A 220,315-nucleotide genomic window follows, 5' to 3' on the forward strand; every position below is an offset into this window, starting at 1 on the left:
GAAACCCCGTCTCTACAAACAAATATAAAAATTAGGCCTGGCACAGTGGCTTACGCCTGTAATCCCAGCACTTTGGAAGGCCAAGAAGGGAGGATCACCTGAGGTCAGGAGTTTGAGACCACCCTGGCCAATAGGGTGAAACCCCGTCCCTACTAAAAATACAAAATTAGCCAAGTGTGGTGGCAAAAGCCTGTAGTCCCAGCTACTCAGGAGGCTGAGACAGGAGAATCGCTTGAACCTGGGAGGTGGAGGCTACAATGAGCTGAGATCATGCCACTGCACTCCAGCCTGCACTCCAAATCACACCACTGCACTCCAGCCTAAAAAAAATATTAGCTGGGCATGATGGCGTGTGTCTGTGGTCCCAGCTACTCAGGGGGCTGAAGTGGGAGGATCACTTGAGCTCCAGAGGTCAAGGCTGCAGTGAGCTATGATTGCGCCACTGCACACCAGCCTAGACAACAGAGTGAGATGCTGCCTCAAAAATAAATAAATAGATAAAATAATAAAATAAATGTAAAAGGCTCTTGGAAAAGAGCAGTGCTGGGGGAGAGGTACAGGAGGGTTTCTTGAAGGGCAGGGTGACGTGCGGGGATGGCAAATGGGGACTGATGAGGCCTATAATTTAATGCTACAAAGTCTGTCCACCTCCCACACACACATGCTCACCAGGAGGGCACAGCCTAGGGCCTGGCCTTGACCTTGCTCAGTACATACTGCTGTTACCATCCAGGTGGCTTCCAACACCCAGGGGGTTACGCAGCCCCGGGAAAATCGCCAGACATCTGAGGAGCAAATGGCCAGAAATCGGAGATGACAAACTGAGCAGCTTCTATTAGGGGAAGCAGAATGAATGGACTGGACACAACAGAACTTTTAAATAAGCATAAATATCTTCAAAGAGATAAGAGATGCTATGGTAACAAGTAATAGAATAAGTTTTTTTTTTTTTTTTTTTGAGGTGGAGTCTCACTGTCTCCCAGGCTGGAGTCCAGTGACCGGATCTCGGCTCACTGCAAGCTCCGCCTCCTGGGTTTAGGCCATTCTCCTGCCTCAGCCTCCTGAGTAGCTGGGACTACAGGCGCTGCCACCACGCCTGGCTAGTTTTTTGTATTTTTTAGTAGAGACGGGGTTTCACCGTGTTAGCCAGGATGGTCTCGATCTCCTGACACCTCGTGATCCGCCCGTCTCGGCCTCCCAAAGTGCTGGGATTACAGGCTTGAGCCACCGCGCCCGGCTTTTTTTTTTTTTTTTTTGGATATGGAGTTTTGCTCTTGTCACCCAGGCTGGAGTGCAATGGCGCGATCTCGGCTCACTGCAACCTCCGCCTCCCGGTTTCAAGCAATTCTCCTGCCTCGGCCTCCTGAGTAGCTGGGATTACAGGTGCCTGCCACTATACCTGGCTAATTTTTGTATTTTTAGTAGAGACGTGGTTTCTCCATGTTGGTCAGGCTGGTCTCAAACTCCCAACCTCAGGTGATCCACCCGCCTTGGCCTCCCAAAGTGCTGGGATTACAGGTGTGAGCCACCACGCCCGGCCATTACACACTGCTTTGTAGACATGTATTGAAATTTCACACTGCACCCCATAAATATGTACAATTATTATGTCAATTAAAACTAATAATAAAAAAGTAAGCCAGGCATGATGGTTCATCCTTGTAATTACAGCAGTTTAGGAGACTGAGGCAGGAGATGCCTGTCTCTACAAAAAATTAAAAATTTAGCTGGGTGTGGTGGTGCATGCCTGTAGTCCTAGCTACTCGGGAGGCTGAGGTGGGAGGATCAGTTGAGCCTAGAGTTTGAAGCTGCAGTGAGCTAGGATCGTACCACTGCACTCCAGCTTGGGTGCCAGAGACACTGCCTGTCTCTAAAAAGAAGAAAATAAAATGAATTTAAATATATTAATAAAATTTATAAAACAGGCAAAAATGGGCCAGGCATGGTGGCTCATGCCTGTAATCCCAGCATTTTGGGGGGCCGAGGCAGGCGGATCACGAGGTCAGGAGATCAAGACCACCCTGGCTAACACGGTGAAACCCCATCTCTACTAAGAATACAAAAAATTAGCCGGGCGTGGTGGCGGGCGCCTGTAGTCCCAGCTACTCGGGAGGCTGAGGCAGGAGAATGGTGTGAACCTGGGAGGCGGAGCTTGCAGTGAGCCGAGATCACGCCACTGCATTCCAGCCTGGGCGACAGAGGGAGACTCTGTCTCAAAAATAAATAAATAAATACATACATACATACATAAATAAATAATAGTGGTTGATAGTGGTTAGGGATGTATATCTATATGACAAAGACCTGAAGAAGAGTAAGGAAGTGGTGACCATAGAAAGCAGATGGCACACCCCTGGGTGTGGAGGTTGGGAGTGTCGCAATAGGAGCAAGCATTCTGGGACACTGGGAGGGTTCCATTTCTTTGCCGGAGTGGTTATTACCCAAGTATAAGCCATTTTTTGTTTTGTTTTGTTTTGTTTTTGAGACAGGGTCTTACTCTGTCACCCAGGCTGGAGTGCAATGGCGCAATCTCAGCTTACTGCAACCTCCACTTCCCGGGTTCAAGCAATTCTCTTGCCTCAGCCTCTGGAGTAGCTGGGATTACAGGGCCACCACCACACCGTGCAAATTTTTTTGTTTTTAGTAGAGATGGGGTTTCACCATGTTGGCCAGGCTGATCTCGAACTCCTGACCTCAAGTGGTGCGCCCGCCTCAGCCTCCCAAAGTGCTGGGATTACAGGCGTAAGCCGCTGTGCCTCGCGTATAATAATTTACTGAATTGTGTATTCAGTAAATTATGTTTCATTCATTTTGCTGAATAAGTGTTGAAATAGTTTGGATATTTGCCCCCACCGAAATCTCATATTGAAATGTGATCTCCAGTGTTGGAGGTAAGGCTTGGTGGGAGGTGTTGGGCCGTGGAGGGATCTCTGGGGGCTTTGGTGGCTCGGTGCTGTCTCTACTCATGACAGTGAGTGAGTTCTTACCAGATCTGGTTGTTTAAAAGTAAGTGGCACCTCTCCGCACCTTGCTCCTGCTGTTGCTCTGTGAGGTCTTGCTCCCCCTTCACCTCCCGCCGTGAGTAAAATTCCCTGAGGCCTCTGCGAACACCAAGTGTATTTTTTGTGGAGATGGAGTTTCACTATGTTGCCCGCAATACAGCAATTTCTGGTCAGAAATCAAAAACAGTGAACTTTCAGGAAGATAGCTAAAGATGAGATCAAAAATGTGACCGAGGCCGGGCGCGGCGGCTCACTCCTGTAATCTCAGGACTTTGGGAGCCTGAGGCAGGTGGATCACCTGAGGTCAGGAGTTCAAGACCAGTCTGGCCAACATGGCGAAACCCCGTCTCTACTAACAATACAACAATTAGCTGGGCATGATGGTGTGTGCCTGTAATTCCAGCTACTTGGGAGGCTGAGGCAAGAGAATCACTTGAAACTGGGAGGTGGAGGTTGATGTGAGCTGAGATCACGCCACTGCACTCCAGCCTAGGCAACAGAGTGAGACTCAGTCTTGAAAAAAAAAGTGACTTCGAATCCTTTGTTAAGACCTCAGAGGCCGGGCGCGGTGGCTCAAGCCTGTAATCCCAGCACTTTGGGAGGCCGAGACGGGCGGATCACGAGGTCAGGAGATCGAGACCATCCTGGCTAACATGGTGAAACCCCGTCTCTGCTAAAAAATACAAAAAACTAGCCGGGCGAGGTGGCGGGCGCCTGTAGTCCCAGCTACTCCGGAGGCTGAGGCAGGAGAATGGTGTGAACCCAAGAGGAGGAGCTTGCAGTGAGCTGAGATCTGGCCACTGCACTCCAGCCTGGGTGACAAAGCAAGACTCCGTCTCAAAAAAAAAAAAAAAAACCTCAGAAAGATTTAAGAGTTACATTAGTAATCCAAAATAGAGAAAAGTTTATCCGGAAGAGACTTGTGTGGCTGTGATTTCTGCCTAATAGAGCAAACTCCGGGAAGATTCATAGAAAACCAACAACATTTGAAGATAATTGGTCTGGTCAAAGTGCCTCCAGCTTAAATGAAAAGGGACAGGACAGAGAAAGTACAACATGAAAAGTAGCTGGGATTACAGGTGCCTGCCACCATGCCTGGCTAATTTTTAATATTTTTAGTAGAAACAGGCTTTTACCATCTTGGCCAGGCTGGTCTTGAACTCCCGACCTTGTGATCCACCCACCTCAGCCTCCCAAAGTGCTGGGATTACAGGTGTGAGCCACCACACCTGGCCTTACTCCAACATATAGATAGATAGTTAGATAGATAGACAGATTTTTTATTTTTGGTAAGCAGAAAATGTATTGAGGAGGCTTAGTTGCAAGCTCAGTTTTGTTTTTTGTTTTATGGAAAAGGAAGAAGAGATTCAAAGATTAAAAAAAAGAGCCAAGAGGGCGGAGTTGAGAGGCTTGGTGAACAATTCCTGGGCTGTAGGACTGAACCCTGAACAAGGAACTGGTGACATGTGCCTGGCTGGATTTCAGAATTTTTAAGAGTGTGGACCAGTGACTCCTGTGGGGTACTGGAGTACCCCACCTTTTTGAACAGGATCATCCAGAATGGTTTTCCCATGCCTGTCCCGTCATTGCATGCATGGTGTGTGTGTGTGTGTACACAGTGTGTGTGCACGTGTGTATGTGCATGTGGTGTGTATGCACGTGTGTGCACGTGGCATGTGTGTGTGCATGTCTGTGTAGGTAACTTGTATCTTTCATTAACAGATCTTTCCATTCAGATTAATACTGAAGGAACGATGTTCAAAGAATCCCATCTGAGAAGCCTCATCTGCAGCTGGACTTGATTTCAATGATGAGGTGCTGGACTTCAAGCAGATGCCCTAATGGGATGAAGTTTGGGAATCTCACGAGAAGGAAGGAATGCATCGTTTTGTAGATATGAAGAAGGTAAATTGTTGCCAGAGGAGGAATGTGGCAGATCTTATTCGCAAGATGGTCAGAACAACATCTCCCATCCCAGAAGCTCTTCTCACAGAGTGATGTTGACCTCCCTCCCAGCATGAGGTGGGTTCTGCATTTCTTCCCCTTCAATGCAGGCAGGCTTGTGACTGCTGCTGAAGTGACACTATGTGACTTCCAAGTCTAGCCTGTAAAAGGGCAATGCACAGCTTCTGTCAGGTCCTCTTGGAAGCTTGCTCTTGGATCTTCCAGAACCGTGGGGAATAAAATCGCTGCTATTGAACCAAGCCACTCCATGTTGGGGTGATTTTGTTATCCAGCAATAAATAACTGATACAACTAGAATAACCAATATATGAAGAGATGAATTCATTCAACAAATATATTTGCCAGGCACACTTAAAGGTGCTGAGGATACAGAAAAAAATCTCTGCCCTCCCTGGGCTTACATTCTAGTGGGGGGAAGTAGACTGTAAACAAGTAAATAATAGATATAGCATGTCAGAGAGTGATAAATGCCAAGGAGAAAATGCAAAGAAAGGGAATAGCAAGGGATGGCAAGGTTAGGTGAATACATTACATTTTAAAATAGGGTGGACAGGGAAGGACTCACCAAGGTTGTATTTGAGTAAAGATCTAAAGCAAATAAGGGAGTGACTGACCGCCATGTGTATCTGTGGGAAGAAGATTCTTCATAGAGGAAGTAGTCTCGTCCCCTAGCAGGGGCAGAGAGCAATGAGGCCAGGATGGCTGAGTTGTTGGAGTGAGGAAAGAGTTGTAGGAGATGAGATCAGAGAGAATGTCGGGTGAGCATTTTGCCTTCCAAGTTTTTTTTTTTTTTTGAGACGGAGTTTCGCTCTGTCTCCCAGGCTGGAGTGCAGTGGCACGATCTCAGCTCACTGCAACCTCTGCCTCCTGGGTTCAAGCAATTCTCCTGCCTCAGCCCCCCAAGTAGCTAGGATTACAGGTGCCCACCACCATGCCCAGCTAATTTTTTGTATTTTTAGTAGAGACAGGGTTTCACCCTATGAGCCAGGATGGTCTCAAACTCCTGACCTCAGGTTATCCGACTGCCTCAGCCTCCCAAAGTGCTGGGATTACAGGCATAAGCCACTGCGCCCAGTGCCTTCCAAGTTATTGTAAGGATTTCTTTCCTTTTCTTTTTTCTTTTTCTTTCTTTCTTTTTTTTTTTTTTTTTTTTGAGATGGAGTCTCACTCTGTCACCCTGTCACCCAGGCTGGAGTGCAGTGGCTAGATCATAGCTCCTTGCATTTGCTGGAGTTCCTGCTCCAGCAGCCTTGAATTTCTGGGCTCAGGTGATCCTCCCACCTCAACCTCTGGAAGCGCTGGGACTGCAGGCGCACACCGCCACACCTGGCTTTAGGGTTTTTTCCAATCCCTTTCTTTCCTTTTCTTTTTTCTTTTTTTTTTCCTTTTTGAGACAGAATTTTTGCTCTTTTTTGCTCAGGCTGGAGTGCAATGGCATGCGATCTCAGGTCACTGCAACCTCTGCCTCCTGGATTCAAGCTATTCTGCCTCAACCTCCCAAGTAGCTGGCACTACAGGCACGCGACACCATGCTCGGCTAATTTTGTATTTTTAGTAGAGACTGGGTTTCACCATGTTGACCAGGCTGGTCTTGAACTCCTGACGTCAGGTGATACACCCGCCCTGGTCTCCCAAAGTGCTGGGATTGCAGGCATGAGCCACTGAGCCCAGCTGAGCAGAGAGATTTCTGGACAGATTGGACATAGGAGGAGAGCACAACAGCGGAGTCAAGGATGACTCGAAGGTTTGTGGCCTGAGCAACTTGGAAGGATGGAGTTGTCATTTACTGTGATGAGGAGAGTAAGAGGAGAGGGCGTGGGGTGAAGTGTACGGAGTTCAGGTTGGGATATGTAAGTCTGAGGACCTTTTAATCATCTGAGATGCCCATTGCGTGCAGTACGGGAGAGAAGTGGGGGTCTGAGGTATATATTTGGGGTCGACATGAGGGGCTAGTAATGAATGAAAGCTGTGAGACTGACGTTATCTAATCCTTTAAGATGGGGGTTAGGTCTAGAGCTGACCTGAAGGCCGAAGTCCCTTCCAGAACGCTATGCTCCTTCTCCTTGGGCCTTCTAAGCTATTCTGAACTTGTAGCATTCTGGAACTCTGCCATACAGCAGGAGACGGGAAGAGATGAGGCTGGAAAGGCCAGATGGCCTAGATTCCTGTGCCAGTTCCACTACATTATGGTTGTGGAGGGTTAAATTAATTAATACATGTAAGAGTGGCTTGCACATAGAATATGCTCATGAAATGCAAATGATCATCAGCAACTCAGAATGACTTTCTTCACCAACACTATCTGACACCAGCATCAAGCTCACAGGCTACTCTGTCTCCTTCAATCAAAAACATACCTTGAGGCCCGGAGTGCTGGCTCACACCTGTAATCCCAGCACTTTGGGAGACTGAGGCAGATCACTTGAGGTCAGGAGTTCAATACCAGCCTGGTCAACATGGTGAAATCCCATCTTTACAAAAAAAAACAAAAACAAAAACAAACAAACAAACAAACTAATTAGCTGGACATGGTGGCATGCGCCTGTAGTCCCAGCTACTCAGGAGGCTAAGGCAGGAGAATCGCTTGAACCTGGAAGGTGGAGGTTGCAATGAGCCAAAATCGTGCCACTGCACTCCAGCCTGGGTGTCAGAGAGAGACTCCATCTGAAAAAAACCAAAAACCAAAAACAAATAAAAAAATGTACCAGTCAGATGAGGTCTATTCATGTCAGTTTAGCACCCCAACCAAATTGCTTTGAAATTCACTACTTGATGTACCAAACCCAGAGGTTACAAAAACTGAACGGTGCACTCGGCTTTTTTTTCAAAAGATATTCGATCAACATCTTTTTAAAACCTACACAACAGTGAGTCACAACACAAGGCAGAAGTTATTTTAATCATCTTTCTCTCAAGGATCATTTCTCTTCTGCCAATCTGATTCTCTTACTTGACAATCTTCCTTTTAGCCAAGACCTACTTTTAATATATTTTGGGATTTATTTCAATATCCACAATTAACAGACTGCAGACAAACACAAAACAGCAACTCTGGAGACTCTAAAAATGGAAACCCAAACCATCTTCGCCCTAGAGATAGCACAGGCAGGAGACTGACTGTATCTGTGTCCTATCCGGCAGGTCCTTGAAACCTCTGAATTATTGAAAATGACAAGTGCATATGGCAGTATAAAGGAGTATTTTATTACATTCATGGGGACAACTGGAGGATTAAAATAAGAGTTTGGAATCTGGGATGGAGAGGAGACAAGCAGTACACACTAGTGAGATAACACAAACAAAATTAGGCAAGATGCTAGTCAGTATCCTAATTCTAGAGGCACTAAGCTTAGATATGTAAGTTTAGTAAAAAGTAAACCCAATTAAACAGAATCATCTGCATGGTGAGAATACGGATTATTTTTTCTTTTTGCTTATATTGTCTAAAATTTTTACTATCATGAACTTTTTCCTTATTTGATACATACATACATATATATATATATATAATATATATATATATATATATATAATTTTTTTTTTTCTTTGAGACGAAGTCTTGCTCTTGTCCCGCAGGCTGGAGTGCGGTGGCATGATCTTGGCTTACTGCAAGCTTCACCTCTTGGGTTCAAGTGATTCTCCTGCCTCAGCTGCCCAAGTAGCTGGGATTACAGGCGCCTGCCACCACGCCCGGCTAATTTTTGTATTTTTAGTTGAGATGGGGTTTCACCATGTTGGCCAGGCTGGTCTAGAACTCCTGACCTCAGGTGATCCACCCGCCTCAACCTCCCAAAGTGCTGGGATTCCAGGCGTGAGCCACCGTGCCCGGCCTATATATGTGTGTGTATACATATAATATATATATTTTTTTATTTTTTGAGGTAGAGTCTTGCTCTGTTGCCCAGGCTTGAGTGCAGTGGTGCAATCTCGGTGCACTGCAAGCTCCGCCTCCCAGGTTCACACTATTCTCCTGCCTCAGCCTTCGAAGTAGCTGAGACTACAGTTGCCTGCCACCAGGCCTAATTTTTGTTTTTGTATTTTAGTAGAGACGGGGTTTCACCATGTTAGCCAGGATGGTCTCAATCTCCTGACCTCATGATCTGCCCGCCTCGGCCTCCCAAAGTGCTGGGATTACAGGCATGAGCCACCGCACCCGGCCTGATATATGTATTTTTAAAAACAGACACAGGGTCTCACTATGTTGCCCAGGCTGGTCTTGAATTCCTTGGTTCAAGTGATTCTTCATCTTGGCCTCTCAAAGTGCTGGGATTGCCGCCATGTGCCACCACACCTGGCCAAGTTGTTTAGTTCAAATGTGCGCAAGAGAAGCAGACATAGAGACTGAAGGCCTGGGCTCTAGAGCCCAGACACCCAGTTCTTAGCCAAGCAGCCAGGTGATATCAGGCAAGTTACCTACCCTCTCTACATTCCACACACTGATCTATTCTTAAAAATAGAGATAGGCCAGGAGTGGTGGCTCATGCCTGTAATCCCAGCACTTTGTGAGGCTGAGGCAGGAGGAGTGCCTGAGCCCTGGAGTTCAAGACCAGCCTGGGCAATATAGTGAGACCCTGTCTCTATTTTTTAAAAAAGAAGAGGCCGGGCGCGGTGGCTTACACCTGTAATCCTAGCACTTTGGGAGGCCGAAGAGGGCGGACCACGAGGTCAGGTCAGATCAAGACCATCCTGGCCAACATGGTGAAACTCTGTCTCTACTAAAAATAAAAAAAATTAGCTGGGCGTGGTGGTGGGCGCCTGTAGTCCCAGCTACTCAGGAGGCTGAGGCAGGAGAATGGCATGAACCTGGGAGGCGGAGCTTGCAGTGAGCCGAGATTGCACCACTGCACTCCAGCCTGGGCAACAAAGCGATATTCAGTCTCAAAATAAATAAAGAAATAAATAATACATAAGAAGGAAAAAAAGAACCCTAGACTAATAGTCTTGTCTTCCTAGAGGATGAAGCCCTAAATGTCGAGGCCTCGAAGTGCCTGACATGTAGGGCATGCTGGCTAAGTTCTTGCTATTATTATTGCTATTTGCTGTTATTACATGAGCTGATAGAAATGGTTGCCTAAACTGAAGAGCCTAAGAAAAATGCTAATAAAATGAGTTGGATTTGAGGAAGAACCTTTTTTTGTTGTTGTTGAGACGGAGTCTCGCTCTGTCGCCCAGGCTGGAGTGCAGTGGCCGGATCTCAGCTCACTGCAAGCTCCGCCTCCCGGGTTTACGCCATTCTCCTGCCTCAGCCTCCCGAGTAGCTGGGACTACAGGCGCCCGCCATCCCGCCCGGCTAATTTTTTTGTATTTTTTTAGTAGAGACGGGGTTTCACCGTGTTAGCCAGGATGGTCTCGATCTCCTGACCTCGTGATCCGCCCATCTCGGCCTCCCAAAGTGCTGGGATTACAGGCTTGAGCCACCGCGCCCGGCCCGCCTTTTTTTTTTTTTTTAAGATGGAATCTCCCTCTGTCACCCAGGCTGGAGTGCAGTGGCACAATCTTGGCTCACGGCAACCTCCACCTCCCAGGTTCAAGCAATTCTCCTGTCTCAGCCTCCCGAGTAGATGGGACTACAGGCGCTGCCACTATGCTTAATTTTAGCAGAGATGGGGTTTCACCATCCTGGCCAGGCTGGTCTCGAACTCCTGACCTCAGGTGATCCACCCACCTCAGCCTCCCAAAGTGCTGGGATTACAGACGTGAGCCACCACGCGCGGCCTGAGGAAGAATCTTGAAGGTCTGGGAAGATACTTGAGATAAGGCAGAAGAAACTCGAGAAGGGAGGAAAACTGAATATGACACAGCTTACCCCCTGAAATCAAACAGTGAAATGAGAACCAAATGTCGCATCGAGACCGACATGAATAAGAAAGTTTTCTTTTAAAAATAGCAGCTCCGCTGGGCGCGGTGGCTCAAGTCTGTAATCCCAGCACTTTGGGAGGCCGAGACGGGCGAATCACGAGGTCAGGAGATCGAGACCCTCCTGGCTAACACGGTGAAACCCCGTCTCTACTAAAAAATACAAAAACTAGCCGGGCGAGGTGGCGGGTGCCTGTAGTCCCAGCTACTCCGCAGGCTGAGGCAGGAGAATGGCGGAAACCTGGGGGGCGGAGCTTGCAGTGAGCTGAGATCCGGCCACCGCACTCCAGCCTGGGCGACAGAGGCAGACTCTGTCTCAAAAAAAACAAATAAATAAAAATAAATAAAAATAAAAATAGCAGCTCCTAATTGGATCCAGGAAAGATCATTCACCACACACAGTCATTTGGCTCTTGTTTACCCACCCGCCCTGCCCTTTTTTTTTCCACAAAAAAAGAAGAGACTCAAAGAAGATTTCTTCTGAATGTGTATCACCATTTATTGTAGTTTGCGTCAGGAATTGAACAGAGGACATTGTCTGTGGAGGGGAAAAAAGGAAAAGAAAAAAGAAAGTATGTTTTTTTATAGACTTAATTTCTTCAGAACACTTTATGGTTTCAAATCCTTTTTTACCCCAAAGGAAATTCAAGAATTCAAGTATGTTAAGTAGGGAGCGGTAATACAAAAAGTCTGATCCTTGTGTGCGCGTGTGGCTGTTTGTCTGTGTGTTGAAACCGGCAGACATCCTCCCACATTCTTGCACCCTCTTTTGCTTTGGTAAGGCCAGACACATCATACAAATGACCTGCCTCAAACTCGCACACCCAAGGGTTGAGGAATTGATTTACCCCAGAGGATAACTGTGAAGGTTTCGAACTGTCACACAGCATTAAAACAAAACAAAACAAAACAAACCCAACCCTCATCTTCCCAAAACACGGTAAGTCACATAAGTCCTGATACACTTACACCCCTAGATTTTGCTGCAGTTGCTCCTCAGGTGCCTAATAGAGGCTTATTACAAGGACCAGAGCAGCAAGATTTTCTTTACTTTGTTTAGAATAAAAAAATCTTAAAGGGACATTTCAAAAGAAAAAAAACTGAAATTCAAATTCTGAAAATATCTTGCCTTTTTTATTAATCATGTCATCTAACACCAATTAAAAAAACAAATATGTGAATATGATATAAAAATACGATCCCAGGATTAACACTTGGTAGCAGGCACAGTTATCTCACAGAATATATGCTTGGTGGGCCAGGGAGAGGAGTTTATTTTTGTTTTTGCTTCTCTTAAAAAAATCCACAGCAGTGCAAGTAGGGTCAGGAAGGGGGAGAGGGGAGATAAGATTCTTTAGCAGCAAAATGTCCAAGGTTCTCTAATCACAATCAAATCAACAGATATTGGATTAAAAAAAAATTCATGAAGGGATGCTGCCCAGGCCCATTAGCCATCACTAAAAGACTTCCGTTGCCCCAAACTGTGACATACGAAGGACGTGCTTTATTACACAAGCAACCATAAAACCTGTCCTTTAAGCTTTTGAGCGTGTTTGTCACTTAAATATATGTACAGGAACCGGGCTCCTCTTCTCATCCATGTCCTCTCAGGTCTCAGCATTCTCTCGCTCTGGCTGGCCTGGGATGGTTTGCCACATTTGGCCTCCAACACGTGAACGGCAGCTTTGCTGCGGCCGCTGCTTCTGCTTGCCTCGTTGGCCTTGGCTGTGTCTAGCAGAGGGTGGGCGGCGGAACGGTTTAGTGATCGCTGTTCTGTTTCTCTCTCATCCATGCCTGAATCTGCTCTTTCAGTTCTGGCACTGAGAAAAGAAAAAAAGGAGGATTAATGCCCCAGATGGGAGGGCTCTTCCTGAGAGAGGATGCTTGTCACTCTGTATAAATGGGAAGAAAAGGCCATTCATTCCCTCATTGAGCCGAAGACTGCAGAAGGACTGGGACATGAGAGGGAGGGACTGCACGTCGACAGGGAAAAAGGGCTAAGAGTGTTTTGGGTCTTTGCTACAGAGTGTCATAAACTAGGTAGTTTCTGCATTTGATAAATTTCCCTTCTGTTTCATCTCCGATATGTGACTTTGGCATTGTCTCTTGGCACTGATGCCAGCGCTGCGCCTCAAACTGCGTCTTCCTCTACCTGGTTCCAGCATGCTCTCTGTCAGCGTCTGCCGGTTGAAGGGGTCCGTGGGAGAGTTGAGCAGGTGCCGCAGGATAATGGAGCGGTCCATGATGGTGCCGGAGGGCAGCCGCACGGGGTCAGTCATGAGGGTGTCCATCAGAGGGTCTGCAGGGACAAAGCAAAGCAAACTCTAATAAGAGAGCCCAAGACTGAAAAAGAAAACAAAGCCCCTTCTGCTGGCGAAAAATCTATCCAAAGGAACAGCAATCAAAGGGCCCCTGAGAGGCCCCAGGTTTAGAAGGAAATCGGCCTTCAATAAGGGCATACACATTGCCTTTTGTAGAGGGGAAGGCACTCCTTTGTCAGCTACTGCTGGGGGAGGGAACAGAGAAGAAAGAGCCTGGGACAGACCCAGCAGCAGGCCCCACAGGCTCCGTGGCAAGGACGGCAGGCTGGAATCCTTTGCCTTAGGACTTCTGGGAATTCTTTGAAAATGTGAATCCCCACTCGCAAAGGCAGCCCTGCCCTTAGAATCTTCAGGGCTGTTCTCTGGCTTTAAGTCAGGCTAAGGATGTTTCTTCCTCTCAATTTACAATATGAGCTAAAAATAGGCAAATGTAATTTAAGACAGATTGCCTCAAAAAGCAGCTCTAGCGCACCATTAAAAAATTAATAGCACAGGATGTCCTCTTGTAATGTTATCGATTTCCAGTTAACTCAAAAGAAATCAGCACAAAAACGACGAGTCCACTTGCCTCTGAACTCATCAGGAGCGTCACTGTAGTCGATTTCTGCGCGTGCGTTCTTGGCCACTATCTCCTCCACTTTCTCGGCAAGCAGCTGAAATTTTTCTATCGCTATTGTGGATTTGATCCCTGCCTTCCGCATCTTTGAAATTACTTCTTCAAACAACTCCTTACTGTAGGATCTCTGCAAAGGAGGAATGGCAACGTGAGGCGCAAAGGTGTGTGAGGTGGAAAAAAGCGAGCTGCAGAAAATATCCAAACTATAATCCATTTGTGGATTTTCCCCCCCTAAAGAAGCCCTCAAATTATATGTATTATATATTTTATATATCCCAGTCTTTATGCATTTATAGCCACATAAAAGTATGCACTTTTTATGCTTACAAATGGATAAGGACTGGAATAATGTGTGCCAAACTGTACAAGGTCACTCCCTCTGGAGAGGGCTGCAGGCCTGAGGCAGATGGGTTTTTTTTTTTTTTTGAATTTTTACAGCTGGCATGCATTTCTTTTAAAGTTTCAACATTAAAAAGAGAAGGCAACCTAGTCTATTTCAGTCCTTGGGGGGGCACTGTGCCCTGGTAGCCTGTAAGAAGAGGTGAAAATTTCAGCTCTCTTCCACAAAGGTAAGCATGGTAAAAACAATCCACTATTGTTCATACTCTAGATGAGCTTTCTCTGTTCACTTTCAAGCCTCCTTCAAGCTCATTTTGTTCAGCACTAGCACATGTCAGAGGCTCCATGGACGTGAGACCACCCCGGTGAACTGATGAACAGGACCGGGAACAGACACAATTTATGTCCCCAGGAAAGGAAGATGTGGAGTGGAGGACGGGCGCCCACCATGGACCCAGACAAATCTGAACTTGAATTCTGGTCCTACCACCTACCAGCTGTGCGGTCACAGGCAAATCTGAACCCTCCTGAGCCCAGGTTCTTTGAGTGTAAAATGGGCAGAGTAACATCTGTCTCACAAATGCCTAATTCACAAAAATGACTGCCATGCCAAATAGCAAAGTATGTTGTGGTTTGTATTTATAGTAAAACAGACGTGGCAAAAGCACTGGCCACTAGCTTAGTGATGACATATATTTGTGTTTGTATCACCATCGCGAAACAAGTGGCCAGTGTTTCTGCCACATATGTTTTACTATAAATATATATATATATTTTGAGACAGAGTTTCATTCTGTCGCTCAGGCTGGAGTGCAGGGGTACAATCACGGCTCACTGCAGCCTCAAACTCCTGGGCTCAAGCAATCCTCTCACCTTAGCCACCCAAGTAGCTGCGACTACAGGTACAAGCCACTATGCCCAGTTCGTTTTAATTTTAATTTTTGAGACGGAGTCTCACTTTATCACCCAGGCTGGAGTGCAGTGGCACAATCTCAGCTCGCTGAAGCCTCCACCTCCTGGGTTCAAGCGATTTTCCTGCCTCAGCCTCCTGAGTAGCTGGGATTACAGGTGCCACCATGGCAGGCTAATTTTTTTTGTATTTTTAGTAGAGACAGGGTTTTGCCATGTTGGCCAGGCTGGTCTGGAACTCCTGGCCTCAGGTGATCTGCCCACCTTGGCCTCACAAAGTGCTGGGATTACAGGCGTGAGCCACTGTGCCCGGCCTAAACCTCTTTTCTTTATAAAGTACCCAGCCTTGGGTATTTCTGTATAGTGATGCAATGGACTAACACAAGAATATCTGCAAATCATATATCCAATGATATGATATCACCTAGCATCCAGAATACATAAAGAACTCTTCTGGTTGGGCGCGGTGGCTCACGCCTGTAATCCCAGCACTTTGAGAGGCCGAGGCAGGCGGATCATGAGGTCAAGAGATCGAGACCATCCTGGTTAACATGGTGAAACCCCATCTCTACTAAAAATACAAAAAAAATTAGCCAGGCGTTGTGTGTGTGCACCTGTAGTCCCAGCTACTTGGGAGGCTGGGGCAAGAGAATTGCTTGAATCTGGGAGGTAGAGGTTGCAGTATGCCGAGATCGTACCACTGCACTCCAGACTGGACAACAGAGGGAGACTCCGTCTCAAAAAAAAAAAAAAAAAAAAAAAAGACTCTTCCAACTCAACAACAAAAACACAAACAACCCAATTAAAAAATGGTCAAAGAACATGAATAGACATTACTCCCAAGAAAATATAAAAATGGCCAGCAAGCACATGAAAAGGTGTCCAATGGTATTTGTAATTAGGGAAATACAAATCAAAAATCAAAACCACAATGAAATACCATGTCACTTCTACTAGCATGAGTATTTAAGAAACAAAAACAAATTAACATGTTTAATTTAAACTTCATGATGGAAAGAATATAAAGCAAACAAAAGGAAACTTAAACCTTATACATTGCCAGTGGGAATGTCAAGTGGGCAGCAGCTGTAGAAAAGACTCTGGCATCCCTCAAAAAGTTAAACATGGAATTACCACATGACCCAACAATCCCACTCCCAAGTGTATTCCCAAAATAACTGAAAACAGGTGTTTAAATACTTGTACACGAATGTTCACAGCAGCACTGTTTACAACAGCCAAAGGCTGGAGACAACCCAAATGTCTATCAATGGATGAGGATAAACAGATGGTGGTACGCCCATACAACAAAATATTATTCAGCCGTGAAAAGGAATGAAATCCTGATACATTCTACAGCACAAATGAACCCTGAGACATGATGCCAAGTGAAATAAGCCAGACATCAAAGGTTATACACTGTATAAGTCCATTTATATGAAATATCCAGGACAGGTGAATAAGTAAATCCAAAAACAGGAAAAGAGAGACAGAAAGCAGATTTGTGATTGTCAGGGGCTGGGGCAAGAGGTCTAGACAGTGACTGCTTTAAGGTTTTCCTTTCGGGGTGATACATGTTGTGGAACTAGGTAGAGGTGGTGGCTGTGCAATGCTGTCACTGCACTACATGCCACCAAATGGTACACTTTTAAATGGTTACTTTTATGTTACATATGAATTTTACCTCAATAAAGAAGAAAAAATTAACAAGAAAATGAAGCATTAAATTTGTGAGATGCAGACTCATATTGTGGTAGGTTAGTGGAGGGAGCAATTAACTTAGGAAAGACTGACTGCATGGGGGGAAGCGTGACTTCGATGGGATTTTTATTTTTTTAATTTTCTAAGTAGATGCTGAATCTTTTTTCTTTTTTAATGGAAAATGGTGTTAACAGACAATGCTTCATGGACAACAGATATGCAGTCTGTCCACGGAACTGACATCTGCCCATAAAGGCACAGTCTAGGCCACTTTAACATCTCCCTATCCTGGTCCTCTTGGCTCCTGGGACCAATGTGATATCCCACTTCTCTGGCGTGGAGCTCTGACCTCAGATTCCTGAGCATCAGGCTCAGTGGCTCTTCATCCAGGCACCTTTTTTTTTTGTGAGATGGAATCTCGCTGTCGCCCAGGCTGGAGTGCAGTGGCGCGATCTCGGCTCACTGCAAGCTCCGCCTCCCAGGTTCACGCCATTCTCCTGCCTCAGCCTCCCGAGTAGCTGGGACCACAGGCATCCGCCACCATGCCCGGCTAATTTTTTTGTCTTTTTAGTAGAGATGGGGTTTCACCGTATTTGCCAGCATGGTCTTGCTCTCCTGACCTCATGATCTGCCTGCCTCGGCCTCCCAAAGTGCTTGGATTACAGGCGTGAGCCACGGCGCCTGGCCCATCCAGGCACCTTTTTGTCAGCCTTCTGGACATGAGTCTTCAGCCTACTCTTGGTATAGAGGGAGAGAAGCCTCTCAGTTCCTTTACCTGCACCTGCAAAGCTGTCATTTTCTTCTTCCTTTGTCTTCCCAGGAAAACAAGACATACCAAACCAAACCAAAGCCAAGATACTGCTGCTTCCAAAGGAGAAAATGCAATTCTACAACCTCTTCCCCAGTGCTTGCCAGCCGTCGTCCATCCTTCTGCACTTACTGCCCCCTGCTCCACCAAAGCTCTCTTCTACAACAATCAAGTAAGCAGGCCCCTAATTAGCTTATGGCCAATATAAACAGAAAATACCCAATAATCAGCATAAACACCACACTGTGAAAGGAAGCAAAAACACTTTTTTTTTTTTTCCCGAGACGGAGTTTTGCTCTGTCGTCCAGGCTGGAGTGCAGTGGCGCCATCTTGGTTCACTGCAACCTCACCTCCCGGGTTCAAGCGATTCTCCTACCTCAGCCTCCCGAGTAGCTGGGATTACAAGCGTGCACCACCATGCCTGGCTAATTTTTTTGTATTTTTAGTAGAAACAGGGTTTCACCACGTTAGCCAGGCTGGTCTCAAACTCCTGACCTCAAGTGATCTGCCCACCTCGGCTCCCCAAAGTGCTGGGATTACAGGTGTGAGCCACCGCACCCAGCCCAACACTTTTTTTTGTTTTATTTTTTGAGATGGAGTCTTGTTGTGTCGCCCAGGCTAGAGTGCAGCGGCGTGATCTCAGCTCACTGCAACCTCTGGCTCCCGGGTTCAAGCTATTCTCTTGCCTCAGCCTCCGAGTAGCTGGAATTACAGCCGCCTTCCACTGTGCCCGGCTTATTTTTGTATTTTTAGTAGAGATAGGGTTTCATCATCTTCGCCAGGCTAGTCTCGAACTCCTGACCTTGTGATCCACCCACCTTGGTCTCCCAAAGTGCTGGCATTACAGGTGTGAGCCACTGTGCCCAGCCCCAACACTTCTTAAAATATGCTTTTCTCTCCATGCGTCACTGGCAAGTGTGTGCTTGTTGCACCACTCTGGAAGAACAGGACTATTTAGACATTCAAGGATCCCCGTGTGCCACTGTGCCAGAAACTGCCGTCTACGACTCAAGCCAGGTGCCACCAGAGGCCAGCACCATAATCCAAGGCATGACCAGGCAATGAAATGTGTTGTTGGTCACCGAGGACAGGCCGCTCAAAGCACTCCTTTGTCACTCACTTGCTTTCCATCACCTCACTGGGCGTGCTGTGCCCATCCACACTGAAACCTTCTGTGTGTTACGTTAAGTGCCTGTGATGTGGCAGTCACAGCACAACCACCCTGGAGAGGGCGCACACTGAACAGCTCTTCCAAGCCTCTCCACAGTAATGATGGAAGAGCCCCAGGGGCTTTCCACACTGACCTCTGGCTTGGCTGGAGGCTCCAGCTACAGTCAGGTGTGGACCCCACCTCAATGGCTAAGTGCTTCGCTTTTCTTTCCCTCACTGCAGGCTATGACTTGCCTTCGGTTTCTAAATCAGTGCAGTATTATATAGGCGGGGGCTAGTAAAGCAGTATATATTTTAACATCTCCTACAAGTAACTACAATTTCCTAACCCTCTTACAGACCACTACTTTGTATGAAAAAACTGCTTTAGACATACAGTCCTGTGTCGCTCTGAGAAATGTCTTGTTAGGCGATTTCGTTGTTGTGTAAACATCATAGAATTTACTTACATAAACCTAGATGGCGTGGCCTACACCACGTCGAGGCTCTATGGTACAGCCTATTGCTCCTGGGCTACAAACCTGTACAGTGTGGGACTGTACTGAATCCTGTCGGCAGTTGTAACACAATGGTGAGTATTCTAAACATAGAAAAGGTACAGTGAAAATACGGTATTATAATACGATGGGGCCACATGGTCTTTGTGGTCCATCATTGACAGAAACAGCACATGACTATGTCTTTTTTTTCCACTGCAAATCCTTTGTTAAGACCACTTCCCCTGCTACATCAGAAAGCACCTACATATGTGAGTTATAGCTCCATAAAGCTGTCACTAAAAAAAAGTACCTACAATGCTTCTATTGTAACATTATTCCTTTGGATGAGATATGGGTAAAGAACCTTCTAGAATGCCTACTGATGATTAACCTGAGCCATGAATAGTATTTGGGTAAGCAGTGTGAACAAAGACAGAGACAAAGAAACAAGCATGGTTCTTTGTGGGCTTTTTAAGTGGACAGCGGAGAGACTGAGGATATGGGTTCAAGGCCAGGCTGCCTGGACATCAATCATGCCTCTGTCCCACACTAACTCTCTGACCTTGAGCAAGCTATTTAACCTCTCTGTGCCTCTTTCCTCACTTTAAAAACAAAGACTTTAACAGAACCTACATCAAAGAATTTTGTGAGGACTAAATGGGTAGAGATATGAAAAGGGGGTGAAATGTGGTGTACAGTTAATAAACATTAGTTGTGAGGACGTTGAAAATGAGGCAGAACGGACCATGGAGGGGGCCAGCCCTTTATGAGACGACTAGAAGATCACACAGGGGCAGCTTAGCCTAAATTGGTGGCTGTGGAAATGAAGCACACACAGACAGATGTGCTCACAGGAGAGCCATGGAATAAGGGAGAGGGAAGAATGTAAAGATAACCACACAAGGTTTTCAATCCGGACAACCCCAAAAATAACAGCACTCTAGCAAGAGACTAGGGAGGAAGATTCTGATCCCTTGAGAAATAGGGCTCTTTTCAGAAATGTAACAGATTTGTCAAGAAGGCCCTTAAAAAGATGGGGTAAGAACTCAACTGGAAAGGGATCAGAGCACCAAATCTGCTCTTTACTTTTGTTTTTTACTTACTTATTTATTTTGAGACAGTCTCGCCCTGTTGCCCAGGCTGGAGTGCAGTGGCACAATCTCAGCTCACTGAAACCTCTGCCTCCTGGGTTCAAGCGATTCTCCTGCCTCAGCCTCCCGAGTAGCTGAGATTACAGGCATGCACCACCACACCCGGGTAATTTTTTGTATCTTTAGTAGAGATGGGGTTTCACCATGTTGGCCAGGCTGGTCTTGAACTCCTGACCTCGTGATCTGCCCTCCTCGACCTCCCAAAGTGTTGGGACTACAGGTATAAGCCACTGCGTTTTTGAGACAGGATCTCACTCTCTCGCCCATTCTGGAGTGTGGTGGTGCAATCATGGCTCACTGCAGTCTGGCCTCAAGCAATCCTCCTGCCTTGGCCTCCCAGAGTGTTGGGATTATAGGCCTGAGCCACTGCGCCCAGCCCAAATCTACTCTTCACACTCAGAGGAAAACAACCCATTCATCTTCACTGATACCAGACAAGTTCCCTGGCCACTGTGGTTATTATCTCCAAATCTGCCAGTAAACTCACAGAGAGACCAGCTCAACTCACTGACCTGGTCGTCAGCAATGGCTTTCGCGAACCGGGCACAGTCCAGCTGTAAGTAAATATCCGTCAGTTGGTCCAACAGCTTCTTTGGTTCAAAGCCGTACTTCTCAGGGTTTTCAACTTTCAGGTCACGGCACTTGGGGCCACAGAGTTGCTGAAGATTAAAGTTCAGCATTGCAGCCAATCGGGGTCCAAGTTCCTAGGAAATCACAGGATAATAGGACAATTCATGCTGTTGAGACAAGTGAAAAGGACCAAAACCTCCCATTTCAGTGGAGGAACAGGAATTGGTTGGATTAGTCTTCAAAGAATCCGTACAGGTGCTGTGTATCATAAGCTGAAGAAAGACAACACTATATTCCAACTTTACTCCCCATTTCCGATCTGATAATTCTAATACTTAATGGAATGTTGCAGGCTGATGAAATATTTATTTATAAATACCAACAGAAGCCAAACTTTTCTTTAAATTTATGCTTTTAATTTAAAAAAGTATCACTCCAAATTCACTGAGAAACAAGTAAAAGAGAGAAAATTATACAAATCTTACCATTATCTGAGCCAAAAAAGTTTTGAGTCAGTTCTTCCAGCCAATATTTCATCAACTTTTTTCCCCTTAAATGTTAAAAGCCCCTGGCAGTTCAGTCTGTGCCATTCTTATGTACTTATCAGATACAGATAACAAAGTAAAGCAAGGAAAGAAGATAGAAGTTATGTCTTGAATAGTTTTAAATCTAGTCAATGAGACAGAGTAAAATGAAACACCTGGAAAATAATAATAATCTATGCAGTAATCTCACAAGGTGACTCAGTACTCACTACAGTCGGGCATAAATGGTTTTTTTTTTTTTTTTTTTTTGAGACGGAGTCTTGCTCTGTCGCCCAGGCTGGAGTGCAGAGTGCAGTGGCCGGATCTCAGCTCACCGCAAGCTCCGCCTCCCGGGTTCACACCATTCTCCTGCCTCAGCCTCCCGAGTAGCTGGCACTACAGGCGCCCACCACCTCGCCCGGCTAGTTTTTTTTTGTATTTTTAGTAGAGACGGGGTTTCACCGTGTTAGCCAGGATGGTCTCAATCTCCTGACCTCGTGATCCACCCGTCTCGGCCTCCCAAAGTGCTGGGATTACAGGCTTGAGCCACCGCGCCCGGCCCATAAATGGTTTTAAGCAAACCTGAAACAGGAAGATGTGGCTTAGAGAGCATTAAACACTGGCCATAAAAGGGAGTCATGAAAGCGTTCCTTTCAGTCACAAGGTTTTCATGAAATGTAGTAACTGGATTTATTCAAATTCGACATATACTTAGCTTTTCAAGAATTTGCTTTTGCACAGAGTACTCCTGTATTTCATTGTTGAGAAGTTGTAAAATAAAGGAGTCAGAACAGGACAGAGTTGGTCATTTTGTTTGAAGTAGGAGAGATCTGAGCTAGTCAGCGAAGAAGGTGAAAATGCAAACCTTCAAGGTTTGCAAAGTGAAATGCCTTTATACTTTGTCTGCGAAGGCCAGATAGTAAACAGTGCAGCAAAAGAAATGAAAATGTCACAGCAGGCACGGGCACAAGGCTGGAGCCAAAAGAACAGGGCTACGGTGCACAGATGGCTCAGGTCTATGAGCAGGCTTAAAATTAATTAATTAATTATTTATTTATTTATTTATTTTTGAGAAGGAGTCTCACTCTGTCACCCAGGCTGGAATGCAGTGGCCGGATCTCAGTTCACTGCAAGCTCTGCCTCCCGCGTTTACGCCATTCTCCTGCCTCAGCCTCCCGAGTAGCTGGGACTACAGGTGCCCGCCACCTCGCCCGGCTAGTTTTTTGTATTTTTTAGTAGAGACAGGGTTTCACCAAGTTAGCCAGGATGGTCTCGATCTCCTGACCTTGTGATCTGCCCATCTCGGCCTCCCAAAGTGTTGGGATTACAGGCTTGAGCCACCGTGCCCGGCCTATTTATTTATTTTTGAGAAGAGTCTTGCTCTGTTACCCAGGTTGGAGTAGCGTGATCTTGGCTCACTGCAACCTGGGTCTCCTGGGTTCAAGTGATTATCCTGCCTCAGCCTCCCAAGCAGCTGGGATTATAGGCACGCCCCACCATGCCTGGCTAATTTTTGTATTTTTAGTAAAGATAGGGTTTTGTCATGTTGGCCAGGCTGGTCTCGAACTCCTGACCTCAGGTGATCCACCCTTCTTGGCCTCCCAAAGTGCTGGGATTACAGGCGTGAGCCACCATGCCAGCCTTAGGTCAGGTACTTCTATGTGTGTTTTCGCTTAATCTTCCCAACAAGTCTACAAAACAGGCGAGTGTTGACTTTGTTAAAGAGGAATTAATCAACTATTTACTATCTGGCTTTCACAGAATTCTGCAAACCTTGAAGGAGGCCAGTGTCTGGGCAGTGAGCTGTTTTGTTTCGTGTTCCATGGGTCTTGAACTGAAATCTGTTTATGAAGAGACATGAGGTGGAAAGTGGAAAGAGTGGAAAAAGAGTTGTCCCCAGGCCAGGGAGTGGCAACAGTGCCTCTGCTGGAGATAACAGGAGTCACGTAATGGAGGTAAGAGCAAATACAGAAAATCAGGGGAAATACACAGTATATATCGTATTCCATTGCAAAGTAAACATGTCTCCACACAGGCAAATGGCTACCAAATCTTAGATCCCCGTCTTGCCTTCCTCATTACACTTGTCCTGGCCACACCATAAAACTTCTCAACTTTGTGGTGGGGGTGGTTGAAGCAGGGCAGAGATCTTCAGTGATGCTGCTCAGTTTCTTTTTTTTTTTTTTTTTTTTTTTTTGAGGCGGAGTCTCGCTCTGTCGCCCGGACTGGAGTGCAGTGGCCGGATCTCAGCTCACTGCAAGCTCCGCCTCCCGGGTTTACACCATTCTCCTACCTCAGCCTCCCGAGTAGCTGGGACTACAGGCGCCCGCCACCTCGCCCGGCTAGTTTTTGTATTTTTAGTAGAGACGGGGTTTCACTGTGTTTGCCAGGATGGTCTCGATCTCCTGACCTCGTGATCCGCCCGTCTCGGCCTCCCAAAGTGCTGGGATTACAGGCTTGAGCCACCGCGCCCGGCCGCTGCTCAGTTTCAATTTTAGTAACGGGAACCAGGTCTCGTTAGTTGAGGACAAACATTTTGACTATTTGCAATCCACCATAAACCTTAGTGATAGCCGGCTCTCATTAACCTTTGGCTTCTTGAGTGTAACAAAGGTACAACTGAGAGAGCCAAAGATCTTACACGGTCTCAATTATTCTACTTAATATCCTTCCATTGTCAATGGCTGTTACCTTATGCTTTTTCTATAAATAAAATATGGGAATCAATAATGGTAAAAATATGTCATGACATCAACATGAATAATCCAATGCACTATCTAAGCAGAAAGTGCACTAAGGCATTTGGAAGTGGCTGTAGACTATGTAGTGACGTCAGACATCTACTCTTCAGTCCATCAACAGAGTCTAGTATCAACTAGCATAACTGGGAACAAAATCAGTAACAGAATTTCACTTATTGGTGACTGTGATACTAAAATTTCCAGGACTTCAACAACTGCTTAAGTTATAAGTGAGAGAGTCTGAATGTGGAGTCCAAACCACCAAACAGAGCCCCTGGTTTCTACTCACCGGTCTGAGGAAGGGCTTCTGGACCTGCTTTGTGAGGATGTGGAACATGTCCACAGTTTCGGTGGCCAGGGCGAGGTAAGAGCGGGACACGCGCTCATCCTGAGCAAGCTGAGACTGACGGGCCTGCTGCTGATCCTAGGACACATCGAACAATCGCCAAGTAAGGCTCGGTCCTGGTCATCAGCTCAGCAAAGTGCCAAGCGCGTAACTGGAAAGTGCGCGATAAATCCAACATGCTTAGGGAAGGATGGAACCGCCCACCACAGCAAATTTCCCAGATAACTGAAGTTTCATCCCAGATAACTGAAGTTTCATCCTTTCAAGCCTCGGAGCTCTTTGAGACTTCCAGCCAGGTGACGTTGGTGCCTTATTTAACTCCCATGAGCCTCCGCTTCCTCAATGATAAAAGAAGTCACCATCTACCGGGTGCGGTGGCTCATGCATGTAATCCCAGCACTTTGCGAAGCCGAGGTGAGCGGATCACAAGGTCAAGAGATCAAGACCATCCTGGCCAACATGGTGAAACCCCATCTCTACTAAAAATACAAAAATTAGCTGGGGATGGTGGCTCACAGCTGTAGTCCCAGCTACTCAGGAGGCTGAGGCAGGAGAACTGCTTGAACCCGGGAGGCGGAGGCTGCAGTGAGCTGAGATCACGCCACTGCATTCCAGCCTGGTGACAGAGCCAGACTCCGTCTCAAAAAAAGAAAGTCACCATCAACTTCTATGCAGGATGAAATAAGAGAATCGAATATAGTATCTGACACACATCATGGTACTAAGAAAGGGCAGTTTATTTCCCTTAATAATAACTTTTACTTAGTCATCATCATTATTATTTTTTGAGATGGAGTTTCGCTCTTGTTGCCCAGGTTGGGGTGCAATGGCGCAATCTCGGCTCACCACAACCTTCACCTCCCAGGTTCAAGCAATTCTCCTGCCTCAGCTTCCCGAGTAGGTGGGACTACAGGCACATGTCACCGTGCCCGGCTAATTTTATATTTTTAGTAGAGATGGAGTTTCTCCATGTTGGTCAGGTTGGTCTCGAACTCCTGCATGTCAGGTGATCTCCCTCCTGAAGTGTTGGGATTACAGGCGTAAACCACGGTACACGGCCTTCTATTATTATTATTATCATTTTGGAGATAGAGTCTTGCTCTGTCACCCAGGCTGGAGTGCAGTGGCACAGTCTTGGCTCACTGTAACCTCTGCCTCCAGGGTTCAAGTGATTCTCATGCCTCAGCCTTCCAAGTAGCTGGGATTACAGGAGTGCACCACCATGCCTGGCTAATTCTTTGTTGTTGTTGTTGTTGTTGTTATTATTTATTTATTTATCTTGAGACAGGGTCTCACTCTGTTGCCCAGGCTGGAGTGCAGTGGTAGGATCTTGGCTCACTGCAATCTCCGCCTCCCAGGTTCAAGCCATTCTCCTGCCTCAGCCTCCTGAGTAGCTGGGATTACAGGTGCATGCCACTATGCTTGGCTAATTTTTGTATTTTTGGTAAAGATTGGGTTTTGCAGGCTGGTCTTGGACTCCTGACCTCAGGTGATCCATCCATCTCGGCCTCCCAAAGTGCTGGGATTACAGGCATGAGCCACTGCGACTGGTCTCATTTTTGTATTTTTAGTAGAGATGGGGTTTCACTATGTTGGTCAGGCTGGTCTCAAACTCCTGACCTCAAGTGATCTACCCACCTAGGCTTCCCAGAGTGCTGGGATTACAGGTGTTAGCCACCATGCTCGGCCAGTCTTCATTATTTTAAAACTATGAGATGCAGTGTGCCACAGTATTGAGGCCTATGGAGTCTGCCTCTCTGCCTCTATAAGTGTTTGTGTACTACTACGCTTTTTAAATTTTGTCTTTCCACACTGTGAGGCTGTCACACCACAGAACTGTCAGCATGCTTGCCTCTGGTGCAGTCTCCTCCTTCAACTCTGCCATGGACTGGGGAGGAGATGGTAAGAGCTGTTTGACTCATGGATACAATCAGGTACTGCACTGCAGGCTCTGAAATGGATCAAACACAGACCCACCAGGAAAAGCCTCAATTCTTACATCTGTTCAGAGGCCTTTTCTTGTTGGGAAAGGAACACAGCTGGAGTAGCTGAAGCTGGCTGGCGAGTGCCCTCTGGGTAAGTGCTCCAGTCTGTGCTTGATGGACATTCTGCAGGGATATTGGGGGACCTGCCGTTCCCTGGTCAAGAATGAGTCCACTGAAAGAAAGGCAGCGCCAGGAAAGACACAAGAACAGCCAGGCGTGAACTACCTAAATGTGTACCTGGGTATCTCAACAGGCCTTTCCACAGCCTTTGGGTACTGGAGATAGAATACTAAGGCTCCCAAACCCTCATGCAGCTTAGATTCCATTAGGGAGGATCGCTTCATAGAAACAAATACCCAAACAGATACAGTAAGTCTGACAGTGATGAGGAAAAATGAAGCAGGGTCAGGGGTCAGGGAATGCTACTCTGGAAAGGGTGGTCAGGGAAGGTCTCCCTGAGGGAGTGCATATCTGAAGGAGTCAGGAAAATCTGGGGGAAGAGCATTCCAGGTAGGGGGAAGACCCTCACGTGTCAGTGGAAGGGCCAGGAGGTGAGCCTGGCTGGGGTAGAGTGAGTGGAGGAGAGACTGTCCGAAGCTGAGAGCAGAAATACATCGTGGGGCCAGGTCCTGCTGCATGCTGTAGGCTGCTCTCATCATGGGATTTGGCTCTGAGTGAGAAGGGATGCCCAAAATGGCTGAGCTGAGTGGCGATATTGATCAGACTGAGATTTTTTTTTTTTTTTTTTCGAGACGGAGTCTTGCTCTATCGCCGAGGCTGGAGTGCAGTGGCGCGATTTCGGTTCACTGCAAGCTCTGCCTCCCGGGTTTACGCCATTCTCCTGCCTCAGCCTCCCAAATAGCTGGGACTACAGGCGCCCACCACCTCACCCGACTGGTTTTTTTGTATTTTTTAGTAGAGACGGGGTTTCACCATGTTCGCCAGGATGGTCTCGATCTCCTGACCTCGTGATCCGCCCGTCTTGGCCTCCCAAAGTGCTGGGATTAGAGGCTTGAGCCACTGCGCCCGGCCCAGACTGAGATTTTTAACACCATCCCTGATATGGACATGCTCAAGAGTGGAGTTTGAAGACCAAGCAGTGGGCTACTGCAATAATCCAGGTAAGAGATGCCAACGGTCTGGAGGTGGTGAGAAGAGGTTAGATAATGGACATGCTTTAAGACAGAGCCTAGAGGCATTTGCTGAGAGACGCAGAGAAATCAAGAACAACTCCAAAGTATTGAGCCTGAGCAGCTGGTAGAATGAAGGCGCCATGTACTGAGATTGGGCAGACTCAGGCAGGAGATGTGGACAACATCAAGGTTCCGTTTTGGACGTGATGAGTTTGAGACACCTATTAGACAAATACTTGGTCTACAAGTCTGTAGTCAGGTGAAATCTGAGCTGGGGAGATCCATTCTGGAGTCTTTAGAATACAGGTATTTAACGCCTTGGAATACCTGAGCTCACCAAGCAGTGATTTTCACCAGGGGACATCGGGTTATGCGTGGGAGTATTTCTCGTTGCCTGATGGCTAGGGGTAGGAGGGTACGTCCCTGGCATTAAATGGCAGGAAATAGAGACTCTGTATGTCCTGCAATATATGGGATGGTTTCTCATCATGAGTTCTTATTATACCAAATTCCACTAGGCTCAAAATTCCAACTAGTGCCCTCGCTGAGAATCACTAACCTAGAGAGCACTAGTGGGAAAGAAATTGAAGCCTGAGGGCCGAGTGCCGGAGCTCACCAAGCTCAGATGTCAGGGAGATGAGCAGGAACAGCCAGGGCAGTGGGAGGGAGAAAGCGACTTCAAAGCCAAATAAAAATTATTTCTGAAATAGCAATTGTTGGAACTATTTGTGCATTTTTCATCCATTAACATAGGAAAAATCAGTATTATTTGTTCAGTTGGCTCATAAACAAATGCTATTAAGTATTGACTACGACTGTGCTATAGACCTGCATTCCAACATCTAAAATATACGCTGGCCGGCCATGGTGGCTCACAACTATAATCCCAGCATTTTGGGAGGCTGAGATGGGAGGACTGCCTCAGGCCAGGAGGCTGTAGGCTGAAGTGAGCTAAGATATGCCATTGCACTCCAGCCTGGGCGACAGAGCAAGACTTTCCTTCTTCTCTTCTTTTTTTTTTTTTGAGACAGAGTCTCGCACTGTTGCCCAGGCTAAAATGTGAAATGTAGTGGCATGGTATCAGCTCACTGCAACCTCCACCTCCTGGGTTCAAGTGATTCTCTCACCTCAGCCTCCCAAGTAGCTGGGATTACAGGCGCCTGCCACCATGCTTGGCTAATTTTTGTATTTTTAGTAGACACTGCGTTTTGCCATGTTGGCCAGGTTGGTCTCAAACTCCTGACCTCAGGTGATCTGCCAGCCTCGGCTTCCCAAAGTGCTGAGATTACAGGTATGAGCCACTGTGCCCAGTCAAGACTCTGTTTCTATTAAAAAATAATAATAATAATAAGGCCGGGCACAGTGGCTCATGTCTGTAATCCCCACATTTTGGGAGGCTGAGGTGGGTGGATCGCTTGAGGCCAGGAGTTCAAGACCAGCCTGGTCAACATGGCAAAACCCCATCTCTACTAAAAATACAAAAATCAGCCAGGCGTGGTGGTGCATGCCTGTAATCCCAGCAGGCAGAAATTGAGCCAAGATTGCGGCACTGTACTCCAGCCTGGGTGACAGAGTAAGACTCTCTCAAAAAACAAAACAAAACAAAACAAAATAAAAAAATAACAATTTAATAATCAAAATAATAAGTAAATAAAATATATGACCAGCTTGGGAAAACTAGCAATTAAATATTAAAATATTATATTTTAATATTTATTTATTTGAGACGGAGTCTCGCTCTGTCACCCAGGCTGGAGTGCAGTGGCACGATCTTGGCTTACTGCAACCTCCACCTCCTGGGTTCAAGCAATTCTCCTGCCTCAGCCTCCTGAATAGCTGGAACTACAGGTGTGTGCCACCACGTCCAGCTAATTTTTGTATTTTTAGCAGAGATGGGATTTCACCATGTTGGCCAGAATGGTCTTGATCTCTTGACCTTGTAATCCACCTGCCTTGGCCTCCCAAAGTGCTGGGATTATAGGCATGAGCCACTGCGCCCGGCCTAATATTTATTTTTAAAGGATGGAACGCTTTATGAATTTGCATGTCATCCTCAAGTAGGGGCCAAGGTAATCTTCTCTGTATTTTTCCAATGTTAGTATACATGCTGCTGAAGCAAGCATGTAAGACCTTGTCTCTGTAAAAAAACATTTTTTAATTAGCCAAGCGTGGGGGTGCATGCTTTTAGATCCAGCTATTTGGGAGGCTGAGGCAGGAGGACCACTTGAGCCCAGGAGGTTGAGGCTGTGGTGTGCTATGATCCTGCCACTGCACTCCAGCCAAGGCAACAGATCAAGACTCTGTCTCCATTTATTAATAATAATAAAAAACAAATAAGTAAATAAAATATAAGCTGGGCATAGCAAGCACTGCGAATGGTATAAAGTGGGTGTTACAGAAGTAAGGAGAAACGTGAGAATTTTCAGCTATGCTGATTGGCGAAGACAAACCTGAGTGAGTATTTGGATAGGACCTTACTCAGAGAATGGGTAGAACTTTAATACATAAGAAGAAAAGCAGGTATAAATGGGAGCTAAACACATGGACAGAGATGGGAACAATAGACACTGGGGACAGGGGAGTGAGGGAGGAGCAAGGGCTGAAAAACTACCTATTAGGTATTATGCTCACTCCCTGGGCGACACGTTGAATCATAAAACCTCAGCATTGCCGGGCGCGGTGGCTCAAGCCTGTAATCCCAGCACTTTGGGAGGCCGAGACGGGCGGATCACGAGGTCAGGAGATCGAGACCATCCTGGCTAACCCGGTGAAACCCCGTCTCTACTAAAAAATACAAAAAACTAGCCGGGCGAGGTGGCGGGCGCCTATAGTCCCAGCTACTTGGGAGGCTGAGGTAGGAGAATGGCGTAAACCCGGGAGGCGGAGCTTGCAGTGAGCTGAGATCCGGCCACTGCACTCCAGCCTGGGCGACAGAGCGAGACTCAGTCTCAAAAAAAAAAAAAAAAAACCTCAGCATCACATGATACACCCACATAACAAACCTGCACATGTACCCCCATCCCCTGAATCTAAAATAAAAGTTGAAATTAAAAAAGAAAAAAAAATGGCTGGGCACGGTGACTCATGCCTGTAGTCCTAGCACTTTGGGAGGCTGAGGTGGATGGATCACCTGAGGTTAGGAGTTCAAGACCGGCCTGATCAACATGATGAAACCCCGTCTCTACTAAAAATACAAAAGTTGGCCGGGCGCAATGGCTCACGCCTGTAATCCCAGCACTTTGGGCGGCCGAGGAGGGAGGATCATGAGGTCAGGAGATCGAGATCATCCTGGCTAACATGGTGAAACTAAAAATACAAAAAATTAGCCAGGTGAGGTGGCGGGTGCCTGTAGTCCCAGCTACTCGGAAAGCTGAGGCAGGAGAATCGCTTGTACCCGGGAAGCAGAGGTTGCAGTGAGCCAAGATCGCGCCACTGCACTCCAGCATGGGTGAGAGAGCTAGATTCCATCTCAAAACCAAATAAACAAACAAACAAAATACAAAAATTAGCTGGGCGTGGTGGCAGGCGCCTGTAATCCCAGCTATTCGGGAGACTGAGGCAGGAGAATCGCTTGAACTGGAGAAGCGGGGACTGCAGTGAGCCGAGATTGCACCACTGCATTCCTGCCTGGGCAACAAGAGTGAAACTGTCTCAGAAAAAAAAAGAAAAGAAAAAATGAAGAAAAAGCAGTCCTCCCCACTTTGACATGAGAACCCCTTATGGAAATCAGTTCTGATTCTGAGCCTGACAATTCCAAGAACAGAATCAATAAACCTAAGCCAATCTAAGGAGTCACCAGCAACTGTCAAGGGCCTCATAAGCAACCAAGGATGTATCTCAGCTGCTGCTATGCACGTCAGGAAAGAGCACTGGCACTGGCACAGCACGTGTTTTCCATGGAACCTGGCAAGCCAGGCCTCTGTTCTATTAATAACTGAATTTAAAACCCAAGATCAACTGAAAGGAAAAAACACCCCACCAGGATCCTGAGTGATTCACACAGTTGCCTAGAGAAGCCCATAGGCACAAATCAAATTCTGGTCCAGCAGACATCATTCTAGAGATTTCTTTCCTGATTATGTTCATGAATCTTAATATATTCAGACAATAAAAGCTCTTCTCCAAAAAAGTCCTTTAAAATTAAAAAGGCAGAGAAAGTTTTCAGTGTACATTTTCAAAGACTTCTCAACCCATTTCTTAGCTTCAGATAAGGTGTTTCAGATTTTTCCTATTCCAACCCTGCAATACGATTTCATGGAAGGAAAATCCCAGTAAGTCAGCTCGCATATCATCAGACCCACAAATGCAGCCCCAAAGCAGCTCTGCCCGTGTGCGGAGGCAGACAGCCTGCAAAGCTGTCCAAGCCTCTGGACCACGTCCTCACCCGGGGCAACTGGTCCCACTGTTCTTTGTTCTTCATCTCTTCCTGCACTTCATGGATTCGCTTCAGAGACTCCAGACTTTCATCAAGCAAAAACGTCGTGTCGTTTATCAACATGTTTATATAGCGAACAAACTGCTTCCCGGAGCTGGAAAGGCAATTATATTGTGCATGGTCATACATCTCCCTGAAGCAAAACACCACTGCAAATCCCAGGGAACAGGCGCCTCCACCCACACTGCAACTATCTCACCCTAAAAGCCTGCCTACCCTGGCACAAGTCAGGCACTGTGGAATTCAAGGACTACCAAGCTTCTCTTTAGATTTTGTTAATCTTGTTTCTTTTTGAGACAGGGTTTTGCTCTGTCTCCCAGCCTGGAATGCAGTGGCACGATCACAGCTCACTGTATCCTCAACCTCCAGGGCTCAAGCAATCTTCCTGCCTCAGCCTCCTAAGTAGCTGGAACTACAGACACACGCCACCACGCCCAGCTAACTTTTGTATTTTTTGTAGAGACAGGGACTTATTATGGTGCCAGGACTGGTCTCAAACTCCTGGGCTCAAGTGTTCTTCCCATCTCAGCCTCCCAAAGTGTTGGGATTACAGAGATGAGCCACCGTACTTGGCCTGGATTTTTGTTATTCTTTTAAATTGTTTATGATAAGCTCATTCCAGTGGTGTTTGGAGCCATCTTGCATGGTTGATGACAGTCAAGTGCTAAATATTCCAGAATTTGATAACCAGATTCCCCTGGCACCTTAAATTGGGCAATGGAGGAAATAGCCACACCATGGAAAACCAGCAAATGCTGACTCCCCCACCCCGCTTCCCAGAGCAGGCTTACCTAGCTTACCTAGCTTACCCAGTTCACTCCCTCAGTGTTTTTAAGGAGAGAAAACACTGTCTTCAGACTAGAACAGGAAATACGCAGATACTCACCAATATACCAAGAAAAGGCAAATAATTAACCACATATAACAGATAAAACTACTGATATAGTTATTCCTTATCACAAAGACTGACACACTGAAGAAAAATTGGAACCTGTAATATTGATAAAGTGGGATATTAACTTACTTTAGAACCAGAAGCTTCCAATCTAAGGAACTGTTCTGCAAATCATGTTATAATGAGAATTTGTCGGTGAACTGAAATAGCTTGGCCTACCTCTGTTAGACTCTGGAGCTGCCAGATTCGTAGAGGAAAAAAGAAGCTACATTTCAGGGTCTACAACTGTGCAATTCGGGGGTGGTAAGCCATGCCTGGGGAAAAGAAGTTCCTGTGAACAGGGACAGGAGGCCTCAATCTCAGGAACATGGCAAGTTCAGGACAAGTGCTCCAATCAGCACCATTCAGACCAAGCCATGGGCCTGCCTCGTGTCCTAAGCTTGTGCCAGGCTTTAGCTGGAACACAATTCTGACCATAAGAGCAGTTTATGGAAACAAAAAGTTAAAGAATTTGCTCCACAGAAATCTATCTAGCAAATAGTTATTCCACTGGTAATATGTATATTATTGATTAGTAATTCGGTTAACAAGTATAGCTAGATTTGATCAAAGATCTAACATGGGTTGCAAAAGATCCAAGTAGATGGGATGAAATTATTATTTATTTATTTACTTATTTTTTTTTTGAGAGAGTCTCGCTCTGTCACCCAGGCTGGGGTGTAGTGGCGTGATCTTGGCTCACTGCAAGCTCTACCTCCCGGGTTCACACCATTCTCCTGCCTCAGCCTCCCGAGTAGCTGGGACTACAGGCGCCCGCCACCACGCCTGGCTAATTTTTTGTATTTTTAGTAGAGACGGGGTTTCACCATGTTAGCCAGGATGGTCTCAATCTCCTGACCTCGTGATCCGCCGGCCTCAGCCTCCCAAAGTGCTGGGATTACAGGCATGAGCCACTGCGCCCGGCCCTTAGATGGGATAAAATTTTTGAAGAATAACCCAAGAGTTCAGCATCTTCATCTCCCTTTTGTTTTTAGACACTGACAGATAATTTAGATGGGATTACTAATGTCCAGGTTTAAGCAGTCACTCAGCGTTCAGGTAGGTATATGAAAAGTCTTTAATTAAGGTTTACGGCCTTACCACAAAGAATGATACTTTAAATGACAGCTCTGACCTAATTGTTGCAAAATCTAAAGTCCTTCCAACGTTCAAGAACTAAGATTTCATTTCACTCATTTTGACAACTTCATTTAACACTGTCATCATAGAAACACCAAAAAAACACTTAACCCAACATCTCAGCATATTTATAGGATCTTTTCTTTTTTTTCTTTTTTTTTTTTTTTTTTTTTTTTTTTTTTGTTGAGACGGAGTCTCGCTCTGTCACCCAGGCTGGAGTGCAGTGGCCGGATCTCAGCTCACTGCAAGCTCCGCCTCCCGGGTTTACGCCATTCTCTCGCCTCAGCCTCCCAAGTAGCTGGGACTACAGGCGCCCGCCATCTCGCCCGGCTAATTTTTTGTATTTTTTTTTTTTAGTAGAGACGGGGTTTCACCGTGTTAGCCAGGATGGTCTCGATCTACTGACCTCGTGATCCTCCCGTCTCGGCCTCCCAAAGTGCTGGATTACAGGCTTGAGCCACCGCGCCCGGCCTCTTTTTTTTTTTTTTTTTCTGAGACGGAGTCTCGCTCTGTGGCCCAGGCTGGAGAGCACTGGCACAATCTCAGCTCACTGCAACCTCTGCCTCCCGGGTTCAAGCAATTCTCCTGCCTCAGCTTCCCAAGTAGCTGGGATAACAGGCGTGTGCCACCACACTCAGCTAATATTTTGTATTTTTAATAGAGATGAGGTTTCACCATGTTGGCCAGGCTGGTCTTGAACTCCTGACCTCAAGTGATCCGCCCTCCTCTGCCTTTCCCAAAGTGCTGGGATTACAGGCGTGAGCCACCACTCTCTGCCCTATAGGATCTTTGCTTGTGTACCACCTCCAAGGTATCTTGACAAATCTAAAATTCAGCAATATCTTGCAAGCAAAGCCATTTTAAAAATCCTGCCCACATTTAGTGGCACCTTGTGGTAAACTCAAAAGGAGTCTGAGACCACCAAGCAAGCAGTCCACCAGAACCCAGCTGTGTCAGCTTTGAAGCTGCAATCCTATCTGCGATTTGCAAGAAAGCAAGCTGTGACACAAGGGGCCCCATACTCACTTGAACTCCTCCATAAAGGTGCCATGGTGAGCTATGTTTTGCCAAAGGCTTTTAAAAATGGTGCTAATGTGATAGCGAATTGTGAACTTGTCATAAAACTCGCTGGTGGCTCCGGTATGCTCAACATCTAAAGAAGAAAGACAAAGGGACTGAGGGATATGTACTTTCTTACTTTCCAAATCCAGTTATTGCCCCAACAATGCCAGTGAGTGAAGGTAAATCTGCAAAATCAGAGAGCCGGTGAAATTTTGCACCTCTGCATGTAAGGCAGGACAGAAATTATAAGTTGCTTTTAAAGACAAAAGTTTCACAATGAAGATATGACAATGACACACCACCGAATGGAACGGGGCTAGGAAAACTCCCACCATTAGGACAGCGTCAACTTACCAACGACCAAAAGTTGAATTATCATACTCCCCCACCTAATTTTAAGTCATTAATTTACAGAAAATCTATGGCACCTCAAATGGACATCCTTCAGCAGATAAAAAGTTAGGTTTCATTTTATTGAGGGCCACGTACTTCTTAAATGTGTGTATGTATTGACCTTTTTTTTTAGACGGAGTCTCGCTCTGTGGCCCAGGCTGGAGTGCAGTGGCCGGATCTCAGCTCACTGCAAGCTCCGCCTCCCGGGTTTACGCCATTCTCCTGCCTCAGCCTCCCGAGTAGCTGGGACTACAGGCGCCCGCCACCTCGCCCAGCTAGTTTTTTGTATTTTTTTAGTAGAACGGGGTTTCACCGGGTTAGCCAGGATGGTCTCGATCTCCTGACCTCGTGATCCACCCGTCTCGGCCCCCCAAAGTGCTGGGATTACAGGCTTGAGGCACCACACCCGGCCTGACCATTTTTGGTGTTGAAAAAAAACCAATGTGTCTACCATCCCTATACCTACTAAAGAGGGATGAAAATCAAACTTGTTTGTCCAAATGGCAAAAGCTTAGGCATGAGAAATTTCAGAATTCATGGCAAATTTTAATTTATTATTATTATTATTTTTTGAGACGAGTCTCGTTGTCGCCAGGCTGGAGTGCAGTGGCACGATCTCAGCTTACTGCAACCTCTGCCTCCGGGTTCAAGCAATTCTCCTGTCTCAGCCTCCTGAGTAGCTGGGACTATAGGCGTGAGCCACCATGCCCAACTAATTTTTGTTATTTTTAATAGAGATGCGGCTTCACCATATTGGCCAAGATGGTCTCATCTCTTGGCCTCATGATCCTCCTACTTTGGCCTCCCAAAGTGCTGGGATTACAGGCGTGAGCTACCATGCCCGATTATTTTATTATTTTTTAGGAGACAGAGTCTTGCTCTATCGCCCAGGGTGAAGTGCAGTGGTGTGATCATGGCTCACTACAGCCTCAACCTCTCAGGCTCAAGTGATCCTCCCACCTCAGCTTCCCAAGTAGGTGGGACTGGAGGTACATCCACCACGCCTGGCTTATTTTTTATGGCCAGGTGTGGTGGCTCACGCCTATAATCCCAGCACTTTGGGAGGCTGAGGCAGGCAAATACTTGAGGCCAGGAGTTCAAAACCAGCCTGGCCAACATAGCAAAACCCTGCCTCTACTATTGATAAAAATACAAAAACTAGGTGGGCATGGTGGTGTGTGCCCATAATTCCAGCTACTCGGGAGGGTGAAGCAGGAGAATTGCTTGAATCCAGATATAGAGATCCAGATACAGAGGATGCAGTGAGCCAAGGTCATGCCACTGCACTCCAGCCTGGGCGACAGAGCAAGACTCCATCTCAAAAACATTTTTTTCATTTTTATTTTTTTTACAGATAGGGTCTATGTTGCCCAGGTTGGTTCCAAATTCCTGGCCTCAAGTGATCCTCCCACCTCGTCCTTCCAAAGTACTGAGATTACAGGTGTGAGCCACTATACCTTGTCTTTGATATTTTCTATATTTTCCAAAGAACATATTTTTGTGTGTGTGACCAAAAAAGAAAACAGCTATTTAAAAATAAAAGAATAAGATAATTAACACCTATCATATTAAGATCTGAAAGTACTTATGTATATTCATTGAGTCAACCTTTCCTTAAAATAAACGAAATGTCATTTATTAATTGTATAAAAGTGTGAGCTACAGTGTGGCATGCTGACGTAAGGACAGCCTACAAGAGGAAGATCCCAGAGGACCAACCCAATGCCTCAAATCATCTAACATGCCCCTAATATCTGCACCAAATTCTGAATATAGTAGAGACTAAGTAAATGTTGTTAATTTATTATGTAACAATATGTATCTCAGCAGGGCCCCACATCTGTATTTCCAGCACTTTGGGAGGCCCAGGTGGGCAGATCACTTGAGCTCAGGAGTTTGGGACCAGCCTGATGAACATGGTGAAACCCCGTCTCTACAAAAACTACAAAAATTAGCCAGGTGTGGTGGCACATGCCTGTAGTCCCAGCTGCTTGGGAGGCTGAGATAGGAGGATCACTTGAGCCCGGGAGGTCAAGAGTGCGTGGAGCTGTAATTGTGCCACTGCACTCTAGCGTAGATGACAGAGCAAGACCCTACCTCAAAAAAAAAAAAAAAAGGAAAGGAAATGAAACAATATACATTTCTCCTAACATTTTCTTTTCTGCTTATTTACTTGTACTGTTCCATCAAAATCATACCAGCCCAAGTTCTAATTCCCAGGTCCTTGTTCCAGAAGGCCATAAGTGGACTAGACTTGTGTTAAACCTCTCTCTCCTCCCCTCTGGTATTCTTGCTGCCTTCTTTTTTTTTTTTTTTTGAGATGGAGTCTCTGTAGCCCAGGCTGGAGTAAAGTGGCAAGATCTTGGCTCACTGCAACCTCCACCTCCCAGGTCCTGGTTCCAGCAATTCCCCTGCCTCAGCCTCCCAAGTAGCTGGCATTACAGGTCTCCGCCACCACACCCAGATAATCTTTTGTATTTTTAGTAGAGACGGGGTTTCACCATGTTGGCCAGGCTGGTCTCTAACTCCTGGCCTCAAGTGATTCACCCATCTCGGACTCCCAAAGTGCTAGGACTACAGGTGTGAGCCACCACGCCCAGCCTAACTTGAGCATTTTCTAAGCTAAAATACTATCTGTGTGGTGTAAGAGGAGCTTGTTCCACATACTGATCTTATGTGTGGCAACTCTAATTTATATCTGAGAGTCCCATCTGCTTCGGGACCAGGACCTAATCAGCCAGGTCTTCACATGGAGGCGATGAGCACTGGGGACTATGCCTGTGATTCCTCCCTTGGGGGTACCCTCACACCAGTCCCTTAGTAGCTGTAGTAGTCAGGGGCACCTGTGCTAAAGGGCATCTGCGAGGTTGCTGCCACTTGCTAGCCACTGACCTTCAGCAAGCTTCTTGACCCTTTTAAGCTTCAGTTTCCTCATTTGTAAAGTGGAGGTATTTATAGTACTATCTTTAGGGCTGCTGTGGGGATTAAGTGAAAGGATTAGTAAGCATTCAATGAGTGGTGGCTATTGTTAGTACAGATGTCATCCATCCATGACTACAGAGGTGGTCCAGGCCAGAGGGCACACATGGCAAAGACGAAAGAGAGAACAACCCCCACCCATCACCTTCTGGAACATTCCCAGCAGGCCTCCACTAGGCCCAGCACGGGTCTCATAGGCAACAGGCCCAGTTCTGTTGTGTGTACATACACACACACACACACACACACACACACACACACACACTCTCTCTCTCTCTCTCTCTCTCTCTCATTCTCTCTTTATCCTGAAGCCACACTGACAGGCCCAGAACACTGACTACAAACTAAATTTAACTAAAATTGTTTTATCTTTACTACTAACAACACACGTTTACTGTAGAAAAATTAAGAAGTTCAGATAATAAAATAAAAATAAAAACTATTTATAATGCTACCATTCAAAAATAACCAATGTACTGTTAATATTTTGGTATATGTCCTTCCCTACATTCTTTTTTTTTTTTTTTTTTTTTTTTTGAGACAGAGATTTGCTCTTGTCACCCAGGCTGGAGTGCAATGGCATGATCGTGGCTCACTGCAACCTCTTCCTCCCTGATTCAAGCGATTCTTCTGCCTTAGACTCCACAGAAGTTGGGACTACAGGTGTGCACCACTATGACTGGCTAAATTTTTTTGTATTTTTAGTAGAGACAGAGTTTCACCATTTTGGCCAGGCTCAGCCTCCATCTCCTGACCTCAGGTGATCCTCCTGCCTCAGCCTCCCAAAGTGCTGGCATTACAGATGAGAGCCACCAAGCCCGGCCTTTTTTTTTTTCTTTTCTTTTTTATTTTTTTCTAATATAAATGTGAACACAGTGTTTCATTTTCTTGACTTTTTGTTGCTAAACCACTTAACATAAATAACACATTATTTTTTATGACTCACATAGGTCCACTTTATGGATAACGTACAACTTTTTATGTACAACTGGCAGAAATTTCAGTCATGATTTTTTTTTTTTTCAAGACGGAGTCTCACTCTGTTGCCCAGGCTGGAGTGCAGTGGTGCCATCTCGGCTCATTGCAATCTCTGCTGGGATTACAGGTGCTTGCCACCATACCCAACTAATTTTTGTAGTTTTAGTAGAAACGGGGTTTTACCATGTTGGCCAGGCTAGTCTTGAACTCCTGACCTCAAGTGATCTGCCCACCTTGGCCTCCCAAAGTGCTGGGATTACAGGATTGAGCCACCAAGCCCGGCCAGTTGTTTTTCTTGTTTTCACTACACTGCATTATAAATAATGTTGTGGAGAACATCACTTACAAATATTCATAATTATTTCCACAGAATAAATTTCCAGAAATTAAATTCTTATGTCACAGTATAGCTAGTCAGCTATTGTCCCATAGCTCCAAACCCACTCTTTTAGTTTTTTAGATCCCGGCTAACTGCAACCTCCGCCTCCCGAGTTCAAGCGATTCTCCTGCCTCAGCTTCCCAAGTTGCTGGGATTACACGTATGCACCACCACACCTGGCTAGGGATTACACGTATGCACCACCACACCTGGCTAATTGTTTTTTTTTTTTGAGATGAAGTCTTGCTCTGTCGCCAGGCTGAAGCGCAGTGGCGCGATCTCGGCTCACTGCAACCTCCGCCTCCCGGGTTCAAGAGATTCTCTTGCCTCAGCCTCCCGAGTAGCTGGGACTACAGGTGTGCGCCACCACGTCCAGCTAATTTTTGCTTTTAGGATGGAGTTTCGCTCTTGTTGCCCAGGCTGGATTACAATGGCTCAGTCTTGGCTCACCACAACCTCTGCCTCATGGGTTCAAGTGATTCTCCTGCCTCAGCCTCCTGAGTAGCTGGGATTATAGGCATGTGCCACCATGCCAGGCTAATTTTGTATTTTTAGTAGAGACAGGGTTTCACCATGTTGGTCAGGCTGGTTTCGAAATCCCGACCTCGGGTGATTCACCTGCCTCAGCCTCCGAAAGTGCTGGGATTACAGCATGAGCCACCATGCCAGGCCTAATTTTTGTATTTTTAGTAGAGACAGGGTTTCACCATGTTGGCGAGGATTGTCTCAATCTCTTGACCTTGCGATCCGCCCACCTCAGTCTCCCAAAATGCTGGGATTACAGGCGTGAACCACTGCACCTGGCCTAACTTTTTATTTTTAGTAGATACTAGGATTCACCATGTTGGCTAGACTGGTCTCCAACTCCTGACCTCAGGTGATCCCCCGGCCTTGGCCTCCCAAAGTGCTGGGATTATAAGTGTGAGCTACCGTGCCCGGCCGAAACCCAGTCTTTTTATTTTATTTATTTATTTTTTTTAGAGACAGGGTCTTGTCCTGTTTCCCAGGCTGGAATGCAGCAACAAGATCACAGCTCACTGCAGCCTTTAACTCCTGGGCTCAAGCCTTCCTCCCACCTCAGCCTCCTTAGTAGCTGGGACAACAGGCATCTAATTTTTAAATTTTTCATAGAGGTGGGGTCTCGTCATGTTGCCCAGGCTGGTCTACAACTCCTGAGCTCAAGCATTCCTCCCACCTTGGCCTCCTAAAGTGCTGGGATTATTCGCTGGAGCCACCATGCGTGGCCCACATGCACTCTTTGCAGTTGGCTCTGTGATTCTGGGGCTGGCACTGCAGAATCTTTCCTTTGGCAGCCTGCTCTCTCTAGGGTTGCCAATAGGAGGTGCTGCAGGAGAACTGGAAAACTGAAGGAGAAACAAGGGATTTAGGACCTTGTACTTACTGTCAGTGGTAGCAGTTGGTTCCAGTTTTCAGCTTTGTCTCGTACCCCCAGAGCTAGCAACTGTGCACACCGAGACAACAGCACCAACTGGCCAAGGGCCTTCCACAGAGGACTGGGTCCTAGCTCTGTCCAAGCCCTCATCAGGGCAGCTGGGTTCTGAGATCCCCAGGCTCTTCCCTTGGGTCCCCAGACTGAGGGACAGATGTAGAGGATGGCTACTTCTTGCACCTTTTATCTGTTACCAATTTTAAAAAAGTGTTTTTTTTTTTTTTTTTTTGCTGCTTCAGTCTTCCTATATATATATATATATATATATATTTTTTTTTTTTTTTTTTTTTCTGAGACGGAGTCTCGCCCTGTCTCCTAGGCTGGAGCACACTGGCATGATCTTGGCTCACTGCAATCTCTGCCTCCTAGGTTCAAGCGATTCTCGTGCCTCAGCCTCCTGAGTAGCTGGGAAGACAGGTGTCGCCACCACGCCCAGCTAATTTTTGTATTTTTAGTAGAGATGGGGCTTCTCCATGTTGGCCAGGCTGGTCTCAAATTCCCGATCTCAGGTCATCCACCCTCCAAAGTGCTGGGATTACAGGCGTGAGCCACCGCGCCCGGCCGTAAAAGCATTTTTAAGGCTCTTGGTGTGGGCTGCTAAATTGCCTTTTAGAAAGGCTTTAAATTTACATTGTCATGGGAGTTTCATAGCACGAAATCTGCACACTGGTATAGGGTAGATTAAGCAGGTTTTTTGCAGGTTAGCTTACTTCTCTACAACCATGTTTGCACCAGAAATTTTCCACTTAAGAAATAAATTTGACAGATGAAAAGGTTTTTTTTTTTTTTTTGAGACGGAGTCTCATTTGCTCGCTCAGGCTGGAGTACAGTGGCAGGAATTCGGCTCACTGCAACCTCCGCCTCCCGGGTTCAAGCGATTCTCCTCACTCAACCTCCCTGGGACTACAGGTGCCCGCCACCATGCCTGGCTAATTTTTTTTTGTATTTTTAGTAGAGACGAGGTTTCACCATACTGGCCAGGCTGGTCTTGAACTCCTGACCTTGTGATCCACCCGCCTCGGCCTCCCAAAGTGCTGGGATTACAGGAGTCAGCCACCGTACCCGGCCCAAGAATATGCATTTTTAACAAGCTCCCTGTTATACCCACACTTTGGAAACTGGGTTATAGGATAGTGTTAAAAAACAAATGCTTTCAGTTCAAAGGTAAAATGAACCAGATAATTCCATTCAGATAACACTACCAACTTGTACTGTTGATACCAACTGGGTCTTGGTGTTAATCATCTGACTTTCGATGGTTCCTGCTGAATCATCAGAGACCAGTAGGTGAAATGGTTGTCCTAGTCCCAAGTACTCAGGGCAAGGCGAACCGGAAGTACATCCTCTGCAGGTCACAGGTTAGTTGGTTATACACAGACGTAGCAGGATATTAGGTAACAGACTTAGACCTTGCCTAAGTGTAGCACATGGCAGGCCATGTGTGTTCCAGCAACCTACCTGTATAAAACTTCATCAGGGAAGGTACCAACAACTTGGTGGAGAGAGGATGGTTCTCAATCATTTCAAAAAACTTCTGGGTTCGCGGCTGAACAGCAGGGTTGGTCATAAACATGACTTCTACCAGTTTGGCCACCAAATATGGGTTTCGGATGTAGTTCTGGTTGCACAACATCACAACAAGGAACATCACAATATCCTGAGTACAGGGCTCATAGAGCGCCTGGGGAGAGTATCTGAATAGAGGCAAGAAGAGCAAGAAAGCGACTACTGAGAAACTCACCTTGGGTGAGGGCTGGTGTCAGCTGCGTGAGGAGGGGAAGGCAGGATAAATAGGTTTAGGAATGCCCTTGAACTCGTTCAGTTTACAGTGACTTTCTTTTTTTTTTTTTTGAGATGGAGCCTCGCTCTGTCACCCAGGCTGGAGTGCAGTGGCACGATTTCGGCTCACTGCAAGCTCACCCTCCCAAGTTCAAGCGATTCTCCTGCCTCAGCCTCCTGAGTAGCTGGGACTACAGGTGCCTGCCACCATGCCCAGCTGATTTTTGTAATTTTAGTACAGACGGGGTTTCACCATGTTGGCCAGGATGGTCTCGATCTTTTGACCTCGTGATTCACCCGCCTTGGCCTCCCAAAGTGCTGGGATTACAGACATGAGCCACTGCACCCAGCCTATAGTGACTATTTATACTGTAACAAGACAGATTTAAAACCAAACGTGGTTACTTGGCTATAGCATGTCATATTAATGACAAATGAAACTTATGATTAAATCAGATAAGCTTCACAAAAGATCATCACTACCAAAACATCATAAGAATTTTGATAGTGATTTGTTTAATCTCTGTTGAAAATGAGAATAAATGAAATTTTTCAAATAGGTGTCTTTTGTATCACTGTGCGTAGAACAAATTTTAAAATGTGACTTGAGTTGCTTAAATTCTGAGGTTGGTTTTTTTTAACAAATAAACCATGCTTTTGAGTCACTTTTTAAATTTTGTACCAATTAAAATCACGTGTCACCAATGATTTGGGTTTTTTTTTTTTTTTTTTGAGGCAGAGTCTCGCTCTGTCGCCCAGACTGGAGTGCAGTGGCGCAATCTCGGCTCACTGCAAGCTCCGCCTCCCGGGTTCACGCCATCCTCCTGCCTCAGCCTCCCGAGTAGCTGGGACTACAGGCGCCCGCCACCTCGCCCGGCTAGTTTTTTGTATTTTTAGTAGAGACGGGGTTTCACCATGTTAGCCAGGATGGTCTCGATCTCCTGACCTCGTGATCCGCCCGTCTCGGCCTCCCAAAGTGCTGGGATTACAGGCTTGAGCCACCGCGCCCGGCCGATTTGGGTTTTTTTTGTGTGTTGCCCAGGCTGGAGTGTAGTGGCATGATCGCCACTCACTGCAACTTCTGCCTCTATTTGGGCATTTTTTTAAAGGTAGCTTTTTTGACAGCAATATAACTTGCTCCATTTAGTTTTGGCTCTTATTTTATTATTTTTTTATTTTTTATTTTTTTTGAGACGGAGTCTCGCTCTGTCACCCAGGCTGGAGTACAGTGGCTGGATCTCAGCTCCGCCTCCCGGGTTTACGCCATTCTCCTGCCTCAGCCTCCCGAGTAGCTGGGACTACAGGCGCCCGCCACCTCGCCCAGCTAGTTTTTTGTATTTTTTAGTAGAGACAGGGTTTCACCAGGTTAGCCAGGATGGTCTCGATCTCCTGACCTCGTGATCTGCCCGTCTCGGCCTCCCAAAGTGCTGGGATTACAGGCTTGAGCCACCGCGCCCGGCCTTTGGCTCTTATTTTAAAATCATTTATACTAATTTTGTTTTTTTCCATTATTTGTTACAAAACTTTCACAATTTGTATTCTGTGACTGGGGACCTATACTATTTATTTATTTATTTTTAAAGAGATGCAGATTTGCTACATTGCCCAGACTGGTCTTGAACTAGGCTCGAGCAATCCTCCCGCATGTCTGGGACTACAAGCGTGAGCCACAGTGCCCAGCGTGACTTTGACTTTTCACAGTAGACGTCACATACCACTCCCTCAGCTAATACCACTCCCTCAGCTAGCCATAGGTGCTATCATGGTGCCAAGGGATTGAAATTGTAATTCTTCTAACCTGTAATGTTTTAGAAAGAAAATGTTAATTTGATAAACCAAATAAGGATTTGAAAAAAAAATTAAAACCCTACAGTATCAGTTGTAAATTCAAACCAACTTTTGGTAAGCATTCTCCAATTTTACAATTGAGACAAATTTTAGTACAAAATGTAGATGTGGATATTTCTGGGTTTGGGATGTTCATTCAGACATTTATAAACTGCTCTTTCTGTTGCTCAGAAACACATATTCAACTATTAGAAATTCAACTCAATTTTCACAGAATACATTATCTGCACTGTTAATCTTGCCTCTGTCTTTGAGATATTATTCGAATTGGACTGGTGCCACAGTTGGATTTATTTTTTGCAGTCTCTAGGCAGCGTTCAGTAACAACAGTTACATCAAATTTCAGGCATGAAATGGAGGCTTGCAACACAGCTCAGAATACTATAGTATTATGCATAAAAACATATTAGAACTATGTAAAATATTAAAGGCACTTACTGTACAATAAAAAATAAAAATTCTGCAACATCTTCTACATAAAACTCAGGCAATGCTGCAAATACCTTGGGGACATCTGAATTTAAAGGCAGCGTTATACTGTCAAAGAGAAAAAAAACACAATTTATAAAATGAAATTATGGTACATTAAACTACAAAGAGTATTACATTACCGTCAAATAAGTATTTCATTTGGAGAAAAAATTCATTCTGTAATATAACTATGTAACAAATACACAGGCAAAGAAACTACAACCAGAAGTGAACAGGGAATGATGAAGACAGTACATATGCAAGGGTATACGTGAAATGTTTTCCTTTTCTTGATTTCTTTTTTTTCTCCCCTGAGACGGAGTCTCACTCTGGCACCCAGGCTGGAGTGCAGTGGCGCAATCTCGGCTCACTGCAACCTCCGCCTCCCAGATTCAATAGATTCTCATGTCTCAGCCTCCTGAATAGCTGAGATTACAGAGATTATAGGCACGCGCGTGCCACCATACCTGGCTAATTTTTGTATTTTCAATAGAAACAAGGTTTCACCATGTTGGACAGGCTGGTCTCAAACTCCTGACCTCAACTGATCCACCTGCCTTGGCTTCCCAAAGTGCTGGGATTACAGGTGTGAGCCACCACACCCAGCCCTTCTCTTGATTTCTTTTTTTTTTAGATGGAGTCTCACCCTGTCACCCAGGTTGGAGTGCAGTGACGCGATCTCAGCTCACTGCAACCTCTGCCTCCAGGGTTCAAGCAATTTTTGTGCCTCAGGCTCCCGAGTAGCTGGGATTACAGGCACTTGCCACCACACCTGGCTAATTTTTGTATTTTTAGTAGAGACGGGGTTTCACCATGTTGGTCAGGCTGGTCTCGAACTCCTGACCTCAAGTGATCTGCCTGCCTTGGCCTCCCAAAGTACTGGGATTACAGCTGTGAGCCACCACGCCCGGCCTTCTTGATTTCTCATTAAGGTTAATGCAATAAATAAAATGGGAAGGAAATAAAAAGGTCATATTTGGTCATTTTGTGCAACTCAAACTATCTGAGACAACCGAGCTACATATGTTTTTTGTTTTTGTTTTTTTCTTTGAGACAGAGTCTTGCTCTGTTGCCCAGGCTGGAGTGCAGTGGTGCAATCTTGGCTCACTGCAACCTCTGCCTCCTGGGTTTAAGCAATTCTTGCGCCTCAGCCTCCTGAATAGCTGGGATTACAGGCGTCTGCCACCACACCTGGCTAATTTTTGTATTTTTAGTAGAGATGGGGTTTCGCCATGTTGGCCAGGCTGGTCTCAGACTCCTGACATCAAGTGATCCACCTGCCTTGGCCTCCCAAAGTACTGGGATTACAGACGTGAGCTACGGCGCCCGGCCTTCTTGATTTCTTGTTAAGGTTAATGCAATAAGTAAAATGGGAAGGAAATAAAATGGTCATATTTGGTCGTTTTGTGCAACCCAAACTGTCTGAGACAACGAGCTACACGTTTTCTTTTTTCTTTTTTTTTTTGAGACAGAGTCTTGCTCTGTCACCCAGGCTGGAGTGCAGTGGCGTGATCTCAGCTCACTGCAAGCTCTGCCTCCCAGGTTCACACCATTCTTCTGCCTCCGCCTCCCGAGTAGCTGGGACCGCAGGCACCCGCCACTGCGCCCGGCTAATTTTTTGTATTTTTAGTAGAGACAGGGTTTCACGGTGTTAGCCAGGATGGTCTTGATCTCCTGACCATGTGATCCACCTGCCTCGGCCTCCCAAAGTGCTGGGATTACAGGCACGAGCCACCGCACCCGGCTTACACACATATTTTAAATAATATTTTCCATATCTTCACAGATCTTGGGCCAATCTCACCAACATCAGTGAACCAGAGACTTCATAACAGTAAAATAATAATAATAATAAATAAAAGAAAAATGGTTGACTGGAGGAGATGACCAGTTGATCTTGGTGTTGATCACCAAGTGATCAACAATGTTCTTAGCTCACTCTCTGAATTAGCTGGGTATTCCTGGACCCAGTGCTTAGGAGGGCCTAATATTATCTCCAGCTTTTGGCTTCCAATTTATAGATTTCTCGATCAATCAATCAAAGACTTTATAGCAAATTTTAAAGAAAACTTGTCAAAATTAAAATAACAGGTGTTGACATTCACCTACTGTTGTAACTAATCACAGGGAAAACACCTATCAATATAACTACATAATCCATATAAATGCAATCTGGAAACTGAGAGGTGAATTCTCTTTTTTTTTGAGTCTTGCTCTGTTGCCCAGGCTGGAGTGCAGTAGCACCATCGTGGCTCACTGCAACCTCCGCCTCCCGGGTTCAAACGATTCTCATGCTTCAGCCTCCTGAGTAGCTGTGACTACAGGCATCTGCCACCACGCCCGGCTAATTTTTGTATTTTTAGTAGAGACAGGGTTTCGCCATGTTGGCCAGGCTGGTCTTGAACTTCTGACCTCAAGTTATCCGTCCGCCTCAGCCTCCCAAAGTGCTGGGATTATAGGCGTGAGCCACCACGCCTTGCCGAGAAGTGAATTCTTGATAAAGAAAGGGTTTTGGTTTTAGTTATCAACTTTGAAGGACAATAAAGACAACATAGCCCAGCCAAGGAGGGACGAGGGAAACAGGAAGAAGCACACTCACTCGGGATATGCGGGGTCCAGGATGCGGAGCAGCAGCTGAATGAGAAGGCCATAAAAATTCAGACATCTTCTCAGGAAGCTCTCGTCAAGTAGGCCAGCATCAGCACAGGCCTTGCACCGTACCAGTTTCTGTGGAAGCAGGGATGCCCCCACCCAAAGATCAGTCAGTAGCTAAGTCCCTGCAGGGGGACTGGGCAGGGACTGGGGTCCGGAGATGGGAAGTGTGGGTTCCAGAGCTTCTAGAGCTTCATCTCTAACTAGCTATAAGATGCTGGTTGTGTCTCAAGATCTTTTTCCTGAGAAAAACAAAGGCATGGCAAGCACACCACTGGGGACCACCAGGTCTAGCACACAGTTAAAGCTCAAAATGGTGAGTTACAAGGGTCACAAGCAAATAACTTGATGAGGAGAGGGTGGTGACAGGGGAGGCTCTTTTGTCAGGGCGGTTAGTGGGAAAAAGCCACACAATCTGTGTTTGAATTCCAGCGCCACCTCTTATGAGCTGCCCTTGGGCAAAATGCTGTCCACTAAGGATGGAATTCCTACCTAGAGGCCTGTTGATAGAATTACACACACATGCATACACACACTGACGTATACATTTAAGCAGTTTTTTTGTTTTTGTTTTTTGAGACAGTCTTGCTCTGTTGCCCAGGCTGAAGTTTAGTGGCGCGATCTTGGCTGACTGCAACCTCCGCCTGCCAGGTTCAAACAATTCTCCTGCCTCAGCCTCCCAAGTAGCTGGGATTACAGGTGCCCACCATCATGCCTGGCTAATTTATTGTATTTTTAGTAGGGATGGGGTTTCACCATGTCGGCCAGGCTGGTCTCGAACTCCTGACCTCAGGTGATCTGCCCGCCTCGGCCTCCCAAAGTGCAGGGATTACAGGTGTGAGCCACCATGCCTGGCAATTTAAGCAGTTTATAGACCCCCTTGAAACACATCTGTGGACTGCTTAGGGGGACCCACAGACCCCAGATAAGGGCCCCTGGTTAACTGTGTATCTTGAAGAAGTCTAGTCTATTAGTAAATAAAACTGAAATCTTAACTTGTACTAGAAAGCTATGTCAGGTAAACTTTCCACATATTATCCTACTATTCAACAGAATGCATGACCAGCTAACATTCAGGTTTATAAGTGGAACATGAATAGAAGAAAAATGAATAAATTTGCTATCTATGCTTTATTTGTACAATGTCAGCTGGCATATGTTTTTAGCTATGTCTCACCAGCAAGAATATTCCCTTCTATAGTTAGGTTTTGTGTGATGAATCATTTTCAATTAAAAAGGAAGAATGAGGGGCAAAGGAAAGAGATCTTTCCACTACCACAGATGCGCTTTGTCAAATACCCTGAAAATGCATGGCTGGATACACTGGAGTGTGCGTGAGTGTTGGGGTGGGGGGTGGGAGACAGCAGGTGAGGAGGGCCTTGCATGAGGCAGGGAAGGGGAGGTGACGTGTTAAACTAAGAATCATAAAACCCATTAAGAATTTATAGTCACAGCAGAAGCGTATCTATCCATATTCTGTCCTAAGATTGAAATCATTATATACAGATATAAGTAAGATATCAACAAGTTTTAAAATGTACTATTTTTTTTTTTTTTTTGAGACGGAGTCTTGCTCTGTCTCCTGGGCTGGGGTGCAGTGGCCGGATCTCAGCTCACTGCAAGCTCCGCCTCCCGGGTTTATGCCATTCTCCTGCCTCAGCCTCCGGAGTAGCTGGGACTACAGGCGCCCGCCACCTCGCCCGGCTAGTTTTTTGCATTTTAGTAGAGACGAGGTTTCACCGTGTTAGCCAGGATGGTCTCGATCTCCTGACCTCGTGATCCGCCCATCTCGGCCTCCCAAAGTGCTGGGATTACAGGCTTGAGCCACCGCGCCCGGCCTAAAATGTACTATTTTATCGGAAGGGAAAAGAATAACGAAGAAAAAGTAAGGACACTAAACTGCTCACTCAAGGAATATATTCTGTTGGGAAAATTATCATTATGAGGCTGGTCTATAATTATTCCACTTAACTATACAAACCTTAAGCTGAGTTTTACAGCGCTTCAGCATTTCGCGGTGTCTAGTTGCCAGTGGGGAATCTTTCCATTGGCTTTCATTATTTTTCAAATCTTCTACAGTTCTGAAATCAAAGACTAACAGTCAAATGAAAGAAAACAGCTGGATCCATCTTATCCATTCATCTCGCCCATTTCACTGACTCTCACACGCAGTTGTTTTCGCATTGTAACATCTTTTTTTTTTTTTTTTTTTGAGACAGAGTCTCGCTCTGTCGCCCAGGCTAGAGTGCTGTGGCCGGATCTCAGCTCACTGCAAGCTCCGCCTCCCGGGTTTACGCCATTCTCCTGCCTCAGCCTCCCGAGTAGCTGGGACTACAGGCGCCCGCCACCTCGCCCGGCTAGTTTTTTATATTTTTTAGTAGAGACGGGGTTTCACCGTGTTAGCCAGGATGGTCTCGATCTCCTGACCTCGTGATCCGCCCGTCTCGGCCTCCCAAAGTGCTGGGATTACAGGCTTGAGCCACCGCGCCCGGCCCGCATTGTAACATCTTAAAAATCAGAGTATATCTTACAACCAATGGCAAGTTATAATTTAATTGGCAGCATCTTTCTTTCTTTCTTTCTCTTTCTTTCTTTCTCTCTCTCTCTCTCTCCCTCCCTCCCTTCCTTCCTTCCTTCCAGAGTCTTGCTCTGTCACCAGGCTGGAGTGCGGTGGCGCAATCTCCGCACACTGCAACCTCCGCCTCCTGGGTTCAAGTGGTTCTCCTGCCTCAACCTCACAAGTAGCTGGGATTACAGGTGCCCATCACCACGTCCAGCTCATTTTTTGTATTTGTAGTAGAGACGGGGTTTCACTCTGTTGGCCAGGCTGGTCTCAAACTCCTGGCCTTGTGGTCTGCCTGCCCGGCCTCCCAAAGTGCTGGGATTACAGGCGTGACCTGCCGCGTCTGGGCATATTTTTCTTTTTTATTGGTTCCTAAAACAATGATGTGTCTTCAAATGGATGGCACTACAGATTTGGTGAAATATAATCTTTTTTGCTGCAAGAAAGTACATTGTTCCCTTATTTTTCTGGGAGGGAAAAAAAGAAGTCTCTTATGAAAATTCAAGGTTACTTTGCCTATTCAATTACCCAAAACAAACGGCTATTTTACTAACGGCCTCATCCTTTACAACTGTTCCCTCTGCTTGGAATGCTCTTCTCTGAGGTTATCTCTGGCTTTGCTCCTTCACTCCCTTCAGGTGTCTGCTCCAACACCACCTGTCTCTGCAGTAAAGGCTTCCCCATCACCTAATATGCTGCATATTTTAAAGACTGACTCAACATTATTTCAACCCCTTTCTATCATGACGTTGTGTGTCATACTAGAGTTTGCTAAATCTCCAAAAGTTACATTTCCTAGACTCCCCTCCTGCCAGCATTTCTGTAAGACCGAGTTTTCACCGAGATGAACCCTCCCTGAAGGCAGGGTGAGTACTGTGAAGTGACTGCGTGATTGCATGATCCTTCTGCAAGTACAGTGGTAGCGGGGTTTCGGCTGAAGCAGTGGCAGAGGCTGTGCTGTCAAGCTGACCTCCGAAGCAGCTTCCTTGTTCAAAGTATAGCTCTGGGAATCTTCTATTATAGCCATTCCAATGATTCAATAAACCAACTAGTTCCCCTTTCTGCTTATCCCAGAAGAATTGGCTTCTTTTGTCTACAACTGAAACATGAGTATGGTAGACAAAAGAATGGCTCCTCCAAAGTTGTCACATCTGAATCCTTCGAGGGAACCTGTGAACATATGATCTCACATGGCGAAAGGGACGTTGTAGATGTGATTAAGGGTATGGGCTTTGAGATGGGAAGATTATCTTGGATGATTTGGGACAGCCCAATATAATCACAAACGTCCTTCTAAGAGAAAAAAGGACTCAGAGACAGAGAAGGAGATGTGACAATGGGACAATGGAAGCAAAGGTCAGAGAGAGATGGAGATCTTGTTGCTGTCTTTTTTTTTTTTTTTTTTTTTTTTTTTGAGATGGAGTCTCGCTCTGTCGCCCAGGCTGGAGTGCAGTGGCCGGATCTCAGCTCACTGCAAGCTCCGCCTCCTGGGTTTACACCATTCTCCTGCCTCAGCCTCCAGAGTAGCTGGGACTACAGGCACCTGCCACCAAGCCCGGCTAACTTTTTGTATTTTTAGTAGAGACGAGGTTTCACCGTGTTAGCCAGGATGGTCTTGATCTCCTGACCTCATGATCCGCCTGCCTCGGCCTCCCAAAGTGTTGGGATTACAGGCCACCACAAGCCACCGCGCCTGGCCCTTCTTTTTTTTTTTTTTTTTTTTTAAGACTGAGTCTCACTTTATTGCCCAGGCTGGAGTGAAGTGGCATCATCTGACTCACTGCAACCTCTGCCTCCCAGGTTCAAGCGATTCTCCTGCCACAGCCTCCCAAGTAGCTGGGATTATAGGCACCTTCCACCAGGCCTGGCTAATTTTTGTATTTTTAGTAGAGATGGGGTTTCAACATGTTGGCCAGGCTGATCTCGAACTTCTGATCTCAAATGATCTGCCTGCCTCGGCCTCCCAAAGTGCTGGGATTACAGGCATGAGCCACTGTGCCTGGCCTTGTTTTTTGCTTTTTTGAGACAAGGTCTCTCACTCTGTCGCCCTGGAGTGCAGTGGCATGATCTCAGCTCATTGCAACCTTTGCTTCCCGGGTTCAAGCAATTCTTGCACCTCAGCCTCCTGAGTAGCAGGGACTACAAGGGTGTGTTACCATGCCTGGCTAATTTCTGTATTTTTTGGTAGAAAAGGGTTTCACCATGTTGACCAGGCTGGTCTCAAACTCCTGACTTCAAATGATCCACCCACCTCAGCCTCCCAAAGTGCTGGTATATACCAGGCAAGAGAAGGAGATCTAAAGATACTATGTTGCTAGCTTGAAAAATACAGTAAGGCAGTGTGGGGGTGGGGTGGGAGGTGGTGATGATGAGCAGAGGAACATAGGCAGCTTTTAGAAGATGGAAAAGGCAAAGGAGATTCTCCCCTAGAGCCTCCGGAGGGAATGCAACCTTGATCTTAAGACTTCTGTTTTTGAGACGGAGTCTCACTCTGTAGCCCAGGCTGGAGTGCAGTGGCGCAATGTCGGTTCACTGCGATCTCCGTCTCCCAGGTTCAAGAATTCTTGCCTCAGTCTCTTGAGTAGCTGGGACTATAGGCATGTATTACCATGCCCTGCTAATTTTTGTATTTTTAGTACAGAGGAGGTTTCACCATGTTGGCCGGGCTAGTCTCGAACTCTTGACCTCATGTGATCTGCCCACCTTGGCCCCCCAAAGTGTTGGGATTACAGGCGTGAGCCACTCTGCCTGGCCGATTTTAGGACTCCTGACCTTCAGAACTGTAAGATAGTAGTATGTGTTGTTTTAAGTGACTAAAGTTGTGGTAATTTGTTGCTGCACTCATAGGAAACTAAGATATTGACCTATATGGTTACTGGTATCACAAGAGTTTATAGGTAACAGGCCTTCACGAAAAAAATGGGTCTCTGGGGTCAGTTGTTTAATTGGGCTGGATGGTGAAGATACAATTATTATTTGAGGATGGAACACTGGTAGCCCAAGGCTCTGAGTAGAGAAACAGCTATATAAATGATCACTGGTGATCTGGAATGAGGAGGTGGAGTGGCTACCTCTAATTATGTTGCAGAGTTTATAGAAAAAAAAAAAAATGACAGGCTTCAGATTTTAAATTCTCATCTCAAGGAAATGTGAATGAACCAGGAAGTTTCTAAGACCACTGTCAAGGAGCAGCTCCAATTCTACAAATTACAGCACAGAAGAAATTAATAACTTTACTGGACCTCTTATCTCAAAGTTGAGGCAAAGACTGGGACCCAAAGAGTTCAAATGGAGCAGTCTGGGAGAACGAGCTGACTCCAACCTAAATCTTTAAATTCCTTGAGCCTTGCTTGCTGGCAGAAGCAGTTTCTATCATGACCTCATTGGAGGTAGTCATCTTGCAGGAATGCTATTTTGCCCTAGGTTCTATCCCATCATCTTTCATTGCTTCTAGAACCACAACTAGAATCAGATCAAGGACTGTCCTTATGGCCTTATTACAAAATTGGATGCAGGAGAAGCACACATTTGAAGAAAAAGAATGGCAAGATTTGTTAATGAGTTATGCTAGTTTTCTATTGCTGCTGTGAGAAGTTACCATAACCTCAGTGGCTCCAAACCACACAATTATAGTCTTAGAGTTCTGGAAGTCTAAAAGGGGTCAGCAGGGATGATTCTTTCTGGAGGCTCTAGGGGAAAACAAGTTTCCTCGCCTTTTCCAGCTTACAGAAGTTACCGATTGGCTCATGACTCCAAACCACTCCAACCTCTGCTTCCCCATCACATTCCATCTCTCCCTCTGACCCTCCTGATTCCCTCTTATGAAGACCTTTGCAATGACACTGGACCTACCCAGATAATCCAGGATAATCTCCCCAGCTCAAGATCATGAACCTGATACCACAACTGCAAAGTTCCTTTAATCAACTTAGGTAACATATTCACAGGTCGCGAGACCAGGATGTGGGCACCTTTGAGACATCATTATTCTACCTACCACATATGTACTGCAGAAACATGATGGTTATGTCGGGTTATGTATGGGAATGGATTCTGAGGATGCTTGATCAGCAAGAGAAGAAAATGCTGATATACTTCTATGTAGGGCTAAAATCACTGACATGATTATACCTACCAGAGACCCTGGATTCAGTATTATTCTGAGTAGAGAGAGGTTCATATTGTGCAACCAACTAGTTGACCGAAACTTTGAATTGACAATGACCTATACTGAATGAAGCTGTGTTGCCAAATATTCTTTGATCTAATTCAGAGGAAATGATTCAAAACTTAAAGAGCTTGGAAAATTAATTATTGGATTTACCATATGTGATTTGCTCAGATAATCCTCTTTCCAGTACACATACATACACCCCAACTATGTCCTAGAAGACACTTCTTATATCACAGCATTGAAAAATATACACATGAGGTGAACATGAATGTCTCTGGAAAGCACAATAAAGGCTATCTGTTGCAAGCCAGGAGCAAAGGTTCTAGATGGTTCCATTGAAATAGGACCCTCTAAAGCCAGTGGGAGTGATGGTATTCCAGGAGGTAATCCATCGGAGGATAAAGAAACAGATAAATCCACAATCATAGTTTGAAATTTTTTTTTTTTTTTTTTTTTTTTGGTTGAGACGGAGTCTCGCTGTTTTGCCCAGGCTGGAGTGCAGTGGCCGGATCTCAGCTCACTGCGAGCTCCGCCTCCCGGGTTTACGCCATTCTCCTGCCTCAGCCTCCCAAGTAGCTGGGACTACAGGCGCCCGCCACCTCGCCCGGCTAGTTTTTTGTATTTTTTTTAGTAGAGACGGGGTTTCACTGTGTTAGCCAGGATGGTCTCGATCTCCTGACCTCGTGATCCGCCCGTCTCGGCCTCCCAAAGTGCTGGGATTACAGGCTTGAGCCACCGCGCCCGGCCCATAGTTTGAAATTTTTATAAGCTTCTCCCAGTAATTGATATTATAAGCTGATAAAATCATTAGATATAAGGAAAACTTGAACAGAAAATTAACAAACTTGACCTAAATAATATACGTGGAACACTGTAAAAACAACACAGATAGCAGTCTTTTCAGGTCTACTAATGTAAAAGGCTACAAAGTAAGTCTCAATAAACTTCAAAAGACACAAATCACATATATTATATTTTATATATATAATATATTATGTTTTCTTACCATAATGGAATTTAGCTAGAAAACAATCAACAAAAGATACATAGACAAATACCCTAAGAACCTAGAATTTAAATAATATATTTTGAAATAACCCACAGGTTATATAAGAAAAAACAAAAATTAGAAAACATTTTGAACTGAGTAATAAGATATGATAAACCAAAAATGAGGGATGAAGCTAAGGTCACACTAAGAGGGAAATAAAATACTCTTAAATACACACATAAGTGAAAGAGTTGAAAGGGATGATCTAAATATCCATCTTAAGAGGCAGCAGAAAGCAAATTAAAATGGGCTGGGTGCGGTGGCTCAGGCCTGTAATCCCAGCAAGGCCTAGCTAGGCAGGCGGATCACCTGAGGTCAGGAGTTCAAGACCATCCTGACCAACATGGAGAAACCCTGTCTCTACTAAAAATACAAAACTAGCTGGGCGTGGTGGCACATGCCTGTAATCCCAGCTACTCAGGAGGCTGAGGCAGGAAAATCGCTTGAACCCAGGAGGTGGAGGTTGCGGTGAGCCAAGATTGCACCACTGCACTCCAGCCTGGGCAACAAGCCTCGACAACAAGAGCAAAACTCCTCTCAAAAAATAAAATAAATAAAAGCAGAAATAATAAGGATCTCACAGGCATTAAAATGATAAAAGGATATTATGAACAACTTCAGGCCAAAGCATTTTCAAACTTTAGAAAAACTGACACAAGATGTAATGAAAATCTAAATAGTCCTATATATGTTAACTGACTTCAATCCATAATTAAAAACATCCCCACACAGAAAACTCTTAAGCCCTGACAGCTTCATCACTGAATTTTTTCTGACATTTAAGGAAGAAACAACATAATTCTTACACAATAAACTTTCAGGGAACATAAAAAACAGGAAAATATTCTCCAGTCCCTTTTTATTTTTTTCTTTTGTTGACATGGAGTCTCACTCTCTTGCTCAGGCTGGAGTGCAGTGGCTCGGTCTTGGCTCACTACAACCTACGCCTCCCAGGTTCAAGCAATTTTCCTGCTATAGCGTCCCGAGTAGCTGGGATTACAGGCGTGCGCCAACCATGCCCGACTAAGTTTTGTATTTTTAGTAGAGACAGGTTTTCACTATGTTGGCCAGGCTAGCCTCCAACTCCTGACCTCAGGTGATCCGTCCACCTTGGCCTCCCAAAGTGCTGGGATGACAGGCGTAAGCCACTGCGCCCAGCCCCCAGTTTCTTCTATGAGGCAGCATAACCTTGATACCAAAATTTGAGATGCACTTAACAAGAAATGAAAATTATAGGTCAGGCTTTCTTTTGAACACATGCAAAAATCCTAAACAGAATATTAGCAAATTGTATATCCTATTAGATATAAAAACATTAATATAAAAGTTAAGTTTACTTGAGGAGTGAAAGACTGGTTTAATAACAGAAAACCAACTGATATAATTCAACCACATTAACAGAATAGAGGAGAAAAAAAGTCTAGTCTCCTCAACGGATATGGCAAAGCATTTAATAAAATTCAACTAGTGCTAAGGAAATTAACTATTGAAATAAAAGGAAATTTTCTTAATCTGGTAACTGAGGATACATAGAAAGCTTTCCTCCACTAACTGAAACAAGATGGAAATTTCAAGGTTATTTCTATTCAACATTGTACTAAAAATTACAGCCCAGGCACTAAGGCATGAAAAAAAAAGCATAAGAAATAAAATTGTCATCATTTGTAGACATGATTATGTGTAGAAAGTAAATCATAAAGAATCTGCAGGGTAACATTAGAATTAGTAAGTGATTTTAGGCCAGGCGTGATGGCTCACACCTGTAATTTCAGCACTTTGGGAGGCAGAGGTGGTTGGATCACCTGAGGTCAGGAATTTGAGACCAGCCTGACCAACGTGGCGAAACTCCGTCTCTACAAAAAATACAAAAAATTGGCCAGGCACAGTGGCTCACATCTGTAATCCTAGCACTTTGTGAGGCCAAGGTGGGTGGATCACCTGAGGTCAGCAGTTTGAGACCAGCCTGACCAATATGGTGAAACTCTGTCTCTACAAAAAATACAGAAAAATTAGCCAGGCATGGCAGTGTGCAGCTGTAGTCCCAGCTACTCACAAGGCTGAGACAGGAGAATTGCTTGAACCCAGGCAGTGGAGGTTGCAGTGAGCCGAGATCATGCCATTGGATTCCAGCCTGGATGGAGCAAGACTCCGTCAAAAAAAAAAAAAAAAAAAAAATTGGGCGTGGTGGTGCGCATCTGTAATCCCAGCTACTCGGAAAGCTGAAGCAGGAGAATTGCTTGAACCTGGCAGGCACAGGTTGCAGTGAGCTGGGATCGTACCACTGCACTCCAACCTGGGCAACAGAGCGAGACTCCATCTCAAAAAAATAAATAAATAAAAAAGAATTAGTAAGTGATTTAAGCAAGGTAGATACAGAGATATAAATATGATTCAGTTTCTCTCATAGCCAGACTACACAGGTTCTAGACCAAAAAGCAGAAGTGGTTTCATTATTCCAGATGACCTGCTCAAGAATATTTGCTCTGTGTTCCTGTGACTTCTGTTTGTTGGTGTTAGTACACAGCAAAAAATGCTTAGAGTAAGAAACATAACAATGGTGTTAATGAATTGGAAATCTGAGGCTGCTATTTGGCCATTTTGGACTCCTCATGGCACAGAACAAGCCAAAAAGAGAATTACACGTGGGCAGGAGTAAATGATCTTGGTTATCAAGGGAAACCATGGTTACTTTTTCACAGTCCAGGGAAGAAGGCGTATGTCTGAAACCCAGGGGACCCTTTAAACTTTTAAAGTTTAAAGTGCCTGCTGGTCATGTATGCCCAGCTGGAAAAGTTAATGGAAGTCTGTAGTAACCATAAACAGAGTGAAATACCCAGGGTTCAGAACTCTCAGAAATCAAGGTTTGGATCACTTCACCAGGTAAAGAACTCTGGACAACTGAGGAATGTGGATGTGGTGGTGGAGGCAGATAGAACACTATATAACGTACGTATCTCTCCCAACATTCAAAACTACTGTTCACAATGGAATTGCTTGCCCCTGACAAAAAAATGGTAACTCGGGCAATCCCAGGACACGGCATCATGGCACATACCTATTGAGCTCCCGGATAGCCCGGAGTCTGCGGATATAGCGGCGGCAGCTAGGCAGAATAGACAGGTGGTGAGCATGCAGGGTGAGAAAGAAGCACTCCGTAGGGAATTTCGGCTCAGAAAATGGAGGCTGATCGCCATCTAGGAAAAAGAACATCATTCCCTAAATAAAATCTATTACATGTCTCAATCAGAGAAAAAGCTCAATTCAGAAGAGAAAATTACATTTGAATTTTTATGAAGTTTAAAGATACATTTATTTATTTATTTATTTGAGCTGGAGTTTTGCCCTTGTCACCCAGGTAGAAGTGCAATGGCGCAGTCTTGGCTTACTGCAAATTCTGCCTCCCAGGTTCAAGTGATTCTCCTGCCTCAGCCTCCCTAGTAGCTGGGATTACAGGCATCTGCCACCACACCTGGCTACTTTTGCATTTTTAGGACAGACGAGGTTTCACCATGTTGGCCAGGCTGGTCTCGAACTCCTGACCTCAGGTAATCCACCCTCCTTGGCCTCTCAAAGTGCTGGGATTACAGGCATGAGCCACCATGCCTGGCCAGACGTTTAAGGATACTTTTGCAATTATAAACTTAAAACAATGCTACAAGAAGAAGAGAATTCTGTTAGCTCCATTCAAGGACCAGGTATTCTGTCCTACCTCATTAAATGTGTACATAGATGTCCATTACAATCTTTTTTTTTTTTTTGAGAGAGGGTCTTACTCTGTCACCTAGGCTGCAGGGCAGTGGTAAGACCACAGCTCACCGCAGCCTTGATTTCCTGGGCTCGGGCAATCCTCCTGCCTCAGTCTCCTGGGTGGCTGGGAACACAGGCATGTGTCACCATGCTGGGCTAATTTTTTTCTTTGTAGAGATGGGGTTTCCCTATTTTGCCCAGGCTGGTCTTGAACTCCTGGGCTCAAGCTATCCTCCCACCTCAGCCTCCAAAAGTTCTGGGATTATGGATGTGAGCCACCATTCCCAGCCCATCAACAATCTTTGGTGATGTTTCTTACTGATGTATAAAATCTCCGTTTTTCAATACAATACAGAAATATTTAAATCTCGAAATGGTATTAAATTATGTTAATAAACTACTGATTCTAGAGCCATTTCCCTGCATATTTCCTTTTTCTAATTTTTTTCTATTATAAGTAAAAGTACTACTGGGAGGATTTATGTAAACAAAATTATTCCTTTTTCCTCCAACTTTGGGAATATATCCTGAAAAGTAGAATTATTAAGAACAACAGTATTATAATTTTTTCTATGAATCACCAAAATTCACTTTAGACAGGTTAAATAAATTGGTGAAATGTCTCTACTTCTTCGAAAACTTACATTCTATTTCATTACTTTGGTTTCGGCTTGTTTATAGATATATTATGATAGCTCAAATGTTTTTTCAATTTGTGTCTTTTTTTTCTTTTTTGTTTTTTTGAGACGGAGTCTCGCTCTGTCGCCCAGGCTGGAGTGCAGTAGCTCAATCTCCGCTCACTGCAAGCTCCGCCTCCCAGGTTCATGCCATTCTCCTGCCTCACCCTCCCGAGTAGCTGGGACTACAGGCACCTGCCACCACGCCTGGCTAATTTTTTTTTTTAATATTTTTAGTAGAGACGGGTTTCACCGTGTTAGCCAAGATGGTCTCCATCTCCTGACCTCGTGATCCGCCCACCTCGGCCTCCCCAAAGTGCTGGGATTACAGGCATGAGCCACCGTGCCTCGCCTGTTTTTTTTTTTTTTTTTGAGACAGAGTCTCACTCTGTTGCCCAGGCTGGAGTGCAGTGGCAGGACTGTGGCTCACTGCAACCTCTGCCTCCTGGGTTCAAACGATTCTCCTGCCTCAGCCTCCTGAGTAGCTGGGATTACAGGAGCATACCACCAAACCTGCTAATTTTTGTATCTTTAGTAGAGACATGGTTTCACCATGGTGGTCAGGCTGGTCGTGAACTTCGGACCTCATGATCTGCCCACCTCAGCCTCCCAAAGTGCTCGGATTACAGGCGCACCACCATGTCCAGCTAACTTTGGTATTTTTAGTAAAGACAGGGTTTCACCATGTTAGTCAGGCTGGTCTTGAACTCCTGACCTTGTGACCCACCTGCCTCGGCCTCCCAAAGTGCTGGGATTACACATATGAGCCACCATGCTGGGCCTACTGTATTAATTTTTATTATGTTTCTCTATCTCATAAGTTCATTTTACGGTGAGGTAGTAACAATTTGTGAGGAATTACTAGCATGTAGGTAAGATAAAACACTAGCAGTGTTTTAATGACCGAGTCGTGAACACAGTACTCACAGAGTTCAGTCAGCCAGTCATTCACATCTTCCATCGTGGCATTCACACGCGTCTCATCATTTGGAAGAGTAATCCGACATCTTGGGTGAAAAATATACGTGGGATCAACTGTTTCTAACTTGATTTTTGTACTTAGCTGCTGCAGTACCCAAAGGAAATTCAGCATAAATCCATCTGTAGATACTAATCTATCATCTGTCTATGAAAGATGAAAAGAAAAAGTATTTTTAAACATTAAAAAAAATGTTTTTGAGATAGGGTCTCACTCTGTTGCCCAGGCTGGAGTGAAAGGGTGTGATTTCGGCTGCAACCTCTGCCTCCCAGGCTCCAGCAATCCTCCCACTTCAGCCTCCCAAGTAGCTGGGACCTAAAGTGATCTGCCTACCTCGGCCTCCCAAAGTGCTGGGATTACAGGGGCGAGCCACTGTGCCCAGCCAAGAAAAAGTATTTAAAATAATAACATGAATAGAAATTTTGGCCTTTATAAGAAAGCAGATTGAACTTTCTTTTTTTCTTTTTTTTTTTTTTGAGGCGGAGTCTCGCTCTGTGGCCCAGGCTGGAGTGCAGTGGCCGGATCTCAGCTCACTGCAAGCTCCGCCTCCCGGGTTCACGCCATTCTCCTGCCTCAGCCTCCCAAGTAGCTGGGACTACAGGCGCCCGCCACCTCGCCCGGCTAGTTTTTTTGTATTTTTTAGTAGAGACGGGGTTTCACCGTGTTAGCCAGGATGGTCTCGATCTCCTGACCTCGTGATCCGCCCGTCTCGGCCTCCCAAAGTGCTGGGATTACAGGCTTGAGCCACCGCGCCCGGCCTGAACTTTCAAGCATAACTGTATCCTAAAGTCAATGAGAAGGCATACATACCATCAGCACTGCCATTCCGTTAATTCTGTAGTAGCAGGTGCTACTTGTTGACTACCACCTATTACATAATTATTATTTATGCAAGAGGCATTTTATAAATTTCTTTTTTTTTTTATTTTTTTGAGACAGAGTTCTGCTCTTGTTGCCCAGGCTAGAATGCAGTGGCGTGATCCCTGCTTCCAGGTTCAAGTGATTCTCCTGCCTCAGCCTCCCCAGTAGCTGGGATTACAGGTACCCGCCACCATGCCCGGCTAATTTTTTGTATTTTTAGTAGAGACGAGGTTTCACCATGTCGGCCAGGCTGGTCTCGAACTCCTGACCTCAGGTGATCCGCCCACCTCGGCCTCCCAAAGTGCTTGATTACAGGCATGAGCCACCACGCCCAGCCATTTTATACATTCTTTTACTGAACCATCACAATAATTCTTATAGGTCAGTAATACTGCTATTAACATTTTATACAGGAGGAAATAAAGACTCAGAGACCCTGAAGTGATTTGCCTGAGCCTCAAAATTAGTAAGTAGAAACACAATAAATGTTGCTTTCTTTCTTTTCTTTTTTTTTTTTGAGACAGGGTTTTACTCTGTTGCCCAGGCTGTAGTACAGTGGTGCAAACATAGCTCACTACAGCCTCAACCTCCTGGGCTTAAGTGATCCTCCCACTTTAGCCTCCTGAATAACTGGGTCTACAGGTGTATGCCACTACACTGAGCTAATTTTTTTTTTTTTTGTAGAGACGGAGTCTCCCTATGTTGCCCAGGCTGATCTCAACCTCCTTGGCTCAAGTGATTCTCAAGCCTCAGCCTCCCAAGTAGCTGAAACTTTGGGTATGCGCCAGCCACCATGCCCAGATAATTTCTGTATTTTTTGTAGAGATGGGGTTTCGTTATGTTGCCAGGGCTGGTCTCAAATGACTGGGCTCAAGCGATCCTCCCACCTCGGCCTCCCAAAGTGTTGAGATTACAGGCCTGAGCCACCATGCCCAGCCTCTTTCTCCTCTTTATTTCCCTCAAGAGCACCAAAACAAGTAGTTCCACTTGTTATCATGGGACATTGTTTCTCTAGGTGACAGCATCAGCACACTCTTGCATTAACAATATAACAATGTAACTTGATTACCTCTGTTAAGAAAAAAATAATAATACAACAATGATAAGAATGATAGTTAATACTGGTTGAGTGATCACTGTGTACCGGGCACCATCCTAACAGCTTTATATATAATAAACCCAGTACTAGTAGTACCCCCACTTAGCAGATGAGGAAACGGAGGCACAGAGGAGTAACTGTCTAAGGTCCTGCAGTTAGTACACGGTGGAACCACGATCAGAAACCACCAGATCTATGCTCTTCTCTCTACGTTTTTTGCTTCTGAGTATACGCGTCACGTCATTCATTCATTATTTATTACTAATCAAGGAAGGATGCCCTTTTCTCCTCTGGCAAAGCAGCCACAGCCACTGGCCTGTCTCACCTGGACCGAAGCACTCACGCCCTTGCAGCCGCCTCCTTGGGTCTGTTCCTGGCTGCCCCCTTCTGCTTTGGTCCATCTACATGCAGCTTTTGTGATTTCCCTGCTAAAAACCCTCCCGTGACAGTTCTGATCCTGTAAACCCAACCTGATGGAGGCCCTGTCTACCCACTAACTCCAGGACCTGCCATTCCCTCCTGTTCACTCTTCTCCAGCCACAAAAGCCTGCATGCTGGGCTTGTAACAAAGCTGCTTCGTTTCCACCTTGGACAGCTCTTTTCTCAGCCACTACAACGGCTGGCTCCTTCCTATGAAACAAACCTCACCTCCTCAGGGAGGCCTTTCCTGCCACCCAATCACAAATCACCTTCAGACCTTTCCTGCCACCCAATCACAAATCACCTTCAGACCTTTCCTGCCACCCAATCACAAATCACCTTCAGACCTTCCTTCTGGTAACTACAGTTCTTCTCATGTCATTTACTTTGCTCTGTTTTCTTCATTGATTATACGACTGTCTAAAATCATGTATTTATATGTGTACTTGTTTACCCTGTGGAACATGGGCTCCACAAAAGCAGGAAGCTTGTCTACCTTGTTCAATACTGTTCCCCCATTCCTAGACAGTGCCTGGTAGGTGCTGACTAAATCTGGGTCAGATGAATGAATGTGACGAACAGTGAAAAGCAGTCCGTAGGAATCCTACCTGCATCTGTGCTTTCTTCATATTGGCATTGACGACAGCCGCCATGTAACTGAGAGCAGCCTCACGGGTTTCGCCATTTAACAAAATACTATGCAGAATCTTAAAAAGCTCTTGCTGAAATTTATTTTTAAAAAGAAGAAACAAATTAAAACTATTTTGCACACGATTCCTTTTTGACTTTACGAACAGGTAGCCTACTTCCCACGTTCTCTCCTCTCCCACTTCTACTCATTTCAGACAATACTGAGTGAAAGAAGAATATAAGAAACATCCATATTCAACTATGTCAAGGTAATCAGCATGAAAGCAGAATATGGAGTGGGGGAGGCAGGCAGTTACAGTTTTTTGTTTTTTTTTTGAGACTGAGTCTAGCTCTGTTGCCAGGCTGGAGTGCAGAGGTGCAATCTCGGCTCACTGCAACCTGCCCCTTCCAGGTTCAAGCGATTCTCCTGCCTCAGCCTCCCAAGTAGCTGGGATTACAGGCACATGCCGCCATGCCCAGCTAATTTTTTTTTTTTGAGACAGAGTTTTGCTCTTATTGCCCAGGCTAGAGTGCAGTGGCACATCTCGGCTCATTGCAACCGCTGCCTTCCGGTTTCAAGCGATTCTCATGCCTCAGCCTCCCAAGTTGCTGGGATTATAGGCACCTGCCACCATGCCCAGCTAATTTTTTTTTTTGTATTTTAGTAGAGATGGGGTTTCACCATGTTGGTAAGGCTGGTCTTGAACTGCTGACCTCGTGATCCACCTACCTCGGCCAATTTTTGTATTTTTAGTAGTGACGAGGTTTCACCATGTTGGCCATGATAGTCTCTACCTCCTGACCTCGAGATCCGCCCACATTGGCCTTCCAAAGTGTTGGGATTATAGGCGTGAGCCAACGAACCCAGCCGGCAGTTAGAGTTTTAATAAAATAGCCTTTGTTACTTCCTTCCCATGATCAAAATTACCTTAGATACCCAAGCCTGTAACTTCTTTGACTTTTTTCTTTTTTTGAGATGGAGTCTTGCTCTGTCGCCCAGGCTGACAGCATGCAGTGGCGTGATCTCGGCTCACTGCAACCCCCACCTCCTGGGTTCAAGCGATCATTGTGCCTCAGCCTCCCGAGTAGCTGGGTAGCTGGGATTACAGGCACGTGCTGCCACACCTGGCTAATTTTTGTATTGTTAGTAGAGATGGGTTTCATCATGTTGGCCAGGCTGGTCTCAAACTCCTGACCTCAGGTGATCCACCCACCTCAGCCTCCCAAAGTGTTGGGATTACAGGTGTGAGCCATCACACCCGGCCCTTCTCTGCCTTTAAGTTTGAGAACTGAAGACATATTAATCAGGATTTGGGATAAGCAAGTCAGTGAAGGTGTGTGCAAACTAACAACCCTTGCTCACCCTCACAGTGCAAATGCCTAAGGGCCAGCTGGAGGAAGAGCCGGGTCACTAAGCTTAGGACCAGTTCCCAGTGATGCTACATACAAAGGCAGCATACTGCTGTTGTTACAACCTGTTATTCAAGACATAGGTTACTTACTTATAGTTTATCTTTTTTATGTAAGATTGAATTGGCTTTTGTTAGCCGTTTGTCTACTGGGCATCGTCCAGTCTACAAAATAAAAGCTCCCTATCTGGAGTTCATCTTTGCTACTTCCTCTGGGTTTGTTTTCTGAACGCTTACCCTTCCGAGCTCTAAGTAATGCTGCAATGATTGGCTAACCACACGAGTGTTTTCCAGGGTAATGGCAGGCCCTGAGAAGTATTTTTCAACCACTTTAACCTGGAAAGAGAAGGAAAAATGCAATCAACATATAATGTACATTTGGGAAAGAATCTGAATAGAAGGGCGGCAAAGTGCAAGTAGCCACTATACTTACATCATCTTCTGCAAAGACTGAGAAGCTAAAGAAAGCCCCCAAGTAAGACAGTCTCTGCAGCTCCCGCCCACAGCCAGGACTTAAGGATTTCGGCAACCACAACGGCAAAGAAGCAACCTAGGCAGAAGATGGAAGAGGCCAGTCAGCCACTCAACAGGCCGATGAAGTAAAAATGTAATGAAAACCCTCCAGCTCCTCTATATTTTCTTTTTTTTTTTTTTTTTTTTTGAGGCAGAGTCTCGCTCTGTCGCCGGACTGGAGTGCAGTGGCCGGATCTCAGCTCACTGCAAGCTCCGTCTCCCAGGTTTACGCCATTCTCCTGCCTCAGCCTCCCGAGTAGCTGGGACTACAGGCGCCTGCCACCTCGCCCGGCTAGTTTTTGTATTTTTAGTAGAGACGGGGTTTCACCGTGTTCGCCAGGATGGTCTCGATCTCCTGACCTCGTGATCCGCCCGTCTCGGCCTCCCAAAGTGCTGGGATTACAGGTTTGAGCCACCGCGCCCGGCCTCCTCTATATTTTCACAAGATATTATTAAAACTTTTATGTTTCAGCCAGGCACGGTGGCTCACACCTGTAATCCCAGCACTTTGGGAGGCCAATGCGGGTGAGAGTGGGTCACCTGAGGTCAGGAGTCCGAGACAATCCTGGCCAATATGGAGAAACCCTGGCCAATATGGAGAAATCCCATCTCTACAAAAATACAAAAATTAGCGGGGCATGGTGGTGTGCTCCTGTAATCCCAGCTACTAGGGAGGCTAAGGCAAGAGAACTGCTTGAACCCAGGAGGCAGAGGTTGCAGTGAGCTAAGATTGTGCCACTGCACTCCAGCCTGGGTGACAGAAAAAAAAAAAAGAATTTTAAAGTTTCAGGATACTATTTGATGAAGTTCAAATGAACTCTTCTTACTTATACCACCAAAGGACTAGAATAACTTTTCCATAGCACTTGTTACTTTAGTTGTACAATACTTGTCAAGGAAAAAAAACAGGCCCGGTGCAGTGGCTCACACCTGTAACCCAATAATTTGGGAGGCCGAGGCAGGGGGGATCACCTGAGGTCAGTAGTTCGAGACCAGCCTGGCCAACATGGTAAAACCCCATCTCTACTAAAAATACAAAAAAATTAGCCTAGCACGGTGATGCGTGCCTGTATTCCCAACTACTTGGGCTGAGGCACGAGACTCACTTGAACCCAGGAGGTGGAGGCTGCAGTGGGCCAAGATCGCACCATTGCACTCCATCCAGCCTGGGTGATACAGCAAGATTCTTGGGGGAAAAAAAGGGAAAAAAAATCATAGAAACGAACACTGTAAGGCAGGAAATAACGTGTCTAACAACAATGTAACAGTTGAGAGCCTCCCAGACACGTTACCTCCGCCTACACCTAAATGTCCTTCAAGAGAAGTTTTCCAGGTCATCTCACTGGAGGAATGCCTTCTGGGTTACGATATATTCACTGAAAATGTGCAAGCCCATCAGGTGAGTGCTTACCAAATTGCACACAGGGTGTGTCTTTCCAAACTTGGTTTCACAGAGCTCACCTAGTGCCTAGAAATAAGATCAGAGTCATTTGAATGCATTTCATCTTAAATTGACCGTCATTTGTAGCATCAATAAACAGCTTTAACTGCTGCTATAAATGCATTCCCTCTAAAATGGCAGCAGCTTTACTACCTTTTCTGATTAATAAACTAATACACATGCAATGTGAAAAACTGGAAATAAAACAGAAATATAAAATGAAACTCAAAATTACTCAAGCTTTACCCTCAAAGATAACCTCTACTGATATTCTGAGCAACAGTTTTCCAGATATATTTTTGTGTACTGTATCTATCTATATTTTTTACAAAAAAAAGGTTTTCCACTTCATATCTTTCCATGTCAAAAATATTTATTTCATAAACTTTAGATGGCTCCTCTTGCCAGTGTTAAACATGACTATAAATAATTACAATTTAGTAAGCTATCAAATTCAAAACATATTTAAAAGCTTGGTTTTAATATGTTTTGGTTTAATAACTTGGTTTCAAGATATCTAGTACTTTTAAGAATTCCAACACTTTCCTTCAGAGCTCCAACCATCCTAACATTAGAGAACGATGAAAAACACTTTCTAGGGACATAAACATAATTTAACAGACCCACGGTAACTCAATCAAACTTTATTTTAAACAGTTAATTTCCTCTGTGATTCGGACACAGCTCTAGAAGTTGCTACAAGCCGAAGAGTCCATTTAGGCACTGACACAACGTTGAGATGCCTCTGAGGTTCAGGCAGCCGACTCAGAAGGAAGCATTCTCACTGCCTAGGGCAGGAGTTCACAAACCTGGCTGCATATTAGGATCACATGGGAAGCCTTTGGAAACCCCAATGCCATGCCACACCGCTGGTGAATTAAATCACGAGGTCTGAGGCGGGGAGCCAGGCAGAAACACCTTTAAAGATCCCCAGCTGACTCCACGGTATGGCACAGCAGCATCCACTGACCTAGAGAATGATCACAATTATTTCTGATTTTAGCTTCAATAGTCTTCCTCTTCCTGCCTCTCATTATTGTACCCTCTCACTCACTGCACCCTCGTTATTATACAAGCATCAATAATGGCACAAAATGAAATCATTGTCTACCACAATGGAGGCCTCTGTCCTTTGACCAAAAGGACATTTTGTTGATATCAGATGCTAAAAGCTCCTCACTGAAACACCAAGCTAATTCACATCACAACCCAAAAGCCAACAATCCCATGAAGGAACATCTACATAATACAGTGATAATTAGTGTTCACTAAAATACTTCATCACTGAACTCAAACAATCAGATTATTTCACTTCCTTTTACCTGCCTAAGGCAGAACAACACATAAAGATTCAAAGAATTTTATCAGGAGCCCTAATAACACGTACAATGGAAAGAGCTCTGGCATAAATCCACTTAAAATTATTTTTTAAAGTAGGAATTCTGTTTCACCTTCTAATTTCCCAGCATTCTTGTAGCCTTTTAGTGTCATGATAGGTTTGAATTTTTTTAGTAGATAAATGCACCCTTTGTGTACAGCTCTGTTTTAACATTTATCACAGTATCTGTTCAACTGTTGTGCTGCAGCTCTTATTTTCGCAGATTATAAGTGCCTTGAGGAGAGGGACCTTGTCTTCCTAGCTGCTGTATCCCCAGTGTCTAGCACAGAACAGATCGTCAGTAATGAATTCATGGTATAATGGAATCCAATCAGTGGAATGAGTAAAAGAAATAAATACAGTAAGAAAAACAACCATGGTCTCAATTTACATAAGACTTAATTTATACACAGAACAAGTGAATTTCATTTTGATATTTTTTCCTTTATAATTCTGCAATGAAAATATTCAGTAATGCTTCAAAATATTTTTCTCCCAAAATTTCAAATAAGCGAATTCAGAACAGAAAAGAGCTTCTAATTTTCATTCTAGTTTCAGCATTTTTACAACATTCAAGACTCCCCATGGGAATCTAGCTGAAGCTTCTGTCCACTATGTATGCCTGCTGTAAGTGTCCTAAAGAGCTAAGCAGATGTCTGCTTCCCAAGTAAAGCCTGCAGATGAAGTGTATGACCTTAGGAAACGGGGTGGGGGGGGGTGGCGTAAACAAGAGAGCTACCCTAAGATTTTCTGCACAAAGTAAACACATAAAGATAAAATTGTATTCATTTTCTTAGTATGTACAGCTTTGCCTTTTTTATTTGCATTTTTAATAGTTTTTGTTTTTAAGTAACAAAATTTCATCCCAACTATGGTATGCTCATTGCTAGGAGACAGTTATCTTTTTCATAAGCTATACAAAGTACATTGTAATAAGTGCATCACTAACTCCTGTCTAGGACTTGGACAGGTGGAAGATGTACCAGGCTGCTAACTGTCTTCACTGATGCATCTCACTGCACACCAAACACTCTGCATGGCCAACACAGTGATTTCATGTTTTAAATTTGAAAACAAGGTTGATCTCATGGACCTGAAAGAAAAGTATATGTCAAAATAATCTGAAAGAAAAACATCTATTGAATGAGTTAAAGAAAAAGAACAAATTTTTACCATGAGGGGGTATTTAAAGTAGTCACTATCGAGGGAGCACTCTTTGGCAGCAAGAGCCAGGCCTTGTAAAATGGGGATAAATATCTATAAGAAAAAAAACAAAATCAGAAATATAAGTTTAAGAGAATCTAAGAATGGGAAGTATGTTAAATAAGGTGCTAGAACTGAGTGTCCAGGCAATTTCCTTCCTTCCCCAGGGAAAAGGTTTTTTGCATATGAAAGTCTAGAATCCAGCCAGAGTGTTGACCTGTTCTTTGACAAGGCTAACCATAAAGTAATACAGCTGAATTCTCCAGAAGTAAGAGGATTTTGGTGAACTCTGATACTCTGATAGGACCCCCGTAATGCAACAAAACCCATACATTTGGAGCCTGTTGAAGGACTCTCCAGGGGTCGTTGCTCTACTCAATTAAATGCTGCATATCTCGGCAACTAGTATGTTCCTCTATCTATCTATCTATCTATCTTTTTTTTTTGAGACAGAGTCTCGCTCTGTTGCCCAGACTGGAGTGCAATGGTGCAGTCTCGGCTCACTACAACCTCTGCCTCTGGGGTTCAAGTGATTCTCCCGCCTCAGCCTCCCGAGTAGCTGGGATTACAGGTGCCTGCCACCACACCCACCTAATTTTTGCATTTTTAGTAGAGACGGAGTTTCACTTTGTTGGCCACGCTGGTTTTGAACTCCTGACCTCGTGATCCACCCGCCTCAGCCTCCCAAAGTGCTGGGATTACAGGCGGGAGCTACCACACCCAGCCCTCTATCAATATTTTTTAAAAGCCTTTCCCCATTTATTTTGAGGAAAACAAGATAAACAGGCCAACAACGAATATTATTATTACATTAAACTTAATTAAGTTAGAGCAAAGAGCTAGTTGGTGAAGGTTGAAACTGACAAAGAAAGCTTTTTTTTTTTTTTTTGAGACGGAGTCTCGCTCTGTCACCCAGGCTGGAGTGCAGTGGCCGGATCTCAGCTCACTGCAAACTCCGCCTCCCGGGTTCACGCCATTCAGCCTCCGAGTAGCTGGGACTACAGGCGCCCGCCACCTCGCCTGGCTAGTTTTTTGTATTTTTTTAGTAGAGACGGGGTTTCACAGTGTTAGCCAGGATGGTCTCGATCTCCTGACCTCGTGATCCGCCCGTCTCGGCCTCCCAAAGTGCTGGGATTACAGGCTTGAGCCACCGCGCCCGGCCCAAAGAAAGCTTTAGTTAAAAAGCCTTACCTCTACATATAGTGTAATTAATACATTAACCTGCTATTGGCACTTAAAGGAACTCAAATCTGCTTTTATACATTTATGATTAATACCGGGTAACACCATGCAAGATTTACTCAGCCTAGCTCATCTTCAAATTTCACAATGCACTCAGTGATCAACACATTTAGTAAGCTGGTTGGGATTCAAGGCTAATAACATTAAATAGAAAATGTTGTAAACAGCAGCTGACAATCTGAATGCCAACAAGTTGTAATAGGAGTATACTATGTAGCCACTAGAAAACGTGAAAAATTCCCTTTCGTACTAATTTCATTCCACGATACTGAGCACCTTAATAGTTTAAAGAGCACAGTACAAAAAACAGGTGCCCTGGATGACAAAGTGTCTGTGGAGTGTTGTGAGATATCAACACAGCTCTGGAAGAGATCATACTATGGTTTTTGTAATTCCAACAATCAGGGTAGAAGTAACTCGCTCTCATAAGCCAGATAAAAATGGAGAAGTAACACTCAGGTGTGTCACTGGGGAATGCCAACATTGTAGTCAAGGAGAAAAGACAAACAGAAGTTCCAGAATCACCAAAAATTAGCTTCATAATTGGTCATCCTGAAAAATCTCCAAAATTTTTTCAGGAAGGCTACAAGTAAAATATAATTATACTTTCTCATACAGTTATCCTTTTGTACAATTAGGGCTTCATTTACAATAGGCAAAATAGCCAGGCGCGGCGGCTCACGCCTGTAATCACAGCGCTTTGGGAGACCGAGGCAGGCAGATCACGAGGTCAGGAGATCGAGACCATCCTGGCTAACACTGTGAAACCCCGTCTCTACTAAAAATACAAAAAAAAAAAATTAGTCGAGCGTGGTGGCGGGCGCCTCTAGTCCCAGCTACTCGGGAGGCTGAGGAAGGAGAATGGTGTGAACCTGGGAGGTAGAGCTTGCAATGAGCCGAGATTGCACCACTGCACTCCAGCCTGGGCAACAGAGAGAGACTCCATCTCAAAAAACAAACAAACAAAAAAAAACAAATACAATAGGCAAAATATTACTATGCATAATCTTTTTCTTTTTCTTTTTCTTTTTTTTCCAGATAGTTTCACTCTGTTGTACAGGCTGGAGTGCAGTGGCATGATCTCGGCTAAATGTAGCCTCCACCACCCGGGTTCAAGAGATTCTCCCGCCTCAGCCTCTCAAGTAGCTGGGACTACAGGCATGCACTACTGTGCCCGGCTAATTTTTTATATTTTGAGTAGAGATGGGGTTTTGCCATGTTGTATCAACCTGGTCTCGAACTCCTGAGCTCAGGCAATCCACCTGCCTCAGCCTCCCAAAGTGCTAGGATTACAGGCGTGAGCCACCATGCCTGGCCTGACCCAGATATTATAAATAAATCTTTAATTTTCAAATGAATACTTCCCAGCACTGATTTAAAAATACTGTTAAGTGTCCACCTCCAGTCCTAAATTCGAGCGGCTGTTTATCTGTGAATATTTCTCAAATATTAAAAGGAGGTAGATATTTCAGTCAAAGATTTAATAATTCACATTTGCCACTCTTTTAAGACAAAAAGGTAAGTTGCTGTTTTTCAGTTCAACAGCTCCATCTTCAACACTGAGTGGCTGAAAAGTCAGCAGAATTCTGGGATTAAAAATAAACAGGTCTGGGCCAGGCGCTACGGCTCACACTTGTAATCCCAGCACTTTGGGAGGCCAAGATGGGCAGATCACTTGAGGCCAAGAGTTCAAGACCAGCCTGGCCAACATGACAAAATCCTATCTCTACTAAAAATACAAAAATTAGCCGGGCATGGTGGTATACACTTGTAATCCCAGCTACTTGGGAGGCTGAGGCAGGAGAATCGCTCGAACCCAGGAGGCGGAGGTTGCAGTGAGCTGAAACTGTGTTACTGTACTCCAGCCTGGGTAACAGAGAAAGACTCTGCCTCAAAATTAATTAATTATTTAATCAAATAAACAGGTCTGTGGTGGTCATATAACACTGTGAATGTAGTAAATGTCACTGAATTGTACACTTCAAAATGGTGGTTTGAGACCGGGTGTGCTGGCTCATACCTGTAATCCCAGCACTTTGGGAGGCTAAGGCGGACAGATCACCTGACATCAGGAATTCGAGACCAGTCTGGCCAACATGGTGAAACCCCCTCTCTACTAAAAATACAAAAAACTAACCAGATGTGGTAGCGGGTACCTGTAATCCCAGCTACTCAAGAGGCTGAGGCAGGAGAATCGCTTGAACCTGGGAGGCAGAGGTTGCTGTGAGCCGAGATCGCGCCACTGCACTCCAGCCTGGACAACAAGAGCAAAACTCCGTCTCAAAAAAAAAAAGGTGGTTTGATGTTATATGAATTTCACAAACGCGGGACTTCTCTGCCCAAAGCTGGTGATGGGGAAACAAACAAACGAAACACACACAGAGGTCATCTCCTCTTGTGTAAGTCTGTTTAGAATCAAGTAGGCTCAATATACCCCTTTCAGCTGGTCACTGGGCTGATTTTATATAGAGAGAACTACTCGATTCCTCAAATGATAGCTTCTTGAACAGGAAAAGTATTTTAATTACTACCCATTACCTCTCTAATGTAGTGCATCAATTAAACCTTCCAAGACAGTAATTATTTTTTATTTATTTATTTATTTTTGAGACAGAGTCTTGCTCTGTCGCCCAGGCTGGAAAGCAGTGGCGTAATCTCGGCTCACTGTAACCTCGTCTCCTGGGTTCAAGCAATTCTCCCACCTCAGCCTCCCAAGTAGCTGGGATTACAGGAGCCTGTCACCATGCCCAGCTAATTTTTGCATTTTTAGTAGGGACAGGGTTTCACCACATTGGCCAGGCTGGTCTTGAACTTCTGACCTCAGGCGATCCACCTGCCTCAGCCTCCCAAAGTGCTGGGATTACAGGCATGAGCCACCGTGCCCGGTTGACAGTGATTTATTTTCCTTACAGTTCACTTATCCTTCTAGAGAAGAAAAGCTCACTATGCTGCCATTCATATTTCCATTAGTCAGTAACATTATCATTTAAGATAAACAGTCAGTGAATTCCAGACAGAGTACACAACACTAATTGGAATTTTTATTCTTGGATCCTGGCTGCTTCTTTTACAAATATTTTGAAGCCTGCTGAAAACACAATTCTCAAGAATTCAAAGGTTTTAAAATTAACCGTTATAAATAATCTAAGGTATAAAACAGAGTGAAAGGAATCATACCAATTATAGCTATTGCCTCTGTTATTCTCTGTAGTCACAAAAAAGGAAGTGATGATACAGCAAACTGTAAGAAAATTTGATAGAAACCCTTTCATCGGGGAAAAAACTTGTGTGAAAGCTGCCAAGGCAAAGGGCTTACTTTCCCAAACAGGTCCTTCCAACAGTAATGTTAACGACAAAGTTTTACCTCGGAAGAAACCTTCAAGACTACGCACACAGCTTTATTTTTAAGCACTACATACCCGCATTTTCACTTGGCTTTACACAATGAGATACCAAAACAATGTATAAACACTAAATGAAACAATTAGGAAGATATGAGACATCTTTCCTAGTGGGAAGAAGACAAAGATTCTATATTGCATGCAGGCTGCCAATGAGCTAATATGGTCACTAAGTTGTAAACCTTACAAACTCAGAGAATGAATTTTTGACACTACTTATCTGGCAAAGCACATCATGCCTTATGCTGTCTCTGGGTATTCTTGTTTCAAAAGCTCCTTGAAATCAGGAATGGGGCCTTAAATTTTTTTTCATATTGCCCGAAGCACCTAGCATAGACCTTGTTTAAACGATAGATGTTTGACTGATTTGTTGAAACGGGCACATGATTTGAACAATGCAGCTGTCAATCCGATTTCCTCAAAAGACTATGGGGTAGGCCTTCTCTCTAAGCAAGTAACACATGGATGTTCGAATTCAGGCAAGAATTTTCAATGTATGGTGTATTCAGAAATTAGCCTCGGCATAGAGGCTCTCAGGCTAAAATTTGCAAGAGCAAACTCATATGACCGTACCTGCTTGAACACTTCTTCATCCTGGTGAGTGGTTCTCACCAGTTCCTGAATGAAGCCATATGGGAGATTCCTACACAGCATATACGGCACTAGGAAGGACGGCTGCTGCAAGGACCTGTGGACCCATGAACATTAGGGACGGTGATGAAGTCAACTCACTACAGAGGCACGTGAAATGTCATGTCAGCAACAACTGCCCAGTCAAAAGTCAAACTTAACATCTCCCACATATTCTGCACAATAGTTTCAGGCAAAAGCTAACCCTTCTTACCAACAGTAATCACTTTTTGGTCTTTTTCATGAGAAACTATGGGAAGTTTCAAAGAATTCATCTTTTCCTACACAGAGCCCTTTAAAAATGAAGCACTCAAAAAAGGAAGCATGGCCAGGCACGGTGGCTCATGCCTGCAATCCCAGCACTTTGGGAGGCCGAGGTGGGAGGATCACTTGAGGCCCGGAGTTGAAGACCAGTCTGGGCAACATAGGAAGACTCTGTCTCTACAAAAAATGAAAATATCAAGTGAACAAGATGGTGTGTGCCTGGAGTCCTGGCTACTTGGAAGGCTGAGGCAGGAGGACTGCTTGAGCCCAGGAGTTTGAGGTTATAGTGAACACTCCAGTCTAGGCAACAGCGTGAGATCCTGTCTCTTAAAAAAATAATAGTAATCATAAAAATAAATAAATAAAAAATAAGTATTATATTTTTTTTGTTGTTGTTCGTTTTTTTTTTAAGAGACAGAGTCTCGCTCTGCTGCCCAGGCTGCAGTGCAGTGGTGTGATCTCGGCTCACTGCAACCTCCACCTCCCAGGTTCAAGTGATTCTCCTGCCTCAGCCTCCCGAGTAGCTGGGACTACAGGTGCCCGCCACCACACCCAGCTAATTTTTGTATTTTTAGTAGAGAAGGGGTTTCACCGTGTTCGTCCCAAACTCCTGACCCCAGGTGATCCACCTGCCTCAGCCTCCCAAAGTGCTGGGATTACAGGTATGAGCCCCCACACCTGGCCGCATTATATGTTTCTTTTACTTTTTTATGCCTCATCTAAATTGGGGGAAAAACGATTAGTAGTGGCTGAGGACTTATTAATTTTAATCAAGGAACATTTTTTAAAGTGTTGGTACATGTATATAATTTTCCCTCTTTTTGAAAAGTTTCAAAAATATATGGTTATGGTATACAAAATAACATTAAGAACACCTAGTATAAATAAAATGTAACGCTGTGTTTGTGAACTTTTGTTTTATTTATTATTATTTTTTGAGACAATCTTGCTCCGTTACCCAGGCTGGAGTTAAGTGGCATAATCTCGGCTCACTGCAAGCTCCACCTCCCAGGTTCAAGTGATTCTCATGCCTGAGCCTCCCCAGTAGTTGGGATTACAGGTGCGTGCCACCATGCCCAGATAATTTTTTTGTATTTTTAGTAGAGACAGGGTTTCATCATGTTGCCCAGGCTGGTCCTGAAGTCCTGAGCTCAGGCAATCTGTCTGCCTCAGCCGCCCAAAGTGCTAGGATTATAGGCGTGAGCCTGGAGTGTAAACTTTTAATTTCTTTTTTTTTTAATTTTTATTTTTTGAGACAGAGTTCTGTTCTATCACTCAGGCTGCAGTGCAGTGGCATGATCTCGGCTTACTGCAACCTCCACCTTCTGGGTTCAAGCGATTCTCTGGCCTCAGCCTCCCAAGTAGCTGGGATTACAAGCATGCGCCACAACGCCCAGCTAAGGTTTTTGTATATTTAGTAGAGACGGAATTTCGCCATGTTGGCCAGGCCAGTCTCAAATTCCTGATCTCAGGTGATCCGCCGGCCTCGGCCTCCCAAAGTGCTGGGATTACAGGCGTGAGTCACCACACCTGGCCAACATTTTTAAATGTAAACTTTTTCCTTTAGATTTTTTTTATATAAAAGAAATGAAATATACATCCTTTTTAAAAACTTGCTACCTTTAGAAGAATGAGAGACAAAGAAAAAAATTTTAAAAAACAAAATAAAAACAAAAAATTTGCAACCTTTATAGACTCCTCAGAAACAAACAATGTAGCACTTCGGTTGATTCCTAAACTATCCAATCCATTACTATCCTTTCTCACTCAGTAACAGAGACTGACCATGTTATACATGGAAGGTGATGATCCACACATTTATCAAATACTTCCACCAACTTCAGGCAGTTGCTGTACAGTCAGTTACTAATTTTCTGCCTTGTTTGTCCACATATTTCAACAATGGTCTATTTCAAAAAGCAGGCAGAATTCTTAAAACATAACTCATTTCTTTTTAAAATATGCTTTGTACTACTTTAGAAGATGAGGAAAAAAGGAGCGTTTATTTTCATGGCATTTTAGAGAAGGAAAGGGATCTTCATTTTACAGGTGAGGAAGGGAGTTATCCAAGGTGGTGCAAGAATGGCCGGAGAGCCTGATGTCCACTGATGGCTAGGGCCTTCTGCCAGCTAATGTCAAGCACGTCACGGGTCTTCATACCTGGGCTGTGTTAGGGAGCCTTGTAGTACTAAAGCAGTATGGGATATGCACTGTGAGCGGATGTTGCTCAGAAGCTGGCTGACTGCTGGCTGGCTGCACATCTGAAAAGGAAAGGTGGAAGTGAGGACAACAGAAACAAACAATACAATTTCGTGCTATTAAAAACAAGAGTTAAAAGGGAGGGACCATCAGTAAACAGCATGCTTTCCTCTTCCTTTATTCTTAGTGAACAACCTACAGTAACTGTACCTTCCAAGTGCACTGCCTCTGCAGAAATTGATGTCAGAGAAGAAAGAAGTGTAAGTTTGAGGTGATCAAATTTATACTTAAGAAGCTTGGAGGCCGGGCGCAGTGTCTCACACCTGTAATTCCAGCACTTTGGGAGGCCAAGGCGAACAGATCACTTGATGTCAGAAGTGTAAGACTAGCCTGGGCCAGGTGTGTGGCTCACGCCTGTAACCCCGGCACTTTGAGAGGCCGAGACAGGCAGATCACGAGGTCAGGAGATCGACGTCATCCTGGCCAACATGGTGAAACCTCGTCTCTACTAAAAGACAAAAAATTAGCCAGACATGGTGGTGCACGCCTATAGTCCCAGCTACTCGAGAGGCTGAGGCAGGGGAATCACTTGAACCCAGGAGGCAGAGATTGCAGTGAGCTGAGATTGTGACACTGCACTCCAGCCTGGCGACAGAGCAAGGCTCCATCTCAAAAAAAAAACACAACCTGGCCAACATGGTGAAACCCCATCTCTACTAAAAAAATATAACAATTAGCTAGGTGTGCCGGGCGGGGTGGTTCACGCTTGTAATCACAGCACTTTGAGAGGCCAAGGTGGGAGGATCACTTGAGGTCAGGAGTTCAAGACCAGCCTCACTAACATGGAGAAACCCCATCTCTACTAAAAATACAAAATTAGCCGGGCATGGTGGCTCATGCCTGTAATCCCAGCTACTCGGGAGGCTGAGGCAGGAGAATCGCTTGAATCTGGGAGGTGGAGGTTGCAGTGAGCCAAGATTGTGCCATTGTACTCCAGGCTGGGCAGCAAGAGTGAAACTCTGTCTCAAAAAAAAAAAAAAAAAGTTAGCTGGGGGTGGTGGCAGGTGCCTGTAATCCCAGCTACTGGGGAGGGGAGGCAGGAGAACTGCTTGAACCCAGGAGGTGGAGGATGAGTGAGCTGAGATCACGACACTGCACTCCAGCCTGGGTGACAGAGCAAGACTCCCTCTCAAAAGACAAAAAAACAAAAAACCTTGAAGACATGCCCACTCATTTTGCTTCCGCTAAGGTTAAGTACAGCAAAGCCCAAAGAAGGCCCTTTCCAAATAGGAAACTAACCAGTGGACAACAGGTTCGTTTCTAACGTAAAACTAAAATCAGAACATGAAATAGGAATAAAATGATAAAACAATGAAGCCAGTCAAGAGAAATGATGGGAAAAGGGTAGCTTACTGAGTTTAAGCCCAGCCTTGCAACTTACTATTTATGTGATTCTGGACAAGTATTGAATCTCTCTGAGAGTTATTTGCTTAGTCATCCCTTGGAAAAAGAATGCCTATGTCATACCGGGTTCCACTGCACTAACAGAGCGACTGTGAGGATACAAGCTAATGCTGACCTGGCACAGTCCTTGGCAATCTACAGAGACGCCATAATGTTGGTTATTATAACCAACCAGCAGAATTGTCAGGGCCATATGAGTCACTGGCGGTACCCAGCTACAGTGTGGTCAAGAGAGGACTCTGAAGCCAGGCCACCTAGGTTCACACCTTGGCCCTGTCTCCACTAGAATGTGAGTTCCACGAGGGCAGGAAGCTCTGTTTTGTTCACTGACACATCCTAAGTTCCTAGTACTGAGCCTGGCACATGGCAAATGCTCGATAATTACTTTACTGATTGAATAAATGAATGAATGCTCCAGGCGTGGGGATAATCAAACAAATAACTAGGCTTTTTTTTTTTTTAAGTTAATGTATTTCATATTACCTTTGGTGCTTTTTTTTCCTCTATTCCAACTCGGTCGAAACACTCGATGAGGTAGTTCAGCATATCTGTCTCTTTGCAGGTTTCAATGGTGAAATGGTCACTGTAGGAATCCCAATTACTTGCTCCACCAGAGGCTCCCAAACTTTAGAGAAGATAAAAAGAAATTATGATTCTTATCTCTTGAATATTTTTGGCACGGTTTGCATTTCTGCAGCAGAAAGCCTGTTAGGATCCCTGCACACATAACAAAGCACAAACACCCATGCCGCCAAGATCCACCCTGACTGCTCGTTTTACCTGCTCCAAAGCCAACAACAGTAAGTTTTAGTAGCATTTTAGGGACCTAAGAAGGGTTCCTTCTTACTGCAGGTGGCAACTTATAAAACCAGAAGCACTAAGAACTGGTACCAAGTGTTAAACATTGGAAGGGACATCACAGGTCCTTTAACCAAAAAGAATGGCATCACTCAGAGACCTGTAGGTAAAGCCAGACTATGCTACTGCTGTAATCGAACTCTTCCGGGGAGAAGTTATAAGGGACTAACAAAACAGCCCTCCTCTTTGTGACTTCCACCGTGGATCTCAAAAGCCCTCACCTAACATTTGGCAACAGAACCAGAGGTTAAAAAACTCTCCAGTTAGGAGGAGACATGAACATATTTGCTATCAACATAAAAACTCCAAAACTATCAGTGAAAAAGGTAAAGTAGCAGAATAAAAGACAAAACAAAAATATTGTACTAGGAGTAACCATACGTAGGTTCCAGTCTCAACCCCACTGCTTACTTGTTACCTGAACCTAGAACCTCTATCTCTTTTGCAGTGGGGTTTTAATGAAACAAAGTGGAGGTACTCTGTAAAATATCAGCAGTATACACTGTGAAGCACTGTTATGTTAGTAATAACTATCCTCTGAGACAAAAAACAAACATAATCACAAGAGTTAAATCTGAGGAAATTAAACAAAGTTAAAATCAACCATTGACAGGCCACATAACAAATCCGGTGTTTAATTCACAAACTGATTTGATATACATAAAAGACACACAGGGATTAATTACGACAAAGGAAAAAGTAAGGAGTACTGAAATGAAGAAAATGAGGAAACATAAACTTAGCAAAAAAACTACACACAGAAGATGATAAAGGATGAGAATATGGCTGGGCATGGTGACTCATGCCTGTAATCCCAGCACTTTCAGAGGCCAAGGCAGGTGGATCACTTGAGGCCAGGAGTTCAAGACCAGCCTGACCAACAGGGCGAAACCCTGTTTCTACTAAAAATACAAAAATTTGTTGGGCGTGGTGGCACATGTCTATAATCCCAGTCACTTAGGAGACTGAGGCACAAGAATCACTCGAACATGGGAGAAGGCTGTTGCAGTGATCCAAGATCATGCCACTGCACTCCTGCCTGGGTGACAGAGAGAGACGCTGTCCTAAAAAAAAAAAAGAAGAAAAGTATGGGAACATCAGGAATGTGAGAGACACATCCCTACTTAAACCCAGGACACACAATTAATGTCTAGAAACTAACAGGACCAAGAGGAATTGATACGTTTTACAGACAGATAGATATGCATAACTAATTTTGGAACACATGCGCCACATAACAACATTTCACTCTATCATGGACCAAATATGCCATAGTGGTCCCACAAGGTTATAATGCCATATTTTGACTGTATCTTTTCTATGTTTAGATATGCTTAGATACACAAATACTCACCACAGTAGGCATAATCATCGAATTGCCTACAGATTTCAGTACACTAACATGCTGTACAGGTTTATGGCCTAAGAGAAACAGGCTATATATAACAGGCTATATATAATGCCTAGGTGTGTAGTAGGCTGTGTGATCTAGGTTTGTGTAAGTATATTCTATGCTGTTCACACAATGACCAATCCGCCTAATGATGCATTTCTCAGAATGTATTCCTGTCATTAAGGGACACATGTCTATATGGACATCATTGTCCTTAGACTTTTGGAAAGATATACATAATTGACCTTGGAATAAAGGCATGCTATTGGCCAAGCATGGTGGCTGATGCCTGTAATCCCAGCACTTTGGGAGGCTGAGGCAGGTGGATCACTTGAGGTACAGGAGTTCAAGACCAGCCTGACCAACATGGTGAAACCCTATCTCTACTAAAAATACAAAAAACTTAGCTGGGCGTGGTGGCGCGTGCCTGTAATTCCAGCTACTTGGGAGGCTGAGGCAGGAGAATCTCTTGAACCCGGGAGGCGGAGGCTGTAGTAAGCTGAGATCGCACCACTGCACTCCAGCCTGGGCAAGAGAGCAACTATGACATTGGCTGGGCATGGTGGCTCATGCCTGTAATCCCAGCACTTTTTTTTTTTTTTTTGAAATGGAGTCTCAGTCTGTTGCCCAGGCTGGAGTGTAGTGGTGCCATCTTGGCTCACTGCAAGCTCCGCCTCCCAGGTTCCCGCCATTCTCCTGCCTCAGCCTCCCAAGTAGCTGGGACCGCAGGCGCCCGCCACCATGCCTGGCTAATTTTTGTATTTTTAATAGAGACAGGGTTTCACCATGTTGGCCAGGATGGTCTCAATCTCCTACCTCGTGATCCACCCACTTCGGCCTCCCAAAGTGCTGGGATTACAGGCAAGAACCACCATATCCGGCTGCAAAGCATCTTATGTTTGATGTCAATAGGTCCTTACCAGCTGCCAGGCCTCAGTCTGATGCAGCACCCACAGCCAGCATGTGAGCGTGCACGTGAACTCAGTATGCTTAGATGGCGCTGGCTCATGTAACTGCCACTGAAATTATTCCCATTCCTGGCAATACATCCTACTTCATGTTAACTTAAATGTGAAACCCTCACTGCCACTTGAACTATTTTCACAAACTGTTCACTAACACATGAAAAGTGACAATGTATGTAGAAGACTATGCAGACGATTGCTTTTCTTGTGCCAGGCAATGCAAGGAAAGGCACTCAGGATATATCAGAGAATTGTCAAAAGAGGTCAGTGTGTTTTGGGGATTGATATGGTTGCGATGTCTGTCCCCTCCAAATCTCATGCTGAAATGCAGTCCCCAGTGTTGGGGCAGGGCCTAGGGGGAGGTGACTGGTTTTGGTGATTGATATGGTTGCGATGTCTGTCCCCTCCAAATCTCATGCTGAAATGCAGTCCCCAGTGTTGGGGCAGGGCCTAGGGGGAGGTGACTGGTTTTGGTGATTGATATGGTTGCGATGTCTGTCCCCTCCAAATCTCATGCTGAAATGCAGTCCCCAGTGTTGGGGAAGGGCCTAGGGGGAGGTGACTGGTTTTGGTGATTGATATGGTTGCGATGTCTGTCCCCTCCAAATCTCATGCTGAAATGCAGTCCCCAGTGTTGGGGCAGGGCCTAGGGGGAGGGGACTGGTTTTGGTGATTGATATGGTTGGGATGTCTGTCCCCTCCAAATCTCATGTTGAAATGCAGTCCCCAGTGTTGGCGCAGGGCCTAGGGGGAGGTGACTGGATCATGGGGGCAGATCCCTCACGAAAGGCTTAGCACCATCCCCTTGGTGATGAGTGAGTTCTCACTCAGTGAGTTCACATGAGATCTGGTTGTTTAAGAGTCTGGGACATCCTCCTCCTCCTCTCTGTTGTTCCTGTTTTCGCCATGTGACCTGCCTCCTCCCCTTTCGCCTCCTGCCGTGAGTGAAAGCTTTCTGAGACCCTCACAAGAAGCCGATGCTGGTGTCATGCTTCTTGAACAGCCTGAGGTATCGTGAGCCAATTAAACCTCGTTTCGTTATAAATTACCCTTTCTATATGGCAAAGCAAACGGACTAACACAGTGATCACCAGCCAGGCACCAAACAAGCTGACTTTCAAGAGGAGCAGTGTGGCGGGGGCAGGGAGGGGGGAGGGGAAACAAAGCTTCAACCAAACAGGAAATGTAGCATCAACCTCAGTATTTGTCAATATGTGTCACAATTATAATATTAATCCTAAAGGTGCCAGAGTAAATCATGATCACAAGTAAGAAAAACTGGCCAGTTTCACTAACACAAGCATAAGTATCAATGGTCAAAAACTGATTTACAAGAATTTTTAGATTCAAACTGAAAGAGGTAGATTCATATTTTGAGTGTGACATTGAAGGAGAAAGCAGTATATCATACATGCATAAATTTATGCTATGAAGAAATATTTCTATACTTTGGGAGGCTCAGGTAGGCAGATCACTTGAGGTCAGGAGTTCAAGACCAGCCTGGCCAATGTGGTGAAACCCCATCTCTACTAAAAATGCAAAAATTAGCTGGGCGTGGTGGCAGGTGCCTATAATCCCAGCTACTTGGGAGGCTGAGGCAGGTGAATCACTTGAACCCAGGAGATGGAGGCTGCAATGAGCTGAGATCACGCCACTGCACTCCAGCCTGGGAGACAGAGTGAGACTCCGTCTAAAACAAAACAAAACAAAAAATAAATATTTCTAAATGTTTAAAGTAGTATTTCATATTTTCCCTCAGCTGTTACAAAATTCATGATGCTTTTACAACTGTGACATCCTAAAATCTTGGAAATATGTCATATTTAAGTCCTAAGAGCATCTAGAAAATTATACTTCCCTCTGGGAGAATATGCAAATCATTTTCTGATAACTACATTAGCAGTCCAATGTAACCAAGTAATTACTTCAGATAATAGAAACAGAGCTGCATCCTTCTGAAAACACAATGAAAATGTGCCTAGGGATTACACGTGCATCAGATCTGTGCACACTGAATCCCATTTTAAATGCACCAATAAAACTTGCTCTTAAAGGGACTCTGTTTCAGTTTCTTCTATAATTACCCTCCCATTTACTGGCTTCTCAAATGCAGGCTTTGGAATTTGCATTTTCTTTTTTTTTTTTTTTTTTTTTTTGAGACAGAGTCTTGCTCTGTCACCCAGGCTGGAGTGCAGTGGTGTGATCTTGGCTCACTGCAACCTCTGCCTCCCGCGTTCAAGTGAATTCTCCTGCCTCAGCCTCTCTAGCCTCCTGACCTCAAGTGATCCACCCACCTCGGCCCCCCAAAGTGCTGGGATTACAGGTGTGAGCCACCATGCCTAGCCTTGCATTTTCTAGTAGCAAGGCAAAGTCAGAGTTGTGCAGGTTTAAGCACCATAAATTCATTTAACAAATGTTGCTAATGGACGTCCTGTGTTCTACGCACTGCTGTAGGTCCTGGAATAGCGCATGGAACCAGGCAGATGAAGAGCGATGGCATGCGTGCGTGGGTGCGTGTGTGTTGTATATAATGTTTGAGACAATGAGGTCAGTGGCCACCCCCTATAGACCTGAGGAGAGTGAGGGAGCTGGCCATACAGCTATCTAGCAGGAGAGTGGTCCGAAGGGGAGAAACAAGTACAAAAGCCTAAGGCAGGAGGGAGTATTATGTGCAAAAAACAGGAGTCCAGTATACGAACTAGGGGAAGCAGGTGAGTAGAGGGAGATTAAGTTAGAATGGGGCATGTATGTGCATGTGTGCTTGATGTGGGGGTGTGTGTGTAGTGTGTGGTGTGTGTGTGTGTGTGTGTAGTATGTGGAGTGTACGTGAGATGCAGGGCCTTGTAGACCATGGTCAGAGGCTTTGGATTTTACTCTGTGTGAGAAGGGAAATCACTGGGGGATCTTAGGGATAGACATGGTGGATAGATCGTGTGTGTGTGTGTGTGCGCGTGTGTGTGCGCGTGTGTGTGTGCGCGTGTGTGTGTGTGTGTGAGAGAGAGAGAGAAAGAAAGAGAGAGACAGGGTTTCACTCTTATCACCCAGGCTGGAGTGCAGTGGCATGATCATTACTCACTGCAGCCTCTAACTCCTGGGCTCAGGCAAGCCTCCCACCTCAGCCTCCAAAGTGATAGGATTACCTGTGCTTGCCACTGTGCCCAGCCAGAAAGATTTCTTTTCCACTGTTTCTATGTTTCAACCCCAAGCAGTGACGATCAGCAAAAACAGGAGGGTGAATGTCAACGTTTTTCACTATTCACTAATTTTCCCTTTCTCTGCTCATATAAGGCTCATGACATTCAAGATTTGACCTCCTTCACTGAAATATCTACAGTTAAAAAACAAACACAAAACCACCAGATTTCTTTCTAGTCATCAACTTCCTAAAAAACAATTAGAAATATTTTCCTCAGGATAACTTCTATGGTATCTTTATCACAGGGTAATTCTTTTTTTTTTTTTTCAGATCAACTTCCAGGTTTTGTTTATTGATTTTTATTAACTTTCATTTTAGGTTTGGGGGTACATATGAAGGTTTGTTACACAGTTAAATTCCTGTTAAGGAGGCTTGCTGTACAGATTATTTCATCACCCATGCATTAAGCCCAGCGCCCAACAGTTATCTCTTCACAGACGGTAATTCTCACTTCACTCCCTTATGCCACTCCCGCAAAAAGCAGTTCCTTATAACTCAAACAGTTCTTTTCTCAGAAGTCTGCAAAACATTACAGAAGGAATGTTTTACCTTTTTAAAATTAATCCTTATCATCACCCTTATAAATACTTAACATATAAATGTATGTCCCAACTACTTCCAAAAACATTTGTAAGACATCGAATGCACTGGGCCAGTGGATGGAGAGAGTGATCCAACCCCTGATGATTCTTTCTTCTGTGACATCAGTCTTACCAGGCAAGAAGGGGGTGTTAAAATTGCTTACTTCAGAGTAAACAAAATTCTGGGAAGATCAATTAGAAAGGGGGAAGGAAAATACTATTTCTTTGCTGACTGCTCAAAGTAACATGGTTTTGGCCGGACGCAGTGGCTCATGCCTGTAATCCCAGCACTTTGGGAGGCCGAGGCAGGCGGATCACCTGAAGTCAGGAGTTTGAGACTTTGGGAGGCCGAGGTGGGCAGTTTAACCTGAGGTCTGGAGTTTGAGACCACCCTGGCCAACATAGTAAAACCCTGTCTCTACTAAAAATACAAAACTTAGCCAGGTGTGGTGGCATGTGCCTGTACTCGGGAGGCTGAGGCAGGAGAATCGCTTAAATCCAGGAGGTGGAGGCTGCAGTGAGCCGAGATCGCTCCACTGCACTCCAGTTTGGGTGACAAAGCGAGATTCTGTCTCAAAAAAAAAAAAAGTAACAAGGATTTTTACTAGCTCTCCCTGGCTCTGCTCCTACTTAGAAGAACCCTAAGTTCTTCTATTTGTTTACATAGTTGTTACGTATTTTTACCCATGCTTTGGCATTCTTTTTTATATCAACTAAGAACCAGTAAGTTGCCAAAATCTGGATGATCACAGTTCATTGTAACAGCCAACAAGGGACATACCAACTGACTGGGATGGCATTTTGTAATTAAGGAGCGAAATGCCGGCACTTCCTTGCCAAAGGAACCGAGTAGATGCACAGACTCTCGGAAGCAAAAACAGTATAGTAAGGAACAAGAACAAACAAGATGTGTTTGGGTGAAAATGGAAAAGTGGGTGTCAGCACGGTGTGGTGGTGAAGAACGTGAGTCTGGATTCAGGATGCTCAAGTCTGAATGTATTTCTGTGACTCTGACCCTCTTGTCCGTCCCCGCCCCCCCCCGCCCATCCCCCCCCACCGCCCATTCTCCCCCCCACCTTCCTCACAGCAGGCTATAGCGAGGAGTAAAGGGGCTGATGCATGGCCAGTGCTGACACCATATCTGGCGCACACTGCTCCATAAGCTATTTGCAGCTATTTTTATACACTTGGTAAATTTTATTCCTCCTAGCAGGGAGAGAATTTAGATCTGAGGCAAGGTTGGGGTGTTAGAAATCCAGAAAGAGAGGTATTAGTAAAAGCAGCACACAATCTGATATGGTTGTTAGAGAAAGTCACAACTAAATAGGCCAGGGAGAGAGAATTTTTCCCACAGAAAATGTACAGTAAAACAGATAACACAGCACTTTCACCATGTGGAAACTGATTCCCAGGAAGGATGCCTGCCTTTCTACTACAATCATGCAATAGGATTTTATCTACATGAAAAAGACACTTTCACCTTTGGGAAATTTACTCGAAAAATGGTGATAAAATGTTCAATGTAATACAAATATCAACCTTCCTGAATCAATATTCAACCTTGTATCAACATTCCTGTCCCTTTATATATTCCCTAATGATTCTTCTGAACACCATCGAATTGAATGAAGTGTACCTAACTCCTACTGCAGTCTCTATTTATAGCCTGGAGTTATTTTTGAACAGTGCTAGGCACAAACACCAACTCAGTCCAGAGGAAACTTCGATTTAAGAGCAAAATTGTAAGACAATGAGTCAGAGGATTAGAAAGAAGGTGCTATTATATTCTCTTGCTCAAAGTCACCTACACAACCCAAGTAGTGTTTTCCACTCGGTTTCCAGGGGTAAACATTTAGCAATATCCGGAACTATGTTTCAGCCTCTGCAGTCATTTCAAAGGCTCTGTAAACAAATGGGGTCTGGCTTCACTGAGGTCCAGGAGGTGCTAAGAGAAATTTAAGGCTAGACATGAAAGCAGAGTCACAGTTATTATACCAGACAGTATGACCTCATATGTTCTTCGATAGGCCAGGCGCGGTGGCTCAAGCCTGTAATCCCAGCACTTTGGGAGGCCGAGACGGGCGGATCACGAGGTCAGGAAATCGAGACCATCCTGGCTAACACGGTGAAACCCCGTCTCTACTAAAAAAAATACAAAAAACTAGCCGGGCAAGGTGGCAGGCGCCTGTAGTCCCAGCTACTCGGGAGGCTGAGGCAGGAGAATGGCGTAAACTGGGAGGCAGAGCTTGCAGTGAGCAGAGATCCGGCCACTGCACTCCAGCCTGGGTGACAGAGCAAGATTCCATCTCAAAAAAAAAAAAAAAAAAAAAAAATGTTCTTCAATGGATTGCCCAGACTAAGCTCAATGGGGGTGAACGGGGAGGTGGGGGAGGCCGAGGGGATGGGAAGGGAACACATACACACACACACACACACACACACACACACACACACACACACAGCCCTCCCTCAAATCCCAGCCCCTCTCCCATTACTAAATAGCAGCAACCCATGCAACTGTACTTAAGCAAACATGCCTCAGAGAGTACAAGTTGTCATATCTGGTAGTTCACAATAACATTCTCGCAACAAATGAAGGGTCCTTCATTTTAGATCTAAAGGCGGATAACCTTGATGACTGATCTTTAATCTGTTTTCATGCTTTTGAAACATGATTATACATAAAGTTGTCCTCCAAACTTGCCAGGCGACAACTCTGAAAATTCTCAGGTCAGGCGCAGTGGCTCACTCTTGTAATCCCAACACTTTGGGAGGCCAAGGCGGGCAGATCACTTGAGGTCAGGAGTTCGAGACCAGTCTGGCCAACCTGGCAAAACCCCGTCTCTACTAAAAATACAAAAATTAGCCAGGCATGGTGGCGGGTGCCTGTAATCCCAGCCACTTGGGAGGCTGAGGCAGGAGAATCGCTTGAACCCAGGAGGCAGAGGTCGCAGTGAGCCAAGAACGCGCCATTGCACTCCAGCCTGGGCAACAAGAGCAGAATTCTGTCTCAAAAAAAAAAAAAAAGAAAGAAAGAAAAAAAGAAAATACTCGTATGTGCTACTTTATCCCATAAAGTCTGAACAAATCAATATACTCTGGAGCCCACCTCATTTGACCGTATCCTGCCTGGATTCAAAGCACGCCCCTTGTTAGAGCTTATAGAAGTTAGTTCCTAAGCATCTATGCACATGCAGGGGTAAGACTCCATTCCTCTGATACCTGGACCCAAACTGGACACAAGAAAAATCATCACCACCACCACCACCTTCATCATCACCATCATCATCATCTTCTTCTTCATCTTCTTCATCACTACTGTCCCCAGAAAGTGCGAGGAAGAGGAAGGAGAAAGGATTGTCGTACATACTACCACAACAAAAGCAAAAAAGGCCATCAGAGAACAAAGAAAAAACAAGAGGGGGAGAAGCTTTTGCAACTGCTGTCCTTTTAAATAAACCTTACACTAAAACTTTTGGCCACTGACATGCAGAAACATAATTCACCTAAATTACAGAAACACATATAGGTACATTTGAGAGAAGGGGCCACTGGATTAGTGGAATTCTGATACTCCTTCCTTCTAAGAGACTGAACTTACATATAACTAAAACTCAACACGGCAGGGCATGAACCTACCCACCCCACTCACCAGAAGTAAAAAACACCAGGTCCAGATTTGCTCCCACACCTGCTTGGTCTGATTGCATTTCAACTACCACTGGCAACAAGACAAAAGGCCAAAAAGGGTTCCCGTGTGCCCCAACTCTCAAAGGGAAGAAAGGGACTCACAATAGAATAGACCAACCCAAACTTTCCGGCATGATCAGAGCCTGGCAGAAGCATGGACTCAGAGTACATGCCTACCAAACTAGTTAGCCACACAGGTTAATAACCCAAAACAACAACAATTTAACGGAGTCAGTGTCACACAGCACTTCTTCCAAACCGTGTTAATCTCCTTTCCCTGCACCGCAAACACACACACAAGTCTCCTGCAGGATAAATACCTAGGAGAGATCCTCAGGGAGGAGGGGCGTCTGCTCGCGGCACTGGGTGAGGCGGGTGGTAGGGGTGGACCCGTGCTGCTGGGCCTCTGTCTGGAACTGCTGGCGGGCACTGCTTGGGGGCTACTGGCAAGGGCAGGGGGACTTGGGGAGCTCGACAGAATGGAGACGCCTGAGGACGCCCACGGGTGAGTGACAGTGTAGGGGCGATACCGCGGGGATGAAGGCTGGCTTCCCGCAGCAGTTCCAGAGGCTGCACTGTGAGGACTGAGGGGAGTGGAAGGCACAGCCAACTGGCTGGCTGCACGGGAAGGTGAGGCAAGAGACGGGCCCATCACGGGAACAGAGCTCCAGAAACTGGGAGTGGGAGCTGGACTACTTTCATAGAGGCTAAATTAGTTGAGAAAGGGAGGAAAGAAGAGAAAAATCAAAGAAAAACTTGAGATAACTGACTAAAACAGAAAATATCAAGCTTTTAAAGGAGAATCATTTCAGTTCAAGTATAGCTGCAGATAAACATCTAAATAATTATAATCTAATTGCTCTATTGATCTAGAGGCTATACTTACAAGACAATAAAGTCCCCATACGAAGAATGATGTAGTACACATAGTCAACTGCTTCTAAAACTTCATCTACCAACATCTTAACCATAGAGAGCCAAAAAGTAATCATCTAGAAAAGAGAATTCCACTTCCAATGACTAAATCCACCTCCCCAAATATGATATATGCCATACCCTGTATGACACAGATTAACACTGTAAACAAACATTCCCTTCTCCTATATACTTCACAGTTGTTTTACTACCAGTTAGATGTGCAAAGAAAACCACACTAACCTAGACAAAGAGCTGGCACCAAAGGAACCCACATTGCAGAACATGGGGCTTGTTCCTGGATTGGAGCCAGTATTTAGCAAGAGATTTCTGTCTGGTGACCGTGCTGCTGCAGCAATTGGCTGTGATGTGGCTGTCAGACTGGCAAACGGGTTTTCATCTCTAGTCTGAGTGGACATCATTAGCACTTCCATTAAAATCTGGCCAATCAAGTCCTTAAAATCGGAGAACACTGTTGGAAAGGCAGAATAAAGAACAGGTTACACACAGTTCGAACTCAGGTTACACAGCCCCTGAATAAGCCAACTGACCCCGAGTGGTTCAGTGCAGTATCCTGGATTGGATTCTGGAATGGTAAATGGATATTAGTGGAAAACCTGGTACAACCTAAATAAAGCCTTGTATTTAGTTAGTAGTAATTTCTTAGTTTTGACAAAGGTACCATGGTTATATAAGATACTAACATCAGGGGAGACTGGGTAAAGTATATACAGGAACTCCCTGCACTAACTGAAACTATTCCAACACTAAAAGTTTATTAAAAAGAAAGTTGGGGTACAGTCATTGAGAGTTACTGCTGATGTATACTAACTGTAAAAAGAAGCTACTCCCAACTATAGAGGTTACTTTATTATACTACGAAAGTAACTGGGTTAATATTTCTTAGTCTAGATATGTTTTATAGATAGTAATAAAACTATTAAGTCCAAGGTTCAAAAGATTTTATGAAGGGTCCAATATCTAGTCACCATGTGGCTGGCGGAGCAAATGCTACATTCTATCTTCCTTTTTATTCTTTGCAGCTCCCAGTTGATTTACTGTTGGTCTTTAGATACATTTTAAATACCACTAAAAAAAGTTTTAACTCATGGAAATTTTATCTGATTTCATTATTTAAAATTACCACTTACATGTGTAAGACAGATTTGAGAATCTTAAGATTTATATTAACAAGTAGCAGAGTTTCAAATACATGGTCTTCTCCATTAGCAGAGTTAATAAGTAAAATCAGAAATAGTCTTATCTATCCTCCAGAAACACAAAGGACTTCTTTTTTTCCCTCCTCAGAAGATAGGCAGCACAGAAAAGAAAATGGCGATCTCCTTGATATTCACGCATCCATTTAAAATGTATCTATTGAGGGGACTATTTTGTGCAAGATATCCTTCTAAGCATTGGGGATACATCAATGAGTAAAACAGACAAAAATCCCTACCATGAGGGAGGTTATATTCCAGTGATAGGCAAAAAAACCACTCCAGCACACCTCCCATACCTCTTCTGCATTCCAAATGACTGCTGTGAAGAATAAGGATAGTGCCCTGATGCTGATATCTTGCTAAGAGTTTTAATATTTTGTTACGAGCATGGCCTCTTAAAGTAGAATATCAGAAACACAGCAAAATGTCATTATGTTCTGTCTTGCTAAGCAATTTAGCCAAATAGACCAATTCCACTGTCTATACATGGCTTCAAAGGCACCTAAAGTAGGCATAGCTCATACAGAACACTTCTCTAAGGATCCCTGGAGACCACTCACTCACTATATCTATACTTCGTAAGAGGAGGTAAGGCCAGGCTCGGTGGCTCCAGCCTGTAATCCCAGCACTTTGGGAGGCCGAGGCGGGTGGATTACGAGGTGAAGAGATCGAGACCATCCTGGCCAACACGGTGAAATCCCATCTCTACTAAAACTACAAAAATTAGCTGGGCATGGTGGTACATGCCTGTAGTCCCAGCTACTCGGGTGGCTGAGGCAGAAAAATCGCTTGAACTCAGGAGGCAGAAGTTGCAGTCAGCCGAGATTGCGCCACTGCACTCCAGCCTGGTGACAGAGCGAGACTCCATCTCAAATAAATAAATAAATAAAGACAAGGTAATGCTCTAAGCACCTTCTTACTACAAAGGGAAAAACTCCAACCCTGAGAAAATGGAGACCATTAACTTATTTACATAGTATTGTAGAAATCATGAAAATGAAAAATAAGTTATCAATAAGATCAGTGGAAAGGGAAGAAAGTGGCTAAACAGCTGTGTCCTCATCAAGAAGCATCCCTGTTATCAAAAATACAACTCGGCCGGGCGCGGTGGCTCAAGCCTGTAATCCCAGCACTTTGGGAGGCCGAGACGGGCGGATCACGAGGTCAGGAGATCGAGACCATCCTGGCGAACATGGTGAAACCTTGTCTCTACTAAAAAATACAAAAAACTATCCGGGCGAGGTGGCAGGCGCCTATAGTCCCAGCTACTTGGGAGGCTGAGGCGGGAGGATGGCGTAAACCCGGGAGGCGGAGCTTGCAGTGAGCTGAGATCCGGCCACTGCACTCCAGCCTGGGCGACAGAGCGAGACTCCGTCTCAAAAAAAAAAAAAAAATACAACTCAAGAGCAAGAAGGAGTGAATGTGGATAACAGACGGCAAAGATCTCACGTCTTATTTTCTTGTTGAGTACTCTGCAGTAAGACTGCTGAGCTAGATTCCTACCTTCTTTTGGGTTCTGCTTAAACTGTGCAGAAAGAGAAGAAAGAAAGATGACATCTCTGTCCCGGTCCTTCCAAGAGACACGGAAGATCTTACAGACCAGCTGTAAGGCCTGCTCTTCAGACACTTCAGGGCCTGAGGAAGGCTCCTGGTGAAGAAGAAGATTTGCAGGTTAATTTCAAATAACACGTGTGAGTTAGGTACTTCAATAGGAATACGTTATTCTGATTTAATTCATTATTAGTGATGATATTTTAAAAATGCATAAAACCCCCACTGATTAGGGGAAAAGTAAGCCTGTTACTGTAACATCAAAGTTACAATATCTAAGTCTCATGAGCTTATAATACAATCTACGGGGAGCATAAAAGAGCAAAGATGGCCGGGCGTGGTGGCTCACACCTGTAATCCCAGCACTCTGGAAGGCCGCGGCCAGTGGATCGCCTGAGGTCAGGAGTTCAAGACCGGCCTGGCCAACATAGTGAAGCCCTGCCTCTACTAAAAATACAAAAATTCAGCCGGGCGCGGTGGCTCAAGCCTGTAATCCCAGCACTTTGGGAGGCCGAGATAGGCGGATCACGAGGTCAGGAGATCGAGACCATCCTGGCTAACACGGTGAAACCCCGTCTCTACTAAAAAATACAAAAAATTAGCCGGGCGAGGTGGCGGGCGCCTGTAGTCCCAGCTACTCGGGAGGCTGAGGCAGGAGAATGGTGTAAACCCGGGAGGCGGAGCTTGCAGTGAGCTGAGATCTGGCCACTGCACTCCAGCCTGGGCGACAGAGCGAGACTCCATCTCAAAAAAAAAAAAAAAAAAAAAAAAACCAAAAATTAGCCAGGCACAGTGGCGGGTGCCTATAATCCCAGCTACTCGGGAGGCTATGGCAGGAGAATCACTTGAATCCAGGAGGCAGAGATGGTGGTGAGCCGAGATCACGCCACTGCACTCCAGCCAGCCTGGGCAACAGAGTGAGGCCCTGTCTCAAAAAAAAAAAAAAAAGAGCAAAGGCGTTATCAAAAGTCATCAAGGAAAAATATGTGATGTACATATCCTATCTATTTACTTTTCTGAATTCCACAGGACCAGGTTAACATTCTAGGTACATGACCAACTTTCCTCCAGGAATTTTTCAAAAACGTAACATTTCTCATTACATACCACCACAGATAAAATATCATATATAAAAGAATTTTGTAAACATTAAAGAACTATACAAAATAAAGCACTGCACCACTAGGAGGCTACAGTGCAACGTCTTATTTTTTCAGTTTTTTTGTTTGTCTTTATTTTTGTTTACAGTGCAACTTCCAATAATCATTAACACATGTTGCTAAAGGATTCCTAATAATTTACTGAACAGAAAGTGATGTAATTATCTATATTAATACACACACACACACATACACACACACACACCCTAAATGCAGAGCACTAAGCTCAGGTGATATTCATATATAAAGGCTTCATGTTTTCCAAAATCTTCCACTTGCTACTGGATTCTACACATTCTTGCTTCAATTCCCAGTCATTTTCCTCAGAATACTGCTAAAGATGTGACAATCTACTTGCTAAAAAGCAAAAGAACAGGCCAGGCACGGTGGCTCACGCCTGTAATCCTACACTTTAGGAGGCCAAGGCAGGTGGATCATGAGATCAGGAGATCGAGACTATCCTGGCTAACAACGTGAAACCCCGTCTCTACTGAAAATACAAAAAATTAGCTGGGTGTGGTGGCGGGTGCCTGTAGTCCCAGTTACTCAGGAGGCTGAGGCAGGAGAATGGTGTGAACTCGGGGGGCAGAGCTTGCAGTGAGCCAAGATCGCACCACTGCACTCCAGCCTGGGCGACAGAGTGAGACTCTGTCTCAAACAAAAAAAAACAAGCAAAAGACCAACATAAAGAATTCTTTTTTTTTTTTTTTCTGAGACGGAGTTTTGTTCTGTCGCCCAGGCTAGAGTACAGGGGCACAATCTTGGCTCACTGCAAACTCCACTTCCCAGGTTCACCCCATTCTCCTGCCTCAGCCTTCCAAGTGGCTGGGACTACAGACACCCACCACCACGCCCGGCTAATTTTTTTTGTATTTTTTTTTTTTTGAGACAGAGTCTCACTCTGTCGCCCAGGCTGGAGTGCAGTGGCTGGATCTCGGCTCACTGCAAGCTCCACCTCCTGGGTTCACACCATTCTCCTGCCTCAGTCTCCCGAGTAGCTGGGACTACATGAGCCCGCCACCTCACCTGGCTAGTTTTTTGTACTTTTTAGTAGAGACGGGATTTCACCGTGTTAGCCAGGATGGTCTCAATCTCCTGACCTCGTGATCCGCCCGTCTCAGCCTCCCAAAGTGCTGGGATTATAGGCTTGAGCCACCGCGCCCGGCCTGTATTTTTTTTTAGTAGAGACGGGGTTTCACCGTGTTAGCCAGGATGGTCTCGATTTCCTGACCTCGTGATCCGCCTACCACGGCCTCCCAAAGTGCTGGGATAACATAAAGAATTCTAATTTGCTCTAAATTAGTTCCTATTGACAACCTAAATGTACTGACAAAATCATGGCCCTGAACCAAAAACAGATGGATATTATCAGATCAAAGGACTGAGTTACACTTCCATGAATAAGGGTAATCTAGGTTATTCGTTTTTCCTCGAAAAAATAAAAATAATCACCTGCCTAGGACTTCCTGATTTGGGGTGGCCCCACTCTAACAGACTCTAAAGATACAAGACATGAAATGTGTTTGTTTATATTACCTGTACCAAGGGCTTCATCGCTTACCAACCTTATCACTGAGGCTCCGTTTTTCTCTTCGATCATTTTCATCAACCTCCATGTTTTCAATTCCTGAATCCACATCCACCTGGGACATGCTTAAAGTACGAAAGACAAATAAGCCTTTTACCTTTTATAAACCTGCACAATGTCACTGTAGCTGCTGGGTGATAAAAAGTTTTAAAGTATCAGTTAAATCAATCAGGAAAGCAAAATGATAATGGTTCGTCTTCTTATTAATTTTTAAGAGTTCTTCATAAATTAGGATCTAAACAATTTGTCTCTCATATATGTTGGAAATGTTTTTCCTAAGTTGTCATTTTCTTGGGTTCACATTTTAAAAGTATATCATTGGCTGAGTGCAGTGGTTCATGCCTGTAATCCAACACTTTGGGAGGCCAAGGCAGGTGGATCACCTGAGGTCGGGAGTTCAAGACCAGCCTGACCAACATGGAGAAACCCCCATCTCTACTAAAAATACAAAATTAGCCTGGCATGGTGGCACATGCCTGTAATCCCAGCTCCTCGGGAGGCTGAGGCAGGAGAATCACTTGAATCTGGGACGCATAGGCTGCTGTGAGCCGAGATCGCACCATTGCACTCCAGCCTGGGTAACAAGAGCGAAACTCCATCTCAAATAAATAAATAAATAAAAGTATATCATTAAAGTGGGTTATGTATATATAGTATTTTAAAATGACATGAAATTCAACCAGGTCAGGTATATCAGCATGCGCCTATGGTCCAAGCTACCTAGGAGGCTGAAGCTGGAGGATCACTTTAGCCCAGAAGTTTGATGCTGTATGCACTATTACTGTGTCTGTGAATAACCACTATATCCCAGCGTGGGCAGCATAGCAAGACTCTGTCTCCAAAAAGTATTTAAAATTTTTAAAAATTTAATTAAGAAAATAAAAAACTCAACTGAAGTCTTATTACAAAAACTGGTTAAGTACATATTATTTCCCTCTGATTAAACAATTGCCCTAGCACCGTTTATTGGAAAGATCATCCTTTTTACGTTAATATGAAATCTCCTATGTCACATGTCCAATTTTGATTAATGAGTGGGTCTATTTCTGGAGATTCATTACTGTTCTGTTAGACAATCTGTCTGTCCCTGGTCAATACCACTTTGTCTTAATCACTAAAACTTCACTAGTCTTGATACCTGCTAGATCAATGTCTCCATCTTATTCTTCTACTTTAAGAGGCCTTAGCGATCCCTGGCTCTTTCCTCTTCTACACATACTTAGGAATCAGCCTGAAGAATTCCTTAAAAACCCTCCTGGGATTCTGACCAAAATTTTTTTCACTCATAGAGATCATATTGGGGAGAAGTAACATAATTATGTTACTAAGTTTTTATTACTTTCCAAGTACTAAGATCTTCTTTAAGGTCTATCAATAAACTTTAATAATTTTCTCTATAAAAATTTTATAGTTCTTTTGCTAAATTTATTCCTAGGTACCATATATTAATACTTTTTAGGCTGGGCACGGTGGCTCAAGCCTGTAATCCCAGCACTTTGGGAGGCTGAGACGGGCGGATCACGAGGTCAGGAGATCGAGACCATCCTGGCTTACACAGTGAAACCCTGTCTCTACTAAAAAATACAAAAAACGAGCCGGGCGAGGTGGCGGGTGCCTGTAGTCCCAGCTACTCGGGAGGCTGAGGCAGGAGAATGGCCTAAACCCAGGAGGTGGAGCTTGCAGTGAGCTGAGATCCGGCCACTGCACTCCAGCCTGGGCGACAGAGTGAGACTCCGCCTCAAAAAAAACAAAATACTTTTTAATGAAACTATGAATGGCACCTTTTTAAAAATTAAGTTTTCTAACTTTTGTTGTTGGCAGATAGGAATGTAACTGATTTTAAATATACACTTCTTATAAGCAACTTATTTACACATAGAAAGTTTACATGCAAATAATTTTTTTTTTTTTTTTTGACAGAGTCTTGCTCTGTCACCCAGGCTGTAGTATAGTGGTGCAATCTCGGCTCACTGCAACCTCTGCCTCCCAGGTTTAAGCGATTCTCCTGTCTCAGCCTCCAGAATAACTGGGATTACAGGCATGCATCACCACACCCAGCTAATTTTTTTCGTATTTTTAGTGGAGACGGGGTTTTACCATGTTGGCTAGGCTGGTCTCGAACTCCTGACCTCAAGTGATCTGCCCACCATGGCCTCCCAAAGTGCTGGGATTACAGGCGTGAGCCACTGTGCCCAGCCAACATGTAAATAATTTATCTACAAATTATTACTGTTGTTTCTTCCATTCCAATCCTTACTTGTTTCACTGCACTGCTGAATACAAGAAGAAATAGCAGCCGGGTGCGGAGGCTCATGCCTGTAATCCCAGCACTTTGGGAGGCCGAGGCGGGTGGATCACAAGGCCAGGAGATCAAGACCATCCTGGTTAACACGGTGAAATCCCGTCTCTACTAAAAATACAAAAAAAATTAGCCAGGCATGGTGGTGGATGCCTATAGTCCCAGCTACTCAGGAGGCTGAGGCAGGAGAATGGCTTGAACCCAGGAGGTGGAGCTTGCAGTGAGCAGAGATCGCACCGCTGCACTCCATCCTGGGCGATAGAGCGAGACTCTGTCTCAAAAAAAAAGAAGAAATAGCAGTCATCCTTGTTCTTATTGCTATTTTACAGAAAATGATGCTAACTTCTCACTGTTGAATAGGAGAGTTGCTGTAGTTTATTGGCAGATGCCCTTTATATAAGTTAGAGTAAGACAGGCTATACTGTAGTAATACATACACTCTGAAATCTTAGAGGCTTAACACTGTAAGGATTTAGTTCTTGCTTACACAAAGTCTGATGAGAGTGAAGCATCCTTACTCCCTCTTTAATCTATGCCATCTGCAACACACAGCCTCCAAGGTCACTGGAGCGAGAGAAGAGGGGGATGGAGGAGGAACATCGGCTCAACTGTCTTCATCTAAAAGTGACACATGTCACTCTAGTTCATAGTCTACCGGACAGAACTAGTCACTGACCCCAATTTAACTGTAAAAGAGAATGGGAAATGTGCTGGGGAGCATGCGGAATATTTGCTGAACTTTGTCTGTGCCACACTGTGAGTGTAAGGTTCAAGCAACTCTTCTGCCTCAGCCTCCCAAGTAGCAGGACTACAGGTACACGCCACCATGCATATTTTTAGCAGACATGGGGTTTCACGATGTTGGCCAGGCTGGTCTTGAACTCCTGACCTCGTGATCCACCCACCTCAGCCTCCCAAAGTGCTGGGATTACAGGCGTGAGCCACCATGCCCGGGCCCCATGATGTGTTTATTTTATTTATTTAATTTTTTTTTTTTTTGAGAAAGAGTTTCCCTCTTGTTGCCCAGGCTGGAATGTAATGGCACAATCTCGGTTCACTGCCACCTCCGGGATTCAAGCAATTCTCCTGCCTCAGCCTCCCGAGTAGCTGGGATTACAGGCGTGCGCCACCATGCCCAGCTAATTTTGTATTTTTAGTAGAGGTGGGGTTTCTCCATGTTGGTCAGGCTGGTCTAGAAGTCCCGACCTCAGGTGATCTGCCCGCCTCGGCCTCCCAACGTGCTGGGATTACAGGCATGAGCCAACGCGCTCGGCCTAATTTTTGTATTTTTAGTAGAGATGCGGTTTCACCAGGCTGGCCTGGTTGGTTTCGAATTCCTGACTTCTGATGATCTGCCCACCTCGGCCTCCCAAAGTGCTGGGATGACAGGCGTGAGCCACCGCGCCTGGCCCCATGATGTGTTTATTTGATTTTTTTTAATTTATTTTTTTGAGATGGAGTTTCCCTCTTGTTGAACAGGCTGGAGTGCAATGGCACAATCTCGGTCTATGGCAAACCCTGCCTCCAGGATTCAAGCTATTCTCCCGCCTTAGCCTCCCGAGTAGCTGGGATTACAGGCATGTGCCAGCACGCCCAGCTAATTTTGTATTTTTAGCAGAGGTGGGGTTTCTCCATGTTGGTCAGGCTAGTCTAGAACTCCCGACCTCATGTAATCTGCCCACCTCGGCCTCCCAAAGTGCTGGGATTACAGGCGTGAGCCAACATGCCCAGCCCTCATGATGTGTTTATTACACATTGCATGCCTGTACCAAAATATCTCAACTACCCCTTAAATACATACATCTACTATGTATCCACTAAAATTAAAAATTGAAAATAAAAACAGGCCCAGCTAGTTTCTTTGTTTAAATCTGTAAATGTCTTTATTTCCCATTGCTTTAAACAGTTCCAGGCCAGGTGCAGTGGCTCATGCCTGTAATCCTAGCACTTTGGAAGGGCAGGAGGATCACTTGAGGCCCAGAGTTTGAGAACAGCCTGGGCAACATAAGGAAACCCTGTCTCCACCAAAAATTTAAAAATTAGCTAAGTACGGTAGCATATGCCTACAGTTCAAGCTACTTTGGAGGTTGAGGTGGGAGGACTGCATGAGCCTGGGAGGTTGCAAGGCTGCAGTAAGTCGTGACAGCAGCACTGCACTCCTGCCTGAATAATAAGAGTGAGACCTCATCTTGAAAAAAAGTCAGGAGTTCGAGACCAGCCTGACCAACAGGATGAAACCCCATCTCTACCAAATAACTACAAAACTTAGCCAGGTGTGGTGGCGCACGTCTGTAGTCCCAGCTACTAGGGAGGCTGAGGCACGAGAAGTGCTTGAACCCTGGAAGCAGAGGCTGCAGTCGAGCACAGACTGTGCCACTGCACTCCACCTTGGGTGACAGAGTGAGACCCTGTTTCAAAAAAAAAGAGAGAGAGAGAGAAAAGAAAACATAAAAAAGAAAGAAAAAGGGCAGTTCCACAGGAGTTCACATTTCCCAGTTGACAGTTACTTTCTTTCAACTATTATTCTGCCATCCTGTGGCCTCCACCATTGAGATATTTGGTTGTCATTTCTTTTCTAGATAATCTCTCTTTTCACTCTGGCTGCTTTAATGGTCTTTGTCTCTGCAAGGAGTGGGGGCATTTATATTTAAATAAATAAATAGGTTTTTGTCACCAGTGTTCTACAATTTCACTATAAAATGTGTAGGTATGACTTTTTCTTTGTTTATTCTGCTTGGGATTCACTACGCTTCCTAAATCTGAAGATTCATATCATTTACCAACTCTCAACAAAAATTCAATCATTTATTATAATTTTTTTTTTTTTTTTTGAGACAGAATCTCACCCTGTTGCTTAGGCTGGAGAGTGCAGCGGTGTGATCTCAGCTCACTGCAATCTCCGCTTCCTGGGTTCAAGCAATTCTCCTGCCTCAGCCTCCCGAGTAGCTAGGATTACAGGGGCATGCCACCACGAACCACTAATTTTTGCATTTTTAGTAGATATGGGGTTTCAACATGTTGGCCAGGCTGGTCTCGAATTCCTGACCTCAAGTGAACGCCTGCGTCGGCCTCCCAAAGTGCTGGGATTACAGGCGTAAGCCACTGCTCCTGGCCTGATTTTTTTTTTTTAATAATATCTTTCAAACCAGTAGAGAAAAAAAACGTGGAATACGAGTGAGCGGAAGGAAATCTCCCCAACTCTCTAGTCTCCCTTTTTGATATTTAGATATATGCTGGACCTCTGTTGTCTTTTTCTTCTTTTTTAAAGCTGAACATCTGCATTCACAATTTTAATGTTCTACCCAGAAATTTCAAACCTACATACATTTCATGAGAAACCAAGGACTCTGTCCTCTATATCTCTAAATATCTTTTATATTTTTCATCTCCTTTGCTCTTTATGGTATGTTCTGGGTAAAATTTCTTCAGCACTTTCAGTTTGTCAATTCTTCCTTCAGCTATGTCTAACCCCTATTTAACTCCTACAGCAAGTCGTCAGTGTGAATTACCTTTTCATTTCTAGATATTCTATTTGGTTATTATTATTATTATGATTATTATTGATGCAGAGTCTCACTCTGTCACCCAGGCTGGAGGGCAGTGACGTGATCTCAGCTCACTGTAGCCTATGCCTCCCAGGTTCAAGCGATTCTCCTGTCTCGCCTCCCAAGTAGCTGGGACTACAGGCATGCACCACTACACCCAGATAATTTTTTTTTTTTGAGACGGAGTCTCGCTCTGTCACCCAGGCTGGAGTGCAGCGGCGCGATCTCGGCTCACTGCAAGCTCCGCCTCCCAGGTTCACGCCATTCTCCTGCCTCAGCCTCCCGAGTAGCTGGGACTACAGGCGCCCGCCGCCATGTCCGGCTAATTTTTTGCATTTTTATTAGGGTTTCACTGTGTTAGCCAGGATGGTCTCGATCTCCTGACCTTGTGATCCACCCGCCTCAGCCTCCCAAAGTGCTGGGATTACAGGCGTGAGTCATCACGCCCGGCAAATTTTTGTATTTTTAGTAGAGATGGGGTTTCACGATGTTGGCCAGGTTGGTCTTTAACTCCTGGCCTCAAGTGATCCATGTCTCCCAGTTTCCCACAGTGCTGGGATTACAGGTGTGAGCCACCACCTGGCCCCTTATTCATATTTTTAATTCTCCTTTTTTTTTTTTGAGATGGAGTCTCACTCTGTTGCCCAGGCTGGAGTGCAGTGGCGCAATCTTGGTTCACTGCAACCTCCACCTCCTGGTTCAAGTGATTCTCCTGCCTCGGGCTCCCCAGTAGCTGGGATTACAGGTACCCATCACCAGGCCCAGTTAATTTTTTGTATTTTGAGTAGAGATAGGGTTTCCAGGTTGGTCTTGAACTTCTGACCTCAAGTGATCTGCCTGCCTCGGCCTCCCAAAGTGCTAGGATTACAGGCATGAGCCAACAAGCCTGGACTTAATTCCCCTTTTCATCTGTTTAGCCCACTGACATGAACCGAGGGCACTGCTTGAGGCGAGAAGAGCCAGGTCCAAGGAGTCTGACTTGCTCAACCAGGAAAGGAATCAATACCTCAGCCACTCTTATCATCCATTTTTGGCACATATGCAACACAGGAGGGCTGTTTCAAGACACCCTGATCCTTATGAAGCAAACAGGGTATTTGGCTTACCTGTCTAAAATATTCCAAACTTTTAAATTTCACTAATCAGTAAAAGTTTTAGGGAGAGGCATATGCTTGCCAACTTTATATTTACAAAATGAGAACAACAGATTTCTTTTTTTAACTGACTACACCATTATTTCATAAAAGACATTTAATACACAAGTATAGTGGGCCAGGCACGGTGGCTCATGCCTGTAATCCCAGTTCTTTGGGAGGCTGAGGCAGGCAGATCTCTTGAGGCCAGGAGTTTGAGACCAGCCTGGCCAACAGGTGAAACCCTGTCTCTACCTAAAATACAAAAATTAGTCAGGCATGGTGGCACACGCCTGTAATCCCAGCTACTCAGGTAGCTGAGGCAGGAGAATCACTTGAACTTGGGAAGCGGAGTTTGCAGTGGGCCATGGTCATACCACTGCACTCCAGCCTGGGTGACAAGAGTGAGACTCTGTCTCAACAAGAAAAGTATGAAGAACATCTCTGAATAACACAAAATCTTTAAATGTAATACATTTGACCCTAATTTGCTAAGGACTGGCATGGGTCTCCAGCAGGCATTTCTGACTATGGACTAGAGACTAAAGTGAATGGATCTTTCTCTTTCCCTAAATAAAAGAGCATATTAGAAAACTGGCTTCATTTTACCTTTTCTCACATGAGACACCATCGATATCCATGCTCTGGGAACGTGAGAGAGACTGAGATTGCGTTTCAAGGCTATTAGAGGGCGAGCTGCTGAGAGAACTGACTCCTTCACTGCTCTGGCTTCGATGGGCTACTCCTAAACAGAAAACACAGGAAGGATGAAGCCCCATGGGAAATAATGTTCAAGTTATTTGTAATAGCAACAGTAAACACACACAGTCTACAGTCACACCGTCATGACATTGCAGCAACCGAGGAATTTCTATCAGAAGATTATATAAAAAGCTGGAAACGGCCGGGCGCGGTGGCTCAAGCCTGTAATCCCAGCACTTTGGGAGGCCGAGACGGGCGGATCACGAGGTCAGGAGATCGAGACCATCCTGGCTAACACTGTGAAACCCCGTCTCTACTAAAAAATAGAAAAAAATAGCCGGGCGAGGTGGCGGGCGCCTGTAGTCCCAGCTACTCGGGAGGCTGAGGCAGGAGAATGGCGGTAAACCCGGGAGGCGGAGCTTGCAGTGAGCTGAGATCCGGCCCCTGCACTCCAGGCCGGGCGACAGAGTGAGACTCCGTCTCAAAAAAAAAAAAAAAAAAGCTGGAAACAATAATAAAATCATAGGAACATCACTAAGAAATCATAAGTTATCAATATACTTCATATGAGGTTGGTAACAGAGCTACACCTAATGCCTACCCCTCTTGCACCAATTCAAACTAGGTCCACAAATACAAATTAGAAACATAAATTAACTTCCATGATAGTCCAGAAAAATCCTTGGAATGCACCCAAAAGAAGAGATATTAATAAACCAGGCCATTGCAGTGGCTCATGCCTGGAATCCCACCACTTTGGGAGGCCGAGGCAGATGGACAACCTGAGGTTGGGAGTTCGAGACCAGCCTGGCCAACATGGTGAAACCTCATCTCTACTAAAAATACAAAAATTAGCTGGGCGCCTGTAATCCCAGCTACTCAGGAAGCTGAGACAGGAGAATCCCTTGAATCTGGGAGGAAGAGGTTGCAATGAGCCAAGATCACACCACGCACTCCAGCCCAGGTGACAGAGCAAGACTCCATCTCAAAAACAACAAAAGGATATATTAATAAACCTACAGAAAAACGTGTGATAAAGCGAGTATAATAAAATGTTAATGAGACCAGGCATGGTGGCTCATGCCTATAATCCCAGAACTTTGGGAGGTTGAGGCGGGTGAATTACAAGGTCAGGAGATCGAGACCATCCTGGCTAACATGGTAAAACCCCGTCTCTACTAAAAATACAAAAAAATTAGCTGGGCGTGGTGGTGGACACCTGTAGTCCCAGCTACTCGGGAGGCTGAGGCAGGGGAATCGCTTGAACCCAGGAGGCAGAGGTTGCAGTGAGCCAAGACTGCACTGCTGCACTCCAGCCTGGGCAACAGAGTGAGACTGTTAATGTTAAATTTAAAAACAGTGAATGACAGAATCTGGATGGTGAGTATACAGGTGTTCCCTGCAAATTTCTCTCAACTTTACTGTATGTTTAAAATTTTTATAATAAAATGTTGAAAAAAATACAAGAGGACTCAACAATGTCCTTTAATATAGATTGATCCATTTATTGGTTGGACACCTTAGTGGAAATTAAAAACCTGAAAATAGTAACTTTAAGTGGAAAAACATGGCCAGCACTAACTTAAGCATGTGATGATGTTTTAACAGCACCAGGGACATCACGGGGATATTACATACCCCTGATACGATGTGATGGGAAGGGCACTTCACCTGTGTGACAAAATCTTCCCCAAAACCCACAACGTCAGTCTCATCATGAGGAAAACACCAGACAAAGCCAAATCAAGGGACATTCTACAAAGTACTGACTAGTATTCTTCAAAATTGTCAAGATCATGAAAACAGGACTGAGATACTGTCATAGACCAATGGAGACTAAGGAGACTCATGTTTAGTTAAAATCATATTCAGGCTAATTCCTTAGTTTTGACACATGAACCAGATATTAACATTAGGGGAAACTGGATGAAGGGTACACAGGAATCCTGTATACTATCTTCATAACTTTTCTATACATTGAAAGTTAGTCTAAAATAAATGTTTATTTTACAAAAAAACCAGGACTGGACACCAGTTTCATCATTTCTAGTTTTGTAATCTTAACCAAGTCTTCTTACTTAATATTTTTACCTATGCTCTACAATACTGTCATCTGTGCAGCCTACTTCATAGTTCTACTTTCAGGAGCCAATGGAAAAAAACAATGTGAATGTGTTTACAAGTTCTATAGATACACCTGTATGCGTCAGACAAGAACAGAATGAGAAATCAGATTTGCCTTGTTACCACAACATCTGCTCTGGTCTTGTCCACTTTTAGCATATTTAAGTACTAAAAAAGAGAGGGGGAGGCCAGGCATGGTGGCTCAAGTCTGTAATCGCAGCACTTTGGGAGGCTGAGGGGGTAGATCACTTGAGGTCAGGAGTTTGACACCAGCCTGGCCAACATGGTGAAACTCTGTGTCTACTAAAAATACAAACATTAGCCGGGTGTGGTGGCACAGCTACTCGGTACAGTAGTCCCAGCTACTCGGGAGGCTGAGGCACGAGAATTGCTTGAACCCGGGAGGCGGAGGCTGCAGTGAGATCATGCCACTGCACTCCATCCTGGGCAATAGAGTGAGACTACATCTCAAAAAACGAGAAAAGGGGGGGGAACCTTATCCTACCACTGTTCAATGACTTTTCCCTCTCAACCTATCATTTCAAATAATCACACAAGTGTAATTCCTGTGGATCCACTGATGCTTCTATAGTGGCATTACTTGTTAAAAATAACACACAATGAACAAACAAATGTAACTTATAATCTACCTAACTCCTGTAGCTAAAAAGGATAAAAGGATATATGCATATAACTGGATTTTGAGTCCCCCCAGTCGTCATACCTCATTTATCTCTACATCTAAGGTCACTTCCTCCCCGCTGCAACCCTCCCTGATAACTAAGAATACATTTCACAGTGAGTATTTAATAGTCACTGAACACTTTGGGAGGCCAAGGCGGGCAGATCACCTGAGGTCAGGAGTTCAAGACCAGCGTGGCCAACATGGCGAAACCCTGTCTCTACTAAAAAATACAAAAAATTAGCTGGCCGTGGCAGTGGGCACTTGTAATCCCAGCTACTAGGGAGGCAGAAGAACTGCTTGAATTCGGGAGGTGGAGGTTGCAGTGAGGCGAGATGGCGCCACTGTACTCTAACCTGGGGAACAGGGCAAAACTCCTTCTCAAAGAAAAACAAAAAGTCACTGAATACAGGAGAGCTTTGAGGATATTTTCTAAATTCATGGCAGTCACATCAAATGGATGCTATTAGTGAACTCTGTACTTGTTCTTAGTACCTTAGTTTCTCTATAAAATGATAGAACTGATGTTTAAAAAAAAATCTCTAACCCTTTACAGTTCCATTAAAGTTATAAATTACGTGTTGCTATTTTTTGAAAACCATGCTGCATAGTTTACAATAACAAATCTAAATACTCCATTATGCACCCCCTGTCAAAACAGTGACAAATTTTAGAAACAAAAGAGAAACTGAACCACACAACCTTGGCTGGTGAACATGTTCTGACCCTTCCCAAAGGCTTTCTCTCAGGTCAGGGATGAACTAGTCTCTTTCATCTACCACATTCAGGGAGCCCCGGGAAGATGGGAAGACACACCACCTGATTAAACAGAACCGCCTGAACTCAAGAGGCCTGAGGCCACAAGGTAAAAAGCTATTTTCATTCTTTAGGCTCACAATATTTCCTGTCACTAGGAGAAGAAAGGAACAAAGGAGTTTTGCTTCACTAAAGATAGGGGATGGGTATGGTGACAGGCCAGGGTGTGGCTCTCTGTCTACTTCAGGGGACGAATCCTGCCAATCCTGACCAATGTCCACTTGCTGGAGGCTGGCTAGGGCTTGATGTTAAGGCTCTCCAGGTATGAACATTCAACTCTAGGTGTTAAAGGTGACAAATTCTTCTGAATCCAAAGATTCCAAAATCTTAACTTTTTCTTAAACTTACTTCCCTTGGATTCCAATCGGGAAACTGGAGAGAGACTGGGTACAGTGGCTCATGCCTGTAATCCTAACACTTTGGGAGGCCGAGGTAGGGGGATCGCTTGACCCCAGGAGTCTGAGACCAGCATCACCAACATGGTGAAACCCCGTCTCTACTAAAAATACAAAAAAAAATTAGCCAGGCATGGTGGCGGGCGCCTATAATCCCAGCGACTCAGGAGGCTGAAGGAGTAGAATTGCTTGAACCTGGGAGGTGGAGGCTACAGTGAGCCAAGATTGCGCCATTGTACTCCAGCCTGGGCGACTGAGCGAGATGACGTCTCAAAACAAAAAGAAAGAAAAAAAGGAAAACTAAAGAGAGATGGCGAAGAAACATCCCAGTGTGGTCCCAAATCAATGCAGTCAACCCTACTACTTCCTGGACACCTATTATGAGCTCAACAGATAAAAGAGAAATACAAGAAAGTTTCTTTTTCAGAGCTTTCAATCTAGTTTGGAAGACAAGATAAATGTACCCAAAACTAAGAGTGGTTTGTGTGGCACAATCTCTACTGGTTATAGGCCTTTTGGGGTGAATATATATGTTGACTGGGACAGCAACAGAGAACATGCTCTGAAAATCAAGATAGTGAATTACATGAAGAGGGTGGAACATGATTACAGAGCACCTTGCAAGCCCTCGGATTAGATTATAATTGGAAATAAGGAGATGAGGAAGGCTTTCAAGCAGGTGAGTGACATGTATTATCTTTCCCACCAAGCCATAAGATCTTTAAGGGACAGGAACACATGGTATAGAAACCACTCTCACAATATTTGCCCCTGTGCCTTTGCTAGGCTCGGACACATGACAAAGGCCACGAAAGCAGCACGGTGGCACAGTTCACATTCCACTGTGTGGGGAGAGTGCTAGTGGGCAGTTTGGAGTCAGAAGCAGACAGTTGGTAAAACTACAGGCACCTCAGAGGTTGCAGGATCAGGTTAGCAAAAATGGGGCAGGGGGTGGGGACTGCAGATAGGGAAAAGTACAAGAATCAACCCCAAGTCAGAACAGGAAGTGTATTGATTCCCAGCACTGCACGCTTCTCATGAACAAGACACCATCAGCACTTTTACCAGATTTACAAAGTAATCAGTATGACCCTAGAATAATGCTATAAGATAAAGCCCAGAACTAATAAAACATACCCCTTTGCTGGCCTAAAGGCCACTTTAATTCGAGGACGTACCCATGCCAGCATAGGACATATCTGTTCCAACTCAGAATTAAAATGTACAAGCAAAAAGCGAAGGATTTCAACCACGGCTAGGAGCCTCCTGAACTCAGTAGCCTTTTAGGGGTCCTGCTGCAGCCCTCAGGCCTTGGGGCTTCTGTCTGAGCCTCTACCTCTAGCCAGCTGCTTAACTACCCTGGAATTCCCTCTTTCTCCCAAGCTAGACCAAATAGAAGAGAGAGAGAAAAAAAAAAAAGATTTTAATACAGCAATCAATGATAGGACCAAAGTTATAATTTCATTGTCATTGTGGATAGCATTCTTAGCCAAAGACAACTTACCATAAAAGAATGGCTTCAATTTTGTTGACATTCCTACAGATGTATTAATAAGCAATCATAATGTTCATTAAAGACTCAAAATTGGAGAAGGAAAATGAGGGGAAATTGAAGATGACTATTCCAGCCCTGTCTTACATCAATCATTGGCAAGTCCATTTTTGCCCCAGGACCTTTGCGTCTGTTTTTCTTCTGTCTGCAAAGATTGCCCCACAGATATCCACTTGGTTTGCTCACTCACTTCATTCAGGCCTCTGCTAAAAATGTCACATTCTTCTAGAACCAGAAATACCACTTGACCCAGCAATCCCATTACTGGGTACATACCCAAAGGATTATACATCATTCTACTATAGAGACACATGTACACGTATGTTTAGTGCAGTACTATATACAATAGCAAAGACTTGGAACCAACCCAAATGCCCATCGATGATAGACTGAAAAAAAAAAACGTGGTACAAGGCTGGGCGCGGTGGCTCAAGCCTGTAATCCCAGCACCTTGGGAGGCCGAGACGGGCGGATCACGAGGTCAGGAGATCGAGACCATCCTGGCTAACATGGTGAAACCCTGTCTCTACCAAAAAATACAAAAAACTAGCCGGGTGAGGTGGCGGGCGCCTGTAGTCCCAGCTACTCGGGAGGCTGAGGCAGGAGAATGGCGTAAACCCGGGAGGCGGAGCTTGCAGTGAGCTGAGATCCGGCCACTGTACTCCAGCCTGGGCGACAGAGCGAGACTCCGTCTCAAAAAAAAAAAAAAAAGTGGTACATATACACCATGCAATACTATGCAGCCATAAAAAAGAATGAGATCATGTCCTTTACAGGGACATGGATGAAGGTGGAAGCCACCATCCTCAGTAAACTAACACAGAAACAGAAAACCAAACACTGCATGTTCTCACTCATAAGTGGGAGCTGAACAATGAGAACACAGGGAGGGGAGCAACACACTGGGGCCTATTCGGGGGAGGGTGGGCACAAGGTGAGGGAGAGCATTAGGACAAATACCTAATGCATGCGAGGCTTAACACCTAGATGACGGGTTGATAGGTGCAGCAAACCATCATGGCACATGTCTACCTATGTAACAAACCTGCACGTTCTGCACATGTATCCCGGAACTTAAAGTTAAAAAAAAAAAAAAAAAAGTCACCTTCTTAATAGGACCTACAGCGATTATGTACACACCCCCAGCAGTACTTATGCCAACATACTGGTCTCTTTTCCTCTATAATTACCGTCATCTGAAAGATTTTATGGTTTTGTTTGTTTTTGTTTTTTGAGACAGAGTCTCACTCTGTTGTCCAGGCTGGAGTGCATGGCACCATCTCGGCTCACTGCTACCTCTACTTCCCAGATTCAAGTGATTCTCATGCCTCAGCCTCCCCAGTAGCTGGGCCTACCAGTGCACACTACCACACCTGGCTAATTTGTATATTTTTTTGTAGAGGTAAGGTCTCACTATGTTGTCCAGGCTGGTCTTAAACCCTGGGTTCAAGCGATCCTCCCACCTAGACCTCCCAAAGTGCTAGGATTATGGGCATGAGCCGCCATGCCCAGCTGAGTATTTAAATTGTTTTCTCTCACTAAAATATAAGCCACATAGCCTAGAACAGAACCTACTGCATAGGGGGATTTAAATAAATATGTATTAAGTGAAGCCTATGTGAATTTAGAGCATTCAATAAATCAATGTAACAACCAACATAAACAAACAGATAAAACACACCAAACAAATCTGGAGGGATAAGAATAGGCCAGGAACAGTGGCTCATGCCTGTAGTCCCAATACATTAGGAGGCCAAGGTGGGAGGATCACTTGAGCCCAGGTTTTGAACCAACCTGGGTAACACAGTGAGAACTCATCTGCACAAATAATTAAACAATTAGGATGGGCGTGGTGGCAATTCCAGCACTTTGGGAGGCCACGGCGGGCAGATCACCTGAGGTCAGGAGTTTGAGACCAGCCTGGTCGACATGGTAAAACCCCGTCTCTACTAAAAATACAAAAATTAGCAGGGCATGGTGGCCGGGGCCTGTAATCCCAGCTGAGGCAGGAAAATTGCTTGAACCCGGGAGGCAGAGGTTGCAGCAAGCCGAGATCGCGCCATTACACTCCAGCCTAGGCAACAAGAGTGAAACTCCATCTTAAAAAAAAAAAAAAAAAAAAATTAGCCAGGCGTGGTGACGCATGTTGGAAGGGTGAGGTGGAAGGATCACTTGAGCCTGGGAGGTTGAGGCAGCATGAGTTGAGATTTCATTGCTGCACTCCATCCTGGATGACAGATTGGGACCCTGTCTCAAAAAACCTGGTGGGTAGAGGTTGCGGTGAGCTGAGATCATGCCATTGTATGCCAGCCCGGACAACAAGAGCGAAACTTCGTCTCAATAATAATAATAATAGGCCGGGCGCGGTGGCTCAAGCCTGTAATCCCAGCACTTTGGGAGGCCGAGACGGGCGGATCACGAGGTCAGGAGATCGAGATCATCCCGGCTAACACGGTGAAACCCCGTCTCTACTAAAAAATCAAAAATCTAGCCGGGCGAGGTGGCGGGCGCCTGTAGTCCAGCTACTCGGGAGGCTGAGGCAGGAGAATGGTGTAAACCCGGGAGGCGGAGCTTGCAGTGAGCTGAGATCCGGCCACAGCACTCCAGCCTGGGCGACAGAGCGAGACTCTGTCTCAAAAAAAAAAAAAAAAAAATAATAATAATAATAATAATAATACTGTTGTCTGTAAAAAGTAGAATTTTTAAAAATACATAAAACATTATTATTTATGACAGTCAACATTCTGTACAATAGATCACTAAAGCTTTTTCCTCTGATCTAGCTGAAATTTTGTACCCTTTGATCAACATCTCCTTCCTCATCCACCCCCATTCCCCAGCCTCTGGTAACCACCATCTACTCTCTATTTGTATGAGTTCAACTTTTTAAGCTCCCACATATGAGTGAAAACACGCAATATTTGCCTTTCTGTGCCTGGCTTATTGCACTTAGCACGGTGTCTTCCAAGCTCATCCATGTTGCCACAATGACAGAATTTCTTTCTTTTTGAAGGCTGAATAATATTCCATTGTGGATACATACCACAGTTTCTTCTCCCATTTATCTGAAGATGGATTCTTTAGGTTGCCTCCATATCTTGGCTATTTGGAATAATGCTGCAATGAACATGAGTGCAGGTATCTCTTCAGCATATGAATCTAATTCCTTTGGATATATATTCAGAGTGGGACTCCCAGATCATATGGTAGCTCTATTTTTAGTTTTCTGAGGGACCTCTATATTGTTTTGTAAAATGGCTATATAAATTCACACTCTCACCAAGGTACAATTTTTTTTTCTTTTTTTTTTTTTTTTAAGATGGAGTCTCATTCTCACCACACCGGAGTGCAGTGGCGTGATCTTGGCTCACTGCAACCTCTGCCTCCTGGGTTGAAGCAATTCTCCTGCCTCAGATTCCAGAGTAGCTAGGATTACAGGCACCCGCCACCATGCCCAGCTAATTTTTGTATTTTTAGTAGAGACGGGGTTTTACCATGTTGGCCAGGCTGGTCTCAATCTCTTGACCTCATGATCCCCTCATTTTGGCCTCCGAAAGTGCTGGGATTACAGGTGTGAGCCACCACACCCGGCCGGTAGAATTTTCTTTTTTTCTTTGTTTTTTTTTTGAGACGGAGTCTTGCTCTGTCGCCCAGGTTGAAGTGCAGTGGCCAGATCTCAGCTCACTGCAAGCTCCGCCTCCAGGGTTCACGCCATTCTCCTGCCTCAGCCTCCCGAGTAGCTGGGACTACAGGAGCCTGCCACCTCGCCCGGCTAGTTTTTTGTATTTCTTTAGTAGAGACGGGGTTTCACCGTGTTAGCCAGGATGGTCTCGATCTCCTGACCTCGTGATCCGCCCATCTCGGCCTCCCGAAGTGCTAGGATTACAGGCTTGAGCCACAGCGCCTGGCCCGGTAGAATTTTCAATCAGATAAACACCTGTGTGAAAATGCTTCAAAAAAACCAACAACGCATAGCCGGGAGCCTGAAAAAGTGACTATTTATGGCTGTCCTCTGTTAAGTACAGGACACCAGCATCTGCACCTCTTCGTAAGTTCATGCCCTCATGCTAAACAGTGAGCCCCTGGAGGCCCCTAACTGAGATCTCCCCATCCTGCATCCCTAGCTCTCAATACGGTGCCCAACAGACAGAAGCCATTTGTTAACTATTCAAGTGCACGAATGGAAGCAGGATGAAGACCATTTGAGTCAATATGTTAAAGAATAATTTTAAGTTAAATAATCATTAAGTAGGTAAAAAAACTAGCAGTCAAAGGAAAGAAACAAATTCTGTTTCTGATCCAGACCCCGGAACTAGCCCAGAGGCCAAATATACAATCTGGCTTCTCACTAGTTCCAAAGAGGCCCCTGTTCATTTCTGCTCCCAGAGCAGAGGATCTTTACCTGGGGTCCACAGATGGAAACAGATGTTAAGGGGCTGAAATTATAGCAGTCTGACTAGTTGCTAAGTCTTTCATTTAAATCATTAATAAAGAAGCATATAAATAACTATATTAAAATCTTTAAAAATATGTTGATAACTATATTCCTATATAATTGTGTAATCCTATTTTGTTACACACATTTAAAAGTAAATTTTGGGGCCGGCGCAGTGGCTCAAGCCTGTAATCCCAGCACTTTGGGAGGCCGAGACGGGCGGATCACGAGGTCGGGAGATCGAGACCATCCTGGCTAACACGGTGAAACCCCGTCTCTACTAAAAATACAAAAAACTAGCCGGCGAGGTGGCGGCGCCTGTAGTCCCAGCTACTCGGGAGGCTGAGGCAGGAGAATGGCGTGAACCCGGGAGGCGGAGCTTGCAGTGAGCTGAGATCTGGCCGCTGCACTCCAGCCTGGGCAACAGAGCGAGACTCCGTCTCAAAAAAGAAAAAAAAAGTAAATTTTGGGCCAGGCGCGGTGGCTCAAGCCTGTAATCCCAGCACTTTGGGAGGCCGAGACGGGCGAATCACGAGGTCGGGAGATCGAGACTATCCTGGCTAACATGTGAAACACCGTCTCTACCAAAAATACAAAAAAAAAAAAAAAAAAAAAAACTAGCCGGCGAGGTGGCGGGCGCCTGTAGTCCCAGCTACTTGGGAGGCTGAGGCAGGAGAATGGCATAAACCCAGAAGGCAGGGCTTGCAGTGAGCTGAGATCTGGCCGTTGCACTCCAGCCTGGGCGACAGGGTAGGACCCCATCTCAAAAAAAAAAGAAGTAAATTTTGAGGTCAGGTGCAGTGGCTCACACCTGTAATCCCAGTACTTTGGGAGGCCGATGGAGGAGGATCACTTGAGGTCAGAAGTTCAAGACCAGCCTGGCCAACATGGTGAAACCCTGTCTCTACTAAAAATACAAAAAAATTAGCCGTGCGTCGTGGCGCATGCCTGTAATCCCAGCTACTCAGGAGGTTGAGGCAGGAGAATCACTTGAACCCAGGAGGCAGACTACGCCACTGCCCTCCAGCCTCGATGACAAAGTGGGATTCCATCTCAAAAAAAAAAAAAAAAAAGTATATTTTGAGAAGTTAATCAAAGCCTTCCCCAGTTTGCCAAAGGGAACCATGGAATGAAAACAATTGAGAACTCCACGCCTGTAATCCCAACACTTTGAGAGAATGAGGCAGGAAGATCGCTTGAGGCCAGGTATTCAAAACCAGCTTAGGCAACATAGTAAGACTTCATCTCTACAAAGAAATTAAAAAATTAGCCAGGCATGATGGCTCACACCTATAGTCCCAGCTACCTCTGAGGCTAAGACAGTAGGACCACTTAAGCTCAGGAGTTTGTGGCCCCAATGAGCCATGGTCTCACCGGTATACTCCAACCTGACTTTGTCTTAGAAAAACAAAAATGAAACCTGCCAGCTCTAGAGAGTATACAGGCAACTGGAAGACCCATTCCACTAGACCTAATAATCCTGTCAAGATGAAAATGGTTGATAAAGGACCTGTTGCGGGACTCCAGAGCAATCATGACCTCCTCTCCAGAGGTCACAACAGCGAGGAAGGTTAAGGCCTTCGTTGGATATACTCAAGATGTTTGATAAGCAAACATCAAAGAGAAGACAAGCATAATTCCAAAACAAGGCTATAAAATAAAAACACCCGAGACAGTTAAGAAGTTCTGAAGATGAAGCAATCACAAATCATCTAAAGATAAGGGAAGGAACTAAGAAAACTAGACTGTCCTCCAAAGAATTTAATAAACATAGATATTAAGAAGGAAATGAAAGAACATCTCCTCCCCAACTAGGCTAAAAGCTCTTTAAGGAAAGAAATTGAGTCTCACCCATCTTTGCACTGCCATGAGCAAGTACTGTGTGTGACCTGCAGTAAGCCCCACATTTTAAATGTAGAAGTAGCAGAATCAGCCAGGCACGGTGGCTCACATCTGTAATCCCAGCAATTTGGGAGGCTGAGACAGGTGGATCACCTGAGGTCAGGAGTTCGAGACCAGCCTGGCCAACACGGTGAAACTTCGTCTCTACTAAAAATACAAAACTTAGCCACGTGTGGTGGCACACGCCTGTAACCCCAGCTACTCAGAGGCTGAGGTGGGAGAATCACTCGAGCCCAGGTGATGGAGGTTGCAGTAAGCTGAGATTATGCCACTGCATTCCAGCCTGAGTGACAGAGAGAGACTCTGTCTCAAAAAAAAAAAAAAAAAAAGTAGCATAATCAGTGTTAAATATAAAAAAGTGGCATTCATCTGTAGGAAAAGGATCACCCACATATATAAAGTTCTGAGACAGGCAAGAGCAGTACCACATAACAATGCAGTAAAACATGAAGAAATGTCTGGAATGGCAAGTCTGGAACAGCAGTGACCTGTGGACTTGGTTCCACAGGCACTAGTTATGTTATCATGTACATTTGAAATATTTTATATAATAACTTTTTTTCTAATTTTAGAAGAAAATGAATAGACTGAGGATTTTTAAAATTCTGCTCAGCGCTCAGCACACCAGGAAAAATAGAGACAATCCAGCTGGTTGTGGTGAGAGGAACAATGTCAGCCAGCTGTTTTTCAAAAGAACTCAAATCTTACTTCGCTTCTAACATTTCCAACAAGAAATATTTCTTTCACTCATTTAGCCACAGAATGCCTGGCATTCCCAGGGTGCTTGCCATGTGCTAAGCGTGATGCTGGGGGTAAGGGGATGAGCAACACTGGCAAAACTCCTGCCTAACCTTACATTCAAAGGGAAGAGGAGACACAGATCAAAAACGAAGAAACAATATTCCTATTTGTAAGGAGGGTCTTAGCAGATGTAAGCAAGTTAAAAAAAGCTCATACTCAATTAGGGTGGTCCCTAATCCAGTAGCTGTCATAAGAGGAAAATTTGGACACAGACACACACAGAACAAAGATGGCCATGTGAAGACGGAGGTGAAGACTGGAGTTATGTTCACAAGCCAAGAAATGCCAAGGACCGCCAGCAACCATCGGAAGACAGAAGAAAGGATTCGCCCCTTGAGCGGGGGGCATGGCCCTGCCAACACTTCGGATTTGGACTTCTAGCCTCTAGAACTGTGAGAAAATAACACTACTGCTGTAAGCCTTTAAAAGTTTGTGACAGGTTGTTACAGCAGCCCTGGGAAACTACAGAAGCAGATGGCACTGCAAGAAGCTGGGACTAGGCCGGGCACGGTGGTTCACGCCTGTAATCCCAGCACTTTGGGAGGCTGAGGGGGTGGATCATTTGAGGTCAGGAGTTCGAGACCAGACTGGCCAACATGGTGAAACCCAGTCTATACTAAAAATACAAAAATTAGGCAGGCGCCTGTAATCTGGGAGGCTGAGGCAGGAGAATAGCTTAAAACCGGAAGGCGGAGGCTGCAGAGAGCTGAGATCGTGCTCACTCCAGCCTGGGTGACAAGAGCGAAACTCCATCTCCAAAAAAAAAAAAAAAAGGCTGGGACTACAGATGGGAGAAGCAACGGAAGGACCCCCTATAGCTTCTCAATCCTTGCTTTAGTTACTTGCAACTGAAAACAGCCCAACTAAGAGGGCCACCAAACAACTGCTGCCAAGCACTCCTGGAGGAAGGACTTCTTACCACGGGTGGTACCGCATCCAGTTTTTGTCTCTGTTAGCACTTCTGGGCCAGGCGTGGTGGCTCACGTGTGTAATCTCAGCACTTTGGGAGGCCAAGGCAGGCAGAGCACCTGAGGTCAGGAGTTCGAGACCAGTCTGGCCAACATGCCGAAAACCCATTTCTACTAAAAATACAAAAATTAGCTAGGCATGGTGGTGGGCACCTGTAATCCAGCTACTTAGGAGGCTGAGGCAGGAGAGTTGCTTGAACCCAGGAGGCAAACGTTGCAGTGAGCTAAGATCGTGTCACTGCACTCCAGCTTAGGCAACAGAGCGAGACTGTATCTCAAAAAAAAAGAATAAAAGAAAAGAAGAAAAACAGAAAGCACTTTTTGAGTCTGGAACAAAAATCTCTCAACCACATTCAGTGGATAATAAATCTGTCCACTAGTCCTAGGTCTAACTTCCAGGACCACAGAAAACAAATACAAGCCATCACCTTCCTCATGCCAACTTTTCACACTCTCTAATGGAGAGCTATCGTGTTTTCTTGAAATTTCTTTTTCTCTTTTTTGAGACAGGATCTTGTTCTGTTGCCCAGGCTGGAACACAGTGGTGTGATCCCAGCTCACGGCAACCTCCACCTCCTGGGCTCAAGCGATCGTCACACCTCAGCCTCCCGAGTAACTGGGACTACGTATGTGCACCATCACGCCCGGCTAATTTTTTGAATTTTTTATAGAGATGGGGTTTTACTATGTTGACCAGGCTGGTCTCGAACTCCTGGGCTCAAGGGATCCTCCCACCTTGGCTTCCCAAAGTGTTATGATTACAGGCGTGAGCCACTGCACCTGGCCTGAACAGAGAATAGATGTAACCTGTCTTAAGAGAGATTTTCTGTTTGTTTTTTCACTTGTTTATTTCAGAAATCATGAAAATCTGTTTAACCCATCAAAGCATGGCTAATAATATCCAATTGTTTGTGACTATGAATAATGATGACTATGTGAGAAACATAATCAGGACTACTTAGCATAGAGGTGCATGGGCAAGAATTAACCGTTTAGGGAATGCCCAAGCCTTTCTGTTAGTTTGTGTAACAGCATATGGGCTGTTACACAATGTTGCACTTACGCTTTAGTTGCACTTACCCTCTGGCTCTACACTGAGAACAGACTCAAGTAAAGCAAGGGTAGGCATGAGAAGACCAGTTAGGAAGCTGTTCCAGAAATCTAGGCAAGAGATGCTGGTGCCTTGGAACTGGGTAACAGAGGCGGAGGTGATGAGAAGAAACGAGGTGGTGAGACTCTGGTCTGCTTCTAGTTTTCTGACACCTCTAGAGCAGGGCCAAGCAAGCTCTAGTCCACAGGCCAAATCTGGGCTACTGCCTGTTTCTGTAAGTGAAGTTTTACTGGAACACAGTTACACTTGCTCATTTACATATGTTCTATGGCTGCTTTTGTGCTACAGAAGCAGAGATAAACAGTTCTGACCTCACAGCCTCCAAAGCCAAAAATATTTACTATCTGGCTCTTAACAGAAAGAGTTTGCCAATCCAGGTCTAGAAAACATCAATTGTCATTTATTGAGATGGAAACCTGGGAGAAGATAAAATGTGAGGAAACAGCAAAGCTTGATTTGGGGCATGCTAGCTGTGACATGCCTGTTAGACATCCAAGCAGAGATGTCAGGTAAAGCACTGGATGTATCAGCCTGAGGTTCAAGGAGCAGGTCCAAGTTGGAGATAAAAGCTTAGGAATCATCAAATGAGGGTAATTAAAGCCAGGACACTGGATGACATCAGTAAGAGAATAAACCTGGATAGAAAGGACAAGAGGTTAAATATTGAGCCTTTGAATCCTAACATGTAGAAGTCAGAGAAATGAAAAGGAACCAGGCAAAGAGTGGAGAAGGAACAGATAGAGAGACTGCGGGAAAACCAGGAGAATGTGCTGTTCTGGAAGCCATAAGAAAAACGTGTTTCCAGGAGAAGAGGGTGAAAGCTATATCTAATGAGGCTGATGGGTCAGACCAGACAGTGACTCAGAGCAACCACAGAGCAACCACGGGAGGCCTCGCCTGACCGGAGTTGATTCAGCAGAGAGTGCAAGGGCAGAACGGGACGGAGAGGACAGGCAATTCATTCCAGAAGTTCTGCTGCAAAGGTTTTGGTGCAGAGATGTGGGGGAGACGCTGGCAGGGGGAATCAGATCAAGAGAGTTCCTTTTGTTCATTCCCATGATGGGAAAAGCAATAGCATTATATAGGCTGTTTAAAAAAAAAAAAGGCTATATGAGATGGAAAATCTGATGAAGGAAGAGAAAGCAACTGCTGGAGAGAAGGCTGAGTAACTGAGGGGAGATGGGTTCTAGGGTCGAGGCTTCAATAGGAGACAAGAACTGGGCACACATACAGGTAGGCAGATGGATGTGGTGACTGGGGCTGAAAGAGGTTCCCTGCCTAGGCTCTGCCTGTATCTGTTTTCTTAATGAAATATGAACCCAGGGTTATGAACCCTGTGGTGGCACATGCCTATAGTCCCAGCTACATGGGAGACTGAGGCAGATGGATCATTTGACCCTAGGAGTTTTAAGCTGTAGTGCACTATGATTACGCCTATGAACAGTCACCACACTCCAGCCTGGGCAACATAGCGAGACCCCATAGCCAAAAAAAAAAAAAAAGAAAGAAAGAAAAGAAAGGAAAGGAATGGAAGAAAGGAAGGAAAGGAAAGGAAAGGAAAGGAAGGAAAGAAAGAAAGGGAAGGAAGGGAAGGAAGGGAAGGGAAGGGAAGAAAGAAAAGAAAGAAAGAAAGATGGGAAGGCAGGCCATCAGCTGAGCGAGTGAGCATGGAGAATGAGGTCCTGCACACTGGGGAAGGTATGAAACAGATCAGCAGAGTGAGTGAACTGGGAAGCATGGTGTAACGGCCTGCCAGTATCAAGGGTCTACTTGAGTCTGTGATCATGAATTTCATTTTTGTTTTTGTTGTTTTTGAGACAGAGTTTCACTCCATCACCAGCCTGGAGTGCAGTGACGTGATCTTGGCTCACTGCAACCTCCACGTTCTGGGTTTAAGCAATTCTCATGCCTCAGCCTCCCTTGTATTGGAATTACAGGCAGGCAGCACCATACCCGGCTTTTTGTATTTTTTTTTTTGTGAGACGGGTTTCATCATGTTGGCTAGGCTGGTCTCGAACTCCCGACCTCAAGCGATCTACCCACCTTGGCTTCCCAAAGTGCTGGGATTACAGGCATGAGCCACCACGCCCAGTCATGTAATCATGAATTTGAAATGAGACAGACATTTCAAAAGTTTTCAATTCGTCCAAATGGTTTTAAACGGTTCTGAGTTTTTCCATAGCCTTATTCCAGTGCATGAGAGAGATTAGGTGGGGAATGGGATTTAACCAAGACCCTGGTTTAAATAAGTAAATAAGACAAAGTGACAGAGGTTCTCTCCAGGACAGATTCCAGCATTCCAGGTATGGCCTGACCACGGTGAGGCAAAGAGCACTGTGGTCAGTACTGTGTCCAAGGAAAATCACATTTGGAATCCTGAACCCGTCAATCCTACCAGAAGACCATCAGAGCTTCTCAGAGACATACAGAGGAAACATTACAGGCAAGGGCATTCTTTATTACTAATAGGTGTTTTGGCTGAACCACATCAGGTCTAAACATTTATATATATATGTCTATAGTCTACACTGATACCTATCAAGAAGTACAGGAACAAAACTTCTGCAAATACTTTTAATTGACACATGATTCTAGATCAAGAAGACAGATGATGTAGGTTGACTATCAAATTATTAGATAATATTATGATCAATGCAGGCCTCTTAGCACCCCCTTTACCCAACTAGAATCCTAATTATAAAATAATTATTATATGACAATAATACTATGCTTGATAGGAAAGTTCACAGACAGAGAGATCTGCAAATACACAGTATGAAGAAATACCATGATTTCCCAACAAAGACAGTCCTGGATATCAAGCATCAGCTCATTTATTATAAAGAAATAAACTTTTACTTTTTAATGAGATAGTTCTAAAACATCCTATCAGGTAGTTTTATCCTCTGAAAAGTTAGAGAAAAAGTTATGTGTCAATGTAGAATGAAGACGAGGAAATCTGCAATTAGAGGTGTTCATTTTGACCAATATTTTAGTCTTGCATTTTCAGATTATTTTATCTTAAAATCATCAACCAAATTCATAAAATCAGCAGAACCAAATTCAGTCTTAATCATCTTGTCATCAGAGATAATACCTAAACCTGTTCGGAAAAAAAAAAAAAAAGGATGCAAGTTATGGAAAGAAAAGCAATTGGTTTAACAGATTACAATAAAAAAAAAAAGGCGACAACACAACACATTGCAATGATATTTAAATCACTGCTTGGAGGATTTTAAAGAGCTGATGTCCGCTTCATTTTAATCTGTTCTGGAAACATGGCAACCATCAGCTTAACAAAAAGCTAAGAAGAATTACAAAAGAGTCCCAGGTATGAAGCTCGGGCTTACCTGATGCACCTATTGGGGAGGTAGCTGGGGTCATGTTATGGACATTGAGACCAAGACTCTGAGAGGGTCCTGGGGCTGATGCCGCTATGGGAGGCCCCGGAGGGTTCTCCCTCTGGGGAGAGGTGAGTGGAGTGGTTGGCTGAGAGGTCTGTCCACCAGCAAGTCGTGCAAGGCGCCTCCGTCGAATCTACAACATAAAGGGAAAAGAGCATTCTGTGACTAAACAGCAGAAACACAATTCTGCCAGAGAACGACATTATCCATAACCACACCAGAGCTTAACAACTAAATATGCCTTGAGCAAAAGTACTCTTCTGAGAGAATAACTCGCTCTACCACTATTCTTACAAGTTCTACCACTTGAGTTTTTAACAACTGGATCTTGGCCAGTGCAGTGGTGCCTGCCTATAGTCTCAGCTGCTTGGGAGGCTGAGGTGAGGGGAATCGCTTGAGCCTGGGAGTTCAAGACCAGCCTGAGCAAGGCAGCGACATTCCACCTCTAATTCATACACACATGAATACGTACATAACATACATACAAACGTAAATACATATATACTGTATGTTAGTTCCCTTACCATCTCTGTTTATCACACTTTCTTGGCTGATATGGTGAATTTACAGTAAGCATATTACACTTTTTTTTTTTTTTTTTTTGAGACGGAGTCTCGCTCTGTCGCCCGGGCTGGAGTGCAGTGGCCGGATCTCAGCTCACTGCAAGCTCCGCCTCCCGGGTTTACGCCATTCTCCCGCCTCAGCCTCCCGAGTAGCTGGGACTACAGGCGCCGCCACCTCGCCCGGCTAGTTTTTTTTTTGTATTTTTTAGTAGAGACAGGGTTTCACCGTGTTAGCCAGGATGGTCTCGATCTCCTGACCTCGTGATCCGCCCGTCTCGGCCTCCCAAAGTGCTGGGATTACAGGCTTGAGCCACCGCGCCCGGCCAGCATATTACACTTTATTTTAGAGAGAGTCTCTCTCTGTCACCCAAGCTGGAGTGCAGTATTTCAATCATAGCTCACTGCAGCCTTGAACTCCTGGGCTCAAGTAATCTTCCCACCTCGGCCTCCTAAGTATCTAAGACTACAGGTGCACACTACCATGCCCAGCTAATTAATTTCTTTAATTTTTGGCAGAGATGAGGTCTCACTATATTGCCCAGGCTGGTCTCAACCTCCTGGCCCCAAGTGATCCTCCCACCTTGGCCTCCCAGAGTACTAGGATTATGAGCGTGAAGCACCATGTCCAGCCTATGCTTGTAACACACTAAAGCTTGGTGTTATTTTAATAAAATGACCTAACTTGGTCATTTCAAATAGGTAAGATTTAAAAATAAATAGCCAATTGGCTGGGTGTGGTGGCTCGCACCTGTAATCCCAGCAGTGTGGGAGGCCGAGGCGGGAGGATAATGAGGTCAGGAGTTCAAGAACAGCCTGACCAACACGGTGAAATCCCATCTCTACTAAAAATACAAAAATTAGCCAGTTGTGGTGGTGCACGCCTGTATCCCAGCTACTCAGGAGGCTGAGGCAGGAGAATCACTTGAACCCAGGAGGCTGAGTGCAGTTGCAGTGAGCTGAGATGGCATCACTGCACTCCAGCCTGGGCAACAGAGGGAGATTCCATCTATCTCCAAAATAAATAAATAAGTAAATAGCCAATTTAATTCACTAAAACAATGAGAAACAAAAGTTACAGTAAGAAACAAATTTAACCATTACTTGTAGGAGCAAATGATCAGGTTTTCTTTTTTATTTGATTCAATAAAAATATAATCTGCCACTTCTTCCTTTTAACATATAATTAAAAAGTAACACCTTATTGAAAGAGAGAAATTAATCCATTCATTCAAAATGTATTTGTTGAACTCTTACTAACAGCAGGGCATCTCCAAAAGCTTCCTAACAGATTTACCCATGTCCCCTGAGCAAAAGCAGCCAGATATAAAAAAAAACATAGGCTGTATAATCTCATTTCTATAAAATTTGAAAATAAGAAAAACTAAACTATACCATTAGTTTGGATAATGGTTATCCTTGGTAGGAAAGGGGCAGGAAGAAGCTTGGGAGAGGCAGGAGTGAGATTCTGGGTATCTGGTAATGGTGTTTTTTTGTTGTTGTTGTTTTTAACTAGCGTCACAGGTATCTTCACTTTATGAAAACTCACTGGGTTGTATACTTACAACTATGAGTAATCAGTTCATGGGTATTCATCTTATTCTTCTTCATAATATACATGTTAAATATAGTCTTCTGTATAGAATGTAAAATTTTTTTTTTTTTTGAGACGGAGTTTCACTCTCATTGCCCAGGCTGGAGTACAATAGCACCATCTCGGCTCACTGTAACCTCTCCCTCCCAGGTTCATGCGATTCTCCTGTCTCAGCCTCCCAAGTAGCTGGGACTACAGGCATGCACCACCACACCCACCTAATTTTTAATTTTTTTGTAGACATGGCATCTCACCATGTTGCCCAGGCTGGTCTCAAATTCCTGGGCTCAAACAATCCTCCCACCTCAGCCCCCCAAAGCACTGTGATTACAAGTGTAGGCCATCGTGCCAGGCCAAGTTTCATTATCTTACAGACAGTTAAATTTAGGAGTTCATGCTTGATTTCTAATTCAAATTCAACCTTTATTACTGACTACTTTACTTATCTGGAGCCTATCCGGATAAGTTACTTAATGGCTCTGTGCTTCAGTTTCTGCCCAATGGATGACTGTACACTGCACATTTGCACAACAGGGATGAAATCATTGGCTGAGGGGAGTCCGAGGCAGTGGATCATTTGAGGTCAGGAGTTCGAGACCAGACTGGCCAACATGGCAAAACCCTGTCTTTACTAAAAATACAAAGATCAGTCGGGCATGGTGGCATACGCCTATAATCCCAGTTACTTAGGAGGCTGAGGCAGGAGAATCGCTTGAACCTGGGAGGTGGTGGTTGCAGTGAGCCGATATCGCACCACTGAACTCCAGCCTGGGTGATGAAGTGAGACTCCGTCTTAAAAAAATTAGAAAAAGCCGGGCGCGGTGGCTCAAGCCTGTAATCCCAGCACTTTGGGAGGCCGAGGCGGGCGGATCACGAGGTCAGGAGATCGAGACCATCCTGGCTAATATGGTGAAACCCCATCTCTACTAAAAAAAAAAATACAAAAAACTAGCCGGGCGAGGTGGCGGGCGCTTGTAGTCCCAGCTACTCGGGAGGCTGAGGCAGGAGAATGGCGTAAACCCGGGAGGCGGAGCTTGCAGTGAGCTGAGATCCGGCCACTGCACTCCAGCCCGGGCGACAGACGGAGACTCAGTCTCAAAAAAAAAAAAAAAATAGAAAAAAACCAGGGTCTTCCTCATAGGGTTGTGAGAAAACCACCACCCTGTCCCTTTCCCTACTTATTTTTTCTCCATGGCTCTGATCTGCCCTATGACATGTGTGATATATTTGTGTATTGTTTAGTTTCTATCCCCCTACTTGAAGTTTCTTAAAGGCAAGGACTTCTGTTGCACCAGTGCCTAGAACAGTGGTAGGCACATGACACATGGTAGGTGCTCTCTAAATATTTGCTGAATAAATGAAAAATACTAGAAAAATGCACTGAACATAAAATTGACTAATTTATTAGTTGACATTATCCTTATCATTGGGAGAGCATACCTACTACTGTTGGAAAAAATATGAAGTCACCTTAAACCTCAGTGCCAAGTTCAGCCCGAGATGTTAAATTCGGATGTTCTACTCAGTGATATAAACAGAGAATAAATGTTCTCACTCACTGTAATACAGGGTTGAAGAAAGAAAGGATTCTAAGGTTTCAAAAAATGTTGAAGAATCAAGACTTTGTGAAGCATGTTGCAGACTATTAAGCAGGAAGAAAGAGTTAAGAGACAGAGGCGGGTCCATACATGACATAAGGGGTAGGAGAAGATTGGGAGAATACATCCTATCCCATCTTAAAGATCTGCTGGAAAATTTAGGAAGGGCCGTACAGGGGGCAGCGTTCTGGGGTGCCCACAGACCCTTTGGTGGTCTGACTGCCTTCTACACTGGTGGCAGCTTTGAACTGGGTTAGCAACCTGGGAATATCTGGCTAGGGGACTCACAAGAGAATGGCTTTGTGCAATCACAGGTATAAAGGTTTACCTCCAGCCTGGGCAACATGGAGAAACACCGGCTCTACTAAAAATATAAAAACTGGCCAGGTGCAGTGGTTCATGCCTGTAATTCCAGCACTTTGGGAGGCCAAGGCAGGCAGGTGGCCTGAGGTCAGGAATTCGAGACCAGCCTGACTAACAGGGTGAAACTCCATCTCTACTAAAAATACCAAAAATTAGCCGGGTGTGGTGGCATGCCCCCGTAATCCCAGCTACTCAGGAGGTTGAGGCAGGAGAAACACTTGAATCCAGGAGGCGGAGGTCACAGTGAGCCGAGATCGCACCACTGCACTCCAGCCTGGACAACAGAGCGAGACTCCCTCGCAAAAAAAGAGAAAAAAAAACAAAACTGTGCCAGGTGCAGTGGTTCATGCTTGTAATCCCAGCATTTTGGGAGGTCAAGGTAGGTGGGATCACTTCAGGTCAGGAGTTAGAGACCAGCCCAGGAGGCGGAGGTTGCAGTGAGCCAAGATTGCACCATTGCACTCCAACCTGGACAACAGAGCAAGACTCCGTCTTTTTTTTTTTTTTTTTTGAGGCAGAGTCTCGCTCTGTCACCCAGGCTGGAGTGCAGTGGCCAGATCTCAGCTCACTGCAAGCTCCGCCTCCCGGATTTACGCCATTCTCCTGCCTCAGCCTCCCGAGTAGCTGGGACTACAGGCGCCCGCCACCTCGCCCGGCTAGTTTTTCTATTTTTAGTAGAGACGGGGTTTCACCGTGTTACCCAGGATGGTCTCGATCTCCTGACCTCGTGATCCACCCATCTCGGCCTCCCAAAGTGCTGGGATTACAGGCTTGAGCCACCGCGTCCGGCCAAGACTCCGTCTTAAAAAAAAAAAAAAAAAAAAAAACTGGCCAGACGCGGAGGCTCATGCCTGTAATCCCACCACTTTGGGAGGCTAAGACAGTCGGATCACGAGTTCAGGAGATCAAGACCATCCTGGCTAACACGGTGAAACTCTGTCTCTACTAAAAATACAAAAAAATTAGCCGGGTGAGGTGACGGGCGCCTGTAGTCCAAGCTACTTGGAGGCTGAGGCAGGAGAATGGCATGAACCCAAGAGGCGGAGCTTGCATTGAGCTGAGATCACGCAAGTCTGGGCCACAGAGCCTGACTCCGTCTCAACAACGACAACAAAAAATAAACCGAGGTGGAGCCTGGGGAGGTCAAGGCTGCAGAGAGCCATAAACTCCAGTCTGTGCGACCTGGTGAGAGCTGGGTCTCAAAAAAAAAAAAAGTGTATCTAATTAATTTGACTACTAAGAGATGCAACCTCACTTCTTATCACAAACAGAACACATAAGATACACACCAAAAATAGTCACAACACACCAAAATATGACTAAATATTTTTCTCATTGTTTACTTGACTTTTTTAACATTAAGCCCAGAGGACTGGCATAATCTCCTTTAAGTTAAATAAAAGTCCTTTTTAAGAGAATTTTGTTTTCCCATTTTCTCACAGAGAAAAAAACAAACGTATAAAAAAAAAAGAACTTCCAGTTCCTCAATGTGTGTCCTAAACCACAACTCAAAAGCCACACATAATAATCATGAAATCTCATTCCTAGAGTTTTTCTTGTCTGTTTCAGTTCTTATTCCACAACTGACATTAAAATAGGGCTTTCTCCTAATCTGTTATATCATGATGCAGCACTTCCTACCCTCACGTTCCTGATGAACTAAAAATAGATTCAAAACACTGAAGGCCATTGTGATTTCAGGCAGAAGCTAAGACAGGATGGGCCAAACTATTCCTCTTATTTTTAGCAGTTTGTGGAGAAAAACACCCATAAAACACTGTTATAAGTTTAACAGTCATTCTACAAAAGCGTCTTACTTTTCTAAATTAAAAAAAAAAAAGTGAATTCCAATATAAAGAAAAATAATTGCAAATACTTTCTCTTTGGGGTAGTCTCCTTGTAAAGATAAAGATAATTCCTAGTTCTGTTTTGGTTTTTTTTTTTTTTTTTTGAGATGGAGTCTCACTCTGTGGCCCAGGTTGGAGTAGGGTGACGCGATCTTGGCTCACTGCAACCTCCGCCTCCCGGGTTCATATTATTCTCCTGTCTCAGCCTCCCGAGTAGCTGGGATTACAGGCATGCACCACCACGCCTGGCTAATTTCTGTATTTTTAGTAGAGACGAGGTTTCACCTTGCTGGTCAGACTGGTCTCAAACTCCTGACCTCAAGTGATCTACCTGCCTTGGCCTCCCAAAATGCTGGGATTACAGGCATGAGCCACCGCGCCTGGCCAATAACTCCTACTTTTTTTTTTTTTTTTTTTTTTTTTGAGACGGAGTCTCGCTCTGTCGCCCGGGCTGGAGTGCAGTGGCCGGTTCTCAGCTCACTGCAAGCTCCGCCTCCCGGGTTTATGCCATTCTCCTGCCTCAGCCTCCAAGTAGCTGGGACTACAGGCGCCCGCCACCTCGCCCGGCTAGTTTTTTGTACTTTTTAGTAGAGACAGGGTTTCACCATGTTAGCCAGGATGGTCTCGATCTCCTGACCTTGTGATCCGCCCGTCTCGGCCTCCCAAAGTGCTGGGATTACAGGCTTGAGCCACCGCGCCCGGCCAATAACTCCTACTTTTATTACTGGTTTTATTTTCTTTTTTCACAGCTGGTCATGTTTAAAACTTATTAAACGCTATGAAAATTTCACAGTATGCCTAATCTAAGCCCAACAATGTTTCTCCAAAAAATGCATTTACATCCGAACATCACAGCTCTGTGATCTAAAATGCTTCAGTTTCCTTTAAAAAAAACTTTCATGGTCAGATGTGGTAGTTCACACCTGTAATCTCAGCACTCTGGGAGGCCAAGGCAGGAGGATCACTTGAGCCTACGAGCTCAAAATCAGCCTGGGGAACATGGCAAGACCCTCCCAATCCCACAAAAAAATAAAAAATTAGCTGGGTATAGCGGCACACATGATGTGTAGTGTCAGCTACTGGGGGACTGAAGCAGGAGGTCAAGGCTGAAACGAGCTATGATTGTACCACTGCACTCCAGCCTGGGTGTCAGAGTGAGACCCTGCCTCTAAATAGAGAGGGAAGGAGGGAAGGAGGGAAGGAGGGAAGGGAGGAAGTGAGGAAGTAAGGAAGGGAAGAAAGGAAGGGAGGAAGGGAGGGAGGAACGGAGGGAGGGAGGAACGGAGGGAGGGAGGGAGGGGGACAATGATATATGTTATATTCACTTTAATGTCTACCGCTTTTAAAATGAGGTATACTTTTATGTTATGTGTATTTTACAATTTTTTAAAAAATTGAATTGAAAAAGTCAGTTGTAAAAGAGTACACGTAGTGATTCCATTTATTTTTTAAAAGGATGTAGATTTACATTATAATGGACATTATTATTAGTGCAAATTATACATAAATGCAAATGGCAATGACACAATAAATTTCCATTTTTCCTCATCTTTCTTCTTTCACAGAATTTCTGATGAAAAGCATGAAAACCATTATTATTTCCCACTGTATCTACCGTGGGAAAACCTTCAGATGAAAGTGCAGCCCTAGGCCGGGCGTGGTGGCTCAAGCCTGTAATCCCAGCACTTTGGGAGGCCGAGACGGGCGGATCACGAGGTCAGGAGATAGAGACCATCCTGGCGAACACAGTGAAACCCCGTCTCTACTAAAAATACAAAAAACTAGCCGGGCGAGGTGGTGGGCGCCTGTAGTCCCAGCTACTTGGGAGGCTGAGGCAGGAGAATGGCGGGAACCCGGGAGGCGGAGCTTGCAGTGAGCTGAGATCCGGCCACTGCACTCCAGGCTGGGTGACAGAGCAAGACTCTGCCTCAAAAAAAAAGAAAGTGCAGCCCTGCTCCATAACGTCTTCACTCCAAGACCCAGGGTCAAAGAGCAGCCTCTAATGGGAACACTAGCAATCGCCCAGGCAAAGGGCAAGAGGCAGGGCAAACTCCACACTGGCGCAGCGGTAACACATTCAATTCTGTTCACATTTAATTGGCCAAAACAGTCACAGGGCTAAAACTACCCCAGCAGAGTGGGGAAATAGAACCTTCCCCAGACAGGGGTGGTGAATATGTGGACAATAATACAGTGAAGTTTCCTCTTCCTTCAACACACAGCTGGGCGCTGGTGGTTGCTTACTGTTCACCTGCCCCTTCCTCCCCCGCACGCTCCTCCCCACCCCTTGCCCCATAACTGCCCCATATCCTACTCCCTGACCTGGATCTTTGCTCAAATGTTACCTTCTCAATGAAGTCTTCCCTTTCTTCCTCCTAGTTCCCATCTGCTTTAGTGGTTCTCCATATTTTCAAATAGTTCAGCCCAAACCAACAAGTATGTGTGGGTGTATAGATGTATACACACACATTTATATACAGACAGAGAAAGCGAATGTGACAAAAAATAAACTGATGAATCTAGGTGAGTCATTCAAATTTTCTACAGATTTAAAAATTTTCAGGGCCAGGCGCGGTGGCTCATACCTTTAATCCCAGCACTTTGGGAGGCCAGGAGGGTGGATAACTTGAGGTGAGGAGTTCAAGAGCAGCCTGGCCAACATGGTGAAACCCCACCTCTACTAAAAATACAAAAATTAGCTGGGCATGGTAGCGGGCACCTGTAATCCCAGCTACTTAGGAGGCTGAGGCAGGAGAATCGCTTGAACCTGGGAGACGGAGGTTGCAGTGAGCAGAGATCACGCCACTGCACTCCAACCTGGGCAACATAGTGAGACTCTATCAAAAAAAAAAAAATCCAGAATAGAAAGTTGAGGGAACAGTTAGACTACCTCAAGCATGACTTGTGTTTTTTTCTTTAGCCATGTAAGGCGGCATACAGTAGGCACAGAGATGCACTAGCCAGGATTGTAGAGAGAGGAAAGGGAAGTGAGAAAGAGACGAGGTGATAGAGAGTGGAATGGAAGGGTGATGATAATGAGGCAGACATGGGAAACCCTGGCAACATCTGGATTCTTGATTCCAGTCTCTTCCTGTGACCCAGCTATCTTTCTATCCCTAGGTTCAGAAAGAAGACTCCTGTATCCTTACAATAAATCTCATTTTTGGCTTAAGCTCAATAAGATGTTCTATTACTTACTGCATGTATGCATAGAAATACTTCAATTCCCCAGAGATGCGATCAGCAGTTTGCTTGTGCATAGAGTATCACCTTACTTTTTTTCACTACCTTGTATTAGGTTTTCAGGAATCAAATTCATTTACGCTAACTGTATATTCACGTAATAACTGAATCATCCCAGAGAGCAATTTTGAAAATCGAGCAACATACACATGCTATGTGCTTATTACGTGACTTGAGTTTCTTTTTCAGGACAGGTAGGGGTTAGGCAGACGAGGAACAAAGGAGCGCCGGCAGAGGTCGGGAGGCTTTGTGAACACACACTGTTTAAGGAACGCTGAGCAGTTGGTAAGAGTGAGTGTGTATGGACATGGGGAGGCACAGACAAGAAAGACAAGCCGCAACAAGCTCGTGACGAGCTGTGAATACCATCCTAATACACTGAACTTGTTCATGAAGGCAAGAAGAAATCCTTTGAAGGACTTAAGTACGGGAATAACCAGGTCAGATGTACTTCTCTTTTCTTTTATTTATTTATTTATTTATTTTATTGAGACAAGAGTTTCATTTTTGTTGCCCAGGCTGAAGTGCAATGGCATGGTCTTGGCTCATTATAACCTCTGCCTCCCTGGTTCAAGCGATTCTCCTGCTTCAGCCTCCCAAATAGCTGGGATTACAGGTACCCGCCACCACATCCGGCTAATTTTTGTATTTTTAGTACAGACAGGGTTTCACCATGTTGGTCAGGCTGGTCTCAAACTCCTTACGACCTCAAGTGATCCGCTTGACTTGGCCTCCCAAAGTGCTGGGATTACAGGCGTGAGCCACCTCGCCCAGCCCAGATATACCTTTTAAAAGAAATCACTCTAGCTACTGTGTGGAGAATGAATGGAGGCAGGGCACAAGCAAGCCTGGGCAATGGGCATGGGAAGGGACAGTTCCAGAGATACTTCATGTGTGTCCCCAACAGAACTTGGCTGTTATTTGGAAGTGAAAAGTGAGTAAGATGAAGAATCCAGATAACAGGCACGGATACCTAAATGAATGGTAAAATATCCTAAAATTGAGAATACAGAAGGAGATTTTAAGAAGATGGGTTACGATTAGATTACTGAGTATGAGGTACCTGGAAGAATATCCAACCAAAAATGTCCTACAGGCTGCCAACATCTGTTTTTTTTGTTTTATTTTTGAGACAGGCTCACTCTCTGTCACCCAGGCTAGAGTGCAGAGGCATGGTTTCAGCTCACTGCAACCTCTGCCTCCTAGGTTCAAGCGATTCTTCTGTCTCAGCCTCCTCAGTGGCTGGGACCACAGGCATGAGCCACCATACCTGGCTAACTTTTGTATTTTTATTAGAGACGGGGGTTTTGCAATGTTGGCCAGGCTGGTCTCAAACTCCTGACCTCAGGTGATCCCCCTGCCTCGGCCTCCCAAAGTATACCCAGCCCCAACATCCATTTTATTCACCATCACTATTTTCTTTCTTTCTTGTGTTTTTTTGTTTTTTTGTTTTTTGAGACGGAGTTTTCCTCTTGTTGCCCAGGCTGGAATGCAATGGCGCAATCTCGGATCACTGCAACCTCCACCTCCCAGGTATAAGCCATTCTCCTGCCTCAGTCTCCCGAGTAGCTGGGATTACAGGCATGTGCCACTACACCCGGCTCATTTTGTATTTTTAGTAAAGATGGGGTTTTGCCATGTTGGTCATACTGGTCTTGAACTCCTGACCTCAGGTGATCCACTGGCCTCAGCCTTCCAAAATGCTGGGATTACAGGCATGAGCCACTGCACCTGGCTTCACTATCATTATTTTCTTGTTCTAGGAAAGATTTAAAGTGATTAACAAAAAATACATTAAGAAGGCCGTGCGTGGTGGCTTATGCCTGCAGTCCCAACACTTTGGGAGCCCGAGGTGGGTAGATCACCTGAGGTCAGGAGTTCGAGACCAGCCTGGCCAAAATGGTGAAACCTCATCTCTACTAAAAATACAAAAATTAGCTGGGTATGGTGGCTTATGCCTATAATCCCAGCTACTTGGGAGGCTGAGGAAGGAAAATCACTTAAACCCAGGAGGTGGAGGTTGCAGTGAGCCGGGATCATGCCATATTACTCCAGCCTGGGTGACAGAGCAAGATTCCATTTCAAAAGAAACAAACAAAAAAACACACATCAAATGTATTTTCAATTTAACTTAATTAAATTAACAAGTTTAATTCAAAGACATAAGGAAATTAGTACAGAAGCAAAATCATGGTAGAAAAAATAGGGCCAGGCACGGTGGCTCAGGCCTATAATCCCAACACTTTGGGAGGCCGAGGTGGGCAGATCACAAGGTCAAGAGATCGAGAGCATCCTGGCCAACAGGGTGAAACACCGTCTCTACTAAAAATACAAAAATTAGCTGGGTATGGTGGCTTATGCCTATAATCCCAGCTACTTGGGAGGCTGAGGAAGGAAAATCACTTAAACCCAGGAGGTGGAGGTTGCAGTGAGCCGGGATCATGCCATATTACTCCAGCCTGGGTGACAGAGCAAGATTCCATTTCAAAAGAAACAAACAAAAAAACACACATCAAATGTATTTTCAATTTAACTTAATTAAATTAACAAGTTTAATTCAAAGACATAAGGAAATTAGTACAGAAGCAAAATCATGGTAGAAAAAATAGGGCCAGGCACGGTGGCTCAGGCCTATAATCCCAACACTTTGGGAGGCCGAGGTGGGCAGATCACAAGGTCAAGAGATCGAGAGCATCCTGGCCAACAGGGTGAAACACCGTCTCTACTAAAAATACAAAAATTAGCTGGGTGTGGTGGTGGGCACCTGTAATCCCGGATACTCAGGAAGCTGAGGCAGAAGAATCACTTTAACCCAGGAGGAAGAGGTTGCAGTGAGCCGAGATTGCACCACTGCACTGCAGCCTGGCGACAGAGCGAGACTTCGTCTCAAAAAAAAGAAAAAGAAAAAAGAAGATAAAGCCAGGAGTGAGATCAGCACACACTACACACGTATAGCAACACGGTAAGCAACTGACAATGTTCCTCAACATCAGCAGATGCTTAATGGCAAAACAAGATTCAATGGAAAAAGTTTGAGAGTAGTCCAAAGGAAGAGATCCAAGCATCAGCTTTGCTGGTGCGGCTTGATTTCAGGGTAGAGTTGAGAGCACCTGGGGCAGGTGTCCAAATCCTGGGACCCATGAAGGCCAGGAGGACCTTCAATTCCCTCAAGATTTTCAAGGAGATCCCTTACCCCAAAAAATCTTAAAAGATGACTCTCCCAGGGAATGCCCATCACTCAGTCCTCCATAAAAACTTGCTCCAGGCCAAGCGTGGTGGCTCACACCTGTAATTCAAGCACTATGGGAAGCAGGCGGATTACCTGAGGCCAGGAGTTCCAGACTTGTCTGGCCAAGATGGTGAAACCCCGTCTCTAATAAAAATATAAAAGATTAGCTGAGCATGGTGGGGGATGCCTGTAATCCCAGCTACTTGGGAGGCTGAGGCAGGAGAATTGCTTAAACCCAGGAAGCGGAGGTTGTAGTGGGCGAAAATCGTGCCACTTGCGCTCCAGCCTGGGTGACAGAGACTCTGTCTCACAAACAAACAAACAAGTTTTGCACAATCACAGAAATGTGGCCAGTTGTCTGCTCCTCTCTTCTGGTACTTCCCTTTTACGCCTTGTTATTAAAGGATGGATTCCAATACTGTAAATTCTACAAGTATACTGTAGGTTTGCAGTACGCTTCATTTATGCATCTCATTTATATCTTACTGTCTTTTGAGGTAAAAATAAAAACAGAAAACAGAAGGTGGAAACAAACTCTTGTCCAGGGCCAGGTGCAGTGGCTTACACCTATAATCCTAGCATTTTGGGAAGCCTAGATGGGAGGATCACTTGAGGCCAGGAGCTCAAGACCAGCCTGGCAGCATAGTAAGATGCCACCTCTACAAAAAAAAAAATGTTGCCGGGCGCAGTGGCTCACGCCTGTAATCCCAGCACTTTGGAAGGCCGAGGCGGGCGGATCACGAGGTCAGGAGATCGAGACCATCCTGGCTAACACGGTGAAACCCTGTCTCTACTAAAAATACAAAAAATTAGCCGGGCGTGGTGGCGGGCGCCTGTAGTCCCAGCTACTGGGAGGCTGAGGCAGGAGAATGGCGTGAACCCGGGAGACAGAGCTTGCAGTGAGTCAAGACGCACCACTGCACTCTAGCCTGGGCGACAAAGCAAGATTCCGTCTCAAAAAAAAAAAAAATGTTGGCCGGGCACGGTGGCTCAAGCCTGTAATCCCAGCACTTTGGGAGGCCGAGACGGGTGGATCACGAGGTCAGGAGATCGAGACCATCCTGGCTAACACGGTGAAACCCCGTCTCTACTAAAAATACAAAAAAAAAAACTAGCCGGGCGAGGTGGCGGGCGCCTGTAGTCCCAGCTACTCCGGAGGCTGAGGCGGGAGAATGGCGTGAACCCGGGAGGCGGAGCTTGCAGTGAGCTGAGATCCGGCCACTGCACTCCAGCCTGGGCGACAGAGCAAGACTCCGTCTCAAAAAAAAAAAAATGTTAAAACTTAGCTGGGCATGGTAGCATGTGCCTGTAGTCGTAGCTACTCAGAAGGCTGAGGCAGAAGGATCACTTGAGCCTAGTGAGCTACAATTGCACCACTGCACTCTAGCCTGGGCAACAGAGTGAGACTGGCTCCAAAAAAAAAAAAAATTATCCAGAATGTCACTAGCTCACTAGGGATTCTAAAATACACAGCAAAATGAACCTCTATCCCTTAGAACTCAAGGTGCTTGAGGAATGGCTTATTTTCTGATGACCACATGCAGGAGTATTTCAATGGCTACTAAAACCCCAGAAATGTTTTTATTTTGTTTTGCTCTGTTTTGGTGAAGGAAAATGCCATACATAAACATTCAGGACTCATCCGAAACTTCTGGAACCAGCTCCCCTGGGGAGGTCAGAGAAGAAATACAGTCACGGGCTACGTAACATTTCAGCCAATGACAGACCACATATACCATGGTGGTCCAGTAAGATTATAATACCATATTTTTACTGTGCCTTTGCTATGTTTAGATACACAAAAACTCACTGCTATGGTACAACTGCCTACAGGATTCAGTATAGTCACATGCTGTACAGGTTTGTAGCCCAGGAGCAATACCCAGGCTACACCATAAGTATCCAAGGAGTCATACTATAGAGCCTACTTGTGGAACAGGCTATGCCATCTAAGTCTGTGTAATGACACCCTATGGTGTTCACATAATGATGCATTTCTCAGAATGTATCCCTGTCATTAAGTGACGCATGACTGTAGTTGCTTGTTTTAAATCACCATGCAGGTCACATTCATCTACCCCCAACCTTTTCCAGCCCCCTCCACACACACACAGGGGCCTGACTACTGAAGAGAACAGGACTGGCTCCCAGGAGTACAAACAGGCTCTCTTGCTTCTCCTCATTGCTCATGCCTTAGCATGGTTCCTCCACATCCCCTACGCAAGCAGGTCCTTAGTAAACAAGTAAACAAAGCATTAGCAAAGACCCCAGAGTTGCCACTCCTCAGCTCTCTTGGGTAAAAGGAGCCTTCCTTTGGCTTGGGCTGAAGACATATGCCCCAGAGGTGCCATTCTGATTGTGTGAAAGGAGTGGTGACAAAAATGCCTAAAATGAAAATGGGAGCCTCCAGATCCGCTCAACAACTTCGGATGCCCACAGCTGTGGTCACTGTGACACGTGGAGGTGAGAGGCATAGAAGGGGCAGGCCGGGAGGGTGTTCTCAGTATAGGGATCAGCTGCCGCCCTTCACGCCTCAGCCTTGCCCTCCGCTTCCATGGCTTTATGCGCAGCTTCTTCGCCTCCCGGGAACTGCATGAGCTCAATGGGCTTCAAGCTCCTGTTCAACTCATAGACAATGGGAATACCAGTGGGCAGGCTCAGCTCCATCATGGCCCTTCCGGGAGAGCCTCCCAAGGCTCAACTGTGCCAGAAAAGCTGCTGCCAGGCGCCTCAACCAACACCTGTTTCCCCTCCTGGATCTGGGGAATTATTTCTTCATTCCAAAAGGGCAGAGCTCTGACAATAGTGTCCTTCAGACTCTTACAGAAGAGCAGGTGCCCTACAGTGAAGTCTGCGCACCAGCAACCCTTGCTGCTGCTGCTGCTGTGTAATAGATGTTCAGCTCCATCAGAGGCATCCAGATCTTTTGTTTGTTTGTTTGTTTTGAGGCGGAGTCTCTCTCGCTCTGTCCCCAGGATGGAATGCAGTGGCGCAATCTCAGCTCACTACAAGCTCTGCCTCCCTGGCTCACGCCATTCTCCTGCCTCAGCCTCCGGAGTAGCTGGGACTACAGGCATCCGCCACCACGCCCAGCTAATTTTTTGCATTTTAGTAGAGAGGGGGTTTCACCACGTCGGCCAGGTGATCTGTGATCCGCCCGCCTCGACCTCCCAAAGTGCTGGGATTACAGGGGTGAGCCACCACGCCCGGCCGGCATCCAGATCTTTATCTGGCCCTCATGGTTCTTGGCAACAGCTTCTGCTTTATTGAGGCCAATTCAGACCCTTACAGTGCCACTCCATGAGGTGCACCAAGTCATCACTACTGGGAGCCACATCTGGTCAGTGGCATCCAATACTGTCCAGGGGGTCGGCATTGCTGTCTTCTGCCCTGAGGTGACACAGATGTCAAAATCACAGCCAGCATTTCTCAGTGCCTCCCAGAAGGCTCAGGTCAGTGTCACACCAGCTGCTGAAGTGCTTCTCCTGGTGCCAGGCACCCTTGCACCACCTGCAGGTGGCAGCTGGTGGGCTCAGGATGCAGCACTGACTGTGGTCACGGTGATTCCAGAGTCCCCCCGCTGCCTGGCTCCCAGTGCACACCACTCCCCCAGCTCTGTACCCCATGCCCCCTACCCAGTTTCTAGTGACCCTGGCCCACCACCCAGCACCCCATGCCCCACTGCCTGGCTCCTGTGCACTTTCTCCAGCACAAGTTTTAACACATATAAACCTAACAGCTCAATGAGCCCACCTTCCCTAAGTCCGCACTAACAAGTAAAGTACCAAGGCTTCCAAGCAATTGAGAAATGTTACAGGATGAATATGACAGAGTGGAAAGAGACGGGGGTAGAACAGCACAGTCACCCTGCAATCTGATTTTTCCAATCATCATCTGCTTCACTTTCCAGGTTACTTATCCAACTCAAAAAAATGTTTACTCAACAGTTACAAAAAGCTTGATTGATCAACCACATTTCTTCTCCAAAGATTATCATGACTATGTCCAGGACTTACTCCCAAATCAAAACCCTAAAGCATCTAGCGCTTTTATCCAAGCACTCCGCTATAGCTCAAACATGTCACCTCTAGAAGGGGATCATCCATGTTGGCTCCTGGCCTCAGCCCAGGGTACTTCTGGCACTCCCACTTTAATTGTAACAGAGTCCCTTTCACTCTCATAAGAGGTGTTGTGTGGACATGACCTGAGAGGGTCATGTCCATGTTCACATCTGACAGTCCAGGTGTTCCTTCTCCTCTAACTTTTTTTTTTTTTTTTTTTTTTTTTTTTTTTTTTTTTTTGAGGCGGAGTCTCGCTCTGTTGCCCGGGCTGGAGTGCAGTGGCCGGATCTCAGCTCACTGCAAGCTCCGCCTCCCGGGTTTACGCCATTCTCCTGCCTCAGCCTCCGGAGTAGCTGGGACTACAGGCGCCCGCCACCTCGCCCGGCTAGTTTTTTTTTGTATTTTTAGTAGAGACGGGGTTTCACCGTGTTAGGCAGGATGGTCTTGATCTCCTGACCTCGTGATCCGCCCGTCTCGGCCTCCCAAAGTGCTGGGATTACAGGCTTGAGCCACCGCGCCCGGCCCTCCTCTAACTTATCTTTGCCTACATACCCTCCACTGCCTCCCATGCTTGCTTCCCTGCCACCAGAATGCAGGCAAGGCAAGTTACCTTCCTCCTCCATGAGAACTTTCCCAGGTGAGTAAACATCTCAAAAATAAAGCACAAAATACTTACAAATGCCAACTTCTAGCAATTACTAGCAAAACAGACATTTTTCTTTTTTTTTTTCTGTGAGACAGGGTCTTTTTCTGTCACCCAGGCTGGAGTGCAGTGGCACGACTTCAACTCACTGCAGCCTCAACCTCCCCGGGGAGGACTGCTTGAGCTCAGCAGTTAGAGAACCGCCTGGGGAACACAACAAGATCCCACCTCTATAAAAAATCAAAAAATTGGCCGGGCGCGGGGGCTCACACCTGTAATCCCAGCACTATGGGAGGCCGAGGTGGGCGGATCACAAGGTCAGGAGATCGAGACCACGGTGAAACCCCGTCTCTACTAAAAATACAAAAAAAAAAAAAAAAAAAATTAGCCGGGCACGGTGGCAGGCGCCTGTAGTCCCAGCTACTCAGGAGGCTGAGGCAGGAGAATGGTGTAAACCCGGGAGGCGGAGCTTGCAGTGAGCTGAGATCACACCACTGCACTCCAGCCTGGGCGACAGAGCGAGACTCCGCCTCAAAAAAAAAAAAAAAAATCAAAAAATTAGCCTGGCATGGTGGTGTGTGCCTATTTAGGAGGCTAAGGCAGGAGAACCGCTTGAGCGCAGTAGTTTGGGGCTACAGTGAGCCATGATCATGCCACTGCACTCCAGCCTAGGCAACAGAGACTCTGTCTCAAAAAAAAAAAGAAAAGAAAAGACTGTAAATGGTATTTTTTCAGGGAGAAAAAAAAGGTTGCAACCCTGTAATTCTCCAAAGCCAGACGGTAATTATATCTTTTTTAAAAAACAAGGAATTTTATAAACTGTAACAAAAATTGTTAATTGTGTTTTTTGCATCTAATTGGTAACATGAAGAACGTTAAATATGCCTAACCCCATTCTGCCAGCTGGTGAGAACTAAGGACCAAAAGCATAAAACTGCCTAATTAAAGTGCTTTCTTGAGTCACCCATGACACTCAAAATATTAATATTATTACTTCAAGCTAGAATAATAAGGGGCCAGGCGTGGTGGCTCAAACCTATAATCCCAGCATTTTGGAAGGCTGAGGCGGGCCAATCACCTGAGCCCAGGAATTCAAGACCAGTGTGGCAAAACCCCATCTCTATTAAAAAAATACAAAAATGAGCCAGGTGTGGTGGCACATGCCTGTAGTCCCAGCTACTCAGGAGGCTGAGGTGGGCTGGGGAGGCTGAGGCTGCAGTGAGCCATGAATGTGCCACTGCACTCCAGCCTGGGTGGCAGAGTGAGGCCTTGTCTCATGAATAAATGAATGAAGCAGTCCACCTGAGGGTGAAACAGAGACCAGACCATGTACAATGGGTGAGTGAAGCGTTACCCCAGGCCCCTTCTTCCCAAGCCCTCTACACAATGAGCAATCGCGTAGTTAGCGCTGGCCAGGATCCCAGCTGAACCTGTTTCCAGCTGGGTTATCTCTCTGAGCCTCGATTTCCCCATTTATAAGAAGGTGACAAAACATTTATCTTATAAAACGGTCATCAGAAATAAAGGTGATAAAACAAACAACTTGAATTAGTATGTATTTATCAGCTTAGAGTCTATCCGTATCCAGTACAATACACGCTCCAAGAGAGCAGGGATTTGGTCTATTTTATTCACTGCTGTATTCCCAGCAACTGTAACAGTACCAAACTCCCAGAGAGCACTCGGTAAATATTTGCTGAACAAATGAAAAGTGTTTACTTGACACACAGCAAATAGTCGTTTTTAAAAAAGTAATTTCAGCCTACTAGTTTTCTCCATCCCTTTGCTCTTTTAATCTTCCTCTTAGGCTCGGACACTGTTTCACCTTTGTACAGGGTTCTGCTTTATCTAAATAATATGAATGTGTACAAAAGCACCAAAAAGCATCTCACGTGTCATCTAATTGTGAAATTAGGAGCAAGAGAAACCAAAAAGATCAAGAGCCTAAAACTGCCAAACATTACATGGCACAGAAACATGCTGAGCATAGAATAATTTTAACTGCATTCTGTTATTTAAAAAAGGTTTCTTGCTGCAGAAACTTTATGCCCTTTATAACCACAAACATCCCAGGGGATAGAAGTAGATGGTATGGTCTCCATTCTCATCTTTGATCCTACTTGGTTCAACAGACAAGATAAACTTAAGACGACTAAGCATCCACTACTTCTACTTCTGGTTTTGTTTTGTTTTGTTGAGACAGAGTCTTACTGTGTTGTCCAGGCTGGAGTGCAGTGGTGCAATCTCAGCTCACCGCAACCTCCATCCCCAGCTTCAAGTGATTCTCCTGCCTCAGCCTCCCAAGTTGCTGGGACTACAGGCACATGCCACCACGCCCAGCTAATTTTTGTATTTTTAGTAAAGACAGGGTTTCACCATGTTGGCCAGGCTGGTCTCAAACTCCTGACTTCAAGTGATCCGCCCACCTTGGCCTCCCAAATTGCTGGGATTACAGGCATGAGCCACTGCACCTGGCCCCCATCCACTACTTCTAACACTATTCCATAAAACTAATTCTGGTAACTCATGCCCCACGTTGGCTGAGTGTGGTGGAGGAAGGCTTGAGGCCAGGAGTTGGAGACCAGCTTGGGCAACAAAACGAGACCCCATCGCTACAAAATTTTTTTTTAAATTAGCTGGGTGTGGTGGCACACACCTGTAGTCCTAGTTACTCAGGAGGCTAAGACAGAAGGATCACCTGAGCCCAGGAGTTCAAGGCTACAGTGAGCCATGATACTGCCAGTGCACTCCAGCCTGGGCAACAGAGTGAGATCCTGTCTCAGAATAAAGAAAGAAAACAGGGAGGCCGAGGCGGGCGGATCACGAGGTCAGGAGATCAAGACCACCCTGGCTAACATGGTGAAACCCCGTCTCTACTAAAACTACAAAAAATTATCCAGGCCTGGTGGCAGGCACCTGTAGTCCCAGCTACTCGGGAGGCTGGGAGAATGGTGTGAACCCGGGAGGCGGAGGTTGCAGTAAACCGAGATTGCGCCACTGCACTCCAGCCTGGGCAACAAAGTCAGACTCCGTCTCAAAAAAAAAAAAAAAGAGAAAGAAAAAGAAAAGAAAAGAAAAAAAAGAAAAAAAGAGAAAAGAGAAGAAAAAATGATGAAAAGGTGGCCTATGAGACACTTTCACAGGCATTTTTTCCAGTTGGCATTCATTAAAATTCTCCCACTCACAACCCATTCTAATAGTAACATTTCAAGCCAAAAAGATGCTTTATTCATGTTTCCCTAAACTAGAAATTATCAAACTTTTTGGCACAAGGACATTTGTTCAAAGTAAAAACACACTGGATGTGGCTCACACCTGTAATCCCAGCACTTTGGGAGGCCGAAGCAGGTGGATCACCTGAGGTTTGGAGTTCGAGACCAGCCTGACCAACATGGAGAAACCCCGTCTCTACTAAAAATACAAAAATTAGCTGGGCGTGGTGGCACATGCCTGTAATCCCAGCTACTAGAGAGGCCAAGGCAGGAGAATCGTTTGAACCCAGGAGGTGGAGGTTGCAGTGAGCCGAGATTAAGCCACTGCACTCCAGCCTAGGCAACAAGAGCAAAACCCCATCTCGTGAAAAAAAAAAAAAAAAGAGAGAACTTTGGGAGGCCGAGACGGGCAGATCACAAGGTCAGGAGATCGAAATCATCCTGGCTAACACGGTGAAACCCCGTCTCTACTAAAAAATACGAAAAACTAGCCGGGCGAGGTGGCGGGCGCCTGTAGTCCCAGCTACTCGGGAGGCTGAGGCAGGAGAATGGCGTAAACCTGGGAGGCGGAGCTTGCAGTGAGCCGAGATCGCGCCACTGCACCCCAGGCTGGGTGACAGAGCGAGACTCCGTCTCAAAAAAAAAAAAAAGAGAGAGAGAAAGGTGATATTATAGACACCAAGGGAATGGATACTGTTCCAAAGAAAATGCCCACAAGTGTTACCATGGCTAGTGGAAGAGTCTACAATGTTACCCAGCATGCTGCCGGCATTGTAGTAAATGAACAAGGGCAACAGTCTTGCCAAAAGAATTAATATGCATACTGAGCACATTAAAGCTCTAAGAGCCAGCATCACTTCCTAAAACTCATGAAGGAAAATGATCAGAAAAAGAAGAAAGCCAAAGAGAAAGGTACCAGAGAAGCACACTGTGTGAGAACCAATGGGAAGAAGCCTGAGCTGCTGGAACCTGTTACTTATGAATTCATGGCATAAGAGGTGTTAAAAAAAAAAAGACCTCTGAACTGTCAAAATGTTTCTCTTCATTGAGTAGAAGTGTCCTGTCCCCTCCTCCAAAGAACTATTTGAAGGAAATTTCAATTGTGTCCTAATTCATTATGCAACGTCTTTACTATTCAAATTTAATGTACTTCTTGCTGAAAGATGTGAGGTAGCTTACTGTGCAACAAATTACTCAACTGGTTAGAAAATGGCCAGATATTATTTATAAAATATTTGCATTGGTTTGAAGATAGTCCCTCTAAATCATCACGGAAGAAATAAAATAGCTTACAAAAATAAAAATAAAAAAAGATTATGGAAATAAATGTTTACGTGTCAAAAATCTTGTCTTTAAAAAAAAAAATTTAGCCGGGCGCGGTGGCTCAAGCCTGTAATCCCAGCACTTTGGGAGGCCGAGATGGGCGGATCACGAGGTCAGGAGATCGAGACCATCCTGGCTAATACGGTGAAACCCCGTCTCTACTAAAAAATACAAAAAACTAGCCGGGCGACGAGGCAGGCGCCTGTAGTCCCAGCTACTCGGGAGGCTGAGACAGGAGAATGGCGTGAACCCGGGAGGCGGAGCTTGCAGTGAGCTGACAGTCGGCCACTGCACTCCAGCCTGGGTGGCAGAGCAAGACTCCGTCTCAAAAAAATAAAATAAAATAAAATAAAAATTTAATATTTCTAATTACTACCCCAACAATAAAAAAAGATTTGATGAAAGAAAATTAGTTATCCAAAGATTCAATATCAGCCGGACATGGGTTCACGCCTGTAATCCCAGAACTTTGGGAGGCCAAGGCAGGAGGATCACTTGAACCCACAAATTCAAGACCAGCCTGGGCAACATAGCGAGACCTCGTCTACAAACAATAAAAGAATTAGCAAGGCATGGTGGCACCACCTGTGGTCACAGATACTTAGAAGGCTGAGGTGGGAGGATCACTTGAGCCCGAAAGGGCGAGGCTGCAGTGAGCCGTGATCTCGCCACTGCACTCCTGCACTCTAGCCTGGGTGACATAGCAAGACCTTGTCTCAAAAAAAAAAAAAAAAAAGTTTTCAAAATCGGCCATGAAGTGGGTGGGGAGAGCATTAAGAAAAATAGCTAATGCACACTGGACTCAGTTACTAAGTGATGGGTTGATAGGTGCAGCAAACCACCATGGCACATGCTTACCTATGTAACAAACCTACACATCCAGCACATGTACCCCAGAGCATGATCGTGCCATTGCACTCCAGTCTGGGTGACAAGAGCAAAACTCCATCTCAAAAAAATTAGATAAATAAATAAATAAATAATAGTCATGCGTGGTTGTAAACACCTGTGGTCCCAGTTACTTGGGAGGCTGAAGTGGGAGGGCCGCTGATAAAATTAGGAGATGGGGCCTTTGGGATGTGAGGAAGTCCTGAAGGCCGAACCCCTCATGACCTGCAGATTAATGCCCTTATAAAAGGCGGCCCAGGGGCTCCTTTGCTCCTTCCTCCAAGTGAGGACATAGTGAGAAAACAGATATCTATGAACCAAGAAGTTGGCTCTCAAGAGACACTGAATCTCTTAGCACCTTGATCTTGGGACTTCTCAGCCTCCAGAACGGTGAATAATAAATTGCTGCTGTGTACAAGCCACCCACTTTATGGCATTTTGTTATAAAAGAGTCCAAACGAACTATGACATCTACCCAGGCATATATCCACCTACACAGAAAAAGTCCATGACAACCAAGACCAGCTACTGAATGTTCATGGCCACATGACAAATGAAAATGCAGGCGACCTCGTTCAAATGCATTAAACATTTCAAGACAGCAACAGCAGAGCATTAAACCAAGCGTGGAGCACTTCTGCCTGCAGTCACATGCCTGTGAAGTTGCCCTAATGACAAGTATAGACACAGGTCTAACCAAAGACCATGATCACAGACATGATTCTGCGCCTGGCACAACAGGCGCTCAATATGATCTACTCAGACAGCTTAGAAGTTCAATTCCCGGCCGGGCGCGGTGGCTCAAGCCTGTAATCCCAGCACTTTGGGAGGCCGAGACGGGCGGATCACGAGGTCAGGAGATCGAGACCATCCTGGCTAACACGGCGAAACCCCGTCTCTACTAAAAAAAAATACAAAATTAGCCGGGCGAGATGGCGGGCGCCTGTAGTCCCAGCTACTCGGGAGGCTGAGGCGAGAGAATGGCGTAAACCCGGGAGGCGGAGCTTGCAGTGAGCTGAGATCCGGCCACTGCACTCCAGCCTGGGCGACAGAGCGAGACTCCGTCTCAAAAAAAAAAAAAAAAAAAAAAAAAAAAGAAGTTCAATTCCCATAAAGGTCCATTAAAGCCATGTGCTACCTCATCTAGTCAGAAAATCTAACTAATTAAATCACCATTGGCCAGGCGCAGTGACTCATGCCTATAATCCCAGCATTTTGGGAGGCCAAGGCAGGAGGATCATTTGAGCCTAGGAGTTCAAGACCAGCCTGGGCAACACAGTGAGACCTTGTCTCTACAAAAAAAAAAAAAAAAAAAATCAAAAAATCGGCCAGGTATGGTGGCATGCACCTATAGTCCCAGCTACTCGGGAGGCTGTGGGAGGATCGCTTGAACCCAGGAGGCAGAGGTTGCAGTGAGCCAAGATGGCACCACTACACTCCAGCCTGGGTGACAAAGCAAGACCCTGTCTAAAAAAAAAAAAAAAAAAAAAAAAATACTCATAACATTATTAGACATCTGGAATTTATACCAAGCACTGACAGGGAACAAAGAAGCAATGTGCATTGAACGTGTCATGTTTAATTTAATTAGAAAGGTAAAGTCAAGGTGGAGGACTTCTCAATACCAGAACCCAAAAGATACCTTTTTCCCAACCTTGATATTGCCTCCAAAGAACTGGACAAGATGCCAAAGATTTGGCAGCTGGTGAGTAGGTAATACAATGACATCCAATTCAGAGATGTCCCCCCTTGCTGGGTGGGGTACAATTCTTTCAGAAGACAAAAATAAGTCATCTGATGGGAGTAAAGTGTGTCACCTCAGGCTGTACTCTTTAGTCTGATTTGCAGAACGTTTCTCCTGGGACTCCTCGGGTCCCCTTTCTGCACACTCTTCTCTCCCTTTCAAAGCTCCTCACTCCTCCTTCACCCTCTTAGTACATTCAGGCCACCAATCACTCCACGTTTTAGAAAAAGTGGTAGCACTGGCCGGGCACGGTGGCTCAAGCCTGTAATCCCAGCACTTTGGGAGGCCGAGACGGGCGGATCACGAGGTCAGGAGATCGAGACCATCCTGGCTAATACAGTGAAACCCTGTCTCTACTTAAAAAATACAAAAAACTAGCCGGGCGACGAGGCGGGCGCCTGTAGTCCCAGCTACTCGGGAGGCTGAGGCAGGAGAATGGCGTAAACCCGGGAGGCGGAGCTTGCAGTGAGCTGAGATCCGGCCACTGCACTCCAGCCTGGGTGGCAGAGCAAGACTCCGTCTCAAAAAAAAAAAAAAAGAAAAAAGAAAAAGTGGTAGCACTATGGCTCAATACAAAAGATGGCCCCTGGGTGAGAAGAGACTTTTGGAAGCAATGGGTCGGGGGAGAGGATTCCAACCCAACCTTTCACATAAGCCATGGTCTATTTGCTGCCTTAACTAGTAAGATACCACTATTTATGCTGTTGGGATTATTATATGCAAAAGATTTGTTAGATGTTATACGGACACCAACTAAAACTCCAATTATATACAATTCAATCTTACTTGGAAAAAGAGAACTAACTTGTCCCAAGAATCCACTCGGCCAGGTCACTACACCATGCACACTTCACATCACTCCAATTATTCTGAAGAACGGTGCTATCAGATGGTATTCCATATCCCCATTTTACAAGTGAGGAAACTGAGGCTCAGAAAGATTAAGTACTTTCCCCAGAATCATCCAATTTGTTGGTCCAAATAAAATCCAGGTAAGAGCCAGGAACAGTAGCACGCCTGTAGTCCCAGCTACTCAGGAGGCTGAGGCGGGAAGATCATTTGAGCCCAGGAGTTTGAGGCTGCAGTGAGCTATGATAATGCCACTGCCCTCCAGCCTGGGCCACAGAGCAAGTCCTGTCTCAAAACAAAAAGCAAACAACCAAAAAACCCTGCAGGTATGTCTGACTCTGAATTAGAACTCTGATAATGAGGCTTTTTTCATCAAGTGCCTACCTTAACCTAACTAACACAACTTAATGCAGCAAACAAATACACTATTGCAATACAAGAATTGGGAGGCAGGCTGGTTGTGATGGCGCACGCCTATAATCTCAACACTTGGGAGGCTGAGGAGGGAAGATGGCTTGAAGCCAGGAGTTGGAAACCAGCCTCGGCAACATAGTGAAACTCCATCTCTATTAAAAAAAAAAAAGAATAGGGAGTACTGAAAAGACATGTTGTATCGCTGTATTCATTCATGCATTCAACAAGTATTTGTTCTGAGCCACTCTGTGCCAAGCCCTGTGCTAGGATTTGGATAAAAAGCAGTAAACAAGAATAGCCAGGAGTTTATGTCCCAGTAGGAGCTACACTAAGTGAATAAATAATTCAGTGCAGTGTGGTTAATATTAGGAGAGAAGTGATTTTAATGAAATCCCTTTCCTGTTCCTCCAACTTCTCCCTATCACCTACTCCTTCAGCTGCTGTAGGCCCTTAGTGGTTTTGGAGAGCTTGGGGTCACACATTTGGCTGTGCCTGATATATCTCAAAACCTTTCAGATTAGGCCAGGCACAGTGGCTCATGCCTGTAATTCCAACACTTTGTGAGGCCAAGGCAGGCGGATCACCTGAGGTAGGAGTGCAAGACCAGCCTGACCAACATGGCAAAACCTCGTCTCTACTAAACATATGAAAATTAGCCAGGTGGGGTGGTGCATGCCTGTAATCCCAGCTACTTGGGAGGCCGAGGCAGGAGAACTGCTTGAACCCCAGAAGTGGAGGTTGCAGTGAGCTGAGAGCGCCACTGCACTCCAGCCTGGGTGACAAAGCAAGACTGTCTCAAAAAAAAAAAAGCCTTTCATATCAGCAAGCAGCTACCAATATCCCATATTTGTCATCATCTTCAGTTTTTCTCCAATGTTCTCATATTTCTAACATCAATTTCAAAAGAATGAATGTAACAGAGTTTGCCCAAAGTAAGAAGTAAATGAAACATTTCTCTTCACCACAGACTTGTTTTTCTAACTTTTTTTTTTTTTGAGACAGAGTCTTGCTGTCTTGCCCAGTCTGGAGTGCAATGACACGGATCACAGCTTACTGCACCCTGGACCTGCCAGGCTCAAGCGATTCTCCCACCTCAGCCTCCCAAGTAGCTGGGACCACAGGTGCGTGCCACCACACCCAGCTAAGTTTTTATTTTATTTTATCTTATTTTATTTTGGAAATATGGGGTCTCCCTGTGTTGGCCAAGTTGGTCTCAAACTCCTGGACTCAAGTGATCTGCTCATCTTAGCCTCCCAAATTGCTGGGGTTATTGGCATAAGCCACTATGCCCAGCACACTGTTTTTTTTTTTTGGTTTTTTTTTTTTTTTTTTTTTTGAGACGGAGTCCTCGCTCTGTCGCCCGGCTGGAGTGCAGTGGCCGGATCTCAGCTCACTGCAAGCTCCGCCTCCCGGGTTTTACGCCATTCTCCTGCCTCAGCCTCCGAGTAGTTGGGACTACAGGCGCCCGCCACCTCGCCCGGCTAGTTTTTTCTACTTTTTAGTAGAGACGGGGTTTCACCGTGTTAGCCAGGATGGTCTCGATCTCCTGACCTCGTGATCCGCCGTCTCGGCCTCCCAAGTGCTGGGATTACAGGCTTGAGCCACCGCGCCCGCCCCAACACTGTTTTTTAATTTAAAATTTTTTTGGCCAGGCGCAGTGGCTCAAGCCTGTAATCCCAGCACTTTGGGAGGCTGAGACGGGCGGATCACGAGGTCAGGAGATCGAGACCATCCTGGCTAACCACGGTGAAACCCCGTCTCTACTAAAAAATAACAAAAAACTAGCCGGGCGAGGTGGCGGGGCCTGTAGTCCCAGCTACTCGGGAGGCTGAGGCAGGGGAATGGCGTGAACCCGGAGGCGGAGCTTGCAGTGAGCCGAGATCCGCCACAGTACTCCAGCCTGGGCGGCAGAGCGAGACTCCGTCTCAAAAAAAAAAAAAAAAAAAAAAAAAAAATATATAATATATATATATATTTTGTTGTGTTGTTGTTGTTATTGATTTATTTATTTATTTATTTATTTTGAGACAGAGTCTCGCTCTGTCGCCCAGGCTGGAGTGCAGTGGCCGGATCTCGCTCACTGCAAGCTCCGCCTCCCGGGTTCACGCCATTCCCTGCCTCACCCTCCCGAGTAGCTGGGACTACAGGCGCCCGCCACCATGCCCGGCTAGTTTTTTGTATTTTTTTAGTAGAGACGGGTTTCACCGTGTTAGCCAGGATGGTCTCGATCTCCTGACCTCGTGATCCGCCCGTCCGGCCTCCCAAAGTGCTGATTACAGGCTTGAGCCACCGCGCCCGGCCTATTTTTTTTTTTTTTTTTTTTTAAGAGAAAAGGTCTTATGATATTTCCCAGGCTGGTTTCAAACTCCCGGGCTCAAGTGATCCTCCTGCCTTGGCCTCCCAAGCAGCAGGGACTGCAGGTGTGCATCACTGCGCCTGGCTACAGTGTTCCAAATGGCAAAATCCTAATCATCCTTCAAGACTAATTCAAATCTTCCCAGTCCCCTCCCTACATTCCCCATCAGAATTGACTGCTCCATCACCTGTACCCCCTTTACTGAAATGTCTATTTAGCACTTGAAGTCTAGCTGGCTGTGTTCCTGTGTCCCCAGCTGGAGCTGGAGGTCACTGAAGGTAAAAACCAGGACTTCGTCATATTCAAGCAGAATCTCCACATAGTCAGCCCTCCGTACCTGGCACAAAGCCCACAAATATTTGTTGAAATTAAGCAAACAAATAATATTCAAGTCCCCTACCCTTAAATATTTGCCACTCAGCTATTTTTTTAAGCTCTAAAAACAACATGATCCAACGTTCCCCATATTATGTCTCAAAATTTATTATTTGGAACTCTTCAGGCCCAAAACCTCATGCCAGGAATGATAGACAAATATATCTCTACCTCTTTACTTCCTCCCTCGGGGAAAGAGAGAGAAACAGAGTGTTAAATGAATAAGAAAGTAGTGATTATAGCAGAGAATGGGAAAAGTTAAAACAGAAAAGATATGCTCACCACATGTTTTCTTGTCACTTCTAAAACCCATGGCTTCCGCCAACTACAGATGGCTTCCCGGTGCACCCCTGGAGCCTACGCCTCACTCCTGAGCTCCCTCCCCTCTCCTCCCATTCTCTCTTGAACTTGCTCTAATCAGCAATGAAATCAGTCTTGTAACCAAGGGCCTCCAGGTCACCAAATCCCATAGTGAAGTCTTGGTCCTCCGCTAATTTTATCAACATTAGACCCAGTTGAACATTTCCCATCATGAAATACTTTCTTTCCCGGGACACCAGATTCCATGCTCTCTAGACTGGCCTCCAACCTCAGCGGCTGTTTCTTATCAGTCTCCTTTTCTGAATCCTCCTGATCTCCCAACCTTTAATTGCTGAATGGATGGAGGCTCAGTCCTCTTCTCTTCTGCATTTATGCTCGCTCTCTAGGTAAAATCTATCCACTCTCATGATTTTAAATACAATGACAACTTCCAGATTAGTATCCCTAACTCCAACCATCCCCCCCAGAACTGCAAACTCCTACACAACTACTTCGCATCTCCACACGGATAAAGAACAGGCAACATATTCACGATATGTTCAAACCAGATGACAACATCTCCCTCCCAATCTTCTCTTTCAATTTTCCCCATCTCAGTATATGACAACTCCATTTTTTGAGCTGCTTAAGCCAAAATTCCTGGTATCCCTGTGGTAGAAAAGCTAGTTGCCTCCCAAAACACATTCAGGCTGGATGTGGTGGCTCATGCCTGTAATCCCAGGGTCTTGGGAAGCCGAGGAAGGAGGACTGTTTGAAGTTGGGAGTTCAAGACCAGCCTGGGCAAGATAGTGAGACCCTCATCTCTAATAAAAATTTAAAAATTAGCTGGGCACAGTGGCACACACCTCCTAGTTACTCAGGAGACTGAGGCAGGAGGATCACTTGAGCCCAGGAGTTAGAGGCTGCACTGCATGCTAGCCTGGGTGACAGAAAAGACCTTGTCTCTGAAAAAGTAAAATAAATAAAATAAAATGCATTCAGTCATGTTTGCATTTGAGTGTGGCCAGGAGACTAAGCTCTAGCCAAGGAGATGTAAGTAATGATATATGAAGCTTTCTGGCCTCGCTCTTATGCGACAGAACATGCCCTCTCCTCCTACTTGAGGCCCTTCCTGAGGACTGGGATGCAGATTTCCTCAGAGAAGCTGGAGCAGCCCTCCTGGCCTATAAGCTAGAGGATGACAGTGCTCAAAACAGCATGAGTCTGGCCCCCTAGCAGTCATGGAGTTACTAAGCCAGCTCTCAATCACCTATCCAGATTTTCACTTGAAATAGAAAAAAATCAGCTTCTATCTTGTTTAAGCCATTATTACTTTCAATCTCTGCCACAGCAGTCAAATCAATATCCTAACTAATACACAGAATTTAGAAGCTGGAAGTAATCAGCCTTAACAGAATACGAATATGTAGCATTGGCTTAGGGGTCAGCATGGGCACAGGTATTGTAGGATGGAAGGATGGCGGTCCTTGTAGGTCACAATAAAACATTTGGCAAAACCCGTGGTATCTTAGAAAACAGCCTGCATGCCAACATGGCCTGTAATTCTAGGGGAACTGGTTGAACAATACAAAATTTGGTGCTTACTGGCTTCATGCCACTTCAAGCAAGAAGTCCCGCAAGCATGAAACAGACTCAAGCCAAAGCTTGCCAATTTGCATACAAAGATAAAAGGGAATATAGATCTGCCTAAGGAATGTCCGCGGCCTACAATCAAAGTTTACAGTCGGGTAATTTGGGGCTAAGTAGGGTTGAAAAAGCCCACTCCTTCAATATCCAACAGGAAGCAAACTGGAGAAACTGTTTAACCCTACAAAGACAATAGCCTCCAACCTCCACTTCAGACCTGACCCCAGAGGAAAAGAAACACAGAAAAACTCTCCAGAGAGTAAAGTCAGAGGCTACAGAGGGCCAGGCACAAGGGAGCTCCTCCAAGAGACCAGAATCAAGGTTGCCAGAAAGGTGAGGTCAGAACCTCACAGTACTCCCAGGGCAGGGAGCACTCACAGCTCAGCCTGCCAGGAGTTGACAATGGCTACGGACCAGCACAGGGTATTACTCCCCATTCTTCCCTTTTCCAAATAGGGTTTCTACTTCCATTATCCTAACCTTTCCACCATGGTACGGGGCACAGCAGAGCCCCCTGATAACTTTGTTTTAAACTAAAGATTCCTGGAACGTACATCATCCAGGGATTCTGGACTCTGAAGTTGATCTGGGGTTGTCTCCCTTGGGAGAAGGGTTTGGAAAGAAACGCATAGACTGTTCTCCCTTTCTGATGTGAGAGGACGTATAGCTGAACACATGGCTGCCCAAGAAAAACTGTTTCTCAGCCTTCCCGGCAAGTAGCTGTGGCCATGTGACTTGGGTTCCAGCCAGTGAGAGGTAAACAGGAGTGATCTGTGCAACTTTCAATCTGTGCCATGAAGAGGCACATGACCTCCCCTCCCTTCTCTGGCCAGAATGCAGACATACAAGGGCCAAAAGATGGAAGCCATATGTTAGGAAAGTTGGTACAAGACAGAAGGCACTTGGGCTCCTAATGAGCACAGAGCTGCCATACCAGCCCCGGCCTCCTACCCAGACTTCTATTTAGAGAGAAATAAATATCTATCTGGCTTAAGCAGCTGCCACTTCATGTCCCTCTGTTACAACAATCAACTCGATGATAACCTAACTCATCCCGGCACCTTCCACTCCACTCTTTCACACCCCACGCGCAACCCACTACCCAATCCTATCGGCTCTACCCACAAAATGTATCTGACCATCTAGTGTTTGACCCTTTCTCCCCCTCTCGGCCACTAACCCCAGCGGGTGGCCCTCACATCATCTCTCACTGGGACTCTTTCCATGGCCGCCTTTCTCTCCGCTTTTGCTCTTTCCTCCTTATCTATTCTCTTCACAGCAGCCAGAATGCCCAGGACTAGACCATGAGGATACACCAGAGATTTCTGTCTGTTTTGTCCACTGGTATATCCTCATGGTCTAGAACAATGCTGGACACAGACCATATTTCATCAAATATGTCAGACTGTAAACTGCACCATTATTTTTCACCACCAAGAAAAAAAAAAATATGGCACATTAAACTACAACAAAATGCCTGAACAACAGACAAGGACAGAGTTGTCACCAGTTACACCAGGCTCTCAAAGCTTTGAAATTTCTTTCTGAGGAATGTGGAGTGTCTCTGACCTAAGGCTGCATTGTCTGAGTGTGAAATGCAATCCTCCTATGTTCAGTTATACAATGTGACATGGCTTCACACACTTATGGAATTCTGCCTCTCTGAAGTTTCCTAATGCGGGGATCCCTAACCCCTGGGCCACAGACCAGCACCAAGCGAGCAAGCGAGTGAGGGAGAGAAGCTTCATCCGTATTTACAGCCACTCCCCATCACTCGCATTCCTACCGCAGCTTCACCACCTCCTGCAAGATCAGCAGTGGCATCAGATTCTGATGGAAGCGTGCACCCTACACGGAGCTCTGCACGCGAGGGATCGACCTTGCGCACTCCTTATGAGAATCTAATGCCTGACAATCTGCCACTTTCTCCCATCACGCCTAGATGGACGGTCTAGTTGCAGGAAAGCGAGGTCAGGGCTCGCTTTCTACATTATGGTGGGTTGTATAATTATTTCATTCTATATTACAATATAATAATAATAGAAATAAAGTGCACAGGCTGGGCATGGTGGCTCATGCCTGTAATTCCAACACTTTGGGAGGCTGAGGTGGGTGGACTGCTTGAGCTCAGGAGTTCAACACCAGCCTGACCAACATAGTAAAACTCTGTTTCTACCAAAAATACAAAAAATTAGCCGGGCATGATGGCGTGCGCCTATGGTCCCAACTACTCAGGAGGCTGAGGTGGGAGGATCGCTTGAGCCCAGGAGGCGGAGCTGCAGTGAGCTGAGACCACACTACTGTACTCTAGCCTGGGTGACAGAGCGAGACGGGTAGGCAGTGGGTGGATGGATGGAAGGAAGGAAGGAAGGAGCACAACAAATATAATGTGTTTGAATCATCTCAAAACCATCCCTTCCCCTCCCCATACCACTGCCCACGGAAAAACTGTCTTCCACGAAACCAGTCCCTGGTGCCAAAAAGGTTGCGGACTGCTGCCCTAATTCACTTGGTGGTGTTTGGCAATTAAATATGGAATTGGGCCGGGCGCGGTGGCTCAAGCCTGTAATCCCAGCACTTTGGGAGGCCGAGACGGGCGGATCACGAGGTCAGGAGATCGAGACCATCCTGGCTAACACGGTGAAACCCCGTCTCTACTAAAAATACAAAAACTAGCCGGGCGAGGTGGCGGGCGCCTGTAGTCCCAGCTACTCGGGAGGCTGAGGCAGGAGAATGGCGTGAACCCAGTAGGCGGAGCTTGCAGTGAGCTGAGATCCCGCCACAGCACTCCAGCCTGGGTGACAGCGCGAGACTCGTCTCAAAAAAAAAAAAAAAAAAAAAAAAAAAAAAAAAAAAAAAAAAAAATAAATATGGAATTGGGTCAGGCGCGGTGCTTCACGCCTGTAATCCTAGCACTTTGGGAGGCTGAGGCAGGCCGATCACTTGAGTTAAGGAGTTCAAGATCAGCTTGGCCAACAAGAGTAAAACCCCACCTCTGCTAAAAAACACAAAAATTAGCCGGGCGTGGTGGCACGTGCCTATACTCCCAGCTACTCGGGAGGCTGAGACACGAGAATCACTTGAACCCGGGAGGTGGAAGTTGCAGTGAGCCGAGATCCTGCCCCTGCACTCCAGCCTGAGTAACAAAGCAAGGCTCTGTCTCAAAAAAAAAAAAAAGAAAGAAAAAAACATGGAATTGTGGTCACTACCCCAACAACAAACATTTTCTTTAGAAACATCAAACAGACATCCCACCTCCTGTTTCCATTCCTCTCTGTATACAAAGTAACATTTGCTTTCACTGCTAAATCTAAGTGTAATTTTTTGGAAGGCATTTAAAATGGCAACTAAATTTAACACTGTAGCACTCAACTGAAGGGGTGATTACATGAACAGGTATAACCAGGTTCACACCTAAACAGGAAATGACAACTATGTCACAACTGCCACCTGGCCAACAGTGATTACACCATCTATTTATAAGAAGCATCTCAGCCAGGTGTGTTGGATCACACCTGTGATCCCAACACTTTGGGAGGCCGAGGCGGGCGGATCACGAGGTCAGGAGATCGAGACCATCCTGGCTAACATGGTGAGACCCTGTCTCTACTAAAAATATTTTAAAAATTAGCCAGGCATGGCGGTGGGCGCCTGTAGTCCCAGCTACTTGGGAGACTGAGGCAGGAAAATGGCATGAACCTGGGAGGCGGAGCTTGCAGTGAGCCGAGATCACGCCCCTGCACTCCAGCCTGGGTGACAGACCGAGACTCCGTCTCACAAAAAAAAAAAGAGGCCGGGCGCGGTGGCTCAAGCCTGTAATCCCAGCACTTTGGGAGGCCGAGACGGGCGGATCACGAGGTCAGGAGATCGAGACCATCCTGGCTAACACGGTGAAACCCCCGTCTCTACTAAAAAAATACAAAAAATTAGCCGGGCGAGATGGCGGGCGCCTGTAGTCCCAGCTACTCGGGAGGCTGAGGCGAGAGAATGGCGTAAAACCCGGGAGGCGGAGCTTGCAGTGAGCCGAGATCACGCCCCTGCACTCCAGCCTGGGTGACAGAGCGAGACTCCGTCTCACAAAAAAAAAAAGAAGAAGCATTTCAATATCAAAGATATCAAAATGTGATGAAAACAAGGGGGAAGAGAGTACATATCAGAAATGATTGAAAAACAGTTATGAGAACTCAGTAAGTTTTTACTGAAAGTTGTCTGGGCGCAGTGGCTCACACCTGTAATCCCAGCACTTTGGGAGGCCAAGGCCGGCAGATCACCTGAGGTCAGGAGTTTGAGACCAGCCTGGTCAACATGGTAAAATTCCAACTCTACTAAGAATACAAAATTAGCCGGGCATAGTGGTGCATGCCTGTAATCCCAGCTACTTGGGAGGCTGAGACAGGAGAATTGCTTGAACCCGGGAGGCAGAGGTTGCAGTGAGCTGACATTGAGCCACTGCAGTCCAGCCTGAGTGGCAGAGTAAGGCTGTATCTCAAAAAAATTTTTTAAAAAAAGGAAGGAATGACTTTACCTCCTGCCATTGTGCCCCTTGCACAGCAGGCTCTAACCATGCCTGGCCTCCTTGCTATTCCTGGAACAGCTCAATAATGCGTTTACCTCAAGGCCTTCTGTAGCTGCTGTTCCCTGTACCTGGGAACATTCTTCCCTGAGCAAGCTCCCAGCCATCGCTGAAATTCTTTCCAAGGCCACCTTCTAAAAGTGCATACATTATACACAAATGATTGTTGTCTGTCCCTTTGGGCCAGAGAAATACTCTGTAACAACACTCCGTCCCTAAGTAGTTCTCTTCACAGCACTTCTCATCAAATGACACCTTATGTGAACATGTTTGTTTGTTTTTAAGACACAGTCTTGCTCTGTCGCCCAGGCTGGAGTGCAGTGGTGTGATCTCAGCTCACTGTAACCCCTGCCTTCCGGGTTCAAGCTATTCTCCTGCCTCAACCTCCTGAGTTCCTAGGATTACAGGTGTGCGCCACCATGCCTGGATAATTTTTGTATTTTTAGTACAGACGGGGTTTCACCACGCTGCTCAGGCTGGTCTCAAACTCCTGACCTCGTGATCCACCTGCTTCAGCCTCCCAAAGTGCTGGGATCACAGGCGTGAGCCACCACGCCCCGCCATGTTTGTTTTTTATCCCTCTCCTCCCACTAGAATGAAGCCCCACACAGCAGCGTTTGTCTATTATCAGGGATGCAGCTAGTAAACTGTAAGTGCTGTTGAATGAACCGTTTACAGGAAGACATTTCCACTAGATACTACAAGTGCCTCGTAAGAAAATGCACTTTGCACAAAGAAGTCTTTCTGCCTTCTTTCCCTACAAGAGCTGGGGGCTGTTTGATGAGCTCCACTCTCAGCAATAACAAATGGGGAATGAAAGTCCACTGGAGGGCTGGGCCTGGCAGCAGGCGCCTCTAATCCCAGATACTCGGGGGGCTGACAAAGGAGAATCGCTTGAACCCAGGGGTTAGAGGTTGTAATGAGCCGAGATGATGCCACTGCACTCCAGCATCACGCCTGTAATCCCACAGCTTTGGGAGGCTGAGGTGGGTGGATCATTTGAGGTCAGGAGTTCGAGACCAGCCTGACCAACATGGTGAAACCCCTCTCCTAAAAATACAAAAATGAGCCAGGCAGTAGTGGCATGCGCCTGTAACCCCAGCTATTTGGGAGGCTGAGGCAGGAGAATCGCCTGAACCCGGGAGGCGGAGGTTGCGGTGAGAGATCGCACCACTACACTCCAGCATGGGGACAGAGAGAGACTCTGTCTCAAAAAAAAAAAAAAAAAAAAAAAGAAAAAGAAAGAAAAAAAAGAAAGTCCACTGGGGCTTCCACTTCCTATCTCAGAAGGGACAGTAAGAATGCTATAAATGTGGCTGGGTACAGTGGCTCACTCCTATAATCCCAGCACATTGGGAGGCCGAGGTGGGGGGATCACCTGAAGTCAGAAGTTCTAGACCAGCCTGGCCAACATGGTGAAACCCCATCTCTACCAAAAATACAAAAATTAGCTGGGCATGCTGGCGGGAGCCTGTAATCCCAGCTACTTGGGAGGCTGAGGCAGGAGAATCGCTTGAACCCAGGAGATGGAGGCTGCAGTGAGCCGAGATCACACCATTTCACTCACGCCTGAGTGACAAGAGCGAAACTCTATCTCAAAACAAAAAAAAAGAAAGAATGCCAAAAATGTTATAGTTGGCTGAGGTTAGTTTCGTTTTAGAGGTAGTAAATAGACAGAAAACTCTAGAGTCAGACTCTGGATTAGAATCCAGGTTCTACCACTTACTAGTTGTGTGTCCTTCAATAAATTAATTTATATTAGCCTCCATTTTCTTATCTGTAAAACAGGGGATAAGAATGCCAACCTTGAGAAGCAAGTTAAGTGTACAGCACATATTAAGAGCTAATAGGCCGGGCGCGGTGGCTCAAGCCTGTAATCCCAGCACTTTGGGAGGCCGAGACGGGCGGATCACAAGGTCAGGAGATTGAGACCATCCTGGCTAACATGGTGAAACCCCGTCTCTACTAAAAAAATACAAAAAACTAGCCGGGCGAGGTGGCGGCGCCTGCAGTCCCAGCTACTCGGGAGGCTGAGGCAGGAGAATGGCGTGAACCCGGGAGGCGGAGCTTGCAGTGAGCTGAGATCCGGCCACTGCACTCCAGCCTGGGTGACAGAGCGAGACTCCGTCTCAAATCAAAAAAAAAAAAAAATAAGAGCTAATATCCTTATTATCATTCTCTGTCTCTTGTCTACAATGAACAAAAAGAGAGAAGGGGCCTAGCAGGCTATATCCCACTGTCCTCCCAGGCTTGAGAAAGAGCCCTGGTTATAAAGTGAACGGTAGCAACTACCTACTGAGGAAAAAAGGGACCTCAGGTCCTCAGGCCTGTTACAAGTAGAGAAATGGTCAAAGAAGTGGGGATGTCAGGCCAGGCACGGTGGCTCACGCCTGTAATACCAGCACTCAGGGAGGCTGAGGCGGGCGGATCACCTAAGGTCGAGAGTTTGAGACCAGCCCAAGCCAACATGGAGAAACCCTGTTTCTACTAAAAATACAAAAAAATTAGCCAGGCATGGTAGTGCATGCCTGTAGTCCCAGCTACTCCAGAGGCTGAGGCAGGAGAATCGCTTGAACCTGGGAGGTGGAGGTTGTGGTGAGCTGAGATCACGCCATTGCACTCCAGCCTGGTCAACAAGAGCGAAATTCCATCTCAAAAAAAAAAAAAAAAGGGCTGGGCGTGGTGGCTCAAGCCTGTAATCCTAGCACTTTGGGAGGCTGAGGCGGGCAGATCATGAGGTCAGGAGATCGAGACCATCCTGGCTAACACGGTGAAACCCCGTCTCTATTAAAAATACAAAAAAATTAGCCGGGCGTGGTGGCAGGTACCTGTAGTCCCAGCTACTCGGGAGGCTGAGGCAGGTGAATGGGTGAACCCAGGAGGCAGAGCTTGCAGTGAGTGGAGATCGCGTCACTGCATTCCAGCCTGGGGGACAGAGCAAGACTCCATCTCAAAAAAAAAAAAAAAAGAAGTGGGAATGTTAGAGCAGCAAGGCCGGAGTGGGGGTCTACATGTGGACTCATCTTTTTGATGGTCTAAAACTAAACTTGTAATCCCAGCACTCTGGGAGGCTGAGATGGGCAGATCACTTGAGCCCAGGAGTTTGAGACCAGCCTGGGCAACATGGCAAGACCCTGTCTCTACAAAATATACAAAAATTAGCCGGAGGTTGGGCGCGGTAGCTCACACCTGTAACCCCAGCACTTCGGGAGGCCATGGCAGGCGGATCACTGAGGTCAGGAGTTCGAGATCAGCCTGGCCAATATGGTGAAACACCGTCTCTACTAAAAATACAAAAATTAGCTGGGCATGGCTGCCATGCACCTGTAGCCCCAGCTACTCGGAAGGCTGAGGCAGGAGAATCACTTGAAGCCGGGAGTCAGAGGCTGCAGTGAGCTGAGGTCACGCCACTGCACTCCAGCCTGGGTGACAGAGGGAGACCCTGTCTCAAAAGAAGAAAAAAAAAAGAAACATCTGCTTTCTCCAAAATCTGCTGCTTCTCCAGAATTCCTTATTCAACCCCTATCTATCCTTCTCCATAGCTAGAAACCAAGGTGTCATTTCTCCATCTCTCCTCCCTTACCCTCTTCACAGCTAACTAATCATCAAAACTGGGTTAACCACAGTCCTTGGTATTTTCGGTGTCTGTCTGCTCCCCTCCATTCCCACAGGCAATGCCTTAGTTCCCCTGGACTCCACTGCCTCACTCCTATACAGCAACAACAGCCTCCTAATATATCTTGCAGTCTGCAGCCACCTTCTTCCAAACTACCCTTTAATCCCTTGCCACCCATCTTTCTCACCTCTTAAAATCCCTAAAAGGCATCTTACAGAGAAAGTTCAAACTCAGCCGAGTGCAATAGCTCACGCCTGTAACCCCAGCACTTTGGCAGACAGAGGCAGGCGGATCACTTGAGGTCAGGAGTTTGAAATCAGCCTAGACAACATGGTGAAACCCCATCTTTACTAAGAATACAAAAAAAAAAAAAAAAAATAGCAGGCATGGTGGCATGCACCTGTAATCCCAGCTACCTGGGAGGCTGAGGCAGGAGAATCACTTGAACTCGGGAAGCAGAGGCTGCAGTGAGCCAAGATCATGCCACTTCACTCTAGCCTGGGCAACAGAGCAAGATTCTGTCCCAAAGAACAACAATAAAAAAGAAAGTTCAAAGTCCTAAACGTTTCTGACAGCCCTCCGAGATCAGGTACCTACCTCACACCTGAGGTAAAACCCACCTCTCCAGTCACACTACTTGGTGCTGTTTCTTGAGCTCTTCCATTTCAGAGCCAGTTCCCAGGGCAACTGCTTCTCAACATAAGTATCACTTTTTCTTGAAAGTCTTCACTAAGACCCTGCCCCTCCAGAGGTCCCTTCTCATGTTTCTTAAGTGAGTTGTGCATACCTCCACAATGGCACCTGGCACTATTTTATAACTGTTGGATTCCTATCTATCTCTTCCACTCTAATTTAATTATAATTTCTTTTTTGTTCGTTTTTCTGTGCGCGTGTGTGTGTGTGTGTTTAGATGGAGTTTTGCTCTGCCTCCCAGGCTGGAGTGCACGGGCACAATCTCGACTCACTGCAACCTCCGCCTCCTGAGTTTAAGCAATTCTCCTACCACAGCCTCCCGAGTAGCTGGGATTACAGGTGCGTACCACCACACCCAGCAAATTTTTGTATTTTCAGTAGAGATGGGGTTTCACCGTGTTAACCAGGATGGTCTTGATCTCCTGACCTCATGATCCGCCCACCTCGGCCTCCCAAGTGTTGGGATTACAGGCGTGAGCCACCACGCCTGGCCCCAACTCCCACATTTTTTAACCCAACAGGCATTTAAAAAAAAAAAAAAAAAAATTGGGAGTGGGAGGACCAGTACCAAATGCCCTGATCACGCCATGCATGCATTCATGCAAAACAGCACTTCTACAGAAAAAATATGTATATCAAAGCAGACTGGGTCAGTGTTATGCAGGATACTGATACAGAAGCTGTGGTGAATTTATGTCAGCTGTTGCGCAATAAAATAAAAAGGCTTTCGAGTCAAGAGCACTGGGTTTGAATTCCAACCCCATCACTTCTAAGCCAGGTCCCTATGGAGAAGTTACTTAACCTAAATCCCAGTTTGCTGACTTGTAAAATTAGGAAAATAGTACCTGCTTGTTTATAATGTTTTCTCTAATGAGACAGAGCTTTCAAGTGCCTGGCACAGAACCGGCTCCTAAGGCTATCGTTCAATGTCAATTTTCTTCTACTTATGGAACACTGCTAAAAAGTCAAAGGTCACATATTCTGCATTTGGGAAGGAATACTTTCTAAAATTTTTATTATTATTATTATTTTTTTGAGACAGAGTTTCGCTCTCATTGCCCAGGCTGGAGTGCAATGGCGCGATCTCAGCCCACTACAACCTCCACCTCCCAGATTCAAGTAATTCTCCTGCCTCAGCCTCCTGAGTAGCTGGGATTACAGTCATGCACCATCACGCCCAGCTAACTTTGTATTTTTAGCAGAGACTGGGTTTCTCCATGTTGGACAGGCTGTTCTCGAACTCCCAACCTCAGGTGATCCACCCACCTCAGCCTCCCAAAGTACTGGGATTACAGGAGTGAGCCACTGCACCAGGTCAACACTTCCTAAAATTCACACACTGAATCCCAGCCAACAACCATCTTGCAGATGAACTAAGTCACAAAGAAGACTTAGCAGGGAAAAATCACTTCAATGCAATCTTATTACCACTGTTGAAAAACAGTTTAAGAACCCTATTTGGCTGGGCATGGTGGCTCATGCCTGTAACCTCAGCACTTTGGGAGGCCGAGGCAGGCGGATCACTTGAGCCCAGGAGTTTGAGACCAGCCTGGGCAACATGGTGAAACCCCATCTCTCAAAAAAAATTCAAAAAGTAGCCAGGTGTGGTGGCACGAGTCTGTAGTCCCAGCTTGGGAGGCTGAGGTGGGAGGATCACTTGAACCTAAGAGAGACTGCAGTGAGCCAAGATCGTGCCACTGCATTCCAGACTGGGCGACAGAGCCAGACCCCTGTCTCAAAAACAAACACACCACCTACTCACAGCACCACCTTGAGATATGAGAAACAACACATGAGTAGGTTATAGAATTAATATAATGTAAATAATAATGCCTCGGAATGTAGGTTCCTGAAGAGAATGAACTTAGTCACGGCTCTGCAATGAACCTATAGGCAGTGAACTACAGGGCAGTGAACTCACTGTCATACACTATATAAACAACAAACAACAGTGAAGTTAAAGCACTCTACTGAAAAGCACAAGACTGCCAGGCGCAGTGGCTCATGCCTGTAATCCCAGCACCTTGGGAGGCCAAGGCGGGCCGATCACCTGAGGTCAGGAGTTCAAGACCAGCCTGACCAACATGAGAAACCCTATCTCTACTAAAACTACAAAATTAGCCAGGCATGGTGGCGCATGCCTGCAATTCCAGCTACTAGACAGACTGAGGCAGGAAAATTGCTTGAACCCGGGAGGCAGAGGTTGCAGTGAGCCAAGATCGCGCCATTGCACTCCAGCCTGGGCAATAAGAGTGAAACTCTGTCACACACACACACAAACACACAAAATAATTCTAGGTGATCTATGAGAGGGACCAAAAAGTGCACATAATGTAAAAGTTCCTAAAGCTACCAGTCTGGTTATACCAGCCTTTGTTTTTCACAGACTGTATAATCATACATTTTCATTTTGTTAAAATATGAAACTCTGCCTTACCTAATTTCCTAAATTAGATTAAAAGATCACTGCCTTGCCTGTTTTAACCCTGAAATATAAGCTTGAAGTTTCAATAAGTGTATTATTTTGTAATCAAATCAATGTCACCTACCATATCTGACACAAGTTTCCAACTACAGAGTAACAATACAAAGGCAAAAGCTTTGGAAATGTCTCAAGAGAATTGCTTACCTAACCTCAAAAATTTTTAATTGAATTTTTAAAAAATAACTTCAAAGATATTTTTTCCAAAAAACTATTCGTCTGGCTCCCACTTTGGGAGGCTGAAGTGGGAGGATCGCTTGAGGTCAGGAGTTTGAGACCATCCTGGGCAACATGGCAAGACCCCCGTCTCTACAAAAAACAATAAAAATTTTTAAAATTAAAAACAAAGAATTATTATTTGTTCCAGGTTCTGCTGAGAGTAAAATTAGCAGTTATTGAATCCGCTCTTTGTGTTCAGGACAACTAATTTGTTGAAGATAATTTTACATTGATCCTGTATTACTGAATTTAATTTTTCTCATTTATTTGAATATTCTGCTGACCTTGAAAAAAGTTTCTTCTATTTCTTCCACAAAGGTTTCAAGTGTTCCTTATATGGTCACAAAAAAAGTTACACCTTCTCCAAGGATTGAGCAAAGTGAAGAGACACATTTTAGATTATACAGTATATTCACTGGTCTGTAACGCCTCACTGGTTTGAAAAGAATCTCTTGGTGAAAACTCAAGTGTGCAAAGCCTCTAAACAGATCATCAAAAAAAAAAAAAAAAAAAGGCCGGGCGCGGTGGCTCAAGCTGTAATCCCAGCACTTTGGGAGGCCGAGGCGGGCGGATCACGAGGTCAGGAGATCCAGACCATCCTGGCTAACACGGTGAAACCCCCGTCTCTACTAAAAAATACAAAAAACTAGCCGGGCGAGGTGGCGGGCGCCTGTAGTCCCAGCTACTCGGGAGGCTGAGGCAGGAGAATGGCGTAATCCGGAAGGCGGAGCTTGCAGTGAGCTGAGATCAGCCACTGCACTCCGGCCTGGGCAACAGAGCTAGACTCTGTCTCAAAAAAAAAGAAAAAAAAAGTAGGCCGGGCACGGTGGCTCAAGCCTGTAATCCCAGCACTTTGGGAGGCCGAGACGGGCAGATCACGAGGTCAGGAGATCGAGACCATCCTGGCTAACATGGTGAAACCCCGTCTCTACTAAAAATACAAAAAAAACTAGCCGGGCGAGGCAGGAGAATGGCGTCAACCCGGGAGGCGGAGCTTGTAGTGAGCTGAGATCCGGCCACTGCACTCTAGCCCGGGCGACAGAGCAAGACTCCGTCTCAAAAAAAAAAAAAAAAAAAGTAATTTCTGGGAGTAAAGTACTACTAAAAAACAGTATCTCTGGCCTGTCGCAGTGGCTGACACCTGTAATCCCAGCACTTTGGGAGGCCAAGGCAGACAGATCACGAGGTCAGGAGATCGAGACCATCCTGGCTAACACGGTGAAACCCCGTCTCTACTAAAAATACAAAAAAATACAAAAAATTAGCCCTGTGTGGTGGCGGGCACCTGTAGCCCCAGCTACTCGGGATGCTGAGGCAGGAGAATGGCGTAAACCCGGGAGGCGGAGCTTGTAGTGAGCCGAGATCGCGCCATTGCACTCCAGCCTGGGCGACAGCGAGACTGAGTCTCAAACAAACAGAAAACAAAAAAACAGCATCTCTGCTTTAAGAGAAATTACTCACTAGAATTAACATTAATGAAAAACGGGTAAGGGTGGAGAAACAAACCACATAAAACAAAGTGATTCTTAGGAGATCTCTTGATATTTCCTACCGAATGAAAGAAACTGTGTAATATTCTCTTGATTACATTTCTGACGTATTTATAAAAACACAAAGTCAGTAACGCAGAATGGGCAATCTTGATTTTCCAAACCAAGTATCCAAGTATTACAATCAACAAAATCATTTGCTTCCTTTCCTACCTGACCCTTCACACACCACTGCCATGTCCTGTACCTGGAGAATTTCAGTCCCTAAGAAAACACACTAAATACTCTGTAGCCAAAACTGGAGCATGGAAGTCTTGTAGTACAATCAACCTGATGGATGACTGCTTTCCTAATACTGTAGTGAAGTTTATAAGATGAACCAGTGGAAGAAAAGTGGAGGTAGGCTGAAGAGGGTATGGCCAGCAGGGGTCCTGAAAGGGAAGCTCCCAATTTGTAAAAAGGGAAAAGGCAGTAGAATCATAGGAAATTCCTTGTACCCTGATTGCCACTGCTTTTTTTTTTTTTTTACAACAATCTAACTTATTAAACAATCTTTAAAACATCAAGAAATAGATCGTATAACTCCTTTACGAAATGAGAACAGGAGAGAGTTTACAAACTCATTTGCTACCACTTGCTTCCTGTTCAGTCTCTGCTACAGCAAAACACAAGTTTGAAAGATTCAAAAAGCAGAAAAAGATAGAATGTAAGAGAAGAATGCCAGAAGTCATTAGTGGTCTTATATTAAGTCACTAGAATACAACTGGAATTCTCTAAACTGTTGAGAAGATACATATTTTGTTAAATATCAAAGAATCTGTAAACCATCCCTCAAGCAAAAAGATATGTTTAATCAGCTTATACAGTTAAATAACCATACATATTTGGAATTTCAAACGCTTTCTTTAAAAATATTCACCCACCATACATTCTCATTCCATCCAAAATCGTGCTTTAAATTCCTGACGACACACACACACTTTAACTTGATGTAAATCTAGCCGTTCTTCTTTGCATACCCTGAAGAAAAGAATAAACACCTCAAGATGCTCTCTTCTCTTTTTCAGACCCTAAAAGAACTCTCTGAAAGCAGCAAATGGAGTTCAGAATGAAGAAATAAGGCAAAAGAATAAAGGAGAATAAAACCGGAGACCCTATGGGGAGTCATGTTATTCTTGGAAAATATCTCCGTTCCTTCTCCAAGCCCAAAGGCCAGACAGCACTGGCGCAATATCATCCCTGTCCAAAGCGCTAACGAGTTGCCAACTAATCTCTCAAGGTGTCCCCCAACCTCCTCACCTCATCAGCGCTCAGCTCCTCCATCGCTTTCCTCTTAATGGTGAAAGGCGTTAGGGAGAGATCCTTCTGTTCTCGAGACCACGGCGGGAGGAAGGAGAGTGGAAGGTGTCTATCAGGCTGTCTGGTCCCCCGAATGGGGGAGGTTTCAGAATTGCATAGTCAGAGGTTAAAAAATAAGAACACAAGAGGCACTGAACTGCCTTGGCTTCGGTCACTCCAATCGCCCCAGAGACTACTACAGCCGCTTGTTCCCCGAGCAGCCTCCTCTGGCCGCCACTACAGCTGCTACAGGGTTATCTTAAGGCGCCACTTACTACCCTCTGCTTCCCAGGTTACCCAGACTAGGCAGCGCGGTCTCCAGCTCGTCTCGTGCCCCGAGCCTGCTGTGTCTTCGTGATAGTGGCGCCGTAGCTGCGTCCCTACAGCAGATCCTGCTCTCCTTCCTACCCTTTGCCCCTGGCGGGAACTGGTCCACTGCAGAGTGGATACCCCGAGGTAAGGCGACCCCACAGCCGTCCTGGCAGAGCCCAACACTGTAAGGGAAGCCCCTCCCCTCCCAAAGCAGGCCGGCCACGCCCCGCCTCCACGCCGGAGCCCGGGTAGGGGGGAGGGGGAGGATAGGACGCGCGTAGCTCTCGCTGGAAGAGTAAATCCTCCTACCCCTCCACCCCTACTCTTTCCCCCTCGCCCCACCAAGTATTATTCATCAAAACAACAGGGCGGCCATCTTTGAAAGGGATCACGTGACCCCCGTCAGGGAGGCGGGGCTTCTGGTGCCGGGACGTGGCAGCCAATAGGTCGCGGGCGCCGCGCCGCGGAGTTCCTCTTGCCTGCGTCCTCTCCCCGCCCCCGTCCCACCCCCTCCCGCGCAGCCGCGCCGGACGGGGGGAGGGGCAAAGGGAGGCCGGCGGCAGGGCGGGGCGTTGCCACGGCGACCGCGCAAGGGCGGCGGGCGCGGCGGGCCTGGGCCAGGTGGGCTGCCTGGGGGAGGGACGGCTCCCGGACGCACGCCGGGGAAAATCCGCCAGAAGGTGGTGCTGGCCCGCGGCGCCTCCGTCGTTCCCAGTCGCCTGCTTTTCTGTGACCTGGGATCCCAGAAACACCTCATCGCTCCCACTGGACTCTGCGCGCCCGCCGCTTAAGCAAGGGATAGGAAAACGAAAAACGTCTCCTTGTCCGCGGGAGCGTGATCTACCGTATTGAGCGCTCATTTTCTAAAACATCTGCTACATACTCTTCCACCTCCTCCAGGAAAGGCCAGTTGGAGAACTCGGACACAAGAACTTCCATTCATTTTACTTTACCTTGGCCTTTTAGAGAGATACTTCCTGGGGTTTTTTTAAGTGTGTTCAAAAAGTATTGATAAAAGTTGAAAGTATAAATGGATGAGAGACCCAAATCACTGAATTGTACAGAGCAAATGCAAGGAAGACGTTTGGAGTCAGTGGGTGAAAAACCATCTTCAGGTGCACAAGAATACAAATATTTGGCCGGGTGCGGTGGCTCACGCCTGTAATCCCAGCACTTTGGGAGGCCGAGGCGGGCGGATCACGAGGTCAGGAGATCGAGACCATCCTGGCTAACACGGTGAAATTCCGTCTCTACTAAAAGTACAAAAAATTAGCCGGGCGTGGTGGCGGGCGCCTGTAGTCCCAGCTACTCGGGAGGCTGAGGCAAGAGAATGGCGTGAACCCGGGAGGCGGAGCTTGCAGTGAGCCAAGATTGCACCACTGCACTCCAGCCTGGGCAACAGAGCCAGACTCCATCTCAAAAAATAAAAAAAGTTAGGCCGGGCGCGGTGGCTCAAGCCTGTAATCCAGCACTTTGGAGCCGAGACGGGCGGATCATGAGGTCAGGAGATCGAGACCATCCTGGCTAACACGTGAAACCTCGTCTCTACTAACAAATACAAAAAGCTAGCCGGGCGAGGTGGCGCGGGTCTGTAGTCCCAGCTACTCGGAGGCTGAGGCAGGAGAATGGGTAAACGAGGCGGAGCTTGCACTGAGCTGAGATCTGGCCACTGCACTCCAGCCCAGGTGACAGAGCGAGACTCCGTCTCAAAAAAAAAAAAAAGGCCGGGCGCGGTGGCTCCAGCCTGTAATCCCAGCACTTGGGAGCCGAGACGGGCGGATCACGAGGTCAGGAGATCGAGACCACCTGGCGAACACTGTGAAACCCCGTCTCTACTAAAAATACAAACAAACTAGCGGGGCGAGGTGGCGGGCGTCTGTAGTCCCAGCTACTCGGGAGGCTGAGGCAGGAGAATGGCGTGAACCCGGGAGGCGGAGCTTGCAGTGAGCTGAGATCCGGCCACTGCACTCCAGCCCCGGCGACAGAGCAAGACTCCGTCTCAAAAAAAAAAAAAAAAAAAAAAAAAAAAAAAGTTTGTACAAATCTAACTTGAGCGATCAAAGTAACAGTACCATGAAATTCCAGATTTTGCCAGGGACTAAAGACTAGAAGTGGATTGGATGGCTCACTAACCGTAAAGACTATATTCCAGAATTAAGAGTTACAATTTCTTTGCTACATGCTTAAAATAGGAACCTGACTACTAGATAGGTAAGGAATTTGTGAGTAAAAATAAACCATTGCTGGCTTTGCATATTATCTGCTCTCTAGGAAAGGAATTCTGTGTAAGCCAGAACTTGAACCCCTGGTGACATTGATGTTAAAAGTTTACTTTTTTTAACCTCATTATTGCCATCTAATTTACATATCATACAATTCACCCAATTAAGGTGTACAATGGTTTTATTATGTTCACAGCTCAGTCATCCTCACTGTCCGATTTCAGAACATTTTACTCATCGGAAAAAGAAACCCTCCCAGGCCGGGTGCGGTGGCTCACACCTGTAATCCCTGTAAGCATGTTGGGAGGCCAAGGCGGGTGGATCAAGAGGTCAGGAGTTTAAGACCAGCCTGGCCAAGACGGTGAAATACAAAATACAAAAATTAGAAGGACGTGGTGACGGGTGCCTGTAATCCCATCTACTTGGGAGGCTGAGGCAGAGAATTGCTTGAACCCAGGAGGCAGAAGTTGCAGTGAGCCGAGATCCTGCCACTGCACTGGCAACAGAGCAAGACTCCGTCAAAAAAAAAAAAAAGAGAAAAGAAAAAAAAAGTCACTCCCCATACTCCTGAAGGATAACTACCTTCTGTCTTGGTGAATTTGCCTATTCTGGACATTCACATCAATGGAGCAATACACCATGTGGTCTTTGGGGTTCGGCTTCTTTCACTTACCATATGTTTTCAGGGTTCATCCTATTGTAGCATATATCTGTACTTCGTTTCTTTAATGCCAAATGTATCACTGTATTGCTGTAGCGCATTTTGTTTATCAATTCATAGTGATATTTGGGTTGTTCCCACCTTTTGACAATTATGAGTAATGCTGCTATAAAACATTCATGGACAAGTTTTTGTTTGGACATGTTTTTATTTTTATTCCTTTTAGGCATATACCTAAGAGAGGAATTGCTGGGTTACATATTTGACTTTTTGAGAAACTGCCAAACTGTTTTGCAAAGCAGCTGCACTACCACCAGCAATGTGTGAATGTGTGAGGGTTCTAACTTCTCCACATCTCTACCAACAATAGTTATTGTCTGTCTTTTTTATTGTAGCCACACCAGTAGATGTGAAATGATATCTCTTTGTGGTTTTGTTTTTCATTTTCCTAGGAGCTAATGATGTTCAACATCTGCTTAGGTTTATGTTCTTTGGACAAACACCTATTCATGTTCTCCGTTCTTTTTTTTTTTTTTTGAAATGGTATCTCCCTCTGCCACCAGGCTGGAGTGCAGTGGCGCGATCTCAGCTCACTGCAACCTCCACCTCCCAGGTTCAAGCGATCCTCCTGCCTCAGCCTCCCGAGTAGCTGGGACTACAGGCACCCATTAGCACGCCCGGCTAATTTTTGTATTCTTAGTAGAGATGAGATTTCACTGTGTTGGCCAGGATGGTCTTTTCAATCTCCTGACCTCGTAATCGCCCACCTCAGCCTCCCAAAGTGCTGGGATTACAGGTGTGAGCCACTGCGCCCGGCTTTTTTTTTTTTCTTTTTTAGACAGAATCTTGCTGTGTCACCCAGGCTGGAGCTCACTGACACAATCTCTGCTCACTGCAACCCCTGCCTCCTGAGTTCAAGCAATTCTCCTGCCTCAGTCTCCTGAGTAGCTGGGATTACAGGCATGGGCCACTACGCCTGGCTAATTTTTATATTTTAGTAGAGACAGGTTTTTGCCATGTTGGCCAGGCTGATCTCAAACTCCTGACCTCAAGTGATCCACCCACATTGGCCTCCCAAAGTGCTGGGATTATAGGCGTGAGCCACCACACCCTCTTTTCATTTTTAATTGGGTTATTTGTCTTCTTACTGTTGAATTATAAGAGTTCTTTTGTTTGTTTTTAGATTATTTCTATTTATATGATTCCCAAACTATTTTTCTTTTATTATTATTTTTTGAGTTGTAAAAGTTATTTACATATTCTGGATACTAGTCCTTTATCAGATATATGATTTGCAAATATTTTCTCCCATTCTGTGGATGTCTTCACTTTCTTGAGTGTATAATTTGCAGCCCAAAAACAAAACAAAACAAAAAAACAACAAAAAAACCTTTTAATTTGGGCCTGATGTGGTGGCTCACAGCTGTAATTCCAGCACTTTGGAAGGCTGAGGTGAGGGGATCGCCTGAGGCCAGGAACAGCCTGGCAACATAGCGACCCTTTCTCTACAGAAAAAAAAACGAAAAAAAATAGGCTCATGGCCGGTCGTCGTGACTTACATCTTTAATCCCAGCACTTTGGGAGACCGAGGCGGGTGGATCACCTGAGGTTGGGAGTTCGAGACCAGACTGACCAACATAGAGAAACCTTGTCTCTACTAAAAACACAAAATTAGCCGGGCATGGTGGCGGATGCCTGTAATCCCAGCTACTCGGGAGGCTGAGGCAGGAGAATCACTTGAACCTGGGAGACGGAGGTTGCGGTGAGCCAAGATCACACCATTGCACTTCAGCCTGAGCAACAAGAGCAAGACTCCATCTCAAAAAAAAAAAAAAAGCCAGGCTCAGTGGTGCCTGCCTATAGTCCCAGCTACTTAGGAGGCTGAGGCAGGATGATCACTTGAGTCTGGGAGATCATGGCTGCAGTGAGCTATTATCATGCCATAACACTCCAGTCTGGGTGAAAAAGTGAGACCCTGTCTCTAAAAACTAAACTGAAATTTTTTTTTTTTAAATTTAATATAGTCCAACTTAATCTATTTTTAGTTTTGTCACTTCTGCTTTTATTATAATACATTTGCTTTTTCAAGTCATATTTAATAGTTTAATATTCAAATATTATAAGAAAGTATCCTTCCCATTTGTGGTTAGAGAAAGTGAAAGATACAATATCTAGTATATATTGAGTATTCAAGAACATGCAAGATAAAATACTGTTATACATTTATTTCCTGAGTAGTGATATTGTAAATAAAAACACAATTTTATATTGTAAAATATTGTGATATACCACAGGATTTCGTTCACCATAAATTCCATGTTCTGTCTAGGTTATCAATGATTCAACCTTTTATTCTGATAGATGGAGTTTCTTACATAGGATTGATTTTTTTTTTTCAAGATGTTTCGCTATTTTAAGGCTAAGAAATACATGGATGTTTTTCCTGTTTACAAGGGAATTCCACTCCTTTTCTTCTTTTTCAACTCTAAAGTACTCTTTCAGCAAATATAATGTAATTTTATACAATCAGAAAATTAGAGACCAGGCACGGTGTTTCATGCCTGTAATCCCAGCACTTTGGGAGGCCGAGACGGTCAGATCACTTGAGGTCAGGAGTTCAAGACCAGCCTGTCCAACATGGCAAAACCCCATCTCTACTAAAAATACAAAATTAGGCCAAGCATAGTGGCTCACGCTTGTAATCCCAGCACTTTGGGAGGCCCAGGAGGGGAGATCATCTGAGGTCAGGAGTTCAAGACCAGCCTGGCCAACATGGTGAAATGCTGTTTCTACTAAAAATAGAAAAATTAGCCAGGGGTGGTGGTAGGCGCCTGTAATCCCAGCTACTCAGGAGGCTGAGGCAGGGGAATCACCTGAACCCAGGAGGCAGATGTTGCAGTGAGCCGAGATCACGCCATTGTACTCCAGCCTTGGTGACAAGAGTGAAACTCTTGTCTCAAAAAAAAAAAAAGGCCGGGCACGGTGGCTCAAGCCTGTAATCCCAGCACTTTGGGAGGCCGAGACGGGCGGATCACAAGGTCAGGAGATCGAGACCATCCTGGCTAACACGGTGAAACCCCGTCTCTACTAAAAAAAAACTACAAAAAAACTAGCCGGGCGAGGTGGCGGCGCCTGTAGTCCCAGCTACCCGGGAGGCTGAGGCAGGAGAATGGCGTGAACCTGGGAGGCAGAGCTTGCAGTGAGCTGAGATCCAGCCACAGCACTCCAGCCTGGGTGACAGAGCGAAACTCCGTCTCAAAAAAAAAAAAAAAAAAAAGGCCCGGCGTGGTGCCTCACACCTGTAATCCTAGCACTTTGGGAGGCTAAGGCAGGTGGATTGCCTGAGTTCAAGAGTTTGAGATCATCCTGGGCAACACAGTGAAACCCATCTCTACTAAAATACAAAAAACTAGCCAGGTGTCACAGCATACACCTGTAGCCCCAGCTACTTGGGAGGCTGAGGCAAGAGAATCACTTGAACCTGGGAGGAGGAGGTTGCAGTGAGCTAAGATCGCACCACTGCACTCCAGCCTGGGCAACAGAGCTAGAATCCCTCTCCAAAAAAAAAAAAAAAAAATTAACTGGGTGTGGTGACCATACCTGTAGTCCCAGCTACTCAGGAGGCTGAGGCAGGAGAATCACTTGAACCTGGGAGGCAGAGGTTGCAGTGAGCCGAGATCACACCACTGGACTCCAGCTTGGGCAACAGAGCGAGACTCCATCTCAAAAAAAAAAAAAAGAAAAATTAGAAACAAAGTCTAGCGGCCAGGCATGGTGGCTCATGCCTGTAATCCCAGCACTTTGGGAGGCCGAGGCGGGCGGATCACGAGGTCAGGAGATCGAGACCATCCTGACTAACACGGTGAAACCCCGTCTCTACTAAAAAAATACAAAATATTAGCCAGGCGTGGTGGCGGGCGCCTGTAGTCCCAGCTACTTGGGAGACTGAGGCAGGAAAATGGTGTGAACCCGGGAGGCGGAGCTTGCAGTGAGCTGAGGTTGTACCACTGCACTCCAGCCTGGGCGACAGAGCGAGACTCCATCTCAAAAAAAAAAAAAAGAAAAAAAAGAAACGAAGTCTCTAGCCATATAATGTACTTCTCAGGGTAATTTTTTGTTTGTTTGTTTTTTGAGACAGAGTTTTGCCCTGTTGCCCGGCCTTGAGTGCAATGGTGCAAACGTGGCTCACTGTAGCCTTGACCTCTGGAGCTCGAGCAGTTTTCCCACCTCAGCCTCCCAAGTAGCTGGGATCATAGGTACATGCCACCATGCCAGGCTAATTTTAAATTTTTGTAGAGATAGGGTCTCACTATGTTGCCCAGACTGATCTCAAACTCCTGGGCTCAAGTGATCCTTCTGCTTCAGCCTCCCAATGTGTTAGGATTACAGGAATGAGCCACCACACTCAGTCCCCAGGGTCTTTTACAGGATGAATATCTCTAATACACTTTTTAGTACCTTTACAGTTGTGTTCTAACTTGTCTAAGTGATGGATTTTCCACCACTTTCCTTAGGAGAAGCTTTCCTATAATATAAATAACAGTGTCTCAGAGTTGTTTGTAATATGTAGCCCATATTTTCATTGTTTGGTTCACTTTCTTTCATTTAAGCATTACATTACCTCCTTTGGACTGTGCAAAATACTCTGTCTGCCTCCCTTGGTAACTACCAAGCATCAGGACCTTAGTTAGTTCTTAGAATTACCTGGAAACCAGCCAAAAAAAAAAAAAAAAGTACATAATATATGTGTCTGTGTGTGTGTGTGTTTTACCTGGTAACAAATAAAGGAGGAGACCACAGAACAAACTGAAACATGAGACTGAAATAAAAGTTATGCCTCAGGCCGGGCACGGTGGCTCAAGCCTGTAATCCCAGCACTTTGGGAAGCCGAGACGGGCGGATCACGAGGTCAGGAGATCAAGACCATCCTGGCTAACGTGGTGAAACCCTGTCTCTACTAAAAAAAAAAAAAAAAACGGCCGGGCGGTGGCTCAAGCCTGTAATCCCAGCACTTTGGGAGGCCGAGACGGGCGGATCACGAGGTCAGGAGATCGAGACCATCCTGGCTAACATGGTGAACCCCGTCTCTACTAAAAAATACAAAAAACTAGCCGGGCGACATGGCGGGCGCCTGTAGTCCCAGCTGCTTGGGAGGCTGAGGCAGGAGAATGGCGTAAACCCAGGAGGCGGAGCTTGCAGTGAGCTGAGACCCGCCACTGCACTCCAGCCTGGGCGGCAGAGCGAGACTCCGTCTCAAAAAAAAAAAAAAAAAAAAAAAAAAACAACAAAAACATAGCCGGGCGAGGTGGCGGGCGCCTGTAGTCCCAGCTACTTGGGAGACTGAGACAGGAGAATGGCGTAAACCCGGGAGGCGGAGATTGCAGTGAGCTGAGATCCGGCCACTGCACTCCAGCCTGGGTGACAGAGCAAGACTCCGTCTCAAAAAAAAAAAAAAAAAAAAAAGTTATGCTTCAGTGGGTGGATCACCTGAGGTCAGGAGTTTGAGATCAGCCTGGCCAATATGGTGAAACCCCATCTCCACTAAAAATACAAAGATTGGCCGAGCGCGGTGGCTCAAGCCTGTAATCCCAGCACTTTGGGAGGCCGAGACGGGCGGATCACGAGATCAGGAGATCGAGACCATCCTGGCTAACACGGTGAAACTCCGTCTCTACTAAAAACACAAAAACTAGCCGGGTGAGGTGGCGGGCGCCTGTAGTCCCAGCTACTCGGGAGGCTGAGGCAGGAGAATGGCGTAAACCCGGGAGGCGGAGCTTGCAGTGAGCTGAGATCCGGCCACTGCACTCCAGTCCGGCGACAGAGCGAGACTCCGCCTCAAAAAAAAAAAAAAAAAAAATACAAAAATTAGCTGGGTGTGGTGGCACACACCTGTAATCCTAGCTACTCAGGAGGCTGAGGCAGGAGAATCGCATGAACTCAGGAGGCAGAGGTTGCAGTTAGCCTAGATGGTGCCACTGCACTCCAGGCTGGAGGACAGAGCAAGACTCCATATCCAAAAAAAAAGCCTCCTAGTTAATGAAAAGGTTTTTGTGAAGGTAAATTCTAGAATTTGTAATATTTTAGGATAGCTTTTATTCAAGTGCCAGAGCATAGAGAGCTCACCAGGTCAAAATTTTTTTTTCTGATAATCTTCCTGATAATCTACAAAACTACAGCCAACAATCTTGCTGATCTTAGATCTACAAAGCCACCTACAACTGTAAGGATATGCTGTTATCTCGGCTGCCATCAGAGATCATCTCCTTCATCTGGACTCTGGATTCCTTTCTCTCCTTTCTCTCTCACCTTCTCTAGGACTTTGGTCCAGCATTTATCCCCTCTCATCTGCAACATCACACCGTCTTCTCACTGGACACACCTGTGGTAGGAACACCAACTGTCTTTCATTTATGTATTTGTTTGTTTGTTTGTTTGTTTGTTTGTTTGAGATAGGAGTTTGTTCTGGAATCAGGGCTGGAGTGTACTGGCATGGTCACTGGCTCACAGCAGCCCCGACCTCCTGGGCCCAAGCAATCCTCCCACCTTAGCCTCCTGAGTAGCTGAGACTACAAGCATGCACCATCACACCCAACTAACTTTTGTATTTTTTGTAGAGACAGGGTCTCCCTATGTTGCCCAGGCTGGTCTCAAACTCCTGGCCTCAAGTGATCCTCCTACATCAGCCTCCCAAAGTGCTGGGATTACAAGTGTGATCTTTAAACACATACTAACTTGGCCAGGCGTGGTAGCTCACGCCTGTAATCCCAGCCCTTTTGGAGGCTGAGGCGGGTGGATCACGTGAGGTCGGGAGTTCGAGACCAGCCTGAGCAACATGGAGAAACTCTGTCTCTACTAAAAATACAAACTTAGCCAGGCATGGTGGTGTATGCCTGTAGTCCCAGCTACTCAGGAGGCTGAGGTAGGAGAATCGCTTGAACCCAGGAGGTGGAGGTTGTGGTGAGCCAGATCAGGCCATTGCACTCTAGCCTGGGTAACAAGAGTGAAACTCTGTCTCGAAAAACAAAACAAAACCAAAACCAAAAAAACAAAATAGTAATTTTAAAAACTCTGTAGCCAGCCTACAGTATTATGTGATAGCAGCCTGAACAGATTTAAGACAGGGAAGGATCCAGGTGCAGTAGCTCATGCCTTTAATCCTTATGTTGCCCAGGCTGGTCTCAAACTCCTGGCCATAATTGATCCTCCTACATCAGCCTCACAAAGTGCTGGGATTAAAAGTGTGATCTTTAAACACATACTAACTTGGCCAGGCGTGGTGGCTCACGCCTATAATCCCAGTACTTTGGGAGGCTGAGGCGAACGGATCACAAGGTCAGGAGATCAAGATCATCCTGGCCAACATGGTGAAACCCCGTCTCTACTAAAAGTACAAAAATCAGCTGGGCATGGTGGCATGTGCCCATTGTCCCAGCTACTCAGCAGGCTGAGGCAAGAGAATCGCTTGAACCCGGGAGGCGGAGGTTGCAGTGAGCAATATCACGCCACTGCACTCCAGCCTGGCAACAGAGCGAGACTCTGTCTCAAAAAAAAAAAGGAGTTGAGATCAGACTAGGCAACATGGTAAAACCCCATCTCTACTAAAAATAGAAAAATTAGCTGGGTGTGGTGGCGGGTGCCTGAGATTCCAACTACTTGGGAGGCTGAGGCACGAGAATCCCTTGAACCCTGGAGGCAGAGGTTGCAGTGAGCCAAGATTGCACCACTGTACTTCAGCCTGGGTGACAGAGCAAGACTCACCAAAAAAAAAAAAAAAAAAAAAAAAAAAAAACTGCTTTGCAAACTCCCCTAAATATTGGACCCAGAAGTTATAGTGAAATCCTTATGATCACGTTGAGGAAATATCAAAAGCAAACCTCTTATCTGTGGAGAACTGAAACAAAGAGAACATTAAAAAATATTCATTATAGGCCAGGCACGGAGGCTCATGCCTGTAATCCCAGCACTTTGGGAGGCCAAGGCAGGCGAATCACGAGGTCAGGAGTTTGAGACCAGCCTGGCCAACATGGTAAAACCCTGTCTCTACTAAATATACAAAAATTAGCCAGGCGTGGTGGCCCATGGCTGTAATCCCAGCTACTCGGGAGACTGAGACAGGAGAATCGCTTGAGCCCAGGGGGCGGAGGTTACAGTGAGCCACAATCACGCCATTGCACTTCAGCCTGGGTGACAAGAGCAAGACTCCATCTCAAACAAACAAAAAAAAAGTTCTCATTTAAATATATTGACTGAATTTCACTGTCTGAGACTCCAAATGAAAAGGCAAGGCCGGGTGTGGCAGCTCATACCTATAATCCCAGCAGTTTGGGAGGCTGAGGTGGGCAGATCACCTGAGGTCAGGAGTTCGAGACCACCTTGGCCAACATGGTGAAACCCCCTATCTACTAAAAATGCAAAAATTAGCCAGGCATGGTGGCAAGTGCCTGTAATCCCAGCTACTTGGGAGGCTGAAGCAGGAGAATCCCTTGAACCCAGGAGACAGAGGTTGCAGTGAGCTGAGGTTATGCCACTCCACTCCAGCCTGGGTGACAGAGAAAGATTCTGTCTCAAACAGAAATAGAAAAAAAAAAAAAAGAAGGCCGGGCGCGGTGGCTCAAGCCTGTAATCCCAGCACTTTGGGAGGCCGAGACGGGCGGATCACGAGGTCAGGAGATCGAGACCATCCTGGCTAACACGGTGAAACCCTATCTCTACTAAAAAAAAATACAAAAAACGAGCCGGGCGACGAGGCGGGCGCCTGTAGTCCCAGCTACTCGGGAGGCTGAGACAGGAGAATGGCGGGAACCCGGGAGGCGGAGCTTGCAGTGAGCTGAGAGCCGGCCACTGCACTCCAGCCTGGGCAGCAGAGCAAGACTCCGTCTCAAAAAAAAAAAAAAAAAAAGAAAGAAAAGAAAAGCCTATAAAATAATAGCTGTCACCACATGGCCTCTAGGGAACTTTTTGGAGTGATTGACTTGTTCTGAAACTGGATTGTGGGAATGGTTGTACACCTATATACATTTACTAGAAATTATCAAACTGTACACTTAGGTGCATTTTATGGTACATAAAACATACCTCAATAAAGCCATTAAAGAAAAGCACCTCAAGTCCAACAGAGTCCAAAAGTAAAAAAAGAAAAAGAAAGAAAAATAAAACCTCCAAGAGTCATATTCCAAAAAATTAAATTTTTATTACAAGGGGCCACGCTCGTAATCCCAGCATCTTGGTAGGCCGAGGTGTGTGAATCACTTGAGGCCAGGAGTTGGAGATCAGTCCAACCAACATGGTGAAACCTCGTCTCTACTAAAATTGCAAAACTTAGCTGGCCATGGTGGTGTGCACTTGTAATCCCAGCTACTCGGGAGGCTGAGGCAGGAGAATTGCTTAAACACGGGAGGTGGAGGTTGCAGTGAGTGGAGATCACACCGCTGCACTCCAGCCTGGGTGACAGAGTGAGACACTGTCTCAAAATATATATATATATTGGCCGGGCGTGGTGGCTCACACCTGTAATCCCAGCACTTTGGGAGACCGAGGTGGTGGATTACAAGGTCAGGAGTTCAAGACCAGCCTGGCTAACACTGTGAAACCCCTAAAAATACAGAAAAATTAGCCGGGCGTGGTGGCACGTGGCTGTAATCCGAGCTACTCTGGAGGCTGAGGCAGAGAATTGCTTAAACCTGGAGGGGCGGAGGTTGCAGTGAGCCGAGATCGCACCACTGCACTCCAGCCTGGGCAACAGAGTAAGACTTCCGTCTCAAAAAATATATATATAATATATATGTTTATAATATATATTACAAGCGGAATTGAAATGCTGTTTCTCCTCCTCTTCCTCTCCTCCCTTCCTCTCCCTTTTTCCCCCCCTTTAATGGCATCCAGTGTGTGGATCATGGAAGTGCCTGCTTTGAAGATCTTTCTTTGCTAAGGATGAAGCTTCTAAGCTGGTGGTGCTGAAGCACCAACATCTGGTAATAATTTCATGAATATATATATATATATTTTTTTTTTTTTGAGATGGAGTTTCGCTTTTCTTTTTGTTTTGGAGAGATGGGGTTTCACTGTGTTAGCCAGGCTGGTCTCAAGCTCCTGACCTTGAGTGATCCTCCCGCCTCGGCCTCCCAAAGTGCTGGGATTATAGGCATGAGCAACTGCGCCCGATTCAAACTTAGTGTTTCTGCTGTTCATAAAGAATCTTTGCAGATTTTGACTCTGCCTGGATCTCTCAAGTTTTGATTCTAAAGAGACTGATCAAAAATCTCCATGGGCTGGGCATGGTGGCTCACACCTGTAATCCCAGCACTTTGGGAGGCCAAGGTGGGTGGATCACCAGAGGTCAGGAGTCCGAGACCAGCCTGGCCAACATAGTGAATGTCCGTCTCTACTAAAAATACAAAAACTTGGCCGGGCGCGGTGGCTCAAGCCTGTAATCCCAGCACTTTGGGAGGCCGAGACGGGTGGATCGCGAGGTCAGGAGATCGAGACCATCCTGGCTAACACGGCGAAACCCCGTCTCTACTAAAAATAGAAAAAACTAGCCGGGCGAGTTGGCAGGCGCCTGTAGTCCCAGCTACTCGGGAGGCTGAGGCAGGAGAATGGCGTAAACCCGGGAGGCGGAGCTTGCAGTGAGCTGAGATCCGGCCACTGCACTCCAGCCTGGGCGACTGCGAGACTCCGTCAAAAAAAAAAAAAAAAAAAAACTTAGCCGGGCAAAGTGCAGATTCCTGTAATCCCAGCTACTCAGGAGTTGAAGTAGGAGAAACTTGAACCTGGGAGACGGAGATTGCAGTGAGCCAAAATCGTGCCATTCACTCCAGCCTGGGGACACAGACAGAGACTCCATCTCAAAAGAAAAAAGAAAAAAGAGGCCGGGCGCGGTGGCTCAAGCCTGTAATCCCAGCACTTTGGGAGGCTGAGGCGGGGGATCACGAGGTGGAGATCGAGACGACCATCCTGGCGAACACGGTGAACCCCGTCTCTACTAAAAATACAAAACTACCGGGCGAGTCGGCGGCGCCTGTAGTCCCAGCTACTCGGGAGGCTGAGGCAGGAGAATGGCGTAAACCGGGAGGCGGAGCTTGCAGTGAGCTGAGATCGGCCACTGCACTCAGTCCGGGCGACAGAGCGAGACTCCGCCTCAAAAAAAAAAAAAAAAAGAAAAGAAAAAAGAAAAGAAAAAACCACTAAGCTTGTACATCTCCCCTCCCCTCTCCTTTCTTTTCTTGAGATGGAGTTTCGCTCTTGTCACCCAGGCTGGAGTGCAATGGAGCAGTCTCGGCTCACTGCAGCCTCCGCCTCCCAGGTTCAAGCGATTCTTCTGCCTCAGCCTCCCAAGTAGCTGGGAATACAGGCGCCCACCACCATGCCCGGCTAATTTTTGTATTTTTAGTAGAGATGAGGTTTCACCATGTTGGCCAGGCTCCAACTCCTGATCTCAGACAATCCGCCGCCTCAGCCTCCCAAAGTGCTGGGATTACAGGCGTAAGTATCTCTTGAGGCCAGGAGTTGGAGACCAGCCTGGGCAACATAGTGAGACCCTGACTATACAAAAAAAAAATTTAATAATTAGCCAGGTGTGGTGGTGCATGCCTGTAGTCCCAGCTACTTGGGGGGCTGAGGCAGGAAGATCCTTTGTGCTCAGGAGTTCAAAGCTGTAGTGAGCTATGATCACACTACTGTACGCCATCTTAAGCCAGAGAACGACTTTGTCTCTATTTAAAAAAAAAAAAACGGCCGGGCGCGGTGGCTCAAGCCTGTAATCCCAGCACTTTGGGAGGCCGAGACGGGCGGATCACGAGGTCAGGAGATCGAGACCATCCTGGCTAACACGGTGAAACCCCGTCTCTACTAAAAATACAAAAAAAAAAACTAGCCGGGCGAGGTGGCGGGCGCCTGTAGTCCCAGCTACTCGGGAGGCTGAGGCAGGAGAATGGCGTGAACCCGGGAGGCGGAGCTTCCAGTGAGCTGAGATCCGGCCACTGCACTCCAGCCCGGGGACAGAGCAAGACTCCGTCTCAAAAAAAAATAAAAATAAAAATAAAAAAAAAAAAAAAAAAAAAGGCTGGGCGCAATAGCTTATGCCTGTAATCCCAGCACTTTGGGAGGCCGAGACAGGCAGATCATGAGGTCAGGAGATCGAGACCATCCTGGCTAACACGGTGAAACCCCATCTCTAATAAAAATAGAAAAAACCAAGCTGGGCATGGTAGCGGATGCCTGTAGTCCCAGCTACTTGGGAGGCTGAGGCAGGAGAATGGCGTGAACCTGGGAGGTGGAGCTTGCAGTGAGCAGAGATCGAGACACTGCACTCCAGCCTGGGTGACAGAGCTAGACTCTGTCTAAAAAGAAAAAAAAAAGGCAAGGCACCAAGGCTCTTGCCTGTAATCCCAGCACTCTGTGAGGCCAAGGCAGACAGATCACTTGACCACAGGATTTCAAGACCACCCTGGGCAACATGGCAAAACCCTGTCTCTACAAATATTAAAATTAGCTGGGTGTGGTGTTGCACAACTGCAGTCCCAGCTACTCAGGAGGCTGGGGTAAGAAGATTGCTTGAGCCTGGGATGGAAAGGTTGCAGTGAGCCAAGATTGTGCTGCTGCACTCCAGCCTGGCAACAGAGTGAGACCCAGTTTTGAAAATAACGTAATTTTTTTAAAAAGTCTTCCTTACCATGCTTTAGCAAAGGTCATTGAATACTTTTTTCTTTAATAGTTAATACATGGCTGGGCACAGTGGCTCATGCCTGTAATCCCAGCACTTTTGGAGGCTGGGGTGGGCAGATCACAAGATCAGGAGTTCGAGACCAGCCTGACCAACATGGTGAAATCCCATGTCTACTAAAAACACAAAAGTTAGCCAGATGTGGTAGCAGGCACCTGTAATCCCAGCTACTCAGGAGGCTGAGGCAGGAGAATCACTTGAACCTGGGAGGCAGAGGTTGCAGTGAGCCAAGATTATGCCATTGTACCCCAGCCTGGGCAACAGAGTGAGATTGTCTCAGGAAAAAAAAAAAAAAGTTAATACATGTAAGTTTTTAGGAATGTTTTAAAATTTGTGAATATTTCTATGAAAATTCCAGGGCATTTCAAGTTTTCTTATGCTATAATTAGTAGTAATAAGGCTGGGAGCAGTGGCTCATGCCTGTAATCCCAGCACTTTGGGAGGCCAAGGCAGGCGGATCACGAGGTCAGGAGTTAGAGAGCAGCCTAGCCAGCATGGTGAAATTCTATCTCTACTAAAAATACAAAAATTAGCTGGGCATGGTGGTGTGCGCCTATAATCCCAGCTACTCGGGAGGCAGGAGAATCACTTGAACTCAGGAGGCGGAGGTTGCAGTGAGCTGAGATCACACCACCATTGCACTCCAGCCTGGGCAACAGAGTGAGACTCGGTCTCAAAAAACAAAAAATCGTAATACTCTGAATCAATGGCATCCATTAACCAGTTTGGCTTTGCTGACAGTGTGGTACATTATGATTTACATTAAATCCATCAGTGTCAGTATTTTATGTAAATTAACCACAAATGTAAATCTTTTGCTTCACTGTCTCATTACTTGCATTATCAAATAATTCAAGAACTTATTCATTGCACCAATTCAAAATTTATACTTATAATGAATTACTGCTTTTGGTATGACCTAGAAACTTTTTTTTTTGTACAATACTTCTCAGTGGCAGAATAATATGTATTGAATTCATCATTCATTTTTATGGCTGTTTTATATTCTCAGGACCTACTAATAATAATAGTGAACCTCTAGGAATATATGCTGAATTGAATTCAATCTAAGCAATTATGATTAAATACTTGTAAAAGTTAACTATAGTAAACCTCAGAGAAGATAGCCTCTTGCTTTTATGGTTTTTTTTGTAGAGATAGGGTTTTGCTCTGTTGCCCAGGATGAAGTGGAATGGTGTGATCATGGCTCACTGTTGCAACCTTGAGGCTGAGGCAGGAGAATGGCGTGAACCCGGAAGGCGGAGCTTGCAGTGAGCCGAGATCGCGCCACTGTACTCCAGCCTGGGAGACAGAGCAAGACTCTGTCTCAAAAAAAATAAATAAATAAAGAGTTTAACAAAACACACAACCAAGAAAACAAATGAAACAACAAAAGCAGAGAGTTATTGAAAATGAAAGTACATTTCACCAGGTGGGAGAGGCCCCAGTAGCCACTCAAGGGCCCTGGATACAGAATTTTCTCCAGTCGAAATACCCCCTAGAAGTTTCCCATTGGCCACTGGGTATTCACCCATGTAAATGAAATGAAATAGTGGCCTGTAATGAGTCTGATTGGTTGCGGAAAGCCAAGGCAGGCGGATGACAGGGTCAAGAGATGGTGACCATCCTGGCTAAAATGATGAAACCTCGTCTCTACTAAAAATACAAAAATTAGCTGGGCGTGGTGGGTGCTAAGGCTAATGCATTATAATTAGTGTATAATGAGAAGTGAGGAAGAACAGAGGTCACTCTCATCACCATCTTGGTTTCAGTGGGTTTTCCTGGCTTCTTTACCACAACCTGTTTTCTTAGCAAGGTCTTTGTGACCTGTGTCTTATGCTGTCCTCCTATCTCATCCTGTGACTAAGAATGCCTTAACCTTCTGGGAATGCAGCCCAGTAAGTGTGGGGGGATCACCTGAAGTCAGGATCACCTGAATGCAGGAGGTGGAGGTTGCAGCAAGCCGGGATGGTGCCACTGTACTCCAGCCTGGGCAACAGAGAGAGACTCTGTCTCCAAAAAAAAAAAAAAAGGCAACTAATTAGAGTATTTAGAATTTCCCATGTGCCACAGAAAGGTAGGGGTTTGCAAAGGGGCAGCCTCTGATCCTTTTGTTACTTAGGCGGAAAGTAGGATTTTCCTTTCAATTTAGTTCTAGGAAGTCAGCCCGAAACAGCCTTAGGTTCCCTGCCTCCAGACTTGTTCTCCTGCCTAAAACATATCCATGCACTAGAAGGGTGGTGCACCTGCAGAGAGCAAGGAAGCTCCACAGCCCCCCAAAACCTTGTCCCATGCATCTCCTCCATTTGGCTTTGCCTGAGTTGTATTTTTTTTTTTTTTTTTTTTGAGATGGAGTCTCGCTCTGTTGCCAGGCTGGAGTGCAGTGGCGTGATTTCAGCTCACTGCAACCTCCACCTCCTGGGTTCCAGCAATTCTCCTGCCTCAGCCTCCTGAGTAGCTGGGACTACAGGTGCGCACCACCATGCCCAGCTAATTTTTGTATTTTTAGTAGAGACGGGGTTTCACCATGTTGGCCAGGATGGTCTGGATCTCTTGACCTCGTGATCCACCCGCCTCAGCCTCCCAAAAGGCTAAGATTATAGGTGTGAGCCACCATGCCCAGCCAGAGTAAGAAATTCTTACCAGCCAAGTTTCTGGTCTCTCTCTGTCTCTCTGTATGTGTGTGTAAACAGTAAATGCCACTATTTGTTTTCTCTGCAAGGGTTTGATTAGTAGAAAAAAAGGATTTGTCAGACAAGTCTTAGGCTGTAGCAAATCTGATGTACTTTGTGCTAAGAATTTGTCTGTGTTGTTCTGTAATGAGAGGGGAGTATCACAGGATAGAACGTGGGTTTAGGATGCCTATAAGCCAAGTTTTCAAGCTAGCCCATCAGGTTGGTCAGTTACAAATGTTGCTATGGGTCTCTGAAATCAATGCCAAATGAAATTTCTCTGCCTTGTTTTATGTCCTTAAGAGCTTAACCTTATGGCCATGTGGGGATACTTTCTCTTGGTTTCTGCCATACAGAGGACAGGAATTTGGGGGTACATGTCATAGCCCTAAAAATTATCTTGAGCAGGCCAGGTGTGGTGGCTCACGCCTGTCATCCCAGCACTTCGGGAGGCTGAGGCAGGCGGATCACGAGGTCAGGAGATTGAGACCATCCTGGGTAATATGGTGAAACCCCATCTCTACTAAAAATACAAAAACATTAGCTGGGCATAGTGGTGGGCACCTGCAGTCCCAGCTACTCGGGAGGCTGAGGCAGGAGAATGGTGTGAACTCAGGAGGCGGAGCTTGCAGTGAGCCGAGATGTGCCACTGCACTAGACTCCATCTCAAAAAAAAAAAAAAAAAAAAATTATCTTGAGCAGTTGAGAGCCTTTGAAAGCTTGAATTGGCTACTCTAGACTTCTGGGAATAGCATAGAAACTGCCCAGGCCCGGGCGCGGTGGCTCACGCCTGTAATCCCAGCACTCTGGGAGGCCGAGGTGGGCGGATCACAAGGTCAAGAGATCAAGACCATCCTGGCCAACCTCATGAAACTCCTCACCTCTACAATGCCGGGCGCGGTGGCTCACGCCGTATCCCAGCACTTTGGGAGGCCGAGGCGGGCGTATCACAAGATCAGAATCGAGACCACAGTGAAACCCGTCTCTACTAAAATAAAAAAAATTTAGCCGGGCACGGTGGCAGGCGCCTATAGTCCCCGCTACTAGGAGGCTGAGGCAGGAGAATGGCGTGAACCCAGGAGGCGAGCTTGCAGTGAGCCGAGATCGCCCCACTGCGCTCCAGCCTGGGCGGCAGAGCGAGACTCCGTCTCAAAAAAAAAAAAAAAAGAAACTCACCTCTACTAAAAATACAAAAATTAGCCGGGCGTGGTGTCACGCACCTGTAGTCCCAGCTACTCGGGAGGCTGAGGCAGGAGAATCGCTTGAACCCGGGAGGCAGAGGTTGCAGTGATTCGAGTTGGTGCCACTGCACTCCAGCCTGGCAACAAAGTGAGACTCCGTCAAAAAAAAAAGAAAAAAGAAAAAGAAAGAAACTGCCCAGTGCTGTGTAGCTCAGTAGCTAAGGCTTTGTCTTTTGACAAGGGTGATTCGGGTTGAATTCCTGGCTTCTGAAATGATTCCTTTCTGGTTTGTTATTTGTGTAACTTTGCCATTATTAAGATTATTTTCCCCCTCATGAATAGCTTCTGATTTCCTGTCTTGGATTTTCCTTTCTCTAAACTACCCTTGGGGAGATTCTAAATCTTCTTTGAAAAAAAAAAAGGAACTGCTGGCCAGGCGCAGTGACTCACGCCTGTAATCCCAACACTTTGGAGGCCGAGGTGGGTGGATCACCTGAGGTCAGGAGTTCAAGACCAGTCTGGCCAACATGGTGAAACCCGTCTCTACTAAAAATACAAAAATTAGCCAAGTGTGGTGGCACATGCCTGTAATCCCAGCTACTTGGGAGGATGAGGCAGGAGAATTGCTTGAAGCCGGGAGCCAGAGGTTTCAGTGAGCCAAGATGGAGCCACTGCACTCTAGCCTGGGTGACAGAGCAGGACTCTGTCTCAAAAAAAAAAGAAAAAAGAAAAAGAAAGAAAGAAACAAAAATCACCATCCCAGACCCCTGTCAATGTCACCACCTGCCCATCCCTCAAAGTCATCTGCCTCCCACCCCTAGAGCTCTGGTAGCTGTTCAGGTTGCTTGTTTTGGCCAGCTTCCTCACTAGCCTTGAAGGCAGGAATGATAGCTTATTCATTGGTGTGTCTCTTGTGCACCTAGAAGGCTTTCAAATGTTTTTTAAAATGCTGGGATTTCCTAAATTGAAAAGGAAAAACTTCAGAGTCATTTGGACAGATTTATTGAAGCTGAGCAGTTTCCCCATAATCTAGATGACTTCAGGTTACAGGCTGTGTGGCTCTCTCCAGCCACGAGTCCTCATCACCGAATGGGATGGATAAACATCTGTTCAGTCTGCAATATAATTTGGCATAAAGCTGCAGCCACAAGTGGGCTCTGCTGCTGGATATGGATCAGGCTCTCTGGAATGTCTGTTTGCACACTTGACCTTCACAGAACATTTCCTAGGGCGTAAGGAGGAAGGGAAAAGAAAGATGAGGTGGCATGTGGTCTGTTTTTACTCTCAACACTTATTTTTCATTTTATTTTAACCCTTTTCTGGAACACTTTTTTTCTTTTTTGAGATGGGGTCTTACTCTGTCGTGGTGGCTAAGTACAGTGGTGAGATCTCGGCTTACTGTAACTCTGCCTCCCAGGCTCAAGCTGTCCTCCCACCTCAGTGCCCCAAGTAGCTGGGACACTACAGGCATGTGGCACCATGCCCGGCTAATTTTTGTGTTTTTTGTAAAGATAGGGTTTCGACACTGCCTAGGCTGGTCTTTTTTCTTTTTTTCTTTTTTTTTTTTGAGATGGAGTCTCACTGTGTAGCCCAGGCTGGAGTGTAGTGACACAGTCTCAGCTCACTGCAACCTCCGCCTCCTGGGTCCCGGTTCAAGCAATTCTTCTGCCTCGGCCTTCCAAGCAGCTAGGATTACAGGCGTGTACCACCATGCTCTGCTAATTTTTGTATTTTTAGTAGAGACGGGGTTTCACCATGTTGGCCAGGCTGTTCTTGAACTCCTGACCTCGTGATCTGCCCACCTCGGCCTCCCAGTGTGCTGGGATTATAGGCATGAGCCACCGCGCCTGGCCCCTAGGCTGGTCTTGAACTCCTAGCCTCCCAAAGTGCTGGGATTACAGTTATAAGCCACCGCACCTGGCCTACTCTCAATACTTCAAATGTGTGAGTTTTTTTTTTTTTTTTTGAGGTGGAGTCTCGCTCTGCCGCCCAGGCTGGAGTGCAGTGGCCGATCTCAGCTCACTGCAAGCTCCGCCTCCTGGGTTCACGCCATTCTCCTGCCTCAGCCTCCCGAGTAGCTGGGACTACAGGCGCCGCCACCTCGCCCGCTAGTTTTTTGTAGTTTTTAGTAGAGACGGGGTTTCACCGTGTTAGCCAGGATGGACTCGATCTCCTGACCTTGTGATCCGCCCGTCTCGGCCTCCCAAAGTGCTGGGATTACAGGCTTGAGCCACCGCGCCCGGCCATGTGTGAGTTTTTAAACCAAATGTGTGAGTTTTTAAACTCCTGACACCAGTTGTGTGGTGTCTTTTCTAGTCCCACTTCTCCAACTCTCTGACACCAACTGAGTGTCCAGTAAACCAACTTAATTCGGGCACTAACAACCCAGAGTTAGCACAGACCACATAGGTTAAGGATGCAGTCTCATAAGAGTGCCTCCAACTTCAGATACCCACCAAATTTTCGGACCTCCCATATGTCTGACTGACCAGCTACAAATCAGGTTTTCCCACAACCAGCCCCTCCTTGGGCTTGATCATTCGCTAGAAGGGCTCACAAAACTCAGAAAGTCCCTTCACTTACTATTACCAGGTTATTATAAAATAAACAACTCAGAAACAGCCTGATGGGGCTGGGCGCACATGCCTGTAATCCCAGCATTTTGAGAGGCCGAGGCGGGTGAATCGCCTGAGGTCAGGAGTTCAAGAGCAGCCTGGCCAACATGGCGAAACCCTGCCTCTACTAAAAATACAAAAATTAGCTGGGTGAGGTGGTGCATGCCTGTAATCCCAGCTACTCAGGAGACTTTAGGTAGGAGAATCACTTGAACCCAGGAGGCAGAGGTTGCAGTAAGCCAGGATCACGCCACTGCATTCCAGCCTGGGCAGCAGAACAAGATTCCATCTCAAAAAAAAAAAAAAGAAAAAAGAAAGAGCCTGATGGAGGAGACGCATAGGGCAAAGTAGGAAGGGGGAGCATGCAACCCTCCAGCACCTCAGTGTATTCACCACACACATGAATGTTCACCATTCAATGTGGAAGCCCTCCAAACCCTGTGGTTTAGTTTTTAGTGGATGTTTCAGCACGTAGCCATGATTGATTCAGCCATTGGCTATTGGTGATTAGTTCAATCTCCAGCCCCTCTTCCCTCAGGGATGAGGTTGAAAGTTCCAACCCTCTAATCATGCCTTAGATTTTCTGGTGACCAACCCCATCCTGAAACTATCTAAGGACCCTCAGTAGCCAGTCATGTCATTAGCACACAAAAGACCTTTTTTTTAACTTTGAGACAGGGTCTTACTCCTTCACCCAGGCTGGAATGCAGTGGTCCAGTCATGGCTAACCTTAGCCTCAACTTCCTGGGCTTAAGTAATCTTCCCACCTCAGCCACCCAAGTAGCTGGGATTATGGGCACCTGTCACCACGCCCTGCTAATATTTACTTTTATTTTTTGTGATGGAGTCTTGCTCTTGTCGCCTAGGCTGGAGTGCAACAGTGGATCTCGGCTCACTGCAACCTCCACCTCCTGGATTCAAGGGATTCTCCTGCCTCAGCCTCCCGAGTAGCTCGGACTACAGACCCCCGCCACCACACCCAGCTAATTTTTGTATTTTTTAGTAGAGACAGAATTTCACCATGTTAGCCAGGCTAGTTTCCAACTCCTGACCTCAGATGATCCACCTGCCCTGACCTCCCAAAGTTCTGGGATTACAGGTATGAGCCACTGCCCCCAGACAATTTTTTTGTAGAGACAGAGTCACACTATGTTGCCCAGGCTGGTGTTAAACTCCTGGACTCCAATGATCCTCTTGCTGTGTCATCGCAAAGTGCTGGGATTACGGGAGTGAACCACCAAACCGAGAAACTAAATAATTTTTAATATATTGTGGCTGGGCACGGTGGCTCATGCCTGTAATCCCAGCACTTTGGGAGGCTGAGGGGGGTGGATCACCTGAGGTCAGGAATTTGAGACCAACCTGACCAACATGGTAAAACCCCGTCTCTACTAAAAATACAAAAATTAGCTGGGTGTGGTTTTGGGCTCCTGTAATCCCAGCTACTCAGGTAGCTGAGGCAGGAGAATCACTTGAACCCAGGAGGTGGAGGTTGCATTGAGCTGAGATCAAGCTATTTTTTTTTTTTTTGAGACGGAGTCTTCCTCTGTCACCCATGCTGGAGTGCAGTGGCTGGATCTCTCAGCTCACTGCAAGCTCCGCCTCCCGGGTTCACGCCATTCTCCTGCCTCAGCCTCCTGAGTAGCTGGGACTACAGGCGCCCGCCACCTCGCCCGGCTAGTTTTTTTTTTTTTTTTTTTTTTTTTTTTTTTTTTTTTTTTTTGAGACGGAGTCTCGCTCTGTCGCCCAGGCTGGAGTGCTGTGGCCGGATCTCGGCTCACTGCAAGCTCCGCCTTCCGGGTTCACGCCATTCTCCTGCCTCAGCCTCCCGAGCAGCTGGGACTACAGGCGCCCACCACCTCGCCCGGCTAGTTTTTTGTATTTTTAGTAGAGACGGGGTTTCACCGTGTTAGCCAGGATGGTCTCGATCTCCTGACCTCGTGATCCACCCGACTCGGCCTCCCAAAGTGCTGGGATTACAGGCTTGAGCCACCGCGCCCGGCCGTTTTTTTGTATTTTTAGTAGAGACAGGGTTTCACCGTGTTCGCCAGGATGGTCTCGATCTCCTGACCTCGTGATCCACCTGTCTCGGCCTCCCAAAGTGCTGGGATTACAGGCTTGAGCCACCGTGTCCGGCCGAGATCAAGCTATTGCACTCCAGCCTGGGCGACAGAGTAAGACTCTGTCTCAAAAAAAAAAAAAACAAAACATATCATGGTAAGTAAGAATCATTCCATGAGTATCCTTAGACCAAAGTACTTCTGTGCCCTGCTTGGGCAGATTTCCTGGATATGCTAGAGAAGAATGATTTGCTATCTGTCTCTTTTTTTTTTTTTTTTTTGAGACAGAGTTTCACTCTTGTCACCCAGGCTGGAGTGCAGTGGCACAGTCTCAGCTCACTGCAACCTCCTCCTCCCAGGTTCAAGTGATTCTCCTGCCTCAGCCTCCCAAGTAGCTGTGATTACAAGTGCCTGCCACCACACTAGGCTAATTTTTGTATTTTTAGTAGAGACAGGGTTTCGCCATGCTGGCCAGGCTGGTCTCGAACTCCTGACCTCAGGTGATCCATCTGCCTCGACCTCCCAAAGTGCTGGGATTACAAGCGTGAGCCATAGTGCCCAGCCTTCCTTTTCTTTTCTTTTTTTTTAGAGACAGGCTCTTCCTATGTTCCCCAGCCTTTACTCAAACTCCTGGGCTCAAGCAATCTTCCTGCCTCGGCCTATCCAGTAACTGGGACTACAGGCAAGTGCCACCACACCCAGCTGTTGTGCATAACTTGAACACCACCTCTTACAACCAACTAATCTAAATCCTCAAACGTATGTGTTGTTTTCTCTTTGAAATTCCATATTACATATTTGTGAAGACAAGTTTCTTAGTTTGTTTTTTTTTTTTGGAGACAGAGTCTTGCTCTATGCCCCAGGTTGGAGTGCAGTGGCATGATCTTGGCTCACTGCAACCTCTGCCTCCTGGGTTCAAGCGATTCTCATGCCTCAGCCTCCTGAGTAGCTGGGATTACAGGCGCCTGCCACTGCCTGGCTAATTTTTGTATTTTTAGTAGAGACGGGGTTTCATCACGTTGGCCAGGCTGGTCTCGAACTCCTGACCTTAGGTGATCCGCCCGCCTCAGCCTCCCAAAGTGCTTTTTTATTGTCAGAAGAGTGTGAGATATGTCCATCTAGAATCAAAATATCTTCAGGGCCTCTGTAATCAAAGACTACCCAGATCCAACTTTAAGGAAACTGCTCTAATTTTGTTTTCAAGGGTCTCACCTAGATTTCACACACACAGTGAACCAACAAAGCACAGAGCTGAGAGCGCACATTCTTCTCCAACCTGTATTTGAATCTTCACTCTACAGTGTGAAAACACGTAATTCACAATCAAAGCTGATGAAACTTTAAATTGGCCGGGCGCGGTGGCTCAAGCCTGTAATCCCAGCACTTTGGGAGGCCGAGACGGGCGGATGACGAGGTCAGGAGATCGAGACCATCCTGGCTAACATGGTGAAACCCCCGTCTCTACTAAAAAATACAAAAAACTAGCCGGGCAACATGGCGGGCGCCTGTAGTCCCAGCTGCTTGGGAGGCTGAGGCAGGAGAATGGCGTAAACCCAGGAGGCGGAGCTTGCAGTGAGCTGAGACCCGGCCACTGCACTCCAGCCTGGGCGGCAGAGCGAGACTCCGTCTCAAAAAAAAAAAAAAAAAAAAAAAAAAAAAGAAACTTTAATTATTTTGAGTCTTAAAGGAATGTGATTACGGGACCTGAGTCACGTTTTTTGTTTGTTTGTTTGTTTGTTTGGAGACCGAGTCTCACTCTGTTGCCCAGGCTGGAGTGCAGTGGCGCAATCTCGGCTCACGGCAAGCTCCGCCTCCTGGGTTCACGCCATTCTCCTGCCTCAGCCTCTCGAGTAGCTGGGACTACAGGCGCCTGCCATTACGCCTGGCTAATTTTTTGTAATTTTAGTAGAGACGGGGTTTCACCATGGTCTCCATCGCCTGACCTCGTGATCTTCCCGCCTCAGCCTCCCAAAGTGCTGGGATTACAGGCGTGAGCCACCGCGCCCGGCCAGGACCTGAGTCATGTTAAAGGCAGCTGTAACCTAGACAGCTATAACCTTAACTTCTCTGGTTATAGATTAGCCTTTTTCTTTACCTACACTGTTTTGTAAAAGACTAAACGGCACCAGAGAAGACTTCCCTATACTGTTGGTCTTAATTATAGACTCACTTCCCTGTTTCTTCTCTCTTTTATTTCCCAAAGCAGGTGAACCTTTTCCTTCTCTTATACAAACACCTGTGACTATCACACTGTCTAAGATGTAATGTTAAATATACTCTTAAGATGACAGCAAGAATGAGGGGGAAGAAAAATAAAATAAATATATTCTTTAAACTGGAAAGAAAAAGGAAAAAACTGAGTGGTAACTAATCAAATTCCTGTAACTCATAAAACAGCTTTGTATAGAAAATGTAATCCTGCGAAATTTCTTTGTTTTCTATCTGTATAAGTAAGACCTTTCTGGGCGGGGTGGCTCACGCCTGTAATCCCAGCACTTTTCGGAGGTCGAGGCGGGCGGATCACCTGAGGTCAGGAATTTGAGACCATCCTGGCCAACGAGGCAAAACCCTGTCTCTACTAAAAATGCAAAAATTAGCTGGGCATGGCCTGGCCCGGTGGCTTACGCCTGTAATCCCAGCATTTTGGGAGGCCAAGGTGGGCGGATCACCTGAGGTCAGGAGTTCGAGACCAGCCTGACCAACATGGAGAAACCCCATCTCTACTAAAAATACAAAATTAGCCCGGCATGGTGGTGCATGCCTGTAATTCCAGCTACTTGGGAAGGCTGAGGCGGAGGTGGAGGTTGCGGTGAGCCAAGATCGCGCCATTGTACTCCAGCCTAGGCAACAAGAGCGAAACTCCGTCTCAAAAAAAAAAAACTTAGCTGGGCATGGTGGCAGGCGCCTGTAATCCCAGCTACTTGGGAGGCTGAGGAAGGAGAATCCCTTGAACCTAGGAGGTAGAGGTTGCAGAGGGCCGAGATCGCACCACTGTATTCAAGCCTGGGTGACAGAGAGAGACTCTCAAAAACACAAATGACAATAGACCAGGCGCGGTGGCTCATGCTTGTAATCCCAGAACTCTGGGAGGCGGAAGCGGGTGGATCACCTGAGGTCAGGAGTTGGAGACCAGCCCGACCAATATGGTAAAACCCTGTCTCTACTAAAAATACAGAAAAATTAGCTGGGTGTTGTGGTATGCACCTGGGTGTTGTGGCATGCACCTGGGTGTTGTGGCATGCACCTGTAGTCTCAGCTACTTGGGAGGCTGAGACAAGAGAATTGCTTGAACCCAGGAGGCAGAGTTTGCAGTGAGCTGAGATCATGCCACTGCACTCCAGCCTGGGCGACAGAGCAAGACTCCGTCTCAAAAACAAAACAAAACCAAACAAAAAACAAAAAAGAAAAGGCTATAAAATACTAGTTGTCAGCACATTGTCTCTACGGAATGTTCTGGAGTGATTGACTTGTCTGAAACTGGATAATGGGAATGGTTGTACACCTGTATACCTTTACTAGAAATTATCAAACTGTACACTTAAAACAGGTGCATTTTTTGGTACATAAAGTATACCTCGATAAAGCCATTAAAGAAAAACACCTCAAGTCCAACAGCTTAAAAGTAAAAGAAGGTGCGGTGGCTCACACCTGTAATCCCAGCACTTTAGGAGGCCAATGCGGGCAGATTAGGAGGTCAGGAGATCGAGACCATCCTGGCTAACACAGTGAAACCCCGTCTCTACTAAAGAATATAAAAAATTAGCCAGGCGTAGTGGCGAGCGCCTACAGTCCCAGCTACTCAGGAGGCTGAGGCAGGAGAATGGTGTGAACCCAGGAGGCGGAGGTTGCAGTGAGCCGAGATTGCGCCACTGTACTCCAGCCTGGGCGACAGAGCAAGACTCGGTCTCAAAAATAAATAAATAAATAAAAAGTAAAAGAAGAAAAACAAAAATTCCAAGAGTCATATTCCAAGAAATTAAATTTTTATTACAAGCGACCACACCTGTAATCCCAACACTTTGGGAGGCCCAGGTGGGCTCATCACTTGAGGCCAGGAGTTCAAGACCAGCCTGGCCAATATGGTAAAACCCCATTTCTGCTAAAAATACAAAAATTAGCTGGGTGTGGTGGTGCATGCCTGTAATCCCAGCTACTCGGGAGGCTGAGGCAGGAGAATCGCTTGAACCTGGGAGGTAGAGGTTGCAGTGAGCTGAGATCGCACCACTGTACTCCAGCCTGGGTGACACTGGGTGACAGAGGGAGAGACTCCGTCTCAAAAAGAAAAAGTAAGACATTAACTTTTCAGCTTGGGTGTACTGACCACATTCCTTTGGAGTCTGTATTTCCTGGATGGCTGTCTTTAGCTTCGTGCCTGAATAAACCCTTATTTATTCATTTTTTTTAAAACGGCCTCTGTCGCCAGGCTGTAGTGCAGTGCTGTGATCTCAGCTCACTGCAACCTCCGACTCACTGGTTCTGGCGATTCTCCTGCCTCAGCCTCCTGAGTAGCTGGGATTACAGACACGTGCCACCACGCCTAGCTAATTTTTGTATTTTTAGTAGAGACAGGGTTTCACCATGTTGGCCAGGATGATCTTGATCTCCTGACCTCCTGACCTCCCAAAGTGCTGGGATTACAGGCGTGAGCCACCACGCCCGGTCTGAATAAACACTTTTAAACTGGATTCTGATGCTTTTGACAGTAGCCTTGGGGAATTTCAAAATTCCAATTTAATTATGAATGGGAAGAATAGTGTCCTTTTCACAGGATTGTGATGAAGATTAAATGAAATAATGCACTCAAAGGATTGAGCACAGTAATTGGGCCCCAAATCATCACTCCAAAGATGTGAGCTACTATATTTATCTATGTATATCTATGTATACATAAAGTAGCTATTACATAGAATAGGTAAGAATTGTTCCATGAGTATTTGCATGTTATCTTCCTGCCTCTGTTGGAATATTTGGCTGTTTCATTTAATATAAGATGAGACTACAGGCATGCACCACTATGCCCAGCTAATTTTTGTATTTTCAGTAGAGATGGGACAGGTGTGGTGGTGGCTCATGCCCGTAATCCCAGCACTTTGGGAGACCGAGGCAGGAGGATCATGAGGTCAAGAGATTGAGACCATCCTGGCTAACACGGTGAAACCCCGTCTCTACTAAAAATACAAAAATTAGCTGGGTGTGGTGGTGCGTGCCTGTAGTCCCAGCTACTCGGGAGGCTGAGGCAGGAGGATCGCGTGAACCCAGGAAGTATAGGTTGCAGTGAGCCAAGATCGTGCCACTGCACGCCAGCCTGGCAACAGAGCGACACTCTGTCTCGAAAAAAAAAAAATAGTAGAGATGGGATTTCACCATGTTGGCCAGGCTCGTCTCCTGACCTCAAGTGATAGATCCACCTCAGCCTCCTAAAATGCTGGGATTACAGACATGAGCCACCGCGCTCGGCCTGATGTTTCCTTTAATACCGTATCATCTCACTGAGAACAAAATGTGGTGGATACCAGGTGGAGTTTGTCTCCTTCGATCCAATGGGTCCAGCCTCTGTTCTTCTTTTCTCCCTTCTGGACACAGGTGAGCCTGTCCTTGTCCCAGATAACCAAGCTCTGCATCAGGAGAGGAGAAAATGTTAGCGTGCCCTGGCAGGATCCTCAAGTGTTACCAAGTAGAATGCCAAGCTAGCCTTGCAAAATTGACAGCCTACTTATTGCTTTTTTTTTTTTTTTTTTTTTTTTTGAGACGCAGTCTTGCTGTGTCGCCCAGGCTGGAGTGCAGTGGCACCATCTCAGCTCACTGCAAGCTCCGCCTCCCGGGTTTACGCCATTCTCCTGCCTCAGCCTCCCGAGTAGCTGGGACTACAGGTGCCCGCCACCTCGCCCGGCTAGTTTTTTTGTATTTTTTAGTAGAGACGGGGTTTCACCGTGTTAGCCAGGATGGTCTCGATCTCCTGACCTCGTGATCCGCCCGTCTCGGCCTCCCAAAATGCTGGGATTACAGGCTTGAGCCACCACGCCCGGCCTCCCCGCCTAAGTTTTGAATTTTTTTTTTTTTTGAGACGGAGTCTCGCTCTGTCGCCCAGGCTGGAGTGCAGTGGGGTGATCTCGGTTCACTGCAAGCTCCGCCTCCCGGGTTTACGCCATTCTCCTGCCTCAGCCTCCTGAGTAGATGGCACTACAGGCGCCCGCCACCACGCCCGGCTACTTTTTTTTTTTTTTTTTTTTTGTATTTTTTAGTAGAGACGGGGTTCACTGTGTTAGCCAGGATGGTCTCCATCTCCTGACCTCGTGATCTGCCCGCCTTGGCCTCCCCAAAGTGCTGGGATTACAGGCTTGAGCCACCGCGCCCGGCCAATTTTTGAATTTTTTGTAGAGACAGGGTTTTGCCATGTTGCCCAGGCTGGTCTCAAATTCCCGACCTCAGGTAATCCGCCTGCCTTGGCCTCCCAAAGTGTTGGGATTACAGGCGTGAGCCACCACGCCTGGCATTGTTTTAAAATTTACCTTGCATTTTCTGTTGTCCAGGCCTTTGTTATCTTCCTCAAATTCTTCTCCAATTTTAAATTTCACAAAATAGTTCCTTAGGCTGCTGTTCGTGTGGATGGTAAAAGAATCCTCATTCTGCTCAGTCACTTTCTGTGGCTTCAGCAACTTGGCTATTTTACGAGTGGCAAAGTCAATACCTTAAAAATAATTTTTAAAAATATTTGAACATTTGCTTGAGATGCAAAAGTGAAGAATTTGGCAGCTGTTCTCAAAATCACTGCATGTAATTGTTAGCATTTCCTGTACAACTTCAATGTTTTTTGCTGCTGAAATCACATCTACAGGGAACCATCTTGGCAAACTGCCAACCACAGCCTGACTAAAAAGTTTGCACATGTCAGGTGCAGTAATCCCAGCACTTTGGGACAGAGAGACAGGAGGATTGTTTGAGCTCAGGAGTTTGAGACCAGCCTGGGCAACATAGCAAGACCCTGTCTCTATAAAAAAATATAAACTGTCAGCCAGGCACAGTGGCTCACACCTGTAATCCTAGCACTTTGGGAGGCCAAGGAGGGCAGATCACCTGAGGTCAGGAGTTTGAGACCAGCCTGGCCAACATGGAGAAACCCCATCTCTACTAAAAACTACAAAATTAGCCGGGCATGGTGGCACATGCCTGTAACCCCAGCTACTCGGGAGGCTGAAGCAGGAGAATTGCTTGAACCTGGGAGGCAGAGGTTGCGGTGAACTGAGATCACACCACTGCACTCCAGCCTGAGCAACAGAGAGAGACTCCATCTCAAAACAAAAGGAAGAAAGAAAAAGAAAACCAAAGGGACAGGGTTTAGGCCCCCCAACCCAGCCTCAATCACAACTCTGCCTTTTTCTGCCTTACGTATTTACACTTTCAATTAAGAGAGCATTTGAACAGTTTCTCAACAACAATGAAAACAAAACTAAAAAACCACTGGATTCATGTATATACCTCTCTCTCTCTCCCTCTCTATACACACACACACACACACACACACACACACACACACACCACACACACACACACACACACACACATATATACCTTTTTTTTTCTTTTTTTCTTTTTTTCTTTTTTTTCCGAGACACAGTCTCACTCTGTCGCCCAGGTTGGGGAAAACAGTGGCACGATTTCAGCTCACTGCAACCTCCACTCCTGGGTTCAAGCAATTCTCTTGCCTCAGCCTCCTGAGTAACTGGAATTACAGGCTTGCATCACCACACCCAGCTATGTACTACAATGTATTTATAAATCTCTTTTTTTTTTTTTGAGACGGAGTCTCGCTCTGTCACCCAGGCTGGAGTGCTATGGCCGGATCTCAGCTCACTGCAAGCTCCGCCTCCCGGGTTCACGCCATTCTCCTGCCTCAGCCTCCTGGGTAGCTGGGACTACAGGCGCCGCCACCTCGCCCGGCTAGTTTTTTGTAGTTTTTAGTAGAGACAGGGTTTCACCGTGTTAGCCAGGATGGTCTCGATCTCCTGACCTCGTGATCCGCCCATCTCGGCCTCCCAAAATGCTGGGATTACAGGCTTGAGGCACCGCGCCCGGCCTATCTTTTTTTTTTTTTTCGAGACAGGATCTCATTCTGTCACCCAGGCTGGAGTGCAGTGGTGCAATCATGGCTCACTGCAGCCTTGACCTTTCAGGCTCAAGTGATTCTCCTATCTCAGCCTCTCGAATATCTGGGACTACAGGCACATGCCACCATGCCTGGAAATGTTTTAAATATTTTTTTGTAGAGATCAGGTCTCACTATGTTGCCCAGGTTGGTCTCGAACTCTTGGGCTCAAGCAATCCTCCCACCTCAGCCTCCCAAAGTGCTGGGATTACAGACATGAGCCACCCTGCTCAGCTAGAAATCTTGAATAAGCTTTAAAAAAGAGTTCCGGCCGGGCGCGGTGGCTCAAGCCTGTAATCCCAGCACTTTGGGAGGCCGAGACGGGTGGATCACGAGGTCAAGAGATCGAGACCATCCTGGCTAACACAGTGAAACCCCGTCTCTACTAAAAATACAAAAACTAGCCGGGTGAGGTGGCGGGCGCCTGTAGTCCCAGCTACTTGGGAGGCTGAGGCAGGAGAATGGCGTAAACCCGGGAGGCGGAGCTTGCAGTGAGCTGAGATCCGGCCACTGCACTCCAGTCCGGGCGACAGAGCGAGACTCTGCCTCAAAAAAAAAAAAAAAAAAAAAGAGTTCTACAGGGAAACATGGAATGCTAAGAAGATGAAGATCAGGGTTTGGAATCCCAGTTCCACTTAGTGCCTTTGAGTATATTATGTAGCTAGAAATAAACACCACTATTTTAAATAATGGCCAGGTGACAACTCAGCAGGGAGCTGAAAGAAGAATCAAGCCATGCAGATTTCTGGGAAAATAGTTTAAGGCAGAAATCCAGGGAGCCCTGGGACTCTGAGGAAGGGTGTGTCAGTATGTTTTGGGAACTCTGAGGAGCCTAGGGTAGCTGCAGCAGCATTAGGGAGAGGGAGGAAGAGAGGAGTTAGAGATGAGATGTGATTCTGCCGGCCGCGGTGGCTCATGCCTGTAATCCCAGCACTTTGGGAGGCAGAGGCAGGTGGATCACCTGAGGTCAGGAGTTCAAAACCAGCCTGGGCAACATGGCAAAACCCCATCTCTAGAAAACAAAAATTAGCTGAGCATGGTGGTGCGCCCCTGTAATCCCAGCTACTCAGGAGGCTGAGGCAAGAGAATCACTTGAACCCAGGAGGTGGAGGCTGCAGTGAGCCGAGATTGTGCCACTGCACTCCAGCGTAGGTGACAGAGCAAGACTCCATTTCAAAAAAACCCCAAACAACAACAACCAAAAATAAAACAATAGTATAAATGTCCTCATCCTAAGAAAAAATTTTTGTAGCCAGGCGCAGTGGCTCATAACTGTAATCCCAACACTTCTGGAGGCCAAGGTGGGAGGATCACTTGAGCCCAGGAGTTCAAGACCAGGCTGGACAACATAGCAAGACCCCATTTCTATTTAAAAAAAAAAAAAAACAGCTGAGGCTGGGCATGCTGGCTCACACTTGGGCTGAGCTGAGGCAGGAGAATCAGTTGAACTCAGGAGGCAGAGGTTGCCATGAACTGAGATCGAGCCACTGCACTCCAGCCTGCGCGACAGAGTGAAATTCCATCTCAAAAACAAACAAACAAACAAACCAACATCTCAAAAACCATCTGGGCATAGTGATGCATGCCTATGGTCTCAGCTGCAAATAAAAAAGCCTGCGTGTATGTGTTTAAATCTAGTTTGAGATGCAATATGATCCAGGCTTTACTGGTTTTCAACAATATTTAAGTATTGACACCAAAACTTTAAAATCACTTCCTATTACTATTATTTTTTTGAGAGAGGGTCTCATTCTGTTGCCCAGGCTGGAGTGCAGTGGTGTGACCTTGGCTCACTGCAGCCTTTGCTTCCCAGGCTTAAGAGATCTTCTCAGCTCAGCTCCCAAGTAGCTGGGGCTACAGGCATGTGCCACCACACCCAACTAATTTTTTTAATTTTTCTTTCATTAGAGATGAAGTTTCACCATGTTACCCAGGCTCATTTCCTATTATTAATATGACCAAGCCAAACTTACTGCTGACTTTCCTTAAACCCTATTATGTAAGCAAAACAAAACCCAATAACTTTAGACTAACAATGACTTTAGAGTCATGATTTTAAGCAGTTATGCTTTCAATATTTTTGAGGCGCTGGGCACGGTGGCTCATGCCTGTAATCCGAGCACTTTGGGAGGCCGAGGCAAGGAGACTAACACAACCAGCCTGACCAACAGCGAGAAATCCTGTCTCTACTAAAACTACAAAATTAGCTGGGTGTGGTGGTGCATGCCTGTAATCGCAGCTACTCCAGAGGCTGAGGCAGGAGAATCACTTGAACCTGGGAGGCAGAGGTTGAGGTGAGCTAAGATTGCACCACTGTACTCCAGGCTAGGCAACAAGAGCAAAACTCCATCCCAAATAAATAAATAAATACATACATACATACATACATAAATCTGGTTGGCCGTGGTGGTTTACGCTTGTAATCCTGGCACTTTGGGAGGCCGAGACGGGCAGATCACCTGAGGTCAGGAGTTCGAGACCAGCCTGACCAACATGGAGAAACCCCGTCTCTACTAAAAATACAAAATTAGCCGGGCGTGGTGGCGCATACCTGTAATCCTAGCTACTCAGGAGGCTGAGGCAGGAGAATTGCTTGAACCCGGGAGGCAGAGGTTGTGGTGAGCCAGGATTGCACCATTGCACTCCAGCCTGGGCAACAAGAGCACAACTCCAAAGCTCCGTCTAAAAAAACAAACAGAAAATCTGTGAGGCAGGCTGGGCGTGGTAGTTCACGCCTATAATCCTAACACTTTGGGAGGCTGAGGCGGGCAGATCACCTGAGGTCAGGAGTTGGAGACCAGCCTGGCCAACATGGCAAAACCCCATCTCTACTAAAAATACAAGAATTAGTAAGGCGTCGTGGGGGATGCCTGTAATCCCAGCTACTCTGGAGGCTTAGGCAGAAGAATCTCTTGAACCCAGGAGGTGGAGGTTGCAGCGAGCTGAAATCTTACTACTGTACTCCAGCTTAGGTGACAGTGCAAGAATCCATCTCCATAAATAAATAAATAAAATAAAATATGTGAGGCAATTTGTTGTTAGTAAATTTACAATCTGCACTACTCATGTGGGGCAGGTGAGTCCCAGAGTGGAGATCAGCCTGCGAAGGTTCTTGGCTTTGCCGAGGAAAGAATTCAAGGGCAAGCCAGAGGCAGAAGAAAACAGCTTTATTGAAGAAGCAGTGTCACAACCCTGTGACTGCTCCTGCAGAAAAGGGCTACCCCACAGGCAGAGAGTAGCAGGTCAGGGCAGTTTTATAGTCATTTTTTTTTTTTTTTTTTTTTGAGACGGAGTCTCGCTCTGTCCCCTAGGCTGGAGTACAGTGGCGCGATCTGGGCTCACTGCAAGCTCCGCCTCCCGGGTTTACGCCATTCTCCTGCCTCAGCCTCCCGAGTAACTGGGACTATAGGCGCCCGCCACATCGCCTGGCTAGTTTTTTTTTTTTGCATGTTTTTAGTAGAGACGGGGTTTCACCGTGTTAGCCAGGATGGTCTTGATCTCCTGACCTCGTGATCCGCCCATCTCGGCCTCCCAAAGTGCTGGGATTACAGGCTTGAGCCACCGCGCCCGGCCAAAACTTGTTTTTTCAGTGGATCTTAATTTAGTATGAAGAGTTGCTTGAAGGGGCCGGGCGCGGTGGCTCATGCCTGGAATCCCAGCACTTTGGGAGGCTAAGGTGTTTTGTTTTGTTTTTTGAGATAAGAGTTTTGCTCTTGTCACCCAGGGTGGAGTGCAATGGCAGCATCATCTTGGGTCACTGATTGCCTCCGGGATTCAAGTGATTCTCCTGCCTCAGTCTCCTGAGTAGCTGATGTGGGGAAAAGAAAGAGAGATCAGCCTGTTACTGTGTCTATATAGAAAGTAGACATAAGAGACTCCATTTTGTTCTGTATTTGAGATGCTGTTAATCTGTGACCCTACCCCCAACCTTGTCCTTGCAAGAGACATGTGCTGTGGTGACTCAAGGTTTAATGGATATTGGGCTGTGCAGGATGTGCTTTGTTAAACAAGTGCCTAAAGGCTGCTTGATGGTTAAAGGTCATCACCATTCTCTTAATCTCAAGTAAGAGAAAAGCATTTGTCTCCTGCCCTTCCCTGGGCAATGGAACATCTCCGTGTAAATCCCGATTGTATGCTTTGTTTACTGAGCAAGGAGAAAACTGCCTTTAGGAATAAGGTGGGACTTGCTGGAGCAATGCTGCTAAAAGGTTTATGGAGAGTTTGCATATGCATCTCAACACACAGCGTTTTCCTTTAAACTTATTCATGTTACAGGGATTTTTGTCCATATGTCTTACTGCTGATTTCCTCCCTACAGTGATCCTATTGTCCAGCCACTCCCTTATCTTTTTTATGGTAAAGACAATTATCAATAAATACTAAGGGAACTCAGAGACCGGTGCCCGGTGTGGGTCCTCTGTAAGCTGAGCGCCGGTCCCCTGGGCCCTGCTTTTCTTTCTCTATATTTTGTCTCTGTGTCTTATTTCTTTTCTCAAGTCTCTCGTTCCACTTAATGAGAAACACCCACAGGTGTGGAGGGGCAGGCCACCCCTTCAGCTGAGAGTACCTACAGGTGCCCACCACCATGTCCGGCTAATTTTTGTATTTTTGGTAGAGATGGGTTTCACCATGTTGGCCAGGCTGGTCTCGAACTCCTGACCTCAGGTGATCCACCCACCTCAGCCTCCCAAAGTGCTGGGGTTACATGCCTGAGCCACCACGCCCGGCTAAGGAGTGGTTTATGCAGATATTTCTAGGGAAGGGGTAGTAACTTTTGGGTCCTCTGGTCATTGAAAGGGGTGCGAACTCCAGGTGTTGCCATGGCAACGGTAAATTGACATGGCACACTGTTGTATGTGTTTTAAGGAAAGCTGCTTCCATCCCATCCCTGTTTTAGTTAGTCCTCAGTTTGGTCTGCTGTCCCAAGCCTGGCTTCTGGAGTTGAGCCCTGCTTCCTACCTCACTACCATGTTGCAACATTGTTACTTCACAGATTTGCAGCTACAAGGCTGGCCTCTTTTTTTTTTTTTTTTTTTTTTTTTGAGACGGAGTCTGGCTCTGTCGCCCAGGCTGGAGTGCAGTGGCCGGATCTCAGCTCACTACAAGCTCCGCCTCCCGGGTTCACGCCATTCTCCTGCCTCAGCCTCCCGAGTAGCTGGGACTACAGGCGCCCGCCGCCGTGCCCGGCTAGTTTTTTTGTATTTTTTAGTAGAGACGGGGTTTCACTGTGTTAGCCAGGATGGTCTTGATCTCCTGACCTCGTGATCCGCCCGTCTCAGCCTCCCAAAGTGCTGGGATTACAGGTTTGAGCCACCGCGCCCAGCCAAGTCTGGCCTCTTTAAAGACCAAAACTTACTTTGAATTAGCTTGAGTTCTGGGCCAGGTACAGTGGCTGAGCTCTGTAATTCCAGCACTTTGGGAGGCCAAGGCAGGCAGATCACTTGAGGCCAGGAGTTCAAGATCAGCCTGGCCAACATGGTGAAACCGCATCTCTATCAAAAAATAAAATAAAAATTAGCTGGGCTTGGTGGTCTGTACCTGTAGACCTGGCTGCTGGGGAGGCTGAGGTGAAAGGATTGCTTAAGCCTGGAAGGAGGAGGTTGCAGCAAGCCGAGATGGTGCCACTACACTCCAGCCTGGGCACCAAAGTGAGATACTATCTCAAAAAATAAAAATAAAAATAAAGTAAAATGAATACATTGGCATAAGTTCTGGTCACTTTCTACCAGGTTCACACTTAGTAGGACCTCAACAGTCCAAAAGGCTATACTCCTCATAAGGCTGTTAACCAGGTCAAGCCATGCTTTTTCATCCGTTAGATTGTGTTATATAGAAAATAAGACATTTGAGGCCATGCACGGTGGCTCACGCCTGTAATCCCAGCACTCTGGGAGGCCGAGGTGGGCGGATCACGAGGTCAGGAGATCGAGACCATCCTGGCTCACATGGTGAAACCCCATCTCTACTTAAAAAATACAAACAATTAGCTAGGCATGGTGGCGGGCGCCTGTAGTCCCAGCTACTCGGGAGGTTGAGGCGGGAGAATGGCGAGAACCCAGGAGGCGGAGCTTGCAGTGAGACGAGATCGCACCACTGCACCTCCAGCCTGGGTGGCAGAGCGAGACTCCATCTCTTTTTTTTTCTTTTTTTTTTGAGACAGAGTCTCACTCTGTCGCCCAGGCTGGAGTGCAGTGGCCGGATCTCAGACTCCATCTCAAAAAACAAAAAAAAATAAGACATTCAAGTAGGAGGGAACAGTCCGATGACATGCTATTACAAATGTGTGAGCATATACACTTGAGGGTAGGATTTCAAAGGAGTCCACACAAATGTACACTTATCTAAGCTTCAGATGGTTATATTAACCTTTAATCTCAAAGTCACTTCTAATCTTAAGGCAATGTGGGTCAAAGGCAAGAGGTGATCCCTTTAAATCTCAGTATAGGGCCAGGTGCAGTGGCTCATGCCTGTAATCCCAGCACTTGGGGAGGCCGAGGCAGGCAGGTCACCTGAGCTTAGGAGTTTGAGACCAGCCTGGGCAACATGGTGAAACCCTGTCTCTACTAAAAATGTATAATTAACTGGGTGTGGGGCCGTGTGCCTGTAATCTCAGCTACTTGGGAGGCTGAGGCAGGAGAATTGCTTGAACCTGGGTGACGGAGTTGCAGTGAGCTAAGATCCGTGCCACTGCACTCCAGACTGGGCAACAAAGCGAGACTCTGTCTCAAAAATTAATTAATTCATTCATTAAATATATCCCAGTGTATACAGTAACGTGGGGCAAGTTGGTACCACCACCACCTTCTCGGGATCATAACAGGACTAAAGGCGAGGACCTGCACAAGTTGATCAATATCTATGGGCATTAACATAGGGCTTCTCCATTCCTGAGGCACTGCACCCTCGGTGTTCTTGGCTACTGTGGGGGCACACCAGGAACTCCCAAATCCCAGGTTAGCTCCAAATATTAAAACCCAAGCAAGGCTGAGGCAGGAGGATTGCATGTGGCCAGGAGTTTGAGACCAGCCTGGACAACATAGCAAGACACCGTCTCTGCAAAAAAATTGAAAAATTAGCCAAGTGTGGTGGTATGCTTCTGTTGTCCCAGCTACTTGGAAGGCTGAGGTGGGAGGATCGCCTGAGCACAGGAATTCAAGGCTGCAGTGAGCCATGATCGCACCACTGCACTCCAGCCGGAGCGATGGAGCAAGACGCTATCTCAAAAAACCCCAAGTAACTTTTCTTCTTTGTTCAAAGACAAGTTGCCGTTCGTCTCACTGCAGTTTGGCAGATGCTGGGAGAGAGTGATACCAGAGCCCAGGTGGGAGCTGCAGGATCAGTTCCTGAACGCTAGTTTTTAGACAAAAAGGAGTGATTTTCTGCCATCAAATGAGATGCCAGCTGGAGCACATCATGAGATGTGTGCTGTGTATTTGCTGGTGACTTATTTGACCCTTAGCATCACTGCCAACAGGCATTCACCTCACTTCTACTAATAAAAAAGAGGTAATTGGCTGGGCACGGTGGCTCATGCCTGTAATCCTAGCACTTTGGGAGGCCAAGGCGGGTGGATCATGAGGTCAGGAGTTCGAGACCAGCCTGGCCAAGATGGTAAAACTCTGTCTCTACTAAAAATACAAAAATTAGCCAGGTGAGGTGGCGGGCGCCTGTAATCCCAGCTACTCAGGAGGCTGAAGCAAGAGAATTGCTTGAACTCGGGAGGCACAGGTTACGGTGAGCCAAGATTGCACCACTGCACTCTAACAGGCAAGACTCCATCTCAACAACAACAATGAAAAAGAGGTGATCGCCGGGCACGGTGGCTCAAGCCTATAATCCCAGCACTTTGGGAGGCCGAGATGGGCGGATCACGAGGTCAGGAGATCTGCCCACCTTGGCATCCCAAAGAGCTGGGTATACAGGTGTGAGCCACCGCACCCCAGCCCCACTCAATTCTTAAGATAAAATGTATTACAGTATCATGGCTGAGCGCGGTGGCTTGCACCTGTAATCCCAGCACTCTGGGAGGCCGAGGCGGGCGGATCACCAGATCAGGAGATCGAGACCATCCTGGCTAACATGGTGAAAACCCGTCTCTACTAAAAATACAAAAAATTAGCCAGGTGTGGTGGCGGGCGCCTGTAGTCCCAGCTACTCAGGAGGCTGAGGCAGGAGAATGGTGTGAATCTGGGAGGCGGAACTTGCAGTGAGCTGAGATGGCGCCACTGCCCTCCAGCCCGGGTGACAGAGTGAGACTCCATCTCAAAAAAAAAGTATTACAGTATTATGTAAACAACCACTTTAGTGCTGTAAGTGTGACCTAAGTACTTAGCACTTTAACAAATTGATGTAAGCACTTAGTACTTTAACAAATTAGATCTTAAGTTGAAACACAGTTGCTGGTTTTCAGAAAACTTTTGGATTTATGGGTTTCAGGATAGAGTACCTCAAAACATGGCACCTTAATGTATTAGTCCGTTTTCATGCTGCTGATAAAGACATACCCAAGAGTATGTCTTTAGTAACTTATAGAGAAAAAGAGTAACTTACAGAGAACTCATAGAGAGTAACTTATAGAGAAAAAGAGGTTTAACCGACTCACAGTTCCACGTGGCTGGGGAAGCCCAGAAATCACGGCAGAAGACAAAGACACGATTTACATGGTGGCAGGCAAGAGAGAATGAGAACCAAATGAAAGGGGAAACCCCTCATAAAAGCATCAGCTCTCATGAGACATTCACACAGTCACTACCGCGAAAACAGTGTGGGGAAAACGGCCCCCATGATTCAATTATCTCTCATCAGGTCCCTCCCACAACACATGAGAATGATGGGAGCTACACCTCCCATATGAGATTTGGGTGGGGACACAGCCAAACCATATCACTTGGCATTTGAGGAAATAACAGAAGCAGGAAGGTCCCCCTCAGACCTTCTTCTGCCCCTCTTCCCTGAAGCAGGCCATAGAAGAATTTTCTGCCCTTCCTCTGAAGATCATAAGACTCTCAAGTGAGAGGTGCCTTTCCCATACCCAGAGGAACACTCTTATCTCTTGGGATATGAAAGACCAAAATAAATGCCCCTTTATCAACTAAGATGGACCCTAAGGTTAAGAAAACAAAAATTGCCTACGGGTCAAGGGTTCAGGGATCGGCCGGCACGGCAACTTCCCAGAGTCCTAAAGCTACAAGAAAAACTACACTGGTGGTAGGCGCGGTGGTTCACACCTGTAATCCCAGCACTTTGGGAGGCCGAGTGGGGTGGATCACCAGAAGTCAGGAGCTCAACACCAGCCTGACCAACATGGTGAAACCCCGTCTCTACTAAAAGTACAAAATTAGCCGGACGTGGTGGCGCACGCCTATAATCCCAGCTACTTGGGAGGCTGTGGCAGGAGAATCTCTTGAACCGGAGAGGTGGAGGATGCAGTGAGTTGAGAGTCCGCGCACCGTTGGCACCGCGCTGAGGGCGGGAAGCACAGCGCGGGCCCGCAGGAGCCAGGACGCCGCGGGCCACCAGCCCTGGCGGGAGGCGGCGGTCGGGCACGCCTGGGACCGAACCAGGCTCTGCACTCCCGCGTGCGCCCGGACCTGAAGGGTCGTCCGCAGGTTCCGGGATTCTGCGTCTCCGACCGGCTCCGGGTGCGCCGCGGGACCTCGCTGGGGGAGCCATGGTGCGCCGGGGGTCCCGGGGCCCGTGCGGAAGGCGGCTGAGGGGAGGGCCGCCGGGCAGAGGCTTCGGTCCGGGGCGTCTCCTCCCCGGCCGGACCCCCAGTCTGCAGTCTCCGCGGGTCTGCCGCGTGCGGGTAGAGACGGACGTGGGGCTGGACGCGGGGCTGGACGCGGGGTACCGGCGGCCGGGGGGACAGGGGGCGTGGAGAGACGGCCGTGGGGACAGGGGTCGGGTGGGCGCGGGGAAGGATGCACTGGGGGACGGAAGGACTGGGGTCCCGGGCCGGATGGACGGAGGCGCCAAAGACCGGCGGACTCGGGGCGACTGGGCGCCGCAGGGCGAAGGCACTGACAGCGGACGTACCTACAGGCCCGGCCCGGCCGCCTTCGCCTGACCCCAAGTCAGACGGCGAGCCCCGCGCCCCCGCCGCCTCCCCTCCACCCTACCTAGGGCCAGCATGTAGCCCTCGAAGTTGTCGCTGCTGAGCAGGGTCCAGGTACCGCTGAGGTCGGCGGGCATGGTCGGAGGTCGCAGTACAAACTCCGGCGGGCGACCAGAGGCTCGGGCCGGGCCCTATAAACCAGGCGGGGCGGGGCGGGGTGGGGGCCGCGCGCGGGAGGCGCAGGTGGGGCCGAGTGGGTCCCTCTCGCCGCTAGAAGCCGCTGCGCTCCCGGCCGCCTCCGCCCGCTGCTCCTGGCTCTACCCACCGCGCGGCAGCTCCCCCCTTTTCTTGGGGCTTCTCCTACTGCTTTCTCATGCCCCAGACTGTTTCGGGCCACACTTTCTTCCCTGCTTATATGTTAATGACCCAGGGATGACCTTCAATCTCATGGCATTGAATGTTGTCAGCTTCAAATAACAATATACCCCTCAACGTAACTCTCATGGTCTCAATAAGTAGGAGTTTATTTTTCTTAACAAGCAGTCCTGAGAGAAGTGATTGCTGGTGATGATTCGCACCTCGGTAACACCGCACCTGCGTGGTGGCCTTTCGTTCCTGCTTGTTACCTCCTGGTCATGAGCTGGCAACTGGGTTCCCAGCCAGGACATCCACATTCAAGGTGGGGAAAAGGGAAAAAAACCACCGGTCAGTATCCCTGCAGCACAAACCTCCCCATGTCCTTGAAGTCTGGATAGTTGGAAAAAAGAAAAAAATTACCCAGCAGGTTTCTGTATACATTTCATTAGCCAAAACTGTATCAATGCCACTTCTAACTGCAAGGGGGCCTGGGGAATCTAGTCTCCAGCATTTAGCCTCAGAGCAGAGAAAAGCAAAGGAGAAGGGGTGGGAATATGGGCGAACCTACAACATTAGCCACAAACACCGCCTAGAAATGCTGGCTCCAAGATTGACTGATTTTATTTTATTTTATTTTGAGAAGGAGCATCACTCTATCTCCCAGGCTAGAGTACAGTGGTTCAATCTCATCCCACTGCAACCTCCGCCTCTTGGGTTCAAGCGATTCTCCTGCCTTAGCCTCCTGAGTAGCTGGGATCACAGACGCCTGCCATCACACCCAACTATTTTTTTGTATTTTTAGTAGAGATGGGGGTTTCACCATGTTGGCCAGGCTGGTCTTGAGCTCCTGACCTCATGATTCACCCGCCTCGGCCTCCCAAAGTGCTGAGATTACAGGTGTGAGCCACTGCACCCGCCCTATTTATTTTTCTTTTTCTTTTCTTTTATTTTTTGAGACAGAGTCTTACTCTGTCGCCCAGGTTGGAGTACAATGGTGTGATCTTGGCTCACTGCAACCTCTGCCTCTTGGGTTCAAGCAACTCTCCTGCCTCAGCCTCCTGAGTAGCTGGGATTACAGATCTCTGCCACCATGCCTGGCTAATTTTCATATTTTTTAGTAGAGGCGGAGTTTCACCATATTGGCCAGACTGGTCTCAAACTCCCAACCTTAAAAGATCCATCCACCTAAGCTTTCCAAAGTGCTGGAATTACAGGCATGAGCCACCACGCTCGGCCTGATTACTTTTTGAGACAGAGTCTTGCTCTGTTGCCCAGGCAGGAGTGCAGTGCTGTGATCATGGTTCACTGTAGCCTCAACCTCCTGAGCTCAAGTGATCTTCCTGCCTCAGCCTTCCGAGTAGCTACAACTACAGGCATATGTGACCATGCCTCGCTAATTTTTCAATTTTTTTGTAGAGATGGAGTATCCCTGTGTTGCCTGGGGTTGGTCTCAAACTCCTAGGCTCAAGCTATCCTCCAACCTTGGCCTCCCAAACTACTGGGATTACAGGTGTAAACCACTGTGTCCAGCTCAAGATTTATACGTCAATTTCTGACCTCTTCTGTGAGTTCCAGACTCAAATATAAAAGCTAACCGGCCGGGAGTGGTGGCTCACACCTATAATCCCAGCACTTTGGGAGGCCGAGGTGGGTGGATCACCTGAGGTCAAGAGTTTGAGACCAGCCTGGTCAACATAGTGAAACCCCATCTCTACTAAAAATACAAAAAATTAGCCAGGCATGATGGTGGGCACCTGTAATCCCAGCTACTTGGGAGGCTGAGGCAAGAGAATCGCTTGAACCCAGGAGGTGGAGGTTGCAGTGAGCCAAGACCGTGCCATCACACTCCAGCCTGGGCAACAAAAGCCAAACTCCGTCTCAAAAAATAAAAAATAAAAGCGGGTCAGGCGCGGTGGCTCACACCTGTAATCCCAGAACTTTGGGAGGCCGAGGTGGGCAGATCACCTGAGGTGGGGAGTTTGGGACTAGCCTGACCGACATGGAGAAATCCCATCTCTACTGAAAAAAAAAAAAAAAAACAAAATTAGCTGGGCGTGGTGGTGCATGACTGTAATCCCAGCTACATGGGAGGCTGAGGCAGGAGAATCACTTGAACCGAGGGGGTGGAGGTTGTGATGAGCCGATATTGCACCATTGCACTCCAGTCTGGGCAACAAGAGCGAAACTGCGCCTCAAAGAAACATAAAAATAAAAATAAATAAATAAAAGCTAACATTTAGCTGGGCACAGTGGCTCACGCCTGTAATCTCAGCACTTTGGGAGGCTGAGGTGGGTGGATCGCCTGAGGTCAGGAATTTGAGACAAGCCTGGCTAACATGGTGGAACCCCGTCTCTACTAAAAAAAATACAAAAATTAGTCAGGTGTGGTGGCACATGTCTGTAGTCTCAGCTCCTGGAGAGGCTGAGGCAGGAGAATCGCTTGAACCCGGGAGGCAGAGATTGCAGTGAGCAGAGATTGTGCCATTGCACTCCAGCCTGGGGGACAGAGTGACTCTGTCTCAAAAAAAAAAAAAAAAGCTAACATTTGTTGAGTGCTATGTATATTATTATTTGTTGCAAAATCCTACTTCTCCAATAGTTATTTTATTATCTCCCTTCGACAGAGCTAAAAACTGAGGCATAGAGAGGTTAACTAACTTGCCCAAGGTCATATAGTTGGCAGAGTCTGGATTCAAACCCAGGTAACCTGCCTGCACATTCAGTGCCACCTCTCGCCTCCTACTTGACGTCTCCACTTGGCTATCTTAAAGGCATCTGAAACTTAAGACATCTGAAACTTGACACATCTAAGCTAGAAAGTGTAAGAACGAAATTTTTCCCAGTTCTCCTTATCTCCATATATTCCACCATTAGGCCGCTGGTTGCTCAAGCTAAGAATCCAGTAGATGTGTGAATTTCCATCTTCTCTGCTGGCCGAAATCCAGTCCCTCAGCAAGTCCTCTTGGTTCTACCATCTTAACCCAAGTCCCCATCATCTCTTGCCAGGACCACTTATAAAAGTCTTTCATCTGGGCCGGGCGCAGTGGCTCAAGCCTGTAATCCCAGCACTTTGGGAGGCCGAGATGGGCGGATCACAAGGTCAGGAGATCGACACCATCCTGGCTAACACGGTGAAACCCCTTCTCTACTAAAAAAAATACAAAAAACGGCCGGGCGCGGTGGCTCAAGCCTGTAATCCCAGCACTTTGGGAGGCCGAGACGGGCGAATCACGAGGTCAGGAGATCCAGACCATCCTGGCTCACACGGTGAAACCCCGTCTCTACTACAAAAATACAAAAAACGAGCCGGGCGAGGTGGCGGGCGCCTGTAGTCCCAGCTACTCAGGAGGCTGAGGCAGGAGAATGGCGTAAACCCGGGAGGCGGAGCTTGCAGTGAGCTGAGATCCGGCCACTGCACTCCAGTCTGGGTGACAGAGCGAGACTCCGTCTCAAAAAAAAAAAAAAAAATACAAAAAACTAGCCGGGCGAGGTGGTGGGCGCCTGTAGTCCCAGCTACTCGGGAGGCTGAGGCAGGAGAATGGCCTAAACCTGGGAGGCGGAGACTGCAGTGAGCTGAGATTGCACCACTGCACTCCAGCCTGGGTGACAGAGCGAGACTCCGTCTCAAAAAAAAAGAAAGGAAGAAAAAAAAAAGTCTTTCATCTGGACCTGCTGCTTCCCCTCTGAGCCCCTCAAAACAATTCTCCATACACAGCCATGGCAAGATTTTAAGGAATATAATTCAGATCTTCTCACTCCTTGCTTACAGCCCTTCAGTATTGTCCTATTATTCTTTTTAATTTTATTTATTTATTTATTTATTTTTATTTTTATTTTTGAGATGGGGTGTCATTCTGTTGCCCAGGCTGGAGTGCAGTGGCACAGTCTCGGCTCACTGCAACCTCCACCTCCTGAGTTCAAGCAATTCTGTCTCAGCTCCTGAGTAGCTGGGACTACAGGCACATGCCACTATGCCTGGCCAATTTTTGTATTTTTAGTAGATATGGGGTTTCACGATATCAGTCAGGCTGGTCTTGAACTCCTGACCTCAGGTGATCCACCCACCTCGGCCTCCTAAAGTGCTGGGATTACAGGTGTGAGCCACTGCTCCTGGCCTGTCCTATTTTTCTTAAAAGGAAATTTGCACTCTCTCTCATGGTTAGGTTTACAAAGTCCTTCCTGGTTTGGCTCCTGGCTACTCCTCCACCAGTGGTACATCCTGTCTCCCCCAACTCAGTTCCTCTAATCACATCACGCCCTTTCCTTCAGAGTCTTGGTATTTGGTGTTCCCTTTCTGGGATATTTTTTTCTCCTGGTTTTTGCCTGGTTAGCTCCTTTGGCTTCCAGCTCAGAAGTCACTATTGGGGTACAGTCTTTTCTCTTCTTTTCTTTTTTTGAGACCGAGTCTCACTTTGTTGCCCAGGCTGGAGTGCAGTGGCGTGATCTCGACTCACTGCAAGCTCCGCCTCCTGGGTTCACGCCATTCTCCTGCCTCAGTCTCCCGAGTAGCTGGGACTACAGGCGCCCGCCACCACACCTGGCTAATTTTTTGTATTTTTTAGTAGAGACAGGCTTTCACCGTGTTAGCCAGGATGGTCTCGATCTCCTGACCTCGTGATCCACCTTTCTCAGCCTCTCAAAGTGCTGGGATTACAGGGGTGAGCCACAGCGCCTGGCCATAGGGGTACAGTCTTTTCTAGACATGGTCTCCATGGAGAGGAATTTTCCCTAAACACCCCTGGTCTTTGCTCATCCTCTTAGGACTGGAAAAACTAGGATTGAAGGAGTGCCTGGGACATGGAACTCTCACTGCTAAAATTGGAAAACTCCCTGGTAAACTGGAATGAATGCTTGTTCTCGGGGCCACAGGCACCGAACTATTTTTGTCAACTAAGTAGAGGTAATCTATAAAAAATTATAATCCTAGGCTGGGCGCAGTGGCACATGCCTGTAATCCCAGCATTTTGGGAGGCCGAGGCAGGAGGATCGTTTGAGCCCAGGGTTTTGAGATCAGTCTGGGCAAGATGGCAACGTCCTGTCTCTACAAAAAATAAAAAACTAGCTGGGTGTGGTGGTATGCACCTGTAGTCCCAGCTACTCGGGAGACAGAGGTGGGACGATTGCTTGAACCTGGGAGGTTAAGGCTGCAGTGAGCCGTGATGGAACCATTGCATTCCAGCCTGAATGACAGCGTGAGACCCTGTCTCGAAAAAAAAAAAAAAAAAAAAAACTAAACCTAAAGTGTTTATTTACTTAGAGACAGAGTCTCCCTTTGTCACCCAGGCTGGAGTGCCATGGCTCAACCTCTGCCTCCCGGGTTCAAGAAATTCTCCTGCCTTTGACCCGGCGCCGTGGCTCACGCTTGTAATCCCAGCACTTTGGGAGGCCGAGGCGGGCGGATCACGAGGTCAGATTGAGACCATCCTGGCAAACATGGTGAAACCCCATCTCTATTAAAAATACAAAAAAAAAAAAAACTAGCCGGGCACGGCGGCGGGCGCCTGTAGTCCCAGCTACTCGGGAGGCTGAGGCAGGAGAATGGCGTGAACCCGGGAGGCGGAGCTTGCAGTGAGCCGAGATTGTGCCACTGCACTCCAACCTGGGCCACAAAGCGAGACTCCGTCTCAAAAAAAAAAAAGAAAAAAAGAAAAAAAAGAAATTCTCCTACCTCAGCCTCTAGAGTAGCTGGGATTACAGGCATGAGGCACTGTGCTCAACGCTTTTGTTGCTTTTTTTTTTCGATATTATTTTTCAATTGGTTTAGAATTTGGACAGAAGAGTACTTGGATATCTTCAGGAACCTGAGCGTCACCTTCTCAGAACAGCCTTCCCATATGCTCCTAATACACACTTAACTCCACATCACATCTCTGCTTACATCCTTTATAATTATTATAACCCACAATTACATATTTTTCTTTTTTATTGACTGCTTTTTCCATGAAACTTTCCAGGGCAGAGCCCATGTTCATTTCATTCACCACTCCAGTATCTCCAGGGTCTAGTACAGTGCCTGGCAAGTACTCAATAAACGTTTGTTGACTGACTGACTGGCTATGACCTTTTCCAAAGGAGAAATGCCATTTTCATTGAGAAGCCAGAGTGACATCACCCTACCCATAACAAGCTAGCTGTTGATTCTCGTAACAATAAGGCATTGATTCCAGGCTTGGTGTGGTGGCTCATACCTGTAATCCCAGCACTTTGGGAGGCTGAGTTAGGAAGGTCACTTGAGGTCAAGAGTTCGAGACCAGTCTGGCCAACAGGGCAAAATCCCATCTCTACTAAAACCACAAAAATTAGCCAGGCGTGTAATCCCAGCTACTGGGGAGGCTACGGCAGGAGAATTGCTTAAACCCAGGAGGCAGAGGTTGCAGTGAGCCGAGATCGCGCCACTACACTCCAGCCTGGGTAAAGAAGCAAGACTCCATCTAAAAAAAAAAAAAATTCCAGATGACTAAGAGAACAGGATATACAGAAATCTTACTTCCTATTCTTAATATCTTATTGTTCTAAAACTTGGCCTGAAAATGAAAATCACAGAAAAACTAATAATAGTTTTAACCTTCGTGCTGGTTGTTGTGGCTTCTGGCCAGCTTGAGCAAGCGTCATCTATTATGGACAGAATTGAATTTCAGTTGAAGTAGACATAGACTCCACTTGCCATAGGATAAGGACTAATTTTTATCCTTTACAATTCTAATATCTTTCCAGACAGGACTCAAGGTTACCTCTGGAAGGAGAGGAAGAATTTATTTGGCCAAATTTGAGCCCTTTCTTTCCTTCTATTTGGTGCTGGCAAAGTAAACCAGAAGATGACAGCCAAGACTGAGGTCCTGAACCTGTGTACAAGCACTGTTCCTCCTAGACAGCAACGGATGGGGATCGCTGAGGGGCACTTTATCCTGGAACCTCTCTTCTGTTGCTTGATGGAGTCTGATGCTGGTTCAGCAAAGACTGGCATGGACCTTATGGTGGACTCCACACCATCCACACCTCCCGTCCCTACCACAAGAAAGCAGTGCCATTAGGGAGTTTGGTCCAGCTCCTGAAGGTAGACCTGGATTAGTATCAGGCTAAACCAATCCCGGAAACCCTATTAGCTTTGCCAGTGATCGGCTTTAGGGAGAAGCAGGTTTAAGTGACTGAATCAGCCAGTGAGATGCGATGAGGAGTTTGAAAGGGAACAGACCCATGGGGAGTCACTTCTAACATGAACAAGGAAGCCTGGCTACTGGTGACTGTCCTATAACTCAAGGGCACTAGATTTAAGACACTGTGACTAGAAAAGTAGAGGGATGGAAAGAACCCGGGTCCCCGAGGACAGTGTTGATTTACTGCATCTACAAACCTTCAATTCTGCCCTGTATCTGTACTTCTGAGTATAAATGTCTGTGTTTAAACCACTTTGAGCTGAGCTTCCTGCTACTTGCAATGAAAAAAATTCTGATACATTTTGAAGCAGGATAGTTCCCTGACCCCTTCATTGGCAGGAACTGGAAGGCAGGGGCGCTGGAACCAGCCAGCCGCTTCGGTGCTGGCAGGGGCCATTCCACTCACTTGGACCTGCTGTGCTCCACTTCTTATGGGAGGGGGCGCACACAGGTCAGCGGGTGCAGGAGCCAGGGCAAGTGCTTTTGGGCACCTGCAGGAGCAAAACTTTGTGTGGGCCCCGCAGCAGCATCTGGTGAGGGTGCCTGCAACCCCTGAAGCCCCAGAAGGAGTGTTACAATGCCCTTTTAGCTTTGCTGTCCGTAGACAGCTTAAGTGTTAACAGCTCAGTGGAGGGTCAGTGTGACAGCCTTTTGCACCCGCACTTGTGGTACCCGACCTCTTGTCCAGCGTCCAGGAGGAATGAGGTAGCACAAATGAACTGAAGATGGTAAATGCATGGAAATTTATTGCCAAGGAAAGTGGCTTTCAGTAGGAAGAGGAGCTGAAAAGAGGATGGAGCAGGAAGGTAATATTCCCCTGAAGTCCAGCCATCCCTGGCTGGACTCCTCTTCAAAGCTACACCATGAAGCTGTCCCTCTGAAGTCAAGCCACTTCTTTCTGCCCTCCAACCATAGTCTCCAACATCCAGCTGCTTCTCCTCTCTCTGCTGACTGAGCTTGGGTTTGTTTTGTTTTATTTTTTGAGACTGAGTCTTGCTCTATCACCTAGGCTGGAGTGCAGTCAAGTGATCTTGGCTCAGTGCAACCTCTGCCTCCTGGGTTCAAGTGATTCTCGTGCCTCAGCCTCCTGAGTAGCTGAGGCACCCACCACCATGTCCAGCTAATTTTTGTATTTTTAGTATAGGTGGGGTTTCGCCATGTTGGTCAGGCTAGTCTTGAATTCCTGATCTCAAGTGATCTGCCGCTTTGGCCTCCAAAAGTGCTAGGGTTACAGGTTACTGTGCCCAGCTGAGCCTGGGGTTTTCATGGGCACAGGATGGAGAGTGGGCCATGGGTAGTTATGGAAAAGGCAACTTTCAAGAGGGCAAACAGGGATGTAAATGCTCACTTTGGGCCATAGTATCAGGTTTTTTGGCTCCAGGTGGGGAGCCCTCACTGGGGACCCACCCTGTTCTGCTCAGAATTTCTCTGCCTCCTTTCCCTATCAACATCATAAATAAAATCAAGGTACTTTTGGCTGGGCACAGTGGCTCATGCCTGTAATACCAGCATTTTGAGGGGCAGAGATGGGGGATCACTCGAGGCCAGGAGTTTGAGACCAGCATGACCAACATGACAAAACCCCATCTCTACTAAAAATACAAAAATTAGCTGGGTGTGGTGGTGCATGCCTGTGATCCCAGCTACTCAGGAGGCTGAGCCACGAGATCACTTGAACCCGAGACTGTCTCAAAAAAAAAAAAAAAAAAAAAAAAATCAAGGTACTTTTTTTTTTTTTTTTTTTTTGAGATGGAGTCTCGCTCTGTCACCCAGGCTGGAGTGCAGTGGCACGATCTTGGCTCACTGTAACCTCTGCCTCCCCAGGTCCAAGCAATTCTCCTGCCTCAGATTCCTGAGTAGCTAGGACCACAGGCGCCTGCCACCATGCCTGGCTAATTTTTTTGTATTTTTATTAGAGATGGGGTTTCACCATGTTGTCCAGGCTGGTGTGGAACTCCTGACCTTAGGTGATCCACATGCCTTGGCCTCCCAAAGTGCTGGGATTACAGGCACGAGCCACCACACCCGGCCAAGGTACCCTTTCTTCTTAAGCAACTTTCTTATGATTACTTATCTATTTGAGAGCAAAATTATGGTTCAGTTTTGAACATGCTTAAGTTGCTGAAGATACAAATGTTAAATAAAATACTGCTTTGGTTGAGTGTGATAGCTCATGCCTGTAATCCCTGCACTGTGGGAGGGCAAGGCAGGTGGATCATTTGAGGTCAGGAGTTTGAGATCAGCCGGGCCAACATGGAGAAACCCTGGCTCTACTAAAAATACGAAAGTTAGCCGGGCAAGGTGGCATGCGCCTGTAATCCCAGCTACTCGGGAAGCTCAGGCAGGAGAATTTCTTGAACCCGAGAGGCGGAGGTTGCAGTGAGCTGAGATTGCACCACTGCACTCCAGCCTGGGTGACAGAGCGAGACTGTCTCAAAAAACAAAACAAAACAAAACAAAAAAACCATATTTCATATTAGACCAGCTTATGCAGTGGGAAATAAGTAAATAAAAATTTTGAAAATCACTTTATGAATACTATTGTCTCAACAAGAGTGTGGCTGGAGACTGGAGACTTGGGTCTTCTGCTTTGGTGACATTGATACTTTTAGCTATACTATTTCATTTTTTTGAAACAGGGTCTCAGTTGCACAGGCTGGAGTGCAGTGAGGCAATCACAGCTCACTACAGCCTCCATATTCCAGGCTCAAGCGATCTTCTCACCTCCACCTCCCAAGTAGCTGGGACTATATGCACAAGCTACCATGCCTGGCCTTTTTGTTTTTTTTTTTTTTGTTTTTTTTTTTTTTTTGAGACGGAGTTTCGCTGTGTCGCCCAGGCTGGAGTGCAGTGGCGCGATCTCGGCTCACTGCAAGCTCCGCCTCCCGGGTTCCCGCCATTCTCCCGCCTCAGCCTCCGAGTAGCTGGGACTACAGGCCCCGCCACCTCGCCGGCTAGTTTTTTGTATTTTTAGTAGAGACGGGGTTTCACCATGTTAGCCAGGAGGGTCTCGATCTCCTGACCTCGTGATCCACCGCCTCGGCCTCCCAAAGTGCTGG

At 46.1% G+C, this 220,315-nt stretch overlaps 2 protein-coding genes and 1 non-coding gene across 7 annotated transcripts; all 3 read right to left on the reverse strand.

The window, feature by feature from the left end:
• Positions 1-11,297: 11,297 nt before the first annotated feature.
• On the reverse strand, positions 11,298-167,813 carry UBE4B (ubiquitination factor E4B). 4 transcript variants are annotated; one of them, XM_033228434.1, is made up of 29 exons: positions 167,066-167,813; positions 122,394-122,580; positions 104,165-104,300; positions 96,556-96,643; positions 93,783-93,927; positions 91,303-91,531; positions 90,465-90,851; positions 89,677-89,823; positions 79,945-80,086; positions 77,959-78,059; positions 75,478-75,592; positions 70,232-70,315; positions 67,651-67,707; positions 66,160-66,276; positions 65,964-66,062; positions 64,296-64,409; positions 61,256-61,454; positions 58,960-59,098; positions 50,098-50,197; positions 48,064-48,191; positions 45,432-45,530; positions 42,825-43,060; positions 35,152-35,278; positions 32,001-32,145; positions 24,442-24,576; positions 20,830-21,021; positions 13,713-13,887; positions 12,976-13,122; positions 11,298-12,643 (listed from the first exon to the last, which is right to left on the reverse strand). In XM_033228434.1, the coding sequence occupies exons 1-29, from the start codon at positions 167,087-167,089 to the stop codon at positions 12,582-12,584; spliced, it is 4,056 nt and encodes a 1,351-aa protein (XP_033084325.1). In that variant the 5' UTR covers positions 167,090-167,813; the 3' UTR covers positions 11,298-12,581. The 4 variants fall into 4 exon arrangements, with proteins under 4 accessions (XP_033084325.1, XP_033084327.1, XP_033084328.1 ...); XM_033228436.1 differs by lacking the exon at positions 70,232-70,315; XM_033228437.1 differs by lacking the exon at positions 89,677-89,823 and having other exon boundaries at positions 167,066-167,803.
• LOC117093992 lies at positions 29,633-29,739 on the reverse strand. The gene has a single exon (XR_004441334.1). It is a non-coding gene; the product is annotated as a U6 spliceosomal RNA (small nuclear RNA).
• Positions 167,814-187,858: 20,045 nt separating the features above from the next.
• RBP7 (retinol binding protein 7) lies at positions 187,859-210,091 on the reverse strand. 2 transcript variants are annotated; one of them, XM_033228439.1, is made up of 5 exons: positions 209,810-210,091; positions 198,058-198,236; positions 197,062-197,163; positions 192,761-192,843; positions 187,860-188,098 (listed from the first exon to the last, which is right to left on the reverse strand). In XM_033228439.1, the coding sequence occupies exons 1-5, from the start codon at positions 209,880-209,882 to the stop codon at positions 187,984-187,986; spliced, it is 552 nt and encodes a 183-aa protein (XP_033084330.1). In that variant the 5' UTR covers positions 209,883-210,091; the 3' UTR covers positions 187,860-187,983. The 2 variants fall into 2 exon arrangements, with proteins under 2 accessions (XP_033084331.1, XP_033084330.1); XM_033228440.1 differs by lacking the exon at positions 192,761-192,843 and having other exon boundaries at positions 187,859-188,098; positions 209,810-210,062.
• Positions 210,092-220,315: the final 10,224 nt, after the last annotated feature.

Source organism: Trachypithecus francoisi, unplaced genomic scaffold (genome assembly GCF_009764315.1).
Source record: "Trachypithecus francoisi isolate TF-2019V2 unplaced genomic scaffold, Tfra_2.0 Lachesis_group12, whole genome shotgun sequence".
Taxonomy (NCBI): Eukaryota; Metazoa; Chordata; class Mammalia; order Primates; family Cercopithecidae; genus Trachypithecus; species Trachypithecus francoisi.

Bases quoted from the DNA above. Each gene is read 5' to 3' on its own strand.
- UBE4B (XM_033228434.1), bottom strand. From the start codon at position 167,089: ATGGAGGAGCTGAGCGCTGATGAG. The intron at 66,277-67,650 runs GTAAGCACTCAC...TCTTCTGCCTAG, and splicing joins CACACCCTGTGTGCAATTTG to GTTGCTTCTTTGCCGTTGTG. The intron at 24,577-32,000 runs GTGAGGACGTGG...GATGTGTCCTAG, and splicing joins AGTGGGACCAGTTGCCCCGG to GATCAGCAGCAGGCCCGTCA.
- RBP7 (XM_033228439.1), bottom strand. From the start codon at position 209,882: ATGCCCGCCGACCTCAGCGGTACCTGGACCCTGCTCAGCAGCGACAAC. The intron at 192,844-197,061 runs GTATCCACCACA...TTCACACTGTAG, and splicing joins AAGGAGACAAACTCCACCTG to AGTGAAGATTCAAATACAGG. The intron at 188,099-192,760 runs GTGAGACCCTTG...CTTACGCCCTAG, and splicing joins ACTGTGTGTGTGAAATCTAG to GAAATGTTCTGTGAAGGTCA.